Source organism: Peromyscus maniculatus, chromosome 2 (assembly GCF_049852395.1).
Source record: "Peromyscus maniculatus bairdii isolate BWxNUB_F1_BW_parent chromosome 2, HU_Pman_BW_mat_3.1, whole genome shotgun sequence".
Classification (NCBI taxonomy): Eukaryota; Metazoa; Chordata; class Mammalia; order Rodentia; family Cricetidae; genus Peromyscus; species Peromyscus maniculatus.
The window spans coordinates 155,251,569-155,535,785 of record NC_134853.1 but is presented as its reverse complement, the minus strand read 5'-3'; the positions used below and the strand labels follow the sequence as shown (position 1 = coordinate 155,535,785).

Genomic DNA, 284,217 nt, shown 5'->3' with positions numbered 1-284,217 from the left:
ACAGCTCAACAGGGACTAAGGAGGGATGGTGCCCCCTGCAGGCTCCAGGAGAATGTGGCCACTCACGGCCTTGAAAAGTAACAAGGAGGGTGGTGATCAAGACCATGAGGACACCACCCCGTGCCTTATCAGTCAGGGTAGACTGAGTCACAGGCACTAAAGAACAGAGCCTCCTTGGCTTAGCCATGGCGATTTCCTCATCACACCTGCAAAGCTCATCTGGGTCCTAGCGACACATGAAGACACACGCAGTGAGCCGGGTCCCCAGAATGCTGGGGCTCTGCCTGGGACCCTCGAGGACATCTCAGCTGCATCAGCAGAGCGGGAGCACGCTGGAGAGTTTGCATTGAGGACACAGGGACAATCCGGGATACGCAAGCCTGCTACACCTCCAGACACACGGGGCAGGCCAGGGCATCTGGAAATCCGCAGCCCACATTTGACAACACTGCACACCGCCCCCGCCCCCCCCCCCCCATCTATCTTGTGGCTAAGAGTCGAGGCCTTGGATTCTGGACTCGAGTTGATCTAAGTTGCAATTCCAGCTCCACAGCCACACACATGATGGCCTCCATAGGCAGTGAGCTCCCCATCACAGGAAGCATGCAAGCAGAAGCTAGATGGCCACATTGGGTACCATTATCACATAGCCTGTGATGTTCCTGGGAAGACTTACTCTCCTTTTTACAGGGTCTCATGTATTCCAGGTTGGCCTCAAACCCTGTAGCCAAGGATAGCCTTTGAGCCTCTGGTCCCTCCTGCCTCCACCTACCGAGTGCTGAGATAAGAGGTGTGCCCACCCCACCATGCCCGGTTTACACGGTGCTGGGGGTGAAACCTAAAGCTCTGTGCACACGAGGCACACTCTGCCAACAGAAATACATCTCCTGCCCCAACTCTAGCTTCTCTGAAAAACTTTTTATGGCAGTAAGACTTACAAACGTATAGAATTCCATGTCCCACTATCAAGTATATGTTGGCCAATGTATACTTGTAACAATGTACACTCTTGTAACTGACACACTAGCTCGGATGGCCAATGTTTGCATTACCTTAGGAAACTGCCCCGTCCCTGTGCCCTAACTGCTACACCTCAGACACACAGGACAGGGACATTCAAGGACATCCAAGTTGAAAGAAATGCCTACTCCCCTGCCACACACCTGCCCCTAGAAGACTCCACAAGGATGGAATTCCAAAGGTGCTGAACAAAAATTGGGCTCCTCAGCTAACTCCAAGTCACTTCTGACTCCCCAGTAGCTGGCTCCGTTTTCAGTACAGAAAAGGGCAGAGGACTTTAAAGAGACACTTACTCACTGTCAGGGGTAACTCTGCACTTGAGCCAACCTGACAGTCAGTGTCTCTCCTGTGGGTATGTACCCTTCGAACCTCCCTCCTTACAGTAGACCAGATGTGAATTCCAGGCTTGGCCCTGGGGAGGAGAGGGGAGACTTTCTGATCACCATCCCAGAGCACCCTAGAAGGTAGTCCTGGGTGGGACTCTGCCTTGTCATGGCAACACGTGGTCCTTGGTGGATCTCCATGCTGCCTGGTAAGCTCCTGTGTCCCGAATACCTGTTAAGTGCCAGGCCACCACTCCTGGGCTCTCAGTATGCGTGTTAGCATATCTCTGTCTCCTGCTTCCCCCACCGAGAACACTAAGGCTCAGGAAGGCGGACCTGAACTCAAGGTCACAGGGAGAATGGAGGAGAGGCAAATTTAGGACCCTGGTTCTCTGCCATCTCCTCAGGTGCCTTACACACAGGTGAACTTGGGACCCTGAAGGGGAGCTTTGCTCCTCCTACCCTGGCCCCACCACCACCCCAGTTTTGAGTGTTGAGTTCTTTGACATACACACAAACACACACACACACACACACACACACACACACACACAGCCATTGCTCTTTCCTGGAGCCTGTCCCCCCCCCCCTGCACCAGCCAGGCTCCAGGCTATGACAGCCCTTCCCAGGAGCAGCCGGGGCTCCTTTGCATACTACGGCTCATTTGCATACTACTTAGGAAAAGTCTTCACTTTCCCCACCTGCAGCACACTCTGGGCTGATTACTTCTCCCCACATCGGAGAGTTAATTACTCTCCTGCGTCGACCGGGTGTTTATTTGCAATCAGCAGAGGGCTGGGGAGAGGGGGAGGACACCGGCAGAAGCGACTTGTCATTAGCCCAAATTTCAGCGCACCAGTGAGAGTGAGTCTGTGCATGGTAAGGACTGTGTCAAAACCCAGCCTTGGCCCAGCATGCCTAGTCACCCTGGGCACGTCCCCAGCTCTGGGGAAAGGAGCTGGTTGATTAGCCCTGAGGTCAGGGGGACTGTTGAACAAAGACCCACAGGGAGCCTCTGGCAGGACAGACAAGCTCTGAGCAGCCCAATTACACAGTGGCCGAGGTGCGGGGACACCTCCCAGCTGGCTCCCCCAGCTGCCCGGCTTTTCGCTAAGCCTTCTCTCCTAATCCTCCTGATCTCTTTACAACTCACCTGCCTGGAGCCCAGCTGGGCGACTTCTAGCTGGGATTTCTCCAAAAGACTCCCCTGGCCTTTCCTGGATTTGGACGGCTGCCTTTCCACCATCTAGGGTGCCCCTCCGCCGGGTCAAGGATGGGGTTGAGGGTTTTAATCTTATCAAAACAACAACAAAAACAACAAATGTCTTTTTTCATTGTTTGTTTGGGTTTTGTGGGTTTTTTCTTCTTTTTTCCTTTTTTTCTTTTCTTTTGTCTTTTTCTTTTTCTTTTTTTCTGTTTTCTTATCTTTTTCTTTCTTTCTTTCTTTCTTTTTTTATTTATTTATTTATTTTTTTTTTGAGACAGGGTCTCTCTACATAGCCCTGGCTGTCCTGGAACTCACCAAGTAAACTTGACTGGCCTTGAACTCACAGAGGTCCACCTGCGTCTGCTCTCTAAATGCTGGGATTACAGGCATGCAACACCATGCCTAGCTTTCCATTTTCTTTCCCAGACTTTCCAGCAGTCCACTATGGAAGTGGCCCTGAGTGGCAGGTAAGGACAGGGGAAGGAAAGGCTCCGGGGTGCCACCAAGTAACATAGGCTCTGGAGGAGTGGAAGGCTCAGTGCTCACCAGCTGAGGTCCATTACTCCCTCGATTTTATGGGTAAGGTCCCTGGTAGAACCGAAGTGACGACGCTGATCCTGGACCTCAGATCCGCTGCCTTCCACACCGCCTGTTCAGAGAGATGCAAGAGTGTGCAGGGACGACCTCAATAGCCCCTGCCAGCCCCTCCCAGTTCCAACCTTCATAACTCCCTTCCATCGGGTGCTGAAGGCAGGACAGGAAGGGGAGGACCCAAAGGAGCAAGGCAGAGAGGCTGAGATACTGTTCATCAAAAGGGTGAGGACGGGAGTGTGGGGAAAGGGGAGGGGTCGCCACCAAGGTGCAGGGCTTGGGGGCATAGATGGTGCAGAGACAGTGAATGGAGGGGCTGCTGAGTGTGAATCTGCCCCTGGCTGGTGGAGAGAGCACAAGAGAGCCTTCAAGGCAACAGTTCACAGGGCAGGGTGAGAACTTATTTATAAGGTCCCTCATCACAGCACCACCGGTCCTCGGTCCTCGTTCCAAGCCACTCACTGACAGAACAGGGGAGCAGGCATGGTGGGTGAGTGTGATGGATGCCGGGCAGCTGTAGACAGAACTGACATTCATGGCCACTCAAATGTCACCAGAAGCCAGGAGGTACAATGAGGCAGAGGGTGGACTCTGTACCTGAGGTTGGAACAGTGGTGATAGAAAGTGGGCTAGGCTCTTGTGGCCTGAAAGGGGTTCCAGGACATTTGTGGGTACCGTGGAAATGTTCCAAGTCTGACCAGGTGGCAATGGACATAGAGGTATCTAATATCCAGAAAGCAAACATTGGCTATCATGATTCTCACTCTATACAAATTATACTTTATACCTATTATTATTATTATTATTATTATTATTATTATTATTATTTTGACCCAGGACCTCAGTATATAGCCCAGTTAGGCCTCCCAGGTGTTGAGATTGCAGGTCTATCTATACCACCATGCCTGTTCAATGTTTCTAAATGAAAAATAAAAAAAGAAATAAAATAGAATTATATATATATGTGTGTGTATATATACATATATACATATATATATATATATATATATATATATATATATATATATATTTAACTACACTTTGCCTACCTACTATGATTCAAAGAAAGAGTTAGAAGTGGTGATTTGAAATAAAGTAGGGGTGTTGTGTTGCCTTCTGAGATGAGCAGGGTAGGGAGACTTTCCGTCCTCAGATCTACCTCAGCTCCTCACACTGTGACTCCTGTCTTCAAAGATCCAATTCCTTTTGGGGGAGGGAGTGTTGGCTAACATTAGTCAACTGCTCAACTGAATGGAAAATCTGTCCTAACATCAAAGCCCACAGGGACAGCAGAGGACCCTAGCAGAATGCTAATGTGTCCTCCAATGTGGCACTTTCTTTGCATGTTTCCGCCAGTAGCATTTTTTTTTTCAGTGCCAGGGATTAGAACTGGGGCCTTATACAGGCTCAGCAAGTGCTATCCCCGTGAGCCACACCCCTGCCACCAACAGAAACACTGACACAAAACAGGGCTCACCTAACAGAACTCCATAAGAAAAAATGTGAATAATTGAAAGGATATTTTTTTTCTGGGTCTGGTGGTGCAGGCCTGTAATCCCAGCTACCTGGGAAAGCTGAGACAGGAAGATTGTGAGTTCAAGGCCAGCCTGGGCTGCAGAATAACAAGCTGGACCTGGGCAATTTAGAAAGACACTCTGTCTCAAAACAAAATGCAGGGCTGGAGAGGTGGCTCAGAGGTTAAGAGCACTGACAGCTCTTCCAAAGGTCCTGAATTCAATTCCCAGCAACCACATGGTGGCTCTCAACCATCTGTAATGAGATCTGGTGCCCTCTTCTGGCCTGCAGTCATACATGCTGTATACATAATAAATAAATAAATCTTAAAAAAAATAAAAATAAAAATAAAATAAATGCAAAGGGAGGCTAGGGATGTAGCTCAGTGATCAAGAGTGTGCCTAGTGTGCATGAGGTTCTGGTTCAATGGTTCAATCCCCAGTAGTGGAAACACACACACACACACACACACACACACACATACACACACACACACACACACTTTGTTGTTGTTACTCCTTAGGTCCCTGACTCCACTATGCATCTGAAACATGGTCCATGACTTCATGAGTGCTGCTGCAAGAGCTTCTCATGTCTCAGTCTACTGCCTCCCCTCCAGAAGTCCAAGCTCTGTAGACAGGGGAGAATGTGCCCACCCCCAATGTATGGGCCTGAAGATGTTCCCGGTGCAATATTTCTGGGGTTGTTGCTGACCCATTTGGTGTGTGTGTGCGTGCGTGCGTGCGTGCATGCGTGCGTGCACAGGCATGTGGAGGCCAGAGGATAATCTGAGAACCTCAGGTGTTATTCTTTGGGCTCTGTCCCCCTTGGTGGTCTTTGTTTTAGACAGTCTCTTGCTGGCCTGAAATTCACTGATTAGGCTTGGCTGACAGGTCATTGAGTCAGGGACCCACCTGTCCTCACCTCCCTAGCACTGGGATTATAAACACATGCCACCACAAACCAGCAATTTTGTGTGAGTTCTAGGGATTGAACTCAGGTCCTCATGCTCCCAAGGCAAGCACTCACCCACTGAGCCAGCTCCCCAGCTCTGACCTGCTTACTTCCCAGGCTAATGCTATGTGTGTGAATGTGAATGCGTGGGCTTCTTGCAGGGGTGTGCACATAGACTGATGAGTAAAACCATCCAGCATGTGGGAATAAGGCAGGCAGATAACCATGTCCTTTCAAAGCCAAGTTTGAGCTGTGTCTAAGGAGTGCCAAGGGTCACCTGCCACTTTGTGGGAATGTCACGTTGCATAATGCACTGTTTGCTCTATAAAGACAGCTGTGAACAGGGAGAAAATTAATAAGTCAAGATTATTTTAGCCCCATAGAGATGTAAATGATGGTTTTCCTTAGACTTCATTGTCCCATAGAACTGTCATTTTTTTTAAAAAATTTGCATTACACTTAGTTATTTATTTTGTGCTTGCATGCAGAGTCCATGTGGAGGTCAAAGGGCAACTTTCTAAAGTGAGTTCTCACCCTCCACCCTGTGACTCCCAGGAATTGAACTCCAATCATCAGGCTTGATTTCAAAAGAACGGTAATCAGTTTTGTATCTAACACAACCATCTCATGAATTTTCCAGAACTCTTGTTATTTTGACGGAATTCCTCCCTTCTCTTTTCTCTGTAGATACAAACATGGATTTTGGATGCTGGTCTCATCATTCCTAGGCCACAAAAGCTGACATGTTCCAAGAATCTTCTATTACGTTGACTTGCTTCTTTATGTGTTCATGTGCATGAGTGTTTGCATATCGCACACACATGTGGAGGTCAGACAGTGCGGGTCACCAACCTTGATGACAAGTGCCTTTACCTGCTGCGACAGCTCTCTGGCCCTTGTTTTTGTTGTTGCTTTATAGGGGGCCTCATGTAGCCCAGGCTAGCTTCAAACTCACAATACAACCAAGGTGGCCTTGAGTTCCTTATCTTTCCTGTTTCTGCCTCTCCAGTGCTGGTATTACAGGCATGCGCCACTATACTTGAAGTAATGGTCTATGAAACAGACATACAAACAAAAAACCTGCAAATATGTGTGCAAATATTGCATATAGAAGTATGTCTTTAAAAAAAAAAACATTGCTGGGATGAAACTTGGGACCTTATGCATATTAGGCAAATCTCCAAGCTGAACCACACACCAGCCTTGTGGCTCTGTTGTTTTTTTAAGTATTAATTTAAAAGGGCTTGAGTATAGCTCAGTTGGTAGAGTACTTGCCTAGTATTCATGAAGCCCTGGGTTCGATGCTCAGCTCTGAATAAACCAAACATAACGGGGGGCACACTTGTAATCCCACAGTGGTGGGACATACCTTTAATCTTAGCACTCGGGAGGTAGGAGAGAGAGAGAGAGAGAGAGAGAGAGAGAGAGAGAGAGAGAGAGAGAGAGAGAGAGAGAGAGATTGAGAGAGATTGAGAGAGACTGAGAGAGGAGAGATATGGCAGCTTCCTGAAGACTGGCTGCTAGGAAGTGGAGAGCTTCGAAATGGATTGCTCCACGCCTTCTACCTCCCTGTGGCTAGTGCTCTCTGTTCCTTCTTTGAATTTTACAAGCACTTGGCCATGAACTCTGTGTCTTCCCTAATCATGAAAAAGGCCCCCAAGTTACGGATTCAAAGACAGATTCCTTCTGCCCTGATATTCTTTGCTTCTCTGGCTCCCAACGCCCCGCTCTGCTCCCCTCACAACTGGGACTGGGATAGGACATCCCGTGTCCCAATCTTGCTGAGGTCTGCTTAAAGTTTCTGTGCCTGGTGTCTGGCCCTGGGGAAGTTCAGGGGGCAGATTCCAGGAAAGGGAAGTGGGAAAGGATGTGAAACTTGGCAGAGCCCTGGTGACACCCCTTTGCTCATGGGTGTCCCACCATCCGCAAAGAGCCAGAGCATCCAGTTTGAGCTGACCACGGAGGCAGGTGAGGCCAAGCTGGAGGGGGAGGGGGCTGGGCAAACAAGGTAGCTGGACCGGTCTGGACAACCGAGGTGGGGGGAGAATATTCCTGCTAGCTAGTTCTATGCAAGGATGGATGGGGTGGGGGATATTGATTTAGGACCCAGAGCAGATGGGCAGAGGGACCCTATCCTCTGGCCAAAGCTTGGGGGAGGGTGAGAGAACCCAGACTCATGTTTCTAACAGAGTTAATGGATCCTGTCTCTCTCCCACCAAAAAACACAGAAAGCTGGGAGGCGGGTGGGGGAGCCAGAGCCCAGCAGCTGGAGCAGCAGGGGAGTTTGCAGGGACAAACCCTCATATGGATGTAGAAAGGGGGCCAAGGCTGTCGGGGAGCAGGCAGATGTCTGTGAAAGCCTGTGAGCATGCATAGCTTGCCATCTGGGCAGGAGATTGTAATTAAAACAGTGCTGACGCTTGGTAAATATTTGTTCAATGAGATCCATCATCCGTGGGAGTATGTGAGCCTGTGTGTCCAGAGAGTGGGGAGGGCTATGTGGGTATCAGATCTTGTGCTGAGCAGGTGCGAGGGGAAAGGTGTGAGGTTTGGAGCTGGGGCTAGGGATAGGACCAGGGTCAAGGTCAGGATCAGGATCAAGACCAGGGTTAAGACCAGGGTTGGGGCCAGGGCCAGGGTCAGGGTCAGGATCCTAGCTAGAGCTAGGAGATAGGATTAAGGTTACAGTTAAAGTCAAGGTCAGAATTAAGGCTAGAGCTAGCACCTATAGGTTTGGATTAGGATTAGGGTAGGGGCTGGGTGCTAGGCTTAAGGTCAGAGCTAAGGTCAAGGTCATTGTTAGGGCTAGGGGCTAGGGTCAAGGTCATTGTTAGGGCTAGGATTAGGGACCTATGATTCATCATAAGTGCTGAGGCTATATGTATATCTCATAGGTGGACACCAAGGCCCGAGATAGGGTCACCAGAACCTTGCATGTGGGATTCATTGTGTGACAGATATGTGATTCTGGGTGTTCAGCCTGCCCAGGGTTCCTGTGTGTCTCTACAGGGACATCATGGAGGCCTCTCGGGGATGGCTGGTGGCCTGCATGCTGGCCATGACCCTGGTAGCCACACTGACTGAGGATGTCTGCCGAGCACCCAATGGGAAGGATGGAGTTGCAGGGAATCCCGGCCGCCCAGGGAGGCCAGGTCTCAAAGGAGAGAGAGGGGAACCAGGTGAGTGAGCATTCTCTCCAGGGGCCCTGGTCCTGCCATCCTCAAAGCAGTGGCTTGGGATGGCCCTGAGAAGCAATGGTGCCTCTGAGCCTAGGAAGCCAATGCAATGTGCAGCTCACCCTGGAACCTGAGAGCCTAGCCTTCTCTGGGACCTTGCCCCCGGCCTCAGGCTTCTCTGGAACCCTTTCCAGCTCTTCCATCCCCCTCCCCCTTCCTCCTCTGCAGAATAGGCTGCATGGAGAGAGCCCTGCCTAGCATGTAAGAGAGACCACCCCATCCCACCCCAAAAAACAAGCTAGGCAGTTATAGTCCACTCTGTCCTGTCAGAACACATCACCCTGAGGGGGATGGGAAGGGAGGAGGTGATGATCAGAACCCAGAACAGGAAGGAAAGCCCCCAGTCATCCTCAGTCTCCAGCAGGCCAAAAGGACCCTCACTAACACTGACACAATTTGCACACACACACACACACACACACACACACACACACACACACACACACACACACACACACCGTCCCCCATTAAGGTCCCAAAACTGAGAAAGGAGTTGGTGATCTGGAGGCACGTGAGGTGACAGCCAGAGTGCCCCACATTTCCTAGAATTCAGGGTCTGTCACATGACTGACTGCCTTTGCTTCACTCCATTTTGTGGATGAAGCAGAGGCCCAGGGAGGCTGGCATGCTTACCCAGCGCCACTCAGCCAGTCAGCCCAGTCAGACTCAGTCTCTTTAAAGCAAAGGCTTTTTCTGTGAGGCCTGGCAGGCTCTAGACCCCATAACCCACGATGCCCCTCATCCATCAATCTGCTCTTTCCACCAGGAGCTGCTGGCATCCGGACTGGAATCCGAGGCCCTAAAGGGGATCCGGGGGAATCTGGGCCCCCTGGCAAACCTGGCAATATGGGGTCCCCGGGGCCCAATGGGCCCCTGGGGAGCAGCGGCCCCCCAGGACCAAAGGGTATCAAAGGCAATCCAGGCAATATCAGGGACCAGCCCCGGCCAGCTTTCTCAGCCATTCGGCAGAACCCACCGCCGACAGCTGGCAATGTGGTTATCTTCGACAAGGTCATCACCAACGAGGAGGGCCCATACCAGAACAACACGGGCCGCTTCATCTGTGCGGTGCCCAGTTACTATTACTTCACCTTCCAAGTGATCTCCAAGTGGGACATCTGTCTGTCTATCAAGTCCTCCTCCTCCCGGGGCCAGCCCAGGAGTTCCCTGGGTTTCTGTGATGCCAACAGCAAGGGGCTCTTCCAGGTGGTATCAGGGGGCACTGTGCTCCAGCTGCAACGAGGGGACCAAGTATGGATCGAGAAGGACCCTGCAAAGGGTCGCATTTACCAAGGCCCTGAAGTCGACAGCATCTTCAGCGGATTTCTCATTTTCCCCTCTACCTGAGCTGGGGAGCCACCCCACGCTCTGCCATCTCCACTCCCTGTGGTGGGGCCCTGCCCTGCCCCCCTTCTCTCTGCCAAGTGAAGGAGCCAGATAGAGCTGGGGCTTTAGCAGCCCGGGGCGGGGGTGGGAGGGGGCGGGAGGGGGGGCGGGAGAGGGAGGGGCTGGCTTGGAGGGCCCTGAGGACTGGCGCCTCTCTGCACACAGCCCAGGGGTTTCTTCAAGCACTTTCTGGAATAAATGACCCCATCTGTGCCTGTGGCTGGAGGTGTGGTGGTGGTTGTTCTGGGCACTGGGCAGGAAGGAGGCCTAAAACTGGCCATCGCTGAGGGCTTGAGAGGTGGCAGTGTTAGCATTGTATACAAATGCTGGCAGGGGACGGGGAGGGGGCGGGGGGGGGTACGGGGGGGGCGTCGAGGGGACATCAGCCTGGCTCCAATCTAAATGTCATCCCCTGCAAGCTGCCAGGTCACGTGGAGTGGCCTCAGTCTCCAAATCTGCTAAGTGGAGCTAGTAATGGGCGCTCCATTGGGGGAGGGGCTGCTGCGGGCCAGTGTGTGAACACTGAGGACAGGGCCTGTCGCTCTTCTGTTTTGTTCAGTCTTGCTAACCAAGCTCCTGGGTGAGGAGTCTTACCGCATCTCCAAGATGGCAGTGTGAGGCTAGAGCAGGGGTCATCAAGGCCCAGGTCATCCCCTCCGGGGAGGAGCTGGGGTTAAAATCAGGCTGGCTGACCAACACCTCCCCAGTCTTCCCAGCTATACTGGACAAATCACACTGGTGCTTCTGCAGCCTAGCCCAGAGAGGGCAAGCGAATGGCTCACAGACACCCAGCAGTCTTTCCCGGAGTTAGTTTTCCTGAGTGGTTTCCAGGCAGACTTGGAGACAGGGTCGCAGTCAGCTGACTGCTTGGCAGGCTGTGGGGGGTGGGGGGGAGGGGAATGAGGATCCTGGATGCTCAGGGGTGTTCCCACAGTCATACAGTCTCATACACAATCACACAGGGAGGCTTACACACACAGTTTCACAGCGATCACACATACACGCTCTCCTGCTTACACATGCACTACCCTCGAGACTCACAATGTCCCACGTTCCTGGGCTGAGATTTCACCCACTCCTCACCAAAACATGAACTCAGGGACTTCCTCCTCGAACACTATGTACACCCTTAGTTACTAGTTACTTCTCTAAGCACAAACGCAGGCACGCACACACGCACATGCACAGCTGCACACTTGTGATGAATGTGCATGTCCCCACATGCACCGGAACAAGAAAGCTTGTGTTTTCTACCATGCTTACCCGCCCCCCACCTGCTCACACTTCAGAGTCAGGGACGATCCCTCTGGTTCACCGGCTGGTGTGCCTGGTCTCAGAGTTGTCTCTGATGCAGCCTGCATCTCCCTTTCCACATGCATAACCGTGGCCTGTCCCTGCAGCCAAGAGCCTCTGAGGTTGGGAAGAAGTGGGACACTCCAGGGAGATTGGGCCTCCTCAGCTCCAGGCCACATGACCCTCAGAGCTCCTTGGATTTTTCTCTGTCCACTCTGCCCCCAGCTCTCCCTGAACCCTGAACGTACGCCTCCACAGACTGGGAAAGACATTGACTTTGGGGACCCCGTGTGCTGTCCATAGCCACAGAGTGCAAAACATTGTGGCTCCGTGAAAGGAGGCATGCCTCGAGCCTCCCTGCTGGAAGATGGATCTACACCTAAGCCAGGCTGTCTAGCCCCAAAGTGGAGGGCTCCCATCACTTTGTGGGGTACTGAGAGGAGGGGGATGTCTGAACCAGAGGTGGAAAGTGTTGAACCCCTTCTGAACCCACGTTCGTTCCAGCCAGCCGCACCCCTTCACCTGCAAATCTCAGTTCCTCTGAGCCTGGAAGCTGAGCCAGGCAGAGAAGTGGGCGGGGTAGAGAGGACTGAGCACAGACCGAGACTGCCACCTGCTGGACGAGTTAGGCATGGCACAGAGGTGACCAGGACGCAAGCAGATTCCACCAGTACCACCCCACAATGCAGAGGCCATTCCGCCTGCTTCCCCAAGCCCTGGGATACCAGTGCATTCTCACGCTGGCCTCATGGCGTGTCCTGGGCTGTAAGTGGAGGGAGTATCAGGATGATTGGGAGAACAAAACCTTGAGAGCTCCTTAGTTAGGCAGCCTGAACTGCTAGCATGGCCTAGGGTGTAGCAGAAGCATGGTACAGAATCCTCCCCATGCCTTACACAGGACCCCACCCAAGTCCAGGTAATAAGAAGGTCAAGGCTGGGCTGCTCTGCTTCCCCAAACTTCCTTTCATCCTAAAAAAATCCCACTTGAGGAAAGAGACGGGGAGATGCCTGGCTTGACCACCACAAGTCCTAGGATCAGAGACAAGGTGGGGCCAGGATGATGGGGTGGGGAAGCCCATCCAGGCGGTGGGGGCCCAGAAAAGAAAGAGGTAGTGCCAATCATGTCCTGGCACCCCACGCCCAGTGGGGCAATGGGTCTGCAGAGCTGCGGTTGTGTCTACTGGTTAGGGAGTCACCAGGAAGAAAAAGCCGAGGCTCTGGCTCTCTAGCCAGACCAGCTGATGCATGGAGGCAAAGCAAGCTCGCCCTGGCATCCTTCCCTGAGCCTGACAATGCAAGGGGCCTGTGGATGTTTCTAGAATAAGCCCACCACTTGACAGCTGCATGTGAGGCTTGGTTCTGGGGAGCTGATGAACACAGGGGTCACCCTGACCACCATTCAGTGTGAGACTTAGAGCAAGCCTCAGTCTCCTCTTCTGGAAGAGGGACTGTGACTTCCCCTCAGGGAGATGGAAGGACATTGAGCCTCAGGCATGGTGAACGCCATAGTGGGGCTACAAATTAGATGGCCACCCTGGCCCTGGAAAGAGTTGTGCCTTGGGCTCAGGTCTATGCACATAGATGTGCAACACACACATACACACACACACACACACACACACACACACACACACACACACACACACACACCCTGATGTTCCCAGGATGAAGGGACAGCAGACACTTCCTCATTTCACCACACATGACCTAAGGCCAGGGAAGGAAGCGGGATAGAGATGTCATTGTGGTCAGCCTGGCTCAGAACCAAAAAGAAAGTGTCAAGTCAGGAAAAATTGCTGGAAAGAGGATGTGAGATTAGGGTGATGTGGGGGAGGGGCACCAGAGCCTGTTCTGGGCAGTTCTTCTCTGTCCATTCTGACACAGTGTCCTCCTGTCGGGGAGAACAGGACATCTCTGATTAGACCTGAAGTCCCCTACACCCTCAGGTGAGGCTGGGACCCTGCCCCGGTGGGAGTGGACAGTTTCCCCCTGGGTCCTTTCCTGAACCATAGGAAGCCTGGGCCTGGGCTTTAGAAGAGACCCGACTACCCATCCGTCCATCATCCATCCAACCATCATCTGTGGATGGATGTGGGCTCCCCAGGGTGAAGGGCTATGGGAGGGGGCAGGGCAGTGTGGGGAAGAAGTGGGGGGTCTCAGTACCAGCTCCCCCTCTCTCCCCACAGCCCCTCCTCAGGATGGAGGTAGGGCCCAGCTGCCAGCCCCAACGCGGACTCTACCTGCTGCTGCTTCTGCTGGCTCTGCCCCTCAGGAGCCAGGCCAGCACCAGCTGCTACGGGATCCCAGGGATGCCAGGCCTGCCGGGGGCCCCTGGGAAGGATGGGCATGATGGAATCCCAGGGCCCAAGGGTGAGCCAGGTGAGTGTGCAGGCCTCTCTTCCGGCAGGCCTACTTCCTTAGAGTCCCAGGCTTCAGCCTCCAGCTGACTCTGGTGACATTGTTGCTTGTTGCCCTCATCCTGCAGAAGGGAGTTAAAGAGAGCCCCTGTCCCTGCAGGTAGGTAAACAGGCTTCTAACTATGCAGGTGGACACTTAGGGAAGGTGGTCCACCCTGGCTGCTTCAGGTGCACTGACTGTAGGGTCAAAGCCACACCCACCAGCTCCCTCCACGCCAGCTTGCACGAGTGTCTTAACTGCTCCGTGCCTCAGTTTCCACATTTGTGAAACAGGGGCTGGGGTCTTTGCTTCTCAGGGTGTCTCAGCTTTGAATGAATTTGCATTTGTGGCAAAATGAAGCGCCTGGCAGGTTTGATGGTCTCTGTCGATCAAGATGCAAGGGGCAGGTGGTCAGGACTTCACCCAGAATGTTCTGGTGGGTGTCCTGGTGTGAGGGGAGGGCCAGGGAAAGGAGTGGGCAGCTAGGGTTAGGTAGGAGTGGAGGGCAGGTGTGGTGACCCCTTCCCCAAGTGAGCATGCTTCTCTGGGACATCGGTGGTACGTGGGCATGAGGAAGGCTGGGTGGGACTGAACAGAATTCATGAGGACAGAGGAATGTGGCCGGGCAGGGGGTTAATGGAAAGTGTCTTTAAGAATGTCCATACTGCCCTCTTCCCTCTAAGCCACAGAATGGAATCTTGCCACTCTGGAAGGAATTACTCACTACAGGGGAGCCAGTGAAGCCCCCCAGGGCTGCACTTCAGGGAACCCTGTACATAGGCTGGTCAAGGACAGACCCCCTAGGCACCAGGCTCAGCTCTGGTGTTCTCTGAGCACTCCTCAAGTTCACCTCCCAGAGCAGATAACCATCTCAGTCATACTTTACAAATGGGGAAACTGAGGCCCAAATCCTTTAGAGCCATGATTTGCTTCTACTTTGCAAATGTTAAAACTGGGGTCCAGAGAGATCAAGCAACTGGCTTAGGGTCATATAAGAGACTCTTGTTCCCCTGTCCTTCGCTACCACTTGGGCTCTCTCCTGCTTCTCCCCCACAGATCCGGAAAGTGAGACAGGGATGGACCAAGTGTGGGACTAAAGCAGAGACACCCCCCCCCATACACACCCTGCCCCTTCCCCCTGGCCAGAGCCACCTGGGAATTCCAGGTCACTGCTAGACCGACTTGGAGTCCCCCTTCCAGTCCCCTACCCTATCACTTCCTTCCTGTCTGCTGTCTCTCCAGGAATCCCAGCCATCCCTGGGACACGAGGACCCAAGGGTCAGAAGGGCGAGCCTGGCATGCCTGGCCATCGTGGAAAAAATGGCCCCATGGGGACCTTCGGGCTTCCAGGGGATCCAGGCCCCAGGGGACCTCCCGGGGAGCCAGGTGAGGAGGGCCGATACAAACAGAAACACCAGTCAGTGTTCACAGTCACCCGGCAGACCGCCCAGTACCCAGCGGCCAATGGCCTGGTCAAGTTCAACTCTGTGGTCACCAACCCCCAGGGGGACTATGACACCAGCACGGGCAAGTTCACCTGCAAAGTGCCCGGCCTGTACTACTTCGTCCACCACACATCACAGACGGCCAACCTGTGCGTGCAGCTGCTCCACAACGGTGTCAAGGTGACCAGCTTCTGCGACCACATGTCCAATAACAAGCAGGTCAGCTCAGGAGGAGTTCTCCTGCGGCTGCAGAGGGCCGATGAGGTGTGGCTGGCCGTCAACGACTACAACGGCATGGTGGGCACCGAGGGCTCAGACAGCGTCTTCTCAGGCTTCCTGCTGTTTCCTGACTAGAGCGGCAGGCTGGCTCCCGCCCCCATCCCCCCACCCCGCTCGCTCCCTCTGCTTCCCCCATCTTCATTCAGACCCTTCTACACCGCTGACCTCCTCCTTCAGGAAGTCCGCCTGACTCCTGATGCATCCATCAGCCGGCTGACTCCTCTGAGCTTCTCCAGGAACCACCTACTGGTACCATTCCTGTGGCAGTTTACCAATACCTTGAGACTGTTTGTTTTTCAGATGGGGAGATACATAAATAAATAGATCACTAAATATGCATGACCCAGATTTCTTGCTGGAAGGCTTTGAACTTGGCTCGTAGAGTTTTGCATCTGTGAGTTCGTGCTAAGGGAAGGGATGATTTGGGGTGAATTAATGAATGCTGAAATGGGCAAGTTAATGAATAAAAACAGAACAAATGAATGAGCCAATATAAATCCACAGTAGCTAGCATGTAAGTCCTTCTTATGAATCCAGGTGCTTAATATTCACTTTCATGTTCTGAGACAAACATGGGTACATGGATAATAGAGAGACACACACCCCTGATGGCTGACACACAGATTCTAGGAATCCCAGTCTAAAAAGTAGCTGCCCTTAAGCTGCCAAGTTTGGGCTATGAAATTCCTGATGGCAGGGACTGGCCACTGCAATCTTCAGAGGACCAGGGAGGTCCATGGGGGTACCTGAGTTCAGAAAAATGTAAAGTCCAGTTGTCAGGCTAGAGGAAAAGGCTCAGTGGTCAACAGCACTTGCTCTTCGTGCAGAGGAACAGAGTTTGGTTCCCAACATTTCCATCAGGCAGTTCATGATTGCCTGGAACTTCAGGGGACAAGATGTCCTCTTCTGGACCCACAGACACCTGTACTCATAATGTACGTACCCCTCCCCCAAACGCACACACTTAAAAATGAAGCTAAAAATAAAAAATGACAGAGTGCAACTGTCTGGGGCAGAGAGGTATGAGGGAGGTACCCTGGCCCCAGCCTCGGAGAACCAGCTCCAACCCGCTGATATTTCAGCCTGTTACATGTGGCTCATGAGGATGTTGCTTAGCCTACATCCTTGGCACCAATAATAAACAAACAAATAAATAAACAACCCTCAGCTCAGGTGAATGAGTGTTCTGAGCCTAGTTTGGCCCTTTCATTCTCTAAGGGGTGATGATCACACATTCATGCTTCACCGTGGCTGTCCCTTCATTCTATAGAAACTATCCACACACCTTTGGGCAATGTCCTACAATCAAGATCACCTCCTCCATGAAGCCTGCCCTGACTCCCCCCAACACCTTTCATAGACTTGTGGACCCCAAGCTTAGGATTCTTTAGAGCCCAGTTTCCCAAGTCCGGTTGTCTATAAAATCAACCTAAAGACATTTTAAACAGAACTAGAGTTTTGTTGCGTGGCAGCAGTGGGTGGGCTGCCGGTGAATCTGGTCACTTACCTCCTCATGGTCCGGTGTTCCCCACAGGACGATGTGGGAACCCTGTGATTCCTGCCTGGCATGCAGTAGAGGCTCATGAAATGGGTAAGATGGCACAGAGGGAAATAAAGATGCATTCATACGTGCACGCAAGGAAACACACACACACACACACACACACACACACACACACACACACACACACACACACACACACAGCAGAAGGCCAGGGCTAGGAACCCCACTGGCTCACTGCATCTGGGCACTCAGCAGGGCCAGGCTGGGTCACTGGCCACAGCATCCCCAGCTGTCCCTCCATCAACCACTTAGCAGTTCACCCAGCGATGCCCCATGAGATAAATCTTTCTTCTCATTTTTCCTTTGGTTAAAAAAAAATCAATGTGGCGCTTATGTCAATCACATGCCTGTACCTGGGAAACGAGGTTTCACACACACACACACACACACACACACACATTCCTCCATAATTGTTTCCTTGTCCTTGCTACAACATGATGAGCAGACCTTAGAGTGTGCTCGCCTACTGGCCATGTGTGTACTGAGAGCTGGGACAAGGCACGAAGCAGAAAGAGACCCTGTTGCAAGGGACTTCTTTGGGCAGCTGGGGTTTCTATCGCTTTTCTCCACATTTAGTTATCACCGTTCTGTCAGGAAGTGAAGGAAGAGATACCACTTCTCATTTAGGGACCAAGGCTCAGGAGCTCCTCAGCTCCCAATCCCCAGGGATAGACCCTGCCAGGGACGCAGGCTCAGGTTTAGACCCCGCCCGATCCAAGCTTGGCTGCTCTTCATACAGATAATACTGTGCCTGAGGCCACTTTGGCCCTGGACTTTGAAGGTTTCTTCTCTGTCTCACCAACAGCCCCGGGATACAGGCTCCCCCATCTCTGATGCAGACCTGAAGGAACCCCAGTCAGTAATGTGCTCAAACCCACATGACTGGAGAGGTAGCATTCACACTTGAGATGACCAATCCCCCACTGCACCTGCTTCCTGCTCTTCACCCTGCTGCTTCTCCAGGTTCAAATCCAGGCTGAACTTCTACTGGTGCTTACTCAGGAATCAGGAACCCATCCTAGACGGCCATGAGACCCTCAGGAGGACCCGAGGCTGAGTGTCGTGATGCACACCTGTAATCCCAGTACTCAGGAGGCAGAGGCAGAAGAACTTTGAGTCTGAGGCTAACCTAGGCTACATAGTGAGATTCTCTGAGAACTGGATGAATAAGAAAGAGGGTCCCCGAACACGTAGCCCTCAGCTCTCTCTTCTCTTGTGAACCTGGCTGAGCCTAGAGATCTGGTGTCGTCATATTTACCTCCTCTTTTCCTCTGTTCCTGTAGTTAATGCCTTGTCTCCATCCATAGGTAATGGCATGAGCCAAAGACTGATCCCTCTCCAAGTTTCCAATGGAGTTCAGTGCCCGCACCCCCTAGGTAACTACCCTGGAGTGATATGATACCTGGCCATAGATACAACCACAGTAGCATAGTTAGACCCTGGCCCCAGAGCCCTCTGGCTTCAGGCCCTGCCCTGGGGTATGGGTTCTTAGATTCCCTGATTTTCTGTGACATTTGCCACAGAAACACTCAGTGTCCAGCCCCAGCCTCCCCTAAAGGGACTCACAGTACCTGGCAAAAAAAAAAAAAAGCCTGTTGACTCATGCCTCAGTTTCCCTGCAAAGAGGGACAGGGTGGACACAGTGGCCTCCAAGCCCCTCTGCAGTTCTCACTTGCTGTTATCCCTAGGCAACAGTCCCCTGCCTGTGGCTATCATTGTCAAGGGCTCCGAGCCCTGTTGGGAGCGGAAGGAGGGGAATGAATAAGTAATGAATGCATTTAAAATTCATTATTGGATTATTTTCTGGAGACAGAGAGGAGAGCAGAGGTGGAGAGAGGGAGGCAGAGGAAGAGATAAGGCCAGAAAGGGGAAGCCTAGGACATGAAGTGACATTCACAATTCACAGTTGAGTTTGCTCTGTCTCCTCACCAATCCCGCCTCTATCCTCCTGGAGGCCTGGGAGAGCCAGAGTGTACATAGCCATGGCTGCATCATTTAGTGGGGAAAACTGGGGGTCCCCTGGGTTTTGCTGTATTGAGGGCATTTTGCTGGCAAGTGGCAGAACTGTGGTAGGAATCCGGGTCTCCGGCTGTGAAGCCAGAGCACAAGCCTTAAATGGGCCTCTCTGCATCCATGGAGGAACCCTAGTCCCTGTGGAAATTATCATGTGCTCACAAAGCCCTGACAGGCAAGCAGCCAGCTGGGGACAATCCCCAAGGACAGGTTATTCCCCCTGACCTTACCCACCCGGGTGCTGAGTCGACGAAACCATGCTGGCCACAGCCATCATTTACAGTAATTCCCTCTCCAGGGGCAGAAATGGGACCTGAAACTGCCTGAGGGCAGCAGGATGGGGGAACAGAAGGATGAGAGAGGGGGTCAGTGTGCTGGGCCTTGGGAGAGGACAACAAGGGAGGGCCCTTCCTGCCTCTAGGGACCCATACTTCCGCTTTCTGTGGACAGGAGCAGGCTCTGGGCTCTGAGAATGCACTGCTGTGCTGCCTGGCCTGGAGTCACAGGACATCGGGACTCTGTATTCAGGTGAGCACTCCAGGGTGGGGCGGGGGGAGATGGATTAACTCACCAACACAGCCCTTGCTTCCAGCTATGAACGTCAGAATTATTAATTGGGCTGAATTCTCAGAGCCCAAACCCAGATCCACAGCACAGAATCTCTGGGGTGAACTAGGGGTGGAGGTATCTGTGGATACCCCAGCACAGGGAATGGGTAGGCAGCCTGTAACCGGAGCATCTAGGATCCTGGTCTCAGGAACCATGGAGACTTAGAGCAAATACGACTTCTGTCTCTTGCATGCTGGTCACTTGCAGTCAGTCTCACAACCTCTCTGGTCCCAAAAACCCCTTCTGGGGAGAACAGGGCCTTTTGTGGGTGCAGTAAGCAGAGACCAAGCTTGATTCTGTCAGTGAGGCAGAGGCAGAGGCAGGATAAGAACCCAGGCCTCTTCTGTCCACTATCACATGTCCTCAGCCCCTGGAGTTGGAGGTCATTGTTGGTTAGTTCTGAGGGACAAAATCGTATCTGCAAAGGACACATGCTGCCCGAGGGACCCTAATCTTCCCCATGCCATTTCATTGAATACCATTGACAGCCCTGGAAACCAGAAATGAACCGCATCAAAGAGACCAGAGAAGTTAAACACTTGTCTGAGGTCACACAGCCAGGGAGCGGCAGATGGGAGTTCAAAGCTAAGTTGGCCTGGCTCCATGCTAGAGTAGAAAAAGATGAGGGCTGTGATGATGCAGAAGAGGCGGGTGGTCCAACCAAAAGGATTTGAAGGCCTCCCCAAGTCTGAGACTTGAGACTCCCAATACAGACTAGAGTTCAGCATTGTCCCCATCTCATAGAACAGTAAACTGAGTCCAGAGAGAAGTCTTGTCATAGCCCTGGCCCTGAACAGCTCTCTGGGTGATACTGGGAGGTATTTTCAAATGGTTGAGCCTCTGTTTCCTCATCTGTGAGATGGGCAGTCATCACAACCCATCTCTCAGATGCTGTGAGGATCCAGGAGCGGGAGCCACAGATCCTGGGAGAACTCAGGGTTTCTTGTTCTCACCAGGGCTCCACAGCTACATGAGAGAAAGGCAGGGCACCCTTTGTCCTGTGCACTGGGGGTAGCCTGGGAGGGCTTCTTGGAGGAAAAGCCTTGACCAAAGGCTTGCAGAGTGGCTACACTGACCTGCTCAAAACAGTCCACAGCTTTCTTCTCAGTTCTCAGGGATGAGAAAGGGGCCACACAGCTCTCTGTCCCCCAGGAAACTATGTGCTGAGCCTTTGTGGTCTATCTCTGTCCTACTTCAGACCACAGCATCTTTCCTCCTGCAACATTCTTTTTTTAATACTTATTTTATTACTAATAAAATTTTAAAAAATTAGATTTATGCCATGCAGTGGTGGCACGTGCCTTTAATCCCAGCACTTGGGAGGCAGAAGCAGGTGGATTTCTGAGTTTGAGGTACAGCCAAGGCTATACAGAGAAACCTTGTCTCAAAAAAAATTAATTAAATAAATAATAATAAATTATATTTATTTCTTTTATTTTTCTGGCATGTATGTATGTCTACCACATGCATGCCTGGTGCCTGCAGAGGTCTAGAAGAGGGAATCAGATTCCCTGGAGCTCTAGTTGTAGATAGTTGTGAACTCACCATGGGTGCTGGGAATCGAACCCCGGTCTTTTGTAAGAACAAGTGTTCTTACCCACTGAGCCATCTCTCCAGCCCCATGTTTTTATCAGTTTTAATTATGTGTAAGTGTGTGTCTGTATGTGGATGTGTGCACATGAGTCTAAGGAGCCAGAGGTGTTGGATTCCCTGGAGCTGCAGTTACAGACATTGGCAAGCTGCCTCATGTGGGTGCTGAGAACCGAACTTAGGTCCTCTGGAAGAACAGCAAGTGTTTTCAACCTCAGAGACACATTTCTGCAACATACTTGCCCCAGCGCTTTCTGAGCCTTCAGATCTCAGACAAAACATTACTTGTCTCCTGTGGAGAAGACAGTCCTGCTGAGATTAGCCCCCTCCAAGCCCCACCCATCCTCCTCCCTCAGGCACCATTGCCCATCTTCCAGAGCAGCCATCAGTCTGTGTCCATCTCAGTCTACCTATGTACTTTTTGACTGCTGCCACTTAGTAACAAAAGACTCTGGGGGTCGAGACCATGTCTGCCCTGTTGTCACTGTACCCTCAGGGTCTAGTGTGTGAAAGGCAATCTGTAAACATATGGGTGCATGCATGTACACATACATGAATACATGGGTGCATGGATGCATGGGTAAGTGCATGGGTGGATGATGCAATGAATAGATGGATGATTGGACAGATGGACGGACGGACGAACAGGCAGATGGATGGATGAAGAGATGATGGATGGATAGGTGGATAGATGGTTATTTGGAATGATGGATGGATAGAGAGATGGGGAGATGGATGAATGGGTAGATGCATAAATGAAGGGATGGATTACAGAATGATGGAAGCTACCATGGTCATAACTTTCCACATGTTCTCACCCTGTAGGAGTCCTCAGAGGTTGAGCTGATGGAGACGTGGTGGGACAAGGTCTCAACGCTACTGTTATTGCTGCTCCTGGGCTCGCTCCATGTCTCCTGGGCCCAAAGCAGCTGCACAGGGCCCCCGGCCATCCCTGGCATCCCCGGCATCCCTGGGGTTCCTGGCTCTGATGGCCAACCTGGCACTCCTGGGATAAAAGGGGACAAAGGTACCGCACACTTGGGGAACACACTAATGTTGCTGGTCATGGCCCCATCTTCTACCTCCTGAGTCACAGCCTTAGAGATTGCAGGAGAATTTGAGACTCCAGCATCCTTCCAGGAAGGGCTTCTGTTTGCCCTTTTGCAAACAGGGGAACTGTGTGGGAAGGCTGCTGAGGCAGTAGTGGGGTAGAGATAAAACAATGGATCCTCCGCCATGCTAGGACAGCACTCACCCTGACCTCCAGGGTAACCAGCTGCCCTCATCTGTAAGTCAGGGCAGACATGGGCTTGAGAGGCTCCTTGCTATGAAACTCCCTCTGTAAACAGAGTTTCATTTAATCCATGAGCTATGAGCCACCCTCTGTGGCAGCCCTCTTCTCTCAGAAGCCCACTACATCCTCACGGTTCCTCAAAATACAACCATCCCTACTTCACAGATGAGGAAGCCGAGCCTCAGAGACTGTGTCTCATTGTGTCTGGGTGACACAATTCGGAAGGGCAGGCATTACATGGGACACATCTGTGTCTCTAGAGCGTACGCTCTCGGCACTGGGCTCTGATTTTCTACTGGAATATTCCTTCTGTCTTATGGTGGTGGGGACCATGGCTGCTTACAGTGATGACGTGAGAGAAATTCTACCATCCATAACTAGGTGTAGCCAGAGGTGGGCTGTGATCGATTAAGGATGTCTGCCATGGACTAGGAAAGAGAAAGGATAACATGTGTGCTGTGAATCCATTGTCCCTGCTTCAGGCTTAAGCTTGACAAAGGTGTGTGAGCTGAGAACAGAAACAGGGCTCACATCTTCTCCATGGGGGTGCCACTCACTCGACCCCTGGGCATCAGTTCCCCACGATTCTCAAACCCAACACAGAGTTAAAGACCTGGAGTAGGGGGAGATTAGGAGGCTCTCTCTTTCACCCCCCACTATTTTATAGTCAGCAAGTCGAACCCAGAGAGGTGCAATGAACACAGCTCTTCCTTTTATCACAGTGACCTCTAGTTCCCTCTTTCTCTTGATTCTGTTTCTCCAGGGCTTCCTGGACTGGCTGGAGACCATGGTGAGTTTGGAGAGAAAGGGGACCCAGGGATCCCTGGGATTCCAGGCAAAGTTGGTCCCAAGGGTCCTGTTGGCCCTAGAGGTGCTCCAGGGCCCCCTGGAGCCCCTGGTCCCAAAGGTGACTCAGGAGACTACAAGGCTACACAGAAAGTAGCCTTCTCCGCTCTGAGGACCATCAACACCCCCCTGCGACGGGACCAGACCATCCGCTTTGAGAAGATGATCACCAATGTCAATGAGAACTATGAGCCACGCAGTGGCAGGTTTACCTGCAGAGTGCCTGGCCTCTACTATTTCACCTACCACGCCAGTTCCCGAGGGAGCCTGTGCGTGAACATCGTGCGTGGCCGGGATCGGGATCACATGCAGAAGGTACTCACCTTCTGCGACTATGCCCAGAACACCTTCCAGGTCACCACGGGCGGTGTAGTCTTGAAGCTGGAGCAAGGCGAGATTGTTAACCTGCAGGCCACAGACAAGAACTCCCTGCTGGGTGTCGAGGGAGCCAACAGCATCTTCACCGGCTTTCTGCTCTTCCCTGATGTGGATGCATGATCACAGGGTCAAGCCATACCTATTCATGACCATCTCCTGCCTCCCTACCAGCAATTCTCCTTGTACCCCTGACATCATCCCTGGCCTGCTCCAAGCCCAGGCCAGAGCCCTGTAGATGTTACAGAATAAATAAACCTTCAAGGCCAAAGGACAGTGGTCGAGTTTGAATCTTAGTCCCTGGCCCTGGCTCACAGGAGGGCTGAGAAGTGCTAGTCAAAGAATAAACAAATGAACTTTCACAGGCTCGGGAGGTAGCTCGGTCAGTAAGGCATTTACATCGCAAGCATGAGGACCTGAGTTCAATCCCGAGCACTCACACAAAAATGCTGAGTATGGCAGCATGCCCTTGTATTCCCAGCACACTGGGAAAGCAGAGACAGGGGGATGGATCTCTGGGGCTCGCGGGCTGGTCACTCTAGGAAAGGGGTGAGCTCCAGTTTCAGTGAGAGATCCTGTCTCAAAGGACGTTCCTGAGAAATGACACACATGCACATGTGCACGCGCGCGTGCACACACACACACACACACACACACACACACACACACACACACACACACACGTGCTCACACATTTCCAAGAGTCCCCAGTTAACCAGAGACGACTGGAAGGCTCCGTCTTGTGGTTCTCTCCGAGCCAGCACACGGTAGGAGGCAGCACCAGCACTTCTGAGTTCTGCCCTTTTCTTCACTCTCCTTGGTCCTCACACTCCCCCTAGGGGACAGGATACCTCAGACCTCATTACAGAGGTGGGAAATGGGCCAGGAGATGGAGTGATTGTGGTCCCACGGTATAGCAGGGCTCCAAGTGGCTGTGCCTGGGACTTCTAAGCCAACGTGTCCCCGGCACCCCCTAATGGTCTTTGTACTGCCGTCTCACATTCTGCCACTTGGAGGTCAAGGGATCCCCACCCCACCCCACCCTCTGCCTTGCATGCTCCCTCTTAGTGTCTCCCCAGCCTAGCGCATGCTCACACATTTATTAAAACAAATGTCAAAACCTTCAGTAGCTCTCCAATGCCTGCTGGAAGGAGCCCCAGCCTGGGAGCCTGGGCATCTTGCAGCTAGCTTGTATCTTCCCTCTGAAGCACTCCTCCAGCGGTGGTTCCTCCTCCTAGAAGCCCTCCACTCTGGTCATCTAGCCACCCTGTAGACCTGTTAAGTTACCCAGACTGGCCTTGAACTCTGTCATCCAGGCAATCCTCCTGTTTCATCCTCCCCAGTAGCTGGGAGTCCAGGCCGGGCCCCTGAGCCCATCTGAGATAGGGCGGGGTAAATCAGGATGATCTCATCACCGCTCTAGGCTCTTCAGCTCATGCAGCCCGCACAGTGGGTGACCCCATCCTGACTGGGAACCGTGAGACAGAGCAGTTGAGCGACCTGCCTGGTGTCACATACCTAGTGAGAGAAGCAGGCTCAAAGCCATGTCATTCCATGCTGCTTCCCTGCAGCAGGCAGGGCCCACCGTGGGTAGCTGTGTTGGGCAGTGAAGGGTGCTGGCTGGCTTTGGAGTCAGACACAGACACAAGTTCAGGTCTTGTCTGGGCTTTGTAGCAACTGTGACTGAAAACAAGTGACGGCCCTCGGGTGTCCTGTTTCGACTCCTTATAAACAAACAACGGAGTAACAATGTCCTTGACTCTTCTGTTGAATTAATTTCCTAGATACAATCTCTCTTGTCAGGATGGAGACTGCCCGGGCTTTTAAAAAAGAGTTTTCTTTTATTCTTAATTATATGTATGTGTATACACATGTGTGTCCAAATGTGCATAGACTTGCAGGTGTCTATAGAGGCCAGGGACGTCGGATCCCTATAGAGCCTGAGGAGGAAGAAGTAAAGCTCCTGAGAAATGAGCCTGCCAATCAGCAAGCAGGGCTGGGGCTGGGACCCTAAGAAAAGCGAGGATACCTTAAACCCCTCCCACTTTGGGGACAGGATTGGTGGGTGGGGCTAGCAGGAGGGTCTTAACAGGTAAGCCTCTGGCTGGGCTCTTACTCTTGTGGTCTCGATCCCTCAGGCATTGGGGGATCAGGCATGTAGCTGCCATGTACCTATGTCAGTCAGCTCAGCCCTGACCTCATGAGGGGCTGAGAAGGGAGGAATGGGAAGGGCTGGAATAGCCCCGGCTTTGGGGGGGGCGGGTATGGCCTGATTACAGGTCTAAAGGGTGGCTGGAGTTAGAGGTGCTCATGAGCCATCTGCTTCGGGGGCTGGCAATGGAGCTGAGGTCCATAGCAAGAGTAGTGCCAGCCCTCAACCCAGCAGTTCTCAACCTGTGGGTCATGGCCCCTTTGGGGCTCAAACGACCCTTTCACAGGGGTCGCCTAAGACCACCGAAAAACACAGAGATTTTACATTAGGATTCATAACAGTAGCAAAATTACAGCTATGAAGTAGCAATGAAAATAATTTTATGGTAGGGTATCACCACAAATGTGTTAAAGGGGCGCAGCATTAGGAAGGTGAGAACCACTGTCTTAATGGCTAAGCCATTTCTTCAGCCCTAAGGCTTTATTTTTACTTTTTTTTTTAAAGATTAAAAAATAGATTATTTTATCTCACATATATAAATGTTTTGCCTGAATGTATGTATGTGTGCCATGTGTGTACCTGGTGCCCACTGAAGTCAGAAGATGTCAGATCTGACTTGGACTCAAGATGGTTGTGAGCCACTGTGTGGGTGCTGGGAACTGAAATTGGGTCCTCTGGAAGAGCAGCCAGTGCTCTTAGCTGCTGAACCATCTCTCCAGCCCAAGACTTACTTAATTTTTAGAACGCTTTGTCTATGTAGGTGAGTGTGTCCATATGAGTTCAGGTGCCCGTGGAGTCCAGAAGAGGTTGTCAGACCCCCGGATTTACAGGTAGTTGTGCGTCACTGGCTTAGGTGCTGAGGACCAAATTTGGGTCATTTCCAAGAGCAATATGTGCTTTTAACTGCTGAGTCATCTTCCCAGCTGCTTCCTTTGTATTTTTTGAGACAGGATCTCACCCTACATCCCAGGCCAGCCTCACACTCACACACTCACTGCTCAGTCTCACTAGTACCCAGATTGAAGGTGTATACCACCACACCGGGCTGCTTCCAGGCTTTGGAATGTTTCTGCAGAGAGCCCCTGGCTTCAAGGCTGGACATCCAGGCCAGTTTTAATCTTGCGGCCACCAGGGGGAAGTAGACACCAGGAGAAGGATGGCATGCCCAGGACTGATGCCAGGTGGCACCTGGCAGCTCCCCTCCCTCCCTTCTCGTCCCAGTCTCAGGGTGGGCCGTGATCTTCTAGGATGGGGATGCCAGTCAGCTTTGAAGATCCATGTCCCCTAAGTTAGGGTACCCAAATGTGGCCCGGGTCAGCCTCATCTTCACAGAGGCTGTCTTAGGAACCTAGAATCTCTGCCCCCACCTTGTGCCAACTGAAGCAGAAACTCTAAGGAGAGACTACAACCTGCTTTCACAGGCTGCCCATGGGTGGGTGGGGTCAGGAGGCTGAGAAACGCCACTGTAGAAACCAATGGCAGAACCGAGTGGCAGAGCATACAGCCAGCATGGCAAGGGCTGCGTTCCTTCCCCGGCGTACACTAACAACAAAGAAGTCCTGGAGAGACAGTACTCCAGACAAAAGGGATGCCTAACTTATTTTTTTTTCTGTAAAGAAACAAACAGGAGGGCTGGGACAGATGATAGACCGTTTGTCAAGTGCACATAAAACCCTGGATTTGATCCCCAGCACAGCATGCAACCGTCAGCATTGTCGACACAACCTAGAGTCACAGAGTCTCAGTAAGGGATTGTCTGCATTGGGTTGACCTAAGAGCATATCTGTGGGGTGATTATCTCATATGGGAAGACCAGCCTGGTGTGGGCAGCATCATTCCCTAGGCAGGCATTCCTGAAATGCTGAAGAGTGGAAAAATCAGCCGAGCACAAGAAAGTGAGCAAGTGAGAGCATGCATTTATTCATTCTCTCTCTGTTCTTGACTTTGGATGTGGCTAACCACTTCAGGTACCTGTCTGTCTCTGTGACATTTTTGCTATGGTGGGCTGTAATCTGGAAGTGTGAGCTGAAATAAACTCTTTCTCCTCTAAATTGCTTTTTGTCAATGGGGTTTTTTGTCTGTTTTTGTTGTTTACTTTATTATCTTGTGTGGGGGTGTTTTGCCTGTGTGTATATCTCCGCACCACATGCATGTTGTGGCACCAGAGGACAAAAGAGTGTGTTGTAGTCTCTGGAATAGGAATTATGGATGGTTGTGAACCACCAAGTGAGAGCTGGGAACCAAACCCTGGTGTTTTTCAAGAACAAATGCTCTTAGCCGCTGAGCCATCTCTCTGACCCCGTGTGGAGGTGTTTATCAGAGCAGCAGAAACGCAACTAAAACACCATGTCAACCCAACATGGGGGCACATACGGGGGCGCATGCCTGGGCTTCCAGTGCTTGGGAGGAGGAAGTAAGAGGGTCAGGCATTCTAAACCGTCGTCAGTCTACACAGCAAGTTCGAGGCCAGCCCGGGATGTGTGAACCCTGTCTCAGAACAAAGGAAAAGGAAAAACCAATAAACACTTTGTTTTGGGCGCCACAGACTGTTGCGAGCACTCAACCTTGTTTTTGTAGGACGGAACTGCGCCTACATAATATACAGTCACCCTCTGGACCCACCAGTTCTGCATTCATGATTCATCCAAGGGGAGGTGGAAAATGCACGGGAAAAGTCGCATCTGGTCTGAACATGTGGAAACACCATCGTCGCTCACCGAACAGCCCAGCATAGCCGCTTTCACTGTGTTTACATTGTGTTTGGTCTGACAAGTCTAGAGATGAGCTACACACACAGAAGACTCGTACAGCTCCTATGTAGACACGGTGCCTTTCTCTGTGATATTCACTTGAGCATCTGTGGATTTTGAGGTCCCTGAGAGAGTTCTGGAACCCATCTCTGGAAGACTAAGAGATGACTATATATACACAAATGATGCTCAAGTTCAGATATGTTTGTATGTGTATATGTGTATGACTTACATGATTGTGTGTGTCCATGTCTGCATGTGTGTATGAGTGCTTGCACATGTGTGTGCAGGTCTGTATATGTGTGTATAGAGGTCAGAGGCTAATGTTCAGTCACCCTTCCTCGGTCACTTCTCCACCTTATATATTAAAACAGGGTCTCATTGAACCAGGAGCTTGCCAATTTGGCTAGTTTAGCTTGCCAGCTTTTCTACAGAGATCATTTGTCTCTGCCTCTGGAATGCTGAGATTATAGATGGGCCATTTTTTAATTTAATGTAATTTAACTTTTTAAGGCAGATCTCACTGGCTGACCTGTAATCTGCTCTGTAGACCAGGCTTAAAGAGACTTAAAGAGGTCTGCCTGCCTCTGCCTCCCAAGTGCTCAGATTAAGGGTGTGCACCACCATGCCCAGCCCCAGATAAACCACTTACACGGGTGCTGGAGATTTGAACCCAGGTCCTCCTACTTGCACAAGCACCTTACCCACTGAGCTACCTCGCCATGTTTTTTAAAACTCAGAGTGCTGAGGTTCCAGGCATGTTTCACCCTGCCCAGCTTCCAAAACATCTTTATGAAATTGGAGTTTTACACAGTTTTCCTTTTGGTGTGTTTCTACAACACATAAAATTGTGAAGAACATTCTCAGGAGTCAGACCATGGTGGGGTTTGGTACCATGTAGAGCTCACTGCCCTGCTGTGGACACAGGAGTGGCTCCAAGCTTGGAGGGGAGGCTGAGGACTTCAAGCCCAAGACAGCCTGACTCCAAAGCAAAGGACACAGGACAGGGCTCTGGTGGGAACGTATTTGAGTCCTGACGCTGGACGCAGTGGCCTCTCCTCTTCCTCTGCATGTTCTCACTGTTCTGGTCCCCTGTGACAACCCAGTACCAGGTGCCCTGCCCACTTCCCACCCAGCACACACCCTCCTTTCCCAGAAAGCTGCAAGCTGAGTTTATTTTTGCACATAGCCAGAAGGCATCCTCATCGCCGACCCTGTTGGCCAGATGCAGGAGAAAGGGAGGTGTTTGTTCAAGAAACCCAGCAAGGCCCACCCAGGGAGGGACACCCACAGCGAGGGGTCCCGGCAGAGCGGGAAACCCTCCAAAAGAGAAGCCAAAATCCTCCTGTTCTAGGCTGGCTTTGCACCTGACTTAACTGTGTGACCTCAGACAAGTTGCTAACCCTCTCTGAACCTCAGCCTGCACTATAGAAGGGGTTTGAAGGAGATCAACTGTTGTAGGCTTGCACGGGGAACTTATTGTAGAAACAGGCTCTAAGACTAACTGGCAGTCAGCTGAGTAGAAGCTGAGGGGTCCAGGCTCTCTGGTGGTACCCACGTGGAAAAGGCACAGAGTTTTCCCTCCTTTATGAAGAATATTCCCCTGTACAGATATCAGTGGAGACTCTGGGAGCAACAGAGTAAGCCAGAAGCCAAGCTTTCACAGTCCAGAGAGCTGGAGAGGGCCATGTTCATCAAGTGAATGAATGAAAGTGTGGATGTATTACTTACCTAACTTACTGATTCATTTTGCTTACCTCATCAGGTATAGGGCCTAGAGCCAAATACTGTCATCCCCCTGTGTGCCCACGCATCTCCGTGTCCTCCTCATAACCACTAGGCCTGTGAGGGGTATGTCTATACTGAATGACACAGGCTTCTTTGCCTTTTATTACCCGCTAAGCAAGATAACATAACTATTTGCATAGATTTCCATTGCATTAACTACTAGAAGTCATCTTGAGGTGACTTCGCCAAGGAAGAGGCCACAAAGTCAATGAATAACACGTTTTAAAAAGTATACAGAGGTAAGCCAGGCATGGTGGTCCATACCTTTCATCCCAGCACTCAGGAGACAGAGGCAGGCAGACCTCTGAGTTCAAGGCCAGCTCTGGTCTACAGAGAGATTTCTAGGACACAGCCTGTGCTACACAGAGAAAACCACCACCAACAAAAGTATACAGAAAGACTCCAAAGATGGTTCAACCAGGATGAGGGCTTGCCGCATAAATATGAGGACCTGAGTTCAGTCCCCCAGCACCTACATAAAAAGCACTGGGCTAGAGAGCTGGCTCAGCAGAAAGGTTTTTAAGAGCCAGAGGCCAGGAAAGACCAGAGCAAAACAGTGTCTTCTGAACATGACAGGACCTGTGCTCTAGCGAACACAATAGCTGTGGTTGATGGCACAGGATCAAGCCAGCATTCCAGCATGGACAGGGTGGGGTTCATGAGCCCCTCCGACGGAGGAGCTGGGCACAGTTAATGGCTTCTGGGGCAGAGTCAGTTTTCCTTAAGAGTGTGGCTCCTGGTAGGTCAACCATGCTCCAGCAGATTGCCCTATATACAGAAGTACATGGAGGGTGCACACTGGAGTCAGTGGGTTGTTAAATTAAAATGAAAATTAAAAAGGACATGGAGTTGGGGGTGGGTAGGGAAGTGAGACTGAGTCTGGGAGAAGTTGGGAGGAAGATTTGGGCTTGAATATTCTCAAAATACATTGTACGAAATTCTCAAGGGATTGTTAAAAATATGTATTTTTAAAACCTGGGTATAGCCCTCCATGCCTATAACCCCAAGGCTATGAGAAGGCAGTCCCAAGAGACCTGCTAGGACCTCCTTCCACCTGCTTTACTCTAGCTTCAGTGAGAGACCCCATCTCAAAAGAATAAGTCAGGGAGTTGGAGAACAAGACATCAGATGTCTTTCTGTGGCCTACACTATATTTTCCATACATGCATACACTACAAACACACATGCACTTATGCACATATACTCAAACACATTCAAGCTTGCACACACAATCACATACCTATGCACACTCCTGACATTCACTCTTGCACACTCATATTCATTCTCTCTCTCTCTCTCTCTCTCTCTCTCTCTCTCCCCCCCCCCTCTCTCTCTCTCACATACACACACACTAAATGTATTTTTTAAGTATTCAGGAGCTGGGGAGATGGCTCAGTCAGTAGGGTGTTTGCTGTATAAGCACGAGCGTCTAAATTTGATCCCAACACCAAAAAAGCTGGATGTAAAAGGTCTTGGAGGTGGGTAGGAACAGGAGGATCCCTGGGGCTTGTTGGCCAGCAAGTCTAGCCAATTGGTGAGCTCCAAGTTCAGTGAGAGACTGTCTAAACAACAAGGTGGTGTCAAGTGCTGAGATGGATTGGCAGATAAAGTCCTGGTTAGGTTTTTTGTCAACACAAGCTAGAGTCATCTGAGAAGTTGAGAAAATGCCCCCCTCAGATTGGCCTGTAGGCAACCCTGCGACACATTTTCTTGATTCATAGTTGATGGTGACATGGAAAGGTCCGGAACACTGGACAGTGCTCTTCCTGAGCAGGTGGTCCTAGGGTGTAGGAGAAAGCAGGAAGAGCAAGCCAGCAAGCAGCATCCTTCCACCGCTTCTGCTTCAGCTCCTCATTCCAGGTTCCTGCCCTGACTTCTCTCCAGGATGGACTACAACTGTAAGCTGAAATAAGCCCGCTCCCCTCCAAGCTGCTTTTGGTCCTGGGGTTTATCACAGCAATAGAAACCCAAGACAGGTGCTTGCTCGCAGCCAAGCCTGGTGACCTGTGGAAGGAGACAAGTGACTCCCTCAAGCTTTCCTCCATGGCGTGGGTGAGTACACACAACACACACACAAACACATAAATAAATTAAAAAAAAAAGGATAAAATTAGAAGTTGGGAGCAAAGGGGAAGAATGGTAGAAGATACCAGACGTCCACCTCTACCCGCCATGTTCACATGAACACACACGTACATGCACATGCCCACCCAAATGCAAATAATGTCACGCACAGACATACTCAGTATACAAAACGACAAGCCTCGTGCTAATATGGAGACATTTCCCAGCGAGAACTCTTAGCTTTTGGAATCTGAGGGCCCCAGCACTCCTCCTCTGTGAGCAAACAGAAAGGACATCAAAGTGATAGCCCAAGAAAAGAATGAAGAGTGAGTGTTTCCATGCCCTTGGGACATCACCATAAGGCTTGGCGCCCTGCGGGGAAACCAAGGCAGGTAAGGGTGGATTTAGCTGAGCCTGGTGAATGTGCTTGGTTCTCACCTCACATCCATGGACATCCTTTACCCACTCTGAAGCAAGAAAGACAAGGCTGCCCCCGCCAGGTCATGGAGACCTGGGGCCTGAGGATGCTGCTGAGTGGGAAGGGCTGTGAGGAACTCAGTGTGGGGCACTTCCCCCCCCCCAGCCCCCCTCACTCTCATGCTAACTCTGCCTCCTGCTCTTATTCCACTGCCCCAAGGATCCTTCTCACCTTCCAGACACTGCTCAAGCTGCTCGTGGCCTCTGAACAAGGGAAAATGAACCGGGTGGACGCTGTGAAGGCTTAGCAGCTCCCCATGTACTGTAAGCCATGCGGGGCGCACGCTGTGTGTCCCTCTCTGTTTCCCCAGGGACCTTTGTGACTCAACTCTCCATCACCATAGCAAAGTACCCGAGATTATTCACTCGTAAGAGGAGAACAGCCGCTCTGGCTCACAGACTGCTTGAGACGGTCTCAAGTAGCCTAGCCTGGCTTCAAACTTGCTGTCTATCCAAGGCTGGCCTTAGTTGTTCCTTTTGCTACCACCTCTCAAGTGCTGGGATTATAGGCGTGTTCCGCCACACCCCTGTTCTTCTGGGTCTCTGGCCTTGTGCATGTCAGGCAAGCACTATACTAACTGAATTTCATCCTTAGTCCCAATCTGTAATTGGGATTCCAGCATGGCAGCTCAGGCTGATAGCCCCAGCCTTGGGAAGTGGAGACAGAGGATCAGCTGTTAAGTAGAAAAGAGAGAACCAATTCTATGGCATACATGAACACACACACACAATAAATAGAAAGATATACATATATATGTGTATATATATAAAAAGAGAGAGAAAGATAGATGATAGATAGATAGATAGATAGATAGATAGATAGATAGATAGATAGATAGATAGATGATAGTTGAATTCATGTACACATACACAAAAGAGTTCAAGGTTCCACAAAAACCAATGACCTACAAGCCTCCCACAAGGCCATACTTCCTAAAGTCTTTTCCATCCTGGGCCTCGAGCCTGTAACACATGTGCCTTTGGGGCATGTTCAGGATCCAAGCTCCAGCAAGATCCAGCAAGTTCATTTTTGCTTTGGCACTTTGCAGTGATGTGACCTTGGGCAAGTCAACCACCTTCCTGCTGAGTTTCTGCTCCTTCAGGTGGAAGTTGAGCCAAGCAAATGAATATTGGCCTGAGCTGAACAAGCCAGCCCGTGTAGAGCATTTGCCTGGCACACAGTATGTGTGCAGTGAGGAGGAGCCATTATAAAAAGTCATACACCATGCTGCACACATAGTAGGTCTCAGTAAACGTCAGCATCCTTATCTGTGAAATGCGATCCTCAGTTCAGGTAAGCCACCAGAGGCAAGATGCCTTAGAATAAAGAAAAACCTTGGGTGGTCTCCCTTCTCCCTCCATCCTGTGTTCACCACCCTGGACACATGCCAGGCTCACAGTGGGGTGTAAGAGACATAAGGGCCATGCCACAGTGCCGCCTGTCTGAAGCTCCAGTTCCTGAGCTAGCAGCTCTCCAGGGCAGCGCAGCTCTCCAGGGCAGCGCAGCTCTCCAGGGCAGCTGTCCCTGCTCACAGGTATCCCCTGGAGAGACAGCCCGGCCCTCATTAACACAGTGTCTCCAGGCCTTGTTTGGAATATGTCAGCTAATGTGATTAAAGGCAGGACATAAATACCAGCCTCTCAGGGACCCAGTCCCAGCTGGTTTTCGGGGAAGGAGACCTGAAAAACACATCTTCATTCCTTCTGTGTCGTGGCCCAGTTCCCCTTCCCCCATGGCATGATTGGAGCAAGTCACCATGAAGGGTGGGGCTTGCCAGGAGTGTGTGTGTGTGTGTGTGTGTGTGTGTGTGTGTGTGTGTGTGTGTGTGTGTCAGGGGTGGATTTGGAGTTCTGTGTCAGGATAGAAAAGAGAGTAGAGATGCGTTTCTAGGGTGCCCCATATCTGATGGATAGCTGTGAGCCCTGAGGTCTCTTTCCTCCGGAGCCTCAGTTTCTTCATCTCTAAAATGGGAATGATGAAGTCTGTGTCCATATGCTATTAAAGAGATAAAAGAGAACCTATGAGATACCCAGTCAGGGCCTTGCACAAGAGTGTGTGCTTACAGCCTCCAGAAAGCCAGAGGAACACTGGAGCCTGGAGCCAAACACAGGCTATTCAGGTGTCCCATGATTGTCCCTTGAATGTCCCTTGCAGGCAAGGACAAGAAGACCCTCGCTGAAACTTTAAAACAGGTCACAGGGTGGGGGTGTGATATTGGACCACTCATCCCACAATCCTTGGCTTACTCACTGACCCCAGGTAAGTGACAACTTCCCTCCAGGATCAGTCTCCTCATCTGTGAAGTGGGGCTTTACCCCTGGACTGGCTGAGCTTTTCATCCCAGGGCCCCGTGATGGGATCTAAACAGCTACCAGGCGCTAAGGGTCCCCTCAGGGTCTTAGAGTGCTCGGACTTGGGGAGTTTCCTAGGCCAGACTCCTGGCCCTGTCATTAGCTGGGGATCTGAGGCATCTAGACCTCCACATCCCTACCAGGGGTGTTTCAGCTTGAATGTGAAATATCTCCCACAGATTCAAGTGTTTGGACACTCGGTCCCAAGCTGGCGAATGTAGATCACTATGAGTGGCCTTTAGTGGGCCTTGGAGGTTAAAGCCAGGTTCATCTGACCCTGTTTGCTGCCTCCTGCTACCACAGACCCTGCGGTTCCATTCCCCACCATGATAGGCTGTGACCCATGAGCATCAAGCCAAAATAAATCCATCCTGCCTAATCTGCTTTGGTCAGGTGTGTGGTCACAATGATATAAAGGTAATGGACGTGAGTGGCAGTGAGGTCTGGCTGTATCTGGCCCACTGAGGCAGTGTGGCAAGAAGAAGGGGCAGTCCTAGCCTGAGCACCCTCCATAGGGCTTTGGGAGTTATCATTCTCCCTTTGAGTCTCATTTTCCCAATCTGTAAGACAAGAAAGCTGGGCAGCTTGGCCTCTGGTCACCAGAGCTCTGGTTCACAGAAAAGATTGGGGCAAGGAAAAGTTTCATTGCCTGGAGTTAAGGCAGGGCAGAACTACCTGACAAAAGCCCTTCACTGTTGGAGGCCCAAGGAGACAGGAAGACCCCACACCACAGCCTAGGCCCAGTGAAGGGGACCTGCAGAGGCCCAGGGATGCTGTGAGGCCGGGGAGGCAGTCCGAGGTCCCTTTGCTCAGAGGAAGATTTCCCCATAAAGAAGGCAGCTAGCGTGGTCGCCTTCTCTCTGAACTCCATTCTAGATGCTTCCTGAATCTGGATGGAGCCCCACCAAGTAGCGAGGGATATTGTTGGGCCAGTTTCTCCGGGTTGGAACCAGAGTGAAGGAAGAGGGCTGCACAACTCACGCTCAGTGGAGCTGAGACAGTACTGAGCTGTTCTTTGGAAGCGCCTGATGAGAACCGGGCTGTGTGTTCACACTTTAGAAGGCCGTTGTTCCCAGCTGTCAGCAGCATCCTCTGTGACTCTCCAGCTGTTGTAGAATGGGAGGAAGGACATGCTGCCCCATCCAATCCAAAGCAGGGTGGTGCAGAAAACCCTGAAGGGTGCCTGGGACTCTGAAGACTTTAAAGGGCCGTTGGAAGGTTCCAGTGGTATCAGAGTCAGGCCCAGGACAAGTCCCTCACTGAGTACCTGCTGTGTTCCAGACTCTACGGTGAACCCACCCTGTGGGTGCATTATCATCCCATTTTAAGGGTAAGGAAACTGAGCCTCAGACAGGCAGAGTCACTGGTCCACCATCATTTAATAGCCGCCAAACCCAGGTCCTTAAGTCTGGGAGGCTCCCCCAGATACTCATCATGCCTTTGGGCTCCAGAGTGCACATGCAGCAGCCACATGGTCCTGTCTCACCCAGCTTCCTCCCAGAATCCCCTAAGGGGTTAGCGTCCCAGTGGCTCTGACACATCCCTCAGCCCCCATCCTCAGACCCACATTAAGAAGCCCAGCCCCACCCCTTGATCTGGGTGGCTGACTGACAGATTCTCTGCTCAGTGTTCTTGCTCCAGATAGTAAATTACTCATAAAATATTCGCTCTGTCCCCAGAGTGGCTGTCTCCTCCCTTTACCCGCAGCTCCCCCTGTACAGCCATGTTCAATGTTTCATCTTGGGGGATCTGGGCGCCCCACAAAAGAAGGCAGCAGTGGAGCCTGGATTTTCCAGGAGGGAAGAACTTGTCTGTACCTCCATTCAAGCAGACCCCAGATAGGGCCTGAACTGACTGCTCCCCCAAATCGTCGGACACAGGATATGGAGAGCTCCTCAAGATAAGGCCATGGGTGACCTGGAATAAGTTCCCATTGTCTAAGGGGGAGTGGTCTCTTCTCTCCTCCTCCCTCGACCCTCTCAGTTGCCATGGCAACCACGGTGGGGGGTGGGCAGCTGGACCGATTGCTCTCGGCCAGGCTACCCAGCATGCTCTGCTCTCACCCAGTTTTCTCCCTCACTGCCCTCAGGCGGGCAGGGGGTGGGGCTGGTCCTGCTCTTTCCAAGTCAGTCAACGGTTCATGTCCAGGGTCATCCCCTCCAATCCCCTGCCTTCGGGCAAGAGGTTTTCCTGCATACCTCCCAAGACGGGGGCTTTTATGAGTATGGTGGGGGCTTTTATGAGTATGGTTTGACAAGGAATGACTGAGGTTTTCCCTTGAGGCCTCCAGAGTTAATGAAGTCAGTTAAACCCTGGGATTAGAAGGTCGGGGTCATGGGTACAGCCTGTTTGCAGAGTAACACCCACCCCACCCCAGCTCCGCCAGCTGTTTCCAAAATGCCTGATGCTAGTTGTCTAGGAGACCGGTGAGAGTTGGGACAGGTCTTGGCAACCCATTCTGGTACCCATGATCTCTGCCCTTTCTTGTGCACACCCTGCAGCCTGAGAGTCCTGTCTCCTTCCTGTCCAGCCAAGGGCCTTTTCCTACAATAGTGGTGATGTGTGATGTGTGACCCAGGCATGGCTTTCACAAATATGGATTTAAAAAAAAAAAAAAAAAAGATGGGTCTCTGTGATGGCTCCACCAGGTGGCGGCAATTACTACCCAGGTTAGGATTTCCCCAAACTGATCCCCTCTCCACCTTTTCAATGTCTTTCTGCCCCAACCTATATAATGCCATTGCTGGAGAGGGTGTGATGACTCACTTGGGTAAGCCCCGGACTCTGGAAGCTGAGTCAGGTGGAGAGCCATGAGTTCCAGGCCAGCCTGGCTGGCCTACATGTTGGTGTTACTTTTCCCTTTTCTCTAGCCCAGGTCAGCCTAGAATGATTCTCCTGCCTTGGCCTCCAGAGTATGGGCGTAGGGGTGGCGGGGGTGGTATAGGAATGCGCGGCTATGTCCGGAGCTTCTCCTGCTGTTGTATTAATGTTTAGCGATGTGTCCTGCCCTCCCCTAATGCTTCACCTGAAGTTTCACTAGCAGACACCATAACTATCTTACGTCAACCGTGACTTGGAATATTAATATTAATGCTTGCCTTTGTCAAGAGCAAGATGCTGGGCTTGGGGTGTATTGGTCAGTAGCAAAGCATTTGCCTAGCATTCACAAAGGGGTTCTATCCCCAGTCCTGGGGAGAGAGAGAAAGAGAGAGGGAGAGAGAAGGAGAGAAAGGGAGAGAGAGAGAGAGAGAGAGAGAGAGAGAGAGAGAGAGAGAGAGAGAGAGAGAGAGAGAGAGTCTGATTTATCCCTGGCAGATAAGGACTATATCATATGGGACTTTATAAATAGCCAGAGTGACACAGGCTTAAAACATACTCTACGAACCAGACTTCCTGAGTTCAAACCCAGGTTTGATTGCTCACTAGCTGTGTGACCCTGGACAAGTTACTTACTCTCTCTGTGCCTGTTTCTTTATCTGCAAAATGGAGATAGAAACCTCTCCTTCGGAGGGTTGTTCTGAGGACTTAACGCGTGGATGAGCACGAAGCGCTCAGAACAGCGCCTGGCACGTCACATTAAGCTCTTTAAAAATGTCGCTTATCAATATTTAAAGATGGTGCATGAGAGCAAAGTTCCAAAAATAATTTGTATTCTCCGCTTCGCAGACATCTCTTTCCCCACAAAGTCTTTTATCTGGTGCTTCTAATCTGGTGCTTTGTCGCAGGGCCGCGCTGCCAGACGCCCAGAATCTGCCCAGATGTCTCCTCCAGCTCCCTCCTCCACGCATTCCAGCCTGTGTCCTCAGGCTTCACCCTCTCCGGGTCTGTGACTGTCCCCTGGGCTCCACATGCGTTTCTCAGCCTGGTCTCACACCTGGATGCCTGTGACTACCCTAGCCACTTGTCCAGCTGCCCTCACATCCAATCATTTCACAACAGTCACAAGTGAAATTCCTAAAATGAAACAAACATTCCCTTGCTCAAATGTCCTCCGTGGCTCCCCAGCACCCCAGGATAAAGTCTAAGCTCTTTAGAGTGGTCCCTCCCCTCAGTTTCCTCCCCACTCAAAAAAAAAAAAAAAAAAAAAAACAAAAAAAAACCAGTGCCCTCCTCTTTGCTCCTGTTCAGCTTCTCTCTCTCTCTCTCTCTCTCTCTCTCTCTCTCTCTCTCTCTCTCTCTCTCTCTCTCTCAGACAGGGCTTCTCTGTAACAGCTCTGGCTGTCCTGGATCTCGCTCTGTAGACCAGGCTGGCCTCGAACTCACAGAGATCGGCCTGCCTCTGTCCAGTTTCTTCCTTGTAGGTCCGCCATTGTCTCTGGTACTCAGGGGTTCAGTAGCTAGGCCAGGGGCTGCTTCCTCTGCCGGCCACTGTCCCTGACCCTGCCTGCTTAGCCCCTGCCCTTCCAGACCACAGGCAGAGCTTCTTTGACAGCTTTGAGGCCCCCCCCCACATGCCAGCAGGAGCCTGTCCTGGCACAGCTGTGCCCCCAGAGATGTTCAGCTCACAGCAATCCACACAGGGCCTCTGGGCGGTGTAGGAAGGGGCTGTGCACTCTGCTCTGTCTGGCCTGGGATACCTTCCCTTCTTCATGTCTGGGATCTCCCACTCACCCTTCTAGGACGGGCTCAAATGTCACCTCCTCCAGGAACCTGAAATGAAAACACCTGTCCCATTTCATCCATGTGTGGACTAGGTCATCCTGTCCCCGAGGAGGAGAAGGCAGTGGTTGTGAGCCTGGTACCCACATCCCCGTACAGCATCCCCGGTGTCTCAGCAATGGCACACACCCAGAACAGAAGAATGGTGTCCAGTGAAGCAGCGGATGATTGTGACCGCCACCCAGGGGGCATTTAGTCCTCTCTACTGACATGTCGTCATTGTCGCTGGACGTGCTTCTAAAATCTCAAGACAGTGACAAGAACCCCCCTAGGGGAATTTAGCCCCGTGGTCCTGAGGGCCATTGGAAGGAGGCAGAAAATGTGCTTGGTGAGCAATAGCCTGTCTCCGGTGCAGAGGCCCCAGGGCCCAGCTCAGTCTTGTCTCTGCTTCCCCAGCACCCAGCACAGCCTAGGCACTCCGGTGTGCATAACTGCATGGGTGAGGTCCCCCTCCCTTCCTCGGGTAACATTCTCACCTCTACCACCCAGCTCCAGGCCCCTGGCCCCATGGCCGGACTTCAGCTGATGCAAACCTTCCTTCTCCTCCTGTTTGCAGAGTACCCCCCCACCCCGACCTTGCCCCAGGAATGAAACCACATTTCCAAGATCACAATGTGCTCCAGTGGGTTGTGGGGTCCCCAAGAGAGAGTCCAGGGGACCCACTTGCTGTGTGACAGTCTAGCTTGTGGTGCCCTGTGGGCCTCTGGCTTTCAGTGAACCGAGGATCCAAGGACCCCAAGGAACCAAGGTCCCTCTGTTCTGCTGCTAGATTGTCCAGGGTCAGCATGACAGCATGCTCCACTGACATATGGGGATCCTGGGACTTCCCACTTCCCTCCCCCAGCTTGGGTGCTCTGATGTGCTGGGTGTCCCACACACTAGGGTACCCCTGACACCAGCTGTGACCTCTGCGCCCCCAGAGGCCGGCCAAACAAACGGCCTTTATGGTCTGGGCGCTGGCGGCCCAAGGAAACCACACAAAGGGTGGGAAGAAAGGCCGCCAATCCTCTTAGGGCCGAGCGCCTTTCCCACTGAGGCCCATCTGCTCCTGGGAGCCGGCAGAGCGCGCCTCCTAAAGCAAGCAAAAGCTTTCCAGCAATGAAAGCCTGGCCCTGACTGCCCAGATCCCCATGGCAAACACTGGCCTGGCCCAGGGCCTGGGAGGGGGCAGGGCTGATCTCCAGGAGACTGCGGTTAAAAGTGCCGCCCAGGGAGAGGGACCCAGGGCTAATCCCCTCCTGCCCCAAGCCTCTCCTTCCCATACCCCTGCAAGCACTGGGGAGGGGAGAGGGGATCAAAGGTCCCCCTCTCCTTGTGCCAGGCACTCTATGGGAGCCCTTTAGACACACACCCCCTCTTCCTTGTACCACTCTGTTTTACAAATGGGCTCAGCAAGGCTGAGTCACTTGCCGGAGGTCACCCAGCTGCTTGCCACCTGGCAGAGCCGGGATCTCCAGTCGGGGCTGAACCTAAATTCCGTCATCTGGGGAGCTGTGGTTTGCTGAGCTTCTCCAGGCAGAGGTTCTGGAACCATCTCTGTTTCCTGCCACTGACTGGCCTTTTGATAGGGAAACTGATTGATGCCAGCCGGCAGAAGACAACGTGTCCCCATGTCATGGGACAGAGAAAGCCTTGGCTCTCATGCTGCCCTGAATTCTGGCCTCTGCTCCATAACTCGGTTTGCAACTTGTCTGCGTGTCCTCAGATGGGACTCGTCACCTGAATGAACTCCTTTTCTGCCTCTGTGGAGCGGGCATTGAAGGAGCAAGGTTCTGAGGTTTAAGGAGATGGTTTATAATAGACGTTTGCTGCAGTCTGGCTGTGCAGAGAACACCCAGTAGTGACAGATTATTAGTCTGAAACATGCCAGAGCAATATGGACCCGGAATAGAGAAAGCTGGGAACAGCACCTTCTGCCTGTGTGGCCCCCAAATGCCCATCTTTTCCATGCTGAGATTTTCCTGGTGATTTGAAGAAGTGGGGGGGGGAGCCTGGGGGGGCAGAAGTGGCAACATCTGGGGCCCTGGACTGAATCTCTTCTTAGAAGGAGACTGAGATACAATAGTTCCCCCATACCAATGGGAAGCCAAGAGCCAAAATCCTCGGGGTCCAGGACATCAGAGCCCCAAAGCTGATTCCTACCTGTGTGTACACACATGTACGTGGACATGTTCACACCTATGCACAAGCACACATCCATGTATGCACATGTGCACATGTACACAGGCATACTCATACATATACACACATGAGCATGTCCTCATGAACACCCAATATACACATACACACAGAGCCCCAAACTCTGACTATTTACAGATTCCAAGCCTGGGGTGAAGAATGGGACTACCACTCACTAAAGGTGACCCAGCTCCGGAACGTGACCTCCACCCCACATCACAGGCTCTTGTCCCTACTAGCCTCTCTTCAGGCCCTTCCCGTCCAGGCGCCACACTGGGAACCAGGATAGAGCAAGGTGGTATTGTTAGGTGGTATTGTTAGGTTCCCATGGAAGTTGATTGACAGCTGTGGTACCCCCACACTCCACTCTGTACCTGCTCTGCCCAGACTACGGACATACATCTAGGATTCTGTGTCTCTTCTACTTCCCTCTCTCCCCACTCCTTCCTTCCTTGCTGTTTTTTTTAAATTGTTTATTTTTAATTATGTATAGTGTGTGTGTGTGTGTGTGTGTGTGTGTGTGTGTGTGTGTGTGTGTGTGTGAACATGAATGCAGTGCCCCTGGAGGCCAGAAGAGGGTGCAGGATCCCCTAGAGCCAGAGTTACAGGATGTTGTAAGCTGCCAGACCAGGGTACCTGGAACCAGACTCAGGTCCTCTGCCAGAGCGGTACATGTTCTTGACTGCTGAGCTACCTCTCCAGTCTTCATTCCTGTTTTCTCGTCCTCCACATCCCTGTGTCTGTCCCTCATTCCCTGTGTCTATCCCTCACTCCCCGCCTCTCCTCTCCCTGTTCTCTCCTCCTCCAACTCTAACCACCATATGTTTTCTGCAGGGAAGTTTGTTGGTGGCTGAGCTTGTCTCTGTCCCATCCACACATCAAGGCTGCTGGCCGCTTCCCCACAGACCCTGGATCTGTCCTGGAGCACAGGATACAGTTCAGGCACCTGTCACAGACCCCAGACAACACCCTCCTCCTTCCAGAGCCCCTCCTCTATGCATGGCACTCAAGCGTTTGACCCCCACAACTGTTTGATCCTTAGAACTGGCCCTGGGGGAATTCACAAGTTTGGGTAAGAATCTGGCCACCTTGGGCAGTAGGCTTCCTCCAGACTGTGGTCCCCAGCTTCCTGCCCAGAGCTTTCAGCTGTCTCCTCCAAGGACAGAGTGAACCTGCAAACCCCCATGTTCATTGAAACCGGGGTGTCACAGACCACATCATGCCAAGTAACTTTGGCCTTGGGGGTCTCAGGAATAAGTGAACTCTGGAAAGAGGCAATTTGGGCTGAATGTCTGTCACACCTCTAGTGGAGGGGCATGAGGCTGTCACCTTTCCTGGTCTCGTGCTTCCTCGTGGGCCAACTTGTCCCAGGAATTTAAGGAGGGGAAGTTTCCAGACCTGGGGGCTGAAATGACATCTCTCTGAATTCAGAGACCATCTGACCGACAGAGAGCAGAGCATCCCCTTTGCACAGGCTTCCCTTCTGAGAAACCGAGGATTGCAGCGGGGAGGCACCTGCCGAGGGCCCAGCCTGAAGCAGCAGCAGCGGGCAGACTTTCAGCAGGTCCCTGGGTGCAGGCATCAAAGCAAGAACCCGCGGAGAGAGATCAAAGGCGGCTTCTCTCCTGGGGTGGGGGGGAAGGGCCTCCATAAAACCCAGCCAGGGTGGGGAGACCCACTGGGGATCTGAGATGCACACATGGAAGAGAATTCCCAGACTCAGACAAGCTGTACTGAGTGTCCGGAGAGCCCACCTAGGGGCTGAGGACATCAGACAGGCTGCTACCAGAGAACTCCAGCCTCTGGGGAAGACCAAAGACCAAGGAGTGCTAAGTCCAGTTACCGTTTATGGAGCGCCTACTGTGTCTCGTGCCCTTAGCATTGCCGCATCGCTTGAGGAGTCTGTCCTTACTTTCCAGAGAGGAAACTGACCGGCAGAGGAGTGATGGGTGATGAAACCAGGTCTGGGGTCCCCACACTCCCAAGCTTGTCATCACAGGCTCCACTGCCCCTGCAGGAGAGGGAGCGGTATAGCCTGTGTGTCTGGGGTTGGAGGAGCAATCTGTCAAAAGCAGATGTAGGCTGACAGGATGGCTGCGTTTGCCTCAGAGCCCAACAATTTGAGTTCCAGTCCCAGGATCTCCACGTGGAAGGAGAGAACCAACACTCAAAAGTTGTGTTCTGAGCTCTCTGCACATGCTTGCATGCTCTTGTGCATGCGCAAGCTCACACACATAAATAAATGTAATTTTAAAATGTTTTCAAGAGCAGGATGTGTAGGAAGTGGCCTGGAGGAGCCTAGGGTCCTCACTGGACTGATGTGTTGGGACCAATTTTTTGGAGAACGTCAGGCTGAGGGGGGCTCAGGCATTGCCCACTGACTCAGCCAAATACTTGGTGAGTGTCCATGTACTGAAGACTACCCCAGATCTTCTGGGACACGGTGCTTGGTGATCGAAATAGACAGTACCTGCCTCTTGGGGTCTGGCTCTTGGGAGAAGGATGGAGGGTAAGTACACAGATAAATAAGATCGTTTTTCATGTGCAGTGAGGGAGAGCTCAGAGCAAGGTACCACAGCTCCAGTGGCTCAAAGCAGCAGCCACGGTTGTCTTGCTTCTCGGCGCTAGAGGTCCGGGCTGATGGTGGCTAGGGCGGGCTTCCTCTGTGGGTCTAGGCAGTGTCTTTCCTGGCCCCCACCACCCTCTGCTGACCCCTACTGCTCCCAGGCTTGCTATAACACAACTCTTCTCCTGCCTCTCTACCTATACATAGCCCCGTCTCTGCGTCCCTCCCTTTTCTTAGATTGACTTGTCCCATTTTGCAGAAGAGAAAAACTAGGATTCAGAGAGGGCAAACAGCCCAGCCAAGATCACACAGCCAGGGGAGGGAGAGCCAGCGCAGGAAGCCACATCTGACTAAGTCTTCATTGTGTGGGGCCTGGGGTCTGTGCTTTGCTGCTCCCAGGCAAGAGAGGCCTCAGCTCAGTGAGAGTCAGCTGTTAAGGATAGTTCTCCCAACATCTTTTGGGTTCCTGGCCTCACTCACTACAGGAAGGAGCGGCTTCCACAGCTCTTCCTATGACTCTGTCTAATAAACTCCTATTCATCCTTCAAGGCCCAGCAGTTCATTCTTGCCTGCTGTAGAGAATCACTTGAGAGTTTGTAGTACCCTCCTTTGGCCCCCCATAGCTGTCCCTGTCATACTTTGTCTCTGGTGGGGGGCTTAGCGCTCTGCATACATTATCATGCATTAGCTCTGTCCACAGCTCCCAAGCTCCTTAGCAGCAGGCATCATGCCTCATTCAGTCACTCAACAAACACTCCTGAGAGCTCACCTACTAAGCCTGGGCTCTGTGCTGAGGGAGGAACAGGTTTTCCCCTCCTCCAACTTCTCATCTTGACTAAAGGGCCTCACCAGGAAAGACAGCTGAAACCATGTACGACATGATACTGGGGGGGGGGGTACAGAATGTCAGAGCAAAGGTGAAGCCACTGTGGTCACTGGAGAGAGGGGCCCGTGGCTGGGCTTCCAGGCAGTGGGTGCAAAGGCCTGGAGGTACGTGGCTTCCGTAAAAGTAGGAGGATCACCGGAAGCCTGGATCATAGCGAGTAGGCAGAGCCTGCAGGCAAGGGTTCTGGCTGAGGAACTTGGATTCCCTGCAAGCTTGAGAGGCCACTCAGGCATAGGAGGCAGGAGTGTGGTGGGAATTAGGATGGTTCGAAGGTGGAAAGATATGGTCCAGCCCACAGGAGGGCCCAGGCAACAGGTACAGTAGTAGCATGGCCCAAGGAAATCAGGGTGTGGTGGGGGCCGAGGGCTGGTTGTAAGAGGCAAGATCAGGAGGGACCAGTCCATGGGGATGCAGGGCTTCTATTCTGTGCAAGCTGATGGGATATCACCAAGGGAGAGGACAGGGGCCCCCATGTCCAGGGGTCAGAGGAAGGCAGTGGTCTTAGATTGGACATTTGAAGGAGTCCAAACTCCAGAGGGAAATGGCATCAATCTGCTTCCACACTATCCTGCCCCTGTCCCTTGCAGCCACTTCGATGTCCCCAGCCACTCTGTGTAAGTCCCTGGCAGTCCTGAAGCAGCCAGGCTTCAGCTGCCCTCTTTGTACCTACTCTGTAGCCACTGTGTGGGACACCTCCATCCTCTGATCTCTTTTTCTGGGTAACTCCTTGTGCCACCCAGCACCTCCTCCAGGAAGCCTTCCCCATGTCCCCCAGCTGGGACAGTATCACCTTAGAGACCCCACAGCTCTTCCTGTGGCTGCCACCAAGTGGCACTCTGAAATGGCATCCATGGAGATCAGCATCCTGGGCTCAAACCTTCCCTTCCCCACCCACACGCACACCCTTGTCATTTCCCAGCTGTGTGATCCCGAGAGAGTTATGCAGCCTCTGTGTTCCTCTGTTTCTCATCCTTAGCACAGGGTGACAATATCTTTTAAGTCTTGGTATTTGTCCTGAGACCTGAGTGAGGTCTCCTCAGATGCAGGACCTGGCACTTATCACTTGTCAGTGTCCATATCAGCTGTCCCGGCTGGTCTTATGTCAGCTTGACACAGCTGGAGTCATGTGAAAGGAGGGAACCTCAACTGAGAAAATGTCCCCATCAAATCAGGCTGTAGGACATTTCCTTAATTAGTGACTGATGTGGGAGGGCCCAGCCTATGGTGGGCGGTAACATCTCGGGCTGATGGTCCTGGATTCTATAAGAAAGCAGGCTGAGCAAGCCATGGGAGTAAGCCAGTGAGCAGCACCCCTCCGTGGCTTCTGCATCAGCTCCTGCCTCCAGGTTCCTGCCCTGCTTGATTTCCTGTCTTGACTTCCTTCAATGAGGGACTCAGATGTGGAAGTGTAAGCCGAATAAACCCTGTCTTCTCCAACCTGCTTTCGGTCATGGTGTTCCATTGCAGCAATGAAAACCCTGACTTGAACACAGATCTCGGCTTCTCTCTCCCAGCAGTCTTGCGGGTCCCTCCATATCTGAGGCTGGCAACTAAGAAAGAGCTGACTTGGGACTGGCTGGCATGGGAATAGACAGGGCAGAGGCACAAAGGCAGAGACATGGCTTATGTGCGACCCAAACCAGTCCCCAGAGGCCCAAGAGAGTAGCACAGGTGTCCCGCATGGCCAGGGAAGGTTGATGAAAGGACCACTGTGGGATCTACTGGTCCAGCACTGCCCCTTCCTGGCCAGAAGTCAGAGATTCAAACACAGGGAGAAGTCTTTGGTCCCTTCCACACTGAAGTCCCCCCTCCCCGGCACACACACCTCCTCAAACTGTCTACACAGCCTGGGCACCTAAGACCTCCATGTCCCTAGGTCCGCTCTGGCTAGGCTCTTGCCGGTTTCCACCACGGCAGCTGCAACTTAGAACAAGTTCTGGCCTCACAGCTGGGAGGAGTCAGACACTCCCTTGGTAATAGCACCTGCTGGCCACCAGGCACTGCCCCCAGGCCACCCCCTCCACTCCTAGAGGTCCTTCCCTGGAGTCCTGACAGCTTGCCTTCCTGGATTCACGGTGTTATGCTCTCTCCTGATAGCACTTCCCTTCTTGGCCCAAGTCTTTTCTGAGCATGGCCTCTGGGGAGTCCACAGATCTTCAAACCCAGAGTTGCCAACAGAATCTGTCACCCCTCCCACAGCGGCTTCTCCAGTAGCCCAGCTTGGGCGCCTAGCCAGCCTGATGGCTTCCGGTACTCACTTCTGCCCTCTGCAGGCAAAGTCTGACCACCCTCCTGCAGCCCTGGCTTCCCTTCCAATCCCCAAAGCATTTAGAAAATCTATTCCCACCGGCCTCCACCTCTCATCTGCAGGGGAATGCCTCCAACCCACCCTCCTCAGAGGGCTAGGGGGACTCTGAGACCTTCCTGGGGGAGTTTGCAAAAGCCGAATGTTATCATAATAACTAGCTAAACGTAAGAGCTATCAAAAACGAAGCTTGCCCGGGCAGTGTTTCCGTCTTAGGAAACTGAATTTGTTTTCATAAAAAGTTAACAATTATTTTAACATGTAATAGAGTTATTCTTTTGAGATGAATAAATATGTTTACACCTTTAAAAAAATTTTTTGAGACAAGGGCTTTTACAGCCCAGGCTGGCCTTGAACTCCTGATCTTCCTACCTCCACTTCTCTAGTGCTGCATTAGAGTTGTTCACCACCACACCTGGTTTATAAGGCACTGAGGTGGGTTCCAGGGCTCTGTGTGTGCCAGGCAAGCACTCTACAAAGTCACATCCTGGCCTGTGTTTGCTCATTATTGCTAATTCATGCAAGTAACACATTAACGAGGTGTAACAATAATCAGTACAAATGAGAGTTCTTTGGCATTATCCTCAAAGTGCCGTGAAGTCTAGAGCAGCTGGCACAGGGTCGGCTGAGTCTTGAAGGCCCTGGGTCCTGCCCCAGCACCTCTAAGATACGACAGCAACTTGAAAATGTAAAGGTTCTGATATCTAAATATGTGAGGGCAACTGTTCTATAATTGTGGAGGTGACGTTGTTTGTGGAAACCAATAAATGAGTGATGACTCCCACATGGCTAAACTCACCCTCTTCAGCTCTCTGCCCATAGTGGCCTCTGCCCCCAACACCCTTTCTCTTCATCACCACCACCACCACCACCACCACCACCATCATATATGTATGACTGTATATGATATGAGGTGAAGGAGATGAACACTTGTCAAGTCTTGTGTGTGGAGGTCAGAGGACAACTTTTAGGATTCCATTCATTTTTTTCTACTGTAGGACCTGGGGATCAAACTCAGGTCCTCAGGCCTTTCCAGCAAGTACCTTTACCCATAGAACCAACTTGATGACCCCCTCCTTGTGTGTGTGTGTGTGTGTGTGTGTGTGTGTGTGTGTGTGTGTGTGTGCTAGGGATGGAATCCAGGGCCTTTTGTGTGTTAGGCATTTTGTGAGAAAAGGTCCTTGGAAGTCTCTCAAGTTTTTGAGTACACATGCTGCTGCTCACCAAGACACTTGAAAGATGGCTAGCACTGTAAACTGTTTTTCTCTCCCCCACCACAATGAAAGAAAACAATTTTCTAACTTGCAGTGATCTAGATGCCGACATTCAAAGTGACGGCACCTCGCAGAACAGCGCTGTTAAAATTATAGAAACCAGGGTGGGACGAGTGTGCCACGTCTGCCTTACAGCATTTCACAAAGCTGTTCCTGCGGGCTGAGGCTGGGGTTGGGGCTCCGCAGCAGAGCACTGGAGAGGCCCTGAGGTTCGATCCTCAGTGCTGGAAAAAAGTTCTTTAAAAAAAAATGAAATTGAGGGGTACTGGTGCACACCTGCAATCCCAGCACTTGGGAGGTGGAGGCAGGAGGATCAGAAGTTCGAGGCCGTCCCTAGCTACATACAAAACTTTAGGCCAGTCTTAGCTGTATAAATTCCTACCTAAACAAACAAACAACAAGAACAACAAAAACCAAAAACAAAACAGAAAAAGGAGCCAGCGAGACAGCTCAGGGGTTAGAGGTGCTTGCGGCTGGCCCTGATGACCTGAGTTCAGTTCCCAGGACTCACACATGGTAGAGGGAAAAACCAGCTCCTGCAGGCTATTCTCTCATCTCAACGTGTGCAAAGTGGCATCCTCCGCTCCCTCCGTGTGAAAGCACACACATACAAATAAATAGCTACTAAAAAGAAAGAAAAGAGAAAAAGGAGGAAAAATACCCTTCTAGGAAAACGAACACAAGCTTGCGCTTAACAGTGTTCTCCTGGCACAAAAGGTTTTCAACACTTCTTGGCTTCTGGGCAGTTTGCACACCACCCCCAGTTCCAGACCACACACCAAGAGTGCAGAGACACACCCATCACCAGCGCACACAGTTTATTACCTAACCTAGCTGCTGGCGCCTCTGTCACGTGGTCCAGCACACCCTGTCACCCTCCACATCTACTCCTGTGACTGACAGACCTTGCTGGGGCCCCAGAGGAAGAATGGACACGCTTTTCCTTATTTCTTGTTCTCTGCCCAGATCTGCGGGCTAACACTGCCAAGGTCCATGAGCTAACACTGCTGACTCCATGTAGAACCTGATCTAGGACACAGGAAGGCTGAGATCAGTGACAGGAAACCTTAGGTCAGAGAAAGGCCTAGTGAGACACCTAAGTCTTTCCTCTTAGAGGGCAGGGTTCCCAGTAATCCCAGCATCGGTAGGTGCCCTGTTCTCTCCACACTAATTACAGGCTCCAGAGGTCTTAACAAAAGCCTGGGGTAGGGTGGTGTTTGCCTGGTATGCACAAGGCCCTGGGTTCAATCACCAGCACCACAAAAGAGAATCTAAACCAGGTGTGGTGGTGCACGCTTGACCTGCATTTGGAAGGCAGAGGCAGGAGGATCACTGCGAGTTTGAAGCCAGCCTGGTTTTCTCCACAGAAAATACAATTTGGGGGAGGTGGGGCTCAAGGGCCTGATGTAGTGGCTCCGGCCCACAACCTCTGCCCTAGGAAGACTAAGGCAGGAGGATTGCCATGAGTCTGAGGCTACCTTGGGCTACAGAGTTAGACTGCCTCAAAATAATCCCAAGAGACTGGGAATATAGCCCAGTGGCAGAGCGTTTACCTAACGTGCGTGAAGCCCAGTTGAAACAAGCAAAGCCCCTAAAATGTGGGGGTATGAGACGCACAGGACCCACACCTGGCAACTGTGAGCTATTCCTCGTCGTCACTATTTAACAAGGCCGTATCATCTCTAGATTTGTGCCTATGTGAGTGACACAGACTGTCTTCAAGCATAGCGTCATCTGCCTTCACGGCTGCTGGGTCTGCATACTGCTTACAGAGACAGTTAAAATCAAGAGTCTCCGACGGCAGCGAGGTGTGGCAGCACACATGCTTATGATCCCAGCACTAGCGAGTCTGAGGCAGGAGCGTGGCCGTGAGTTGAAGGCCAGTTTGGACTACACCGAGAGTCCCCGTCACCCCTGAAGTAACAAGAAGCCAACCGAACAAAAAGACACTCTTGGTAGGGCCGGTAGAACACCTGGAACAGGGGACGACGCTCCCCCGGGATAGTGACTCATCACACGCAGGCCCAGCTCCTTCGCTCACTGTATCAAACACACAGCTCATTTCCGAATGGAAATATCGATTTAAGAATTTTATGGGCGATTTGTGGCCACATCCTCAGCAGAGCAAGTGTTTCCACGTTGAATTTAATTAAAAACTAAGAATTGCGATGATTTGAGAAAGGTGGCCTAGTTCTATGTCACTGTCAACAGAGCAGAAATTATCAAAAAAAAAAATCTTACCTTTTCACAACGCAGTTCTAATTGTGCTGAAATGAAGGCAGATTTTTTAATTGATGGATCAAATATAATTTACGAGGGATTTGCGGAGGCATAGCAGCCCCAGCACCACACAGAAAATTATTACTTGTGCTATGTTTTTATTTTGTTACTCATTCAAACACTATTAACCCTTCAAGGGACTCCACATACATATGCGATAATAAGTATATTCAGCCAACTTTGATACTTTACAGACTTTCAGCTTATAAAGACCGTAGCTCAATGCATATTTTATATTTCATTGTAATAAAGGCATGTTTGCTGTATTTCATTTGTTTATTAGTTTGAGTTATAGGGTGTGTGTGTGTGTGTGTGTGTGTGTGTGTGTGTGTGTGTGTGTTCCTCTGTCAAACTCCATTCAATTGCCTGTGATAGGGTCTCTCACCAAACCAGAAGCTTGACATCTGGCTAGGCTGGCTAGAACCACTGAGTTCTCTGTATTGGCCTTTCTGCCTCAAAGTACAATGGTTGCAGATTCATGTAACCATGTCCCAGCTTTTTGTCTTGTGGTTGTCGTTTTTTTTTTTTAGACAGGGTTTCTCTGTGTAGCTCTGTCCGTCCTGGATCTTGCTCTGTAGCCCAGGCTGGCCTTGAACTCAGAGATCTGCCTGCCTCTGCCTCCTGAGTGCTGGGATTGCAGGCGTGTGCCACTGCACCTGGCCCATGTCCCAGCTTTTTATGTGGATGCTGGGAGTCTGCAGCTGGGTCTTCGGTTTGCAGAACAAGCACTCTCACCACAGAGCACTTCCCTAGTGGCCTCCAACCTTCTGAGGCAGGGTCTCATGTAGTCCATGCTGGCCTCAACTTTATGTAGCTAAAGATAACCTTAAACTCCTGATCCTCCTGCCTCTGCCTCCCATGTGTCAACCTTATAGGCCTTTAACACCATGCCCAGCTTAGTTTTAGCTTTTAACTACTCAGATATGGGTCATAGGGACTCCATTCAAATCTTGCCCTGGCTGTCAAAATCCTCAAGTGGGTTTGGCCAAGGAACTACCCAAGACTACACAGGATCCAAGTGTCCAGCCCTTTACCCAGTGAACATTTAATGAACAACTATTAGCTGCTAGATGTGGAAATTAGACCAGGATGTTTAAATTAAAGCCTCCACCACTGGGATAAACTAGCCCATACTCCAGCCCAGGCAGTCTACATTTGGCCATTGGACCCTTGTAGTGGTAACATGGTGCTGATTGGACTCTTCCCAGATCTCATCTAAATGGATCAGGCCTTAGGTCTAGGGCCACCACATCTTTGCTGAGCTATGTCAGGCAAGTATTTATGAAATGGGGGAGATAATATATATCTGAGCTGGGTGGTGGTGGCATATGCCTTTAATTCCAGCACTTGGGAGACAGAAGCAAGCAGATCTCCGAGTCCAAAGCCAGCCTGGTCTACAGAATGAATTCCAGGACAGCTGAGGCTACACAGAGAAACCTTGTCTCAAACAAGTTACATCTGACTATTCTTGCCATCCTAGCATTGAGGAAGCAGAGGCAGGAGGATCCAGAATTCAGGGTCATCCTCTGCTACACAGAAAGTCAGGACAGTCTGGGATACATGAGACCCTGTCCCAAAGCAAATAAAAACAAACCCTACCCTGCATGGCTATGTGGTGAGAACACAGTGACGGAGCCCAGGTTTAAATCTCCTTTACTGTGTGATACATTTTCCCTGAAACCCAGTAGCTTAAATGATGAACACTGGCTTCTGTAGGTCAGGAACTCAGCGTTGACTCTGGATCTCTCCCAGGTTAGGTCAGAATGTCAGTAAGGGTGGAAGCCATCGGAAAGATTGAGGGCACTAGAGGATCCACAGCCCAGGTGGCCCACTCATTTGGCTGCCGGCCAGAAGCCTTTGTCCATAGGGGTCCTGAGACATGGCAGAGCCTCTCCTAAAGACAGGAGGAGGTCAAACCCTTCTGACAGCTCGCAGCCGCGGGGTGTCTCTCCCACTCTGTGCCACCGATTAGAAGCAGGTCCTTGACTCCAGACTGCCTGCGTGGACGTCTCTGCCTCTTGAAGGGAGGAGGACCTAAGGAGCCATACGGCAACACGACTGCAGTCTGAGGGCAGGATGAGGTTAGCATTTGGCCAAGAGCCCGGCCACAAACAACACAGTTATTTCCCATGATCTTACATATTGCTTTGAAATATTTTTAAAATTTTCCCAGTCAGCATAATAGTGCACGCCTTTAATCCCAGCACTTAGGAGGCAAAGGCAGGTGAATCTCTGTGTGTTCAAGGCCAGCCTGGTCTATCTAGTGAGTTCCAGGACAGCCAAAGCTATATATACCCTGTCTCAAAAAAAAAAAATTAAATAAATAAATAAATGAAATTCAATCTTGCTATATTTAATGTTTGTAAGAATCCTTGGTGGGGCTGGCGAGATGGCTCAGCAGTTAAAACCACTTGCTGATCTAGCAAAGGACCCTGGTTTGGTTCCTAGCACCCACATTGGATGGCTCACAATCTCTTGTAACTCCAGTTCTATGGGAGCCAATGCTTTCTTCTGGCTTCGGAGGGCACTGCAAACATGTAGTACACATACAGACAAGCAGGTGCGCGCTGATCCGGATGGGGTCTGTCCTAAATGGAGGAGTCTCTGCCTCTCCGTTTTACAGAGAGCGGCTGAGGCTCGGAGGGAAGCGCCTTGGCCAGAGTCACACAGGCAGTGGGTGGCAGAGCTGGGGTGGGAACCCAGCCCGTTATTAGCTTGGAAGGATGGCAGGAAGCCCAATGCTTCCGCTACAGCTTCCACTGGGAAATTCACAGGCTGTTCGAAAGTGTCTGTGGGGCTCCAGGAGCTGTGGAAATCAGCAACCTCCAGGCCAAGGCCTCTGCAGGAGCGGAGGGTGGAACAGAGTACCAGGGATCAGAGAGGTTCATGAGGATAGGGGGACAGAATGTCCGGGGCCTGGGAGGTGCTGGAGAGTAGGGGGACAAGGTGTGGCCCCTAGGCCCCTGGAAGGGAAGCCATCATTCAGGTGTGAAGGGTTGGAGTGAGAGGATGGGGAAGTGGTGGCCCGAGGACAAGAACACAGGTCACCACAGCAGGGGTTTCCCAAAGTGGGGGGAGGGGTGTCAAGCTGCAAGATTTGGGAATTGCAGATCAGGCTAGGAAAGGCCCCTAGAGACAGTTCCCCCTACTGAATGAGGCCTGCCCTGGGAGTTACCTCCCCTCCACCACTGCCAAAGCAGTGTGTGTCACGGGGCGCGCTCTGTTCCTCTCTGAGTCTCCATGTCCATAGCTAGAATTTGGACAACCAGATCCACAGAAACCCACGTCCTGTCCAAGAACACCTGTGGGGACACCAGGAATACTCTCTCTCTCTAGCTAGAGAGTTATAGGTGTCTGGAAATGCACTGCCCGGTCTTGTAGCCACCGGCCACGCGTGGCTACTAACCTTGGCATGTAAATTAATTAAAGCAGAATAGCATTTCAATTCAATGACATGAGTCGTGTTTCAAGCTCTCAAGGGCCACAGATTTGGAGGTGATCCTCCAGAGCTGTGCAGTCCATCCTTCCATCAGTCTAGAAAGTTCTGCAGGCAGCCTGGTCTAGCAAGACTCTGCCCAGCAGAGCCATAGGCAGCAGGGCCGGGGCATAGCTCAGAGCACTTGCCTAGCATGCTGGAGGCCCTGCTTTCCATCCCAGCATCAACAAGAGAGAGAGAGAGAGAGAGAGAGAGAGAGAGAGAGAGAGAGAGAGAGAGAGAGAGAGAAGAACTTGGGCATTTCGTGCATGCCTGTAATTCCCCCAGCACTTCAGAGGTGGAGGCAGAAGGATCGGGGGGGGGGGGGGGGCCGCGGCCTCAAAATTAGCCTAGGCTTGCACCAGGCAGTGGTGGCCCCCGCCTTTAATCCCAGCACTTGGGAGGGAGAGGCAGGCGGATCTTTGTGAGTTCGAGGTCAGTCTGATCTACAAAGCAAGATTCCTCGGACAGCCCGGTCTACACAGAGAAACACTGTCTCAACCCCTCCCCCTCCAAAAACAAAAGATTAGCCTAGGCTGTGTAAGATCCCACCTCAAAACAATAAAAATAGAAAAGAAATTAAATGTAAGACAAATCACAAGGGGAATTAATTTTTTTTTTCAAATAGCACCATTGGGGAAAGTAAGAAACCGGTGAAAATAATTTCGATCATACATTTTATTTAACCCACTATATCATAATATTATCGCAACATTTTGCCAAGAGGTTTTAGAAAACAAAGGCCTGTGAGATGCTCAGTGGGTAAAGGGGCCCAACACTGCGTCGACAACCGGTTCGATCTCTGGGCCCCACGCGGTGGAAGCAAACAGTCAACTCTCACAGGATATCCTCTGGCCTCTGTGTGTGCGTCAGGGCCCAGGCATCTCCCCCTTTCGAAGTATAAATTAAAAAAACCTCACTGGCTATTTTGCAGTCTCTTTTTCTTCCTAAATCTTTGAAATCCAGTGTGCACTTGGTATTCCAGACACATCTCCACTCAGCCCGGCACGTGGCCTGTGTTCAATAGCCGCGTCCCACCAATGGCCGCCATACTGGACAGACTGCAGAAGTGGGTGTGGACTCCTTTGTCTGCTGCTGGGGCCGGTTAGAAATCAACCTCTAAACGTTCAGGTCTTTATCTGTAAAATGGCTCTGATGTTCTATATGTGAGATCATTCAACCTTTAATACTGTTATGTTCTGTGTGTGATGTCATTTTATCAGTATTATATCATCACGGTGACTGCACACCTGGGTGATTCCTAGGAAAATGAGTGAAGACGATGAGCCCCAAAGCCTGCAGCACCATGCATAGCATGAGCAACATGGATAAATGTTATTTTGATTTTTATTTTTTAATCTTAATTGATTTTGAGACAGGGTCTTCTCACTGTGTAGCCTTAGCTGACTTGTAACTTACAAAGATCTACCTACTCTACCTTCCGAGTTCTGGAAAAGGAATGCAGCCCACAAATGTTACCTTTTTAAAAAATATTGTGTGTGTGTGTGTGTGTGTGTGTGTGTGTGTGTGTGTGTGTGTGTGTAGGTGCACCACGGTGCATGTGTGAGCTGTCTTTCCTTCGTCCACGTGGGTCCCAGGGATCCCACTCGGGTTGTCAGTCTCGAAAGCAATCACCTTTATCTGTTGAGCCATCTTCCTGGCCCAAATATCAGGGCCTTTCTTGTGACGTGTTTACAGCCGGGATCAACTTAGAGGAGGATGCACGAGAGGCCTCCCTTCTGTCCCAGGCTATCGTTCACATATGCCGAGCGCTCAGGGCAGCCCCTCCCTCCCGAGTGCTGAAGGTAAGTACTGTGCATTAGTCCTTGTGGACACAGTGTCCAGCCAGGCCTCTTCTTTCATGGCTTCTGCACCTGTGCATTCAACAAACATTGGATCAAAAACATTTGAAAAACAAATCACATTTGTAGCAAAGAGACAGACTTTCTTCTTGCTATTATACCCGAAGCGGGGAGCACAGCAGTTATTTACATCACATTTACATTGTTCTGGGTGTAGGTAACCTAGAGACGACTTAATGTATACAGGAGGAAGTATTCTGCGTGGGTTACAGCCAAATACTATGGCACTTTCGATAAGGGACTGGGGTACCTGCAGGCCCTGGTATCCCTAGGGGTCCTGGACCCTCTCCTCCCTCAGAGTCAAGGATGATATGCTTTGTTTTATTTTCTTCATAGTGCTGAGAATCAAACCCAGGGTCACTAACCCGCTAGGAAAGTGCTCCGCCTCTCAGCTATTCTCTTAGCCTCTAAAACGCACTCACTTGGACATTATGTATTATTTATCCTAATACTTTATTATAAGTATCATAAGTTATTATGATACTGCATGAATTGTTGTTGCAGGCACTCCTCAGGAGCACTGTAGAAGGACCACCATCATTGGCACGATGGAACAGGATCCCAGGCATTGCACAAACCACGTCTCCCTTTTGTTTTGTTGCATTTATTTTATTTGTGTGTGTCTGTGAGCATATGTGCATGCACGTTTATGTGCCATAGCACACATGGGCACACATGTGTGGTGGGGGAAGCGAGAGGAAAACTTAGAGGAGTCAGTTGTCTCCTTCTGCCATGTGGGTCTCAGGATCAAACTCAGGTTATCAGACTGGATAGCAAGCACCTTTGCCGACAGAGCTGTTACTCATCCTGATGCTCACATTGACGCCATGGCAGAGGAGACCAAGGCTTGACCTCACCCAGGGCCACGGAACCAGCAAGTGGCAGAGAGGGGATGTGAATCCAGTTCCACCTGGATAAGAAGCTGGCTCTGCCCCTAATGGCTGGGTTCCCTTCAAAGAAACTGTTCTCAGCTCCCCTCAACTAGGGCAGCCTGCTCCAGACTCCCTCCAGGCTGGACCTTGTTCTGTTGGGGCCCCCCACATGCCTCGCTGTGCTTTAGAATCAATGAAGGAACTAATGCTAGCTGTGGCCTTGGTGGGCATTTGCTGGACAGGCCTTGGTGGCAGCTAAAACAAACTGCATTCAGAAACCTCGGCCACAGTTTCATTAGCATCAATCCCCACAATCCAACGCAGACCCAGCTTCCCAGCTTTGTGATATTATGGAAGTGAAGGGGAACTGTCCTAGGCACGGAGACTGGCTCTGTTTTCCTTCATTGTCTCCTCATGCCATCTCTGCAGCTTTGATCCTTCCTAACTGATCATGGGAAGGATATAGGATTGGAATTCCAGAACAGAAGAGGAACCTGCTACATATGCCTCCCTGGGCCTGCGGTCCCCAGGGACTGCCTGGGCCTCTCTAGACAGTAGAAAAGGACTGCCCTGCTCTGACCAGGGATCTGTGGATTCTAAATGTTCAAATGTGTGATAAAAACATGCCATTTGCATTTAAAAATTAATCTTAGTGGGAAATAATAGGCTATTAGTTAATAGTTAGAGTCGACAAGCTGGCTGCTCTCCAATTCCATCTCGGAGAGTCATGGTGCGAAGCTCTGCCCAGCTTTCTAGCCAGTCTTAGGAGAATACAACGGCCTCCTTGTCTCCTTGGGCTGCTCTTGGTCTCCTTGTACCCAACTCCTCCTTGAAGTCTAGGCCACCTGCCAGTCCCCCTCCAGGAGCTGGAAAACTTCATATCACTGTGTCCTCCTACCTTGCTGTGTGACTTTGAAGGAATCCCTTTTCTTCTCTGAGCCTGTTATTCATAAAATGATGGAGGGAGGATGCCAGGCCCTTTTGAATATAAGCCTGCTGAGCTTCTGTCCTCATCTGACCAGACACTGGCGTGAAAGGTATTCTGTGGTACAGTTGGCCTTAGCACCTTGAAGGTCACTTCCTGGGAGCAGAAGTACAGCCATGAAGTCTGAGATGTTTGGGCCACTTCCCCCCAAAGCTCCTTCTCCCTTATTTCAGATACTCCGCTGGATGCCAGCCACCCCCACCTATGGCTGCAGAGATAAGGACTGAGTTCCAGTCCAGCCCCCCAGCCCTATGTACCATGCCCACAAGATCCAAGCACATGCAAAGAAGGACAGCTCAGCCTGCTCTGGGTTGGTACTCTGGTTCCCCAACCCAAGTATCTTCCAAGGGGAACTGAAAGAGGCAGGTGGGTGAGGTGGGAGCTTGGGACACACCAGTGAGAGAAAAGCACACAAGCCTCAGAAAGGGATGGGGGAGGACTGGGGGGGATGATGGGTAACTTTCTTAGGATGCTCATCATGGCACCTGGCAGCCACAGTAGTCACCACATCTGAGTGCTTTCGGAGGCCTCAGAGTCTGAGGAGTGTACAGAGCTGCAGAGGTCTGTTCTGTATCTCTTAACTTGAAAGCTGGTTGTGCCCTTTTAAAAACTCTCAAATCAATTTCAACCCAAGATTTATCTAAACTCGTATGTCACTACCTGAAAGCCAACCTGCTTGACATTATCCTCTGTCCTCTGTGCTATCCAACCATCTGCCCATGTACTCTTATATACATCCATATATCCATCCATCTACCCATCCATCCATCAGTCTACCCATCTATTCATCTACCTACCTATCCATCCATTCACCCATTTGACCATCCAACATTTGCTTACCTATGCATCTGTTCATCCATCCATCCATCCATTCATCCATATATCTATCTATCCATCCATCAGCTATCCACACACCTGTCCATCCATCCATCCATCCATCCATCCATCCATCCATCCATCCGTCCATCCATCCGTCTGTCCATCTATCCATTTACCAAGCCATTCAGCCAGCCATACATACATACCCATCCTTCTATATACTCACTCATCTATCCATCACCCATTTATTCAATCAGCAGTCCATCAACCTACCCACTCACCTATCTATTAACAATCCACTCATCCACCCATCTACCTACCCACCTGTCCATCCATCCATCCAATTATCCTGTTGTCAAGTACTTCTAGAATACCTCTTTGAGACTGATGCAGTTTAAAGTGAACCAGCTGTAATCTTTACTCTTCCTGATTCACTCTTGCTGGGAGCTTTCCTCACTATACCTGATCCCATTACTTCTCATACACCCGGGTCCTTAAAAAAATGAGCCCTGCATCATACCTTTGGCATGTTTCTTTAACCCCAGCACCGAGCCTACATGTACTATTAGGACTGTGCCTAGATGGGGCAGCTGTCCTGGGCATCCCTGCCTCCCATAGCCAGCTTGCTGATCCCATTGCACCTCCGCTGCCAGGCACCCATCCAAATAGCTCCTGCAAACTCCTGAAGAGAGGTAGATTAGAAAATGGGCAGCCAGGTGAACAGCCAGTCATATAACCCCGTACTACTGCAGGGCGCCAAGATCAAAGCAATCTGTATCAGGCTCGACAAGCAACTGTGTCAACCTTTCACCTGGGCATGGCACTCTGCCGTTTACAGAGGCGTCACCATCTCTAGCTCCTTTCATCTTCCAACAGGGCCCCCTGCTACAAGGAAACCAAGGCTCAGGAAAGTTCCATGCCATAAAAGCTGTGTAGAAGGCAAAGAACTAAGCTGGGATTTGAACTCAGATCTGGTTTCAACCTCATTGTGGCCACAAGCTTCAGAAAGCCTTAACCCAGGGAAGGGGAATCCTGGCACTCAGTTGAGATTTCCTGAGTCTTTTGAATGACTTTAGCCAAATCACTTCCTCTCTGGGCCTTAGTTTCCTCTGCAGTCAAGTGGGGAGGCCTTGCTGGCTCACATAATGGTTGTCAGAATCAAAGATGATAATGATAAGAGCACGGCTGCCAGCCAGGCCCCACCCACCCCAGCCCCCACCCACCTCAGGCCCCACCCACCCCATGCTTTGACCCTTTGCTCCAGATGGACAGCCCAGGCCTTCCCAATTCTAGGGAAGAAGTGAATCATTGTCTCTGGTGGCTCAGAGACACTTCAAAGTGTCTTACCACCTGCTTCTGGTGCCAAGCTGGTTCTTCTTGTCAGTGGGAGAGGTGTCAATCAGCAACTCAATACCCAAATGCCGGGATTATGGACATATGCCACCACACCCAGTTTGTACTCTTTATTATTATTGTTGTTCTTGTTATTCCTTTTTGAGATACTATGTAGCCCAGGATGGCTTGGAACTGCCAATCTCCTTGAGCATTACTAACTTAGGATTACAAGCCTGTGCTATCACACTCAACTTCATTCGGTCCTCTTAATGAATCTGTAAGGTTTGGACCCATTTTGTAGATAAACCAAGAGCCAGGCATATGGCGCATGCCTATAATCCCAACATTCAGGAGGCTGAGGCCAGAGGATCATGAGTCACATAACGAGACTGTCTCACAAAGAGACACAAACAACAAATAAAATAACAAAGAAACTGAGGTAAGGTCCCACATGGCCTCCATGGCCTCAACATATCATTTGCTAAGTTCAAAGCCCCCCTCCTTCTGTGTTGTGAGACAGGTGGGGGGGCAGTGAAGGAAATCAAGGCATGTGCTGTCAGCACGCTGGTGAGGGTGTCTGTGGCGGGACTCAGGGAGTAAGCATCATGTGACAGGACTTTGAGGATGGCCTGGAGAATGTGGCAGAGTGCAGCTGAAGGTGATAAGAACTGGGGCACGAGGAGGAGAAGAATACCATAGAAACCAGGGTAGAGAGGACGTTGGAGAATGGAGTGGTCCAGTCTCTGAGGAGCCTTGAATGTCAGGATAAGGGGGGTTGTATTTACTGCAAGAGGCAAATGAGGACCCATGGGAGCCTACCGCAGGAAGGAGGATTGATCAGATATGTAGATCTTGGTGGAAATCCATTAGATTAGATGAGACTCCAGTACCTCCTGCCTGTTACATGTCTGTCCAGACCAGGCTCCTGGAGAGTGCACTAATGCTAGAGGCCACCAGGTGGCACTAGAGGGATCAGCTGCCCAGAATCTCAGCCCAGCCCAGTCACCTCTACCTCCCAGTGACAAAGACTCAGGGCTGGCTTCAGACTCAAAGTGGCTTTCAGTGGAATCCCCCCCCCCCCCCCCCCCCCCCGGTTGCTCTGTTCACTTTTACTCTGCTCTCAGAGGATCATCCACAGCAGGGCTTTGTTCTCCGTCGCCTTCAGGAGAAGCAAGGAGTCATCAAGAGTAGCTGATGTTTCCCACCCTCTGGTCCCTGGGGTACCATATCTCCCTTAGTCATGATCTAACAACACATACTCCCCATGCTAGGAGGAGAAAGTTAGGGCTCAGCACTGTGCATACAGCAAGGCTGTAGTTATACCTCAAACGTGTGCCTAGAAGAAAAAAAAATGCTGAGAAAGAAAATGAAACCAATCACAAAGCATGAGCCGTGGCTCTCAGGTTGGAGGGTGGGGGCACTGGGTGAATCTTGTTTATTTATTTTATTTCCTCTGAAGTGTTCATTGTCATTTTTATTCTTTACAACGAGAACATGTCGTGATATTATCAGAAGGTAGAAAAAAAAAAACAACTTTTTCTCAAAGGAGGGAGGGAGGGCAGCCAGGCATGTGGGCACATGTCAGTAATACCAGCCTTTGAGAGACAAAAGAATCATAAATTTGAGGTCAGCCTGGTCTATCTAACGAGTTCCAGGCCAGCCGTGGCTACATTAGGGAGACCTTGTCTCAGACAAAAATAAAGAGGGGCTGGGTCAGATCCTAGCTGTCAAGATGATCTTTACCAGTCCCTCCTCTGGGAAGCCCCTCCCCCCTTTCTTCAGGGAGAGGCCGCGAATCTGTCCTCTGCCCTGGGAGAGTTTGGACGAATCTCACTTTTCACCCTGCAGGATAGTTAATGCTGTCAGTGTCTACATTTATTTGAGACAGGATTTAATGTAGCATAGGCTAGCCTCACACTGTGTAGCTGAGGATGCTTTTGGCTTTCTGGTCCTTCTGCCTGAGTGCTGGGATTGCAGGTGTGCACTACCATGTCTAGTTTATGAAACTGTGGGAATGGAACCCAGGACTTGTGTGTACTAGGCAAGCACTCTACCAACGGAGTCACATCCCAGCTCCCATGTCTACATTTATGCCCCTTGTCACAGGGGGATCTTCAGCATCCAGCATGGGGCAGACAGAAACCGAAGAGTGCTAAAAGTGAAGTGCCAGATTCCTCACTTTTGTAACCCCAGTACTCAGGAAGCTGAGGCAGGAGGGCTGCCACAACTCAAGGCCAGAGTAGGTTACATCAAAATAGAGGACGGTAAGGAAAGAAAATACGAAATGGCTCATTAATTACACGTTGACATGGTAATATTTTTGACTCGTTGATTTAAATAATTGAAGTTAGCTTCGCCTGCTTGCCTTTATTTTTCTTAGAGGTGGTGGTGTTAGAACCAGGGCTGGGACTGGAGAGATGGCTCAGCGGTTAAGAGCACTGGCTGCCCTTCCAGAGGCTCCAGGTTCAATTCCAGCACACACATGGCAGCTCACAACTGTCTGGAACTCCAGTTCCAGGGAATCTGACACCCTCACACAGACATACGTGCAGGCAAAACACCAATGCACATAAATAAATTTAAATTAAAAAAATCAACTCCTTATTTTAAAAAGAAGAAGAACTCAGGGCCTCATACATGCTAAGCACACAAAGCATACAAAGTTACATGTGTCCCAGTTCTCCATTTGATTTTTCTTTTCTTTTTTTTTAGGGGAAGAAGGGGTTGAAACAAGGTTTCTCTGTGTAACCCAGGCTGTCCTGGAACTTACTCTGTAGACCAGGTTGGCCTCAAACTCACAGAGATCTGCCTGCCTCTTCCTTCCTAGTGCTGGGACTAAACGGTTGGGCCACCACTGCCCAGCTCCATTTAATTTCTTAATGTGGCTACTAGAAATTTAAAGTTACCTATGGGCTGGGAAAGACCTTGTCTGAGGTCACACAGCAAACAGGTGTCAGGACGGAACTGGAGCTGCCTGCTCAGATCCCCCAGTTCGGCTGTGGGTTGGAGGTGTGTTCTGATCTACACATGGCCAAGGGCCCCCACCAGTCTGGTAACTGGGCAAGTAGGGAAGTGGAGGGCAGCTAGGAGACACCCAGCAGGTCCCTCCCCACATTTGCTTGGCCTGGCTCTCAGCTGTCATATTCTCTCCTCAGACAGGCTTCCATGACACCCCCCACCCCCCCACCCGGGCCAGTCAGTGATCTGTCACCCTGCTTTATTGTCTTCCTGGCTCGGATCACTGTCCATTATTTTGTCCCTATCTGGGACTCCCTGCAGGGTCTTGTCTAACAGGTCCTCAGTTGCATTCCTGCCTCCCGCCCCTCCCCCGTGCCTGGCATGTAGGCAATGCCCAACTCACGTTTGTCAATCAAATGAGATAGAAAGTGACACAGACAAGTGAGGTCATCAAAATCTCTCTCCCGCTGCAGCAGCACACAGTGAAGCGGGCTAAGAGTACTTGGGCAAGTACCGTTCCCTCTCTGGATCCCAGTTTCCCCTTCTGAAAGCTGGTGCTGGGGGCGGGAGGCTCGGCTGGTTGAATTATCGTGAGCCGAGTTGATGGGTGTGAACACTGCTTTGTAAACTGTTAAAGCGTGATTGCAAATGCGAGGAACTACTGTCATTAGACAAATGAAGCTTCCAGCCGGCTCTTCCTTTGCAGGGAAGGGACCCAGGTCTGGATCCAGAGCTCTCCAGCCTCTGCACCTGGAGAGGGGCAGCTCCCCAGCACCCCTCACGGGGAGCACCCAATCTGCTGGGGTCAGGGAGGCGATATGCAAATTGAAGACAGCCAAACTATCCTGAGGCCCCAGCAAGAGAACCACTGATCATCTTTCAGGAAACATTCTAAGCAAATGGGTGTCAGTCGAGGAGAGGTCAAAATTAGTAGAGGCTCTTAGTAGGGGGTTGACGAGGTGGAACCCTGGTCATGGGGTAGAGAAAGCTGGGCAGAGTTTGACTGGGACAAGGCAGGCTGAAGGCAGTTGCCAAGCAGAGAGGAGGGCCTTGGCTGGATGACAAAACTCAGCCATTCTATAGGATCCCAAATGCAGGGTTAAAAAAAAAAAAAGTGTAGGGAGAACCGATGGGAAAGATGAGGGGTTTTATTGTTATTGTGATTTTTGTGTTAAACCAGGTAAAGGTCCAGATTGCTACCTATTAACGATAAGGCTTTCAGTGGCCTTGGGAAGTTGGTTAATATTGACCTTCTGTGGACCTGCGGGAGGCCCAGGAGATGTCAGACAGACAGAGCTTGAATCCTAGCTCCAATGTGCTAGATGACCTTGAGCAGATGACTTACCTGGTCCTCTGGTCTCATCACCTGAGATGATGAACCCTGCTACCAGGGCTGAGACAATGGAGAAGACAAAATTATGTTCCCATAAACAGCCCTGAGCCTCATCCCTGCTACCAGAGTCCTCAAAGAAAGCGAGTGTCTGGTATGTGTGGTTTGAATCAAAGAAGGACGCAAGTGCCAGGGGTGGGTTGATGAGGGCAAGGGCCCCAGGAGATAGAAAGCCAGGAGAGTCGAATCCACCCAGCATGTAATAGACGCCATGCAGTTATTTGTGGAGATGGGGAGGGGCTGCCTGGGATGGAGAAGAATAGGTTCAGAGTCCACCAAGCTCTAAGTCCCTTGGAACGTCTGACAAGCAGAAACAGAGAAATAAAAGCCAGGGTCACCCAATTCATCTCTACCCTAGACGGAAGTCTGCAGGCAGCACGGGATGGAGGGTGTTAGCAGAGGTGAGTGTCTTCCCCATTCTCCTCTACCCTCCCTGGCTCACTTCTCTCGGCTTCCCTTGCAGCCTTCAAGGCTCACCTCTTTCTGGTGGCCTCCCAGGTTGACGTTCACTTCCAATGGACTCTCAGAGCTTCCAAAGGTGAACCACGTCTCCAAACCTCCTTGGGGTCTCAGGACTGTCTGTCTGCCTAATGGGCCTTGAATGGAAGACATCTCTGGGACATTTTGCTAGTTTGTGGGACAAAGAGACTGAAGGGGGTCGGTACTGGATTTTAACAGCCTGCCCCTCTAGGAGACTCTTCCACCCAATGCAAAGAGCATGGCCAGTGCTGTTGGCTAAGCGTGTTTTCAGGAGCGCGGATCCCAAAGGCCAGGGGCCCTGCCTGGGTGGTTCCCTCAGGGTCCCTACAGTCCGCCCACCACCGGCCTCAGCAAGCCCGCTAATGATGACGGTGATGAAGGCTGTCAGAGCAGGCTGGGCCCGCAGAAATGGAACAAGGGGTTGTGTCCTCCCTGAAGGAACAGTTATGCACAAAACCGAGCAGCCCAGACAGGTCCATTCCACCGAGGGGTGGAGTGAGGGCTGTCTCTAGGAACCCCCCGGGCCTCCTCCACACCCCTGCGCGCAAACAGCACCGGGAACCAGATCAACAGAGGAGAAATACAATGTGCGGCTGGAAAGGTCCGCGGGGAGGGGCCGGTGGGCTCGCGCAAGACAACAAGGCAAGGAGGGAAGGCCTGGGGTCTGCCTGCCAGGGCCCGCCACCCCTGCCAGAGAGAACCCCGGGCCCGCGGGCGAGCGCCAAGGCCCACTCTCCCAGGCGGAGGCCCCAGCCCAGCCCCAGAGCCTGGGAAAGCCGCCTGTTTTGTTCCCAGCTCCCCCCCTCCTCTTTTTCCCCCCTCATTCATTGCAGTTCAGTCTCTTTCGAAGCCGCAGGGACGCGGGTGGCAGGGCTCAGGCTAGGGGGTGGCACTCCCGGCCCTGACAGGTAGGGCCAGTCCCCCGGCTTTGGGCAGCCCCTTCCTCGCTCCCAGCCCCCCCGCCCCGGGTCCCCTCTCTCTGCTCCTGTCAGCCGCGCCAGACGATCTCGGCTTTGCAGCATTCAATAAAAATTGAGAAACATTTGGGCTGAAATCGCTGCTTTATCTGGAGGAGCCACAGCGCCGGGAGAGACCACTGCTGCGCGGGGGGGAATCCGGGGTCCCGGACGCCCTGGTGCGTGGGGTCACAGTGTCCCAGCGCGGATGCTGCTCCCTCCGAAGGGATATGAAAGACTAAGAGAGCCGTGCTCGGGCGTGGTGCAGCCCGTGGGCACGTGGGGTACAGGCGCAGGGTTGGCAGTCCAACCCCGGCTCCCCCCGCGCCCGCGGCTCAGGTGGGCCGTGCCCAGCGCTGGCGGAGCCCGGGTCCCCGTTCTGCCCGGGCTGGATGGCTCATTCTGCTGGCTGCGCGGCGGCGGCGGCTCGTGTGTGTGTGCGCCGCGCCCCGCCGCTACCCGCCGGCCCCCCGAGCCCGGGGCGCGCGCTCCAGCCCCGGGGTCCCCGCGGCGCCGCGGCCCGAGGCTCCCGGCAGCGCAGCAATGGCCGTGCGCAGGCTGGGGGCTGCGCTGCTGCTGCTGCCGCTGCTAGCCGCCGTGGAAGGTGAGCGGGGATGGGGGCGGGGAGCGGCCGCCTCGGCCCCGGGTCGCCCCCTCACTCGGCCCCGCGGTCGCAAAGTTTGCCCGGGGGCCGGTGCCGGGCGCAGGTGGCCGCGGGGAGGTGTGGCCGGCGGCCACCGCTGGGGAGGACGCGGGGCCCCGCGGGCGCCCGGGCGAGCGGCGGGCGCTGATTGACTGTGCCAGGAGGAGGCGAAGGGACCATCTTGCCGAGGCTTTGTAGCCAGCCCGGCGAGCGCCGCCCAGGGCCGGGGGCTCTGCCCACTGCGCGCCCGCCACCCGGGTCCCCGCATCCCCGCATCCCCGCAGAGCCCGGCGCTGGCCCAGCCTGGCTCGGCACCCGGCTCAGGGGCGCGGGCCCGGCGCGCAGTGGGCGCTGCAAAGTTTGGCAGGGAGCGTTCTGAGGGAGGCACAGTGGCCGCGCCAAGGATTGGGGATCCCGGGCCGCGCCCCCTTGGATGCAGCCTGGGCGACCCGAAGAGCAGGAGGACCCGCAGAGTGGAGCGAAGCGCTCGTGTCCCCCACCCCCTCGTCCGTGCCCGCCCGGTCGCCCGCGGCGTACAATGGGGTCCCCTCCCCAGCAGGACTGAGCGGGGGATGGGGCGATGGGCATCTCTCTTGCGCGCGGGGTCCTCCGGGTACCTCCGCGGGCCACCGCCCCGAGGGCGACAGAGCTCTGCGTGGAGTCTGGAGCCCCGAGAACTCTCCAGCTGCCGTCAGATCCCGGACCAGATGCTTTGCCATGTGTTGTTGGCCTTGGCCTGGGTCTCCGGGCCTCTCCCCGAGGCCTCGCGCTGTGGTACCACCCGACCCCCCGGGGGCGGGAGTGGCTGCCAGGTGGTCGCAGCTCGCTGGCTCTGGAGGGAAAGTTGTTAGCGGGGGTCTGGGTGTGTCCGCTAGGAATGGCTGGGCTGGTAGGACCAGGCGTGAATCCTAATAATGGTTCTCACGTGTACTGCGCTTTACAGTTTGCCAACCGCTTCACAGTTTATGAAGTACTTTGCTCTCAGTGGTTTACAGCGTGCTGCACGGTTGACAAGGTACTTGAAGCCTTCTTTGCAAAGTGCTTGCCGGCCGACAATCGTGTTGAATCCTCCAAGAGAAGTCTTCCGGGAAGCCAGATGGGTCGAAATTTTTTTTACTGGTTTTTAACAAATAGGGAAACCGCGGGTTCAGAAAAATCTTGTCTCACCCATAGCCATTGGGTGTTAAAAATAGGCCCCGAGTCTGAGGTCTTTGAAACAATTGGCTGTGTTTTCTTGTCCCTAAAGAGGGTGACCCCTTCTAGGAGTGTGCCACCGGGGGCTTGAGGGGTGAGTGTCTTATTCTTGGGCCACTTTGGGGTGAAGTGTGAAGAAGCCTTGAGGGGTCCAGGCACAGCTACTACAGGCATGGTGGGGGACCCCGTGCTAGAACTTAGTTTCTCAGTAATGAGCATTTTAGTGACCGCAGTGCGGGAGGGGGTGGGGGGAAAAGAGGGGGTCCTTGGATGGCAGCCATCGTGTTTGGCACCAAGGCAGCCGTCCTCCGGCTCCTGCAGGATTTGGCGGCTGCTTGCGGTTTCCCAGAGTGGGGTGGCCAGGGCACTGAGGGTGCCACGGGCCCAGGGCGTGGAGGGCAGCCCTGGAGCCCGGCTGCTGGCGGGGAGCTCCCTGGGATTTGGTTGGTGTACCACTTATTACACTGGCTTTGGGGAAATGACTCATGTGCTGGCCCGCTATACGTTGGGATGTTTACAGTATTATGGGGAGCTTGGCATAAATATTGCTATTTAGGTTGCAGTCAGTGGGGCTGGAGGGGAGGAAAATTGGCCTCTCTTGCGTGTTTGAGAAGGCCTGGGTGTGTTTTTAATTACCGTGGGGTAGATGGAAGGGCCACGTCTGTCCAGCCCTGGCAAGTGGGTGGTTAGAATCTGGGGGGCCGTGGCCTGACTGGGCCCTGCCTGATCCTGGACACAGGGCTGGTTGGCAGCTGATGTCACAAGATGGGACCGCTGCCCGTTTGGGGGCAGGAGTGGGAGGAATTTAATCCATCATGATCAGCTCATATTGGACTGAGAAATGGTGTGAGGTGGGCTGCAGGGGTCTGTTTCTAATTCACTCGGGACCCTGGACCAGCTCTCTTCTCTGTAGGGGCCTCAGTTTCCCTAGGTAGGGCCTCTGGCTATTCTCAAGGGATTCCATTATGTATACTCACCATCCCATAATCCTTTCTCGGAGCATCCTTCTTCTCTTCATCTGTCACTTAAGGGTGATCACAGTGGCTGTCTCACCTGTGTGATTACAAGGATCACACTGGGTAGTGGATGGGGAAATAATCCGACTGCAGGAATTGGGAAGGTGGGCTGAGAGGTGCCGCACATCCAGGGAACACTTGGGTTCTCCCGGATACAACCCCAATCTGTGGGGGCCAGAGGGACAGCTCTTGTCTCTGGCATCCAGAGCCATGAGGCTACTACCACTGCCTGCCTTCCTTTCTCTTCTGGCTGCTCTGTCTCCCAGCCCACCACAGGGCTGGCCTGAGCATTACAGCCTAAGAATTCCCAGCTCCAGCCTGTGGAATGCACGAGAGGAGAGAGGGTGCTCAAGGGGAGACGGGGTGCACGTGCATGTGTGCACGCACGTGTGTGTGCTGGGGAGTGGTCCCCTGGCAAGAATGGTGAGCATAGTGTCTCGCCCAAACCACAAGATCCCTCCAGGAAAAGCAAAGTGTTGAACATCTGGAGCTGGGGCTTCAAGCCCCAGGACACATCTCACAGAGGACGGTGGCCGACTCACTACTGGATGGGAGTGTAAAGGTTGGGGTCTCCCCCTCACAGCCCTTCGTTTGCTCTCCAAATATTTATGGTGCTTCCTTTTTGGCTAGGTGGTGCGGGACCCTGGGGCGGGCAGGGAGTCAGGGGACAGGCTGACAGAGAAAATAGTTGGCAGGAGCGAATGTGTGAAGTGTGTCCCCGAGCACTGCCAGGAGGAAGTTGAGGGCCACCTGGGGGTGCAGTTTGGGCTGGAAAAGGGTTATTTCCTTTTTGATGGCTCGATGCTGTGTTTCATTTTCACAGTGAACTTTCTTAGCCACCTGGCGTTTCTACAGATTGATCCCTTCGGAGTTGAGGCAGTTGACTTTGGGACTATGAGGGCGAGGGAAATGTTGCCTGGCAAGCCAACAGCATATGGAAAGGCCCGGGGGGCCAGATGATCTGGCATTTCCTTGGGTGTGACCTAGGGCAGTGTGCCTCGAGGGCACCCTTGTGAGGTGACGGGAGAAGGGAGGGCAGACAGGTGCAGATCGGCAGGGATGGACGACTTAGGAGTATGAAGTTGATGCCGAGGGAAGCGGGGAGCCACTGAAGGTTCTTGAGCTGTTTATTAGGGGACCTGGCCAGATTTGTGTTTGGGAAGATGGATAACTTCAGTCATTGGGGATGTTGAGAATAATCCAGATGTGGTCCTGCAGAGTCACAGTAAGGCCAGTGCTCTGGACTATGAGTTCCCTAAAGGCAAGGACCCCCTGGACCTTTTGTATGTCCATAGTTATGGTACATAGAACTGTTCAAATGCCACTTTCTGGGAGGTCCTCTCTGACAGTATCACCTAAAACGGATGCCAGTTTTGCTACTTTGTATCCTACCCACTTGTTTTGGCTTCCTTGTTTCATGTGGCCTGGCCCTCTGGACCATGAACCCCAGGAGGAAGCGATTCAAGCTGCCCTGTTGGCTGCGGCATCCCAATGTGCAGAGCTGCTTGCTCTGATACCGGGGCACTCAGTGACAAGTGTGCCGTCAGCTAAGGTGCGTCCAGTGGATAGTGTTGAGTGAATGAACTCCGGATGAGCGTCAGAGAAGGAAAGGGCAGGGGATCCAAGGAAACCTTCCTGGAGAGGGAGGGTCTGGGGATAGTCCAAACAGGAAGTGTTTGAGGGTGAGGGACAGACAGTTCAGCCAAAGGGCCACACGGACCCCTTCTGATGAGGGCTGGGAGCCCAGCTCTGTCTTCTGGGGCTTCATATGCCTGGAGCCCTGGTGAATGTGGAGTAAATTTGCAGTTGTTTTCTATGTATGTTTGTTTTTTGTGTCTTGAGGAGTTAGCTTTTGTGTATATCTTCGTCAGTGAAAGCAGGGTTTCACTTTAAAACCCAGCACTGGAAAACTCTAATCAGATGGACCTGTTCTGTCATACACCCACTCATCCATCCATCCTCCACCCATCCACCCCTCCATGCATCCATCCATCCATCTCTCCTCCATCCATAAATACACCTATCTATCTATCCCCCATCCATCTAACCTCCTTCTACCCACCCGTCAGTCTGTTCATCCATCCATCTATCCATCCATCATTCATTCATTCATTCATCTGCCTATCCATCATTCATTCATTCATTCATCTGTCTATCCATCTTCAGGGGCAGGCTGTGGATAGGAAACAGAGTCTGGCTGTGGTAGAGAACAGAGCCTGCTGACTTCGTAGATGGTGTGGATGAAGACACTACCTTCTGGAGCAATGGATCTGGGTTCAGATATGAACATTGCATGCTGTGGTTTGGGACAAGGTGCTCACACTCTCTGGACTTCGTCTCCTATGGTTCCCTTGCCAGACATTCAGCATAGAGATGTGCTGGTTTGGGTCCAGGGCTCCTTTCCTTGCTGTATCTGTGGGTGTAGCCCCTGTTGACTGGGCTCGGATGTGCCTGCCTACATGGCAGGCCTCTGTTCTGACTCCATCTCACAGGTGCCTTGCTCCCCTAGCCCTGGGACAGTGCTCTACATGTGCATAGAGTCAGACACCCCATCGAGGACCCTGCGGGGAAGCCCTCTGGGTCTTACACTACCCACTACTCTGCACTCTGGTCACTCTGAGATGGTCATAGAACCCAGGTTGGGGAGGCATCTCAGCTGTCAGAGGATTCTCACGTCTGGAGTCCTGTTCGTCCATCAGTGCATCCTTCTGTCCTGCTGTAGCTCCACTGCCTCCTGCAGGTTGTCTTTGCTATCTGCCTCTGACCCCTTCGTTGATCCTGGTAGGGATGCATTCTCTGGGCACTCATGCCGGCCTCGAACTGGCTCTGCAGCCATCAGAGACCTTGGACTCCTGATCCTCCTGCCTCTGTCTCCCAGTTGCTGGGATTACAGTTGTGCGTCACTACTCCTGGTTTATGGAGTGCTGGGGATTGCATCCGGGGCCTCTTGCATGCTAGGCAGGTATGCTCACTGTGAACTGAGACACATCCTCAGTCCCCTTTAAGGCATCTTTAAGGACCCTCAGCCCAGGCTCTCATCCTGTCAACCCTGCCTGCCTGTGTTCACCTGTGAGCTGTGGCCAGCCAAGATCCTTGTACATAGACAGGGTGGGTGGAAGGTGGAGCTGGCTGGTGACAGAGGCTTGGGCCTGGCAGGAGTGGCCTGGGCTCCTGTTGAGGTCGAAGCATGTAGATCAGGTTGGAGTTCCTGGCAGAGGCAGGCCAGATCTGTGTGCTGGCCTCAGCTGGGGGTGGGTGGGTGGGTGGGGAGCGAGGCGGGGGAGTCTCCATTTTAAACATCTGTCTGGTCTTTCTGTCAGCGAGTAACACTTGTCCCCAGTGTTCTGAGATACAACCCAGGACTTCGGAGAGAGAAGTTCTGCCAGGCAGAATCTGGGGAAGGCCAGGTTGAAATGATGTCCAGCAGAGCCTGTGCCCACCTCCCGGCACCTCCTGGTGGCTGCTGACTAGAAGGAGGCCCGGAGGAGAGTGGGAGGGAGGAATGTTTGTACAGCTCCAAGGGGTGGGGTGGCCGTTGGTGCAGCACCTGGAAGCTTCCTGATTGGCATCAGTGAAGCAGGGCTGATAAGGCCTTGAAAGCGTTTTAGGGCCTTTTAAAGCAGCTGCCTTCCGGAAGGTGGGGGAGGGTAACTCCTGTGTCACCTGGGGCTTGCTGAGGCCACTGAAGCCTGGGCCTCGTTAGGTGAGCATCCCAGGGCCACCTGCCCTCCCCTTTCACCCACCCCTGTACGCCCTGGGAGTGAGTACACCTTCTGACGAGGCTAACCTTTCCAACTCCGTGGCCTTAAGCCAGCGTTACAGTCAGAGCCTCAGTTTCTTCGTTTGTAAGCGGCAGACTGGGCCTCGCTGGAGGGAGGCACTGTGAGGATGAAGTGCGAGCCAGTATACAAGTCTGTACCAGCAAGGTAACCTGATCCTCAGCCATGCCCAGCTTTATTTGGTGGCATAATTGAGATGTGAACACTCTCTCCCCTGTCCCCAAGACCTTTGGTGAAGCCCTGGGTCCCTTCCCTCCTGTCCTGTAAGCAGTGCATGTATGTTCATGCATACACGCGCTCGTGCGCACGCGCATACACACACACACACACACACACACACACACACACACACACACACACATACACACACGACCATATGTGGAGTCACACCATCCTGTCCTGTGTGTCCTTAAGCCTGTTGCTTACCCTCTCTGAGTTTTAGTCCCATGCTCTGTCCTAGGGGAATAATGTTCCCAGCCCTTGAGGTGGCTGCGGGAACCGATCCCTTCCCTAGAGGAAGGTGAGCTAAGTGATTCTCAAGTGTGATGAGTGTGAATAAACATTAGAAAAGCTGCAGTCGCTGGATCCTAGTCAGAAACTGGGCTCAGGAGCGGGGAAGGCGGGGGTTTCACCAGATCCTTCGTCCCCACCTCTCCCTGGCCCTGCCCTCACCTGCAGGGGAGCAGCGAAGACCCAGAAGGCCTGTGTGTTCTACAGCCGGGCTTTAACTGACCCTGGCTGGAGACTAAGAGGCCCCTCAGCCTGTCTTTGAGGGTTTCCCTCAAAGGCCTTGCCCTAGTTTAACACCACCCCCATTTCCTCAAAGGCCTTGACCCAGTTAACACCCCCAGAACCACCCCCACCCCCCCAGGTGCTCCATGGTCACACTCCACTTTTGGCCCAGGGCCTGCCTGGTTCCCACTTCCTGCCAGGAAGGTGACGACGGCTGTGAGTCTCTGCAGACGCTGCCGAGCCTGTCTGTGTGTCCCACAGGTCTGTGGTGGCCATGTGGTCACATCCATTTGTACAGATGAAGGAAAGGAAACCCAGATCCTGACTGTCCGGGGTACACCCAGGGGATGGCAAGGTCGGGATTCAAGCTGGGTCCGGGTGGCACTGGGCAGCGGGTGTGTGTGGGTGTGTGTGGGTGTGTGTGGGTGTGTGTGGGGGGTGTTCTCTCCAGCTGCCTCAGCAACTGGGCTTCATGCTCAGAGGTAGCTTGGCTCTGGCAAGGGTCTCCGAGGCAGCTGTCCAGCCTCTGACTCCATCAGCATCCTGAGATAATGCAGGCGGGAGTGTTCTGGAACTCACAAACCTGCCATAAAAACGCAATCTCTGTCACAGTGGTCAGAATAATGTTGTTGTAAGTTAGACAAATCGGGTGTTAACGCTGTGTATAGTGGGGGCCGGGGGGGGGGGTGGAGCGGGGACACGCCTCCACAGAGGGCGGGCACTGTGGAGCTATCATTGGAAGGCTGCTGATAGGACGGGAGGGTCGTGAGCCCTGTGAGTGCTGTGGCCGTTCAGATGGGGAAACTGAGGCCTGAGAGAAAAATGTGACCTGTCCAGAGTCTGTGGCTTGCTGTAACTGAGGGCTCTCCACGGAGCCCAGAAGTCACCATCTCCACTGAGTGCTTAGCCAACATAAAGAAGGATAGCCGTATAGAAAAATTCGAGATTCTGGCTTCTCTGAAAGTCAGTCTAGCGTCCCAGGCCCACAGCGCCACATGGCCATGGTCAGCTGGAGCGGGATCGCAGCAGCTACCTCCTCATATTCCCCGAGTACTGGGTGGCTCGCCGTCACCTTGCAGCACGTATTGCTGTTGCCCTCCAGGCCCTGCAGGCTCAAGTGGGACCCTTGAGTCTGACCCAGACTCTGTGGGACCCTTGAGACAATTGCTCAAGGGTCTCCTGGGCCTTGGCCACCTCTTCTATGACGTGGGCCAGGCTCCTTCAGCTCTTAGGTTCAGGACTAGGTGCTGGACCCCAGTCAGGGGAGAACGCTTCAGAAAGTACATCTGTGGTCTGCTGCTGGGTAATAAGTAGCCCCCTAGTCCTAGCTCAGAGAGGGGTGATTTAGGGCTTTTGCGACAGTGGGTTGATGTCTTTGGGAGGTATTTGTTCTGTTCCACAGTGTCAGCCAGGGTCCTTGTGGGTCCAGGGGGCTCGGGCAGTGCGATTGGAAGTGCCCGAATGGCCCTGGGGACAGCGGCAGGGCTGGACCCCCTGGCTTCTCAGTGCTTTTCACCCGTCATTGGTCTACACTAAGCACCCCAGGAGGCAAAGCAGGACACCACCAGACTTTTCCTTTCTTTTTCTGCTGTGCTGAGGGTGTGCCAAGGCTTTGTGCATGTTAGGCCAGTGCATTACTACTGAGCTACATACCCAGCCCTTGGAAGACTTGTTTTAGTAAGAACATAATACATAAATAAAATTATGTATATATGTTAATTATCGTGTGTGTAGTGTATGGGTGTAAGCATGGACATGTATGTGTCATGGCATGCTTGTGGAGGTCAGAGGAGTGGGTTCTCACTTTTCCACCAAAGTCCCAGGGAGCCAATCAGGTCATCAGGCTTGTGTGGGGAAATGCTACCCAGTGAGTCATCTCACCAGCTTGGATTTTCTGAGACCAGGTCTCACTCTGTAGCCCAGGCTATCTCCTGGCAATCCTCCTGCCTCAGCCTCGCAGGTGCTGAGATTACAAGCATTCCCAGCTTCTGTGTAAGGCTTCTTGCACAGTAGGAGCTGGTGCCACAAAATGTCACCCTCTGGCATCTTATCAGTTTGCACCAGCCCCAAAGCCAGCTCGGGGTCATCCCAGGCTCCTTCATTAGGGTTCTCAGGAAGGGAGGAAACCCATGGTCTCGTTTTCCATTCAGGCCTTAAAGAGAGGCCCTTTTCTTGCCAGAGATTTGGCACACTGTGCTGGAGTGACCGCCTCCTCCTCACCAAAGCACACCTTGGAGGAGCTACTCAAAGTTCTGGACTCCCTCCCATCTTATGCTGTCACTAGTACACCTCTCTACATGCTCCGGGCTAACCTGTGCTCCAGATTTTGATCTAGGCTGCCACGGGCACACAGTAGCCTTACGTTCATTGGGGCAAGGACGTATAGACCACCACCTTTTAGACAGTTTATTTCACGCAGCTTATAGCCCAGGGATGGGGGCAGCGGGCAGCTAGGTGGCCCCTTCCTTCTTGCCTTCTGCTCCCTCCACTCCACCCCAGCAATTTTCTCTCTGTATCTTTCAGGTGTGATCTGTCCTGAGCAAGCAGAGGCTCTTGTTACCTAGGGACCTGTGCCCAAGTTAGTTCCTGACAGGTGTAAAATCAGGGAACCTCCAAATTAGTGAGGGTAGCCAGGGGCAAGCTTATTCAAGACCTTGTGTGAGGTTCCAGGCCTTGGGCTGGTGACATGGGATTTGTTAGATAAGGTCCGGGGATGACTGGCTTCCCCCCCTTGGGCCTCAGTTTCCCTAGGAGTCATAATTTCAGCCACCTGTGATATATGTGTCAAGAAGTGACTGTGTTCTTCATTCAACTATAAAAGAATCTGAAGGTGTGACTGTGGCTGTCATTCTTGATGTGGTCAGGGGCCATCACATGTGCAGGGAGGTAAGGGAAGGCCAGGAAAGGTTCAGCTGTGATGCCGCCATTGCTGTGAAGTCTGCTTTTGGAGCACAAGAAGATGTGTACTTGTGATGATGTGGGTGGGTACAGATACCTCTCTGGCATCACCTGCAGAGACCCAGTGGAGGATGGGCCCAGGCAATGCGTTCGTGGGATTTTATGTGGGAAACCAGCAGTTCTCAATCTTCCTAATGCTGCGACCCTTTAATACAGTTCTTCATGTGGTGGTGACCCCCAGCCATAAAATTATTTTTATTGCTACTTTGTAACTGTAATTTTGCCACTGTTATAAATCATAATGTAAATATCTGATATGCAGAATATCCGATATGTGACCCCTGTGAAATGATCGTTTGACTCCCAAAGCGGTCAAGACCCACAGGTTGAGAACCACTGTGTTCAACTTTTGACAGGCAAGAAATATGGCTCCTATCTGTTGCCTAAATGGAAGACCAAGTTCAAAGTCAGACAGATAATAAATCATAGAGAACACCAGTCCTTTCTAAAGGTACCCCCCCAGCTGCCCCCTCTTTTTTTTTTCTGCAGGAGGTGGGGCTCAATCTTAAAAAAGCTTATGGTCTACCAAGTTTGTGTGTTTATGGGGAAGCTGTCATACTTGACCATGCTTGCCGGCTGGATTTTACTCACAGGCCAAGAGTATACAGCTCCAGCAGGGCTTCTGATGCCTCTGTGCCTGAATCTGGGGTCTTCATGCTTACACAGTCAGCACTGTCCTGACTGAGCACCTGGAGGAGGTGACTCTTCAGAGGGTCCCAAAGCAAAGGCAGGTGAAGTGTGAGGCAGGTGATGGAGCCGATGCGTGCTAAGATCCGGTAGAAGGCCCATGAATGCCCTGTGTAGCCGGACTGCGGGAAGGAGTCCTGTGTGTGCCCGAGAGCAGAAGCTGCCAAGCACAGGGGCGGGGTGCAAGCTGCCTGGCCCCAGCAGGGAGAGCGTGAGGTCAACATTCCCATTATGGCGACGACATATGTCCACAGCACCAACTTGTCACTTGGCCCGGGTCCATGGGAAGCCGGAAGGACAAAAAGCATCTGAGCTGTGTAAGTGGGGAGAAAGAGGCTTAGAGCACAGTGGGACTCGACCCTCCTGAATGGGCCTTCTCCGCCTCTCCCCGGAGGCAGGGCCTGGGAACAGCTCGGCCAGAGCCCAAGGGGCCCTTTTGGAACCCACAGAAAGCTAGGGCCCAGGGAGTCTGCTCAAGTCAGGGCCCCGGTTGTGACATCTTCTTGCTTGTGCCCATCAGCATCAGCTGTCAGTACTCACAGCCTCAGATGGCAGCTCCTGTGGTTCCAGGAAAGCAGTGGGAAGGACTTCTGAGCAGCTGAGGCACTTGGGACCCCCTCGGACTAGTCCCTTCTGGAGCCAGAGGGATGATGAGGCAAGACCCCTGGCTGGGAGCTAGGAGGTTCAGGCAAGGGCCTGCTCTTTGAGGGAAGGGCAGAGCGGAATTCCTGACCTGGATTCTCTACTTGTCAACTCTGTCACTTGAGGTGAACCAGCCTGGAACTACCCAAAGGCGACTCTGAGTTTCTGATCCTCCTGCCTCCACTCCCCAGGTGCTGGGATTATTGGTCTGCACCACCACACTTAGTTTGTGCAGTATTGGATACCAAACCCAAGACTTCATGCATGTTCGGCACACGCTCTACCCACTGAGCTACACCCCCAGCTGTTGTTTCAGCCTCCTGAGCCTTAGCTGTTCACCAATAACTGAGTGTAAGGCCCTCTGCGCCTGGTGCTAACGGGGGAATAGAAGAGAGAAAAGTCTCCGTTTTACCACGCCTTGCCTTGCCTCAGTTTCTCTGCTCGGTTGTGAACAATAGGAGTAATAAGAGCAGTGACTTGGGTGTCCTGAGGGCACAGGTGCCAAAGAGCAGTTACCCGGGTTGCTGTCGTGACATCCTGTAGACTGAAAAGTGAATTTGGGCACAATGGCTCTCACACGTGTAAACCCAGCGCTCGGGAGTCTGGGCAGGAGGATTGCTGTATGTATGAGACCAGTCTAGACTATAGAATCAAAAAAAAAAAAAAAAAGAGGGTCGGTAAGATGTCTGAGCTGGTAAAAATCCCTGCTGCCAAACCTGACCATCTGCGTTTGGTCCCTGGCACCCACATGGTGGGAGGAGAGAACCAACTCTCACAAATTGCCCTGTGACTTCCACTTACAAGCATGTGCACACACATAAGTATGCACACACTTATGTGAAATAAATGTAATAATAAAAAATACTTTAAAAAAATAAGGCTTGGAAAAGGCAGGTAATTACTCATGGACTTTGGCCAGGGATGGTGGAGCTGGACCCAAACTCACTGGCTGCAAGTTAGGTGGAAGGACTGATATCTTCATTTTGAAATATTTCAAAATAATTTTTATTCTTATTTTATGTGCATTGGTGTTTTTGCCTGCATGTATGTCCATGTGAGGGTGTCAAATCACTTAGAGCTGGATTACAGATAATTGTGAGCTGCCATGGGGGTGCTGGGAATTGAACCTGGGTCCTCTGGAAGAGCAGCCAGTGCTCTTAACCTTTGAACCATCTTTCCAGTCCTGTTTTTTAAATATTTCAAACATAAACATCCATACAGCTGTGACTCTCATCAACTATCTGGAGGACCTTTGTGTCACATTCTTTCTTTATATAGAGGTGTGTGTGTGCGCGCGCGCGTGTGTGTGTGTGTGTGTGTGTGTTTTCTAAACTGTTTAGACATTAATTGCAGACATAGGCAAGGAAATAAGCTTTCTGAGGAGTTGATGGATGGGTATGTGTTTAAGGTCCGGAGGTTTTTTTTTTTTAAATAATTTATTTTTATGTGCATTGGTGTTTTGCCTGCATGTGTGTCTGTGAGAGGGTGTTAGACCCTGGAGTTCCAGACAGTTGTGAGCTGCCATGTGGGTGCTGAGGATTGAACCCGGGTCTTCTGGAAGAGCAGTCAGTGCTCTTAATCGCTGAGCCATCTCTCCAACTCTAAGTCTAGAGTTTTAACCACTGATCTGGTGCACAGAGGGCCTGGAGTCTCAGCAGGGAAAGCAGAGCCAGCCTCCCTGCTGCTCTCTGGGTGGGTGTGCCTCCAGTTGCTTAGTTCCAGCTATTGAGGGGCTGCTAGCAGATTTACCATTGCCAGAGAAGAAAGGCACAGAACCTGGGGAACTTGCAGCAGAAGGTGACATGGGAATCACAGCTGAGGCTGCTCGGCCCAGAGATTTCTAAGGGCTGATTTTCTTTCTGATGGAGCTGTGTTGTAGCCAGCAGAGCACAAGCTGGTAGTGAGTGGAATCCAGGAGGTATTCCTTTTCTCTCTAGGAAATACAGAGGACCTACAGAGTCTGGTGGATGTGAAAAAGGAGACTGGCCCTGGCCAACAGCTAGTTAGTAGGGTGGTGTGGGGGCCTGTGCTTTTGAATTCTCTCTCTCTCTCTCTCTCTCTCTCTCTCTCTCTCTCTCTCTCTCTCTCTCTGTGTGTGTGTGTGTGTGTGTGTGTGTTCTGGGGTAAAACCTAGGGCCTTGTACAAATGCTGTACCACGGAGTTACTCTTATCAGTCCGTTCCACCCATTTTTCTTGCCCCCATTAAACGTGTGGAGCCTACAGTGTTGTTTCCTATTGCACCCCCCCCCCCAGTCCTCCTTCATCTGCTTGCTCTGGCATCTTCCTGCCACTTACTGAGGTCAGGCTTGTGTATCTCCTCCTGTCTGAAGCCCCGATAGCCCTCTGTCTGGGTGGTCTTTGTGTCCTTGGCAGTACCTTGCGTGTAGCTCTATTATATTTCCCAGATTATGTCAGGTGTACAATGGGTCAGCGTGTCCACTTCCTCCCAGCCATAGTGGGGGATCCTCAGATGGACTGGTTGAATGGTGTATAGGGCGATAGTGGGATGAGCAGCTGAGCAGTTGACAGCTGGTTGATGGTTGGATAGATGAGTGACTAGACGGACAGAAGATGAGTGCATGAGCAGTTACATGGATTAGATGGTTGGGCAAATGATGGACAAGTTTAATGATTAGATGAATTGGAAGATGGGTAGACTGGTGGATGGGTAGGTGAGTGGGTGGATGCATAGAATGGGTCAGTGGTTGGATGGATGGCTAAGTGGATGGATGAACAGATGGACAGGCAGATTGGTGGATGAGAGAATGAGTAGATGGATAAATGGATAGATGGGTGTGATGGATAGATGGATAGATGGGTGGGTGAATGAATGGGGTGGATGGGTAGATAGAATTGATGATAGATGAATGGATAAGTGTGGTTGGCTGGCTGAGTGAGTAGATAGATTGGATGGATGAATGGGTAGGTGGGTGGATGAATGGATGGATGGATAGACAGATGGGATGTATGTATGTATAGATATATGGGATATGTGTATGCATGTATATGTGTATGTATGTATGTATAGATAGGATATATATATATATATATATATATATATATATATATATATGGATGGGTAGATAGATGGAATTGATGATGGATGAATGAATAGGTATTTGATGGGTGGCTGGCTGCTTGACTGGGTAGAGGGATGTGGTATGTGTGTGTATGTATGTATGTATGTAGTATGTATGGGCAAAGTCAAGTATGGGCATATTTTGGTTAGGTAGGTGGGTAAATGAACAGAAGAATATACAAGAACCTGGGTGCCCTGCTCCCCTGAAATTCCCTTTGGTATCTGTACTATCATATTTCCTTATTCTCCTATTTCTGGCTCTGGATCATGCTGGCAAACAGCAGACACCCCAGGTTTAGAAAAATCCTCTGAGCCATCGACTGTGGGTTTGCCAAAGTTTCTACACTGTAGAGTTCCGGAGAAGTTGCCCCCAAGTGAATGTCTGTGGAGTAAATCCTATTTTCCCGCCGACTTGGCTCATGCTTTTAGAGATGTCTTCCTGCTGTCAGGGGCTGGTGCTTAGAGCTGGTGACAGGTGGGGGAAGAGCTGGGACTCCCCTGGGCATCAGCCGCCCCATGCTTCCACTTACTCCGTCCTATGCTCAGACTGATGCTGGCTCCAATTTGGGAGCTCACAGCCAGGGAGAGGTGCCGCAGCTGGGGACAGATTGAGCATCTGGTCTCAGCCGCCTCTGCTGCTGGCGGGGCTCTGTGCCGCTGGGCGCAGTTAGTGCCTTCAGCCTCCTGCAGACTGTCTCTGTCCATCTGTCCATGCACCCTTCTTTCCCTTAATCCTTTTCTCCCCTTCATCCATCAGTTCATTCATCTGTCTTTCCATTCATCAACTTGCTGTTGACGGTCTCTGAGATGCCAGGGGACCTTGTGAGAAATTAAACAGACTGACGTTGGATATCAGAGCAACATCCCAACAGAGATGGGCAAAGCCTTCTTCCTCTTCCATCCCCCTCCATCACTTCTCTTCTCTCTCCTCCTCTCTTTTTCTTCTTCCTTCACTAATACCATCAGAGCAGCTCCCACAGATGAGCGGGCACCATCCTAAGTGACCCTGATAATAGTCAGTAACTCATATGGCAGATTAAAACAGATGTAAGTTCAGAAGTGTCCAGGGACCCAAGGTCACTGTTTTAAACAGCTCAAGCCTCTCTAATGTGAAAAACCTGAAACCCAAAAAGATCCAAAACTTTTATTTTTTTCCACCAACATGAGGCCACAAGTAGGAAATTCCACACCTGACCCCATGTGACATGTCATAGTCAAAATGCAGGCACATTGGGGCTGGGGATGGCTCAGTGGGTACATCCTTGAGGCCTGAGGACCCGAGTTCAGACACCCAGAATCCATGTAACTGGCTGAATGTGGAGACTCACCTATAGTCCCGGAGCTTGGGAGCTGGAGGCAGGATCGCAAGAGCAAGCTGGCTAGTGACCCTCGTTGAATCGGTGACCCTGAGTTCGAGTGAGAGGCCCTTCCTCTGTATTAAAGAAGAGAGTAAAAGGAGATGCCTGGCATCAACCTCTGGCCCACAAGCACACATGCATGCATGTGACTACACATACGTGTATACTCACACAAACACATCGAAAAAGAAATGCCCACACATTAAAAAATACCGCATAAAATGACCTTCTGGCTGATTCTGGGGTTTGTTGTTGTTACTGTTTGATGATCTTTGGGATTTTATTTTTTATTTTGTCTTCTTTTTGCTATTTTGTGTGGTGTTTTGTGTATAGGCGCACATGCTCACTACCTTATTTTTTGAAATAGAGTCTCTGGCTGAACCTGGTCGCTTGGCTAGACTGGTTGGCTGGTGCACCCTGAGATTCTCCTGTTTCCACATCCAGTGCTGGGGTTACAGGCATGCACTGCCAACACCTGTGGGTTTTCTGTGGGTACTGGGGATCTGAGCTCAGGTTTTCATGCTCGCACAGCCTGCACTTTACCCACTGAGCCATGCTGATTGATTGATTGATTGATTGATTGATTGATTGATTTGAGACAGATTTTCATCTTGTGCAGGCTAGTCTCAAATTTTCTGTGTAGCTGAGGTTGGTCTTGATCGTCCTGCTCCACCACCCGTGTGTGGGGATTACAGAGTTGTGGGAGCGCACCCAGCATGGGGCTGTGGATAGAAGGTGTGCATGAAATATGTCGTCATCTTTGTCTCTAGACTTGAGGCCTACCCCTAAGATATGGTATTATACTGGGCAGTGGTGGTGCACACCTTTAATCTCGGCACTTGGGAGGCAGACATAGGTGGATCTCTGTGAGTTCAAGGCCAGGCTGGTCTATAGAGCGAGAGTTTCAGGACAGCCAGGACTGTTACAGAGAGAAACCCTGTCTCAAAACCAACAACAACAAAAGATACCTTATTATGTGTATGTAAATATCCTAAACAAACAAACAAACAAGAAACCAAAAATCCCACACATGTGTTCGGCATGGAGTGTGCTGTCTTCCAGCCTGTGCTGTGGGAGCAAATGCATTCAAGTGGAAAGAACGGCATTCTTCGTGGAGGGACGGCCTAAACAAAGGCCCAGGAGCTGGAAGGAGGCTGCTTTGTGGATGTCACTGGAGATGGAAGTGTGTGAAATGGAAGACGGGAGGTGAGCCTGGCAGAGGTGTGAGCAAGGAAAGTGGCCTTGAGTGACAAGCTGTGGCTGCTCTTAGGAGCCGGAGAAGGCTGACAAAAGACATCCGAAGCAGGGAGCAGGGGATGGGGCTCCGTGGTGGAGTGTGCTTGCCTGGTGAGGGCAAGGCCCTTGGGTTCCGTCCCCAGCACTGCCAAAAAGGAAAAAAAAATCCAAAGCAGGGAGCTGCTCAGGAAAACGGCGGGCGCAGCCCCCATTGAAGAAGCCCCTGTGTGCAGGCTGCATGTGCCTGCCAGCCACTGTGTCCATGCGGGAGAGGTGGGGCTGGGGCAGAACAGGAGGGACCATGGCCTGCCTCCCCGTCTCATCCGCCTCCCCTGCCTCTCCATCTCATCCGCCTCCCCTGCCCAGCCCTCCAGCTCCTCACACCACACTCCCTCCTTCCTGCCAGCCAGGGAACTGTCCCGGCTGGGCACCTCATTTAGCCCAGGTCTTCCACAGAGCCAGAACAACCTGAGGTTCACCCCAGAATTCAGAGTGTCCAAAGGTAGGGAAACTGAAGCCCAGACTGCTGTCTGCCTGAGGTCAGGTAGAGCCTGTGGCCAGCCGGATCCGCAGCCTTAAGGACCCTTTGGGGTGACAATGTCTTGAAATTGATGGCTCCCCTTTTCTCCTGGTAGGATCTTGGATGGATTTTTTTTTTTTAGCACTTGGCTCTAGCCCTTTTGAGTGTTAGGTGGGATGGAAGGGGAAAGGGGGGGATTTTAAAAGCTCTTAGCTTCTCTGAACCTTGATTCAGCTTGCTGTGAAATGGGTACAATAATTACAACCAAGGTAACACTTGATTTACTCCTTCCTGTCTGGATATAAGCTTCAGGCAGGAGATAGAGCTTGGTTGGTAGAGTGCTTGCCTAGCATGCACCAAAGCCCTGGGCTCCATTCCAGCCTAACAAACTCAGTGGGTGCACATCTGTAATCCCAGAGCTCTGAAAGTGGAGGCAGGAGGACCAGAAGTTTACCGTCATCTTTAGTTATATGGCAAGTTTGAGAATAGTCTGGGATACATGAGTCACTGCTTCAAATACACACACACACACACACACACACACACACACACACACACACACACCACATAACACACCACACAACACATGCTTCCCAAAGGTAGGAAATGTCATGTCTTGCTTGCAAGTCCTAGTACTTTCCTGGGACATAGCAGTTGTTCATTCAGCATCTACTGAGGGCGTAGGGACTGTCTGTCATGTGTCAACTCCCTGCCTCCTATCCCTGCACCAAGGCTTCACATGCAGAATCTTGCTTCATCTTCTAGTCCAGTGGTTCTCAACTTTCCTAATGCTGTGACCCTTTAATACAGTTCCTCAAGTTGTGGTGACCCCCAACCATAAAATTATTTTCATTGTTACTTCATAACTATCGTTTTGCTACTGTCGTGAACTATAATGTAAATATCTGATATGTAGATGGCCTCAGGCGACCCCCGGGAAAGGGGTTGTGACCTGCAGGTTGAGAAATCACTGTTCTAGTCACATTGCAGATGAGGAAACAGCCGTCCGTGGCTCAGCTGCCTGAAATTCACTCCTGGTCCCAGCACCTGGACAGGGGAACCCGTGTGATTGGACAGGTTGCTAAAGACCTGGGTGGATGCCTCGGCATCCTTGGGGTCTGCTGGCACAAACTGGCTGCAACAGAGGGGGTCCCAGCCCTTGCCTCGTTAGCCCCATCGCCATCCCTGAGCATCAGCTTTCCCATCTGGAAAACTTCAGGCAGGAATTGGTTTGTTGGGGTTCAGCTATGTGGAGTCTCATCCTAAGGGACCTGCTCATGACTGTAGGGCCAGCTGTCCTCACTGATCAGGACCCACCCATCCCCAAGGGACAGATGTCCCAATTTCTCCCCCTGCTGTGGTCTCCCTCCTGCTTTCCCAAGAGGCTTTAAGCTGGCCCCTTGAAGGTTTCACCTGGATGATGGTATCTGGAGGCCCTGGGGAAGACCCATCATCCTCTTGGTTCCTCTACAGTGCGTGGCCGTCCCAAGGTGCGAGGCTCCAGCTGCACGCGGCAGACCGATCTGCTCTTCTGTCTGTTACGCACGCGGAGAAACAAACACAGCTGTGTTTATTCCAGAAATTACACATCGTGATAATGTGCTCATGCGGGGCAATGCCTCCCGGTCAGATCACAGCGGGGAGTTGCACCAAGGTGCCTGGAATTCTGGGCCCCTTTAAATTCTCTGTGACTACTAGATGGTTGGGTAGACCCTGGCCTGCAGGATAGCCCTCAGCCATAGGGCATGCACAGACAAGCTCAAGTTTTGAGGGTTGTGGGAATTGTCACCTGGTGGGGGTGGAGGAGAAGGGGAGGGGGAAGAGGAGATGACCTCTGGCCTTAAAATTTCCAAATTGGAAGTGTTAAGCCTGAAGCCCAAGGCACAGCCACACAGAGTCTCATGGGCCTGTTAGTGGACTGCGGTTCAGGATTGGACTCTGAGTCCAGTCATACTGTTTTTTTCGAACATTCCGTGGCTCCCTATTACTTTGGAGATGGAGCCACTACCCTTCCCAGAGGCTGCCTATATTCTGGTTGCTGCTCACATAGCAGTTGTAGCCTACTCTGGCCTTTGGATCCCCTACATCCTCTAGGTTTACCCACCACAGGACCTTTGCACTGGCTGATTGATCCTTGGAGCTGGACTACTGTTCCCCTTGTTGCCTGTATGATGCTACCCATGTTCCACTGTTTCCTGGGGGAAGTCTCCCTCTCCCAGAAAGTTCCATAAGCAGCATTTGTCAAAACCCCAAGTTAATTAGTGTCTTTGATCAGTGTTTTCTCCTTCCTACCATACTGCAAAAGCAGGGGTGATTGCACCGCCTCCTGCCAGCTCCCCCAGGCCTACCTTGGGCCTGGCCCGTAGTAAGTGTTCATTTAATATGTGTCGGTTGGAAGAATGAATGAGTGAACGCAGTTCTCCACTCCGTGAAAGGGGGATACGCTTCTGTTTGTTCTTCAGGGTGACAGTTGGCAGAGTGCTGTGACATCCGTCATCTCCCTTTAATTGAACAGACTGGTATTGAAGTCTGCAGGGGCTTGGCACGGGGCCAGACCCCAGGGTGGGGGTGTGGGAGCTGAGGTGGAGCAAGCGTCAAGGGCTGCGACTGTGTACAGCCCCTGGGAGGAGGGCCCACGGGGGCAGCTCCTCTCCCATGCAGACAGAAGAGGCCCCTGGTGCCGAGAGAGGGGAAGTGATGTGGAGGGTGCATGTGAACTCAGACCTGGTGGATGTGCGGCAGGGGCCTTCCCCTACTCCGGCGGAACACTCTGATGGGTAGTGCCGGGCCTCACTGGCCTCTTCACAGTTCTGGACGAGCTGTGGGGGGTAGCGGGACTACTCCATGGAGCTTTACTTTCCCAGGGCCAGGCCGATGACAAGTAATACCGTGACAGGGTGAAAATGTAGGCAGAGAACTAGGGGGTGGGAGATGGGAGGTCTGCTGGGGGGAGAGGTATTTCTGGGCTAAGCAGAACCTATAGGAGAAAAGGAAGGAGAGGAAAGGAGTCTTACGGATGCCGGGAAGGTGTGCCCGGTAGAGGGGCAGCCTGGGCAAAGGCCCTGCGGCAGGAGTCTGCAGGGAGGCCTGCGCAGCCCGAGACAGAGAGGAAGGCTGGAGGCAGGTGACTGAGCGGTGGGGTTGAGCTGGACTGGTTTCTTCTGCGAGTGAGGTGGTAGCCATGCTGGGGGGCTTTGAGGAGGCACCTGGATCTAGCCTGTGCTCATAAAGTCATGGTGAGGGGAGGGGAACGGAGCGGGGTGATGGAGGAGCCGCCATAGCAGGGCTGGAAGGAACCTGACAAGGCTGGCCCTCTTCACCAGTTGGGGGAGGGAGGGAGGGGTTCTTCCTCTGTGTTCTCTTCACCCTGGCCCAGCTGGGGCAGCCCGTCTGGTAATGGAGGCAAACTTGACATTTTGTTTCTGACATAAATTCGTCATTTACTGACAGACCCCATCCATGGCAAGGAGCTTGTGACTTCAGTACCTGCGGGGCGGCCATCCAGAGGGTGCCTAGGGCAGAGGGTGGGAGGAACCTGGGCCCTGGCCCTGTCAGAACTCCTGGGGACTTTACGCAAGCTTTTCCCGCCTGGAAATGGGCTGTATTGGGGGAGTCACTCGACCTGGGCCTGTCCTAAGTGACCGGACCTGACAAGTGGCTTTCACTCTTAGAATCCTTTTTTTTTTTTTTTTTTTTTTAATCTCCAAAATGCAGTATAGTGAATGCTCAAGGAACCAAAAGTGACCATTGTGTAGAGAAAGAGCCCCCCAGCAGCCGCAGGAAGGCCTTCAGTGGTCTGGCCCTATCTCTGTCTAGTCTACATTGTGAGGAGTTTGCCTTGGCCCCAGCGATCACTGGTCTGCCCTCCAGGGATCTCAGAACCCGGCCTCTGCAGCGCCACCCCAGGAGACTGCGAGCTCCAGCAGAAGGGTCCCACCACCTCTCTGGCCTCCAGGGCTGATGCCTCCCCTCTGCTCAGCCCACTGCTTCCAAGGGTTGTTAGATGAACCTTGGAAAGAGCTTGGAGGGTGGGGCCTGGCGGAGTCTGGCTCCCTTCTGCCCACATGTGTGGGCCAGTTGCCTCCCGAGGGCGGGGGTGGATGTAAAGAGCGGTGGGGGGCCTGGGAAAGGTGAGGGGGCTGCGGAGGGTGTGGTAGGGGACTGGAGGGTTTAGGAGGGTGTGGGGGGCCAGAGGGCAGCTGTAACAGTGCTCTCTAATTTTTGAGAGAACCTTTCCCCCATCTTCATATAATTAAGAGTATTTTTAAAATGCCTTGTTGAAATAAAAATAGTCCATTTCCATATGACCTCATTTTATTCCACGCCCCACAGTGAGCACGCACACATGCACACATAACACAGTTGGGCTTTAGACAGTATTTGTTTATGTTTGTATTTGTGTGTGTGTGTGTGTGTGTTATGGGGGGAGGGGAGTGTTTGTGTTCCATAGCATGTGTGTGTGTGGAAGTCAGAGGACAAATGTGTGGGAGTCAGGTCTCTTTTTCCACTGGGAGGCTTGGGGATCAAACTCAGGACATCAGGTTTGGCAGCAAGCCTCTTTTCCAATGAAGCCATCTCACCAGCCCTTTTTCTTTTTCTTTTTCTTTTTCTTTTTCTTTCTTTTTTTTTTTTTTTTGACATTTGTTTATTATGTTTGGGTTTTAGAACTGACTTTTGTGCCTCCCATTTGAAGGTTCTTATTTTGCCCAGCTGGTAAATATTGAGGGGACCCTCTTTAGTTTCTGATTTGCAGCCAGAGGCATGTTCCTTGTGACCCCCTGCTGGTGGCAAGACCGTGGTGTGTGTGGTTTATCATGGTGGCTGACGCATTCACATCTTTAGCTCTGCCTTTTGAATGCAGACCCAGCCATGAGGCCCGTCACTCAAACATGGAGACCAGGGCTACAGATAGTGTAAGGACTTGCCCCGGCTTCCACCCTAGGACCGTCCAGACCGTACATTTCTCCTCACCTGCCTGCATGCTTAGCTCCTTTGTCTCCTTTCAGATGGTGGGGAGAACAAGGTCATAGAGGGCAGGGTGGCGCAGTGAGATGACCAAAGCAAGATGCCGTGTTACCATGGGGTTAGAAGCCGGACTTAGCGGGGCGGCGCCCGCTGGGCTGACATGCCCGTTGCTGCTTCATCCGCATTAGCTAGAGTCTCTACCTTTGGGGCAAGAAGGTTCCTAGCTCTGGCTAAGAGCCAGGAAGGATGCTGTAATCACAGTACTTGGGAAGCTGAAGCAGGAGGATGCAGAGTTTGAGGCCAGTCTGGAGTGTATAGCGAGACCTTGAGGGGGGTGGGGTGGGGTGGTATTAATATCTCAGAGAGGTTCAGTACTTGCCCAAGGCCACACAACCTGAAAGGGTCGTAACTGGGCATACCCCACAGACTTCTGGTCTCAAGCCCACGCTCTAAACCAGTGCACAGACTGGTGAGGACTGGCGGGCCAGAGCCAGGAGCCAACACAGAATATCCGAAGCACAGCGGCAGCTCTCCCCCATACACATGTGGAGCCCCCCATGGTCGGGCCAGCCAAGGCCCTCACAGGCCTCTCTAGGGAGCTGGAGAACATCCCTACTATCATCACCTTGGCTGCCTGGGAGCAGGATATATTCTCTCTCTAGCACAGAACAGACTCAGAGATGTGTCTACAGCAGGAGATGAGGTTGTCCTGTTGGAGCTTCATGGCTTCTTTGGGCCATTTTCTTGGGAAAATGCTGAAATTGTGAATTATCTCCCAGAAAGTTGTAGGCATGAGTTTACACACACACACATATGCACGCACGCACGCACGCACGCGCACACACACACACGCACGCACGCACGCACGCACGCACGCACACATACACACACTTTTAGATATCATTTCAGGATTCTTCCCAGTTGTTTGTGTTTTAAATTTTGCATTACATTTTATGATTTATCTCATGTGTGTATGTGTGTGCTCACCCATGTGTGTCATGGTGCATGTGTGGAAGTCAGAAAAACAACTTGAAGGAGTCAGTTCTCTCCTCTCACCGCATGGGTCCTGTGGATGAAACTCATGCAGCGGACTTGATGGCGGGTGCCGATAGACACTGAGCCGCCTTGCTGGCCCTACTTGTGTGTTTGTGTCCAAGTCTCACTGTAGAGCCCTCGCTGGCCTCAGTCTCAGTAGACTAGGCTGCCCTCCAATAGCTCACAGGGATCCCCCTGCATCTGCCTCCTGAGTGCTGGATCGCAGGCATGTGCCACTGTGCCTGGCTGTACTTTTGATAAAATGAGAGCGCGAGCTCTCTCTCTCTCTCTCTCTCTCTCTCTCTCTCTCTCTCTCTCTCTCTCTCTCTCTCTCTCTCTCTCTCTCTCTCTCTCTGTTTTTGTTTTGTTTTGACCATCCTGAAACTTACTCTATAGACCAGACTGGTCTCGAACTCACAGAGATCCGCCTGCCTCTGCCTCCTGAGTGCTGGGATTGAAGGTGTGCGCCAACACCGCCAGGCGAGATCTCAGATTTGAGATCCTCCTGCCTCACACTCCCAAGTGTTGAATTACAGGCCTGTGCCATCATACCCAGCAAGGCCTCAAAAAGCTCAAATCTGCTATGTGTGACTCCATGCAGTTGATACTGTGGCCAGCATGGTCGACTGAACCCGAGGGTGGGGGTGCTTTCCAGTTATTTCCTTCTAACATTTTTGCAAGGTAGGGAGACTGAGGCTCTGAGAGAGTGTCCCTCACTAAGGGAACGCAGGAAGGTTTGGACTGGCCCTGCCGGGCCTTGGAAGCCATGGCCACACCTCACTGCAGCTGTCTCCCTGTGGTCAGACCAGAGCTCTGTGGGAGTTCACGGGTAATTTCTGCCTTAGGAGGATCTGCAGGCGGAGAAACCTGCTTCCTCGGGCCTGGAAGCCCCCTGGAGACTGGACAGGGTACCGCTGGTCACCTTTTCCACAGCGTCCTCTGAATCCCTCCTGCTCCGTGTGATAGAAAAACCTGTCATTGGCCCTCTGTTGACTGAGCAGTCTGGGGCAAAGGGGGTCTCGTGGAGTGGTTAAACGTGAAGCCATTAGCAGTTCAAATCCTGAGTTCAAATCCTGCCTCAGTCCCTTCCATGCTGTGTGATCGATCTCCTGAGGGCTGCTTTGCCTTTCTGAGCCTTACTTTCTCATCAGTAAAATGAGATGCCATCTAACACAGAGACACGAAGCCTGGCGCAGAGGAAACCTCTGCTAGGGTGGTGGTAGGTGTGGTGGAGAATGCCTGCCTTGTGGGCACGTGACCCAAGGGCCCCGCCATCCAAGACATAGATAATGATACGTGACCAAGCAGGCTGTGGGGAAAAGACCACTGTGCTTGGCTGGTGTAGGAGTAGGGTGCAGAGCCACCCCCAGTGGTAAAAAGTCTATGCCCTCTGACCTTTCCAGTGCTTCTGGTGGCTAGACAGGGCTCGCAGTCACCTTCACAGCAAAGTAGGGTTGCTGGACGGTCTTCTTCCAACCCAGGGACAGCACTGGCCGCCATGTTGGTCCCATGTGATTCCCTGGAGGGTGGGAAGGTGTCTAGGGAGCCAGTCTGGTTCCCATGGGCCTCAGGAGGAGGTCTTGTGGCGGGCTACAGGACACTGGGAAGGGTCAGCCCAGATAAAGAGCTGCCTGCCCTCCCTGAGCGGGGGGCGGGACTTACTCCGAGGGAAGCCTTTCTTCCCTGGAATAATAGGGCTTCTAACCACAGGCCCAGGGCCCAGCCTGTCCCTCCCCAGTGGCCCCTCAGAGCCAGGGAGGAGGAGTGGTTTCGGGAACAACTCAGCAATAAGTCACCTTGGCAATGGCCTCTGGGTAGATCCTGGGGCGGAAACACAACCAAGAACTTGGGACTCCCTCTGAGGCCACTAGGAATTAGTGAGAACAACCCTACCTCAGTTTCCTATTCTGTCAGCCTGGAGTTCCAGAGATACCCCTGTGGGCTAGAGCTGGCTGTGCCTGGGCTCCCCCGCTGGCCATACCCCACCCCTTCATTTGTCCCTACAGTGGCCACCTGCCCTCAGGCCTCGCCCTTCCTCTCCCTGACCTTATTGGCGACAGCAGGACCAAGAGGTCAGCCCTCTTTATGACTCTGTTCTTTGTTGTCTAAAAACCAAGGTCAGGGGTGGGTGGGGGACCCAGCTGCTTAAGGGTCTGGCCTCTGGTGAAATAATTTCCATTCTGGTCATTCTCACCCACAAACTAATCTTCACACGTCTGTGTCACAATGCCCCCCCCCCCCCAGTTCTTTATTCAGGCTCTAGCTGCTGTCCTCCCAATTCTGTGTGGTGAACTCCTACTCATCCTTCAAGGCCCAATACAGCATCCACTCCTTAGCATGCCTGACCTGTACCTGCCCCTGGCCTCCAACCTACTTGGAACAGTGAGGGTGGCTGATTTCTGCTACATCGGTCTCCTGCCTCTCACCTCCATCCTGGTTCCTTAGTGCACAGCACAGGGCTGTTCCCAGCAGGTTCTTAGCCCATGTTTTATGAATGAGGGAATACACTGTCTGCCCCTAAAAATAACTTCTCCTAGAGGCTTTTACAACTCAGCGTGACACCCCCACCAGCCCATGGAGGTGGGAGGAAGTGATCAAAATACTCAGGCTGTTCCCATGCTTCGTAGACCCTGCCAAGCCGGATGAAGCCACTCTTAGGGTGACAGGACCCGGAATCTCCACTTCGGGTCGGGAGGTTGGGGGCTGTGTCCCCACTTTGGGGACAGCTTGTACAGAGCTCTGGTGACTGTATGCTCCCGGGAGCATTTCCTTTCCTCCTCTGTGCTGTGCACGTGTGTCTGTGTGTGGGTGTGAACATGTGTGGGTACAAATATGCGCGGATAAGCGTCGGTGTGGGCTCCACATATCTAGTCTTCCCTGTCACTCACCACCTTAGGTTAGACAGGGTCTCTCACTGAACTTAAGGCTCACCAGTTGCTCCAGTGGTTGACCAGCAAGCCCAGGTATCATTCTCATTGTAGTCTTGCCTCCCCAGTGCTGGGATTTTGCAGATGCCCCGTCCTACCTCGTTTCCCTGCAAACTCAGGTTCTCGGGCTTGTGAGGCAAACACTTTCATAGCCAAGCCATTCCCAAGCCACTCCTCTGCCCTTTCCCACAAGGCCTCTGCCTCTGTCCATCTCCAGAACCCTAAAAGCTCCTGGTCCCCAAGCCCTCAAGTGCTGTCTCCGTGATGATGATGATGATGATGATGATGGTGATGGGGTGGCAGCTCCAAGCTTATTCAGGTACAGGGAGCAGCTTGGCCCCTGCTGGTCTCATGTAGACCCTGATCACCTTGTGTCCTCACAGTGCAGGTGAGGATGCTGAGGCTGCAGAAGCAAAGTGGCTTCTCAGTGGTCATCCCTGCTGGGCAGAGCCAGGGAGGGCTTCCATCTCCAAGAGAGTCCCTTGTGCCTCCTTGTTCTATGACCACACTGGCCAGTCCATCCATCCATCCATATACCCATCCATCCATCCATCCATCCATCCATCCATCCATCCATCCATCCATCCATCCATCCATATACCCATCCATTCATCCATATACCCATCCATCCATCCATCCATCCATCCATCCATCCATCCATCCATCCATCCGTCCATATACCCATCCATCCATCCATCCATCCATCCATCCATCCATCCATCCATCCATCCATCCATCCATCCATATATCCATCCATCCATCCATCCATCCATCCATCCATCCATCCATCCATCCATCCAGTGATCATTTGAACACATATGTGCTGTCACTTGTTGTAGTTACTTATTTATCCCTTATTAAGTTACTTATTAATCCCAAAGAGTTGCTTGCTGAAGACCTACTATGTGTCAGGCCTTTGCTGCAGAGGCTTTGGGAGGTAAGACTTGCTGCAAGCTTTGAAGTTGGCATGGGGACATAGGAGAGGCATTCACTGGGGCAGGGTGCCTCCTCCTCCTCCTTGTCCTTTGAAGGTTAGACCTGTCTGTGGACCTGAGTCCTCTATTCTGAAAGGTTGGGGTAGCAGTGAGCCAGCATGCTCTTGTGGCTCTATTGGCACTGTGGGCCACACTTGGGTCCCACTAATTTCTGGAGGGGAACACACACACACACACACACACACACACACACACACACACACACACACACACGCATGTATGTGTGTATAAAGACAGAGTCTCATGTAGTTCAGGCTGGTATCAACCTACATATGTAACCAAGTATGATCTTGAACTAATAATTCTTCTGCCTCTTCCACTGGAGTCTGGGATTGCTGGATTACAGGCATGGCCCACCACATCCGGTTTATGCTGTACTTAGGGTAGAACTCAGGGCCTCCTGCACACCAGGCACTCTACCAACTGAGCTGCACGGCCATACTTGTGACCTTTGCTCCTTCTCCTTGAGTACTTCCTCCACGCTGTCACTGTCTCTTGTACGTTTCTGAACCAGACACCACTGACCAGACTCTGTGAGGCTGCAGCATGTTCAGCCCTGTGAAAAGCCTGGTCTCCTGGTACCCACACAGGCATCCGGGTATCCACACTGGTGTCTCCCAGAGCAAAGCATCACAGTTAGGGCAGTGGGAGAGCCATAAGGAGCGCGCCCCTCCTCCAGTCCAGCACGGACTGCCCTGACTCCCCAGCCTGACGCTGCAGAAAGAGTGTGGGCCGCAGAGGGGCTGCCCAGAATTTGTGGTTTCGAACTCAGAGGAGAATTCCCTCATCGGCTCAGGGTAGGATGACTTACTTGTTGAGAGAGATTTTTTACAAAATAAATCCTCAGAGAAGCCAGGCTCTGAGGCGGGAGGCCTGGCAAAGGATTATTTAAATAAACCCTGTTTTTGAAGCTTCGGAGGCCCAGATGATTTGTCTGAGCCTTTGGTTACTTTCTTGTACTTGGTTTATGGCCCCTAGTGACCCTGAGACAGTTTTCCATGGAACCAGGGCAGTAGACCCTCTCCCCAGGTAAGAGGCCTGGTCTTTGGAGTCTCTATCATTCTTTCTTTGGGTGTGTGTGGCGGGGGAGGGGGTGGGTGTCGTCTCTCTCTCTCACTTTAAGCAAAATTACTATTAACAGCATAGTTCTGTCTTTGTGAGGATGTGCTTGCTGCCCATTGCCTGTTAAGGACCCCAGGCTCTGGCTCTTGGAATGTCCATGCATCCCATGATGTGTCCCCATATTTCTTCAGAAGGCAGGTTTGTGGCCCTGGGATTCCATACAGTCCTCTTAGGCTGGGACAGCACCAGAATGGCTAAGAGTTTTCTGGGACTCTCTGGTCCTTATAGCAAACTTCACATGAGAATGAGTCTCGTGTAGCTATGTAGCTAAGGATGACTTTGACCCTCCCCATTCTCCTGCCTCTACCTCCCAAGTGTTGGGGTTACAGGCATGCACCACTGTATCCATTTTATGAGGTGTTGGGGATCAAACCCAGGGCCTTGAGCATGCTTCCAACTGAGCCACATCACACCACTCTGCACATTTCTGTGTCCCCTGGGGGTGCCATGCCCAAGTGAGAACCACTAGTGACTGCAGCCTCAAGCCTGGGTCCCCCGACATCCTTGTCTGCATGAGCTTGAACTCCGCTCCCTGCCTCTGTCTCTGCCTAGGCTCCCTGTGTCTCTCTGCTTTTGCTGCCTTTTCCCATAACCCCACGGCCCAGCGCTGTTGTGACAGCGTCAGATCACGAGGAGGGTAGCCTCAGCCTGTGTCCTCAGCTTTCCCTCTCATTTTCTCATTAGTGTGTGGGGAGCAGAGCAGGGCCTTTCCCCAGGATAAGGGAATCTGGCGCTCCTGTGGGGCCCAGGGGGCAATGTCAGGGAGTGTGGCTGCCCCTAGGTGGCAGAGCCTCTTCTGGTGGGGGTGGGGCTGAGGCCTGGCTCCTGTGCCCTGCTCTCTGTTGGTAACACTTTGTCTCCCCTGTGGTGGTAGAAGGCAGATCCCATCCCTAAAGACAATCCCTCCCCTTTCTCCCAAACCAGCAGCAGCTAGACCAACAAATATGGTTGCTTGGGCAGACCCTGCAGGAGGCTGACAGTGGGCAATGGGGTCACCTGGCCCTGGAGACACCTGTCCTTGGATCCTGTCTGAGTGCTTTGCTCTGGGATGTGTCTGCATACCCTGACATCCCCCATTTTATTATCCTGCTAAATAAATGTTTGAAGACACTTCCCCAGAGCTGGGATAGCCTGGCTGCCCTTCCCCCACCCCCACCCCCGCCTCCGCCCCCTAGTCTCCCTCTTATCTAAATCCTGAGCCTCCTGTCTCCCCTCTGGAGATAAGCGTCCCTCCACGATGTCTGTACATGTTCTGGGCACACAGTAGGCACTTAGCCGCTAGTCTGGGCTGGAGGCTAAGGCCATCTGCCTGTCCTGGTGGCATGTTTGGAATGCACAAGAAGCTGGGAAGTCAGGGTACTGCCCCGCCCCACCTGCTCCCCCCCCCCAGGAGCCCACCCCATCAGCCTTGCCTCGAGGGTAGTCACCTGCCTGAGCACACCTAGCTCTTGGGGCCTCTGATTTCCTGTTTCAGAGTGAGGAAACGGGACCCAGTGTGGTTCAGGGGAAGCCCTGACTCGGCATGGCCCATGCACACGTCAGCACTGCGCCCACAGACGGGAAAACTGAGGCTCATTGAGAAGACTGCACCCGACGTGAGTGGGTAGACGGGATCCTGGCCAGGCCAGAACCCCATCTTTGGTTTAGCCGTCGGAGCTGGAGGCTGTGCTGGCCCCAGAAAGCATTGAGAGTGGCGAGGCACTGGCTGAAGAAGGAGGAGGCCCAGGAGAGGCAGGCTGGAGACAGACAGTCCGTTCTGCGTTCAGGGTGGGCCTTGTGCCAGAGCAGAAGGAGGCAGGAATGTAGGGGGAGCAAGGGGAGAGGGGCTGTGCCTGTGTCCCGCCCAGATTAGGAGAGCCAGCGTGGGATTGTCTGGTCGGGGCACTTCTGCTGCTGCGCTTGTGGGCGGAGAGGTCCAAGTGCTGGGTTTCCCCAGCATCCCTTTGCAGCAGTTATTGGTGACATTAGTGACAAGCGTTAGTGACGTTCCTGCAGTCCGTTCCAGGCCAGCCTCTGTGGAGAACTGATCTGCTGAGCCTGGGCCCAGGGATGCCCTGCGCTGACCTCCAACACCAGCGACCAGCTCGCCTTACCCCTAAGTGAGCCCAGGCAGAGGCACTCCATCTCCCTGAGCCTCAGTTTCCTTTTTTGTAAGGCAGAGGGGCATACCCCTGCTCTCACAGAACAACCTGGGAGTCTTGAGGCAGTGACAGTCCCAAAGCTCCCAAGTTTGCTGTCTGGCACCCAGGAGGCCTCTGTCACCCCTGATGACCCCTGGGGCTATGTCCAGGCTGGCCCAGGACCTGGAGAATCAGGTGGAGCTACACCACCCAGCCTCCTTTTTAACTTTTACTTTGACTCGAGGCCTCACCAAGTTGCCCAGGCTGGTCTTGAACTCAGGATCCTCCAGCCTCAGCCTGCAAAGTGGCTGGTATTAACAGCAGTGGTTCTCAGCCTTCCTAATGCTGCAGCCCTTATTACGGTTCCTCATGTTGTGGCGACCCCCAACCATAAAATCATTTTCCTTGTTATTTCATAACTGTAATTTTGCTACTGTTAGGAATCATAATGTAAGTATCTGTGCTTTCCGATGGTCTTAGGGCGACCCCTTGAAAGGGGTTGCGACCCACTGGTTGAGAACCATCGCATTGCAGGTCTCAGTATGACTTCCACTCTCCTATTGGTGGCCCGTGTGGGGAAGGACTCTAATCGCAGCAAGGTCAGCGGCATTCCGATCAAACTCTAGACATAACTGCACCTGCTCTGGGCCCATGTGATCACACACACACACACACACACACACACACACACCTCCCACACCTCCCACCCCACCCCTGCAGAGCATGGAGGCAGGTCAGAGGGTCCTGACAGATCTGGGACAGCTGCACCGTGGATGGTGACTTTAGGAGGGGGACAGAGAAGACTCCCCTGGAAGAGGTGGCCCAGGGCAGGATGCTGAAGGATGGCCCGAGCTGGATTGGCTCACAGGGTGGGGATGGCATGCACTGAGGTTGAGAGACAGCTCTGATGGAGGCCCGGCCAGAGAGCACGCTTCTGGTGGTTGAAAGCATAGAGGAAAGTCTGAGATAGAGGCCTAGGGGAAGGGGTGTGGTGAAGCCCTGGGTGGCTTTGCTTGGGATCATCCCGAAGCCAGCTTGGCTTTTTGTAGGGGAGAAGGGAGGCCGTGGGTCAGCCTTTTGCAATGCAAAGCCAAATGTCCTGGGGCGACCACCCACTGTGTCCCGTGCCTCCCAGGCCATTGGGAAGCCCTTCCAAGTCCAGACCTCCTGCAAGGGAAGTGGGTCAGAACAGCGCCTAGAGTTTTCCCTCCAGAGAAAGGAGGAGCCAGGACATTGACCAGCTCTCAGGCCACTTCCGCTCATCCACACTTCCCATTAGGAATTCTGATTGCTGCAGCCTTAGTCGCGGGGGTGAGCCCCTCCTCCTGCCCAGCCCTGCTTTGCTCCCTTATAGAAGGAAGTTGGGACACACCCTGCCTTGCTTCCCCACCCAAGGGTGCTCTGAATACATTAAGGGGTGCAGGGAACAATTTCCAGATCCAGAAAGTCCCCTTCAAGCCTCTTATTTCACATAAGACCCAGAGAGGGGGATTGGCTGGCCCAAGGTCACACAGCAAGTGGGAAGCAGGGTTAAGATTGAAACTTAGGGTTTCAGCATGGCTGCTTGGTACCAGAGACAGGCTCTTTGTTGTTCCTCCCCATCACCTCCAAGCTGGGGCCTGAGCTTGGCTAGTTCTTGTCTGCCAGTCCTGGTCAGTAACCATGACGTGTGGACCAAGTGCAGGTCTAGGCCAGGTTGACTGCATTCATAAGGGCTGCAGTGCTCATTCTGGTCCCTGAGCCAAAACTGTATGCTAAATACCCCGCCTGGATTACATCACTTAATCCTTGACGTTGTTCCAGGTAGGGAAGTGGCTTGCAAGAATAGACGGGGCAAGGTCTGGCGACCAGGTCACGTCAGCCACTCTGTGTCAATTCACAGGGCAGATCCAGAATTTGTGACCCTCCAAAGCCCGGCCACTAGTGTCTTACGCAACGGGGGGGGGGGGGGGGGCGGGGGGGGGCGGGGGGGGGGAGGATGGAAGGTCCCAAGTGACTCACCCACCCAGGGAAGCCGAGAAAACACTGTGGTGTGGCATGCGGTTGTGAGCCGGCATTGCCAGACCCCCAAGTCATCTGGGTCTCTGTCAGCAGGGGCAGCCAGTAGAAAAACAGGCAAGCACCCTCAGCCCCCTGCGGGACCTCATGAGTGACATGTCTCCTCACCTGGAAGGGACTTGTTTACTTACTCTGGTGGGTGGCATGAGTTTGGGAACCTGTCATGCCAGGTTGTGCCAAGAGGCCGAGCCAGTCTGCTAAGGAAGAGGACAATGGTTGGGCGGTCCCCTTGCTGTCCCTGAGGAGCTGTGCACATTCGGCCAGGTTGCTTCACCTCTCTGTACCAAGTCTGTGAAACACCACATGCCCCAGAGATCAGTGTCATGGGTGGGGACCAGAATAACTCTGAAGTTCCCCATTCGAATCCTGCCTTGCCACGGATTATTTATTCTCCTGTTTCACTGAAAACTGGAGCAAGTGATTTTACCTGTTTCAGCAGGTTACAAAAGTGTCCCCACACAGCTTTCAGTGCCGAGAACAGATCAGAAACTCTGTCCTTACTACCTTTTGTCTTCCCACCAACATTCTTCCCTTTTCTCTTCCGCTTCCGGGAAGCCAGGATTCACGGGGGCGTTCTCCTTCCCTTACCCGGAAGGACCACTGCATGCTCTTCCTGGTGGGTGAATATGAGTTGTTAAGTCCCCTTCATTTATCTCTGGAGTAACCAACAGTGCCAGCGGTAAACAGAGTCTCTCTTCTCCCTTTGTGCTTTGCTGACTACGGGCCCCGAAAAATGGGGAGCTGAGGACAAAGACTGTGGTGTGGATTTCTTCTAGAATATTCTGTCCCAACTGAGGAGCCCAAGGCAGGGCACACCAAGAGTAGTGAGCAAAAAAACAAAGTAAATTGAGGGACTCAGAATTGAGGGACCCCCTGTCAATTCAGGGGCCCCTGAGTGGTCTGGTGTCTCAGATTCCACATGCCATCAGTCCCCACAAAGTTGTCTGTCCTGGTGCCTCAGTGAAGGAAAGAGGAGGGAGTCAGTGTCAGGCCAGAATGGGGAGAGGACTCGCCTTCCCTTTCCATCCACAGGGGTCTCCCCAGGCACTGCGAAGTTGAACTGGGCCTTGGGTCTGAGATCTGTGCTGGAGACTGGGGCCAGAGGCCCGTCGTTGGGATCACACTGGGCGCATTTGATTCAGAGGGACTTTACTATAAGGCTTTATTTATAACATCAGCAACCGTTGTTTACTGAGTGTGATGTGCCCAGCACTGCACTCAGCCCTCGGCTACTACTCTAACCTTGAGCCACCCCCACAGCCTCTTAGGCCACAGAGCAGGCCATGATGAGCTCCAAGTCACAAGGCTCGTGAGCATGAGTGAAATTTAAGGTTCAGAATCCACACTCCTAGACTCTACCTGGTGGCGTTCTTGTGTGAGCAGGCAGGAGGAAGGTTCATACAGAGGCCAAACTGGAAAATCCAGGCCAAGCTGGGCTGTAAGTGAGGAGGAGGAAGATGAGGGTGAGGAGGAGGGGAAGGCCAGGGTACTACTGGCTTGCTCTCTCCTCCCCTGGAGTCCCGGGTCAAGGAGCCAGACTTCAGACGTGCTGTGTTCATGTTTACCAGGGTGTCGGGGCGTGCAGGGAGGGCCAAGGAGAACAGGGAAGTGACATTGAATAAAGCTGAGTCACTGGTGAGAAAGTCCCCATCCCCGTCCCCCACACCTGCCGATTACTCACACTCACTCATGGAGAAAGTCTGTTTCCTGCCAACGCGTCTCCAACACCTCTCTGACAGCCCCTAATCTCCTTTTCACTGGAGAAAGCCAGTCTCCAGCTCAGACCTGCTGCAGACTCCGCTGGGGAGCCCGGACGCCAGGGTATCTTCTTAGCGGGTTGTGCGCAGTTCAGTGGATGCATTTTTATGTAGCAAACACACACACACACACCCCACATAGATACACATATACATACGCCATACACACACACACACACACACACACACACACACACACACACACACACACACACACACACGGCACTTTCATTTCATCCTTCCTATAGCCTTGGCTGTCAGATGAGTAAGCCGAGGCACAGAGAAACAAAGTAAATCCCCTGAGGTTGTGTGGTGTCAGAGCAGGGATCATAAACCATCGCCAGAATCCAAACTCCCTCTGGTTAGAAGGATTAGTGCGTTCTTGTTACGGTCCTAACCTGATTTTTCCTTTACTAATGAATTTATTTCAGTAAAAATAGGTGAGTCAGTTTGAAGGGAAAGCCTTGTTCATGTGGTGACACAGATATGGCCAGAAGCCTAATGGCAACCACTGAAGTTAGAAGAACGCTAGCCAGCCAAGCCGCTCATTGGCTGAAAAGGGCATTTGGAGCCCAGAGAGGGAAAGGGACAAGACAAAGTTTGCACAGCACTGTGAATGGCCAGGGCAGCTAGGAGCGGCCTTCCCCTACCGCCCACACTGTCTGCTTCCTGCGCTGTGAGCTGAGGCAGCTGGTAGGAGTGTGGAGTGTGCTCACCTGTCCAGGAGTGTCCTGGTAACAGGATCCTTCTCCCAGCTGCTCCTGGCATGGCAGAGATAGACAGGCCCAACCAGTGGTCATCACTGCTGAGTCTCACCTTCTCTCCCAAGGCCCTACATGTTGGGAGCAGGAGCTCTGGCTCGAGTCAGCTCCTCACACCCACCACCACGCGGCTACAGAGCTCCTGTAGCTCCAGCCTTGGGAAATGTGGGCTTACCCAGACTCAGACCCAGGTTCTGGTCCCCATCAACCCTCTTCAGGATGACTGGCCCTCAGAGCTCAGCTGTTCGTATGTTCCCTGGGCCTAGAAGGATGATGGAGGCCAAGGGAGCCTGCCTCACAGGCAGGTCATGTCTTTGCTTGGCTTCCTCTCCAAGTCACCTTGCCACAGGGACCATTTCTGTGTCATGGAAGCTGCCAGCTTGCCTTTCTGAACCTCGGAGGTCCCAGGAGGTCATTTACAAGGCTCAGCGGCAGAAATAGTGAGACCTGGCTTCTTGCAAAATGAGCCCTGGTCAGGAACTCCATCCAGAGGACAGTGAGCATGGACTGTCCCCTGGCTGCTTGCAGGCCCCATGTGTCCCATCCTGGGTTTTCTCATCTGTCAAATGATGCCTACCATGAGGCTATACACGATGAGTGTCCTTAGAAATGTCCCCTGCAGTCTGCACGTTGGGTGCCATGGCCCTTGGCCCTGTGGACACAGAAAAAGAAGCAAACAGCCTCATTACCACAGTGTGGCTGGGATATGAGAGGAAGTGAAAGCACCGTGCAGCCAGCCCCCAGAAGGCCTGACCCCAGTGGCATCCCTACCCTTACCTTGCTCCCTACTGAGCAATGAACTGCTAATCTCTGACCATCCCCCTCTAATGGGCGGGGTATCTCAGTGATGGAAGTGAATACTGCAGTCAGAGCTCTGCAGCCTGAGATTGCTGCTGGCTGTGTGACCCTGGCCAAGTGGCTTTACCTCTCTGAACTCAGACCCCTTGTCCGTACAATGAGGCTACCTTCCCAGGTGGCTGTGCGGATACTTCAGGTTGGTGTATACACACAGCATCGTGGTGGGCACTTGACAGTGGTCATATGGCCACTACACACCTGCTCTCTGCTGGGCTCCGCTGGCCCATCCGATTGGCTTTGGCAAGTAAATCACCCTCAGGCCCTGCACCCGGCCTGGGTGGTCAGGGAGGGCTTCCCGGAGTAGTGCAAAAAGGGAGTTGAGTGCCTTCCAGACTCAGGCCTGGCCTCAGGAGGAGGCTGGAAGTCCTGAGATTGGGGGTGTCTCCACCCCCAGGCTTCACTGGGGACTGCTTTGCGTGGGGCAGAGGCAGAAGATGAGCTGCTGAGTAGACGCCCCCCTGGGGACAGTTTGTCGGGGAGCTTGACAAGGTTAAGCGTCTTCCGGGAACATCCCGCACTTCCCCTCCATAGCCTGGTGCGGATCTATCATCCCGTATTTATCTAAACCCTTGCCGGACCCATTTGTATCCTACGCCTCTCCAGCCCCAATGTAACGAGCTCCAGATGTGAGGATGGGGCCCATCCCCAAGTCTTCCCCTCAGACCCGAGGGCGTGGGATGGGGAGATGAGGAAAGACTTTTAGCTTGCTCTCCACCCTGTTCCCTGACCCAGGCCCCAGGTGCTTGAGTTTGAGCTGATGTTGGGCCCTGAGGTTGGCTTCGGGTACCATGACATTGGACCTCTTGTGCCATTCCCAGGGAAAGGCTGCAGCCTGGAGTCTCTCACAGCCCACTGAGATACCAGCTGCGCCCCCATGCCAAACAGAGTTAGGCCTCGCGGGAGCTCCGGAAACCGTTTTGTCATGTGGCTCCCTGTTGGTTCTCTTCTCTTAGTCTTTAGCATCTTGGGCCATGTTCTTGCTGCTATTCTAGAAATAACTCACTTTTCTATTTGTTAGAGTGAAAGAGTCAATGTGTTAAGAAGAAAAGGCCACATGCTGTAAATAAAGCCCTGATGTCTCTTGACACAAACAGAAGGTAACTGTGACTATAAATACCGCAACGGCCGCAAAGCAGTGCCCTGTGTCTGGTTCAGCAAAGCAGTATCCTGCGTCTGGTCCAGCAGTAGTCACAGCTACTGCCGGGCTCTGTGCAAATGAGAGCCTGGGAGGCTGGAAGGGGACCCCAGAGGAAGGCAGCCACTGGGAGCTGAGGCCTGAACTCATGGGAACCTGGTGCAGACTATGGAGCCTGAACCTTAGAAGGCATTGCCTTCTCTGTCCAGGCGGCTCCCAGAGTCCCATGTGCTGTAGGCATGCTCTGGGCATCCTGAACAGCCCAGGGCCTACAAACAGTAGTATCTGCAGAGTAGGGGAGCCCCAAAGTCAGTTCTAATAAGACCCTGTGTCTGCTGCCCAGCCTTTGCGCTCCGTCTGTTTAAGACTAGTGAGCACCAAGAAATTTATTAGCATTTCAGCAGCCGGATGGATGCATCTGTTTGAGAATTTGGGAGACTCGGGAGAGCTGGAAAGATGAGTGCAGTGCTGGGTACCATACATGCCTGAGACTATCCTAAGAGAAAACTCAGGTCCTGAGCCGAGAAAGGACTAGCCTGAGGTGCTAGGCTAGGTGATAGGCCACCGTGTGGATCTGAGTGCCCCATGCTCACTTTTAACCATTGGTGTGTGTGTGTGTGTGTGTGTGTGTGTGTGTGTGTGTGTGTGTGTGTGTGTGTGCGCGCGCGCGCATGCGTGGGGAGGCCAGAGGAGAGACTAAGGCATTCTTTCTCAGTGCCATCCACCTTGTTCTTTTGAGACAGGCTCTCCTACTGGCCTGGAGCTCACCAACCAGGCTAGGCTGGCTGGCGAGTGAGCCCCAAGAGTCCGCCTGTCTTCACCTCCCCAGTGTTGGGACTTCAAGCCTGGGCTACTCTGTCTGGATTTTTTAACATGGGGTTCTAAGGGTTGAACTCAGTTCTTTGTGTTTTCAAGGCAAGTACTTTACCGACTAAGCTGTCTCCCCGGTTCTACCTCTACCAATTTTAACAACAACCAGGAAATAGTTTTGATTGCATTTGTGGATTTACTGTGTAGATGGGTAGGGTATGCACATGCTACAACATGCATAAGGCCGGGAGAACTTTCGGGAGTCAGTTCTCTCCATCTGCCGTGTAGGTCCCAGGGATTGAACTCAGGTCGTCATCGTGGGCAGCAAGCTCCTTTACTTGCTGGGCCATCTCCCTGGCTCGTGGAAACGGTTGTAGACAGGAGAGGGAAGAGCCCAAATTAGTCGGGTCAGAAGCCGTCTTCAGTCAAGCTGTGGCCAGGAAGGAGAAGCCATGGCCTCGGAAAGACCTGTTCACCTTGCTGCTTTGTCTGTCTCGCCTCAGGATGGGCTTTGTTGGTGTTAGAGGCCAGACACAGGGCACTGGGGTCCTCTCACCAAGCCTTCCTCCAAGAGGAGGGTTTCTTGGAGAAGGCACTTCCCAGGGGCAGCTGGAGACCTTGGATTGAACCCTTGCTCTGTCCTGACTCTGTGACTCGATTTCCACATCTGTAATGTGACATGAGGGTCTTCCTCTCTAAAAGCATGCTTACATTAAATATGTTGACTAAATAAGTAATCTCATAGACCCTGGCACATGCCCTGTTTGTTCACTGGGATTTCTAATGTGAGGCTTAGGGACAAAGGGGGAAGAAAACAGGTGTTTGGTCTTCAGCAGTGGCCAAATGCTGTGCCCACAGCTTGTATGGCTCCTCTCAGGAAGTCCTTGGAGTCTAGAAGATGAGGTCTTTGTCTGAGAGCTTGGTGACTGTCTAGGGCCACACCCTGGAAGGGTGCAGCCACATCTTCTTCACCCAGCATGTTGGGATTCAGGACAGGGGCTCATGCCAAATGGGATGGCTGGACTACACAGCCCAGGGAGGCTGGGATGGGGGCGGTGGGGCCAGAGGGGCTGCAGCCAGCTCAGGAATTCTGGGGGAAGAGGTTTGCACTCTCTCCCACGGGCCCTGGGGAGCCACTGGCAGGCCACAGTCAGGGAGTGACATGATAAAAGGGGTGTTCAGGACGGTCTGTGCGGCTGCGGTTTCAGAATGAATGGGCGTTGGGAAGGCCCACAGGGGAGGCAGGAAGCCCAGCTGGGCAGCTGTCCTGGGATGAAGGATTCCCGAGAGAGAGGCACAGGGTCCCCTGCTAGGCTGACCTGGGACCCTGGTCAAGCCCAGCTAGGTGAGGGCTCAGGGCCGAGATGCTCACTGGGCCCACATGCTGGTTTCCCCCTCTGCCAGTACAAGCGCTGCTGTCTTGGATGTAAGGGGCATTCCTGGCTGAGCTGAGCAGGCCTGTCTGCCTGCAGATTTATGAGGTGTGGGGGACGTGACCAGGGAAGGATGGGGCCTTGGCGGGTAAGATGGGCCCTTCTGGGAAAGGGGAGAGCTGAGGACATTCTCCAGTCCACAGCATGAATATGCTGACCCTGATTCTACTCTGCACAACCCAGTCACAGTTCCTGAGAGCCAGGCCCAACACAGGTAGCACCTGTGGCCTCAGTTTCTCCTCATAGATGCTCTAAGAGATGAGTAGACCAGGATCACATAGAAGAACTACAGACAGGAGGCTGTAGAATGTTCCAGAATCTTGTGTGTCTGCTGGGTTGGCAGAGGTGTATGACTTGAAGCAAGTTACAAACAGTTTGAACTTCAGTAGGAATGTGATTCCATTTGTGACTTTCAAAGGAATAAATGCCCATTTATGCCTCTAAAAATACATTTAATGTGTAGTAAAATGTCTAAATGATCGCTAATTGCGCCCACCTCCAGAGAGAAGGCTTTGACGTTTTACTGTAGACCCTTCTATATTGTCTCAATATCGCATAATAAGCATATTTTGTTTTCACTTAGGAATTTCTTTTTTAAAACTCAGAGTGATGGCAGAGGTGATGTTGGGGGAGGGGCTTCTCCTCGTCAGTGGGTTGGGGGGGGGCTGGCTTAAGAGACCTGAGAGCACTCAGTGCTCTCTTGAGACGGTCTGGAGTTCTTGGGGGTCCCTCTCAGGGCCCACCCAGATGAGCTCCCAGAATGCTGCAGGAACAGGTTGAGCCCATGTGGCTGGGAAGTCAGGAAAGGTCTCCCCAAGACGGCAGCCATCAAAAGGTGGTAAGATTTGGCCGGATGAGCAGGGACATTTCAGAAGGGAGACCAAGAGCAGACCTGGGGCCTTTGATACTCTGTGGGGGACTCAGGACAGCTTCTGTCATTTGTCTGAGCTTTGGTGTCCTCACCGTGTGTCATCCATGCAGTGGGTATTGTAATGTCAGACATCAGATGGCACTTGGACAGACACAGCTAGTTTACACAGTGGGTCACACAGTGCTGGAGATGGAGGCCAGGTCCTCAAGCGTGCTAGGCAAGTGCCCCACCACTAAGCTGTACCCCACCCCAAAGTTGTGGGGGGGGGGGTGTGCGCGCTAGGATATAGTCTATTCCTGAGAGTTTGGAAACACCCTGCCTGAGTTCCGAGACCCTGTCCTTGGCAAGCCTTTGAGCAGGAAGGCCATAGCAGCTCAGCAGGGCACCAGGCCAGCCTTGGATCCAGGTCCACCCTGTGTGAGTGCTGTGCCCACACTGGCCGTCATTCTCATAGCACTTGCCTCCCAGTTGAACTTTAGAACACCTGTCAAGTGGGATGATGCCTCATAGCATCCCGAGCTCTGGCTCTGAAGCTAGTGCAGGATTTGGGCTGCTGGTTAGGGCCTGAGAAATACTGACTCAAGTCCCAGCAGCATTGAATCCTTAGTCCTGTGGAGTCTGATGGGGCACAACCATAGTGTGGGTCTGGCTGCAGATTGAGCTCTAGGCACCATAATTCACAGTTTGCAAAGCATGTCCCTCATTGTCCCATGCTTTTCTTATAACTGTCCTACAACAGAGACACTTGCTCATCAGACCTTCACTGAGTGGTTGTCATTGCGCCGAGCAGAGCAGGGTAGATGCTAAGGGCGATTAGCATCATGGTCCTTCCTGGCATTGGCCAAGTGGTCTCTCTGAGCCTCAATTCCTCCCCCTGGGACATGGGGATGGGAGACAAGCTGGGACCACTTCTGAGCTTACATTATTCTTTTATAATGAAGCCAGCTAGTTAGTCAAACCATCTTCTAGAATACAACCTGGTAACCATGGAGGAAGCCAGCTGATATGGGTTGGTAATGGATGGATGGATCCATAGATGAATGAATGGATGGATAATGGATAGGTGAATAAGTGAATGGATTAGTGGATAGGTAGATGATAGGTGGATGGGTCAGTGGATGGATGAATGGTGAGTATATGGACAAATAAATGAGTAGATAAGTGATGACAGGTAGATGGATGAGTAGATGAATGAGTGGATGGATGGATGGGTGGGTGGGTGGGTGGATGGAAGGAAGGAAGGAAGGATGGATGGATGGATAGGTGGATGAGTGGATGGGTGGGTGGATAGGTGGATGGGTGGGTGGATAAGTTAGCTAACCAAAGAACACATCAGAAAATGACTGGATGGAATCACGGACACTTGTGTGTCCATGCATCATTGCACTTGCTATTTCTTATTGGACATTTATGTTCATGCTATGTCTTGGCTGGCCTTCTGGCCTGCCACAAAGCTTTCTGGAAAGCTCTAGACTTGGATACCAGGGCTAATGACCATGGACTTGGAGCAAACCTTTGGCTTCACACAGCCACAGTTCCTTCATCTAAAAAATGGTGATGCTGAGGCATGTGTGATCCTTCTTTGTGTCTCTCATTGTGATACAGTGTGCTCTTTACTGTACTTAACAGTGACCTGTCTGTTGTAGGCCCTTCTTGCTCTTCCAATTCATCCACATTGCTGGAGGGCCTGATGTCATCTCCCTTAGCATCTACCCTGCTCTGCTTGGCGCAATGACAACCACTCAGTGAAGGTCTGACAAGCAAGTGTCTCTGTTGTAGGACAGTTATAAGAAAAGCATGGGACAATGAGGGGACATGCTTTGCAAACTGAATTATGGTGCCTAGAGCTCGACCTGCAGCCAGACCCACACTGTGGCTCTGCCCCAACAGACTCCCTACGACTAAGGTTCAATGCTGCTTCCATTCCCATCCCAGCCGGTGGGAATGACAGCCCAGCTCACCCATCTACAGCTGAGAAGACTCATCTGACCACATTGCCAGCTCACCATTGACCCTGCGCTCCCAACTCCCACCGTTTGGTGGGATCGGGGCACTAGGAATGAGTTATGCCCTGGCGTATGGCGTGAGGTAGGAACACAGAGGGAGCCCAGTTGCCTTGGCTAGGCCACCAGGTAGACTATGGACTTGGGCTGTGGTCAGGTTCAGGCATGGTAGTGAAGACTGGCACATGAGGGACAGGGGGTAAGGAAGACTCCTGGCTGCCCACACAAGTGATTCTTGTCCACCTGGGCTCCTCATCCCCAGAGTTGACCATGCCACTGGGGAGCATCACCTTGCGTTCCTTGAGCCCAAACTCCTCAAAATCTGCCTCCTGTCATCCTAACTATAGGGGGCAGGACACTTGCCACATAGAGTTCATATGGCTGGGAAAAATGGACCCGGATGTTGGGTCAGCTGATTATACCCAAAGCTTCTGAAAGTCGCTCCCCACCACCCTGCTCACACTAACCCACTTTCTTATTCCTGCCTCTGACAGCTCCCCATATGCCAGGAAAGTGGTGTTGGGGTGGTCAGAATGACAGCCTTGGGAAGGTGGCTTTATCTCTTGTCTGGCCTTTTAATCTCAGTCTCTTCACAGCCTGCGTGACTGGGGAGAGGGGAGGTCTCATTTGTCCAGATTGGGAAACTAAAGCTCAAAGAGATGAATGCACCCCACAAGAGCCACACAGCTCGAAACCTGGGGTAGCTTCTGCCCCTAGAGTCAATGGTGTGGTTGAGGCAGGTCCGCTGGCTCGTCCAGACCAGCTGTAGCATCACCAGGAGGCTTGTTGAAAATACAGAACCTAGCTACTGGTTGCCAGTTGGGTCCCATGATTCTAATGACTTTGGTCTCGTGGGGACCTGGGGATGCCAGGACCAGTGCTGTTGAAAGTGTCCTTAGATATGGGGAGCCACAGCTGGCCTTGACCCATCGCCCAGTGGTGTTACAGTTGGGACAAATGGAGAAAGCAAAACTGGGTAGTTGTGTGTGGGTTCTGGAGACCCAGCTCAGGTCCCCATGCCTTCACAGTCAGGACTTTACTGACTGGGCTAACCCCCAGTTCACGATTGCATGGTTTTATTATTATCATGAGAATACATCATCATGGGAGCTCAGGACAGGAAAGACCCCAGAGAAGTGAGTATAGGAACTGGACTTCGGCTTATACAACCTGGGCCAGTATGCGGTCTCTGAGCCTCCATTTTCTCATCTACGAAATGGGGAGAAGCCCTTCACCCTGACGTGAGGATTGAGTAAGGCGCCTCCTGGCTCCCGCAGCCAACCCACTTTCTCTTTCCCTGGCAACCGAGCTCTTGACTTTGGATGCCTGCATCTGCCAGCATACAGTGTGCATTATTTCCCAGACCAGCTTCGACCCTCACAAATGGGTAAACTGAGGCTGGAGGCAGCAGCAGAGCTTGGCGCTGGCTCTGGTTCCCCAGCACTGGGAGGGGAGCCCGAATGTGTGCCGCACGCCTCCCTTCCTGCCAGCGCCACTCAGTATGAGGGGCAGCAAGTCACCATCTGTGTTTTCCAATAAAAGAAAATGAAAATTGAAGCACATTAAAAATAGCTCAATTGGGATTCCGCGCGAGTGCTGAGGCCTGCTGTGGCAGAGACATCCAGCCTGCCTCCTCCTCCCCGAGCCTGGCACCAGTGCTGCCGGGAGTCATCTGAGGCCGTCTCCCAGGAGTGTGTGGGAAGGGCTAGGTTGCAGGCGGTGGCCCCGAGGGCACCAGCCAAGGACCGCTTGGGACCCTAACCCCAGCTTCTCTGCTCTTGGCTGGTGGAGTGCCCAGTCCTTGAGGCCCCACTGAGAAAGGAGAGAGTGGACTCAGAGCCATGGCTCAGGGCAGTCCCTGGACAACAGGTCCCCAGGTATGCCCGGAGCCTCAGTCTCTGGAGGAGGTCACGAGGTTTCCCAAGGCAAACCCTGGCTGGGATGTCCGGCTCATCACGTCCTGGTCATTGGAAACGAAGGAGGCCAGGCATCTTTCTGGGCCTGTGGGACCTCTTCCTGGCTTAGGGACCAGAGAAGCTCGTCCCCTCTTGTGACCCCAGTATTCTAGCTCACCGTGACATTGGGGCATCTCTGTGGGACTGAGAGAGGACAAGGGGAGACCCAGCAAGCATTTCTATCCATGACCTGAACACCTTGTGAGGGTGACTCTGAATCACAGCGGAATCATGGAAGCACCATGCGCTGACCACACAGCTGCTGTGTGGAGGAAGGGGCAGCATCCAGGAGAGCTCCCCCATGACCCCTGGAATGCCATCCCTTTTCTCTTTTGGAGGGGAAGGAGTTCTGAGAATCTCATGTGTCCCAGGCTGGCCTCAGGTCCACTATGTAGCCTAGAATGACCTTGAATATCAGATCCTTCTGCTTCCTCCCCCTGAGAGCTAGGATTAAGGGTATGCACTCCTGTGCCTGTTTTATGCAGTGCTGGGGATCGAACCCAGGGCTTTGAGAGTGATAGACAAGCACTCCTACCAGCCGACCTGCATCCCCGTCTCCCAAAGTGTCACTTTTCCTTGTGGACCAGCTCTCTGCGGCACTTTGCTCCTTGCCCAGTTGCTGTATAAATTTGTGAGGCCTATTAGAGGGCACAGCTCCTACCTCAAGACTCCGAGTGCTGGGTAGGAAGTGGCCCTAGAGCCACCCAGCAGCCCACAATGGCCAGAAGCCAAGAGCCTGGGAATGAGCACAGCCCTGAGAAGCTCTCTGAACCTTGATTTCCTCATCTGTAGAATGGGCTGTTAATAGTTCTTGCCTCTAAGACCTCTATTGCAGGGACCTGGTATGCGGCTGACATTGGGTCCATGGCAGAAGAGCCTCCTGCCATGATATCCCACCATCCAGAGCAGTGACTGTGGCCCAGGACCCACATCCAGCCTGCCACCAGCTCAGGCCTGCCACTGGATACCATGTGTGCCTGGGACAGAGTTAGAAATGGTATAGAGAGGAAGTGGCCAGAGGCACCCCAGGTCCACCACCGCCTTGCTTGTTTTCATCCACGGAGAGTGGGGTGTGAGCTCTCAGCGCTAACTGGTCTATCATGAATGGTACATTCATTCTGTCATCATTGTAACAAATCGCCATAGATTCAGTTTAATGGCTCCCGGCAGCACAAAATTAATATCGCATAGCTCAAGAGGTCAGGGACATAGGATTCCCCGAAGTGGGTGTTGGGGGCCACATCCCTTCTAAAGCCGCAGGGAATATCTGCTTGTGCCTCTAGAGACTGTAGCACTCTTGGACTGTGCTTCCCATCTATTGTAGCAGCCCCTACCCCCACCCGCCCTCCTCACCTCTGCTCTCCAGCTGGCCCTCCTGCCCCCTCCACGAGGACTCCCATGATAACACCTGGCCCACTTGGGTATTCAGGGCAGTCTTCCTGTCTCAAGATCCTTAATTCCTGCGAAGTCCTCTTTTGCCATTTAAGGTAATGTTCACACTCCAAGGATTAGGATGTGGGTGTCGTTATCCTTTGTCCCAGTCGAGAAAGCTCTTTGACCTCTGCCTTGGCCAGACAGGATGGTCATGTCTGCAGTGGCAACAGTACCTAATTTTCTTGATTGAGCGGCTGCTTTGTGCCAAGTCAGGTAGAGATTTGAATCATCCCAATGCTTGCCAGTATTTGCCACCCTGTGCTCAGGCAGCAAGTGCTTTACAGACTGACCCGTGTCCCCAACCCTCTTCTGAGGCTTTTGTCAGTAGCTAAGTCACACTCCCTACCCTTCCAAGTCCCTCAGGAGGCACTAGCATGTTGAATCCCAAACTGCCCCCACGGTCACCATCACTTTCCTTAGCTTGGGCCTCTCTCTGATCTATCCTGCTCTCTTCAAGCTACTCAGGGTCCTCATCTCCATCTTTATCACCCTGACTTTCTGCCTCACCATCTGCCACCTCGTTGTGAGGACTCACCTTCCTCCATCCGGGTTCACATTGGGCGCTCCCTGCACGGTACCTTAACAGTCCCTTAGCCCTCAGCCTGCTGTGACCCATTCACTTCTGTACGCCTGAAAAGGCATCTCTGTCACCCTGTGGAAGTCCTGCAGACCTGGCTGAGTTCTAGGACAGAAGCAGCAGGAAGAGAGGCCCAGAACTTAGAGGGAAAAAAGCCTTTAGAGGTATGGAGATGAGACTTCCAGCCTCCCTCACCAGCCCCGGGGAGATTCCTTAGGAACTTCCCAATCTGGATCCTCCATCAGGGTCTTCCCGCCTCCCTGGAGAGCTGAGCAAAGCCAGCGGGAGATGGGACAGATAATTGCAACTTTAAATAAGGCCAAGTTAACGCTCCCTGCCAGGCCTGGCCCAGGGGACTCTGAGCTGTGGAAGGAGGTAGCAAGAAGGACGCCCCGGGTGATGCCCAGAATCCCAGCACACTCCAGCTCCCTGGAGAACCCGTCATCATCCCTGTCTGGGCCTCAGTTACCACATTCTTCTGATGGGGATCTGTGAAAAGTAGCCTCCGTGGTATCTAGCAGATACTCAGAGGGGCACCAGGGGGGTACTCCATGGCCTGAAGCTCACAGGCAGTAGCCTGGCCCCACTGCCCACCCCAGGAGTCTCCCTCATTACTGTCCTCAGCTCTGTGGGCCTCCAGGAGGCAGGGTGATGGACACTGTAGGGTAGCCACAGTGCAGGCTTTAGGTTGAGAATTTCTCACCAGTCCCCCTGAGTGGGTATTCACTACCCCATTTTCCAGATAAGCCTGTGTGGGAAGGGGAGGGGTCAGGCTCCCCCATCAGCCTGAGGGGACCACCCACCATATACCTTAGCCGAGCAAGAGAAGCGCCTGTCTTAGTGGGATGGATGCCCGCATAGGAGGTCCCTGAGTTTCTAGGTCCAGTTTCTCCATCAGAGCAGAAATTCCCAGTGCCAGTGGGTGTGACACCCTCCCAACCCCCCAGTGCCAGATGCCTGCTGCCACCACTACAGAATTCCTAGTGAGGAGACGCTTCGTTGTAAGCCTGAGAGATGAGGGCAGAGGGCCAGACCTGTCCCATTCAACAGCTGAGCCCGTGGTCACTTGCTCATCATCTGATAGGGCTCTCCTCATGGCTGGGAGAGACTCGTCTCCTGGTCACATGCATGAACCTGGGCCCACTCCAAATGTGGATCCAGGAAGTGACTTCAGATGTTGGAGGGAGAGCCAGTACCCGGAGGAGGGGTGTCTAGTTCAGTGAGGGAAGGCTTCCCGAGGAAGACGTAATAGGCTGAGTCTTCAAGGCTGATTCAGAATTTTCCCGGGGAAAGTGGTGGACATGCTGGGCAGGGTAAGCAGCATGGGCAGGCACAAGGAGGCCAGAAGGGGACCTGCTATGTAGAAGAAACTTGAGACCTCTTACGTGGCTTTCCTGCAATAACCCCAGCTTTCTAGGCAAGGTAGTGGCGGGAATAACTGAGCAGAAGAGTCGTGTGTTGGAGGGGGGCACCCTGGGGATTGGGCCAGAGTGCCATTAGGAGAGGCATAAATGTCACACTGGTCTTGGTTGCCTGGTAAGGAAACATGTTTTCCTACTATCAGCAGCTTTCAGTTTCCCGGTGCGGGGTGCAGCTTTGAAGAGCATCTCGAAATTTTCAGCCTCCCCCAGGGACCCCCCCTCTACCTTCATGCAAATGCATCTCCAGCGCAGTCAGGACATTTCCTTTGTCAAACTTCACCAGAAGCCAGGAAAGCTCTCCACAGTGGCAGGGTCATGGCCTCTCATGCACCTCTCTGACAGTTCCACAGAGGCCACAAAAGCATCCACAGATACGGTGGACAGATGAGGTAGCCTTATCCCCCCTTCCTCCCTCTGCCTGGCAGCAGCCTCCTGCCTCTGGATCAGACCATGCCTGCTTCCCACGCTCTGTGCTGCCGTGCCCAGGCCTGGAACCCACCCTTCCAGTCCCTACCATCTGCTCTAACCATCCCCTGAGACTGTCACAGAAAAGGCTCCTTGGAACCCTGAGAGGAGGTCTGATCACATAATCCAGAAACTAAAGTCAATCTCCCTTACCAACTAGGGGGATCTCAGTCTACTAAGTGAGCCCCAGTTTGCTTATCTGTAAAACAGGGACCATGACATAGGCTTTGAGGGGTTTGAAGAGGCTTAGATGAATTCTGCATGTTGCCCACAGATAGTAGGTGCTCAGTAAACACTAGCCATGGTGATGGAGATGCTGGGACTAGGGTGGTCTCTTCCCCCCAGCTGGCTCGGGAGACCCCTCCTCCCATGTCTTGTCACTCGAAGCCCTCTTCATTTCAAGCCCAGAGTCTTCCCAAGCCCTCTCTGCCATCATTGGCCCTTTGTGGCCAGCCATGTCACCACCACCACCTTGTTCTAGAAGCTCGTGGGCCTGAGTCTGTGCCTGGCATTTCCCCTCTGACCGGTATCACTGCTACGTTGGTGGGAAATGAACAGTAACTGGTGATGGAGACTCAGAGGCTCCTTGTGATGAGACATAACTGAGCAGGTCTCCTGAGAAACTAGCATGCAGGGCATCCTGCAGAGCTGGTGGGCCTCACCACCTGACATGCTGGAGCAGTTGGCAAGAGAGCAGGTGTCAGGGGTGAAGGTCACATGAGTAGAAATGATCCCTTGGAGGTATCTTATCAATGCACCCATGCTTTGGATGGGCCTGGGGTCCTCCCTGCAGCAGGGAGCCATGACGGGGGGGGGGGGGGGGGAGGGAGGGAGCTTCCGTGAGGTGCAGTAGGCCCCAGGCATGTCCTGTTCTTACATGAACCAGGCTGTCTGGAGGCAGATAGAAGCCAGACCCAAAGGCAGCAGGGCAGAACCGAAGGGCAGTCCGAGCAAGGGGCAGAGGCTAAGGATGGGCCGTGGAGCGTGGAGGGTCCTTAAGAAATTGAGGATGAGAACCATAAGGAGTTTAGAGAGTGCCCCAGATCAGGTGGTGTTTGAAGGATGGTGCCTATTTTTGTTGTTGTTATTATTGTTATCCTCCAGTACTTAATACTAGCTTGGCACACAGTAGGCTTTTGACAAATGCAGGCTGGCTGGATGGAAGGAGTGGAAGGTAAATGTGTGTGGGTGTGTAAATGAGTGATGAGAATGGAAGAATGGAGGGATGAATGGGGAGAGAAAGAGGAGGAGGAGAAGAGATGGATGCAGAGGGATACACTAAGTGAGAGGCCGAATGTGTGGGTAGGTGAGTAAATGGAGTGAGCGGGTGGGCGGGTGAACGTCAAGACAGCAGAATGTGTTCATAAAGGGTTACCTGGCCTGGGCGGTTCAGTGGATGCGTATGAGAATGGGTGGGTGCTCTGCTGGGTAAGTGAATGGGTGGGTGGACAGGCATGTAAATGGATGCGTGTGCCGGTGGTGGGTGGAAGTTAGGGGACTTTCTCGGTGACTGCAAGGATCAGATGATTGGAAAGACAGATGGATATGTGTGTGGGGGTCACTGGTGAATGAATGATCGAAACTAAATCCCGACGTGGCTAAATGCCCGACACGTTGCCCAGAAGCAGAGGGGTGCTCCCGGTTCTGAGGTTTGAGTTAATTGCCCTTCACTGGGGGAAACCAGGGCCAATTAGGCAAATAGACCCAGCTCCAGCAGGCCCTACAGCAGGCTTGCTAATTGACTTCAACCTCACAGGCCTGGCGTGGACTTCACAGTGGCCTGTGTCATATTGATTTGTAATTTACACTCCGCTCACATCCAGAGGATTTGAGGCGACTTACACGATTAAGCCTGCATGCAGCAGGACAGTTAGATATTAAGTGAGACAGCCACGAGGCCGCAGAGCATGGAGGAGAAAGAGTTACTGGTATGCCTCGGGGGCTCTGTGGCTTTCTAGCTGTGTGGTATTAGGTGGGTTTCATAACCTCTCTGAAGCTGTCTTGTAGGAAGGAAGGAGTGGGAAAATACAGTGATGGGGAATGGATGCCCACTTGGATACTACTACAGGAGCGGGTGGGCGGGTGAATGGGTGGTAGATTATTGGGTGAACAGAATGATAGACAGATGGGTGTTGGTGGGTGGATAGGCAAGTGGGGACAACACTAATTCCACCTCATAGGACATTTTGAGCATGTGTGACAGTTCGGTGCAGTGGTGGGCATGAAGTAAGGGCTCTGAAGTACGCAGTCAACTTCCTGTATCTAACAGCTCCACATCTGTGCATGCAGCCAACTGTGCATCAGAAACATTCTAAAGCAACTTTGTGTCTGGTGGCTAGGGACGCGGCTCAGTTGGGAGAGTGCTTGCTTAGCGGGCACAAAGCCCTTCCTGCCTGTCATTCCCAGCACTGCAGGAAGTGGAGTGTGGTGGTGCACGCCTCTGATCCCAGCATTTGAGAGGTAGAGGCAGGAGGATCAGGCGTTTGGGGTCATCCTCAGCTGTAGGGTTAGAGGCCAGACTGGGCTGCTGTTAAAAAAAAAAAAATGAGGCCTGCTGTTAAAAAAAAAAAATCACTTCTGAACTAATCACATACAGACTGTTTTCTTTGCTCTGGCTCCCCAACAATGAGGTATGACGGTTTCAACAGCCTTCACATTGTCTTCCATATTGTAAATGTAGAGACGACCTCAGGTTCCTGGGAGGGGCCGGTGGGTTCTGTGCAGCCGCTTTGCTTTTGGATAGAAGGGGCTCTGGCACCTGAGATGTGGGTGCCTGTGGGATTCCTGGAACCCAGCCCCTCCGCTGTACAGTGTTTCAGCTGTCTTTATAACCTGTGAGTGTGTCTGCTGGAAGAAGACACTAGGCAGCCAGGGGGGTAGTGTGACCCGGGACGAACCACTGCTGCCTGGGAGGCCCGGATGATGGAGTAGAGACAAGGCAGGTAGCACAGTGAGGCCGGGTGACTGTAACATCACCAGCCTCAGCCCTGCCTGCCAGGGGCTTGCAGTCCATTTTAGAGGCTAGTGAGAAAAAAAGCTGTCTCAGGGCTGGGTGACACCCCCGTGATCAGGGGAGCTCATCAGTGGTGCCATCTCAGAGGAGGTGGCATTTGAAATGGATAGAAAAGCATAAGTTTAAGTGCTCTGTACAGGCCAGGAGGGCTAGGATCGTCTCAGGGGAAACTACGGGGTCTTCAAGACCCACTGCAAGTAGAAGCTGTCTCCAGGGTGAGGGGTGGAGGGGAGGTGAAAATCATTTTACTTTTTGTTTGTGTTGTCTTTTGGATTTGTTTTTTGAGACAGGGTCTCACTATGGAGCTCTGGGTGGCCTAGAACTCTATGTAGACCAGGCTGGCCTTAAACTCATAGAAATCTGCCTGCCTCTGCCTCCTGAGTGTTAAGTGTGTGTGTGTGTGTGTGTGTGTGTGTGTGTGTGTGTGTGTGTGTGTGTGAGAGAGAGAGAGGGGGGGGCATCTTGCAGGAGTTGGTTCTCTACCCCCATCGTGTGAGGTTCTGGGGACCAAAATCAGGTGGTCAGGCTTGGTGGCAAGCACCTTTACCTGCTGAGCCATTTTGCTGGCCCAACAAAATATTTTAATATTTAGTAACTATCTCATGTAAATGGCCGAGGCCTGGAGTTACCAAGTAACTCTCCATCTAAGCTTTGATCTTGAAATGGCCATGAAGACTAACAGTTCTCCCTCAAGGAGTCAGTCACCTTAGGATCTCCAGATGGAGCAGTAACGGACTCAGTAGGTGCACACAGTAGGTGCACAGTAATGCCCCCTGCTGAGATGTCATAATCTAGATGTGTGAATTCATTTAAGGCAAAGTGTTGGGAAAGCTCCAAAGCCATAGGCTGGGATTTAGTTTCTGACTTGCTGTGTGATCCTGGACAAGTCACCTGCCATCTCAGAGTTTAAGTTTCCTCTATGAAACCAGGCTAGTAAAGTCGTCCCTGGGGCTGTTGTGGGAACGAAAGGAACTCTTAATATGTCCAGGCCATCGGTCCCTGCCTCCCTTCCTTCCCTTCCTCAGCAAGCCCTGGTATTCATTTACCGCCCACCCCGCCCCCAGCAACCCCGTCCCAGACCCCCATCCATCATCCTGTCCTTGGCGGAGGTTAAGTGGGTCCCTAAGCAGCGAATCCAAACTCCCCCAAAGCTTGGGCTGCACAATGCGGCCCGCTGTTAGTGAGTAGCCTGGCTGGCCCGCCGGATTGGGTTTCAGCCGGGGCAGCCGGCGCTGGCGGATGCCCAGGCCAGCGGCAGGCAGGCTGGGGACATGGTGCAGGAGCTGGCGTCACGGGGACTCCTCCACCCGGGCCTGAGAAAACACAAGCATGCTCCAGGCAGGCAAGGGCCAGGAGCAGCGTGACAGGGAAGAGTGCAGAGTGCTACATAAGGATTTTACATTAGCGGGGTCCCCTTTCCGTGAGCCCTAGGGCCAAGCCGGCAAAGCCGGGAAAACAGCGCGATGCCTGCTGGCAGGTTTCACACTAGGAAATCAGAACCTTCCAGGAGCTGGCTCAGGGTTTCTCCAGCATCGTCCCCCAACTGGCCTTACCCTTGGCCAACAGCACATTCACTCTCAACACAGAGGAGAGGTCTCTGGAAGGCTGGGCAGGCTGATCTGTGTTCAGATCCCAGCTTCGCCTCTTTCTGGCCAGGTGACAGTAGACCGGCCCCTGGAACTCTCTGGATTCAGTCTTCTTATTTCCATCATGGGAGATGACAGTGCCAGCTTCCGGAGTGTGTGAGAGCCTGGCACTGAGGGTTCTGGTGGAGGGAATAATTCCCTGTCCTATTTGTGAAGCTATGTGGCCTGGTGGCTTCTGGGATTGGACCCCAAAAGGCCAAATTTTGTCTTGACTCTTGTCAGCCTTGTAGGATTCCTTGGTCTCTCTGTGCCTCAGTTTCCTCAGAAGTTTGCTCTGGGATAACAGTGAGAGGATACTAATGAAGGAACTGCTAGAGGTGGCCTCCTCAGGCATTAGCTAGCCACCTTTTAGCGCTCATGAAGCCAGAAGGTCCTGTTTGAAGATAACCCAGCTCTATATCAAGTTCACAGCCAGGCTGGGACCTATAACATGATCCTGTCTCAAAAAGAAGGTCTGAAAACAAACAGACTTTGCACCCAGCATACCCTCAGTTCCTCAAAGCCAGGAGGGATGTAGAGCAAGGTTTTCTTCTGCCCCATTTTATAGATGAGAAAAATCAAGGCTCAGAGAAGAGACCAGCCCATGAGTGGTTCTTGGCATCCTCTCGGAATTCTTCATTTGGGCCATGGAAAGAGTATTCTGGCTCCCAGCTACTGATGCTTATGCCCGGCTCCTGACTAGGCTGTGCAATGCCATCCAGGCCTAGATTCAAGTCACCTCAGCCACACCAGTGCAGGCAGGTACATCAGGAGCTGTAGGCAGGGCACAGGGCAGTACATGTCACATGGGGACCCTGGCAGGCTGGCTGGCTGACTACCTGGGCTGTGGGGAGCTGGAGCAAAGGCCCTTGGGTACAGCTACCAGGTGACCTCTCATCTTCATCCTCAAGCCCCTCCTGACTCAGACTTCCTTTCCTATACCAGGGTTGGTCTATTAATGGTTCTCAGGACAGGCCATATGACTACCCTCTCCAGGCATCCTCCATGGCTCCCTGGTGCCTATGGATAAGATCCCAAGTCCTCAGGCCTGCATCCAAGGCCCTTTACATTCCAGCTTCTTCATACATGGCTCCCCCTGCAGCGATGTGTAGCCCTGAGCCTACTGCAAGCGGGGCGTCTGTTTTACCGGTATCCAGAATGGCCCAGGGCTGTCCCACCTGTGATTCCGTTGTGCTGAGCCCTCTCCGCCCAGCCCAGTTGCTTCTTCCTCTGAGATGTCTTTCCTGATTCCGTATCCAGAGCTGATTTTCTCACGTGTGACCCAGTTTTCCAGCCTGGACCAACCCGCTGCTTCTCTCTGCCGTGAGTTCATCCTTCGGGCACGAGTCTGGGTGCTCTTTGAGGCCGGGACCCGTGGGTCGGTCTCTGCATCGAAGACCTTGGCACAGGCTGAAGGAATCAATGTTCACTGAATGACTGTGACTCTGCTCCTACCCCAGCCAGAGGGGGAGCAGCCAAGGACAGCTGCCAGGAAGAAGGAGAAGGAGCCAAGCTAACAGAGCAGGAAGGGCCACGCATTCCAGGGAGAACATTCTGGAAAAGTCAAGTCATCAAGTCTCAGAGAAGTGTAGTGTCTTCTGCAGGCAGGGTAGCTGGACCCTTGAGAGTGGAAAAGATGGCCTGTGGGATAGCTAGCTAACCTGAATGGCAGGAGCATGGGGTGTGTTTATTGCCAGGCGAGTGTCTGTGGGACACCGTGGGGAGTTAGGGTTGGTGACAGGATGTGGGCTTTAGTTTGGTCATCTAGCTGCCCTGTACAGATTCAGTGTATCCAAAAGTGCCAGGCTCTCAATGCTGGGACTATAGTGAAGAGGCAGACATTGCCCACACTCAAAATGAGGGCTCCAAGAGGGCTGAGGATGGGGCTTAGCTGGGAGAGTGCTTGCCTAGCATCCACCAAGTCCTGTTTCAATCCTTAGCACCACATAAACCTAGGTATGACGGCCCTTGTCTGCAGTCCCAGCACTTGGGAGGTAGAGACAGAAGGGTCAGAGCATAGGGCTACATAGTGAGTTTAAACAATGAGGACTTCAGGAGACATCACATCACTAAAGTTAACAATGGTCCATTTTACAGATGTGAAAAAGGAGGTCCAGAGAGGAGAGACCACTTCCTTGCAGTCACACTAGAAAGTGCTGGAGCCAAGGATCTATCTGGGCCATCTGGGCCTCCTCCCCCATTCTGCCCACTGAGATGGAGAGAATGTACAACACACACACACACACACACACACACACACACACACACACACACACACACACCCCACCCATGCATTAGTGATTTTTTCTTGTTCTGTGTTGTCTCATTTTTGTGGCTACAGCCCTGGCATCTTAGAAATAACACAGATGTGGAGATGAACAGAAGTGTACCCACACATCCTAGTGTGCTTATTTTCTCATCTCTGACACATCAGCTTCCACAGCTGTAAAAGTAGGGTCCCAGGGCATGGACCCTGTAAGCTGTCAGGAGGCTGAAATGGCACTAAAAGACTTGGGCCAACCTTTAATATACCGTCAGTGCCTAGAAACGCTCCCTCCTCATGTCCTTGGGACTTACACACGTCAGTGCCGATGAACAGTGTATGTGGCCCTAGAGAACTCCAGCCCGACCTGGACTTGGGCAGAGCTGGCGAGGTGGGTTGGGGAGCGGGGGGCATACATCTACCCCAGCCTGTGAGCAGGGGCCCCGTGCAGCCACCTCCCGTCGGCCCGATGCTAACGACTTCAGTGTGTCTCCCCTTTTAGCTCAAATATTTCTGAAATGCATACTGCTCATTCACACGTAGCCGGAGGGGCCGGCGGGCCTCCCCAGCCTGTGCAATCAGGGCCTCCTGATTGCTTTCTTCTGTGCAGTCTCCAGGAAGCAGAGGGGGTGCGGTGCAGCAGGGCCAGGGCCAGAGCCACTCCCGTGGCCCAAACTTTGTTTTCTCCAGAGGGAAACCACACTCTGGTTCCAGTTTTTGCCCAATGGCTGAGAATTCGTGTGGCCTGACTTTCCTCAGCACTCCACTGGGGTCTTGGTTGGTGTCCTTTTTGTTTTTAATGGCTCTTCACTCCGTCAAGGCCTGGTAACTGGTTTTCCTGGTTACCAGGAGATGTGGGGGCAGATGCACAGCTGTGTCAAATGGGAGCTGAGCAGGTGACACCAGCGAGGCTGCTGAGGATGTTGGCTGCTGGGCATGGTCCAGTACAGGGGCTTGGCAAGCCGCTGCCCTTTAGCAAGCCGCCGCTGCTCCAACGCAGGCCCAGCCCCCAGAGAGCCTCTCCCACCAGGGTCACCCAGCTGGCTCCACCTCCACCACCTCCCATGAGCCAAGTTCCTCCTCCCCTCCTTGCCTCTGCCTCTGGTGTCCCTCCACCTGGTCCACTGTCACAGTTAGTTTTTGTCAACTTGACATGAACCTAGTCATACTTGGGAAGAGAGAATCTTAGTTGAGGAATGCCTCCATCAGATTGGACGGTAGTCATGTCTATGGGGGCATTTTCTTGATTGCTGATTGATGTGGGAGGGCCCAGCCTACTGTGACAGTGCCGTCCCCGGGCTATATGAGAAAGGTAGCTAGCCAAGCCAGTAAGTAGCATTTCTCCATGTTCATACTTAGTTCCTGTCTCTAGGTTCCTGCCTTGAGTTCTTACTTGGCTTCTCTTGGTGATGGACTGTAACCTGTAAGCCAAATGAAACCTTTCTTCCAGTAGTGTAGGTGGAGTTTTCATCATGGTTCCGCAAATCACCACACAGAGTCTTTTTTGGGGGGAGGGGGTTGTTTGTTTGAGACAGGGTTTCTCTGTGTAGTTTTGGTGCCTGTCCTGGATTTTGCTCTGTAGACTAGGCTGGCCTCAAACTCACAGAGATCTGCCTGGTTCTGCCTCCTGAGTGCTGGGATCAAAGGTGTGCACCAACACCACTTATTATTAATTATAAATGCTTAGCTGATAGCTCAGGCTTGTTACTAACTAGCTCTTACATCTTAAATTAACCCATATTTCTTATCTGTGCTCTACCACATGGCAGTACCTTTTTCAGCATGGCATGTTCATCACCTGCTTAGTCTGCTGCTGGCTGGCGACTCTGCTCCCCCCTTTGTGCCCGCAAATCCCGCCTAACCTCTACTTGCCTAGCTATTGACCAGTCAGCTCTTTTATTAAACCAATCAGAAGGCGCCTTGGCAAAGACCCATCTTCACAGTGTACAAAAAGATTGGTTTTGGACATTGTTTTATCACAGCAACAGAAAGCAAACTGAAACACCATCCCAGCCCACCCAGAATTGGCTGGCTCCCTCATCACTGGCTCTCAAGCCTCCATCACACTGCTCTTCCTCCAGAAAGCCATCCCCACAACCTGGCATCCTCCCCCCCATCCTCCCAAACCTACCTCACACATTCTGAGCTATGGTCCTTGTCACGTCCACATGGTGATTAATTATCTGTACCCAGTGACAGCAGTTTCCCTGTATGAGGGATTGCCATCATCACCGAGCACACGAGGGTGAGGTAGACCGATGGAACCCAGTGGTCCCCAGAGTATGCCTAGTGAGGTTGTGTTAGGTGACCCATAGACGGACGTTGGCAATTGTAGTTCTCATATTTAGTTTCCTTCTTCTAACGCCAGTGATACTGATTTTCCATTTATAATAATGAGGTATTTTTTTCCTCTTTAAAATGCACTTAAGAAAAAAAATCAATTGGAAAGAAAAAAGTAAATGAATCATAGCAATCCGCGCTCGGGTTGGAGGTGGGAAGGCCAACGTCCTGTCTACGGGACAGGTTCCAACTTGCACGGCTGATGGTGTGGACTCCAGCAGGTGGGATGAGGGGATGTCGCACATGCCGAGCCCATCCTGGGTCCTGGGAACGTGGCTCCCACCCTTTGGGGATGTCCAGGCTGATAAGAGGGGTGGTAAACAAGGGAGGGAAGGACTCCTGTGCATCCTGGGTCCTCTCAACACCCTGAGCTGCAGAGCTGTGGGGTGAGTGGGCTCACTAGGGCTTTGCTGGGAGGTGACCCGACTCGGCTGTCACTGGGGCAGGTGAAGGCCACATAGAGAGGAGAGACTCAGAAGGAGCCGTGCACGTGAGGAGCTGTGTAAGAGTGTGCCACATAGCCTGTGCTCCTCCAGTGCGGCTCATCCGTGGGGTAGATGGGCCACCTGCAAGTCCCTAAGTCTTTGCTCGCCTCGGTTTTCCTAGTTCTGAAATGGTAACGTATCGTGTACCTCTTGGCATTGTGCAGATATGAGTGAGCTTTTGGCTATTTTGTTTTCAATGTTTTTTTTTTTTTTTCCCCATTGCATTTATTTGTCTTGTATGTGAGAGGGTGTGTGCCATCACCCACATGTGGAAGTCAGGGGACAGCTTTTGGGAACTGGTTATCTTCTTCTACTATGTGGGTCCCCGGGATTAAATTCAAGGTTTTACGCTTGGTAGCAAGTACCCTAACCACTGAGCAATCTCCCATGCCTGTTGTTTTGAAAGAAACTGCGTCTCCAGTAGCTCAGGCTAGCCTGGAACTCATTATGTAGGTGAGGATGACCTTGAACTCCTGATTTTCTGCCCAAATGCTGGGATTAAGGTATGTTCATGACCCTGCCTGGCTTCTGGGTCTTAATGGGGTCTTAGTGAACTTCAGCTTGCTCTCCCTTTGCAAGTTTTGGGATTAGAGAGCTGTCTGGGGTACTGTGAGAGGAAGTGCTGGGGAAAGAATTTAGGGTTGTTTTCCTGAGCCCACCCAGTTGCCTGAGGCAAGAACTATGATTTCCAGATTTCCAGGGTATGGAACCTGACTTCTCTGACAGATTTGAGGAGAACAAAGGAAGCTGGGATGCCCCAGGGAAGCAGCCTCAGATGGAGCAGGAAGGGCTCCTTAGAGGTTGTGGCCGTCCACTGAGGTCTGATGCTTGTGAGATGTTGGCAAGCCTTGGCGTCTCTGTGAGGAGGAAAGCTAGGCAGATGCTCTGGAGGCCTCTGGAACCCCCTGTGTTTTATCTAAGAGGCCAGCTCAGGAGTAGGGAGTGTGCATGGCACTACATGGGCCTGGGAGCCCCATGCTACACCCAAGGCAACAGTCAGCGCTTAGTCCTTGAGGGCCTATGGTGTATGGGCCCTGGCTGACAGGTCCCCCCACCCACCCCGTACTTACCCCCTGTCCATACCCAGAAGGAATTCAGGTGAGGAAAACAGAGCTTTGAAAGACTCAAGTTTAATAGGGTTTGGTTCCACATGCTGATAATCCCAGCTTTTCCAGAACCCAAGGCAGGAGGATTTCAAGTTCAAGGCCAGCCTGGGAAACTATCGCAAAACCTTTTAAAATACAAAAATGGCTGGGAATATAGCTTAGTGGTAGAATGCTTGCCTAGTATGTGCAAAGCCCTGGGTTTGGAGAGAGAGGATTCGGGAGGGAGGGAGGGAAGGAGGGAGGGAGGGAGGGAGGGAGGGAGGGAGGGAGAGAGAGAGAGAGAGAGACAGAGAGACAGACAGAGAGACAGAGAGACAGAGAGAGAAACAAAATGTCAAGGCTAGTCAGCACAGGAGGAAACCTGTGTGAAAACTGAGGTCTCAGCCAAGCATGGTGTTATATACCTGTTACTAGTACTCCATAGTCAGAGGCAAGAGGATTGCTACAAATTCTAGGCCAGCCTGGATGATATAGTGAGTTCGCTTTCTTTCTTTCTTTCTTTCTTTCTTTCTTTCTTTCTTTCTTTCTTTCTTTCTTTCTTTCTTTCTTTCTTTCTTTCTTTCTTTCTTTCCTTCCTTCCTTCCTCCCTCCCTCCCTCCCTCCCTCCCTCCCTCCCTCCCTCCCTTCTTTCTTTCTTTCTTTCTTTCTTTCTTTCTTTCTTTCTTTCTCTTTCTCTCTTTCTTCCCTCCCTCCCTCTCTCCCTCCCTCCCTTCCTCTCTCTCTCTTTGATATTACATTAAAATTTTTTATGTAGTGTGCATGTGATTTACATGCACACATACACACGTGCCATGGTACATAGGTGAGAGGCAGAGGACAACTTGTGGGAGTCAGTTTTCTCTTTCTATCGTGTGGGTCCTGGGGCTCCAACTCAGATCATCAGGCTTGGTGGCAAGTACTTTTCCCAACAGAGTCTTCTTGCTGGTCCTGTACTGAGTTCTAATTTAGCCAGGGTGAGTTCCTGTCACACAAAAAAACTAAACAAGAAGTCAAGGTCTTTGCACAGGCAGAGGGTAGAAGGGAGTGTTAGAATTAAAAGGCCAAGGTGGGTTTCAGGGAGAATAGCCCTGTGCCCCCTCTAGCCAAAGCCCAAGGGGTCACAGTTTCCAGGAAGCTGGTTCAAGGCAAAGCCAGGTGAGGGAAGAGCAGGGTCAGGGCTCCGCTTGTGTCCTGCCTGCACCTTCCACTCCCGTTTGGTTCTTTCCTGGAAAGCGGCCGCCCTCTTGTTTATTCTTCTAGCAGTTTCCCACCCCACTTGGCCAGTGGGATGGGAGGAGGACAGTGTCCAGGGCTTCTGGGGAGCCACATTTAAGCCCTGACTTTTACAGTGTGCCTTGTGGAGTGTCATTCGTACCCCCCTGGGTCCGAGTTTCCATCGTCACTTCCAGGCCCTCCTCCTCTAAGTCGTAGAATCTTCTAGTACTTTTTCCTTGGGGGTCAGGCCAGGAATCTAGCCAAGGGGTGGGGCCACCTGCTTGGCGGGCTGGCCTCCCATCCGACCCCACTCTGTCCCAGGAGAGGCTCCCCTCTCCCTGCCCCCAGCAGCTGCTTACAGGGCCCAGGCTGAGAGCCCAGCTTGGCGCGTCTCTGGCTGAGTCCGATGAGAGAAAACAGGTTAAAAGTTCAGCCCTTGTTCTCTCCAGGAAGAAGAATCTGTAGCATTCGAGTGTGAAAAGGAACCTTCTTTCAGCTCCAGAGCTACACAATGGAACTTCCCCCCAATTTGCCATCAAAAGGATGCCCTTGGCACTGGCTCCCACTGTCCCTGGCACCCTCCCCCCCCCCCACGGCCCCCTCTCAAGCGCAAGAGGACACAGTGACCACAAACTCGAGCCCCAGGCGGTCATGAGGCTCTTCTGCCTCTCTTGTCAGCTCAGAGGTCTGGCTGGGGTCACCCCCGCCCAGACACTCCTCCCTTTTCCCACCCTCTATCGCCACCGCCCTGCCATAGTTCACACCCTCATGGCTTCCCATTTGGACCTTCTCTGCAGCCTGGACACTCCTGGCCCTGGTGCATCTAGCACAGACCAAATGACTAGTTGTATCAAGTGCCTGGAAATGTAGATGGTAGGAGGCAAGACACCTGTGTGCCCCAGTCCTTCGCCAGCTCTTGAACCGTCTCCCACTGCTCCAGATGCCCTCTTCCCAAAGTGAGGCTACTAGGCAAGACCAGGCAAGCACCTCAAATGGTCTGTTTTTCATTTCCTGGAACTCTATGGGGGAAGTGATTAGTGGCCACAGAGTGTAGAGATTGATTATTGATGCCTGCAGGGGATACAGAGATGGGCATGTAATGGTGGTACTGAATAATGATGCCTGAACTGGGCCCAACATTGGAGTAGGGTAGTATGTCTCCTATCGTAGGTGGTGTGGAGCTGTGAGCGTCTCTCTATCTCTCTGCCAATTCCCTCATAGTCATTTATATTCATACTCATCTCCATCTCCAGTCTGCTCCATAGTAGGGTGTGTTCTTTTTTTTTTTTTTTTTTTTTTTTTTTTTTTTTTTTTTTTGGTTTTTCGAGACAGGGTTTCTCTGTGTAGCTTTGCGATGGGTGTGTTCTTTTTTAAAAATAAATATTTATTATGAGTATGTGTATATATATGCACATGCATGATGGGGCTAATCCATGACCCTAGGGGCATGTTAGAGGGCAATTCTGTGGCATTGGCTCTCTGCTTCCACCGTTTTGGGGTCCTAGAGATTGAACTCCCTTCATTTAACAAGCGCCTTTACCTGTGGAACCAGCCATCTCACTGGCCTCCTGCAGCTGAGTCGTCGTTTTCTCTCTTGCAGTACCCAGGCCAGTGCCTGGTGTGTAACGGACGTTGAGATGTGTTTGTTGAATGAATGCTTGAAAGCATCTGTGTAAATCCGTTCAAGATGTGACAGTTCAGTTCAGTTTCGACAGCCCTTGGTAGGAAAGGACTAGAAGGGAAGGATACTGACTCTGATCTGCAAGGGCCCGTGGATCTCCTTCACTTTAAGCTGTGTGGCTTTTCCCCCATCAGCTCCTGGTTCTGACACTGGTTTGAGTCTCCGGGACCCCATAGAGCAAGTGGCAAGCACGCACGCTCTGAAGTCTGTTCTTAACTCCCCTCTTCAGGGCTCCATCCTGGGGTGGAGTTGGCTGGACACGGGAGGAGGGACTCCAGGATGAGACATGGTGTAAGGGATGACGGCTGGAGAAGAGGGAGGGTACCTGTCCTGAGGCCAGTAAGGCAAATGCTGGGTCCCCAGAGGTTGAAGAGGGGCCTCCTCCAAGGCTGTCATTCCAGTGTCTGGGAATTTGATACAGACTGAAAAGCGAATAGATACTTGAATTTTGATGTAAAATTTTGAGGAATTGGTGGTGGATCCTCTGAAACACCTAAGACTAATCCTAGATTAAGATCCTCCACCAGCCCATGTGGTGGTGGCTCATGCTTTTCATCCCAGCACTTGGGTAGTAGAGGCAGGTGATCTCTTGAGTCCGAGGCCAGCCTGGTCTACAGAGCGAGTTCCAGGACAGCTGGGGCTACACAGAGAAACTCTAAGTAGAAAAAACAAACAACACTCCCCCTGAAAAAGACCCTCCACCAGGAAAGGAGGGGCAAGATAGTGAGATGTGGTTAGCTGGGGGATAGGGATGACCACAGAGAGAGGGGTGTAATGGAAAAATGGACTCCAACAGTCGGCTAGGCTTTTGAGTAAGGGGGAATGTGAAGCTCGAGGCTGGATCTATAGGACAGGTGGTCTGGAGGACTGGAGGATGTGCTGTAAGGAAGAACCTGGAGGGGTGGGATCCCAGGGTCAGCAGAGTAACTGCCAGCACTGGGAAGTGGGGCGGGCGGTGACTCTTTGCTCTTCCCACAGAAACACTGATGGATTCTACCACGGCGACGGCTGAGCTGGGCTGGATGGTGCATCCCCCATCAGGGGTGAGTTCTGGTCCCTCAAACCCTGCTTGGCTGGCTCCCAGCATGCCTCAGAGTCTACTGATGCCTCACACATCCCCTCACATCCCAGCCCCTTTCCTCTCTTAAGGGCCGAGCCTCTCACATCTCACCCTCCCCATCCCACCCACCCTTGATTGAGTACCCGTTCCCATGACAACATGTGGACACTTTGGCCTTTATCCCATAGAATTCCCCAGGGGAGGCTGAGACGTAGGTACTCACACGGTGCCCATTTCAGGAGAGGGAAGTATATGGTTCTGTTCTGGGCCAGAGACCACACCAGGGACCTTTTACATGCCGTCTCCAATACAGAAACTCTGAGATATAGCCACCTGCCGGGGCCTGACAGCTTCTAATGAAGGGGTTCAGGGTTGTTTGATTGTGGTTCAGTTTTTGGTGCTTGGGGATCAGACCTAGGACCTCATACAAATATTCTACCACTGAGCTGTACCCCATCTGGGGCTCAGGTTTGTATCAGGGACCAACTCCTCACCACCCCAACTCTGAATCTCCATAGTACAAGGATCCCCTGAGTGCACATCCCTGGCTTCTTTTATGTTTGTTTTGAGAAAGGGTCTCATGTGTCGCAGGCTAGCTGCAAACTAGCTGTGTAACTAAGGATAACATCGACCTTCTGCTCTTTCTGCCGCTACTTCCTGGATGTTGTGATTACAGGTGTGCACCACCAGAATCGGTTCCGTTCAGTGCTAGGGATGGAACCCAGGGTGGTGTGCATGCTAGGCAAGCACTCTAGCAGCTGAGCTACATACGTCCCCAGCCCTTCCCTGAGTTCTTATCGCATCCCCTGGATAGGGTCTGAGCCCGTGTCTGCCCCCAGTATCCTGAGAGAAAGACAAGGATGGGCCTTCCTGTCTCTCCCTAGCATTGTCCCAGTTCCACCTGTCAGCTGGGACCGTGGGTAGCCTCTTTGCGTTTCTGACTCTGGTTTCTTTACCTGTGAAACAGTGGTCTTCTCCGAAGGTTTCCCTCAGAGTATGACACAGAGGTTATCATGGGCTGGCCCCCAATAGAGAGCAGCTATAATCATCATCATCATCATCATCACCACCACCACCACCACCACCACCACCACCGTCAGTTTTAGCATTCATTCTCCCGGGGCCTCTGGGGAGGCCCTGGACTCTACAGCCCATCCCCCCTTCCCACTCCAGTCTTCCAAGGGGACTCAGCTGCAGCCCTAGGGATCCATACCCACCCCCTTCAGGCCTCGCTCTCAATAGGCAGGGCCCCAGGGTCAGGCTTCTTTCTGTGGCTCTTTCTTGTCACCAATTTTCCATCTGCGAAAACTGCTGGGCCCACGGCCCCACCCTGCCAGTAATGAGGCCAGGCTGGGCTGCAGGGCCCCCGGACGCAATTATTTGGGGTGTTTGGGCTGCAGGGCCTCCGCATGTTAATTAGAGAGAGGGGAGAAAGGCAGAGCGTTCTAATTAAGTGCTCTAATTAAGTTCTGAGGAAGAGCAGCGGTTGTAACAAGGGGCTGACTTTGTCACATGGTGCCACCAAAAGGAAAAAAAAAAATTAAATGTGATGTAGGGAGCTTCAGAGTCGCCATTGAGGTAGAGGCTGGGCCAGCGCGCTCTGGCTCTGGCTTTCCAATGGACATGCACCTTTCACAGCATGTAGCTCCCTCCAAGTCCTACACAGCATGGTCCTGAAAGAACAGTGGCTGACATCTCCATGATCACCCGCCATCCCCATGGTCCCATTTAGCAAATGGGGAAATCAAGGCCCAGGGAGTGGAGAGGAATTGCCCAAGATCATGCAGCATGTTAACCGTGCTTATTCTGAGGCAATATGGATAAGCCTGGGGACGGGACCAAGACTCTGTGACTTGAGTCAAGTGGCCTCACCTGTTTGGTCTCATCTCCCTCTTCTGTGAAATGGAGCTCACATGCCATATGTGAGAATCACGACAAAGCATGAGACACTGTGAAGGCATTAGCCTCAGGCCTGATGTGGGTGGGGGGACCAGCCCCACCCCGGGGGTTGGGAAGCACAGCAGAAGAGAAGGAACCTGCCCTCAGTCAGCATTCCAATCCACTGGGGAGACCAGAACCAGGAGGCTAAGTGTTCCTTGTCCCCAGGGAGAGTCAGTGAATGCAAACCCAGGAAGCTGAGGACAGGTGCTGTGACAGGCCTGGATGTTTGAGAGCCGGGAATATACAGTGGCAGAGTGTTTGTGGAGCATGCGCAAGGCCCGCGTTCTGTCCTCAGCACCACAGGGGAAGCAAATTAACAAAGGGCACTGGAGAGAGGCACAGCATTGGACAGAGGCCCAGCCATGGAGATGATCTCAGCCTGCGTCTGCAGAAGTGACTGGGTCTCACCCTCTTTCTATCTGCTCATAGGCAAGCCAGCCCCACAGCATGGAGACTTAGAGGGTCTTTTTGGTTAACGATAGCTCAGGAAGGGACTCAGGGAGGTGTCTGAGCACCTTCTCTTGACAGCGGGGGCCGTTAGCTACTTCCAGGTACCAGGAGGCATCCGTTCCCAGAGGAGATCTCAGCCAGCACAAGCCCCCAAGGGAAGCTGCTGTCCTGGGGAAGGACCCTGGCTTTCCTGTCACCCTGACCAGTAGGTGTATGGGCCATCTTCCTCCATCAGATTGGGAGTCTCCAGAGGGCAAAGACAGCATCTTCCTCACTGACAGGGAGCTCTGGAGGGGGCAGAGGCTCTGTCTCCTCCACAAAACAAGTAGTAGTTGTGTGTGCCCCGCCCCCTGTTCCCCCAGTGCCTCTCACCCCCCCCACCCCCCACCCCCATCCCTGGTGCATGAAGTTGCCTCCTTGTATCAGAAAGATTTCCTTCCTCACAGACCCCTTCCAGGTCCCTGCCAGCTGGGCCCTCCTGAGCCCGAGGTTTCTGGTCCTTTGTCAGATTAGTGAACTCCGGACAGAGCCACATATCCCATGAGAACTAGGGGATAAACACCAAGGGGAGGGTATGCACCTCTAACCATCAGATTGCCGTGGCACTCATAGACTAGGGAATTCTTTAAGGTCGAGGCTGTGACTCCTCCATCAGATGGAAATGTCTCTCCATGATCAGACTGGAGAGTTTTCCCCAAAACAGAATCCATATTCCCCCCCCCCCCCCCCCCGCCCTTCAGATGGTGTTTTTGCTGTGGCTGAGCGCCGCTTTCCCCGTCTGACTGGTGTTTCACCCGCAGTGGGAAGAGGTGAGCGGCTACGATGAGAACATGAACACTATCCGCACATACCAGGTGTGCAATGTCTTTGAGTCAAGCCAGAACAACTGGCTGCGGACCAAATTCATCCGGCGCCGTGGCGCCCACCGCATCCACGTGGAGATGAAGTTCTCAGTGCGTGACTGCAGCAGCATTCCCAGCGTGCCCGGCTCCTGCAAGGAGACCTTCAACCTCTACTACTATGAGGCTGACTTTGACTTAGCCACCAAGACCTTCCCTAACTGGATGGAGAATCCATGGATGAAGGTAGACACCATTGCGGCCGATGAAAGCTTCTCCCAGGTGGACCTGGGTGGCCGCGTCATGAAAATCAACACTGAGGTGCGAAGCTTTGGTCCCGTGTCCCGCAACGGCTTCTACCTGGCCTTCCAGGACTACGGTGGCTGTATGTCCCTCATTGCTGTGCGTGTATTCTACCGGAAGTGCCCCAGAGTCATCCAGAATGGTGCCATCTTCCAGGAGACGTTATCGGGGGCTGAGAGCACTTCACTGGTGGCTGCTCGGGGCAGCTGCATCCCCAATGCTGAAGAAGTGGATGTGCCCATCAAACTTTACTGCAATGGGGACGGCGAATGGCTGGTGCCCATCGGTCGCTGCATGTGCAAGGCAGGCTTCGAAGCTGTGGAGAATGGCACTGTCTGCAGAGGTAAGGGGCAGTGGGGCAGGGCCCTGCAGAGGTACGGTGATCGACTTGGCTGTGGCTGGCAAGGGTGGAGGTCTGGGGTAACACCAAGGCTTTCCGTGGCTGGCTTTCCAAGCTCCCTTAGCTAGCAATTTCTGGACAATGCTTTGTGTTCATAGAACAGGTATACATACACAGATTCCCTGAGGAGTAAGAGGATGCAGGGACCTTGTTTTAATTATGGTGTGATTACTCAGGATGGTAAATGGTGCTTTTTCCTTGTTCACTTGTGGAAGTGATGGGTTTTATGTTTAAGAAAAGGAGTATGTCCTGATGAATGACTGTTTGATGTTAGCGTCCACTGAACTTGTTCTGGGTCTGTATAGGCCAGACAAGACAGTAATGCTTATTTCTCCTCCATGCTACATGGCCACGATGGGTCAGTTTGACATGCCTTCCCCTGGGAGCTGAGTGATGGAGAAGCTACTGTTTAGAGCATTGTCATCACCATAACGGATGGAAGGGGAGAGTGTGGTGGGCCGCAGACAGGTCGAGATGCAGCTACCTGGAACAACCCACACCTTACAGCTCTGCTCTAAGGCCAGAGTACGTCCATGGTCACTTGCAGTTCAGAGATGGGGACAAGCACTGGCCAACCAGGCCTCACTGTGAACTATTTTTGCCGCGTGTCAAACATGTCTAGGACACAACTCACATGAAATAGTCGAGGGAAAGTACTGTTTTCCGAGAAGGAAACTGAGGCTCAGGAAGGTCACACATTATCAGGAGATGAGAATCTCACTCAGGGAATATGGCTCCAAAGCCCATCCTTGAAACTACTGGGAGTGGCTATTTCATCTAGAGAAGCTTGGCCATGAACAGCAGTACGGACGATGCTTACGTAGGACAAAGAATCATGAAGGTGATTTGGAAACATAAGAAGGTTGCGGGAGGTACCAAAGGTTGGCAAGAAAGCTGCAAAGGCAGTTAAAACCTGCTTCCAGTTGTAGCCCTGCCCCTTATCAGCCCTATGGCCTTGGCCAAGTGCAAAGACATCTTTCATAGGGTGGTGTGGAGAGTCAAGAACTTAAGACATATGAAATGCTTATCATTGATTCTGACATGGGTGGTCCACTAAATGTGATGGTGTGTGCAAAGCTGGCTGAGCTGTGCTCAGTGGTTGCTATACAGGGGACTGGAGCCTACTGTGTCATTTCCTTTTGTATTTCCCCCTGGAATATGAGGTTGGGTTGGGGTGCTGGGATGTCCCAAATGCCAGGCTGAGAGTATAGACTGTGTAAAGCTAGAGAATGTTTTCCTGGGAATGGAAGTAGGAGCCTCTGATGAAATCCACCCTTTCTAAGCATCTTCTCCAGCCTCTTGACATCAGCAGGCAGTCGTCCCCCCCTCCTTATTTTTTTGTTTTTGTTTTGAGACAGGGTTTCTCTGTGTAGCCCTAACTATCCTGGAACTCACTCTGTAAACCAGGCTGGCCTTGAACTCACAAAGATCCACCGGCCTCTGCCTCCCGAGTGCTGGGATTAAAGGCATGCGCCACCATGCCTATCTAGGTCGTGTTCTCTTGCTCCTGAAGGGGTGGGTAGGATGGAAGCAAGGTTTCCTAGGGAAGCAGCCACAGCAGTCTCAGAGATGGCTGCTGTGTGTGCTGGGGTGTCACAGTGCTAGGGGACAAAGACTGTACCTGATGTGTGCTTTCCCAAGACAGTGATGAGAGATATAAAGACAGATCAAAGGAAGGGGTCAAGGCTACCTGGAAACTTCCTCTTCCCAGGAAAAGAAATGGGGAAGTTGGGGGGAAGGACCAGTTTTTCGTGGAAGGCATCATATTCTGTTGCAGCTGTTTTTCATTATGTGTATGTGTGTTTTGCCTGCACGTCTTTCTGTGTGCTGCATGTGTGCCTGGTGTCCACAGAAGCCACCAGGGGGCATCAGATCCTCTAGAATTAGAGTTAGAGTTGCAAACAGCCATGTGGGTGCTGGGAACTGAAACCAGGTCCTCTCCAAGAGCGGCCAGTGCTCTTTACCACGGAGTCATCTCTCCAGCCCCCTGTTGTATTATTTTTTATTTTATTTGTATTTGTTTATTTTTAAGGTACTAAAGTTGAGCCAGGGCCTCAGGTATGCTAGGCAAGCCCTCTGCCTCGGAGCTATATCCTGAGCCCACAGGTCCGGTTTCACATCCTTGGAAAGAATGCAACCTTGGAAGATGTCGGCCGAGATGGGGGGAGGGATGCATAATCTGCAGAACAAAGACCAACTGCTCACGATGGTTGTTTATTCGTTCATCAAACTCTCCCAGAGCCTGTGTTGTATCAGACCTTGAGCTGAGCCTCAGGTGATAGATACAAGGGGGATGCAGCTTCAGCCCCACCCTCTGGGGCTCACAATTCTCGGAGGGAACAGATCTGTTACGAACAAAGGCTGGAGACAGAAGTCCGGCACTTGGTTTCATTGGAACAGCTTATTCTGCTGCACAGCTGGGTTCAGGAGGGTACCGGCAATGGCAGGAGGTGTCTCAGAGGCAGTGACATCTGAGAGAGAGATGTGTTGGTTAGGGGACCCAGAACTTCCGAAGGGTGGATCTGCATGGATAAAGGCCTAAGAACATAAATCAAATGGTCCTGTCGCAGGACTGGCTGATCTAGCCAGGACTGAAGGGTCCAGGGGGCATATGGGAGGAACTGTCATCTGAGGATGTGCAGCCAAGGAAATATCTTCATTTGTCTATTGCCGCTGAGCAGAATCTCCCAGCACTTAGCAGGTTTCAGCCAGTGGTGATCACTAAGTAGTTTCTGAGGGACAGAAGTGGTCCAGGTGTGGCCTCTGGCTGCCGCCATCTAGGGCTTCAGTGTCATCCTGAAGTACCCAGGGAGGGGTCTTCTTCCTTGATCCTTCCTGGGGTTGTCACTTAGCCTATCACATGCATACCTAGAGAGAGGACCCAAGACAAAGCTAGTATTGTGTGTGTGTGTGTGTGTGTGTGTGTGTGTGTGTGTGTGTGTGTGTGTGTGTGTGTATGTGTGTGTACACCGATTCACATGTATATACATGAGTGCCTAGAGGACAACTTCATGTATTATCCTCAGAAACACCCACTTCCTTTAAGACAGGGTCTCTCACTGGCCTGGAGCTGGCAAATTAGGTTAAACTGTTGAGTCAGTGAGTGCCAGGGATTCTCCTGTCTCTCCCTTCCTGCACTGGGATTACAAGTTTGCACCACCAAGCCCAGAATTTTTACACAGGTTCTGGGAATTGAACTCTGATCTTCATGGTTGCAGGGCAAACACTTGACCAACTGAGCCATGTTCCCGCCCCCAAGGTCAGCATCTCTATGACTCAGTCTTAGACGTACCATCCCATCATCTCTGCCATATTCATTCAAATCGTGAGTCTCTGAAATCAGCCTATAGTCCAGAGGAAACCCAGAAACCCAGGATTTGAAGGCCTGGAATGGGCTCATATTAGAGCACATGGCCACCTAGGCATGGTGGCCCATGACTTTAATCCCAGCACTCAGGAGGCAGAGGTAGGCTGTGAGTTCATGGCCAGCTTAATCTACATAGTAATGTCTAGGACAGCCATGGCTATTTAGAGAGGCCTTATCTCAAAACAAAATAAAACAAAAAATAGAGCATGTGGCCAAAGGCAGGTTCCTGGGATCAAGGTCAAAGTCATAGCTTTCCTTTCAAGCGGTGGAAGTGCAGATGAGGGCATGTCCAACCCAGCCCCAGCCTTCTACTGGGAACCAACAGGACACCCAGGACCCAGTCCTGGCCTAGCACAGCCTAGGGGCCAACCGGGATATGGCTATCAATCACAGGCGCCTAACTGCTGTGTAGCCTGGGAAAGGCACCCAACTGCGGCGGCCCAGTAGGATGCCCACTGTAAGTCACAGTGGAGTGATGGGCCAGTGTTCCCTCATTCTTTACTTTAAGGGTTGTTGGCTTTTTTCTTGTGGACCAGACCCCGCTGGCAAGTTGTTGAGAACACAGGTGTCTAGACATGGCTCCAGTCTCTCCCCAGGCCTGGTCACGTGGCTCTGAGGCGAGCAGCCTTGATGATGCTGTCCTAAGACTATTACCTCAGACAACTAGGGAGCTAGCACAGCTTGACCAGAGCATACTGGGGCTGCTGAAGGCTGAGGAGATGAGCACAAACCTAGCCCTACCTCCACCCCAAGAGCTCCAACCTAAGGATGGGAGAAGATCAGAGAGCTCAGAAAAGATCTTCCAATCAGCCGAACACGATCTGATGGGGGGGAAACTCTCCCTTTTTTTCTTAATATGGATTTGAAGGGATAAGGCTGGATGCTGTCCCTGGCAGGTAAGCAATAGGTGGGTTCTCATGAGGTGTGGCCGCTGCCCCAATGTGTAGATGGTACCCAATAAAGGGAATCTAACACTCTATGTAGTAAGTGACTTGTAAAACTAAGGGATAAATGGGTTCTCTGATCCACTTTCTCTGGAGCCTCTTGTATGCAGAGCATAGTGGGGAAGCCAGCTATTCTACCATCAGGAATTGAGTGCTCTCAGTATACCATAGAGCCAGCCCTCCAGCAAACAGGGGCGGCTTGAGTGCCTCCTGTGGGTCATGTGCAGAAGTGAGCCACCAGATCTCAACAGTGTTTAGACCCCTGCCACATCTTTCCAGGTCTTAGTCTGCATAGGCAGATGGAAGAAGAGCCAAGGGAGAGGTTAATGAATAAACTAGTCACGGTCTGGAATGAGGGCAGAGGAGATCCCAGATGACGGCAGAGATCCACGAAGTCCCTGCCTCCCAGAAGGAAGGCTTCTTGGAAAAGATGTCATTTGAGCGGCCGGGGGTCTTCCCAAGAGGACCCAGGAAGACCATCCCAAATTGAGGATACCAGAGAAACCCCACTGGCAGTGACTGGGGGCTGGGGATGAGGCTCAGTTGGTAGGGTACTTAGTGTACACCAAGTCCTGGCTTGGGTTCCCAGCACTGATCATGAGGGACACACCTGGGATTCCAACACTGATCATGGGGGGCACACCTGGGATTCCAGCACAGATCATGGGGGGCACACTTCGGATTCCAGCACTGATTATGGGGGAGGGAGTGCACATATCAGATTCCAGCACTCAGGAGGAGGAGGCAGGTGGATCTCTGTGTTTGAGGCCAGCCTGGTCTACAGAGTGAGTTTCACAGAGGAGCAGCATGCAGAGTGTAGTCCTGCCTGATGACCTCTACCCAGGAGGGTACCTTGAGCCCCCAAGAGGAAGGCGTCCTTTCTGCCCCAGGATCTCAGAGGACTTTCAGGAGGGAGTGCTGTTGGCATTGGCTTGAGGCAGTAGTGAGTGGCTGAGAGGCGAGAGTGGAGGTGACTGTGTGAATAAAGCCCCCAAAATGTGGTACTACAGGGTGATAGATTGCTCTGCCAGATGGGCTAGGGGCCAAAGCATGGTTTAATTCTCTTAATGCTACTGCAGGCTGGCGGGCTGGTGTGGCCAGCCTTGGTGGCACACTATTGCCATCTACAAAGTTAAACTGTGCAATTAAGTTAATTTAAAAAGACCCTCAAAAGATTGTGTGATGGCTTAAGCAAGTTTATTATTTTGTGTTCAGCCACATTGACAGCTATCCTGGGGCACATGTGGTCTGTGGGCCTCAGGTTAGACACACCTCAGATGTTGTCTCTTCCTGATTTGTTGAGTGCTAGATGTGGGCTCCCTGCTACATACATCTATCAGGTGGGGACCCCTTCACAAAAGCCCTTAATCCCCTGCCCTGGGATCCCACCCTGGGGGTCCCTAGCAGATCTGCTGAGGCTGCAGGTGTTTTCTGTGGTTCCCACCCAAAGCTGTGGGCCCATCTCTTTGATTACAAAGTGCCCTCGTCTCTGGATTGCCTTGTCTCCCTGCTTCCCATTGCCTCCCCTTCCCCACCTCAGCCCCTTTCCCGGTTGGATTTCTAGCCTCGCTGCCCTTTGGGAGCCTTGTGCTCCTCTCTTCCATCGACAGTAGATCTCTGGCAGACCCTGTGGTGAACAGGGTGGCTGGCAGCCTGTGAGGATGCTGATTGGCTGGCTCCAGCCAGGACTCCTGATGAGTAGTGAGGCTTTGCCCATGGCCTCCCTGACTCACACCCTGCCCAGCCCTGCTCCTTCCAGACCCTATCCTCTCCTGGACCTAGGTGACCTTGGGCAAGCCCCTGATCTGTTTTCTCTCCTGCAAAGCCGGCTCACAGAAGGGCTTCTGTGGTGCAGAGCCAGTACTCAGCAGTTTGAGGATCTGTATAACTAGGGACTTTTTTATAAACATTGTCTTGGGCGTGTGTTGATAGTTTTTCCTGATGAGTTTTTGATTTTGAGGAAACATTAACTTTCTGCTTTATCACAGAAGCCCTTGAGGTTATTTGTAGGATCTTAGAAATTACTGATAAACAAAGAGGAGAAAATTAAATTTTCCCATGATCTATCACTAGGGAGGGCCCTTGCTAACAGACTGGAGGAGAGCCTTCCAGACATACGGACAGGTATGTACACATTGTAAATATACATAGCCCAGGCTAACCTCAAACTCACAATCATCCTACTTCAGCCTCTAGGGTGTTAATATTACAGGTATATGCCACCAAACTTATATCATTCATATTTAATTTAATTATCTAGTTGTTTGGTTTTGAGACAAAGTCTCAGGTTGGCCTCAAATTTGTTGGGTAGTTAGTTGAGGGTGACCTTGAACCCCTGATCCTCTTGTTTCCATCTCCAGAATGCTGGGATTACAGGCTTTTGCCACCACACCTAGCCCTCACGGATCTTTTTAAAGAGAAAAGAACTCCTTCTCAAACTAATCAGAGTGTTCCACAGTGGCGAGAGTAGAACCCAGGGCCCTCAGCCTCTAAGATCGCTCTACCACTGGCCACACCCCAGCCCATGGGTTTGTTGACGTCACATTCCTGTCCCTCTCCAGACACATTACATGCAGGTGGCGTTCTGAGGTACCAATGAGCAGTTACAAGTGTACTAACACCCCATAAGGAACCTGTGGGGGGCTGGCTGCATGCATACCTTGGACTTGAGCTGGGTGAACTTTCCCAAGCTCTGTTGCCTGGATTTGTTTAGGAGCTGTGACCGGCATGGACCTAGAAAGTCCCTGGGCATGGATTCTTCTTAGAGCTTTGGGTACTCACTGCAGGTGACCTGATGAGCGCTTGGCCCTGGCCCCTCCTGGCATTGCTGCTCTGCCTGCCTGTGGGCATGCTCACCAGCAGGGCTGTTAGGATGGGGCTTTGTTTTCTGTTTTACTCCCAGAATCCACTGCTTCTCTGCAAAGGGAGGGAAGAGGTGGAGTGAGGAGCAGGGTTCCTCTCTGGGCCCTTGGGATGGTTTCCTTCCAAATCTGCTCTCAACCCCGGCCCTTCCCTTAGAGACTGACCAGTGCCCCAAATGTGTCTGGAGAGAGTCTGGAGGTGGGGCCTGGTCAGTCTAGGGGTGCGTAGGAGGGAGGCAGTAGCCCCAAGCACTAGTTGGCTGGGGAAATGGGGTGGGGTTGGAATGCTAGTGGGAGAGGAGACACCCTGCTGGGGGAAGGAGGGTAGGGTCATGGGTGACCCCTGTAGACCTCCAGGCTCAGCACAAACCAGGACCACACAGCCCAGCCTTTAGGGAGTGGGGAGGGCCTGGACAGATGAGCTGAGGTAGGGATCCTGGCCAGGGCTTGAAAGCTGTTCAGGCCCTCACTCTTAGAGACTGCACAAGTTCCTCCACTTCCCTTTCCGGTCCACCCTCCAGTCCACCAGTTCATCCACCATCCTACACTTCCTGAACGCCAGCTTCTTTTTGTATGGTGTGTGTGTGTGTGTGTGTGTGTGTGTGTGTGTGTGTGTGTGTGCGCGCACATGCGTGTGTCCCCATGTCCGTGTCTGTCCTGGTACTCACGCACACTTGTGCAGACGCAGAGACCAGAGATCAATGATGTCCTCACCTGTTCTCAACCTTAGTTTCTGAGCCAGTGTCTCTCCATGACCGGCTAGACTGTCTGGACAGCAAGCCCCAAGGATCTTCATGTCTTCGCCTCCCCAGCACTGAGAGTATGGGCACTTGCCACCACCTTGCCTGGCTTTTTACCTGAGTGCTGGGTGTCCTGACTTAGGTCCTCATGCTTGGGCCGTGTCCCTAGCCCCCACCCCCGACTCCCCTTTTATAACTGAGATCTATGCCATCTCCCTGGCTGTGGACCCTCCACCCTTAATAACCTATAGAGAGAGCCAGCAGGGTATGAAGGGAAAGATCTCAGCTTCCTAACCGGGGAAATAGAGGTGTTAAACCTGCCCCACCCCCCTTACCCAGGAGTCCCTGGTCTGGGGGATGGGAAGGGTTGGAAAAGTGAGTGATGAGGGTTGGGACTAAAGAGCTCTGGATTAGGATGTGGGACTTGTGAAGAGGAGGAGCAGCCAGAAGCCCCACCCCCACCCCGGTGGAGGAGGCAATGTGGGCCCTGCAGGACCCTTGCTTTCTATCCAGAGAGTGGTGGGTGGAATTCGTCCCAGGGGTGGGGGGGAAGCACTCCAGGTGGCCAAGAGACCCCAGAGAAGGTGCCCCCCCCTCCATTAGCCTATAGTCAGAGAAGCTACTTACGCCTTCATCCAGCAGTACCCACACTTGCCCAGTGTCTCTCCTGTCCGGACTCCTTCCTAAACTTCCCATCGGATTCGGAAGCAGAGACAAGGCCACCATGGGACCCCATGTAGGCGACAGTCTCAGAGCTATGATCTCATGACCTCCCACGTCTCATTTCTTCCGCACCAGTGGTGTCTCTCACGGATCACTCCCCCCACCCCCACCTCCCTGTGGGTTGCATCCATTTTAAAGAAGAAAGAATCCGAGGTTCAGAGAAGTTTTTGCAGCTGTCCAAGATGACATTGCTATGAGGGATTTTCCTTGGCTCAGGTTAGCCGTCCCTAGAGCCATGTTCTGTCATCCTTTCGACCTTGTGCCGGCTGCCCCTGACCCAGACAGTACCGGGGTGACAGGTTTGGGCCAGGCTGCCTCCACCACACTCCAACAGGCTCATAAACTGCTGGAGACATTCCCTTCCCTCCGGCCCACTGCCTTTTCATCTGGCCGGGCCCGGGATCTGGCGAGAGAGGCCCCGTTTATTGAGGAAGTTTATGCATTTAACAGTTTAAGCCTTCCTAAGCCTGTGGTACAACAGGATTTGGGAGCCGTTAACAATGCTGTGTGGTTAAGAGATTTTCATTGCTCTGCAGCAGCTGGCTCCGGGCCCACTGGCCTGCGCTGGCCTCTGCCCCACCCTGTTGGGGTGTCCCTTCCCTGGGGCCTTTGTCTTTAAGTCCTAGCCCTACTGTTTCCCCCCATCCTCCCACCCCATGCCTCCAGGTATGAACTTTAAACCTCATAGAAGGAACTGATGCCCAAAGAGGGAACAGGAGTTGCCCAAGGATACACATCCCATAAGAGACTTGAACTGGACTGACAAGAAGGGTCAGTGGTAAAGGTGCTGAGAACCTGAGTTTGATCCCCGGACCCACATGACGAAAAGAGAGAACAGACCCCCACAAGTTGTCCTCCGACCTCCACACATGTGTGTCAATGGCCTGTGAACCGGAGTGCATACCTACATACAATAAGTTATTAAGTAAATAAATAAATAAATGTAATTTTTAAAAAGAGAGACCTGAACTAAGGTTTGTAGGAGTCCCTCAAATCCACCTGGGAATGAGGGACTGTATACAATACTGTTAATTCCTTGTTTAGCGGATTCACAAAAGTGCCCAGATACCAACTTGATCTGTTCAAGGCTTGCACACGGAAGTGTGGCTCACCGAGCTCACTCACTGCCTCCCAGGTACAGAGCCTGCTGCGTCCCTGGTAATAACCCCTGGCTGTGCTCGCCCTGCCCAATGGTGGCTCTCCACCATGGTCACACGTTCCCCATGTGTGCAGTGTTTATTTACTGACACCCGCCTGGCTGCAGCAGAGCCCGGGGGCTCTCTGAGTCATCGAGTCTTACCCTGTGAGATACTTTGATCTTAATGATGCCCACGTGGTTGCCTTTGCCATTTTAGAGACAGGAAAACCAAAGCCAAATTGCTGGACACTTTGTGAGGTCAGAGCTGGGACTCAAGCGCAGCAGGCAGCCTCCCTGGCCCGGGTGTCCCGAGCATTCTGTCATCTCTCTAGGGTCCAGCATGGAGTGCCCCACTCCACTGTGCTCCCTCTCATGGTGGGTGGGGGCGGGGGGGGATCCCAGGGGGGATCCCAGAGTTCCCCAAGGGCCTAAAAAAGCTTTGGACTCTGGCTGGGTGGGAAGAGGGCTGTCCCCAGCTGGGTGGGGCTTCTCATGCCCAGAGTCCATATGGCTATGTAGAGGTCTGAGGGTAACATTAGCAGTCTATAGATAATCCCCCAGACAAATGAACTGGCCTGTGGCTGGGGGGTCCCCTTGAAGGGTGGGCTGGCCTGGAGACATCTAGCCTTTAGCAGTCCTGGGCCATGCTGCTCAACCAAGCCCCCTTTCATTATGGCTGTTGGGGTGTGTGTGTGTGTGTGTGTGTGTGTGTGTGTGTGTGTGTGTGTGTAAATTCTCTGGCCACAGAAGCATGTCTGTCCATCCCACCCACAGGCCGAGGAGAGTTGCCCCCATTTCACTCACATCTAACATCACATGAGCACTCCAGTCTCTTGGTCTTTTGTCCCGCTGTCCTGGACGGGGGTGGGGGGTGGGGTGGGGACTGGGGACCAGGGACCGGGGTACCGGGGGACTGAGGCAGGTATTCTGCTCACTAGCTGTGTATCTGGTAAGCACTGAGGCCCAAGGAAATACACTGCTTGAGAAGGCAGGCACAGTGAAGCAGGCCTGTGACTCCAGCACTTGGAAGGCTGAGGCAGGATTGTAAATTCTAACCCATCTTGGATTACACAGCCAGACTGTGGGGCCCAGACCCAAGTCTGTGTCTCTCATGGACTCTACCGGTGAGTTGCATATTGAAGGCCCTGGAGGAAGTCAACACTTATCGGTCTGGTGTTTACTGTGTATCCAGCCCTCGGCCTCTTCTCCCTGGGGCCCAACATCCCGTTCTGTCTAGCTCCTTGTCTTTCATAAGGTTCAGCCTGTCCTCCCACCCCACCTGCCCCCACCTCACCCCCCAACCCATCCACTTCAGCCAGAGGGTTCCCCAGAACACCGTCTGCTCAGAGTTCCCGAGGCTCCTCATCTAGAAAGGAGGCCAGGCCAGTGTCCTAAAGAGGACAACTTTTGGGACTCAGTTCTTTTTCTACCACATGGGTCCCAGGGTTCAAACAGTCTGTCAGACTTAGCAGCAAGTGGCTTTACCTCTGAGTCATGTCACTTGATTTTTTGAGACAGAGTCTCTCACCGAACCCAGAGCTCACCCATTTGGCTAGACTGGCTGGTCAGCTGGTCCCAGGGACTCACCCATCTCTGCCCCCCAGCACTGGATTGGATATGTGCACCGCCCTCTGCTTTTCCTTTGTTTCCACACAGGTGGAAGATCCAAACTCAGCTCTTCAAAGCAAGCACTTTGCTGGCAGCCCTTGTGTGTTTGCTAGAATGTTCCTGTCTTCCCCAGGGGAGTATAGCTTCTACCTGGGTTGACACTCTGGCCCCCTCAGGGTCCATGGTGGTACCTGCCTCATAGGTGTGTGATAAGTACGTGGCAGAGTCCCACTGTCCCATCTCAGACGTCTCACTACCGTGATGGAGAGGCTGACTGGGGTCCCTGTCACTGTCTGTGGTTGGGCAGATGCTCATAGGTGGGGCTTGTATTTGGATTTCCCTGAGAGCTCAGAGGTGGGGGCTCCTTCTTGTCCTTCATGCTGACAAAGGTGACTTTGGTCCCAGTCCCCTGCTCTGTTCTCGCTGGGCAGTGGTCACACACTTCCCTGCATGGTCCTGGCCCAGAACCTGCTGAAGGGCCCAGGTGCCTGAGCAATGGCTGTATGTCCTGGGTCTGTGCACACACAGAACTGGAGACGAGGAGAGATCCCTGCTTCACCACTTACCAGCCCTGGAACTCAGTCAGGCAGCTCCTTTTCCTGAGCCTCAGTTTCCCTATTATAGAGCAGAAGCAGTAACTCCAGCTTCCCAAGGTTTGAGGGAGGTGCAAAGTGTTCAGGGAGCGAGGAGCATGGTGTGTGTGTGTGTGTGTGTGTGTGTGTGTGTGTATCTGTGTGTGTGCCTGTGTGTGTATGTGTATTTCTGTGTCTGTCTGTTTATCTGTATGTGTGTGCCTGTATATATGTGTCTGTCTGTCTGTCTATCTGTGTGTGCCTGTGTGTATATGTATGTGTTTGTGTGTGTCTGTCTGTCTATGTGCCTATGTGTGTATGTCTGTCTATCTGTGTGTGTGTCTGTGTCTGTGTGTGCGTCTGTGTGCACCATGGCTAGCTGTACAAGCCTGCTGACCTAAGTTACTACCCGGAACCCATACAAAACGCTGCATGCAGCAGAGCGTAACCTTCAGCATGCCGCTGAGCAGTAAGAGAGACCCTGCCCCAACAAGGAGGAAAGGGAGAACCAACCGACCACTGAAAATTGTCCTCCGACTTCCACACACGTACTCTGGCACATACATGCCCCCTGCCCCCACCCCCACCCCCACCCCCACCTCATAAATAGTAATTTTAAGAAGTGTTTGGTGAGCTCAAAAGACGGGAGAAGGATGGTGGTCTTACTCCAGGAGGGCTGTGCAGGTGGACCCTGGTCAAGTTGCTGGAGAGCAGGGTCGTGTGCACGTATCAGGGAGACACATGGTGATGGTGGCCCTGCAGTTGCAGGCAAGCCTGGTATGTAGCAGGTACCAAATGTGTACCTGTGGCATGGCCTTGTGTTCTCTTGTCAGGATGCTCTTAGTGGGTGCCCCAAGAGCAGCTCAGAGTCAGGGCACCTAGGTGCAAATTTGGGTCCTATCCCTCCTCATCTGGGACCCTGGCAAAGCATTTTTCCCCCAGCTTATCCCTGGAACTCAGTGTCTCTACCCATAAAATGACTCTTAAATACAAATAGTCCCTGATTCTGCCTGGTCCCGGCCCCCACAGTCCTCAAGAGACCACCAGGAAAGCCATGAACATCTGAGGACCAAGGTTCCACCTCACCCTCCACACTCAGATACCTGGCTATCAGGCAGTGGGAAGATCTGGCAAGGCGGGCAAACCCTGGAGCTAACATTTGCCATCCTCACAGGCAAAGGCAGGAGGATGGCGAGTTAAAGGGAGCCTGCCTACACTGTGAGGTGACATCTTCATAACTTACACACTTCAGTCCTTACCACCCTCTTCTGCAAATGAGGAGATAGGTTCAGAGAAAGCAAAGGACTTGCTCCAGACTCCACATCTAGCAGAGGGGCTGTTACTTAAACTCTGGGTGTTAGATGGAAACATGGGGTGGGACCTGGGTGGGGCCTAGGGACTGTGCAGAGCTTTTTTGGTCCCTGTAACCCCAGCAGATTCTGGTCCCAGGGCCTGCTGTCAGCTTTTGAAAAGATTCTACCCTGCAGGTTTGCAAACCTCAGCTGGTACGCATCAGAGTCGTGCCCGACTCCTCGGGGGAAAACCAGACTCCTGATCTTTCTAAAACCAGCCCTGTGTGATGGGCAAACTCTAAAGACCTAGGACTGCTCGCTGGCATTTTTGTACTGCCTGGGCAGGCGGGAGAGCTCTGGGAACCCCTGAAGCCCCACAGCCGTCTCCCTGGCAACCCCAGCCTTTAGCCGCCCTCCCCCACATGCTGCTGTCAAAAGTGTCTGTCTAGGGGAGTTCCCCAGAGACCCAGGTCAGCACAGAGGAGCCCCTTATGCATACGTATGTGCCGGGCCTGCTGGGACCATGTTTGTGTACCCATATGTACACGTGGTCCACCCCCCCAGCACCTGCAAATACAGAGCACCCCTGGATCCATGAGTGTGCCTGTACATCTCATACATAGGCTGCACACATGCCCTTGCCTGTGTGGGTGACTCTGGAGCTCACTGTGAGCTATGGCAACCCTTGCCTATCTGTGTGCAGGAAGGAGCACGCTCAGGATTGCTGGATTAGCCATCATGTGCATGGGTTGGAACATGTGTTCTGTACCCCATAGCCAAGTGTGTCCATCCTTGATGGAGAGCCGCTAGTGCCTTGTGTGTGTGCTGCTGCTGTGTACACACACACAGGCACTGGGAGGCGTGTGTCTACACAGATGCACGCACACCCTCCCACAGATCTTTACTTATCCCTAGGCCTGTGTATATATCATATCAAGTCAGACATACTATACGTGCCCTTGAAAATGAGTATTTGTGAGTACGTGTGCGCATACTGAATGGGGTGTATGGGTGCATGCACGTATGTGTAAGAGAGACACTTTCAGGGGCCAGGATGTCAGGGCCATCGATTTTCTGTCTCTTAGAAATTCCCTTTGAGTTCTGCCTCTTGTCTCTTTCATGAGCCAGAGTCAGTGCAGCCAATGTTCTTAAAGCAAACAAGGGCTGCTTTGCAGTGAGGCTGGTCCCAGGCTGCCCACAGGCCCTGTTTCTTCTCTCTCTTTCTCTCTCTCTCTCTCTCTCTCTCTCTCTCTCTCTCTCTCTCTCTCTCTCTCTCTCTCTCTCTTTCCCCCCCCCCCGTGTGTGTGTGTGTGTGTGTGTGTGTGTGTGTGTGTGTGTGTGTATGTACACATAGGACCTGCTTATGTACAGGAGAGCACACAGGCTCCAGTACACACTCAAACCTTTTCTAGTATGTATTCCTGTCCATTTCCTTATACTTAACTGATCCTCCGGATCCCTATGAGCCAAAAACGCAGAGGATGGCATTGCCGGCTCTACTCGGTCTGGGGATGGTTCACCTTGGTTGAATGAATCCTTTTGCTTTCTGTAGAGAGAGGCTAGCCTCTGCTCTCTACAGGCATAGGAATGTTGCAAAGGGTAGGGATGGATGAATTGCCCCTCTGAGGGCCCTCTCTGCCCCACGCCATCAGCCAGTAGCAGCTGGTAGTATCCTATTCCACCAGAGGAAACTGAGGCCCTGGGAGACCTGCCGCATCTTCCAGGGAGTCAGTGGTAAGCCAGGATCCAGTGTGGCTGACTCGTGAGTTTCTCTAAATCCACATTCCAAAATTGTCCCCTACAGCAGGCCCTGAATGCCACTCAGACCCCACCCTGGTGACCAAGCCCGAGACCCAAGCAAGTCATGAGAGGTGCTGGAGAAGCAGGTCCCAGCGCGTTCCTTCTCCTTTCCCTTCCAGATGGGCAGCCCCTCTCGGGGTCCCCTCCGCCCCCGCGGGCTGCCGTCTTTGTGGCCCGGGAAGAATGCCTCTCTTTATATCCGGACGCCCCTTCCCTTTGATTCTCCTCTCCGTAGCGTTTCTGCTGACCTCTGCGTGTTGCGAATCCAATTAGAGGCGCGGAAGGCGAGAGTGACAGCCGCGCAGAATCCCGCCTCGGCCCCTGCGAGCACGCTCGGCCGAGCTGCGGGCGGCTGGGGCCTGCTTGTCATGCTGCGCCCAGCGCGGGGCTTTGTGGGGATTAGCTGCCGGGGGTGGGGCGCTCCGCAGATGAGACCAGAAGTGACGCTGGTGAATGTCACGTCCCGATGGAAAATGGGGAGGGGGGCCCTGCGGGGGCTGGGGAGAGGCAGCTGAGTCCATCTTGGGGAAGGGGAAGGAAGGAGTTGGAGACAGGCTAGCTTTGGAGGGGAATGAGCCACCCCCACCTATAGGGGGCACTTCGGGAAGCCTGCTGAAGTTAGGGTTATTTGCTTCCCGATTTGAAGCTTGGGTAGTGGAGCTGGTGAGCATGCTCAGGGTTTGCTCACTGTGTGGCCTCGAACCAGCATTCCTGCTCAAGAGGGTTTGGGAGCGTTGATTGGATATGTCTTGAATTTTCATTTGCAAAGCACTTGACATATGTCGGGGAAGAGCATAATGGGAGGGGTTGCCACTGATAGACTTCTTGACGCTTCTGCTTCCACCAGCTCCACCACGGTGCAGCCCGCAGCCCAAATCAAAGTTCAGGCCCTTCCCCAGCTACCAGGGTAGAAAGTTGCCTTCTCCCAGGCCCATGGCTGAGAAAACAGAGGCTTCCAGATGAGAAAGATCTGCCTCAAGGACATGAGGGCAGCTCTTGGCAGAGCTGACCTTTCTCATCCCCTCTCCATAGTCCCTACCCCTGTACCCCTAGAGTCAGCCCCAGTCCTGATGGATGTGCATGGATGTGATCCTCAAGGCGAGCGACACCAGAGAGCATTTGGCCAGATGCTCAGCCCAAAGCCCAGCAAACACCCTACAGTGTGCCAGGCCCTGTACTGATCCACCTTGGCCTCTACCTCCAGAGGCTCATGGTGGGAGACAAGGAGACCCCAGTGAAGGAAGGGAGCGTGAAGACAAAGGGGACCTATAGGAGTGTCTCGGAGGTAGAGATGGAACCACATCCAACATGGACAGCCCACAGGTCTTCTTGGAGGGAAGGGCGTCTGAGCTGAGACCTAGTTGGTGGACAAGCAGAAATAGCCTGGGTATTCAAGGCTTGGGAGACAGGGCAGGTGGGGCATCTATGGGTGGGTTCATGCCCCACTATGTTCATTCCACAGCTGCCAAGCCTGGGCAGGGCTCACCCAGCCTGTCGCCCCAGCAGGCGGCACAGCTGTGGCCACCCACAGGGCCTGGCTGAGTTGGCAGCCTTTGAACATTCAGGGTCTTCCTAGAGGAGTCAGAGTCACCAAGGGGTGGGACAGTGGGTAGGAAGCCAGTGTGGTTGGAGAAACGGCCCTGTTCTAGCATGCTGCCTGGTCTTCAGCAAGCCCGGGGTGTTGGGATTACACCCCATCTTACAGGTGAGCAAACACTAGGGCCAGATCCTGGAGCATGGCTCTTGATAGAACCACACTGTGCTCAGGACAGGACCTTCCCGTGGGCTGGGTCTGCTGGAGATTGCTACTGCAGACCTACAAATGGGAGGTATTCTGTGGGTAGAGAATGGACAGATGGGTGGGTGAGTGGATGGAATCCACCCATTTCCCCCTTTCCCCACCTCAAACTGTTTGCACCATTCCCATCCTGTGAGCACAAGATATATTCAATATAAGTCAAACCTGCAGCTCAGCTCTTAGGGCTATGGACAGGCAGAGTATGTGGCCTTGAGAGAGAAGGGACACTTTACCCTGGTGCCCACACCTGCCTGGGCCCGAGCACACTCCACTCATATTCTGGAAACACTCACAGAACCCAGCCCCACGTATTCACCCTTGGCCTCATTCCCAGCTGGCTCCTAAGACTGGCTTCTCCTCCTGTCCCCTCCAGCTCTCCGTCTTTCCATATACCTCACCCCACCATGGAGAGCATGAAGGATCTGTCCAGGCCAGGCTTCTCAAAGGCTTCCCAGTCCTCTACAGGGAGCCTTTATGTACACACCCTGTCCACTCTTTCTGAACTTCGCTCTCCCTCCGTCCTCTCATGCCTCCCCCCACCCCCATCTATTTTCCCTTCTTCTCTTTTGGGGGTCTCCCCTAAAGGGCTCCTGGACTGCCTCCCTCTCTCTGCCTCCCCAACATGCTGTCTCTCCTTCATCTACATTCCTCTTCCCGTCTTTACAGCCCCTTCTCCATCTTCCCTGAGACTCAGAGGAGCTGCTTGCCTACTTGGGCAGGGCAGGACCACAGGAGAACTGTGGCTGCAGCATAAAACATCCATCCTCTGGAGCCAAGCTGTGTTCAGGAAGCAACCCAAGCTTCCCTTGAAGAGGGACATGGTGCCCACAGTCTCCTTATCTTCAGATCCGATCCTCGGGACAGCTGGCCAGGCCTGTGCTCTCCTTGCTGCCTGTGTGCTATTGCGTGTTTGCTCAAAGTCCCATGTCCCCTCTGTGCCCTGACCAGGGGCCTCCCGCTCTGTCCCTGCTATCTCATCTGCCGTGGTAGGAGGTTGAGCGGAGGGTCCAGTGTGAGGCCCATGGGAGCCGGAGCAGGCCAGGCACCGAAGTCCCTCAGGACGTGTGCAGTGTTGAGCAGAGGCTCTGAAGAGAAAGGAGGAAGGTGCCATGGCCTCCACTCTCACAGCTGCATGCGGAGATGAAGAGGGGGGGGGTCCAGCCACCCCACCCAGGATCATGCCGGGGAAGCCCTGCTCCCAGCCCTGGGGTTCCCAAGGTCAAAGGGGCAGACCAAGAAGCCACGAGCCGGACAAATGGGACTCACCCTTTGAGGAGATCTTGCTTTGGACTCCCCTCAATTCCCTGGTTTCCTGTACAGCAGGAGAGTGCACACCCTCGGAGGTGAGGGTGGGTGACGATGGAAGGGACCGCCAAGTCGACATGTTTTAGGGCAGGCTTTGGACTCTCCCTGAAGTCCCAGGCTGGGGAGATGGCTCAGTTAGTAACATGCTTGCCAGACAAGCATCATGTCCTAGTTTCATTTTCTGTTGCCATGGTAAAACACTCTCGCAAAAGTAACTTGGGCTCAAAGGGGTACAGTTTAGCTTGTAATTCAAGGTTATGGCCCATTATAACAGGGAAGTTAAGGCAGTCTGTCCCGTCCACAGTCTAGCAGAGAGCGGCTGAATGCACGCATGCCTGTGCTCACTTGCTCGCTCGCTCGCTCGCTCTGCTTCGCCACTCTTTACCGTCCAGGCCCCCAGGCCCCGGAAATGGTGGTGTCCACGTGATTCTTCCCCCTCAATTAATATAATAAAGGTAATCATCTACCAACGTGCACACAGGCCACCTGATCTAGACAGCCCCTACCTGAGAGTCTCTTTCCAGTTGATTCTAGGAAGTGTCAAGTTGACAACTGAACCGTCACTGCATGTGGGGCCAGGCGGTGGTGTGGTGGCGCACGCCTTTAATCCCAGCACTCCAGAGGCAAAGACAAATGTTCTTTGTGAGTTTGAGCCAAGCCTGGTCTACAGAGTTAGTTTCAGGACAGCTAGGACTACACAGAGAAACCCTGTCTTGAAAAACCAAAACAAAATAAAAAAGCTGCATGTGGTACATGTCTGTAATCTCAGTGCTGGAGGGACAGAGACAGGAAGATCCCTGAGGTCCACCTGGCCGGCGAACTCCGTGAGAAACCACATCTCAAAAAATAAAATGGATAGTGACAGAGGACGACAACCCTCTCCCCCCCCCACACACACACCAGATTCATTAATTCAGGTCTCTAGAACAGGCAGCTTGTCCTGAGCACTGTTTTCCTAGGCAAGTGATTGACACAACCATGGCAATTGACTGTTACAGGAGGGATAATAGGAAGTCCTTGTGCTTTATAAGAAAGTCTCTGGATGGGCAGTGGTGGCACGCACTTTTAATCCCAACACTCAGGAGGCAGAGGCAGGTGGATCTCTGTGAGTTCCAGACCAGCCTGGTCTACTGTTACACAGAGAACACTGTCTCAAAAAGATCAGACAGACAGACAGAAAGTCTTGGGCTAGTTTTCTGTTAGTGACCTTGCAGGGCTCAGAGTCACATCTTCTCTCAGGGCCGGTCAGGCCACTGCAACCCCAGTCCTTTGTTCTGTAACTAAGTTCCAATGTTTTGATTCCACTTTTACAAGTTTCCTACCTTTTGCTGAGTATGAGGGAAGGGTCCACTCCCCGATGCCCTGCAAGCCTGCTAATATCTAAATAGCTTTCTAAGGGAGACCAAAGGGGCTCTCAAGGCCTACCCTCCTCACAGATGCTGGAGGTGATGGGGTCACGTGGTCATGGAGACAATGGGTGATATAGATGAGACCTGGTCTAACTCGGAGTCTGCCCCTCTTCTCTCTGCTCTCTCAGAGCAAGAGTCGTGTGTGTGTGTGTGTGTGTGTGTGTGTGTGTGTGTGTGTGTGTGTGTGTAAGGGCCCACTCTCCTTTGGAACCCACATTGGCTGCCTGGCATCTCAGCCCCACACTGGCCACGTGAGGTCTGGCCTGTTGATTCTGAACAACGCCTGGCGCTCAGGCACCTGTCCCCATTTGTGACAGCCTCGTCTCTCCCTGAATAGATGAACCGAGGACCTCAGATCCTGAGTGGGTGTGGGGTGCAGTATCTCCCAGCCTTCCACAGCACTCCTCAAGGTGGGTCTTCCTGCCCTTCCCTCCTCTGAAGCAGACTAGGGCTTCCCCTCCCACTACCCAAGAGGCTGGCCCCAGATGCTCACCCTCTGCCCCTCCCTCCACCTCTCTCGACCACCCAGACCAGCCAGCTGGAGGGGGACAGACACTGGGAGCAGCCTCTTTCTCCTACGCACCTCAGACCCGGAGGTCGTGGAGCTAGGAGCGTGTTGAAGGGATGCTGAGATTCTGTCTGGTAGGAGCTGGTGAGCGAGAACCAGACAGGTGCATGAGTCTGTGTGTGCGCTCACACTCACGCACCTGTGGGGAGAGAGGCTCACTAGCATGTGCATGCCGGCTGTGGGGGCTGCAGATGCTTCTGAGGCCAAGCCTGGTGTGAGAAGACAGAGAAGACAAAAGAAGGAGCGGCTGCCTGGGGTGGGAAGCCAGCCCATTTGTATGCATGGGGAGCAAGAGCCGGCTGGGCAGGGCTGCTCTTAAGAGAAGCCTGCTTCCACAGGAATTGCCTGCCAAGCTCCCCCAAACACAGAGCAGTCCTTTCCTACCTCCCTGTGTGAGGGAGGAAACTGAGGCTGGGGAACCCAGCTGGCCTACTGCACCAGAGTTCTCCCCATCAACTGAATGCCTCCAGAGACTCCAGACAGGTAGCGTTGAATAAAAGAATTGTGGTCAATGGCCATGGATGCAGAGTGGACACCATAGGATCAGTCGGACCCTCATATAACCTATGAATGATGTGCGGTTTTGATCACCCTCCTTTCATGGGTGGACAAGCAGAAGCACGGAGAGAGGAAGTCACCGGCTGAAGATTGCACAGTCAATAAGCTGCTGCAAAGCCGGGATTTGAACCCAAGCCAGCAGTGTTTGCTCACATTTTTTGCTGTCAGGAGGTACAAACAGGATGCTTTGCAGTGATAGGAAGAGCAATAGTGATGCCAGGCTAATGTTGACAGGGTGAGTTCTACCTACCAGCGTCTACATTTGCTGAACCTCTCAGCCATGGGTACTGCCGCAGCTGTGTCCCAGCACACCCAGGAGGAGCACTAACCGCAATTACATCACAAGCGCTCCACTGTGCTAACTGTACGAGTGGGTGTGTAAGGGAGTGAGTGAGGCCGAGCTGGATCCTTGGCATGGTCCCTCGGTGCATATTCTGCGTCACCCCCCACCCCCCACCCCCAGCAGGCAGGTGTTGGCCGAGCCCTCCACGGGGCCAGGCCCCACAGGGACAAAGCCGAGGGCGCCCAGATCCAGTGCTGGCTGAAGCTGCTCACAGGCTGGAAATCTCTTTTGTCAAAGCCCGCGCTGCCTCCAACCTCCTTTAATTAAAGACAATTACTGCTTTCAGCCCCTCTGCACAGCTCAGCTCCCCTGTTTGCAAACACGCAGCTGCGGGGGCCTTTGTGGGCCCCCCTCACCACCCCCAGCCCGGCTTCCCCAGAGACACACAGGGGTGCCTTTATTGCCGTGGTGTTGCTCAGAGGGGCCTCTGAGAAGGCAGGGGTGGGAATGCTTTCCTCTGCTGGGGAAGGGGTGTGGGACGGTGGCCCCGCTCGTCTCGCTCGTCTCGTCGGAGAGCAGCCTGCAATGCCAGGTCCAGCCAGGGTACCTTCAAGGGACATCACCTTCCTGTCTCTGCACCCTGCTTGCTGCCGTTGGGACCGCCCCTGTGTCCTCTCCTAGGACCCCGTGCCCTAGAGGGGCAGTGAGAAACATGAGTGCCCTGAATACCGCTTCAGGAAGGGATGAGATGGAAGACATGGATTTTTTTCTTTTCTTTTGAGACAGGGTCTCATTGTAGCTCAGGCTGGCCTCAGTTGGAGACAGGGTTCTGTGTATTCCAGGCTGGCCTCAAATTCAATGACCATAAACCTCTAATTCTCCTGCTTCTGCATCCCGAAGGCTGGTTCTAGGCATGAACCCGCCCCTCCCTGGTTTTATGTGATGCTTGGGATTGAACCCAGAGCCTCCTACATGCTGGGCAAGCGCTATAGCAACTGAGCCACACCCAGCCCCTCCTTCTATGAGGGGGCGGGGGCGGGGGCGGGGGGAGAAGGAAGCATAGGCATTAAATTAGTAATTCCCCAGGGACGGACATCAGAGTCTTGCCTCTGCAGCTCCAAAGGCAGGCTGCCGCTGGGCTAGCGTCCTACCCTGCGCTGCTGTGGGACCTAGTGATCCCCAGAGCTGGAGACGCTGAGGCTAGTGTTCAAACGGCCTCACACGAGCTTCTGGGAGATGTGGGAAGCTTAGAGCTTAGAACCCAGGCCTGGGATCCGTCTGCCTTTCGTCAGCTTTGGGTCCGTTTCCTGCAGCCTGGCCTGTTTTCCGTGGTGCCTCTGCAGGGCCTTTCACGTCCCCTGGCAACCCCCCAGCACCACTTCCTGTGACCCCCTGACCCCAGCCTGGTCCACCTCACTCCATCTCCCAGAATGAGTTGCAGAAGCTTCCATGACTGCATGCGGGACTTGAGGATGGACCCTCGGCAGTTTCCGGACACCAGCTGGCCTGGAGTGTTGTCAGCTCTGAGAGAGACAATTATGAGGGGCTTAAGCTGAGGTGCAGGGTGTCTGAGATCAGAGCAGCCCCTCCGAAGATGGTTTTTCCCCCCAAGAGCTGGGTCTCCAGGCCACCATAGTCTTCGTTTGCTCTTGTTAGAATATGCTGTGTTAATTTACGTAACATAGTGTACTATATGCATTTGTTCCTTTATTATGTACCGGGCAGAGGGTTCAATCATCTCTCTGCAAAGTATGTATAGTTATTCCCATTTTACAAATGAGGAAACTGACATAGATCTGTCCCACCCGACACAGAGAAGCAAGATTTGAACTCAGGTCCCCCTGATTCCAAGCATCTACTTCTTGTCCTAGAAGTGGCCCCTTCCTGATCTTAGAGCAGGTCAGGCACTATGCTGTACACAGTGCTCAGTTTTGTCGGTAGCCAGAGGGGACCCAGCGTGTGCTGTGAGATGAGATGAGAGTGAGACCCTTCCCCTTCCAGAGCACTTGTGTTAAGATCCATCCTGCCCCAGTGTGAGTCCAGGACAGGCGAGCTGACTTGAATTGGTTCTGGAAGTAGTATGTGTGTTCACAAAGGAAACAAACCTAGGCTGGGCTTTGAGGACTGTTGCTGGAGGGCTTCTCTCCAGGTTCCCCAAGCCCCGCAGTCCCACAATCCACATATAAAATAATCACTCAGACGCTTATATCACTTATAAACTGTATGGCCGTGGCAGGCTTCTTGCTAACTGTTCTTTTATCTTAAATTAACTCATTTTTATAAATCTATACCTTGCCACGTGGCTGGTGGCTTACCAGAGTCTTTACATGCTGCATGTCCTGGTGGTGGCTGCAGTGTCCCTCCTCAGCCTTCCGCTTCCCAGAATTCTCCTCTCTCCTTGTCCCACCTACTTCCTGCCTGGCAACCTACTTCCTGCCTGGTCACTGGCCATCAGTGTTTTATTTATATATATATATATATATATATATATATATATATATATATATATATAGCAATATCCACAGCAGAGGACCAAATAGGAGTCTTCTAGGTGAAGATAAGCCAGAGGGCTTTCCAGGGAAATAATTCAGTGTAAACATGGTGTGCATGTGAGGCAGGCAGCCTGTCGGGCCATTGGCCTAGATGTTTTAATACCTTTCCTGGGGTTGGGGGCTAAGATTGGACCAGGCAATTCTTATGCTGGGGACCAGGACACTGACCTAGGAAGACCTGGGAGATGGGAATATGAACCCATGGCAGCCACTATGATCCTGTGTCAGGAAAGGGCATCAGTGGATACAGGAGGAGTGCCAGGCCTGTCCCCTGAGCCTGTCTTCAGTTCCTTAAGCATCCTGGGAGGTGAGGGATGAACTGACTGCTGGGTCACTGGCTTGGTCCCTCCTGCTGCCTCCAAGCTCCAGCCCCCCCCCCCCCCATTACTCTCACCTCAGAGTCCCGCCTGTACTAGCTCAGTGTGTGCTCAAGGCTAGTCCCTTCCCTCTGGGCCTCACTTCCCCAAGTCCAAGAAGGAGCATAGCCCCAGGTCACTCAGGGCCCCCTGTGCAGCATCCCTGAGAAATGTCTGGGGACTATCCCAATAGCAGGGACAAGGCAGGATGCAGGGTCTTGTGTGTCAAGGGCCAGCCACACTTGATGACACAAGGCTGTCAACACAGGTCGTTCATCTTCCAGCTTCGGCCTCCCCACCAGACCCTGACGCAGGCTCCTTATTTCTGGCCAGTTACTCATCCCCTGCGATGTCACTTGATCCATTGTCCCCACCAGGTGGAGAGATGACAGCTCCCAGGGCAGCCTTTCAGACATCCAGACACACCCAGGAAGGTACACATTGGGACAGGAGGCCCTGTGGCTCCCCAGTCCCACCTGGCCCCATGACAGCTTCCAAGTGGCCTCTTGTTAAAACCCCTTCTTCTCTGTCCTTGGAGTGGGGTGACAAGGGCCTATACCATGGTCAGAACAGTCAGGTCTTGGCTTAACCACCCACTTACTATGCATCATGGCATGCATCCTTTGCCCTCTCCGAGCCTCCATTTCCTCACTTATAAAATGATGGGGTTGGATAAATTAATGTTTCTTAGTTCCAAGTGTGAATGAACATTTACAGAGGACTTTTCCAGCCTATGCCTCAGGCCCCAAGTTCAGCTCCAATGTATGTGACCCCAACACTGGATCCTGAGTTTCCGTGTACCTCTTCTTGGTCCTCCTTTGATGCTTTGCCCTTAACGTCCACAGGGCAAGTCACTGTCCGCCCTGAAGCCCCACTGCACTCAGGATATCTGGGTGTACCGTGGAAGCTGGCTTTCCTGCTCACTTGCGTTCAGCACACTGCCCCCAAGCATATCTATCCTTTGTGGGTGGTGAGATAAAGAGCCCTGCCTCATTGTGCAACCCGGGGTACATGGGCACCCCTCTTGGACCCTCCGGATGTTTGGAAAGATAAGCCTCATCTACCCCGGTGTATGGGAGGAGCAGGGCATCCAGGGGACTTGGATCCCATTTGTCAGCTTCTGTCACTCCACAGGTCTTGCCTGGCCCAGCAAATGGCCTTCTTACTTATAAGGATGGTGAGGCCGACCCTGCCTGGGGTTCAGAAGCACTAGGTGGCACATGGGCCTCCTGTGGATTTTCCACTAGGCTTCCACTGGTGCCTGTGAAGTCATAGGGCACACTTGGACAAATGAACAAAGGAGGGGTGACGTCACAGGCCCTGGGAGTCACAAGGCAGGTGGCACTCAGGTGTCAGAGCCGTGCAGCCAAGTCAGAGGGACTTGGGATTAAGGGAAGTTGGGAGCCATGGACAGTGGGAGGCTCACCCACCATAATGAGAGACCAGCCCTGAGAACAGAGATGTGGCATTAAGGCCAGAGGGCCACCCACGTAGAGCCAGCCCCTGGTCCCCATGTCTTTATTGTAAGCGGTATGTGAGAACGGTCGTGAGGATTCAAAGGACTCAGCAAGCCTGCCTAGTGTCACTTTACCTAATGGATAAATAGACGCGGGTAAATGTCTAAATAGGTTAAAAATTGGTAATAGACGGCTCTGCCCGTGTCCTCCCCAGGCATGGCAGGTGTCCCACAGGTGTAGAGTGACCATATGGATAACATGATGGGTGGGGGAGGGAAGGAGCAAGGGAGGGAGGGAGGGAGGGAGGGAGGGAGGGATAGAAGGGGGAATGAATGGCTAAAGGCCACATTCCCTAGGCACAGATCTCTCTCTCTCCTCTCTCTCTCTCTCTCTCTCTCTCTCTCTCTCTCTCTCTCTCTCTCTCTCGTGTGTGTGTGTGTGTGTGTGTGTGTGTGTGTGTGTGCCCAGCTTCCCCCTGATACCCAGAACCCCTGCCACTGATGATTTGTAATGCAGTAATTGGATATTTTATTACATACTTATGTTACAGTTCAATATTCATTATACTTTGTTTGCTTGTTTGTTGAGACAAGGTCTCACTATGTATCCCTTGGTTGTCCTAGAACTCACTATATACCCAGGCATGATCTTAACTTCTGATCCCTCTGTTTCCACCAGTTACTGCTAGGCTTACATATGTGTGGCACTGCCCCCATTTTTATGGGGTGCTGGAGACTGGACCTCAAGCATGCTCAGGAAGAATTCTACCAATCAAGCTGCAACTCAAGCCTTCCATTATACTTCAGTGTGTGGAAGTGCGCAAACATGTGGAGGCCAGAGATCAACATCAGGTGCCTTCCTCCATCACTCTACCTTATTTCCCGAGACAGGACCTCGCACTGAACCAGAGCTCACTGGTTTGACTATAGCTACTCCTAGGGATCCTCCAGTCTCGACTTTCCCAACTGAGATTACAGATGCACTGCCATGCCTGGAGATATGTAAGTGTATGTGTGTGTGTGTGTATCCATTTATTTATTTCATGCACATGAGTGTTTTGCCTGTGTGTATGTATGTGCACCACATGTGTGTCTAGTGCCCGTGGAGATCAGAAGAGGGCACTGAATCTCCTGGAACTGGAGTTATTGGAGGGGTGTGAGCCACCACTTGGACGCTGGGAATTGAGCCCTGGTCCTCTGCAAAAACAATGAGCACTTTTAACTGCAGAGCCGTCTCTCCAGACCTTATGTTCAGATTTTCATATGGGTGCTGGGGACCCAAACTTGTGGTTGAGTGGCAGGCACCTTATAAACTGAGTCATCTCCCTAGCCTAGCCCCCCCCCCCATATACTTTTTGTTTTGTTTTGTTTTGTTTTTTGAGACAGGGTTTCTCTATGTAGTTTTGGTGCCTGTCCTGGATCTCACTCTGTAGACCAGGCTGGTCTCCAACTCATAGAGATCCATCTGGCTCTGCCTCCCAAGTGCTGGGATTAAAGATGTGAATCACCATCACCTGGCCAATATACTTCTTTTATTTATTTTTATTTTTACATTTTTGTTTTTTCCAAGACAAGGTTTCTCTGTGTAGCCCTGGCTGAACTGGAACTCATTGTGTAGACTAGGCTGGCCTTAAACTCAGAGATCTGCCTGCCTCTGCCTCTCCAGTGCTGGGATTAAAGGCGTGTGGTGCCACCACCACCACCTGGTGTATTTATTTTTTAAACTTATGCATATGTGAGTATGTCTGTGTGTCTGTGTATGGATATGTTTACATAAATGCAGGTCCCCAAAGCCAGGGGAGTCGGATCTCCCTGGGGCTGGCGTTACAGTTGTAAACTGCCTGCTGTTGGTGCTGGGAATTGAACTTGCATCCTTTGGAAGAGCAGTATATGCTCTTGACCACAGCTCTCCAGCCCCCGTGACCCTTCTTTGCAGTCCAGTCCCAACCTAGTTCTGCTCTGTTTGCAGACATGACCGCACCCACCCTCCTGTCTGATCCTTATAAACCTTAGCACGGGCTCTGCTTCTGTTTCCCAGCTGAGGGAACTTAGGCTGGGGGAGGTTCCGGGACTTCTCAGAGATCACACAGCTCCTAACTGGTGGAACTGGAACTCAAGCTCAGGATTTGTCTTCATGGGCTCTGCCTGCTGGGACGGGGTGTTTGGGGCCATTTGAAGGTAGATGTAGGGTGAGGGAGGCACCAGGGGTTGGGGGGAGAAGAATGAAGGGTGAGAACCCTGGAGATGAGAATACGAGCGAGCGGGAATAGAGTTCCTGTCCCAAGTGGCCGTCGGGCTCCTGGGGAAGCGTTGTCTCCACAGGGTGTGAGTAGAGGCAGAAGATTGGAAACAAACGGGGTTGGGGTGCAGCTGGGAGGTAGGATGGTGATGAGTATCATGGAACCCTGGATGGGAAAGGTACACCCACAGCTTCCCATTAGTTTCTAGACTGTACGTCCCCCCACCACCACGGGGCCACCATCCTGGGTGGCTCCTTTATGAGCCTCAGGCGTCTCTGCTGCCAGTGGAGGCTTCAGGGAGCAAGGCCAGATCTTTCTCACCTAAAGGCCTTTGCCCGGGACCCAGCAGGACTTTTTTCCCAGTTAGTGTGGGCAGGAGCCTGGTGTATGTGTCGGTTCAGCTTCACGAGGGTATGAAAGCAACGCGTGTTCACTGGGAACCATGGTTCAGGTCTAAATCTGGATCTTCTCTGGCCTGGTGGTATGCAGTGTGGTACCAAGCCAGTGGTGACAATTCCACGGCAGCCCCTGGACCAAGAGGGTCCTCAGCAGCACGGTGTGTGGCTGAGCCAGCGTGCTCGGTTGGTTAGATCCTGTTTCCCACATTCGACTTCTGGTGTTCCCAACTTACAAAGGGCCATTACCCCCTTGCAAACAGAGGGGCATGTCTATTCTCTGCCATCCCCTGGTCTGGACCTTGATACCCCAAGCCCACTCCCTGGGTCTGTACTTCAGAAGTCAGATGCCCCCGCCCATTTCATTGTGTATACAGTCAGCGCTGCATACATGTCCTCCACGTCTGTGGGCTCAGCTAGCTATAGATGGAACACATTTGAAGGAATAGCTATTTCACCCAGCACACTCACTCTGCCAGGTACTGTGAACCATCAAGAGGGTTCAAGGACACAGGAAGACGTGCAAGTTCTGTGACAACACCACCCTTTACATAGGGGACTGGGGTATCTGGTTCGTGGAGCCCTAAGGGGGTCCTGGAACCACATCATACAGATCCTCAAGGACAGCTGTGTTGTTCACCGAGGTCCTGACAAATGTCACCTCAGCCCATCCCAATGAGGAGAGTGACCCTGGTGTCTGTGGTTCAGATTGACAGGAGTGGCAGCGGGTAGGCTGGCAGCTGCTAATGCCTGAGGTGCCATGGAAGCCGGAGGGAAACGTGGTCCAGTGTTCCTATGCAGGGTATGCTGGGAAGTGGGGTGAACGGAGAGACCTGACCAGTTCCAACCACCACCCGCCTGCAGTGCATCCTGGTAGCCTCCTCGTGCCCACCCCAGATATGAGAGCACTGAGGTTCAGAGAGGTAGATGTATGTACTCAAAGTCACACAGCTAAGATGCCCAATACAGCTCTGGTACAGCCCCCTTCAGAGTGGCTCAGGGGAGGCAGGTGGGAGGGCTGAGGTAGGGCCCAGAGGTGCTGGGAGGAAACAGGGACTCCAAGCCCAGCGCTGGGTATGTGCCAGGCCATCAAGGCCACTGGCAGCTGACATTGAACAGGCACAGGCCAGCCTGGGATGTTTCGCTCCACAGACACACATGGGTCATCTGGGACACGTCTGTTGTGCCTTTATGAGTGTTTTTTCAAACATCAGGCTTGGCTCTGGAGCCGTCACTATGGAGACCGCTCTGGGTGGCTGAAGCCGCTGCCCTCTGTGGCTACACATGAAGGCTGCCAGGTGTGTAGGGTACCCCAGAGGCACTCTTGGACGACGAAAGGCTAAACCCGGTCCCACGAAGAGTGGAAAGGTCGGTTCATGCCATGGCTGTGGAGCTCTGTGGGCAAGGGCCTACTGTGGCCCCCTGTGTACCTCTCTGGGGTCAAAGTGCCTTTCACTGCCTACCACCCTCAGAGCCAAGAGAGACTAAAGTGGAGTTTGAGCCCCGACTCCTGGCTTCAAACACCCTAAAACCTCACACCGAAACCCTCCTCTATAAACAGGGAGACTGAGGTCCAGAGAACAGAAGTGATTTTTTTCCGAGGTTGCGGTCACAAGCGAGACCTCACTGTGCCCTCTGGGACTGACTCAGAGTCTTGGCCCATTCTAGGTCTTCACATGGCTCTCCCAAGTGTGGCTGACTGCTGGGCCCCAGCGGGGCGCACAGCACATGCATGCGGGGAGGCAGTCTCCAGGGAGGCTGGCCTGAGCCCTCCTTGGCTCCGGGCCTCCTCCATGCTCAAGTTCAGCCCACGCCTTGGGGGCTGTTCAAAGATTCTGAAGGCAGTTGGGCATTTTGGAAGCAGTTTCTCAGTCGTGGAAGCCATGCGTAGCTCCAAAGACTGTCTAAGATTCCAGAATCCGTTCTGCTTTGCCGGGCTGTTTTTCAGGGTTTCCAGAGAAACCGTGAAGGAAGTAGGGCCAGGATCTATGAGGTACTGCGGGTGGACGGATGGCAATGTGAGCGTCCAGCTTTCTCTCCGGGGTCCCAGTCTGGGAAACAGCATCTGCCACTCTGAGGAGCAGAAGGCGTGTGGGTGTCGGCAGCAGGGAAGGGGATTGAGAATCCAGATCTACCCCTCACATGCTGTGAGGCCTGAGGATACTTACTTAACCTCTCTGGGCCATCCGTAAAAAATGGGAATTGTTCACCTGTCCTGCGGGCTCCACTGTCTCTCTCCCATCTCATCTCTGACATCTGATGGGTTAGGGAGAGACCCCCCAACCCAGGGCTGGTAAACTCTTTCCCTTCCTAGTCTGCCCTGAGGCTCTCATGGGCCCTTGCTTCCTCCAGGCCTTCGCTCGTACTGTTCCCTCCACCTGGAGTGCTGTTCCATCCCTCCCTCTCCCGGCCCCAACGGCATCCCTGTTGCTGATTCTCCAGCTCTGTCACTCCTGGAGGAGAACTCTTTGTTTTGAGACTGGGTCTCACAGTGTAGCCCCACCTAAGCAGGAACTCACTCTGTAGACCAGGATGGCCTCGAACTCACAGATTGGCCTGCCTCTGCCTCCCGAGTGCTGGGATTAAAGGGTGTGCCACCACACCTGGCCGCTAGGCTAAAACTGTTCTCAGGCAGCTCAAGGTGGCAATTTCACTAAGGCCCCAACTCCAGAGTCAGACCCCGGGCATGCAAAACCTGTGACGGGCACCGAGGCCTCCAAGTTCCCCTCCCATGGTAGGAACGCTGAATCTCATTCTAGGTCTTCCTCCTAGGTGTCCAAGCTCTAAGGAAGGAGGCCAGCGTCACTCTGGGGCTAGGAGCCACGCCCAAGTCCCCAATCCACGGTGCTGACTGGCCTCCCAGGAGCCCGGGACCATGCTGCAGGCCTCTGAGACTCCCCGACCCATTTGTAGGGTTGTCAGCAGAAGGCTGCCTCCCAGCTGGGGATCCACAGCAGCCCACAGGCCAAGGCGCCGAATCCACCCCACTGTCCTGGCAGATAGGAAGATCGATACCCCAGTGGACCGGAAACCTTGCTGCACACCACAGCGGTCCCAGTGGGGAGAAGAATAAATAGAAGCAGGCCTGCTCCCTCCACGGGGTCAGGCCAGGCCAGGCCAGTGTGGTGCTGATGTCACCACCTGTGGCACCCCACCGTGTTTACCCTTGAGCTGTTCTGATTGTTTTTTAACACCTGGCACCCATGGAAGCAGGTGCTGATATCTCCCCCATTTTTGCAGCTGAAAAGTGGCCCAGAGAAGTTAAGTGACTAAGGTCACACAGGAAGTATCTCAGGCAGAATCAGAACTCAGACCCACCAGTGTCACAGCCCATGCCAGTTGCTAGATGATAATTCTGCTCTCCTGGTTGTAGAGCCACTGAGGCCTTGTTCTGTCAGGAACTCCGTCCTGCTCAGACTCTGTCCTGGGGGCCTTCTCAAAGAGTGAGGAGATCGAGGGCTTTGGCCTTTGGTCTACCTGGGGTTGTCAGGGACTGGGGTGGCCCTGGGCGAGAGCTCCCTGAGGTGGTAGGAAAGACACCAGCCAGCCGGCTCTTAGCAAACAGCAATACAGGCACGGAAGAGCCGGGCACGCCTTTAATCCCAGCACTCGGGAGGCAGAGCCAGGTGGATCTCTGTGAGTTCGAGGCCAGCCTGGTCTACAGAGCGAGGTCCAGGACCGGCACCAAAGCTACACAGAGAAACCCTGTCTCGAAAAACAAAAACAAAACAAAATACAGGCATGAAAGAAGAGCACTACCTTCTCCTGGTGTGGCCTGCACCCTTGTTTGCAGTGGGGTCTCACCCATAGGACTAAGGCCAGCCTGACATTCTGCCAGCTTTGTACCCAGCAGGTGGGACAGGAAGCTGGAGACCCAAGTGTCCTGGGTCCAGCTAGGAGTCAGGCAGTTGCTTGGTAACTTATGCCAGCTTCTCCCCAGAGAGGAACTCTGGTAAGGTACCTGTGTGTGGGTTGGGGACTTAACCCTCCAATGGGGGGATACTCTGAGCTGTATGGCCTTGAATGAGGCATTTAACCTCTCTAGGCCTCAGTCCATCAACTACTTCACTTCAGCTAGCCCTTTCACCCTCCCCTGGATCCTGTGGTCTGTCTTCATTAAGGGCTCTCAGGGAAGCCTGACCCATCCCTCCTTAAAATTCAGAACATCTGGCAGGTCCACAGACTCACACCTGTAACCTCTTTCCTCATGCCTCCAGCTCCTGTCCTCAGGCTAATTATTTCCTCCACAGTATCTCATGCAAGTCACTATCACTGCAGCGCACTATCCGCCCTGCCCTGGACCCGCCACCCTGCCCTGGACCCGGCCTTGTCAGCTTCAGGATTGGAGCTCAGCCTCCTCAGTCGCTTCTGCCTTCCTCATCAACGCAGCACATCTTCCCAGTAGCAGAGCTCAGACTCCAGCTCACCTGCAGGGAAGGTCTTTACCATCGTCCTTGGCTTTTTTCAGCCTTTCCCTTCTGTACAGGTTCAGCCCGGACATGCCTGTCCTCGGGCCTGCACCCAAGCAGCTTCCATGGCTGGAAGTCCTCTCTCCACCTTACCTTCTTGATCTTCAGCCCTTCCCAGATCTCAGGGCTGACATGCCCCCTGTAGGGACCCTTGGCTCTGCCTCCCCCACCCCCACCCCCGATGCTCAACCTGTCACGCTGATCATCCTCACCGGCTGACCTGGCTCCCTTACCACTAGACACGGTTCCATGCCCACCCTCAAATGGTGGCTTCTGCCGGTTGGTGACACTGTCATGGTGGATCCTCACTTCCCAGTCCTCTGGTAGTTGTGGTCCGTTTCTGGTCCCAGATCCCCAGAACCATGCTGTGAGGCGTCAGGCAGTGCCTTCTCCTCCTGTGCCTCAGAGGACAGTGTCATCTGCAATAGAGGACAGATGCTGCCAGCTTGTGCCTCTTCCTGCTTGTCTTGTGGAGACTTTTCATTCTGACTCAAAATTCTAGCTTCAGACCTGGTGTGGTGGCACACACCCACTATCCCAGCACTTGGGAGGCAGAGGCACAGTTCAAGGTTGGCTTAGTTTATATAATGAGTTCCATGCCAGCCAGAGCTACCAAGTGAAACACAGAGAGAGGCAGTGGGGAGGAGGACGAGATGGATGGAATGAATGAACGAACGAACGAATGAATGAATGAATGAATGAATGAACAGACGAACACACACAGGCGCCAGCCACTGCCTCTCCCAGCTATCTTCTGTTCTACCATTGTTCCTAGCCTCTGGTGACCTGCCAGTCCCTCTCAGCCCTGTACTTCCTGTGCGAACTGAGGCCTCCTTTATGTGATCAGAGATTCAGGTTAAAGGTCAGGGCTGGAGGCTGCGCTGGTCCCCCACCATCCTCCAGTCACCAGACCCACCATCTGCACGACCCCAGTAGCACCATTAAGTTACCATGAGTCAAACTGAGTCATAAATAAGTAAAAGGGTGAGGGTCTCGGGGGGTTCACCCCAGCTGGCTGGCCTATCTCTGGCCAGATCTGGGGTCTTGGCTGCCCCTGGACAGACTCAGCCTGACAGATCTTGACATGTCATCCCAGTCCCCAGAGAGTGCTGGGGAGATCAGGGAGATCATCAGGCCTCCCTGGCCCCCATTAGTGTCAGTAATTGCCAATCAATTTCCTGGGAGCCTGGTGAGGAAGAAGCCCCAGGAGTCTCCCGCAGGGAAGCCACAACTAATGGCTTTTATTTGGATTGCTGCAAATTGATTGGATAGTGTGTGTGTGTGTGTGTGTGTGTGTGTGTGTGTGTGTAAGATGGGGCATTGGTTTGACTCCCTGGCCTATAAACACCCCCCAGGGCCAGTTAGACCAAAAGATGAGTGATGGGGGAGATTGAACTCTCCCAAGATCTGAGACCAAGGTTGGCCTTCCAGTTCTACTCATAAAACCTCCATGCCACACACATGCCTGTAGCCCCGTCTCCCTGGGAGTAACTCTGCCCAGGTCTTCCCAAAGGGCACCAGTGGAAATTTCCTGAAGACCCCAATGGAATCTGTATCAACATCTCTAGGAAGAGGTGACTATGACGATATACAGCTCTCATCCAGTACTAGGAAGGCTGAGACAGGAGAATTGCTGTAAGTCCCAGGTCAGCCTGGGCTACAGAGTGAGGCCTCACCTCAAAAAAACATGGGGATGCAGCTCAATTGGTAGAGGGCTTGCTTCGATAACCCAGAGCCACATAAAACTAGGCGTGGTGGTGCGTGCCAGTGATCCCAGCACTCCAGAGGTGGAGCAGAAAGATCAGAAATTCAGGATCATTCTCAGCTGCAGAGTGAGTCCAAGGCCATCCTGAGCTACACATGAGACCCAGGAGGGAGGGAGGGAGGGAGGGAGGAAGGAAGGAAGGAGGGCTGGTCCCAGAAAGATAGGAAAAGAGGGCAGGCCAGAGAGGTGGTGAAGCTAGGTCACAGTCATACAGCCATTAAGTGGCACCTGGAAATCAGAACCCAGATTTTTTTTTCCAATGTGCCACACATGAAGGCAGATGTTACATACCTAAAAGCCAGTGAGCTGCAAGGGGAAGAAATGTCTAGAAATGGAACAGTGAGGCGGGGCATGGCCTCCTATAGAGGCCAGTCTTAAGAATCACAAAACCCAAATGTCTGGAGAGATGGCTCAGTGGTTAAGAGCACACTGGCTGCCCTTCTAGAGGTCCTGAGGTCAATTCCCAGTACCTTTTCTGGTGTGCAGTTTACACATGCAGACAAAATACCCATGTACATAAAATAAACAAATAAAAAAAACTCACAAAACCCAAGTACACTCAGCTCCCCCTGTCTCTCCTGCATTCTGGAACTTTCTTCCGATTGCCAGGTTGCTACTCTGTCTGGCCATGCTGGGTGGAGACTGTGGCCCCTGGACTGAGCAGCAAAGGCCATGAGTCCACTCCCTGTCTTGACACTGGGGCTGACTGATCTTAGCTCTTCATATTCTGTGCTGATCATATCCAGGGTCTTTCCTGCCCTGTCCATTGGTTTATGAGACATTCTGAAGCCAACGCTAGCTTTTGCTTGACAGATGTCATCCTAGTGCCAACAGGATCATGTATGACTTAGTACATGAGCTCCAGAGGTGGCACTTGAGGACAGGACAGCGGATAAAGTCCTTGAATGATGCTGGGAGGAGAGATGGTTGTTGCTAGGTACCAGCTGTGTGCCAGTTACAAGACTACAGTAAATGTGAACAAGTTATATCCTTGTGTGATAAGCAGTCACTCAGGGTTAAAAATAGAATAAACTTCCTTTCTCTCTCTCTCTCTCTCTCTCTCTCTCTCTCTCTCTCTCTCTCTCTCTCTCTCTCTTTCTCTATCTCTTTCCCTCCCTCCCTCCCTCCCTCTCCACCCCCCCCCGGTGTGTGTATGTCTGAGTACTTATGTGGGTACACATCTGTATACACATAGGGATGGGGGTTAGAGGTTTTCATTGTGTATCTTCCTTAATCGATCTTCATCTTTTTAAAAAATTTATATACACTGGTATTTTGCCTGCGTGTATGTCTGAATGAGGGTGTCAGGTCCCCTAGAACTGAAGTTATAGACAGTTATGAGCTGCCATGTGGGTGCTGGGAATTGAACTCAAGACCTCTGGAAGAGCAGTCAGTGCTCTTAACCACTGAGCCATCTCTCCAGCCCTCAATCTTCATCTTTCTGGGATGAGATCTTCCATTGAACCTTGCCATTTCAACTAGGCTGGCTGGCCAGCAAGGCCCAGGAATGTCCCCGTGTCCTCCAAGGTGCTGGGATTACAGACACAAGCCACCACACCTGGATTTCCATGTGCGCGCTGGGGATCTGAACTCAGGTGCTCATGCTTACATGGTGCACCCTGTGCTGTCTGAGCCATCTCGACCAAGAACGTCCACAGCAGAATGATGCAGCATAAAAAACAAAGGGCTGGAAAGCCAGGCACCACGGCTCTCACCTATAATCCCAGAACTCCAAAGACCAGCCTCAGCTACACGGCAATTTAGGAGAGCCTGGGCTACATGAGAAGGAAGGAAGGGAAGGAGGGAGGGAGAGAGGGAGGGAGGAAGGAAGGGAGGAAAGGAAGTTTATTCTATTTTTAACCCCGAGTGACTGCTTATCACACAAGGATATAACTTGTTCTGATTTACTGTAGTCCTGTAACTGGCACACAGCTGGTACCTAGCAACAACCATCTCTCCTCCCAGCATCATTCAAGGACTTTATCCGCTGTCCTGTCCTCAAGTGCCACCTCTGGAGCTCATGTGCTTCAGAATGTAGAGGGATGAGAGGACCTGCCGAGGAAGGGAAGTGGACGTGCCGACTGTCATCTCTGTTTCACTAAGGTGGAAACAGCTTAGCCGAGATCTCAGAGCCCCTCAGTGGCAGACGTGTGCCTGAGCCCATGTCTTTCTGACTTCTAAAGGTCTACTCCCCTGGGAATGTGCACATCTTGACTTGGTCTGATGGGTCACTGAGCTGGAGGTGGGTGTCACCATCCTAGAGCAGACCAAAATGATGACAAAGGTATGTTGGCAGTGGAGACCAGTCCTGGGACAGGGCACAGTGGCCTTCAGACCAGAGCCAGGACAGGCTCCCAGAATGCCTGCCACACACCACGTGGCCTACTGTCCAACTGATTCCAGCACCCACAGAAGCCTCTATCCCTTGCTTCCCAGTCCCTACCCACTGGCAGAAACTAGAGGAAGGAGCTGGACCCAGAGGCATGCAATTAGGATTCCTGCTTGGAACCGGCCACCTCTGCCTGCCAGGCAGTGGTTGATCAGGGCTTGTGAGAGCCTGTGATAGTCTTTGTATCCAAGCACCAACTGAGTTGCCCTTGATGACTGGGGGAAATTAGGCAAGCCCAAGTCTTAGCTTTTTTGCATCCCAAACACAGCAGGGTCCACTCGCACCCCAGAGAAGACACTGCATCTTACCAGAAAGGGCCCTCTCCTAAATTGCTCCTTCCTCCATGAGCTTCCTGCAGGTAGCAGAGTGCACACAGGGAGCCTGACTGGCCTCGTTCCCCTAACCTTCCCTTCCCTTCTCTTCCCAGTTCAGTCTGCTTGATCCTCTTCCCGGAAGCCCTCTCTGGGCTTGCATTCTGTGAACTTGCCTGCCTCGAACTCAGCTTCACACATCTCATCGTCCGTAAAGGTGTTGGGGGCAGCCTTTAAGGAAGGGCGGTGGTCATAGCGTGCATGAGAGTCTCTTTTGAACTGCTACCTGAGGGCCAGGATGCTCATGCCCTTAGGAACTGTCACTGCTTCCTCCAACCATCTTTCTCAGGCAGTGGAACTCGAGGTACTGGAATCAATGTGTGGCGTCATTCTGTGGGCAACGTTAGAGCCAGAGCTTCCTCTCATGGCAGATTTTCTCGTCTGAGATTTCCTCCTCCCTGTGCTGTTCATCTACCCTGTGTACAGAAAAGTGCCTCACACAGACAGGTGCTCCATGGGTGAGGGTAACAGGGGAGTGAGGGGTAAGAGTTTGGGACATGGATGGATGGATGGATGGATGGATGGATGGATGGATGGATGATGGATGGATGGATGACGGATGGATGGATGACTGGATAGATGGACCACTAGAAGGATGGATGGATGGATGGATGGATGGATGGATGGATGGATGGATGACTGAATAAATAGATGGACCACTAGAAGGACAGAAGGATGGATGGATGGCTGGATGGATGTCGGTGATGGATGGATGGATGGATGGATGGATGGATGGATGGAGGTCGATGATGGATGGATGGATGGATGGATGGATGGATGGATGGATGGATGGATGGATGGATGGATGTCGATGAGTTGGAAAGGGAGTGGCCACCTGGTGGAGATAGAGGACGTGGTAGATGGGTCCATAGGTTCACCAGTACATGGATAAGGATACAGGAAAGCTGGTTGATGATGACTAGGTAGGTGAGTGGATGGATGGGTCAGCCAAGGCATAGAGAAGAACCCAGGAGGAAGAGATGGTGGGGGTGGGGAGTTCTGGTAAAGGATCCAGTGGTGGTAAGGAGGTAAGCTCTAGGGCAGGGACAGGTTGGTGAGTGAGTGGGAAGGTGTCTAACTGGGTGCTTGCTCTGAAAGAAATATGGAGGGTCGACCAATAGGCAAGAGGGTATACTTCAGACTGGATGAAGTGTGGTGGAGCACCCCTTTAATCTCAGCTCCTGGGAGTCCGAGGCAGGAGGAACTCTGTGAGTTCAAGGCCGGTCTGGTCTACATAGTGAGTTCCAGGATAGCCAGGGCTATATAGTGAGACCCCATCATTCATTCATTCATTTTTGAGACAGGGACACATGTAGTCCTGGCTGTCCTGGAACTCACTGTGTAGACCAGGCTAGTCTCAAACTCACAGAGATCCACCTGCCTCTGCCTCCTACGTGCTGGGATTAAAGGCATGTGACATCACACCTGGCTTGATACCCCATCTTAAACAAACAAACACCTGGGTGAACTAACTTAACTAGCAAGTGGAGATTGTACATACTCGAGTGTGCATACAGGAAGGACAGAAGCTCACCAGGACCGTTCATGTGGTCACAGTCATGACTTACATGAGATTCTCTTGTGAATTGCTGCCATAGGCCAGGATGCTTGTGCCCTTAGGAACTGCCTCTGCTTTCTCCAATCATACAGTATGTTTGAATAGAGAGGCGGGTGGATAGGTATAGGGACAGACGGAAGGGTGGATGATGATGGATCAATTGATAGATGAATAGACTTAAGATTGGATAAGCTGATGGATAGGTTAGTTGCATACAAAAAGGTGTGAGTCTGTGTGTGCCTGTGTCTGTGTGTGTGCATATGAGAGCTATAATATATCAATGGAGGGATGAGCCAATGGATGGACCAATGGATGTTGGACAGACTGATGGAAGGATAAAGGAAGGCGGAAGGAGTGGGAGGAATGAGTAGGGAGAGGGAAGGCAGGCAGGCAGGCAGGTAGGCTGGTCTCTATCAGACCCACGTCATGGTGGGAGTCAGGGCAGGGGATGCTCCTGTGCATTGAGCATCTTGTGAGCAGATTTGCTCAGAGCTCCCAGACCTTCTGCACATTGGGTCCCTTGCCCAACTCCTCCTTCCTGAGTCCAGGGTCTCTCTGGCGATTGTTATGCTTAGAACTGGTGTTAGGAGGGAGACAAAGGAGCAGCAGACACAGGGCCAGCAGGAAGGAGGGAGGCCAGCAGGCCGGGCAGCCACTGGGCAGCCGCTCTTCTTGCTCAGCTCCCAATGAGCGCGGAACAGGCCGTGCATATTTCTCCTTTGAACAGGGAGCTGACATTAATGAACAGCTAATTAACATCTTGGAGTGTGATGGTTCCTGTGTCAGTGTCCCTAATTAGTCTCGAGTTAATCTGCTTTAATTAACTGTCCCTGTCGTGGTTTTAATTTAATTTTCAGCTTCAGCCTGGGATGGCAGCCCTGTGTGCATTCTGTCCCAGGGCTCTCGTGGCCAGGGCAGGGTGGCTGGCCACAGCCAGCTTCTCAGGGCCATTATCAGATGGCTTAAAGTGGGTAGGGATGGAGACCTAGAGTCTGGCTTCTCCCCAGCCCTGGGAGGTGACAGCTTGGTGATAAGGTTTTTCTTTTCCCTCTCTAGGAAGTATTCTCAGGTGGCCAAAAGCTCCCAGAACATTCTTAAATAGGGAGCACTGTCTGTAGCTGTCTTAGTTTTAGGCAGGCACCATAAGCCTATCATGTTTTCTAGACATGGACTCTGGTTGAGGAAGATTCAGTCTAGTTCTCAGACTCCAGCTGTGTGACCTTAAGGAAAAAAACTTGACCTCTCTGAGATCTGTAAAATGGAGCTGATAATCTAAGTATCACCATCTTGCTCCCTCCAAAGATGTGATTTTACAGGGATGGTCTGCACACAGCCAGCTCCCCTCAGGGTCACCCAGAACAGACAGAAATTGGGTCTCAAGACGAGCGGGCTGGGAAGGGATCCGTCTCAAGCATGAGAGGGTCTGGGAGCAGACAGATCCAGTCATATTTCCATCTTCCCCCAGGCCCCTCAGTGTCCGCAGGCCTGCACTTTGTCCCCACCCAAAGGTAGAACAGATGTGTAGACGCCTCAGAAAGCCCCATGCCTGGAACAGGAGAACGAAGTGGGGACGGATGCCTGTCCACTGGGGACAGTTGAGGCCTCTCTCTTTCTCACAAGGAGGTTGTGTCTGCCCTGGGTACAAGAGCCCTTGAGGCAGGAAAACAGTAGATCAGGCTGCTGGTCTGGTGGGAAGTAGCGAAATGAGGATCCTGTGAGAGGAAGCTGGGGGGGCGGCATAGGAGAGCTCTGGGGCCTCACCAGGATCCCCCTTCCCCCAGAGCAGCTGAGAACTGAGGCAGGAAGCAGTGAAGGAAGAAAACCCGCCCCCCCTCAACGCTCCCCCCCCCCCAGGTCTGTGTGTTAGCCAGCATGTGGAGCTAGCTATCACTCTGAGGGCACTAGGGAGCCACAGCGGGACTTTGAACAGGAGGTGACATGATCAAGTGATGGGCAGGAGGTGACATGGTCAAGTGATGGGCAGGAGGTGAGTGAACAGGAGGAAGAAAGCAGGGAGGCCCGTGATGAGGATGCTGTGGTCAAGTCTTGTCAGATTGAGAAAAGCTTCCAGAGAGAGCCGGCCAGTGTACATGGACTGCAGACTCTGAGGAGGATGGGGTGCATGCCTCTCTCCCCTCAGGACCTCGGGCTTTGGGCGTGTTTGGAGTTTGTGGCACCCCTCCCACTTTCTCACACTGAGGTCTGCAGACCCTGCCTGGGAAGGGGGTGTCAGGTATATTCCCGGGGGGTTCAGGAAACCTAGGAGAATTTGATTTCTGTGTTTAGATGTTGAGGCTGATACAATTCACCTTGGAGAGCTCTGAAGCAGCCCACTTTCCCAGGGACCGTGCGGAGGGGAAGCACCCTCCCCGCCAGGCACCTTCTCAGGCCACAGCCGGAGGCCTCTCAGTCCGGGCAGAACACCCTCTGTACGGAGCCAGGCCTTGTCAAGCTTTGGAAAGGGCCACCTTGGACGTTGTCACCAGGACACTGAGTCCTGCTCCCTCAGCACAGCCCAGGTCCGAACCCCACCCTGTTGGGGATTGAAGCAAATTCTTTCTGATGGCCCCCTCAACCCCTCCCCCTGACTTTGACCTCCAGTTGACCTCTGCCTCCAGTCCACCTGAGCCAAACCAGTTTTTCCTGAATTCTCAGTCAGTGAGTGTTCAATTCAGGGGCTCACTGGAGCAGAGTCCTGGGAAGGAGGGACCCTCCTCACCTTTGCCTCCTTCCTGCCCCTTCCTTCCTAGCATGTTGCTCATCCACTTCAGACAGGCCACCTGGTGGACACAGCTCTCTGTCCTGGAAGCCCAGGGCTCGTCTGGTTTTGAAGTTTGTGGCGCCCCCTCCCACTTCCTCCCACTTGCCTGTTTCTGTGGCAGGGCCAGGAATTGCCTTGATTTCTATGTCCAGGCGTCCAACTCCAGGAGCGCAAACCCTGCCCTCCTCACTGGAGTTCTTAGCCAGGGCCATGGACTAGTGACTAACCAGCTTGTGACTCTGGGCTTCATCTAAATTTCCCCCCTCACTTCTGCATCTCTTAAAAAAATTTTTATTGTTGTTTAGAGACAGGGTCTCCTGTTGCCCAGGTTGGCCCTGGACTCAATATTTAGCTGAGGATAACCTTGAACTCCTGAATCTCCTACCTCTGCTTCTCAAGTCAAGCATACCCAGCTGTGGTGCATCTCTTGAAGTTTCAGTTTTATACCTGGGCACCAGACTCCTGAGCATCCGTTAAGCCTGCCCTCCAATTCCCCTCACCCCTGCCTCCCCACCCCCCACCCCTGCCCCATGAGCCCGCCCCTCTGAACCTGCTCTGACGAACATTCACCAACCCCATCACGGCAGGAAGAGGCCAGAGGGCTCTGGCTGGGGAAGCCAGCCGGGACCTTTCTGAAGGAATCTTGGACCCAGTGGGACCTCCCAGCAGCCAGGGATTGGCAGCCCAGGCCCTCAGCCACACGACAGTACGGTTGTCTGCTGTTCCAGCCACACAGTAGAATGTTAAGATCTCAGGCAGGCAGGAGTGTTAGCATGTTACAGGCCCAGAAAGGTTGTAATCATGGGATTGTGACTCAACAGCCGTGTAATCACAGAAGCTTCTGGAAGAGTTGAGAATGTTGCAAGTGCAAAAAGGTCATAATCATAGAATTAGAGAATTCTACAACTGCAGATTATTAAAATTGTAGCTTATAAGCAGGAATTTGAGAATGTTACAATCACAGAACTGTGAGGGGTTGTGCAGAATGGGCACGCGGGACATCCTCTGCAGACTTAGCGGCAGGAATCACAGGATGCTAGCATTTCAGAATGTCAGAATCCAGAGCTAAAGAGCATTTCTTTGTGTGCGTGTGGTTGCCTGTGTGTGTGCTCGCCTGTGCAAGTGGGTGCACGTGGAAGCCAGAAGAAGTCGGGCGCTGTCCTCATTTGCTCTCTGTCTTATGTTTTACATGGGGTCTCATTGTGTTAGGATGCAGGGGCACGCCTGTTTGCACACGTGTCGCATCCCAGTGCCTTGCTGTTTCCGTTAGGCTGGCCAGCCAGGGAGCCCCTAGTGTCTGTCTGTCTGCCTGTCTGTCTGTCTGTCTGTCTAGGCACAGTTCTGGGGTAACAGTGGGATTATAATGCCACCACACCTTAGCTTTTTTTTTTTTAAATACACAGTCTAAACTCTCAGCTTCTTTCTGTTTTTCCTTCCATTCTCTCTTTTCTCTTTCTCCTTTCTGTGGTTTTCTCTTTCTCCCGTGTTGCTGGGGATCTAGCCAGGGCCTTGTACATGCTAGACACATACCTGGCCATCCAGGCTGCAGAATGGAGACTACTTCATTCTATGTTACAGGGTCCCATCAAGAATTAGTGATCAGGGTCTGGGAATGCAACCTACTATGCACCAAGTCCTGGATTCCGTTCCCAATACCACAGAAACCAACTGTGGTAGTATATTCTTGTAACCCACTCTGGGGGTGGACGCAGGAGGATCAGGAGTGCATGGTCATCCTTGGCTACATAGTGAGTTCAAGGCCAGCCTGGGCTATGTGAGACCCTGTCTCTCCTACACACACACACACACACACACACACACACACACACACACACACACACACACGCAATGTCTTGTGTCAGATGCTGTGCAGAGCTGGTAATGTGGCCTAGTCTAGTCCTTCTGGCAGGGCCAGCTGAGAGGCAGGACCAGGCCCTAGAGTCTTGGCAGGGAATGTGGGCGCTGTTGCCTGGGCCTGTACCTGGCCCCTTTGTGCCCCTCACACACCCCGGGGGAGAGGCCCAGCAGGTCAGCAGACTGTTTTTGTAAAGTATGCCCGAGGGGCCTGCCGGGTCCAGGGGTGCTGGCATTGACTTCCAGCATGGGCAGGAGCCTGCAGCCTGGTCCCACCCAGATTCCTCGCCAGGGTGTGTGGGGGCCTCTCTGGGGGACCCTGAGTGCATGACATCTCCCCAAGGCGTGTGTTGTCTCTGCCCGCATCCTCCCGTCTGCTGCACACACGGCCATGTTGACTTTCATTCAGTGTGTTTCCCACCGTTCATTCATGGACTTGGCCGTTTGTCATTTCCGTTTATCTTTGCAGGGTCAGATTGTGTCCTGGGTACTGGACACGAGAGAAGATAAAGTCCTTCCCTAAAGAAACAGAAGCATGAAAATACTATGAAAGTGCTGTGAGGTCAGAGGGCATCCTGGAAGCCTCCCTGGAGGAAGGGCAGCAAAAGTGATAAGATCATTTCGGGCCAAGGAAGCAGCAGGGACAGAGATTCATAGATAGCCATGTGGGGACGTGTTCAGTTGTCATCAGGAATTGCTCCTTGGTCAGCAGTAGCACAGTAGGAAGGGCTGAGATGCTGAGAGAGGATGCAGCTAGGCTGTAGGGCTGGGATTGTGAGCTCCCAAAGGCTATGACCTCAGCTGGCAGAGAGAGTGTTGCTTACAGTTTTTTTTCCCTTCCTTTAAGAATGAGCAATTCCTCAGGCCATGTGGACCAGCCCTGGGGCAGGCGTGCTCTGGAAACAGTAAGGGTGGCAGATGAGAGCTGGCCATGGGACTTCTGTCCACAAGTCTGGCAGCAGACACCCAGTACTGGGAGGGAAGGACAGGGCACTCTCAGGTCCTAAATGAGACCACAAAGGGGCCACAGGATGCCCTTGGTTCTGAGCTGTCTCTGCAAAGGTCTGCTGAGCCCAGAAGGCCACACGTGCAGGAAAGGGGCCAGGAGGCCTTTGCCAGAGGAGTTGGGCAAATGGCATTCCCTGTTTGCAATGTGGCACTAATAACAGGACCTTCCCGGCCAGGCCACCGCAAGGAGACAGATGCCCAGGACCTAGAGTCCACAAAGGAACATTCCTCCAGGAGCTGGGGAGATTGCTCATCTGGAAAAGTGTTTGCCTGAGTTCCATCCCTAAAACCCATATTTAAAAAAAGAAGGCGGAAACAAAAAAAGCCAGGGATGATGACACACGTGTACCTGTAATCCCAGCTCTGGGGTGTGTGTGTGTGTGTGTGTGTGTGTGTGTGTGTGTGTGTGTAGACAAGCGGATCGCCCAACCCAACTTGGCGATTTCCATGCCAGTCAGAGACTGGTCAAGAACCAAACAAACCTGTGGATTGTACCTGAAGAACACCACCAAAGATTGTCCTCTGCATACACACACACACACACACACACACACACACACACACACACACACACACACACACACACCAGCATCTTGCTAGCAGGAAAACAGGCCCTGGGGGCTCCAGCCCACCCTTCAGAGGTAGTCCCCACAATTGTCTGCTTACCCAGAGGCAAAAATACTCAAGGAAGGAAGACAGGTCGGGCTCAGTGTTGGCTGTGAAGGACGAAGCCAAGCCTGCGAATCTGACCTGGATGCCAGGGCAGGTGAGGTGGTAGCCCCAAGACTCCCCCAGGCCCCACAGACAAGCCCTTCACTCTGTTGAAGGCTTGTGGCACCCTTGAAGGTGTGGGGCAGTGGCAGGGCGGGTGAGGCTGGGCATCGGGTGAAGCCATCCTCTTAAGTGCCACACAGAGTGGCAGGGACATACTTGAGCACTAGATCCAAACACAGAATTGGCACAGGAAGTTTCTGCGCCCTGTTACCTCACCAACCCCACCCCATCCCCTAGAGGGGCCAGCATGTGGAATAAAAGCTCAGCAGTGGGCATGACCTACTCAGGTGTGCTACAGACATGAGTGGGCATCCTAGGCCCCGCGTGGGAATCATCTAAACTCAGCACTCCATTCACAGAAGGCCACTATTATTCCTGTTTCATAGATGAAGAGACTGAGTCCTAGGAGCCTGAGTGGCTTCCCTAATGTCAGTCAGATCCAGGTAGCAGGCCAGGGCTTACAAGTCCAGAGCCTAGCCGGGTGTGGTGGCCCACACCTTCAGTCCTAGCACTTGGGAGGCAGAGGCAGGTGGATCTCTGTGAGTTTGAGACCAACCTGGTCTACAGAGTGAGTTCCAGGACAGCCAGGGATATAGAGAGAGCCCTGTCTCAAAGAAAAAAAAATCCAGAGAGCCTCTATACAGCACCATGCTGTGTTCACAGAGACAGCATGAATCAAGGCTTTAGATGCATATAAGACAGTGTCCACAGAGTGTGAAATCTGGGCCCCACAGTGATTCTTGTCTGGTGCCGGCCAGATTCCAGGAAGATCTGTAAGGCTACTCTCCTCCAAGGCTCAGGGTAAGCTCTGTTAGGCCCATATAGAAACCCAGGACTGACCACGATGGCTTCCAGAGGGGGCCTAGCCATCCCTCTAGCCAGAGGTAGCCCAGATTCCATTAACCTGATTCTCTGCCCCACATAAGCCTGCAGAGGGAGCCCCAGGAGGGAGGGGTGCTGGGGAGGAAAGAATTTGGCTTCCCCAGGCCCCAAAAGAACAGCCAACAATGCTCGTTTTCTCTCCCGTGGTCCAGGAGGGCCTGCAAGGCCCCCAGGCCCTTTGAGTAGGGAGTAAGGAGAGAGACAGGAATCTGGGCTGGGGTGCTGCAATGGGAGCGGGTGCATGCCACCAGAACACTAAGCCCTGGCTTCCCTGGCCCACCTAGCCACTGTGTAGACCTGGGTAAGACCTCCTTGATAGTATGGGCAGCCAGTGCCACCTCTGTTGCTAGGCAGATTACCCAGCACAGGGTCCAGTACCAGAAACTGTTGCTGCTACAGTAATTTAATCTTTAAAACTATTTATTTTGGGGAGGGAGAGTACGTGAGTACACCATGGCAGAGTTGGTTCTCTCCTTCCATTATTTGGGTCCCTGGAATCAAATGCAGGTTGTCAGGTTTAGTGCCACTCTCCCTTACCTGCTGAGCGGTCTCACTGGCCCCACCACGGCTGTAATTTAAAAATCTTGACTGCAGATGGCCTTACTCAGCCTGAGAGGCCTCTCCCTGTCCATTGTCCAGCTGGCGGCTCTTGGCGCTTTGGCAGGGCATGCAGCTCTCTTATAGAGGGGTTAAAGGTACTTTCTCAGAATCACAGAGCTCCCAACTTTTGGTCTGGGATTCGACCCCAGTGATTGTCACACAGTAGGCTGTCCCGGGCAGGCCACTCCTCTTCAGTCCGGCTGGTCTTTGTTCCCCTGACAGGAGTCAGAACAGTGTCTCTTCTTCCAGGAATCCCCCTTGACTGCACTAGACCTCATTAAGCATACCTCTGCTCCCACACAACCTCTAGCCTCCATCGGAGGATTGGGCGAATGCTATCCCAATGTCTGAGCCTCTGAGGCCCAGCCATGCTCTCTGTGTGGGAAAGGGCGACAATGAAGGCTTTGTAAACGACTGTCTCTGAGCTCACGGAGAGGCGTGCACGTAGACTCAGTCATGCATGTGCATTATGCAGATATGGCCTCCAGAGTGGGGGAGAACCTTCTAGAATGGGAGGGATGGAGCTGGTGTGGACAACCCATCTCCCCACCCCCACACAAACATATAAAATTACTAGAATCGATATTGACATGTGCTTGACAGCCCTGGGTCTCTTTCATGTTTTTCTATTCAGGGAATATTTCTATAGTAAATGGAATAAAATTGGGTCATAAAATGGAAGATAGAAGGAGAAAGATTGAAATTTGAAGACATCAAGATCACTTCCCAGTAGATAAGGTTATCACATAACTTTTTACTTAGGTGAGACAAATGGATGTACCAAGAATGTTGGGGTGGGGCTGGGGGTGGGTTCAGAGGTGAAGCCCATACTCAGGCTCTGGTTCCCCCTCCCAGCACCAGAAAAATAAATAAAAATATGTGTGTGTGGACTAATATGTTCAACTTCTCAACTAGCAAAGTGAATGAAAGGCATAAATTTTTTTCAGTTAAACAAAATGCAAAAAAGGAGAAAAGTTTTAAATGAATAATAAATAAAATGCACAATATAAGCATATGTAAGTCAAGTCAAGTGTATGTCACAACAAATAGAGAAACCGAATTGTGAAAAGCAGAGGTTTGGAGAGCTGGGATGTGGCCCAGTTGATGAGCATTCGTGGAGCCCTCATTTTGATCCCCACCATCACACCATGTAAACTAAGCATGTAAGCGCACATCTGTATTCTCAGCCCCGGGGAGGTGACGGCAGGAGGATCAGGAGTTCAAAGTCATCCTTGGCTGCATCCCGAGTCCAAGACCGAGGCTACATGAGACCCTGTCTCAAAGCCAGAGAGCTGGAGAGGTGGCTGAGTGGCTAATAGTGTTTGGTTTGCTGTGCAAACATGAGACCCAGAGTTCAAATCCACAGCGCTGTGTAAAAAGCCAGGCGTGACTGTGCAAGCCTGTTACCTGGTCTTCTGTGCACACGGATAGGCAGACCTGGGGGTTCAGTGGCCAGCCAACCTGGCTGAAACAGCGGGTTTAGTGAGAGACTGTGTCTCAGGGAAATAGATGGAGAGTGATCGAGGAAAACGCCAATGTCCTCCTCTGGCCTCTTATGAGATATACACGGATGTGCACGCGCGCACACACACACAAACACACACATTCTGGGCTGAGCATGTGCAAAGCCTTGGATTCGGCTTTGTAAACATGAGTTCCTGGTTTAGATGAAGGAAAGTCATCAGTTGCATCTGCTCATCAAAGGCAAGCCATGAGATAATAATAAGCAAAGGGCAGAAGTAAAGGACAGAAAACAGACATCCACAGATTTCCCTGGAACAAACCTGGGAGCAAGATGACTACAGGGGGTGGGGCTAAGAGGGGAGCATTGTTGGGGACAAAGAAGTTCGTTTACTTAATGCCAGGCATTAGACATTAAGTAGTCATGACTTGCAAAACACAGTCTCCAAACATGTTAAAAAAACAAAAAACAAAAAAACCCCAACAAACTGATATTCTTGCAGGAAGAAATTGTCAAGCCAAATCCACATTTTTAGTAGGTTATCTATCTTTACATAGACTTCTCAGAAACTAAGTAGACGCCAATTACTAAACTCCAGTGACCCATCTCATAAGAGCCCTATTCCCAACAAATAGAAAAAAGCACGCTTTTTCCCTCGGATATGCCAGAAAAGCTCATAGAGGCGAATAAATCTTCCCCCAGATGTAGCCGTGTACGGGACAGAGGGACAAGCATGTGGAAACAGCTGCTGTTAGCTCCCCCAGAGACAGCCAGGTGGGGGGCGGCCAGGTGTTGAGCTAACTAAACGCTTCCTGGCCCACGACTGTGGACAGTTAATATGCTGTCTGATTCTCACTTTCCTTATGTGAAAAACGTTGACTTGGGATCAGTGAACCACAAAGGCCAGCAGAGTTGACATTCCTGCCTCCAGGGTTTCCTCCACACTCTCTTGCCATTACTCAACCACTGTCGTATAAAAAGCGGCTTAGACGGCACCAAACCAAGTGCTGTATTCTGATAAAACTTTATTTTCAAAAAACAGACACGGGGTTAGGGAGACGGCAGAGTGCTTTCGGTACAAGCATGAGGGCCTGAGTTTGGCTCCCATCCCCCGTGGCAGCATGTGCCTATAATTCCAGCACTGGGGGTGGGGGCGGGGGGTGGGGAAGTAGGGAGGTGGGGGGGTGGGGGGGTGGGGGGGTGGGGGGTGGAATAGAGATAGGTAGATCCTAGCACGTACCGGCCAGCCAGTCTACTTCAAACAGTGACCTCCAAGTTTAGTAAGAGATCCAGCCTCAAAAAATAAGGACTGGGGGAGGGAGGTCCAGTAGTTAAGCACTTGCCATGAAAACGTGAGGACCAGAGTTCAGTCCCCAGAACCCACATAAAAGCTGGACAGGCATGGCAACCGCCTGTAATCCCAGCACTCAGGAGGCAGATGGGACCCTAGGACTAGCTAACTAGACTAGCTGGAATTGGCAAGCCCTGGGTTCAATAAATAACGTGGGCAGCTGTCAAGAAAGGTGTCCCGCTTTGGGCCTCCACAGGTGTTCACACACCACACACACACCTAACTAAGTAAGGTAGAAACCAATAAAGTCACTTGGGGCTGGAGAGAGATGGCTTAGCATTTAAGAGCACTGGCTGCTCTTTCAGAAGACCTGGGATCAGTTCCCAGCACCCACGAGGTCACTCACGTCTGTAACTCCAGTTCTAGGAGGACCTGATGCCCTCTGATGGTGTCCATGAGTACTGCACGGTTCCCATACATGCAGGCAAAACCCTCATACACTTAAAAAAAAATACCTGATGTTGATCTCTGGTCTCTACACACATGTGTTACATGTGCGCGCGCGCTTGCGTACACACACACACATACACACACACACACACACACACACACACACACACACACACACACACACACCAAAGATAAGGGCCAAACCTGGCCAGCTGGTCATAGTTTTCCAGCCTCAAGGAAGGTGGTTCCTATTGCTCCTCACTTGGATGGTGCTGATGCAAAGAATAATAGCCGTGAGTCACACAGGAGAGGCTTGATAACCAGCACCTGTTTGTTCTGTTCAGCCCATTCTTATTATGTAGCCAAGACTGGCCTTGAACTCCTGCTCCCTCCGCTTCCACTTCCTACATGCTGGGATTACAGGCGTGTACCACCATGCCAGGCTAGAAAGCACCTGTTCGGATAGTGAGCATATTCAGAAGATGAGTACATGCAGGCAAGGACACGCGCGCGCACACACACACACACACACACACACACACACACACGCGCGCGCGCACGTGTGTGTGTGTGTGTGTGTGTGTGTGTGTGTGTGTGTGTGTGTGTGTTTGGATACTTAAGACTGAGATAAACATGTGAACACAGTTAGTGCACACACAGGAAACATGCATGTGAACAGGCATGCTTTCACACATGCAGGCAAATCGGCCAGGACAGAATGGTAAGAACATGGACCTGCTGCACACAGTGACAGCCTAGCACTTGCAAGATGGAGGCAGGAGAATTGCCAGTTTATGGCCAGTGTGGGCTGCTTAGCAAAACCCTTTGAAACTAACAGACAGGTCTTTAATCCCAGCACTGGGGAGGCAGAGGCAGGTTCCTATGAGTTCAAGGCCAGCCTGGTCTATGGAGTGAGTTCCAGGACAGCCCAGGCTACATAGGGAGCCCCGTCTCAAAAAAAAGAAACAACCCTCTTCTTCCCCTCCCCCAAATATTGTAAAAGTACATAGTTGGTGTCTTTTAAAGGCTGCAAGGACATTGTAATGCGGTTCTCAGTTCCCTGCTCGGCGCACGGCAAGGCTCAGAAAAGCAGGTTCCGGAACATGGTATGAGGGATACCAGTACAGTATTTGCCCATGCATCCATGGTTTTGTGAGCTCGTTTCCAAAGCCAGGCTAATGAGGAATTCGTCTTCATTGCTAACAGGTGCTTATGACAAGGCTGATGAGGACGCAGCTCGACTTCCTCATGAGCCGACGGGCAAATGAGGAGAGGAACAGTTTTAATCCCCGTCACGTCTCCTGGGCTGGAGGACATGTGCTGAGTTGGAATTTTTTAACTTCCTCTCTCTCTCTCTCTCTCTCTCTCTCTCTCTCTCTCTCTCTCTCTCTCTCTCTCCTCTCTCTTTCCTCCCCCCCCCTCTTTTGACACTTCCATTCCAGAAACATCTGTGAGATAAAACAGAGCAGGTCTTATGAATTCAGCTCAGACTCGTCCCTAGCTCCCACCCCAAGTGAGGGAGACATGTATCACCCGCCCAGGGCCCAGTGGTCCCGCAGAGTGGCCTCTCCAGCAGGGCCCTGGCCTTTCCCAAAGTCACTGCTTTTGATGTCTTATCGGCTGCACTCTGCAGAGTGTGTGTGTGTGTGTGTGTGTGTGTGTGTGTGTGTGTGTGTGTGTCCGTCCATCCATGGGCTGCATGCCGGGAGCTCAGCCTGGGCACCAGGTGGGGGTCAGCCACTTGTTCCCAGGGCTCACAGAATCCGATGCAGCACCAGGCCCTGGGAGTAGAAAGAAAGTAGGGAGTTGGGGCCCCCCTTGCTTCTCCCCGCTTCCCCGTCGTTTGGGTATGGTCGTGTTACGATTGGTTATCACAATGGTCTATAAATCTGTGGTGCTTTGGGTATTCCGGTCCTGAGGGAGTATGGAGAGACTTCTGCTGGGTCAGGGACAGAGCAAGTTGGGGCTCATGGGCCTTGACCTTTTGGGACCTTTAAGTGTCTTTTAGCTTCAGATCTCACCCAAAGGCTGGAACCTTCAGTTCCCTCTCTCCCTCCCTCCCTCTCCCCCCCATCCTTCCTTCTCTTCTTGTATGTCACCTTTTCTGTGTGTTTCAAGGATCTCAGAGATGCCATGCCCTTGGCCTTTGTGTCGTGCACCAGGCGAGGGAGGGGTGTGAGCAAACTTCTTGCCCATTTCTTCTGTCTGCCCAGGAGCCACTGGGTACTGCATTGGGCACTCCTTGTGCTGGGCACAGGGAGACTGAGGAGGCAAGGCTGAGTCCTGCTTTAAGGGCTAGCAGTCCCCGTAGGAAGAAGCCCAGGACACTGGTAAGAAAGGAAGGCAGGAGCCGGTGGTGGTGGTGGTGGTGGTGATGGCGCATGCCTTTAATCCCAGCATTTGAGAGGCAGAGGTAGTCTACAGAGTGAGTTCCAGGACGGCCAGAGTTACACAGAGAAACCCTATCTCAAAACAATTTAAAAAAAAGCGGGGAGCCAGAATATTCATGTCCCTAGATGCAGACAAGTCCTGTGACGTGGGGGAGGAGAAAGCCTGTGACTCAGATGGTTGGAGGGAGACCAGGAGAGACATTGCAGACATGGGAGTGGGGTGGAGACAGAAACTGGGACCTAGGGCGGGTTTGCACATGTGAGGCAAAGGACCCAGGATGCAGGATCAGCAAAGTTCGAATCATCCCAACGATGTCCCAGCCAAAGGGTCCTAAAGTAAAGGTCCGTGGGTCCCTGTACTCCAGTCCCAGCCAAGCTCTGTGGAGAAAGCCACTAAGCCTAAAGATGAGAAGCAGTTTCTTCAGTGTCTCAGGGACCTGGCTCCCACATAGCTGCCTGAGGTCACCTCCCACTGCACACGTCACCTGCTTCCTTTTGGGGGGTGGACAAAGGGTGATGTAACACTTACAGCTCGGTGGGATCTCTAGATTGGGAGTGTAGTAGGGGAAGGAAGTATTTCTCTGGTCCTGAAAAGTCGAAGCCCATTTTCCGGGTAAGGACACTAGTCACGGGGAGACAGTAACACCAGTGAAAGTGTACATTAAGATGAAGTCAAACCAGTCTTGGTAGTACACACCTGAAATCCTAGTCCCAGAGATGGAGGCAGGAGGATCAAGAGTTCAAGGTCACCCTTGGCCACTTAGTGAGTTCAAGACCATTATGGGCTGCTTCAAAAACACAAATAAACAAAAAGATTAAGTCAGACATGGATGGAAGCGATGGACGCCAGATCCTGCCTGGCCATTTTCACATTCCCAGTTTCCCTGTCTTCCCCGTGACAGTGCCAACCTGGTCCTTCATGACTCTTCCCATCAGTTCCTCAGTTCAGCCTTCCTTTCTTTTTTCCCAGAATCCTTAGCAACACAGGCTGCCCCCACCCCCACTCCAAGAGCTCACAAGGAATTGGATCCTGTTTACCCAGCTGGTGCAAGCTAGGCTGGGGTCATGGGCAAGTCCCTGGAGGACTGTCATCCACTTGGCAGTTGGTACCCCACTGCTCGGGTCTATAACCCCTTGTGTCCCTTTCCAGCTACCGCCTTTCTGAGGGGCTGCACAAGCTAGGGCTTGGTTTCCCAAGAAAGGGAGCGAAGTTGGGTTACGTCGTCCTTGTTTGTCTCTGTTCTTTCTTCTTTCCTGAAAGAGGAGGTGGCTGGGAAAACGTGGAGCCCAGGCCCGACAGCTGGCCAGTAAAGGCCAGGGAGGCAGAGCAGGGGACCCTGAATCTGATCCCAGCCCCAAGTGACCCTAGGAAGTGACACACCCTCTCCGAGTACCAGTGTGCCAGTCTGTCAGTCGAGGACAATGGCTGCCCCATCTCACCAGAGTCCCGGTGAAGTCCAAGAGCCAATGTAAAATGTTTGTGGATCCAGAGTGCAGTGCGGTTGGTGTTGGTATCCCTGGCCAGGAGTCCAGACTCAAGGGACAGTGTCGTCTATCATGTCTGGTTCCAGGCAGGAAGCTGCATTACTCTGGGAGCATGTCTACCCTTCAGTTTGACTCTGCTGCCCTGTGCTGAAATAAGCCCAGTTCTCACTCTAGAGTCACGTGATAACTACAGACGATCATTCTCAACAGACATTTATCGAGCACCTGCTGTGTACCAAGCGCCAAGCGGGTGTGTGGCTTCTGTCCCAAGAGGAAATACGTACCCAAGAGGGTGTGGCTCTCAAGGTCCCACGGTGTTGGCTGTCATTGAGTTTAAATTGCTCACATGGAGATGTAGGGGATGGGAGGAGCTAAAGAGTAAAAGGGGGGGCCTGGAAGTGTGGCTCAGTTGGTAGAGCACCTGCCTGGCATGCACAAAGCCTTGGATTTCATTCTCAACACCACATAAACTGGATGGACATGGTGATAGAATTACCTTCCACTAGGCAGGAGGATTGGAAAGAAATTCAGGCTCACTCTCAGCTGCATAGCAAATTTTAGGCTAGCATTCTCTAGAGAGAGAGGGGGGGGGAGGGAGGGAGGGAGGGAGGAAGGGAGGGAGGAAGGGAGAGAGAGGGGAGAGACTCAGAAGAAAAATCCAAGCATTGCTTGTTTAAACTCACTGTTACATTCAATTGTACATTGTATCCATTGTACCCTCCATAGTTCACAGAGGAGCAGAGGACTTCCCCAGGATGTAAGAAATGAGGTGTACCCATTGTCACCCCTCTCTTGTGCTCAGGGCAGACACCACAAATAGATTAATTCTCTTCCAGCCACTCCAGATGCTATTTCAGGATCCTTGCTAATGTGCTTTAGGCAGCCATCACTTGGCTGATCAGCGTTGGGAGGCAAGATGAAACTGGGCAGAGCGCTCTAAGGTGTGACCAGATGGTCAAGGCTGGGACCCAGAGCAAGGTGTTCTCTTCCACTCTGCCTTCCACATACTCTCTTAGTAAAGCTCACCACATGCCCAGCTTTGCATGAAACTCAAAGGCAAAGAAAGCCTGGTTACACTCAGCAAGAGGCTGAGTCAGGGGTTGGGGAGAGGGTCCGGTAATTATGGTGTGGAAGCATCCTGGGTCTTCGGGGACAAGGTGGGGACACAGTGTGTAGCTTAGTTACTCTTCTGTTGCTGTGATAAAATGCCAAGAAAGCTATTTAAGGGGTGAGGGGCTTGCTTTGGCTTACAGTTCTGGAGGTGTAGAACCCACAGAGGCTAGCAAGGCATGGAGGCCAGCAAGGCGTGGAGGCAGGACCCAGGGCCAGCCCATCACACACGTCAGCAGTTGGAAACCAGAGAGAGAGAGCGAGCAGGAAGTGGTGGGGCCAAGCTCTAACACCTCAAGGCCCACCCCCATTTCACGACCTCCTCAAACAGTGCCACCAGCTGGGGACAGTGTTCAGATACAAGACCCGATGGGGGACATTTCACATTTAGAACGTCACAGTGTGGGTAAGGAAGGCTTCTCCAAGGAGGGGGTGTGGCAAATGGCAGTTCATGGGGTCCAGTGCAGGGTTTTCATTTACATAGGCTTCTTGGAGCTGAATATTTAAACTGTGAGATCGAGTGACGATGTTATAGATGAGGCCACCAGCCCTGGTGAAAGGGCTTTGAAGTGCTGAGAAGGGCAAAGATGAGACTTGGGAGATCTGGTGTGTAGGATGGAGATCACTAACCTGTACCCGGGTTAGGCTGAACCCAGCTCTACCTTATAATTCTGTTGAAATCACTAGTGATGCCTTGCGCTCCCTTAGCATACTGCCAATTACTTATCCTAGGTCTTGCCACACAGACTAGAAGCCCTGGTGGGACAAGGCAGGGTCCCGTTTGTTACTAGCTGGGACTTAAACCTAACCCTGGCACAGTGCCTGGCTGGCTTATAAAGGTGAATCTTGATTGATGGGCTGATGGTTGGATGAGAGAATGATAAGATGGATGAATGGATGAGATGATGGACAGATGGCTAGGTGGGATGGACGACTGGAAAGATAGATGAAGGATGGAATGGAATAGGATGGGTAGATGAGAGATGGATGGATGAAAAGGTAGATGGTTGGATGGATGGACAGACGGAAAAATGGATGGATGGATGGATGGATGGATGGATGGATGGATGGATGGAGAGAAGTGCATTGTTCTGTAATGATGGGGGGCAGAGGGTGCTGGGCTGCCTCCCTCATCTCAGGTGATTGATGTCCTATCTAAGTGGTTACCATATCATTCTTTGCAGGTTTCTTAGGACACATGCTTTGCTGTCCATTCCTGTCCTGCCACACACAATGGCCTTGCTCTTCCACTGACTTAAAGCAGAACCACCTGATCCACTGTTTAAGTCTGTGCAGAGCAGGAGGAACCTGGGATCAAAGGAGGGCCTGGTACCAAAGAGACCAGGCCCTCAGCACCAGAGGTGGGGACCTGCCCACTTCTGCCGTCAACCCCTGCCTGTCCTCCGATAGCCACTTCCTGCTCTGAGTCTCACTGTCCTCACCAGCACAGAGGAACGATGGTAGCCTGACTCTTGAGGGTAGAAGCAGGGAAGCAGATTGCTCTGGAAAGACCCAGGCTGAGGGCAGGGCAGGGACAGCCATGGGAGCTATGCTCCTGCCTCATCTGTCACAGTAAGGGAATGTCCACTGCTGGGTGAACTCTAGAAATGGAGAGCCAGTGTCTCTCGGGGGATCTTATTGGAATGCAGAGGACCCTTCCTGGCATGGGCTGAGTTTGGAAGGAGTGAGCCAGGAGGATCAGGGCCAGATCTGAGGCTTCCAGGAAGGGTGTTTGGGGCACCATGCCGCCAGGGGACTAAGATGCTGTGTTCCCCTCCAAGAAAGCAGGAGGACCCTAAAAATGGAACGAGAAGCTGCCAAAAGCTGCTTTCTTCTCTTTCGACTTATTGCCAAGGAGCAGCATGGTCACAGGCTCTGCAAGGCTCTGCTGGCCCCCTGGGCACTTGTCCCAGAAGCCTAATTACCCACTCGCACTGGGCTGCCAGCTCACAGATTGAGGGCCATGGAGAGCTGCATGTAAAACAGGCAGGCATGGAGGAATGCCTTCAATCCTCCAGGGGAGGATGCCATAACACCCCACCTCTTAGTCCTCCCATTGAACTTGCTCAGAGTCCTGATTAAGCCTGACCTCTTCCTGCACCTCATCCTCATGGCCCTGTCCTATCCATGGCAGAGTTGGCCATGGCCACAGTGAAGCCTCCTCAGTGGCCTCCCTCTTCACCGTAATCTATTCCTCACTGAATAGATGGAGCGACCCATTCCAACCACAGGCCACTTTTAAAACCAGCTAGAACCCTTGGTGGTGTCCCATTGTAGGGAAAGCCCAGCCTGGTCTCTCCCCCCCAACCCCCGTAGTGGGGCTATGAACCCCACTGCTCTGCCTCCTTCCTCCTGCTCTGACCCCATCCACCAGGCCTGCTCTCCCCCATAACCCTCCCTGTCCGCCCAGCCTACTCCCCTCAGCCCGCTCCCCAGTCACCCAGACTTGCCCCTCCTCCAACACCCTCTCCTGAGAGGGACCTTGGCAAGCTCTCTTCCCTCCATATGCGTCCCTTCCCGCACTGGGAGGAGCAGCTCAGGTGTCCCCTCGGGGAAGCCCCCAGCCCCTGCCCCAGCTAAAGTCCTCCCCTCCCCCGCACCCTGTAACAACTTCTCTATGTTTTATGTGTGTGCACGCGTGCATACAGAGATCAGAAGGCAAGTGACTGGAGTCAGCCCTCTCCACACACCATGTGGGTTCCAGGAATTGAACTCCAGGCGTGAGGCTTGGTGGCAGACGCCTTTACCTGCTGACCTATTGAGCTGCCCACCGGTGGTGTGTTGATACTGTTTTTTTTTTTTTTCTCATTATTCTTTACCTAATTCTAAGCCCCCATGTGTTTGATGCGTTACTGTGTGAATGGCTGGTGTAGTGGAGATTGGACCTCGAGCCTTCGACATGCTAAGTAACTGCTCCACCACGGAGCTACACCTGGTGGGTCATCTTCTCTTCTTTTCAAAGGTTTTTATTCTATGTGTTTAAGTGTTTGCTTGTATGTATATCTGTGTACCGCTTTTGTGCCAAGTGCCCAAGGCCAGAAGAGGGTATCAGATCCCATGGAGCTGGAGTTACAGATGGTTGGCGGGCTCCATATTGGTGCTGAGAACTGATCCTGGGTTCTCTGCATGAAGAGCAAGTGTTCTTAACCACTGAGCCATCTCTCCAGCCACCTCCTTGTCTGTCTGTCCATCTTTCTTTTGTTTGTTCATTCGTTCTTTCTTTCCTTCTGCCCTTCTTCCTGTTCTCCTCATTTGTGTGTTGTTTTTCCCCCGAGGCACGTTATTATGTGGACTCGGTATGTAACCAAGGATGACCTCAATCTCCTGGTCTCCCATCTCCACCTCCTGAGTGCTAGGATTACAGGTGTGTGTGTGTGCCACCAAACTCAGTTTATAACGTCCTGGAGTTTGAATTCAGGGCTTCCTGTGTGAACACTAGGCTAGCTGAGCCACATCCCAGACACTCAGTTTTACTCACTCTGTAGCCCAGGCTAGCCTTGAACTTGTAGTTTTACTGCCTCGGCCTCCTGAGTGGCTGGGCTTACAGGCGTATGCCATCAGCCCCAGCTATGGGTGTCGTTTCTGCTGAATGAATGAGTCATTTAAGGAGAAGCAGATGGTGTGAATGACCATTGACTGAGTCCCTGCCGGCCCATGGCACTGTCCACTTGCAATCTCGTTTTATTCTCTCGATGCAAAGCTCTCCTAGGGAGTGTCCCCAGTTCACATCTGAGAAAACTGGGGCTCCAGGCATTCAAGCAACTCCCCCAGAGCCATTCAGAGTCAAAAGGCTGAGATCCCGGTCTGTGACCCCTGTAACACCCTGCTCTGGGGCCTGTGTTTTTAAAGCAGGTATCAACACCCTTGTTTCAGGACCAGAGGATGCTCTGAAGGCCTTGGCCAGTAAAAGCCGAGGCTGACCTTTGACCCCATGGTGCTGCTTCTTTTGCAGGGTGTATTGGGGTCCACTAGGTGCTCACAGGGCAGCAGGAAGGTATGTAGTGTGACAGCGAGATCCAGGGCAGGGAACACTCCCAAGGGAGAGGACGTCACAGGAAGAATAAGTAGCATATGAAGCCAAACATGGTGGCTCATGCTTGTCATCCCAGCACATTGCAAGTTCAAGGCCAGCCCAATCTACCATCCCCAAAACAATAACAAAAATAACAGCTGTCACCTGGCACCATTTCCTGAACCCTCAGCAGCGTTCCGATGTCTCCTGGGTAGTAACCATATTCTCCACAACCTCAGGAAAGAGAGTATTGTGTCCAGTTTCCAGGTGGTAAAACTGAGGCCCAGGGAGGAGTGGTTAGGAATGGGGTGAGGCTTGAGGAAGCACAGCCAGCCAGGAGGCCTGGCTCCAGTGTGTGCACCGATAACCACTGCACCAAACTGCCGCTCTGTGGAGACAGAGGCAAGCACAGTCTCAGGAAGGGTTTCCAACCCAGGGTGAGGTAACCATAGCCAGCTATATCAGGTCCTAACCGATCCAAGCCCTCCGGAGTCCTTAGTCAGGTGTAGAGGGTCCTGTCCCCTCTGCTCTGTGCCCGCTGAAATCTTCTGTTAGCTCAGTTTCCCACCCTGAGCACAGGCCCTTGAGTCAGGTGGTGGCTGCAAGTCCCTAGCCCTTCCCGTGGCCGCCATCATGTGTTCCTGACTACTCAGATGCTTGGCAACCCAGTGTCATCTGCTATAGATAGAACCCAGCTTCATCGGGGCACTGTAATGATGGAGGGTGACAGCTGAGCATGGCCCAACCCAGATGCGTCCCTATTTCTTAGGTGACAAGCTAGCAGTGAGTGAGAGGGAGCATGTGACATCTGCTTCCTTTTAAACCCCCACTCCGAGGACTGGGAGAGAGCTTAGCTAGTGAAGTACTTTCTGTACAAGCTTGAGGACCTGGGTTCAAGCCTCGGCGCCCACACGGAGAGTCTGGAACATGGCCTGGGAGATGGCTCGGCTGGGAAAGGCACTTGCTACTCAGCCTGACTACCTGAGTTCTATATCCAGGACCTACTTGGTGGAAGGAGAGAACCAACTCCTCCAAGTTCTCCTCTGCCATCCGCGCATGTGCCACAGTGTGTACACATACACCCGTGTGCACGCGCACACACACACACACACACACACACACACACACACACACACACACACAGATACTTTATAAGTTAATTTAAAGAGCTAGTTGTGGTGGCATGCATTTGGATCTCAGCCCTGGAGAGGCAGGGTTAGGAGGATCCCTGGGCCTTGTTGGCTAGACAAACTAGTCTAATTGGCAAGCCCCAGGCATCTGAAAGACCCTGTATCAAAAAACCAGGTGGATTTTATCAAAAAACCTAAGGAATTGTCCTCTGACCCCCATGTGAATGCACACCTATACATGTGCTCCCCCCACATATACATCCAACCACACAAACACCTAGGCACATGCACACATACATGTGCACCCACGCAAACACAGATATAATCAAATAAAAATAAACTCCTGCTCTGCTACCCTGGGCAGGTGACATCCCTCTCTGCACCTGGGTTCCCTGTCGACTGAGACTATTACAGTATCCTTTGAGATCCTGTGAGCTCATCCACATAAGGGTACTTAAGACATGGCCTGGCCCGAAGGGAGCGCCAAGCATAAGCTGTTATTTATCAGATTACAAATGCTGAAATACTAGTTCTGACCTCGTGCAGCCATAAAGAAACTCTCCCAAGCAGTGTCTCCACGAGGTCAGTGAGTGCAAGGTAGGACGGACGTTGTGATCTGGAGCCCTCACTTGGTGACGAGTGGGTTCTCTCTGTGGGCTGCCGTTCACCAGAAGTTGTTTCCTTGCTACTCATTCTCAGTTTTCTTAAGGATTAGAGCCCTTCTCTGTGGGTGCTGAGCTAAGTGCTTGTCAAGTTTATGAGCTTTCAAAGCCACTTTTAGGAACAATCGGCACCCGTTTTTATAAGGGCTGAGATAAGAGGAGGGTTTATGAGATTAGAAAGTTGTCATCGGCTTTAACACTGGTTTCTCCCAGTTTCTTCCACTCTTACCAAACCATGGCACAGGCAGGGAACAGCAGCCCCAGGCCCCATAAACACAGTCTTCAAATAAAGGAGACATTTAGGGGCTGCTCAGCGGAGGCTCTGTTGAGTGGCAATCGCTCCAAAACACCACGACTGGGCAGTGTTATGGTAAAGTCTCCCGGCTGCTGGCCCAAGATCGATTGCACCAAAAAGCCCTGCTGCTGACTGGCTTATAATTTCCAACTTTTGACCTTTCAAAACCGAGAAGGCGTTGGCTTTCCGTGCCCATATGAGTGTTTGCAAGCAACGTGGGTATGTGCGTGCATGTGTGTGTGTGTGTGTGTGTGTGTGTGTGTGTGTGTGTATTCATGTGCTCCTGTATGTGAAAGTCAGAGGGCAACCTCTGGTGCCGTTCCTCAGGAGCTGTCCAGCTCGGATTTTTGAGTCAAGGTCGCTCACTGGCCTAGAACTTGACAAATAGGCTCTTCTGACTGACTAGCGGGCTCCCAGGGATCCTCCTGTCTCCACCTCCCCCACACTAGGAACACAGGTGCATACCGCTATGCCTAGCTTTTTATGTGGATTCTGGGAATTGGGTCTTCATACTTACCTGTCAATTATTTTACCAAATGAGTTATCTCCCCAGCCCTCCCTAGTATCCGCTTTATACATACATAATCTGTCTGTGTGTGGATATATGCACAAGAGTGCAATTCAACTGGAGTCCAGAAGAGGGTGTCAGATTCACTGGAGCTGTAGTTACAGGTGCTCAATGTGCTTGTGAGCAGTCCAAAGTAAGTGCTCAGAACTGAACTTAGGCCGTCTGCAGGAGTAGTATGTGTTCTTAACCACTGAGCCACCTCTCCAGCCCCAGAAGCAGCCTTTTAAGCCATTTGTCCTGGGGAGTGTTTGGGGTCAGTTGAACCTGAAGGAGCCTGTGCAAAGGCACTACCGGGTCCCCCTTCTGCCTTTCCAGTCAAAACTGGAATGGCCTCTTGCACCCAGTAGACTCCAGGCTCTGGGCTGGAGGAAGTCTCATGGTATCACCTGTTTGCCTTGTTCTATTGGCCCTGGGTCTCTCCAACCCAGACTTAGGGTTCTGGCTACAGGGAAGGAACTGGAGTTCTCCAGCTGTGCTGTCTCCCAGGTCTACACCTTGGCTGGGCTGTTCCTTCTGCCCAGCATGCACACACACACACACACACACACACACACACACACACACACACACACACACACACACCTTTCATTCTTTTGTCTTGCTCTATCTCTCAAGCCTGTTCAAGTGCCAGCCCCTCCTGGTAACAGCACCATGTGGGGCCATCCCCCTGGGGACTGGAGAGAGGGCTCAGTGGTGAAGAGCACTTGCTGCTCTTGCAGAGGACCCAGGTTTGGATCCCAGCACACACACGGTGGCTCATAACTGCCTATAACTCCAGTTCTAGAGATCGGGTGCCCTCTTCTGACCTCCGTGTGCACCTGTATACATGTAGTACACATACATATATTCAGGGCTATGCACATAAACCTTTAAAAATATTTTTAGCTCTGGGTTCCTGGAGCAATGCCTCTTGCCCTCAGCTTAGAACCCAAAGGCTCCCAGGCCCCGGGGAAGAGGCCATTGATTTAGTTAAAACTTTCCTGTGTTCAGTCTCAGATGGAAGTCTCTTCCCTCCCTGTTCTCACACTGGGACAGTCACCTGTCCCTGGACTACCATGACTGTCTCCTGTCCTGGTGAGAGTGCTAGGAAGCTTTAGGACCTGCCCATGAGAGCTCCTAACCCGTCATGGGTTCCCTCAGCTCCATTACAAGACGAAACCTTACAGATGACTTTTTCAGATAGGAAACTAGGGACCTAAGAAGAAGCTGGGTAAGGGAGTGGCCTGAGGTTAGTGAGCCAGAATCCAGAGCTGGATGGTGGCCCTCCACAGTGATATGTGGCCCCTCCACATGGGCCTGCCATATAGATGGTGGTGCTTGGCGGGCTTTTCTTGGGTTGTTTTTGCTTGTTTGTTTATTATTGAGACTGGACCTCATATATCCTAGGATGGCCTCGAACACACTATAGAGCTAAGGACAACCTTGAACTCCTGATCCTTCTGCCACCCCAAGTGCTGGGATTATAGTTGTGTACCACCAATGCTGGGGGTCAAATCCAAGGCTTGTGTGTGCCAGGCAAGCACCCTCACAGCTCAGCCCCAGACCATTGGTCAGTTTTAATTAATTAAGAAGTAGACTGGTTACAGCAGAAGGTGGGCTCTAGATGTGGGGGAAAGAACCCTGGGGAAATACAGGGGAGACTGGGAGAGGCTGGAGTGAGGACTAGCCACCCAAGCAGGAAGGCTGCTGGGAAGTGAGCTGTAAACACCAGGTCCAGGACCCCTGCAGAGGATCATCCCTGCCTTCGCAATGCCAGAAAGCTGGAACTCCAGACTCCATCTCTGGAACACAAAGCCCTTTGTGACAGTGATCACCTCCTTTTGCCTGAGTCACATCCCATTCTTGACCTCTCTGCCCTGCCTTTACCACTCAGGCCTTCACGTACATTGTTCTCTCTCACACAGGGTCCTTCATCTCTTCTGGCCTTGGCCAATGCCTCTTCATTTTAGGTCATGTCCAAATGACCCTGCCTCTGGAGAACCTTCTATGATAGCCCTGCTTGTCTGCTCACTGTCCCCTGCCAGACAATAAGCCTCAAGGCTAGGTCTGTGACTGGTTCCTTCCACAGAGGTGGACAGAGGACAGCTACAAAGTGGTCACTGGTAAAAGGTCGTTCTGACAGTGGACCCAAGTCTCTGCTGGCATGGAGGCCAGAGCCCAGTGATATTAGAAGAATAACTCCTTTTCCCAGAGGCTGAGATAAGACAGTGCTGTAGGCAGGAGGGCCTGCAGGACTGTATAGGATGTCTAGCTGATGCTGCCGACAAGGTCAAACCCGGGGTATTATCCCAAGTACCCCCAACACTACCTAGAGATGGCTATGGACAGAGAACAAACCTGATGTGTCCTGTCCACTGTCACTCAGCGGACTTCCTTACTGGGAGCTCCAAGAGAGCCTGTCTTGCAGCAGAAGGATGCTGGGCTGGCATTCCCTTCTGCTCTTAAAGCCTCTGACCACATTGTGTTTTCAGCAGCTTTTGGCTTGTGGTCAACTCAGACCCCCAAATCTTTTCCCCGGGATGGCTGCCAAGCCACATCATGTACATTTGATTTATGGCTTAGGTTCGCCGAGGCTACTCGTGCTCCCCAGAAGCCAACAGGAGTAGGATGATGGTTTCTGTACCCCTAGGAGGGAGTCCATGTGAACGTGAGTCAGTTCCCTTCTCTCTGTGTATTTCCTAATCCTTGCTCCCTGAGGTGCTCAATGCTGAGTCCTTTCCAGTAAGGTTTTTATTAGCATTCAAGTCACAGGCACCCAGGATCCAAGCAGACAAACCTCACAGGAAGTGGTGGTTCTGGAAACCACCCGGGGGAGACAGAGAGAAACAGACAGGTGTAGAAGACTGAAGCCACTGTGTGTGGCATTTACGTGCCCCATGGATGGGATTGAGTGACAGCCTATTTCTCATCTGTAGAATGACTTGTAGAGTGACAAGTTCAAGTGTCACAGCATCAATGGAACGAAAGTCTCTGGTAGGAAGTCACTTCTAGGACATCGTTATTTTTTCTGTCTGGGGCCATAGGCTAAGAACAGATAGACACTCAGCACCCAGTACCCTCCGGCTTACATCCCTGACTCAGATAAATACCCACAACACCAAGGTTGGTCACATCTCTTTCCCCCATGTTGTCATTTATTTATTTTTGAGACAGTGACTCTGTATAGCCTAGACTGGCCTTGAACTAGTGATCTTTCTGCCTCTGTCTCCCAAATGCTGGGATGCTGGGATTACAGATGTACGCCACTACACCTCGCTTTAGTATTAACTTTTACTTACTTATTTTAATCAGCGTTTCACATAGCCTAGGCTACATAGCCAAAAATGGCCTTAAACCAATCCTTCTTCCTCCACCTCTGAAGTTCTGGGGTTACAGGCAGGTACCCATTGCTCCCAATTTGTGCCATGCTGGGGTATTGAACTAAGGGCTTTGTGCATGCAGGGCAAGTACCCTACCAACTGAGCCACATCTCCAGCTTTTATTTATTGTTCTTGTCTTTTTCTTTTGGGTGCCAGGGGTGGAGCAGAAGGCCTCATGCATGCTAGGCAAGCACTCTGTCACTAAACGCCCCCAGCCCAAGGTGTTGTTGCCTTTTAACTGTCCTGGTCCCTCCAGTGCTCACTCTGGTATCCCCTCCCAGCCCTCAAGTCTCTGCATCGCCCATCACATCGGGGCACATTGTTCCCATGGTCCCTTGCCTCTTCCCTCTGTCTCACTCCCTAGACTCTCCCTTCCGTGAGGGCAGCAGGGTCCGCAGCTCCTCACTGCAGCTCTGGCACCTACCCAGGCTACACAGCACACAGACCACTTAGGACTTTTGGAACATTCTAATGGAGTTATAGCAGTGAAGCGTGCACAGAGATGCAGAAAGAGAATTGTTCGTTCTCTGTCATGAACAAGGTGCTGTTCCCTTGCTGGGCCTCGGTTTCCCTCACTGTCAAATGAGACTAAGGAGAGAAAACGTTTTCTTGAGGTCTGTTTGACTCTGAATGATGACTTGGGAAAGGGACAAGGGACAGAACACCGCATGACAGGCTGAAGAAGCCACCTGCCAGGAATCTGTCAATGTCGCCACTGGCCTGGAAAAAAAATAAAACAAAATAACCACGGCACACAGGCCAGGGCCTGTGTGCCGACACTCCCATCCCAGCCCAGTGACAGGGCCTGAAAGGTGTGTAGCAGCTGCCTCCCCGGGTGTCCCAGGGTTTGTTGCCTTAACCCAGCTCACCAAGCAGGTAAAAAATTCCAGACATGTTCTCTGCTGACAGCTAATTGTGTCCTTTATTAATGAGCCTGGTTTTCTTGGGCAGGGGTAGGAGGGAGGTTAGCCCCGGCCCAGGGCTCCCTCAGGTGGGGCCAGGACCAGATTTCTGGATCCAATAGCAGAGAGACCACTGCAGGAGGTGACCCAGAGAGAGCCCTCCAGCTGGAGAGGGGAGGGAGCCTCCTTAGGACCCCCCAACCACAGCAGGGGTGACAGAGCCAATGGAGTGATGTAGGGACTTTGGAATCTGGTGACCCAGGGTCTGGATCTCAGTGTGGCCACTGAGGTGCGGTGAGCCACGCAGAAGACATTGACAGCTTGCCCAGTCTGACACCAGGCCTGGGACACCGGGCCCCATCTCCATGACCTATTCCACCACATGTCAGTGTAGCAGCCAGATGTGCCTGGGGGCTTGGGGCTGGCCCTGCCAGATGTGTCAAGCTTTCTGGATGCATCTGGCTTCCCCTTGGGCACATGATGATTATTATTTAACACTAACATTCCAGCAGCCGGTGAGTTCCAGCACTGGGCGGCACCAGTCTGGAGAGGCTTGTCACACAGAGTCTCTGGCTGGGGGGTGAGGGGACACCCAATTCTTCCTTTCCTCGGAAGGATGTAGGTAGTGTGTGGCATTAACTCAATGATAGGAGAAGAAGGGCTTGAAGCAGGCAGGCAGATCAGCATGTGCAAAGGCCCTGAGGCTGGAGGAATGCTGTGGGAAGTGAGTCCATTGAGGAAGAGGGGACCTTCTGGGTTATTGATTTTTTTTTTTTAAATACTCCAAGTGAGGTGGGAGTTTGGGAGGTTCTTGAACAGAGCCTCCTGAACTGTTTCCTGTTCTTTGGGCTCTTTATCCCCTCCACAGCAGGCACCCCACCTCCCCGCAGCCTCACCCATACCCCACATAGCCCCACCCCTACTCCCATCTATAGTCCTGCACCTACCCCTACCCACAACCTCATACCCACCCCCACCTACAACCTCACCCTTACCCCCACCCATAGCCCCACCCCTACTCCCACCTACAGCCCCACGCCTTCCCCCTACCCACCCCCACCCCTACCACAGCATGGAGAGCTGCCAGCAGCTCCTAAAAGCAAAGTAGGAAGAGGACAAGGACAAAAGCCAGAAGCGTTGTCCGGAGGCTGCCGGCATGGTCCTGTGCCTCCTCTGTCTCTCTTTTTCTTCACAGTAACTTACTATGTGGTCTTAGGTAGCTTCCTAGCCCTGTCTGTGTGGTAGAGCCTATAGTCATTAAACAAGGTAGGTACTTAGACAGCAGATCCTAAAAGCTCTGTGAATTTGATTTCCCTAGACCCCCTCCTGCCTCTCCAGCATCACCTACCTCCCAAGGGCCTTGAACTTCATGCTTCAGCAACCCTGCACTATTCCGAGTTCCCGGCACGCACCACGCCGTTTCCCACCTGCATGCCTCTGCACTGCTGAGCCCTCAGCCTGCAAAGCCCTCTCCCACCAGCAGCTTCCATGTAAGCAGACCTCTAGCTTGAAGGACACCTCTTCCGGGGCATCCACTTCCCTGATGCTCCTGGGCACTTTCCCACACCACCGGCCCATGATGGAAGGAAGTGGATGCAGGGTTAGAGCTGCCTTCCAGTCCAGCTGCGGCACAAACTAGCCAGATGTCCAGCCTCTGCTTCCTCATCTGTGGACATCTCTCTCACTCTGAGGGCCAAGGTGGAGATGTAGTGGCATCCTAAGCCCTGCCCTGAGCCACCCCCACCCGGGAGCTGCTAGGACCCAGATCAGTCTCATTACAGAAGAAAGGCACAGAATGGCGATCCTGATGGCTAGTATAGTCCCAGATCCCTGGCACAGCTCCAGCTCTGCCCCCTCCCAGAGCCCTGCCGCCCAGGGGCTGGGAGTGTTGTCCAGCCCTCCTGTCCACGCCTCCCTCCTCCATGAGGGCCTGGTCAGCCTCTGCTCCAGAGCCTGCAGCAACCACAACCACACAGCCCTTAGAAATGTCCTTAATTGCTTCAGTGCAGGGAGTCACCCTGCAGGCAGATAATTAAAAAGTTCAGAGCTTGATTAATTGAGAGGAAATTGGAGGAATGGGGCTGCCTGCTGGGTGGGTAGGAGCTCTGGCCTCTTGGTGGGGAGCTGGGATACCTTGAAGGGAGGCAGGCTGTCAGGGACTGGGGGGGCCTGACACAGCGTCCAGGGAACTGGAGAGACTGAGCTGACAAAGGTCGCCAGTCACCTTTGCATGCTCTGGGACTCCATGTCTAGCTTTCTCAAACTGTGAACTCTGTCCCTGCATGCCACCACAGAAGACCAGGGAAGAGCACTACAGGTGACATGAGTCATCAGACTTGGGGCCAGTCACTTAGGGAGCCGTCACAGAGTTCTGATTCTGTGCCGGATGGCTCAAGGGCTTCCCTCAGGAGGCTGGGCAGGGCAAGAAGGTGGGATTCTCAGTGAGCCATTGGCCACGGGTATGGGAGGGGATTTGGGGGAATCCAGAGTAGATCAAAGATTAAAGACCCTAGTCCACAAGTAAGCTAGCTAGCCTTAAGCATAAGCTCTACTTTCCAGGGCTATACTCACCTCTCGGGCCCTTGGCTACATGTGATGTTTCACAGGACACTGCCTTTCCTCAGTACCTCACTTCTAAAATGGGGACACTGATAGCCAGGCCTGGTGGTCTAGACCTGTAATCCCAGTTACTTAGGAGGTTGTGGCAGAAAGATTATAAATTCTCTGGCTATAGAGTGAGTCTTAAAAGAAAAAAAGAAAAATAAGACCAGGGATGTAGATCAGTGGTAGAGTGCTTGTTTGCCTAATGTGTGCAGGCCTCTGGGCTTAAACCCCAGTTTTGCAAAAGAATAAAGTGGGGATGTCACCCCCTTGTGTACAGGACAGTGATGAGCCAAGTGTGGCTGGAGAAGTTCCTGCCCAGCTCCCAGGTATAGCTGGGCCCACAAGGATGTCACGGCAACTGTCTCTCCACCTGCCGAGAGCTTCAGTGTGGCTTCACAATAGTGTTGGAGGACCCGATTGGGCATCCTGCCTGATGTGGCCCAGGAGACTGACTGCTAGTTAATCTGGGTGGTAAAAGCAGGAAACAGTAGAATACAAAAGACCCGATGCCCAAGGCTGGCTGGAGCCCTTATGCTCAGCTCAGCCACGGGGACTCCGCCAGCCCCTCCCTGACACAGGCACGGCACCAGACCCTGGCAGCGTGGGGATCGGCTTTCTCACAGCACAGAAGGAAAGGACAGAGCTTGTGTTGTCTGCAGCCAGAGTTAACGGCCAGAGGGCCAGAGGGGTGTGCTTGCCAGGCACACCACTAAAGAAGTGGCCTGGCTCCTGAAGATCATCCGCCACCGGACTCTGTTCTCAGAACTCTTACCTAGGCACATTCCTTTCCTCACCTGGAACCCGGAACTTCCCAAGACAGTCAGGGGAGCCGCTGCTTTGCAGACCCCAGAATCTACCCCCGTTTTCTTCTGCTGAGTCAGGTAGAGAAGCTGGCTGAAGGAAGGCGTGGAGCACCCCAGTCTGGTGTCCGAGTCTGGCCCTTTTGTCTCAGTGTTGGAGTTGAGGTAGATGTCTGTAGCCCAGTCTGAACGTCTAAGTCAGGGGCTGTGTCTGCTGCTCTGTCTCCATGCCTGGCATAGGAGGCAATGAATGGCCAGCCAGTGTGTGCAAATGGGTGGTCATCGACCCCGAATCTGATGCCACAACCAGAAACACTGTTTTAAGAAACTTTTCTCGGCACAAAATTATTTAGAGCACTGTGTTGAATGCCCTTCAGGTGATGTGTGTAAGGTGTGTGTGAACATGAATGAATTCATGTTCAGACTTGGGTCTCAAGAGCTCATTGCGTTTATGCAAATATTCTACAGCCTGCCATCTGAAACACTTCTGAGCCTAACTATTTCCAGCAAGGGTGGTTCTACCTCAGTGACGGAAGCAAGCGCTGTTTTGTGCTTAGCACGGGGCCAGCACCATTTCAAGGCCTGTACTACTAACTCATTTAATTTTTAAAAAATATTTATTATGCATACAGTGTTCTGCCTGCATCCCTGCAGGCTGGAAGAGGGCACCAGATTTCATTAAAGATGGTTGTGAGCCATCATGTGGTTGCTGGGAATTGAACTCAGGACCTCTGGAAGAACAGCCAGTGTTCTTAACCTCTGAGCCACCTCTCCAGCCCTGACTCATTTAATTTTACCAACACATTCAAGTACCATATTATCATTATCCTCACTGCACTCTTGTGAAACTAAGGCTCAAAGAGGTCAGGTCCTTTGCCTGAGGTCACACAGTTAATGAGGGGTAGGACCAGACCAGCATCAACTCGGCAGTCCATGCCCAGATTCCGACTCATCAGAGCTCTGCTCAGGGAGGGGAGTGACAGGTAGGATGTGGGGGGAGGGGAGACCTTTTACAGTATCACCCAGAGCCTTCTGTCCAGAGTACTCCCAGAATGAAAAAACTCTAAGCACCCCCCCCACACACACAACCCACCAGCACATCAGGCCTGACTAAGCAGTTGACTCCAAATGGCATCAGTCATCTTTGGGACTAAACCAGCATCCCCCTGAAGAAGGGGACAGAGTGGTAGGCCAGCTACCAAGGATCACTTGGTGCCAATTAGCAGACCCACCATGCCAGGCCCAGATGGAGCCCTGCCTTGATCGGCTTGGGCCTTACTTGGTCAATTATCACCTATCCCTGGAGCCCAGGGGGCAGGCAGGGAGAAAATCTGTTTCCTTGCAATCCCCTTCCCGTCTCCGGCTGGCTGCCATCCGCTCGCCTGGCTAAGCACTCTGGGCATCTGCAGAAGGCAGGAGCAGACTGCCTAGACTGATGTCCTGGGCTGGAGGGCAAAGCTCTGCGTCTGTCCTGCTGGGTGGCTGTCCTCAGTAAGATGGTCTCCAACCCTGGCACTCGACACTTGACCTTGTGATCGTTTCCCTAACCGGTGGTATTTTGAGTAACATGGATTCAGAATTACTCAAACTAGAGTTCTAACCCCAGCCCTGCCGTTTTCTGATCTTCTAGCTGTGTGACCTTAAGGTGGCCAGCCACCGCTTTGAACCTCGGTTTCCTTTTCTTTTTTAAGTGTGTGTGTGTGTGTGTGTGTGTGTGTGTGTGTGTGTGTGTGTTGCTGTGTTGCTGTGTTGCTGCCAGGGCACACATGTGGGGAGGTCAGAGAACAACCTGCTAGGATTAGTTCTATTTTTCTCATGTGGGTCCCAGGAATCAAACTCGGGTTGCCCCCTTGGTGGCTCACCCACAGAGCTATCTCGCCGGCCCCCAGTTTCCTTTTCTCTAAACTCCAAGTGGTGACCTTACCACCACTGGTATACGATGCCATGACTCACGTGAGGGAATTCGGGCCACGCAGGGCTGAGCACTGGCTTGGCCCCTAGAAGGCTCTGGACAGTGGCACTTCTGCTCTTAGAGCTTGCTGGAGGCTTCGAGTCCCCAGAGTCACAAAGAACAGGGCCCCGAGTTCAGGGACTTTTCGTATCTCATCCCATCTGACATCTGGGAGCTGCTCATCCTCCTATGGGATCCACGGGCACACCTGCTGTGCGTGAGATGCTGCTCAGCCCTACCCCATCTGCCACTCACCAGCCAGAAGACCATGGCACCTCATCCAGTGGGACTGGCCCAGGGAGATTATAAGAGACAGCCGTGCGCTTCTTAATAGCGCAGTGGCCCTGGTCTCAGGCCAGTCACCTGGAGTTGGCTCTCGTGGAAGCACACACAGTACAGGAACACAAATGTGAGTCCGGCTGCTCACTTGCTAACCAGCTGGTTGGTTTAGCAACCATCACTGGGGGCAGAACAGGTCTGTGCTGGCTGCTAGGCAGAGATGGGGGAAGGAGATACAGAGAGATGCCCTGAGGAGAAAGGAGCAGGCTCTTCAGGCAGGCTACCAGAGTACCTGTGATGGGATGAGAAGTGGCCTGCAGAGCTAAAATGTCTGATGGGGTCAGGGGTGGAGATGCGGATCGGTTGGTAGCGTGTTTGCCTGGGCACTAAGCCCCAGGTTTGATCCCTAGCACCGAATAAGTCAGGTGTGGTGCCACCTGCCTATAATCCTGTCACTCAGGGGGTGGGTACAGGATTAAGAAGTTCAAGGTCATCTCCAGCTACACAGTGAGTTCAAAGTCTAGACTACAGGAAAAACAAAAACAAATGTCTAGGGGGACTGTGAGCTCTCCTGGCTGGCTTCAGACTTGGGAATTTGGGGACTCAGGCCTTTGAATTTAAGAACCAGTCACTGTAGCAGACAGGCCCAGAAAACAGAAAGAGAAGTGGCAAGCTTGAGTCCGTCTGCACACCGAAGTGGTCTGATGGGTCATGAAGATGCCGATGGTCCGATATCCCATCCCCACCCACCCCCATCCCCATCCCCGCTTCTCTGTCCCGGTGAGGATGCATTTATGCATTTCTCCATTCAACCAACCACTCCCCCTGGGGTCCCACTGGGGCTGGGAGCTTTTGTAGCATCTCCAGCATGGGCCAGGGGTGACACACATGTGGACCTGCAAGCCCCCGGGCTGCTTGCTGAGGCTGGCACAAACTGAAGGTCACTAAAGGGAAAGAGAGCCCAAGGCAGAGGCCAGCGCAGCTTTGGCAGTTTAACAGTAGTCTAGCTGGCCCTTCTAAGGCGGTGGGTAACCTTTGGGTAAATTAGACCCGGCACCAGGCAGAGGGTACAGCCTGGCAGAGGCCTAGAAGTGAAACCCGCTTGTGGAGCCACGGGCCTGGAGCCCTGTGGAGGCTGGGGTGGTAGGAAGTAGCCAGGAGACACGTGGAGCTGACTCCTTGGGCCTCATCTATTCTGAGTTAAACAGCATTTAGCAGCTGAGCTGCTGTCCAGCATTGACTGGAGGTCTGGCAGGGACAAAGGTTGGACAGGGAGGCCCCTGGGTAGTGGGCACTAGGCACTGTTCAGGTTCAGATGCTTGTTCTGCACTCAGGCCTCGTCTTCCTGAACCCCTGCATGTGGAAACCAAGGGTTAGGGATTGGGAGCCAGCCCAGACCTCTCTTGGGGATCAGGGAAGAAGTGGGACTATGAGTCTCAAGAGCCTTGTCTGTCTACTTCTCTCTTGGCCTCAGTTTCCCCAAATGCCAACAGAAGCCTCGAGCTACTATTCTTCCCACTGTTCTGTTCATCCATCTCGGCGACAGGCGAGACCTCCCGGGTAAACAGCCCAGCCAGGCACATGGATTCATAAGAAAGCCATGAAGGCAGGCACTCAGGGAGACTTCATGGAGTAGGTACCGTGGGCTCAGTGACCAAGGGAGGGCAGTCCAGGTGGCAAGAGCACCACATGTGAGGGAGTGTGAAGGGACACAGGGTGGGCATCCAGGCAGGAGAGATGGGCAGAAGACAGCATGCAGATAGCATGAAGTCTATGGACCCTGAAGGTCTTGGCTTCCTGAGGTGGTACTTGAGACAGCATCTGCACAGGGACGCATTCAGCACATGCCTCAGAGTTCACCTGCTCAGAGGGGCCCATCCAGGGGTTTTAGTGCACTCACGAGGCCATGCAAACGCCGCCACATCAATTTCAGGATATTCTCATCGCCCCCAAAGTAAGTCTGTTACCCATTAGCGGTTATTTCCCACTCTCCCCTATCCCCTGCCCTTGGCAGCCACACATCGACTTCCTGTCTCTTCAGATGCGGCTCTCCTGCGCCTATGTCCTATAAATGGAATCGTACTTTTGTGACTGGCTTCTTTGAGAGAGCACAATGTTTTCAAGGTTCCCCGGTGGGAGCCCGTACCCAGGCTTCGTTCCTTTTTGCAGCCAAATAATATTCCATTGTCTGCCGCTGCTTCTCTTTTGGTCACATGGAACAACTTGTATTTGAGAGAGCTGGCTGAGGAGGTTGGGCAGGAGGAGGCCAGATGGTCCTGCGAGGCCAAGGAGTGGGTGGGAAGAACTTTCTTGATGCCTGCAGGGGCGGGAGCCGGCCAAGAAGAGGCAGGCGTGGGACCCTGCTGCGGAGGGAAGACCTGGTAATTGAGTGGCTGTAGGGGGTGGGAGGGGAGGGGGTGCGGCCAGGGAAGGGGGTGCTTCTGGTCACGGGGTGGAGAGTGAAGCGACCTCCCAGGCTGAAGAGGAGCAGGCTTTGAGGAAGGTTCTGGGACTGAGAGTGGTTGGTGGGGAGGTGACTGGGGAACCGGCTAGGGTCAGGCTGGCCTGGGACACGGCAGCCCAGCACAGCAGCTGGGAAGGTGGTCCAGATGGAAGGGCTGGCATGGCACAGAGGGGAGAGAGCAGCCACCTGCCAAGCAGCCGGGAACTGGCCAGCAGATGGAGCAGGCACCGAGCGCCGTACACGCTCCGATGAAAGCCGGGAGGAGTCCAAGCTTGGGGTCAAATCCTCTGGTGTCTTTAGGATAGTTCTAGACCCTCCCACAAGCCCCGTGCTCCCCTGTGCAGAGAAGGACACAAACCCTGAGAGGCTAGCCCTGGGCTGGTGCCAGTCTGTAGCTGGTATGGCTGCACACCCCAGGATCCTTGGGCCATGCCGAGATGGTAGCCCACTATTTTGGTCCACAGCAGCGAGGACTGGTGAATTCGAGAAGGTGTTAGTCCACAAAGCCAGAGCTGCAGGGGTGCCCAGACGGTGCCCAGAGTAGCAATTGTTGATCTACCCACTCTCCACCAACACGTGGGGACTGTGGATAAAAAAGGAAGTCACTCTGGACTCTTAAGGTGGGGAGGGAACAGAGGAGGCCTCTGCCAAAGCCCCATCCTGGGACAGTGCCTTCCCGTCTCATGCTTCAGTTGCCCTGCCTGGATGCGAGAGGGGCAGGGTGACTGTCAGCTCGGCCTCAGTAAGCTTCCCGGGATGGGAATGGCCAGATTCTTAGGACAGAGCTAACTCTCCAGGGGACTCGGAACTGCTGCTGTATGCAGGTTGGTACCGTGGGACCCTCCTTGGTGCTGTCACTTAAACCTGGCTGTTTGTGATGAGGTCCTGTCTAAGCGCTTGTGTCCCCACAGAGCCAGGGTGGCCACCGATGCAAACCTCTATCCTAGAAGCAGGCAGGAGAGGCGGGCCAGAGAGGGGCTGTGTCCCAGTGTCTGTAGGCGTTATGCTGAGCTTGGTACTGAGCACAACCCCTTCCCCGCCCTGTACCAGGTGCTCTGTCCCTGTGCCTTCATAGGCACATGGTGTGGCAGGAAATCTTTTCACCAGTAAGGATACTTCAACTCAAAGAGGTCAATTCACTCATCCAAGGCCACTCAGCAGCTTGATTTTGAACGAGGTCATTGTGTCTATGCCAAGATTGCTCCCGCCCCTTTGTACAGAAGTGAACCAGCAGAGTGTTCTCCAAGGCGCTGAGTGCTGTTGCCCTGTTTCGTGAACACACCTGAGCTGGTTCGGTCACTGGTCATGCTGCACACCCAGGTGGATATGGGATTCGCCAGGCAGCCTGCTTCCTAAACCGTGTTCACTGCCATCCCAACTTCTTAGTCTCTAAAGTTCTCTTTCCACTGAAGCAGGCAGCATTTATACAGCACTTACTGAATACCCACTCATAGGCTAGGCAGAGGTCAAGCAACGGTCATTAAGGTGTGGCTTCTGGGGCAGCTGAGAAGATGGCCAGGAAACCCTGTACATGGGTCATCATGGCAGGAGGGTAAAGCCTTGGAATTCAGGTTTTGTTTCAAGCCCCAGGAAAGGCGGGATCTCTGACCTGGAGGCTCAGCTGGCGGCAGATGAATCGCTAAGACTTAGGACTTGAAAAGTACAACACCCAGGGCTAGAAAGACGAAGTAGGACAATTTATGTTAGCTGTCTCTATACAAGAAATGGATGTTCAGAGAGGTGCAGTCACTTGCTAAAAAGTCACACAGCACCCAGGCATGGAATAGATGTCTTCCAGATGAGGATCCCTGGCCTGTAGGTGAACTAGCAGCATTTCATCCCAGGGAGTTTTTCCTCTGAAGTTCTTTCTCATTCACCCCCTCACTTAGAGACTGAGAGAGACAGAGCCCAGCCAGCAACCTTTGGATTCCCTTCCCAGGACAGCAGGAACGGGTGGGTGGATTTGAACCCACTCTCACTCCTGTGGCTGCCAGCACTGGAACCTAACCCATGCATGCCCTGGCTGCAAGGCAGCTTGCTCCCAAAGAGCAGGAGACTGACTACACCACTTCGGCGTGAGTGTGGACACTGCCCCCTCAGGCTGAACCCGGTACCGCAAACCCCTTTTATTTCAACACGTTGGCCAAACTCTACATAATGCCTAGCCTGGCATGGGCTTGTATCGGGCATCCTAGGTGCATGTGCATCATAGAGGGGTTAAACCTCTCACCTAAAGCAACACAAGGGACTCAGACTCAGGTCTCTGTGACTCCAACAGTATCTCAGCATGTACCAAATCACATACAATGCTGACTGACTGCCCAGGACTCCGTCCGTCCATAACAAAATCATGTCTATGATCTAGAGCCCTATTACCTAGTTACAGGATAGTTAGCAGCTAGCCAGGTTAAGAATGTAGACTCTGCCAAGCCCCTCCAGGCTGAGGCACCGGTGGGCCAGGACAGTGAGGGGAGATTGCTGAGGGTGCTGAATCCACAGACAACTTCAGAGACAACAGGTTCCCTCTGGAAACCCTGGGCCAGAGCCAGACCGACAAGCTGGACCTGAGACCCCGGAACTTCAGGAGCCGCGTCCCCAGGATCACGGCACGGGTCCCTCCTCATGCCGCATGCTCTGTTCATCTCCCCTGGCCTCTTTGGTGACCCTCCCTGTGTTCTCTCCCAGGTTGTCCATCAGGAACCTTCAAGGCCAACCAGGGGGATGAGGCCTGTACCCACTGTCCCATCAACAGCCGGACCACCTCCGAGGGCGCCACCAACTGTGTATGCCGCAACGGTTACTACAGGGCTGACCTGGACCCCTTAGACATGCCTTGTACAAGTACGTTCTCTCCCACCCCACCCCCTCCCCAGTCCACTCACAGGAAGGCTCAGCGCAGCAGCCGAGTGCCTGGCGAAGGGAACGGAAAGCCGGTCCTGGGTTGGCACTACACGTTGGCATCTGGCCTCCACCCCCTTCCCCTCAGTCACGTGGAGGATAAAGCCAAGGTCTTGACTCACAGGAGGCTAGGAGGAGGCTTGGCAGAAGAGTAGGCTGACTCCTGCGACAGAGGCTGCAGCTGCAGCCTGAACCTCAGGTCAAAGGTCAAAGTTGTTCTGTCCCCTGCATCAGCCAGGGGTGACAGTCACAGAGCTGACCCCAGTGGCTTAGACCGCACAGACCTATTCTGTCATGTGAAAGGGACTCCAGGGGCTCAGAAAGGTGAACTCAGGATGGCCTCTGGGGCATCTGGCTTTTCCCCCTAAGGTCATTTCTAGCATGGCTGCTGAAGCTCCAGGAGTCACACACACACACACACACACACACACACACACACACACACACACACACACACACGCACGTGTGCACACACATGTGCATGTGTGTGCAGCAGCAAAAAGAAGAAAGAGACTTGACTTTGCCGTCTATCTCCGTCTTAAGACACAGCTCTAGGGAGATTGGAGTGATGGCTCAGTGGGTAAGGGCACTTGCTCTGCAAGCATGAAGACCTGGGTTCAAATCCCTTGCACCCATGTAAAAGGCAGGCACTCGGGGTGGAGAATGGCTGATCCCAGGATCTAGCTGGCCAGGCAGCCTAGTGGAATAGTGAGCTTCCAGTTCAGTGGGAGACCCTGCCTCAAAACAAGGTTGAGAATGACAGAGGAAGATATTTAATGCTCTTGCTCCAACCTCCACATGGGCACACACGTCCATGTACTCATGTGCATGCAACACATATACAGTCACATGCACACACACATACACATACTTACATGTCTGCACACATACACTCACATGCATGCACACATCCACACACATAAGATACACTGCTCAACAACTTCTGCCCTTGGTCAGTGGCCGGTATGCAGTCACAAAGGCTGGGAAGTGTAATCTTTCAGATACACAAATTACCACCCTCAGTAAACAGTTATAAAGGGAAAGCCAGCAAGAGGGCCCCGTGAGTGGAGGGGCTTGCCCCGAAAGCGTGATGACCTGATTCAATCAGCAGAACTCACATAGAGATGGAAGGGTAGAAGCAGCTCCACAAAGTCGTCCTCTGACCTCTACTCACTGAAGCACATATGCAACACACAGGAAGGAAGAGAGGATGGGAGGGAGAGAAGGTGATAGCCTGTTTGATCATCCCAAACAAGAAAACACTGTCTCCAGGATCAAATACTGAAGAGGCTGGAGCCTGGAGGAAAGCAGATGCTGATTCTCAGCAGGATAACATATTCTAGAAGCCTCTTTGGGCCAATGGAAAGACTTGGAGGAAGCCTTTTAGGGGGCGAGGGCTGGGGGAGGCAGTGGGCATGGATGGAGACAGTACCCACCGCCTCCACTGACCCGCCTGTCCCCTCCGTAGCCATCCCCTCGGCGCCCCAGGCTGTGATCTCTAGCGTCAACGAGACGTCCCTCATGCTGGAGTGGACCCCACCCCGAGACTCGGGGGGCCGTGAGGATCTTGTCTACAACATCATCTGCAAGAGCTGTGGCTCCGGCCGGGGCGCCTGCACCCGCTGTGGGGACAACGTACAGTACGCGCCCCGCCAGCTGGGCCTGACCGAGCCACGCATCTACATCAGTGACCTGCTGGCACACACGCAGTACACCTTCGAGATCCAGGCTGTAAATGGCGTCACCGACCAGAGCCCCTTCTCACCCCAGTTCGCCTCTGTGAACATCACCACCAACCAAGCAGGTGAGCCCCGTGGGTACAGGGGGAAGGGACTGTCACCCTGTGCTATGCAGTACCCTGCTGGTCTTAAGGTGATAACTGAGGCAGTTTCTCTTCAGAGACTATTCATGCACTAAGATGGTGGTGTCCATCCATCATCCTAGTACTAAGAAGACTCAAGAAGGAGGATTGTGAATTTGAGGCTAGCCTGTGCTACATAGCAAGATCCTGTCTCCAGAAATCAACAGCTAGGCTGGGGGTGTAGCTCAGTGGTAGATCACTTGCCTAGTATGTGCAGGACATAGATTTGCTTCTTGACACTTAAAAAAAAAAAGTTTTGCCTGTGCTTCAACACTCTCAAGGGGACAAAGTGACCCTCTGCATTGGGGTGTATAATAACGGCTGCCTTTTGTGGTGCATGTGTTACAAGAAGACCTGGCATGTGGTGGATTAAGAGATGCAAGAATGTTTCCCTCTTGAAGGAGAGTTGAGTGATGCAGACCGTGGGCGTCCGATCCCCGGGACTCTCGAGGATCTGAATGTCTCCCCGCTCGGCCCAAGCTGAGTCAGGAAAGAGAGAGGAGCCCCAGAGCATGGAGATGCTTGATCCAGATAGCTGAGAGTGGCTGGGCCTGGTTGGGTGGCCTCATGTGTTTACTGAAAGTGAGATGTCATCTCTGCGGCCTCTGAGGGACTTCCAGCAGGTTCCATTGGTGTTTCCTAAGGCACACCTAGCCCCCTCTAGCCTAACCCCAGGACAGGTTTGCTCCTAGAAGTGTCTCTCCCGGAATTCCTCTCTGACAATAGTCTTTGTGGCTCTATGAATCTCTTCCATGGTCCACCTTGCTTCCCTTCAGGTGAAAAGGTACCAAGCAACACAGTCCTAGCAACAGCCCCTGATCCCCCTTCAGCCGCCCCCCCCAACTAACAAGTCTAAGCTCCATGGAACAACCAAGGTGATTATGGCACCATGGAGTAAGCAGTGTGTGTCCCTGGTGTATTCACTCAGCAACTTTTGCTGAATAATGAATTCTTCCCCACAGAGCTACAAGCTACAGGGGAGAAGGAAGCCACTCTTCAGCTTACCTTTCATGGGAAATTACAGGGATCCTGGAATCAGAGGTTCAGGGCAGGCCAGGAAGGCTTCCTGGAGGAGGTAGGTTGTTGCAACTGTAGTTTGCAGAATTAAGGGAATCCAGGACAGAGATGAAGGGGACCTCAAGGAAGAAAGGGGACCCACTGCATCCCTAGGCACCCTGATGACAGTCGGAGAGGTCAGGTCTCAAGCCAGGAGGAATGACTGAGACTAAGGGACTTCAGTGCTAGAGTATGACTGTGGGTCTGATGTTCTGTGTCTGAACATGTGGCCCTGCCATTCCATGTGTTTTGATAACTATGTTTTAAAGATATACGCCTGGGGTCTGTAACTTATTTGCGTGAGCTGTTGTGAGCATGTGTATGTCCAGCCCTGGGGAATGGAGAAGACCTATATTTGACTATAAATGTGGCTCTACTGTCTGTTTTTGTGTCTGAGAAGGAATATAGCTTCTCATGGGACTGTGAGATGTAACTGGCTGAAAGTGTGAGGGGGGGTGTATTAGTCAGCTACTGAGATGGTAATGCTAAGTAACAAATGTACCCCCAAATCCAGTTGTTTAGAACAGTGAACTGCTATAAGAACATAGAGCTACCCTTAGATTGGGGTCCAGAGGGGCAAGACACCTTACAGAACCTCAGAAGATACCCAACAGCCCATGGGGCCCAATGGTGAGTCTCTTCATCTTGAGAAAACTCAGCTGGAGCCCTGGCAACAGCAATGGGAAGGAGCCATGCTTCTCCACTGGGAGAAGGCAGAAAGGAAATTTCTAGAGTTCTTCCGGGGCTCTGGGGGCCTCCCCAGCACCTACTGGGTGCCCAGGGTAAGGGGAGAGCTGTTGCTAAGAGCCTCGGTGCTTAGCTGCAAAGGGTGGGGCCTGGGCTGCTGAGAAGGGTCTCTCCTGTCTAAAACTGGACATGCTCAGAGAAGGGGGTGCAGGGGAGGCGTTTCTGGAAGGAGGGGCTGGGGGAGCCCTCAGGATTGAAAAACAGAAGGAGGGGCTGGGGGAATGACTCAGTAGGTAAATCACTAACTGTAGGCACAAGGACCTGAGTCCAGTCTCCAGAACTGACATAAACACTAAGTGCAGTGGTTCAAGCTTCTAATCCCAGTGCTAGGGAGGCAGAGACAGGAGGATCCCCGGAGTCCACTGGACAGCAAGTCTAGACCAGTGAGAGACCTGTCTCGGGCGGACAGTACCTGACGAACGACCCAAGGTTAACTTCTGGCCTCCACACATGCACTCACATGAAGGCACACATACACAGGAGGACCTGGTTTTCCATCCTGGCTTTGGCATTTGTTTGCGTATGTCCTTAGTGTAATGGTCAGCTATCACTGCAGTGACGCCGTGTAACAAAACCACCTCAGGGCTCAGTAGACAAGAGTAGCATTTGTGTTCTCTCTCACTTGGGACCCTGTGGGTCGCTGGCTCCCCTTGTGGGGCCTACTGGGCTAAGCAGGCATCTATGGTGTAGGCTTTCTCTCCAGGCTCTTCTGTGACTCAGCACCCTCCTCAGGCTCATTTCTCTCCAGGTGAAGGGTGGGCGTGTGGCAGGAGCCACACGGCATTCCTCAGCAGTCACAGCAAGTCCACGGCCAAGGCCAGCACCAAGGGGGTGGGAGGTGTGTTTGCCTTCAGAGAGTGGGCCCTGCTGTTGCTGGGCAAAAACCAGAGACTCAGCCTTCTGTTGCACCCATGAAGTCACTTCCTCACTTGGGTCTCGGTTTCCCCAAATAAACTGTGCACTGGCAGGACCAGACAGGAGATTTTCGGAACACAGGTTCCTGGTCTGCATCCAGGCCTCCTGAGGAAGAGCCTGGGAGTGGCATCTGCTGTTTACTGAGGGACTCAACTCTGAGAAACTTGAGTCCAGCGGAGCCCGAGTCCCTTTGCACCCTGGGCCTTACTCCCTTTCCCACTTTTCTCCATTCCAAGTGCTCTGAAAAGCCCCTCATCTCACAGCCCAGTCAGGAGCTGGGCAGCCACATACAGCCCTCCCTCACACGTTACCAGTGAGTAGGCTAAGTGTGTGTGTGTGGGGGGGGGGGTCGGCGGCAAACACAAGAGCGGTCCCACCACTAAGCGGCTCAGCTCTTGATTTGAGCCTGGGACCTCTGGGACCCCTGGCACCCTTGGCCTCTGAGTCCAGCCCAGAGCAAACGGTTCTGCCTGTAAGGATGTCCACCGTAGGTACAGGGTAGAACGTAGATACATAGCCTGTATCACAGCGGCCTGGGATGAGACCCAGGAACGCCCACCAGTGCAGACTACTGCTTTCCCAGGGGAGAGGCTTCCTGCAGGAAGCATTTGAGCTGGGCTAGGAAGACTGGAGGGGTGGGATGGGCAGAGAGCAGTGTCTCTAGGGAGAAAAGTGCAGGAGGTCGTGGACAGAGGGTTCCCCTGTTCCTCCTAAACACGAGGTCCTCCTGCCGCAGGGCCTTTGCACTTGTGGCTTCTTCCTGCCTTCAGACCTGAGCTCAACTCTCTGATGGTCTTGACTCAGACACCTCTTCCCAGCCCAGTGCCAGGGCTTCGCATTCCTGCAGCTAAAATTGAGTTTTATGTCTCTGATCACTATGCGTCTGTCTGTCTGTCTGCATCACCATTACCGCCCACGTGCAGTGGTCTGCTTTTCCTCACAGAGGCTGTCCCAGCACCCAGAAGGGGACAACCCACAGGGAGCAGTCCAGAAACATTCAGATGGTTCAGCGAAGCATGCAAGGGGGAGGGATGGGGTGTGTGTGCAAGGGGGAGGGATGGGGTGTGTGTGCAAGGGGGAGGGATGGGGGTGTGTGTGCAAGGGGGAGGGATGGGGTGTGTGTGCAAGGGGGAGGGATGGGGGGGTGTGCAAGGGGGAAGGATGGGGGTGTTGTGCAAGGGGGAGGGATGGGGTGTGTGTGCAAGGGGGAGGGATGGGGTGTGTGTGCAAGGGGGAGGGATGGGGGTGTGTGTGCAAGGGGGAGGGATGGGTGTGTGTGCAAGGGGGAGGGATGGGGGTGTGTGTGCAAGGGGGAGGGATGGGGGTGTGTGTGCAAGGGGGAGGGATGGGGTGTGTGTGCAAGGGGATGGGATAAGGGGTGTGTGTGTGTGCAAGGGGATGGGATGGTGTGTGTGTGTGTGTGTGTGTGTGTGTGTGTGTGTGTGTGTGTGTGTGTGTATGCAAGAGGATGGGATTGGGGGGGGGGTGTGCAGGGGATAGGGGGTTGGCAACGCTGGAGACTGCAGAGAAACAAGGCAGGGACCAATGCATCAGGTGGTGGGGTTTGGACAGACCCTAAAATTCAATTTATAAATACCTAGTTCACTGCCTTAAAAGGAAAAAGCCTTTCATTTGGGCAAGCACTGGGCTGCACTCACTGTCCCCTGGCACCCACCTTCTGACTTCATAAAGCCGTCACGCTCCTCCGCCCACTCTCTGCCTCTGTGGAGTGCCTTCTGCCCAGTCACGAGTGGCACTCGGGGACTGAGGAGAGAGGCTGGCTGGGTTTCCAGGGCTTGCACCAGAAGAAATGCCAAGCCGTATGCCCATCTAGGAATGAAAGACCCCAGGACTGGGCCCAGCCGTCAGAGCCCTTGGCCTCTGCCACATGGCCATCCTGCCCTTTCACACAAGAACACACACGAGCAGAGAAACCAGAGGACAAGGCAGGCAGCTTCTTGAAGAGGTGGCATTTATGTGGGCATTCAAATGACGAGTTGTCCCCAGCCAATAGCTTTGGCCTAGCCAGTAAGTTCACATGTGCTCACTCTTCCCCATGGGCTTCCTTCCTAATGGGGCTAAGGTGGGGAGTTCAGCCACTGTCCCCAGTGCCACCCAGGATGCATGACATCGGCAGGTACTCAAAACCCAGAGGTCCCTTGCATCAGCATGATGCCCAGTGAACTTGTTTAGCACATGCGGATGCTCGGCGGGCCCTCATCCTTGAGTCTCACAGAGTCACAAGGCCCTTTGGTACTTTGATAGGAGCTGTTCACTGAGTTAAGAATTTGCCCACAGCCGTCATGGCAGGAGGCAGCGGGATCATCAGGGCCAGGGCTGGCAGGGCACCTGCAGATATGAGGCAGGTGACTCCCTTGGCTGTCCCTCCTGTGTCCAGGGAGGTGACTGCAGCTTTCACGGTCACAAGTGCTGGACAACAGACTGATCCATTGGAGGCGTGCCCTGTCCTCCCAGCCTAGCTGGTCACGTGGGAGAAAGGAGAGCAACTTGTGTTTTCTGAGCTGAGGTCCCATCTGTAAGGAAGACCTCACTTCTCTGGCCTTAGTTCCCTTGCCTGCGAAATGGGCTTTTGCCGCGGCAAATAGAGGGATAAGCAATAGTGTGGCACCATGCCAGATCACCCAGGCTTAGCAAGTGCCAGGTGCACACAGTAGGACCTCACAGTTTTGAGGCTATGCAGATCTCTGTAGCTAAGCAGGGACATGCGATTTGCTGCTGGGGCTGTGGGGTCTGAGTTTTTATCTTTATTTTTGCACCTCATAAATGCCAGGTTTGCACTCTGCCACCAAGCTATATACCTTTTCCCTTTTTATTTTGAAGTGGGGTCTCACTAAATTGCCCAGGCTGGACTTCAACTCACTCTGTACCCCCAGGTAGACCTTGAATTTGAGATCCCCCTGCCTCAGCTTCCTGAGTAGTTAGGGTTCTAGCCCCTGGAGCACCAGGCCTGGCTTCCAGCCTTTGTCTATTGAAACAGTGTTCTGGTTATTTCAGGCATGGCCCAGTTTCCTTCAGCTGTGAGCCACCCTGAGCCACTGAGGCCCCTTCAAGTCCTTGCCTAGAACCTATGATAGCTCTCAGTCACCCACAGGATGCCTAGTTTTTCAGCCTCACACATTTTGGGGCATCCCACTGGGAAAGCACCACTCTTTAAGTTGGGTCTCAATGTGGGTAATACAGGAAAATCTCCCATCTTAAGGGCCTTCTTTTTTTTTTTTTGAATATTTTTTTAAACTTTATTTTATGTGCATTCGTGTGAGGGTGTCAGATCCCCTGGAACTGGAATTACACAGATAGTTGTGAGCTGCCATGTGGGTGCTGGGAATTGAACCCGGGTCCTCTGGAAGAGCAGCCAGTACTCTTAACCGCTGGGCCATCTCTCCAGCCCCCTTAAGGCCCTTCTTGACACATGAGGGACCGTATTCCCCAGGATAGAGGTGTAGACATCTTTTGGGGTCATGGGCCTGCTCATCACAGTAGGTCACCAGGGTCATGTTGAAATACCCCACATCACAGGGGCAGGGTCATATTGAAATACCCCACATCACAGGGGCCCCAGCTCATCTCATGCACATCTTTTGCTGTACAAAGGGAAACTGAGGCCCAGAGAGATTCCTAAGTGGCTTCTCAGGATCCCACGGGGGTCCTTAGCATAGCAGGTCCCCGGCACCCTGCCCAGGTCTGTGTCCATGATACCATGCCACGTGGCTCCCTCGACGAAAGACTTTGAACTCTCAAAGCCCCTTCTCATCCCCGAATTCCTCTGATCCTCATGCCCTGCTGGGTCTGGGCACACAATGCCTTCTGCTCTGGAACTGATATGAACTTGTCTTCACCCTCTTCTCTCCCTGGGAGGCTGAGAGGATCAGAGAGCTCGAGGCAGGGGCCTGGGGGAAGAGGAGAGAGAGGGCGAGGGAGACCGCATCCTGTGCTCTGATCCTTCGGAGCTGGGAAAGCGTCGCTGACTGAAGGTGCCATTGAAGATGGGTTCACTGCATAATCCAGGAGGGACGTAGGGCAGGCCGGACGGCAAAGCTGGTGAGGGAAGGGAAGCCACATGCAGCGAGTCTGCCAGCCTCTGGGCAGCCCATGGCAGCCTTGGTCCTGATGGAGGCGTGCTTGTGCTTGCTGTCCATCTGCTCCAGGGCTCCCTGTCTGGCAGTGAGGGCCGTTGGTCAGTCCTGCAGTGGCTCCAGCTGCTGCGCGTTGCTAAGCCCCTAGCACAGTGTTTCTCAACCTGTGGGTCGCGGCCCCATTGTGGTTGCCTAGGACCAAAGATAGATATTTACAATATGATTCATAACAGGAGCAAAATTACAGTTATGAAGTAGCAATGAAATGATTTTAGGGCCGCGGGGGTCACCACAACATGAACTGTGTTAAAAGGGTCACAGAATTAGGAAGGCTGAGAACCCCTGCTCTAGCCGATTGTCTTGGGTACAGACCCCTGACAGACACAGGGAACCGAGACAGCAGCCAGGTAGATGCACACAGGGGGCCTTTGAAGTCATGTTTGCCTGTATCCCGTTGGCCAAAGGACGTCACCCAGCCAGTCCCAGAACCAGCGAGAGGAAACCTGAAAAGTGACAGACAGAGGGTAGAGTCATGAGTGATACAACCAGTCCGCGTGGTGGCTCGGACAGGGTGGAGGTGTCCTTTCTCTGATTTGTAAAGAATACTGGAAAATAGGAAATATGGAGTCATCAGAGGCCCAGACTCCTCAACACATCTTCTTATCCTCATGGGCCAAACTAGCTGCAGTCTCTCCCGACATCACATTCATGTCCCAGACACTAAGAAAATGTGAATTAGAAGGAGACTCCTTTCTTTGTGAAGTGACCTCCTTCAGGCTTTATATAATAGTTCAGCTTATATCTACTGGCAAGCACACATGGTCATTCAGGCTAGTAGGGAGGTTGAGGAAATGTAGTCTTTTAATTGGGCACAGTGTACTTAGCTAAGAACTCGAATTTTGTTCATGTCAGAAAGTATGAGTGAGTATTGGGAAGGCAGCAGGAAGTGCTAAGGGAAAGGAGCCTGGGTGGAGGGGGGGATGATTTGCCTGAAGCCAGCCTTCCCTCCCTCCCTCTCCCCTCCCTCCCTCCCCCCCTCTCTCCCTCCCTCCCTCCTCCCCTCCCTCCCTCACTCCTACTAATAAGTATTGTCGAAACACCCACTCGGAGCCACACGCTGTCTCAGGTAAAGGATTGAAAGTGTCTCAGACGGAGAAGAAAGACAGGCATGGTGTCTCTGAACAGGTGACATCTGAGTGGAGACCTGACTGGAGAGGAGGGCCACTGACCTCTGGAAGGCGGAAGGGAAGAGGTTTCCAGGCAGAAAAGCAGGAGCCAAGACCCAGCTGAGAAGGACCTCAGTGTATTTGGGAACTTTAAGGGACAGAGTGGGTGGTGCTGGGAAAGAGAAGATGGGGGGGGGTGCCAGACAAGGCCTCCGTGGCAGGTGGGATAGCTGTGTGGCCATCCATGGGAGCAAGGGCAGTAGATGGTTCTGGGGTGGAGCCTTGGACCGCCCGTGTGTGGCTGCCGCTCCCCTGGTGCCTTAGCTCACCGGTTCTTCTCACCTGGTCATGAATTCCTTCACCCTCAGCACTTTGAGATACTGAGTCACAGGAAGTGAGGGGTGGTGTGACCACCTAGCCCCGGCCAGTCAGCGTTCCTGCCTCCTTCTGTGACTTACGCTGGCATCTAGGACTAAAAGCTGGCCCCCCATTTCGTCTGTGGGGACCACCTTGTAGTAAATATCTCCTCATCCACCCTCAGAAATCCCTCATCAGCTCCATCATGCCTCAGGGAAGAAACATAACTCACAGAGAGGATTCAGCTGGCCTAAGCCCCTGTCAGGGATGGCTTTCCCCACTCTCCGCAGGTCCTGCTAGAGGCCAGCAGCCCCCTGGCCACCTGCTGCAGGGGAGCAGGCTGGACGGCCCCCCCCACCCCCTCAAACCACAGGCCTCTTCTGTGTTCTGCCCCCTGGGGCTCCATCTCCTGGCAAGGGTCACAGGGCACCGCTGACCCCAGAGCCTGTTGGCGTGCCCGGCTGATAATTGAAAATACCAGAATTCCCTGATGTCCAACTTCCAGGGTAACCTGACCCAGGGTGGGCGCGGCAGCGGGAGGGGCCCGGACAGCTTCCAGCCTGTCCTTTTCTCACTGCTAATCCCTGGATTCCGAGAGAGGGGCCAGCCCCCCGGCCTGCCTTGATCATCTTCCGGGCAGATGCCGCCTCCTCACCATGCCTGGGTCATGCGGCTTAGGGGCTCAGAGCCCAGAATCTGCCTGAAACCCAAGCCTGCCGCGGCCCAGACCCCTCAAGCCCGTGGGACCCACCGTGCCTGGAGGGGGGCAGATTGGCTGTGAGACGACAGCCTGGAACACAGGGTGTCCTCACAAGCCCCTTGTAGGCTTCCCTGGTCTGCCTGTGATGCTCAGACAACTGTGGTGTATCCATACTGTGGATACATACTATCCTGGCTTTATTTCTCTTGGTGTAACAAATGACCAAGACAAAAGGCAACTTAGGGGCCCTCAAAAAGGGTTGCTGCAGGGAGAAGTTGGTTGGCCCCGAGTCTGCCTGGGGTTGGATCTGGCCTCCATTGCGTGCATAGCCTTGGACAGGTTTCTTCATCCCTCCTGACTTCATTTCCTAATCTGATGAGTGGTTATAATAATGTCCAACTCAGAGATGGCCTGTGTGTTAACTGAGTTAGCCGATGAAAAGTGACCTTGTGGGGGTCAGTAACCAGGGCCTCCTCTGGGTAGGCATCATAGGTTCCCAGGGTCCTCAAGAAAGTGAGCTGAGTGGGTAAAGAGCAGGCAGTCACCTACTCCAATCCTTCTGTCATACCCCAGGACTTTCAGGACAAGGACAGACTCCAAAGGCTAGGCCCACTTGCCTCAGCAGCATGGTCCCACCCCCCTCAAGAGGCCACTCAGTGGCTCAGAGCTAAGGGGACTGTGGTGGAGAGCCCTGAGGCGTGCAGGGTCAACATCTGGGGGTGGGTAAGCAATGCGAGGTCTGTCCAGGTCTCCCCGTTAGACTGGCACCAGCTGAAAACAGGCAAGCACACAGGACACATTCTGCGACTTTGCCTGGCAGTTAGGAGTGGACTTGGAGATTCCAGAAGAGCAGGGGGGGGGGGGGCTCCCTGGCTCCAGTCTGGGTTCTCTGGTTCCTCTTTATAAAGCCTAGTGTGGTGCTGACCTAGGGGGTGGGGGGCAGGGGCACTCACTGGGTGGAAAGAAGCACCTTTCTCCCATGAGTCTGTGTGGCTCTGATTGGCAGGTGGAGGGGCTTCACTCTGGAGGGATCCTAGCGCTGGCAGAAGTATTTCCTCTCCACCTGCCCAGCCTTCACACACACACACACACACACACCTCCCATACTTCCAGCGACCCTGCTGCAGAAAACAAGGGTGTGGAAGCTGAGGCTCCCAGAGGTGAAAGACCCTGCCCAGGCCGCAGGTCAGCGGGTGGTGGGGGGAGCAGAACAGGAGTCTCATACTCCAGACTCAGCCACACTGGCCTCTAGGCCAAGGGCTTTGGGGGAACAGGTGGAGTGTTGGAGCTTCCGGACCACGAATCCAACAGAGTACAGAGGCTAGTCTGGCCCAGAGAGGTTGACAGTTCACCTAAGGCCACACAGCCAGTTCATAGAGGACACGGGACAGTCTGGGGGAGATGAGGCAGAATGGAAGTAGCCAAGTCAGTTCCAATGTCAGAGGCCCCTGAGCTCCCAAAGGACTAAGCCAAGCTGGTGCCCAGTTCAGCCAAAGCCCTGGGAAGCAAGGTGGGAACTGGGAGAAGAAGGGTTGGCATCAGCGTCCGGGTATCTCTTTTTTGTCTAGGATGGGAAATCTGCCCATCACAGACCTGTTCAGGAGCCCGGAAAGAGGCTAGCAGGCGCTTCCTCCATCCTGTGAGTCCTCAGGCCCCATGGGACCACGAACCCTAGGTCCAGGGGCGTACTTTGGAACCCAGGCTTGGATGGGCCCCCTCTAGGAAGAACAGGGCTCTGGAGACTTCCCACCCTGGTCCCTGCCGCTGTGTACCACCTTCCACAGGGCCACTGGGACACACCGCAGGTTTTCCCGGGCGGAAGAGGCCGAAACCATACTAGAGTGTTAAGGACGAAAGGATCAGAGAATATGGCAATGGCAGGCTTGGCGCCTGAGGCTCTTGAGGCCTCAGTTTCCACGCATACTAAAGGAAGAAACGGGACTACATCATTTGTGAGGGTCCTTCCGGCAGTGAGCACAGGCCACTTTACATCCCATCTTAACCCCTTGCTGAGAACACAGGTCGCTGCTGGGCCGGGGCTGGTAGATGGACTGTTTGATGGACGTGGTTGAGGTGATACACGTTGAACCAGTCCTGTGGCACACACCTGACTGGTTCAACGTGTACGGCACAGTGGCGGTTAGTGTGTTTACTGTACCTCATCTAGTCCCAGGACACTATCACCGGCCCTGAGAGAAACCCCAGCCTCCACCGCGGTCCAGCACTCCCTATTGGTCCCTGACCCCCACCACCCTGCTTTCTGCTCCGGTTCTCATGGGTCTCATGGTTCCCTATCTACCCAGGCCCTGCTCAGGTGAGTGAGTGTAGCCGGAAGGTTTCTCCTAAATATGTAATAGCCACAGCTGCCTCGCCAGGGGCGGTGCTCCGGGGGCATGGCTCCCACAGCCGCCCACGGCAGATAGGCTGCGTCTCCTCGTGCCTGCTTTGACCCCTGACCTCTGGCCTCTCTTACAGTGACCCCTGACCCCTGACCTGTGGCCTCTATTACAGTGACCCCTGACCTCTGGCCTCTCTTACAGCACCATCGACTGTGTCCATAATGCATCAGGTGAGCCGCACTGTGGACAGCATCACCCTGTCGTGGTCCCAGCCAGACCAGCCCAACGGTGTGATCCTGGACTATGAACTGCAGTATTATGAGAAGGTAACCGTGTCCTGTCCCCCCGCCCCTGGCCCCAACTCCCCAAGAGTCCCTCTCCCGGTCTCAGCCTGGTGTCCACTCTCCCGCCAGCCGCAGGGTCGGGCTGCCTGGCGCTCCATTGGCTCTACCGTCCCTACTGTGAGGTCGTGGGCAGGTGCCTTGAGCTCTGTGAGTCTCGCTGCTCTGGTCCAGGGGGCCAGCTAGCTGTCTGAGTGACATGCCACACTCAGTCCTGTTGCCTTCGAGACCTCTTCGGACTTGACCTCCAGAGGCCTGAGGTGGTGATGAACTATTTAAAAACAAAAAGCTTAGTTTTCCTAAAAGTGCCTGTGTGGGGTGTACCCACAGAGACCACAGGGCCTCTGGGAAAGATGGGCTTCTATTCAGACTAAGGTGTGGGTGACTAATAGGAAGTCCACCGTTGAGGGTGAGCCCACAGTGAGCCGACGATAGACAAGAGGGTTCTTCCTAAAGGCCGAGAGAAGAAAGCTGCGCTTCCTTTGAGCCACTCTGAGTCTGCTGTGGCCTGTCTCCACCTAGACACCTTGGACTGGATGGGGGGATTTCTCCCTGACCTGTTAGAACAGCTCCCACTCCTGATTCAGGGCCCTGTGGCTGGAAGCCACGCATGTGAGACTACTCATCCAGAACCCATTTGAATCCTCAGGCAGCGGTCCTTTCCCTCTGGACCTCCATTTCCACATGGGTGGATTGGAGAGGAGTCTGCCACTCCTTGGGGACCCTGAGGAGAAAGAGAGGAGGCAGGAACCAACACCAGGCACATCCCTGGCCTCCCTGCTCTGCCTCCTACAGGGTGGGCTAGTACTTCAGGGCAGTACCACCCGGGACCAGAGAACATGAGGTCCACACAGTCCAGGTCTGAAAGAATGGATGTAACAGTTGGCCTCCCACACGGATAAACACCAGAGGCCCTGTAACCTGCTCCTTTGACTGGTAACCCCTCTTCCTTGTACCCAGAGAGACCACAAGGGCTCTGGGGAAAGGAGACATAGGGTTTCTGTTTAGACTAAGGTGTCACTGACTGATGGCAAGTCCTTCATTGGGGGTGAGCCCACAGCGATCAGGAGATGGGTGGGGAGTCGTGCCGCTAAGGCTTCGAGAAGAAGCTGGAGACAGTGGCAGCTAGGCCTGCTGGAGCCCCACTTTCTGAGGTCCCCCACCCAGCCCTAGCACTCCGTCAGCTGAGACCTGCCTGTCACACACTAACGCAGCCTCTCGTTTAAGTGCTTCCAATCCCTGCCTTCTTTGCATGTCCTGGGGTCCAGCTTTTGACTTCTGCATCAATCTTCTCTCCCTGGTCTCTCATATCTGCCTGTCAACATCTTTGGGGGGTACCACCAAAACACTGCCATCGCTGCCATCAGCAGGCATCTTCCCACAGACTCGGCCTCTTCTCTGGGAAGCCCGAGTGCTGGCAGCGGGGGCCCGGTCTCCCTAGGGTGTGAATGATGAATGGGAGCATTGTGTGGATGAAGCAGAGAGTGAGGGATGGAGCTTGTGAATGAAACAAGAACCAGTCACTTCCTGCTCCCCACCACCCTAGCCAGCCCCAGTTCATCCTCCGGTGTCTCAGCACAAACGTCTTTGGCCTTCTCCAGGAAGCCTTCCCATGCTGCCAAGCCCAGGGCCAATGTTCCACCTTCTCTTCAGCCCCTACTGACAGCACTGAGCTGCCCTGTGAACTCATCCAGGGCGAGACTTTAGCTCTGCTGTGTCCCAGTGACGGGTACACAGTAGGCGCTCCATAGGTGCTCGTTGGATGTGTCGGGGAAGGGGCCACTGAGGGGCCTGAGTGTCTCTACTGAGAAAAGCAGCCCTGCCTCTCACTGGGTCCTGAAGGACTTGGAAGAGGCTGCCAGCCTGCGAGCTTATTCAGGAAGCCTAGCCTTGCAAGGGCCAGAGTCTCTGCTCCCTCCAGCAGGGCAGCTTAGCAATTGAAAAAAAAAATTAAGGAAAGAAAAAGTGAGAAAAAAAAAACTAATTAAGAAACTTTGTGATTAAATGAAACTGAAAGTGTTTTTCCCCAAAGATTAGAGCGGAAATGAGGAATCCCTGTGCAGTCCTGATGGCGACCCATTTCCTACTGCAACGGGCAAGCCTGGGAGCCTGGCAGAGACGTGGGCTGGGTGCCACCGCTCTGCTTTCTCGGGGGCTAGGTGGCTCCACAGCAGCCGAGTGGCCACTGTTCACTTCTCATAGTCCTCTCTGTGTGCAGAGCACACCATGCCGTCACCACAGTCATCCTCAGGCACTGAGGAGAAACTGAGGCACCGAGGCACACTGACCTGTCAGCGCCCCATACTGAGTGGCAGAGTAAGGACCTGGCCTCCATCTCTCTTTCTCAGTTCTCCCTGGTGCGCCTGCCTCCCAGCTCTCTCCCAAGGTCACTTCTGAGATGACTTCTAACATATAGATAGGACCGGGTCCCGTTCTGTTAGCCCCTCTGCTCAGAGCCTGGGATGTACGTGCCGTCAGAGGACGGACATTTGACTTCACCAGCTGACTCCGGCTGCAGAGGACTCCGCCATCTGGGAAGAACAAAGGCTGGGACACTGATAGTCACGTGGGGTATTTGCTGCGGAAGGGCCAGCGAAGGTCTCGGGGTGGGAGGTACCTAAGAGAGGTCCACAGCCGTGGCGTGGGTGAGGGGAGGCCTGCATCCCGGACATTTGAGCTGAGGTTTGAAAGCTGAGAGAAGTTCACAGAGGGATGTGTGATGAAGGCAGTTATTCAGGCAGCAGGCGCAGCAGGCTCAAAGGCCCTGGGGCAGAGCTGAGCAGCTGCATCAGGGGAACAGAGAAAAGATCTCAAATCTCAACAAGAACAACACTGCAAGAGAGAGGGCACACCACAGGGGGGCATTTGGAAAGGGAGGCTGGCTGGGGTGTGCCCTGCCTTCCAGGCCTGATGGGTCTGGATTTGATTTAGAGTGTGATAGAAGGTTCTGGAATGCTGGGATCTGACTCCAGTTGCATTAAAGATCTATCCATCCACTGTGTGGAAAATAGAATAGGCTGGGGGAGGGGGGGACCCAGAGATGCTTGGGACACCAAGTGAGAAACAGTGGCTGCTTGAGTTGGGAGAAGATTGGTAGCAGAGTTGGTGAGAGGTGGCAGGTTGAGACATTTGGATGCCCAGGACCCCAGGGACATGACAGGATAGCTCTGGGGTTGGTGCTGGTTCCAGGGGCAGGAGATTTGCAGGTATAGGCATGGCACTTACCAAGGAGGCTTAGGATGCCCTAATGGGCCAAGGGTCAGTGGACGCTGAGGGTGCAGCCTGGGATCATTCAGGCCCCAAGAAGAGGGAGGAGTAGTTCACAGTGGTGCCAGGGAAGCAAGATCAACTTCTTCCCTGATGTCTGGCCTTCTAGCATCCCCTGGGAAGGGCAGCCAGGTTGCAATGGTGAGATGTATACATGGCAAGCCGTGGCTGGCTCTTACCTAGCATCTAGGATCTGCCCTGTGCCCACAATTTATTCCTCTCTGGAATGTTCCAGAACTTTCTAGTATGAACGCCGGGCCTCCCCCACTAGAGGGCCACTTCCACCTTCCCCAGTCCTCTCTTTTGTCTCCAGGAAGGCCCTCTAGGAGCAAGAGTGGATCTCTGTGGTTTGTCCTTTCCCCAGATCTACTGGGACCTGCTGCTGTCCCTGTGCCTGGACTGACAGCATTGCCCGAGGCTGCAGGGCAAATGGGCAGCAGGCCGGCCATTTCCATCCATCCAGCGTCCCTGGGGAGGTGGCCTCCTTTAGCAGTTCCCCAGAGCCCATGGGTTCGTGTTCTCCACAGCTGGAAGCAGAGTCACTGGGCGATGCAGGGGCCCTGACAGCTATGTCAATGACAATTCCAGAGAAATGTCCTGTCAGTAGCTAAGAAAGGCGAGAGTTCCAGACAGGGAACAAGGACGGGGGTGGGGTGAACTGTGGAGGTCCAGCTGTGTTTGGTGAAACTGGAACAGGATCTGTCCAGAGGAATCACCTCGGCCTTCCTTTCCCTATTTTGAGACCAACGGTGTGGACTGCTCTCTAACAGTGTTGATGACAATGACCGTGAGAGCTGGCATTTATGGAGTTACTGTGCAGAGTACCCGCATCTGTATACTAAAAGCTCTAGCCATATTCTCCGGGACCTCCACAGTCACGTGGCGGTAACCCACTGCTGTTACCTTCCTTTGAGATGAGAAGGCCAAGGCTGCAGGGGATGAGAAGGTCAAGGCTGCAAACCAGCTATGGTGGTGCATGCCTGGAATCCCAACACTCTGGAGGTAGAGGCAGGGGGCTCAGGAGTTCAAGATCACATTCTCTGTTACATAGTGAGGCCAGCGAGTCTGGCTCAACAAAATGAAAAGGAGGGAGAGATAGAAAGAGCGAGGGAGGGAGGAGGCAAGCAGCCAAGCAGGCTGGCTGGGGCCTGGTTCTGTCTAGTGGCCCTGGTAGACTTCCCTGCATTTCTCCCATCACCTGGTGATACCCAGCCAGTGGTACTCCAGAGACAAGGCTGGATCGATACAGTCTGTCTGGCAGCTCCATGAACCATGTGCTGCCTGATCAAATTCTAGAGGTTTGGCATTTATTGCTCCATTTTCTGGATTGGCACACCAAGCCCCAGGGAAGCGAATGCTCCATCCTGAGTACACAATACAACTAAGTGAAAGAGAAACTTGGTATTTAAAATAGCATCTGGTCCCATCTTCATCCTGTGCCTGACTTTAGGAAAGCAATCTGCTTGGATTGATTCCTCACTCTCCCGGGGTACCTGTGACACCAGGATTACCTCTCTTGTCCTCACATCATCAGGAATTCAAAACCTAAAGTGGCACCCACCCAGAATGTGGACTCCAACCTTTGTGCTGGAGCAGAAATCATGTTGCGCAGCGGCACCTACTGGTCAGTCTTGGAATTGCGTTGTATGTGGGCCACGCATGTCCATAAGGAGCATTTAGAGATAAATTGTGTGGCCCTTGCCCTGGGGAAACCCACATCCTCAGAGAAGATAGGCACGTGCATTAGAACGATAGAAGAGGTTTTGCACCCACTACCCCTGGCTGAGACATCCAAAAGGTCCCCATGAGAGTTAGCATTTGTGCTGAGCCCTGAATAATGAGCAGGGAGCTGCTGGATGGAGGAGGACAGAACACTTGAGGCCAGGGAACCTGGCCAAGAGCCTAGTGTCCAAGGAAGTAGGGGATCACCTGATACAACCCAGTCAGAGGTGTGTGTCTTGGTGGCAGAACACTCCCCTAAGGCTCTGGGCCCCATGCACAGAAATAAATAAAATATGGGGCCCAAGATTAAATTTTAATGTATGCACCAGATAGAGCATAGAATATAGTTAGTTGTGTTATAAAGTTGGGCCTGGAGAGACTGTTCATTTGGTGAAATGCTTGTCAATCCCCAGCACCCATGTTAAAGAAAGAGAGAGAGAGAGAGAGAGAGAGAGAGAGAGAGAGAGAGAGAGAACAAAAAATGGGCACAGCAGAGCACACATCTAATTCAGGCACTAGGGTGGTGGAGACAGGTGGATCCCTGGGACTTGCTGGCCAGCCAGCCTAGCCTAATTTGTCAGGCCAGCGAGAGACCCAGTCTCAAAAATCATGATGGTTAACAACTGAAAAAAGACACTCTTGTTGACCTCTAACCTCCATATTCAAGAGCTTTGCATACGTACAGATACTTTTTTTTTTTCGAAACAGGGTTTCTCTGTGTAGTTTTGGTACCTGTCCTTGATCTCGCTTTGTAGACCAGGCTGGCTTGAACTCACAGAGATCTGCCTGCCTCTGCCTCCTGAGTGCTGGGATTAAAGGCATGTGCCACTACTGCCTGGCTCAAATACAAATTTTTAAATATATAATATACATTATATTAATATCATACATATTAATAAATTAATATTAAAATATTCTTTATCAATTGGGGCTGAGGCTGCAGCTCAGTGTGTAAAGAGCTTGCCTACTATGCCCAAGCCCCAGGGTTCCACCCCCAACACCACATAAACTGGACACAGTAGTACATGTCTATAATCTCAGAATTTAGGAGGTGGAGGCAGGAGGATTATCTGTTCAGGGTCATCCTTGGCTACATAGCAAGTTCCAGGCTATCCTGGGCTACATGAAACTCTATCTTCAAAACAAAGTAAAATAGAAGTTATTTGTTCATCTAAGCAACCTGTTTGTATGTGCCAGTAAGTAGTTGGGGTGGCTGGGGAACAGTGGGCACATATTGGGAGAGACTGGGAGATGTGGGTCATGTGGACCTGTGATCCTGGGTGGAGTTAATGTCCACGATGCTAAACAAATCCCACTCTTGATGCAGGAGAATAAAATGCAGCTCTGCTGACAGTGCAGAGGATGAGGTAGAAATCCCCTCCCTCTGGTGAGCCAGCGGATGTTCTGGGGCTCCAAGACAGGAGGCACACAGCTGGGGGGGCCCAGGAGGCTCCCTGAAAGAGAGCACAGGTGTTGGGGCCCAGGAAAAGCAGCTTCCTGCCAGGCCTCCCAAGAACCATGCCTGGCTCCCTGGCATGGGACACAGCAGGAAACACTCCCAGGCCTGTCCCCTCTGGCCTCGTATCCCAGGCTCTTCTCTACCCCTTGCACCTGCTGCTCTTACCGCCAGAAGACCCTTCTTTGCCTGTGTGGCTCCTGTGTATTCTTGAAGGTCGGTCCAGAGCCCTCCATTCTCCGGGGAGCTTTCTCTGACCTCACTGTGGACCCCCACTGAGGCCAGGTCTCTCCTCTCAGCCTTCTCTACTTCCCTTGCACTGTGGGAACTTCATAGCCAGCAATTTTCCCTCTTAGGCAGCTCTTATGATCCCAGCAGCAGAGCAGTGTCTGAATCCGGGAAGCAGGTTCACTTCAGTGCTGGGGATGACGTTGTTCTCTCACTGTCTCAGGATGCACTTGGGACTCTGTGCACCTGACACACATACATGATCAACATGTGTGACTGGGTGTCTTTGTGTTGGAAAAGGACCCAGAGCTGTCCATCAGCTTCCCCTCCTTTGAGAGGTTGAACCCCCATGCAGCTGTTCTGGTTGGAGCTCTGAGGCTGGGGCTTACACCTCAGTCTCCTGTGGGACCCTAGTGCTCAGCCAAGGCCCAGTATGAGGAAGATGCTCAGGGAAGGTTTGCCGAGTAGCTGCCAGATGTGTGAGCATGCACCACTTGAGTCTAGGCCCTGTCCCATCTGTAGTCCCACTGCTCAGCTGGGTCTTTGTCCTGTTCTCCTCAGGTTGCCTGGGGCAACACCCAGAAAGTCAGAATGGTGATCTGCATCTCTCAAAGATGGAAACATTATGTCCCATATACCCAAAGTCCTGGGCACTAGAAGTGGCTCCATGTGGAGCCCAGTTTTGAGCCTCTAAACAGTATGTGTGAACTTGAATGTCACTGTCCTTCTCCAAGCCTTGGTTCTCACCTCCCCCTAGGGTGCTGAGACCAAGCAAGTGATCTGAAAAACTCATCAAGGCAGAGGATGGAGGTGTAGGGGGTGTGGCTCAGCTGCCACAGTGCCTTCCTAAAATGCAAAGAGCCCACATAAAACTGGGCATGATGGTGCACACCCATAAACCCAACGCTTGGGAGGTCGAAGTAGGAAGATCAAAGTCAGTCATCCTCTACTACATAGCAAGTTCAAAGCTAGCTTGGCTACATGAGACCCTGTCTCAAAACAAACAAACAAAGGCCCATGGCAGAGCCAGGTCTAGAAATGATGAAATGGGTCTCCATACTGCAGTTTTCAAGAACTTCATCCTTAAAATGTGTGCACAGTGGCCACTCCACATGCGTGTATTTGTCAGCTCTTGCTGAGATAATGCTGTAAAACAAGCAATCCCACAAACATCATGGCATACAACAAGAGGTAGCTACTTGCTCATAGATTTGAGTCCGTGAGTTAAATGGCCGTATTTCAGCTAAGAGTTGGGTCACAGTCTCCACACATTTTTTTTGTTCAGGAACCAGCTGCAATTCCCTAGTTCTGGAACCTGGTTCAAGCCCCTCTCCTGGCAGATGGTGAAAGCATAGAAGCCTAGCCAGATCATCGGGCACCATGTGGAGTCTGCACCATGCCCATTCCCGTGCCTACTAGAGTATTCCAGTGGCCAAAGCAGGCCACCTATCCAGATCTAAGACAGAAGGATGCTATGCCTGCTTCCGTGGGAAGCCCTCTTGAGTCACTCGGCACAGGCATGATTGGGTAACCTGGCCCTGGAAAGGGCCTGCCCAAGGAGCAGCAGCAGGTGGCAGGCTCCTGCTCTCTGTAACCGTCTTCTCTGTTCCCCAGCAGGAGCTCAGTGAGTACAACGCCACAGCCGTAAAAAGCCCCACCAACACGGTCACCGTGCAGGGCCTCAAAGCCGGCGCGATCTATGTCTTCCAGGTGCGGGCACGCACCGTTGCGGGCTATGGGCGCTACAGTGGCAAGATGTACTTCCAAACCATGACAGAAGGTAAGTGGGGAGCGCCAAGTACCGGCCCCACCAACCAGTGAGCAAGTGCCCGAATGTGGGGTCCTATTCCTAGGAAGCCTGTGCTGACCAGAAAGCAGGTCACCTCCCTTCCTCCCAGATGTGAACCTCTGTGCATGATACACACTACACAGCTAGCCCTAGAGCCTCTGGTTCTGTGGCCCACAAATTACCTGCTTCTCTATTACCATCGTATCAGTGAGACGGCTTCCTCTTCTGGGACACTTAGGAGGTCAGACATAACTTGCACATCCATGCTAATCGAATCCTTTTCTTTCCCTGCTCTGGACTTTTATCTATAAAACAAAAAAAGCATTGTGTTTAATTGAGATGGTAAATATTGTAACCATTTACAAGTCCAGCAGGTTGCAATGAGACTGAGAATTCTGAAACCCGATCTAAACTCAGCAGAAAGAAGTGCTGGGATAAATTAGTAATGTCTGCCCTGGACAAAGGAATGGGCCTATGTGCTATGTTTGTTTTCCAATACTGGATTATATGGTTTCTGAGTACCATTTCTGCTTTAATAATCTTGAGGAACAGTAGATCATAAAGAGGTGTGACTTCTGAAGCAAGACAGATGGCAGTCCACTTCTGGCTTGGCCCTGACTGTGTCACTGCAAACATGTCACCTAACCTCTCTGGCCCTGTCTTTTTGTCCATGAAAGAGATGATGATTATGTTACCATCATCACCAAAAACATCAAACGTATATGAGTCTTAGGGACCTAGCTCAGAATTGGTTTGAGGACACATATATTTAGAATAGTGTCCTTTCCATGGGCCCGTCACCAACCAACCAAGTTCTGGGACACTTTCTTATGGTTAGACTTCAGGGTCGCTTCTTTGCCTCTGGCCATGGAGTGTGGATATTGGCTCTCATCTGGCTGAACCATCCAGAGGCTCTTGGATGACCATAAATTCCTGTCCCACTATAGAAGGCTTCCCTGTATGTTCACCTGGCTTCCAACACTTGCCTCCTCTGCCCTCTGCCCTCCCATGTGCCCCTCATGTCAGATGAGCTCACTGGCCAGGGACTGGGCACCATCCCAAGTCCTCTTTATTAACTCAACAGTTCTGTACCAGGGCCCCGCTGTATGCCAGGCCATGTGCAGGCACTAAGAACCCAAAATGACCTCACCCCCTTGACCTTGACAAGCTCCTCTTCTTAATAACATGGACGGGGTGCTGGGGCAGCTGGCACCGGCCCAGCTGATGCCAAGTGCATCTGTGCGCTGTCATTCACATCCCGGCCTCGGGGCAGGCAGATGAGCTGGCATGCTGGCTTTGACCTCTTCTTTCCTGGATAGCCTCAGGCCCACTCTGACCTCCACAAGCTTGGTTTCCTCAAGCATGAGAGGCCACTGTAGAGAGCGTTTCACAGGGCTGCTGTGGAAGTCTCTGATTGACACTGCAAATGGTAACAATGGGAGTCCAAGCTGGCTGAGTGTTCACTGTGAGCCAAGAATTGTCAGAGATGTACCCACCATCCTATGGGATGAGAACTGTCAGTCTCCCCATCTTGGAGGTATTACTCCGTTGACAGACTGTTTGCCCAGCGTGGTCAGGCTTCCTGTCCAGGGAGCCGGGCCTCAGCCGTTCTTGCTTATTACCACCTCAGCATGGGAATGCGGGGGTCCCTGTGCCCACTTTATAGATGAAGAAGTGAGGATTGAAACTGGTCAGAGGCCTTTGCCTTCTCATGTCTAAGCATGAGGCAGTTGCTGGATTAGAAGCAAGAGGGGATGGTAGGGGTCACCTCTGAGACCATCATGCTGGAGGACAGAGGCAGGGTCAGGTCTCCACACCAGGCTGATAACCACCGCACTGTCTCTCCAGCCGAGTACCAGACCAGCATCAAGGAGAAGCTGCCTCTCATCGTCGGCTCCTCCGCGGCTGGCTTAGTCTTCCTCATCGCCGTGGTCGTCATTGCCATCGTATGTAACAGGTGGGTGGCGGCTTCTGGGCCTGGTCGTCCTCCATAGTTGGGAGCTTCTGGTGGCAGGGAGGGGTTCCAGGAGGCCAGGATACCTTAGGTGACCATCGGCCACCCACACAGTAGAATCAGGTGCTGTCCAAACAAGTGCGTGGACAGGGTTGCACACTGAGTCACGTCAGCAGTGAGGACCGTTCCAGAACAGTGGGCAAGATGATGGCGTGATGCTGGGAGCTGTGGGGATGAGGAAGAGAGATACTGTTCATTTCCCCAGGCAGAGGCTGAAGTGCTGGAAATGTAGGAGGAGCTTAGCCAGGAGGGGCTGGGCAGGGGTGGAGGTGGCAAGGTAGAGACAGGAGGATTGAGTCAATCCTTGAGGGCTGCAAAGAGATCCCCCTCCCCCCACTCCCTAACCGAGGACCAGAGCAAGCTCAGACAGACAGACAGAGAGGACCAGAGCAAGCTCAGACAAACAGACAGACAGACAGACAGACAGAGCTCTTGAGGTTAGTGGAATCGGAAGTCACAACTAGAACCTTCCCTTAAAGGGACTTGGCTGCAGAGAGGACAGGAGACAGAGCGAGCCTGGGTGTGAGGAGGGAGAATGGGAAGGACAAGGAGGACCAGGGCAAGGGTGGACAAAGGACAGGCCTAGACACCACCACCTCCAGAGGGGAGTGGCCTGAAGGGCTTGCCCACCCTCTCTCCCTATCACCTACTGTGGCTCCCACCTCCCCGGGTGCCTCCAGGTGGCTCCAGCCCTTTGCTCTTGTTCCAGAAGACGGGGGTTTGAGCGCGCCGACTCCGAGTACACCGACAAGCTGCAGCACTACACCAGTGGCCACAGTACGTACCCACCCTGGGGCCCTCCTCTGCCATCTCCACGCAGCCCTCCAGCTGCTGCTCCTCTTCCTCCCCCTCCTTCAAGATTCATTTGTGTTTAAGCATGTATGTGTGCACAGGAGTATATGTGACTATGAGTGTATGAGTCATGGAGGGTTGGGGTGTGTGGGGGATGTACACCTACCTATGCCCGCACAGAGAACGTCACATCCCTTAGAACTGGAGTGACAGGTGCTTGTGGGACGCCTGGCTTGTTACATGGGTGCTGGGATCCGAACTCTGGTCTTCATGATGTGCAGCAAGTGCCCTTATCCCCTGAGTCATCTCCCCTGCCCCTCTCTAAAGCCGCGTTGGCCCTGGATGTGCCAGGCTGCCTCTCACTTTGTGGCTTTTGCCCTGCTGTTCCATGTGCGCTTCCTGTGATGACCCCATCATGCATCAGCACCATCCCTCCCTGACTCCACCCATCCCAGTCTTAACCCTCGTCTGAGCCAGTGCAGCCCGTCTTACCAGGGACATCGTCCTAGCTCTTGCCTGGTCTCCCTGCAGATATGGCAGGTCTTCTCCAGATCTGGACTTGTCTCCCTGCCACTAACGGGACACCCAGCACACAGTGGGTACCACACACACGAGTGAGCTATGTAAGGAGATGGACACAGAGTGGGGGGCAGGGGTGTTGTGGGTTTACGTGGGGGTTTAAGTGAGGGCCTTATCAAGAGTGTTTCATTTGAACAAAGACGCAAAGGCACTCAGAGAGTGGGCTGCTCAGATAACTCCAAGGAAGAGCACAGCAGGCCAGGGGAATAGTTAGGGAGAGCCCTGGAGGCCAGGGGAATAACCAGTGCAAAGGTTTGTAGGTGGAGCAGGCATGGCTAGGGTGGAGTCAGGGTGGGAATGGGAGGTGGGTGTGATTGTCAGCCATGTGGAACTTTGGCTTCTCCTCTAAGTGAAGTGGGGAGCCCCAGCAAGTTCTGAGCTGAGGACTGACTTTCTGTTACAGTCCCAGCAAAGGCTTCTCTGGATATTGTGTGGAGAACCGAGAGAAAACACTGAAGCTGGGAAGCCAGGGAGGTGGCTCTTGAGCCATGCAAGCCAGACACCGTGGCGGCTATACCAGGGGGCAGGGGCATTGGTAGGAAGTGGTTGGATTCAGCCTCTGTGTGTGTGTGTGTGTGTGTGTGTGTGTGTGTGTGTGTGTGTGTGTGTGTGTGTGTGTGTGTAATGTCTGGGTCTCATATGGCCAAGGCTCTTCTTGAACTCACCATGTAGCCAAAGATGATTTTGAATTTATAATCCTCCTGCCTCCACCTCCCAAGTGCTGGGTCTACAGGCATGTACTTCCACACCCAGTTTCCATAGTGCTAGGGTTAGAACCCAGAACTCTGTGCATGCTAGGAAGTATTCTACCCACGGAGCCACATCCTCAGCCCTCAGCCCTGTACTGCTGGCCTGGGGGGGGGGGGGCAAGAGAGAGCAGAGCCTTGGAATGCAGATCAGCTCAAAACGTTTGAAGAGAAAGTTCCTGGGCTTAGAAATCACTCTGGACACAAATATAAAAATAAGCTGTTAACATTTCCATTAAGATCTTCAAGTGATGCTGGATGGTGATAGTGCACGCCTTTTATCCCAGCACTCGGGAGGCAGAGCCAGGCGGATCTCTGTGAGTTCGAGGCCAGCCTGGTCTACAGAGGGAGATCCAGGACAGGCACCAAAACTACACAGAGAAACCCTGTCTCAGGAGAAAAAAAAAAGATCTTCAAGTGACTACTGAACGGGGCGATGGGAAAGGCCATCGTCAGCATCACAGGAGAAGGGTCACTGAGAAGTGGCAGACACATTCCACTGGTGTGTTAGGAAGAAGTCACGACTGCAGCTCTCCCTCCAGCCGCCATCATGGGAGCAGATGGAGACACATTTTGTGCACTTGAGTGTTAAGTGTTGTTGGGGCTGGAGAGATGGCACAGAAGATGTGAGCGCTGGCTGCTCGTTTGGAGCAGGTTTAAGTCCTGGCACCTCCATGGCAGCTCACAACCATCGGCGACTTCAGTCCCGGGGGATCCAGCAGCCCTTCGCTGGCCTCCTTGGGCACCGGGCGTGTAAAATGGTACATAAGCATGACAAGTGGGCAAAACATTTAAAAAAAAAAAAGATAGGAAGAATTGTTTCCACAGATCGGGGTGTAAAGTGTTTGCCTCTCAAGCATGAGGAGCTGAGTTCAAGCCCCAGCACCCATGTGAAAACTGTGGAATTTCTCTTTGCTGTGCCTGGGCTGGGGAGGTGAGTGCACAAGATCTTTAGGACTTCCTGGCCAGACAGCGTAGCCTGCTTAGCAAGCCCCAAGTCAGTGAAAAAACAAGGTGTATGAAGTTGACCTCTGGCCTCTACATGCATGCACAGGTGCCTGTACACACATACGTGTAACATGCACCCACACATACAACAACAAAGACAGAAACCTGCTTTCATGGTCAATGCATGGGTACCATTTAATCTCTCTAACAGTCCCCCTATGAGTTTAGATCCCAGCACCCAGACTTCACAGAAGCTCTGGGAAGGACCTGAGTCCCACCACCTCCTCGTGTGATGTCCATCCCACCAAGGCAGAGCAAGGCCAGGTCCCCTCCTCTACCACCCAGAGCCATTTGGGAGCATGGTAATTTGAAGCCTGAGCCAATAACAAGAAAATGGATACACACACACACACACACACACACACACACACACACACACACACACACACACGAGAGAGAGAGAGGGAGAGAGAGAGTCCTGGAACTCACTCTGTAGACCAGGCTGGCCTCAAAATCACAGAGATCCACCTGGCTCTGCCTCCCAAGTGCTGGGAATAAAGGCGTGCGCCACCACCGCCCGGCTTGAGATTTATTTTATTTTTATTTATTTATTTATTTATTTATTTATTTATTTATTTATTTATTTATTTATTTATTTATTTATTTATTTTGTTTTTCAAGACAGGGTTTCTCTGTGTAGCTTTGCGCCTTTCCTGGAACTCACTTGGTAGCCCAGGCTGGCCTCGAACTCACAGAGATCCACCTGGCTCTGCCTCCCAAGTGCTGGGAATAAAGGCGTGCACCGCCGCCACCACCCGGCTTGAGATTTATTTTTAAAATAGACCCCAGGATTTATTCAGAGATCAATATCCTCTAATACTGAGCTTTTGTTCCCTGCCCTGAACTCTCAGAGCTATGCAGGATATGTCCCGGATCCCATGTCCACCCCCATAGCCTTACACAGCCAAGATGAAGGAGAGTGTGTGTGGCTGGCTCAGAGTTACCAACACAGACTCCTATTTCCCAGCCATATGCACGTTCTGAATGGGGACCAAGTTCTAGGGTGTCTGGATGTGGAGCCAGAGGGGCTGACCTTATTTCTCATCCCTGCTCTGCCACTGGCCAGCTGGTTGAGCTGGAGAAAAACACTGAACCTCTCTAAGCCTTGACATCCTCACATAGACCATAGAAAGAGTGACGGTGGATCCTTTGGATGAATCGGTGGATCTTAGCATGATAATAGTGTCGTTATAATAGTAACACTTAATAAAAGCCAAGTCTACTTTACATGAGACAACCATTATTTGTTGCTATATGTCTGTGAGATGCTAAGTCCTTTAGAAAATTCCTCCAGGGTTGTGGAAATGATACTCGTAGTGAAGCATGAGACCCTGATTTGATCCCCAGAACCTGTGGAGGAAATAAAAAAAAGTCAAGCATGTGGTACCCGATTGTAATTCCAGCACTGGGAGGGAAGAGGGGCCAGGTGGATCTCTGGGGCTCGCTGACCAGCCAGCCTTGCCTTACCTGCCATTCCAGGCCAGGGAGGAACTCTGTCCCAAAAAAATCCAAGATGGGTGGCTCCTGAGAAATGACTGTCTTCTGGTGTCTGCACACACTTACACATGCACCTATCCCCATGCACCTGTGCGCGCACAGACACACACACACACACACACACACACACACACACACACACACACACACACACACGAGTCTCTCATTTAATCCTCATAGTCCCCTAGTGAGGGACATTGTTTATTATGCTAATTTTGTGGCGAGCAGGATGACAGGTTGAGTGACGGGGCCCACACAGCTGGTTGAACCTGGATTCAAACACATGCAGTAGTTCACTTGTGAGCATGAGTAGCCACAGGGATGGAATTTGAACCCAGGCCTCTCTGCATGCCTGGTTCTCTTCCTGTCTCCTGAGAAGGCCATCTAGATTCAAGATGGCGGTCTGTGGCACTCACAGCCATTAGCTTTGCAGACAACAGCCCAGTATTGCTGCTGACTCTGTGGACATCTTCACCCAGGCTCAGGCCGGCATTTGCTCCTGGGGGCTATTCTGTGAGGTGTCCTTTCTGGCCATGAAGTTGTTGGCCATCTGCTGTGCCTGGAAAACTGGCAGCTGGGTGGACAGCAGAGAGAACTGCGAGCTGCCTGGGTCAGACCCCGCTGCTTGTCCGTCAGCTGTGCCTGTGTCTCCTTGAACGGGTCGTTTTTACCTTCCTGTACCAGTCTTCCAGCCAGGGGGAGTAACTGAGTCAGACCAGATGATGTTGCGATTTTTGTGTTTTGTTTGTTTTGTTTTTCAAGATAGGGTCCTGGAACTCACTCTGTAGACCAGGCTGGCCTCGAACTCACAGAGATCCGCCTGCCTCTGCCTCCTGAGTGCTGGGATTCAGGGTGTGCACTACCACTCCCCGGCTGAAGTTGTCGTTTTTTGTAGGTCAGACACAATCAGATCTTAGCAACGTCATAAGGTTCAGCCTGAGAGCATTTTACCTGGAAGGATCATTAGAAGGGGTGACTGGGTTTAAAACTACCAGCTTTATAGAACAGATTTGTACCCAGTAAATCTACGTTGAATGTGTATGCAGCAAGTGTCTATGAGGTATCTGCTGTATACCACCTTCACACTCATGGTCGGGCACTAGAGCAAGGGCTTCTAACTTGGGATTAGACCGTGGGAGCTCACCATGGCCCGTGAAGTCCAGTATTGCATGTGGAATACGGGAATGTACACACCCGTGGGAATCCTTCTCCAAGGGGTGGAACTGTGGCTTTCATTAAATTCTCAAAGGTACTTGTGGCCCCAAATGAGAAGAAGATTCATAAGTGAATTACTGTGATTTTTGCAATAAGCATTCCTTGAGTATTGTTGTATACCAGTCTGGAACAAGATAGAATTGCCTCTGCTTTCCTGTGGGAGAATGTAAAACACCCCAGGCACCATAGAGTTCTGGAAAGGGGACCCAGGGAGCTGTGGGCATGGTGTTTGGAGACTGTAGACCAGGATAGAAAAGTCACAGACACTGGGGTCATAGACTGACAGTGGAGACAGGGCCGTGGTCCTAAGAACGGCCACAGACTCTTCTGGAGAAGTCCAGTCAGGCTTCTTTTGTTTGTTTGTTTGTTTGTTCGTTCATTTTGTTTTTCAAGACAAGGTTTCTCTGTGTAGCTTTGGAGCCTGTCCTGGAACTCACTCTGTAGACCAGGATGGCCTCAAACTCACAGAGATCCGCCTGGCTCTGCCTCCCGAGTGCTGGAATTAAAGGCGTGCGCCACCACTGCCCGGCAGGAAAGGACTCTTACTAACTAGTGTTAGCAATCTGTTGTTTGCTGCTGTCACAAAACACCCGAGGCAGCATCATGTGTCAAGAAAGGAGGTTAATCAAACTCTCAATCAGCTGTTCTGCTGAAGGCCCTGTAGTAGAGGATTTCATGGCGGGAGTGTGTGTGACAGGGAGAGGCCGCATAGAAAGACAGGTAGGAGGACTGGGTTTGTTCTTTAATCTCTCTGAAGAACTAACTGGTCTCCACAAACCTCCATCCATTCCTCCCCAGGGTTGTGTTCCAATGCTTTGCCTCTTAAAGGGCCCACTACCTCCACACATTGTGCTGAGAACTAAGTCTCATGCATGAGCCTGCTAGGGAACAGACCTCATCCAAACTAGAGCAGCTAGTGGATCAAACAGAGCAGAGGGCTGGGTGGGGCCAGTCATGAGTGGCTTGCAGTACCAGGCAGAGGTGCCTGCCTCTGTCCCCGAGTCATCCTGACATGCTTCCCGGCTGGGGATGGCCTCTGGCTGCTGCCCATAGAGATGCCGACTTTTGTTGAGTCTCCTGGAGTGACTTCATTCCTGCCCTCCCTCACCCAGATAGCCTGTCAGAAAGGATCTCCCCGAGTTGTGCTGAAACTCAAGAAGCTGAAAGCCAGGCACCATGACCCATGGTGTTGAGTCTGAGCAAAAAAGGGCTTCTCCTGGCTCTGAGGAGCGTGACTTGGAAGGAAGAAAATGTGGCTCATACTCCAGGTTAGGGAAGCCCGTGCCAGGGCCAGCAGGAATGAGAGTTGTGACTAAGAACTATCCCTGAGGCTGGAGCAGCAGCTCAGCAGTTAAGAGCACTGGCTGTTCTTGCAGAGGACTCAGGTTCTGCAATACCCACAATAGCAGCTCAAACTCTAACTGTGGTTCCAGGGATCCAATGCCCTCTTCTGGCTTCCATTGGTACTGCATACATGTGGTGCACAAACTTACACACAGGCAAAAAAAACAACCATACCCATAAAATAATGTTTTTAGAAAAACAGCCATTCTTGAGGTCTGGGGATCTCTATCTCTGTCATAGAGCATTTGCTTAGCATGCACAAGGCCCTGGGTTCAATCCCTGGTCCCATAAATATAAGAATCAGGCTTGGGACTGGAGAGATGGCTCAGCAGTTAAGAGCACTTGCTGCTCCTCCAGACATCCAGGAGTTTAGTTCCCAGAATCCACATCAGGTGGCTCACAACTGTCTGTAACTTCAGTTCCAGGCAATCTGTTACCTCTGGCATCCTCAGGCACCTGCACTTATGTGCACATACCAAATTCGAATACATCACCTACACATAACTAAAAATAATAAGTATCTTTTTAAAAAAGAGGAAGAAAAAGTACCATAACACCTGTGCTCAAATCTGAACGACCTTGGGGCTCCAAGATATGTGGCCTTGGCCTGAGTGACTGGCTTCACAGAGCTACAGTTCTGTCTCACAGCTCCTGGGAGGACGAGGGAGAGATAAGAAAATACATGGCAAAGAGTCTGGCCCAGTGTCAGGCTCAGATAAAGGCTCAGCAAGTGACAGCTGCTGTTACTATAATTCATCTTTGTCGCCTGGATCCTCAGCTCCCCAGACTTGGAGCATCTATTGTGTGCAGATCTGAAACATGCCAGGGGGAGAAGCACTGAGATGTGAGCCCGTGCCCAGCTCTCCTCCCAGGCACTCGGTCTTGGCTGGTGTTTCTTATTGTCTTTGTGAAATCTTGGGCTCCCATACAACTCTATTGAAAGTTTTGTATCATATGGCCAGGAGAACTCTGTGTGTGTGTGTGTGTGTGTGTGTGTGTGTGTGTGTGTGTGTGTGTGTGTGTGTGTGTTGGGATATGTGCACACGAGTGCAGGTGCCTGTGGAGGCCAGAAGAGGGCACCAGATTCCCTGGAGCTGGAGTTATGGGTGGTTATGAGCTACCCAACCTGGGTGCTAGAAACCAAACTCAGAGTCCCTGCAAGAGCAGTGTGCACTCTTCACTGCTAAGCCATCTCTCCAGCCTTATAAGGTTTTAAAAAGAAAAAAAAACTGTGTGTGTGCGTAATGTGCATGTATGTGCATGTGTATGTGTGTAAATGCAGGCACGCACATGCCACAGTGTGTGTGTAAAGGATGGAGGATAACCTTAGATGTTGGGCTTCGTTTCTACTTTGAAACAGTCTCTTGTTTCTTGGCTGCATGACCCATGCTAGCTGGCCCACTAGCTTCCCAGGGCGCTCCCTGTCTGTCTCCTCCTGCTGTCTCCTTATAGGAGCGCCGGGATTATAGACACTGCTGGATCCAGCCCTTGTGCAGGTTCTGGGGATAAAATTCAGGTCTTCACACTCACAAGGCAAGTGCTTGTACCCACGGACCCATCTCTCCATCCCCATTTATAACATTCTGCAGCAACAGAAAAATCTAGACATCTATACTCAGGGATACTTTTTTTTTATCATATTTATTACCGCAGTTTTGGACTTTGTACATTTCTTTTTAAAAATAACATGGCCCAGTTCTGTCCTCTAGTTTTTATTTGTTATTATTGTGTGTATATGGATGACTATGTTTAAGCATTGATGTACACCTACACACATGTGGAGGTCAAAGGGCAAGTTTTGGGAGTCGGCTCTATCCTTCCACCTCACCGAGGCAGGACCTCTCATACTGCTTCCGCCATGCTGCGTGCTCCAAGCTAGCTGACCCACAAACTTCCAGGTTCTTCCCTGTCTCCTATCTCTCTGTGGGAGTGCTGGGATTAGAGATGTATACCACCACATCTGGCTTTTTATTTTTATTTTCTTAGCATGGTTTCCAGAAGTCAAACTCTGGTTGTCATGCTCATGCAGCAAGCTCCTTCACCCACTGAGTCAACTTGCCAACTCATGAATTACTATTTTGATTTTTAAAAAAAGCTAGTCATAATAAGTACATTTTATTCCTGGGGGTCTTTGGCCCTCTCAAAACCTATCCAGGGGCTGCCAAAAGGCTTATAGACTCAGATTTATAACCCCTGACTGAAAGGGCCAGCTTAGTGTGCACGCGCACGCGCACACACACACACACACACACACACACATACACACACACACACACACACACACACACACACACACACACCAACACAGTCACAAACATAGATAATGTATTAGAGCTAGGGTTGGCCATATGCTGAGCTGTTTAGTTTTTGTGGGTCTCTTCTAGTGCTCCACCCTGCATCCCTGGTATAAAATCAATAAGCATGGCCGTGTTCTAATAAAACTTTATTTGTCATATAAGCAGAAGGGCCTGTACTGCAGGCTCTGACTCCCAGGTTCATGGGATGTCGGAAGTAGAAGCAGAAAACAGTCAAATGGTTCTGGGGCCACACAGCTGAGCTGGGTTGGTGACCTATGAGGACCCAGGGACTCCAGCTTCTGAGTCCTAGAATGGCTGCCTCCAGTAACAGCTTTCAACACAGAGAAGAATGAGAGTTGGGAGCTGGGGAGCTGGGAGGAAGGCCTGGATGTTGGAATACCAAGTCGGAAGGGGAAGACAGACTGATCGCCTTTCCTTCCATCACAGTGGTTCACTGACTCATCGTGGGTCAGAAGGGGACTTTAATGTCCAGATACCTTCTTCTCTTTCTGAATCCATACATAAACACTGACAGCAGGTCAGGAATGAAATGAGTGTGTCCTGGGTTTGACTTCAGGCTGGTCACCAAGGAATCTAGGGATCCAGAAAGGTTTGAGGCTTAGCTAGTGAGGATGCAAGAGTATAGGATGCTCAAGAGAGGATGCAAAAGTATAGGATACTCAAGATGTGGTTAGTGAGGCTCATGGACCTGGCTCTGTGTGTGTGTGTGTGTCTGTGCGTGCACGTGGCTGTTCATGTACATGTACATATGCATGCTTGTGAGTGCTGAGGTGTCACGTTTCCGTCCTTTATTTTGGGGGACAGGGTCTCACTGAGCCTGAAGCTCACCAATCCGACTAAGCTAGCGGCCATTGAGCTTCAGGGATCCACCCACCTCCATCCACTTCCCCCAAACCCCAGTGCTGGAATTACATGATCATACTACTACCCGGGCTTTAACATGGGTACCAGAGATTTGAACTCAGGTCCTTGTGCTTGAGTGGCAGGCTCATCACTGACTGAAGCATCTTCCAAGTCCTCTTTTTGTTTATGACTTCCTGTTTCTTGTCCTTGTACCTGGATTCTGTATCACAGGGCAGCAAACCTATCTAGCCTTTTAGTCTATGCCCTTGCCAAAACCAGACATCACTAGTCAATCACAGCAGTCTTTTAGCTGCTCCAAAAAGCTAGGAGTGATCTGTGATCTTGGAACAAGACTAGAACCTATTTGTCACTTTTCTGATCTCTGTTCCCCCTACCTTTCTACTTGCTGCCCATCAACTCAGTGAGATCTAGAAGTCAATGACCAGAAAGGAGTTTCCCAGTTCCTATGGGGACCATATAGGAGCATCCTTCCCCTGGGGGGGGGGGGGGCTGCCTGCCTTTTTTCCATTTGTGTGCCTCTTTAGCCTATCCTTGTAACCAGGCTGGTCTTGTCCCCCAGTGACCCCAGGCATGAAGATCTATATTGACCCTTTCACCTATGAAGACCCTAATGAGGCAGTCCGGGAGTTTGCCAAGGAAATTGACATCTCCTGTGTCAAGATTGAGCAGGTGATCGGAGCAGGTAGGTGGCAAATGCCTCAGGGTACCATGGCCATGGGTGGGCGACCATAGTGTGACCCTGGAGTTGATGATAAGTTGAAGATCAAGGGACACAAAGAACCCTTCTAAAGATCCAGAATTCCCAAGTAAAAAGGATCCTCAGAGGTCATCCTTAAAACCATCACATGCACAGAGGGGAAACTGAGGCTGGCATGAGGCACAGCAAGTTGGAGATTGAACTGGATCTGGAGCCTAGCTCTGTCCTTTCCATCATCCACCACAGTCTTGTCCCCATCTCCCCAAATCTCCCCATGTCCTCGTCCCCAAGACACCCCAAAGCAGCCATGAAGAACCCACTTTCCCAAAGATGGCTGGGCCTTCGCTAGGCCCCACATTCACAATGGGATCCTGTGTTGATAGAATGAGATCATAAAACACCCACAATGGGAGTGACAGGCGACAGGGAGGTGACACTTCTCACCTGACATGTGACACTATGCCTGTCTCAATGTGTCTGTCCCAGGGGAGTTTGGTGAGGTATGCAGTGGCCATTTGAAGCTGCCAGGCAAGAGAGAGATCTTTGTAGCCATCAAGACCCTCAAGTCGGGCTACACGGAGAAGCAGCGCCGGGACTTCCTGAGTGAGGCATCCATCATGGGCCAGTTCGACCACCCCAATGTCATCCACCTGGAAGGGGTTGTCACCAAGAGCACACCTGTCATGATCATCACTGAGTTCATGGAGAATGGTTCCCTGGACTCCTTCCTCCGGGTAGGGAGAGCCCCAGGGGGTGTGAACAGGGTAGGAAAAGGGCTGCTGGGCATAACTTCATTGGATCTTAAGAAAACTCTTGATCACGAATGGCTTACTGGCCACCACCACTTCCATTGCGTTACCCTGACAGGCATTGCTAATCAATCCCAGAGCTCCCTCCCACTCCACTCAGGAGCAATCTCAGAGTCATTCTCAATGTGGTTCCCTGGGAAGCCCAGGCATTCCCTCAGGGTTGTACAACCTGAGGTACCTGCCCTTTCATGCTCAAGAGGCATTCTTATTACACAGCAGAATAGAGTTCAGAGATAAGAAGCATTTGCCTAGGGTCAGAGGGCCAAAGGGAGAGCCCAGACCACAGCCAGGGGTGTTGACACCCCATCCAGGGTGTTCACCAGACTTCGTAGCTCTCCAGAGTTGCACAAGATAAGGGAGAAAAATCAAAAGTATAAGGCCAAGAGATGAATCCCCTCAGGACAGCACAGTGAGACATCAAGACAAGAGCGCTGGCCTGGGGGTCAGGAGCGTGCTGTTGGGCCAGCTGTCATTCAGCAAATGCTTATGAAGTTGGTCCCAGTGCCTTCCATGTACCTTTCTGTTTTAAGTCAGAGCAGTCCTAAGGGACATATGTTTGAGCTGTTTAACAGGTGAGCAGTTAGGCTCAGAGAGAGTGGGTCATATGTCCAAGCTTGCACTGAGGAAGACAAGAGTCAGGGTCAGTCTATGTACGCTTACTCCAAGGCTGGTATTCTCTCCTAGACCACTCTGGGGTTCCTGAGGGTCTGGGTCCTTCCCACAGTGTGTGCAGAGGTGACAGACACCTGCCATTGTGAGACGTTCCAGAGCTCTGACACTCGCTCTTGCACTGACTCTATTTTCCACCCTTCCCAAAGCAAAATGATGGGCAGTTCACAGTCATCCAGTTGGTGGGCATGCTGCGGGGCATTGCAGCCGGCATGAAGTACCTGGCAGACATGAACTACGTGCACCGTGACCTCGCTGCACGCAACATCCTCGTCAACAGCAACCTGGTTTGCAAGGTGTCTGACTTCGGGCTCTCACGCTTCCTGGAGGATGACACCTCTGACCCCACCTACACCAGCGCTCTGGTAAGGGGACAGCAAGGGTCCCTAGGCATAGCCATCTCTGCAAGCTCTGTGTATCCACTCACCTGCCCAGCTCGGGCCTTCACTGGGCCCTGGAGACAGGAAGGGACCCACAGAAAGCCTCCTGGGTTCTTGGATCGCCTGGGCTGCTGAGGCAGGGAGACGAGATGATGAGCACAAGGGAGGGAAGGGCTGGGAGCCTTGGAAGGCAAGAGAGACGTGAGCGCACTGTGGAATCTTGGGAGCCAGAAACTCCCTGAGCACCAGGGAAAGGCTTTTTGGAGACTCAAGAATGAAAAGGTGGAATCCAGATGGCAGTGTGGGGAAAGGCACTGCCAGCAGAGGGAACAGCATATGCAAATGTCCTGTGGTTGAAGCAGCTGAGGAGTTTGGAAACCAATGAGGTTCTTCCTGGGATCTGACAGAGCACAGTGTGGGGAGTATGGAGAGGAGAAGTCAGACAGGCCACTCTCCCACCCACCAAACTCATTTCTTCTCTCCGCTCCCCAGGGTGGGAAGATTCCCATCCGCTGGACAGCACCGGAAGCCATCCAGTACCGGAAATTCACCTCAGCCAGTGACGTGTGGAGCTATGGCATTGTCATGTGGGAGGTGATGTCCTACGGGGAACGGCCCTACTGGGACATGACCAACCAGGATGTGAGTCTCCAGGATGTGGGCAGGACCTATTGGCCTGGCGGGTTGAGGAGGGCAAGACCAGGGACTCCTGGCCTTGTGCTGAATTCCCTGAGGTTGAAGGCCTGGCTGCCAGGCTGATGAACCTTACTCTTGAAGAGGGGGACTAGAGAGCTCACCTGCCCATCCCCACCGCGTGCCAAAGCATCATGGTGCATGTATGAAAGCCAGAGGACAACCGGTGGGAAGCAGTTCTCTGCTTCCACCAGGCAGGTTCTAGGTCTTTGCTAGCAAGTGCCTTTCCCTGCTGAGCTCTCTCATTGGCCCCAAGATGATTTTCCAGAGAGCCAGCTGCAAGCATCAGGGTTCGGCTGTGGTCAGATGCTGAAGTGCAGAGCACAGGTGTCTAGCCCTGTAGGTGTGGAGGTCAGGGCAGTCAGGACAAGGTGAGCCAGGAAGTCATCACAGCGCCAGTAGCACTCGGACAGTGGGGACATGCAGTGGGAAGATGTGAGACATGCAGAGGTGCAGGGGTGAGGCTGAGAGGCGGGGCGGGGAGCCTGGACTGGGAACTTGGTCAGAAAGCTTGAGCAGGCTTTGTGTGGGTCAGCTTCCTGTCGTTGTCACAAGATGCCTGAAATGGTGAGCCTAACAGGAAGAAAGGTTTGTGTGAGCGCACACAGTTCCGGTCTGTGTCTGGCTGGCCTGTTTCTCTGAGGACAGTACATGATGATGAGGTTGTGAGGGAAGCTACTCTTTTTAGAGCAGCCAGGAAGCAAGGAGAATGGAGCAGAAGGACTGGCATCCCAGCTTCCCCTCCCAGGGCATGCCTCCAGCAATCTACCTTCCTCCCACTAGGCCCCACCCCCTAAAAGATCTACCTCTCTCAAACAGTGCTCCAGGCTGAGAACTAAGCCTTCCTTCAGCACAATGGTCTTTGAGTGACATTTGAGAACCACACTGTAGCGGGCTTCAGGGGAGAAGTTTGAAGTCACCCCAGGGATTTTCAGTCACACAAATACACTGGAGAGGGTCAAGTTCCAGAAGATGAATCTTACCATGGTGGCAGAGTGGACTAAAGCCATGTTTGGCCTCCTATTTCTGACGGAGGAGGGGATTGGCTCTAAGATCACCAGCCAGCTCAGGGTCTAGATCTCTACCCAGATCTCTGTGAGCACTCAGATTGAGAATATGGCTACCCTAGAGTCAAACATCTGAGAGCCAGCAGGGGGCTCACGGATGATGAGAACAAAGAGCTGAGACAGCCCAGCACAGGATCGGTCTTGGAGACAAGCTACCTGAGGTTACTGGGTATCCAAGGTTGGCACAGAGAGAGGCATAGGAGACAGACCTGCCGAGGGTGGTGGGACCCAAGGCAGCCACAGGAGGTAGAGGAGCCTCCATGGGTCAAGCCTGCAATGCTCCAGGGATGAATGTTCCTGGCAGGGGGCTGAAGTCCTCACCCCAACCACCCCGGCCCACTCTGCCTCTGTGATCCCCCAGGTCATCAACGCCATTGAACAGGACTACCGGCTACCTCCGCCCATGGACTGCCCGAGCGCCCTGCACCAGCTCATGCTGGACTGCTGGCAGAAGGACCGCAACCATCGGCCCAAGTTCGGCCAGATTGTCAACACGCTGGACAAGATGATCCGAAACCCCAACAGCCTCAAAGCCATGGCGCCCCTATCCTCTGGGTACGGCCACCCTGGCCCTACCCCTGTCTCAAAGCCCTTGCTCCTGGGTGTGATTCACTTTAGCCCCCACCCATCTCCTCTGGGTACTGTCCAGGCCCCACCCAGTGCCAGTCTGGGGTGGTGGAGGAAGACCCTTGTAAAGCATGGTTAAAGAGGCCAGCGTTTAGGAAGCCTTCCTACAGTCTAGAGTCACAGTGGTGACTGGCTGTGCTCGGCACGGATTCTGCCCACTGTTCCTCCTTCCTCTCCTCATACCCGAGCTGGGCCTCTTGGCGTCCATTGTGCCCTCATTGGCACTTGTATGAATGCACACACAAGCCGGGCAGTGGTGGCGCACGCCTTTAATCCCAGCACTTGGGAGGCAGAGCCAGACGGATCTCTGTGAGTTCCAGGCCAGCCTGGTCTACAGAGTGAGATCCAGGACAGGCACCAAAACTACACAGAGAAACCCTGTATCAAAAAAACAAAAACAAATGCGCACACACACACACATACACACACACACACACCACTTGCACAAAATCCTGCATACACAGGCACCAAAACTACACAGAGAAACCCTGTATCAAAAAAAACAAAAACAAATGCACACACACACACACACACACACACACACACACACACACACACACACCACTTGCACAAAATCCTGCATACACAGAGCTAGGCACAAGCATTCATGGTCTCTCTCTCTCCTTTCGGGGCCTTCCTTTCTGAGGTCCCAGGGCATGCTCCATTAGATTTGCCTCATTATTGCTTTCCAGAGGTGCTTATTACAGGTCGTGCAGCTGCTGACCCTGCTCGCTCTTACTCTGTGAAACCCAAGGACAGCTGTCACACAGGTCACATGGCTTTCACAGGCCACGTAGCTGCTGGCCCCGCTCTCAGGGACCCTCAGTCCTACAGGGTTTAGGGGGAGAGTGTGCAACCATACCTGGAGATCCTTGAGTCAAAGTCCTTCTGTGGCCATGAGGTCTTTGTGCTAGCCTGTACCTGTTACACCTCACCTTGACCCTGGACCAGCGATTCTCCACTCTAGAGCAGTGGTGCTCAACCTTCCTGATGCTGCAGCCCTTTAGTCGAGTTCCTTGTGTTGGGAACCCCCCCCCAAACAAATTATTTCATTGCTTCTTCATAACTGTAATTTTGCTACTTTTATAAATCATAATGTAAATATCTGTGTTTTCCGGTGGTCTTAGGTGACCCCTGTGAAAGGGTCATTTGACCCCAAGGGGGTCATGACCTACAGGTTGAGAACTGCTGCTCTAGATGAAGCCACTGAGCCCTTCCCCTCATGAGATCTGTGCACACCGTGCCTGTCCCCATTAGCTCTGAGCCTTGTCTGCATGTGGGTCTGATAGTGCAGTCTGTATGCCGGAAGCATATTACCAGGGTCAGAGAAAGATGAAGGCCCCAGGGGAGGAAGCAGGGACTAGCTGACACCATTGTCCAGCCACAGTCCCTCCTATAACTGGGGTTCCCAGAGCCTCCCCCAGCTTTCCCAGTTCCCCAGGCACTCATAGATACTCACTTGTACAAGTTCTAACGCAGGCCCACGTTCACGCATAAACGCCTACACACTCACCTGTGCTCACACAGGGATAACCCCACAGGTACCACACGCATTCCCATCTGCCATCTGGCTATCGGCGTGTGCCATGACCATCCCTGTCCCCTGCCCTTCCCCCAGCATCAACCTGCCACTGCTGGACCGCACGATCCCCGACTACACCAGCTTTAACACGGTGGATGAGTGGCTGGAAGCCATCAAGATGGGCCAGTACAAGGAGAGCTTTGCCAGCGCCGGCTTCACCTCCTTCGACGTTGTATCTCAGATGATGATGGAGTGAGTACCTAGGGGCCTCCACCCAGCCCTGTTGACACCTGCTCCCCACCCACCCTACCAGCCGAATGGGGAACATGGGAGTGTGAGTGACCCCGCAGGGATGGCAGGGACTAAGGGGTAATACACGTCCAGATCTGGAGCTGGGTCTGCCTGGTGCCTCTTGGCTCTCTGGCTGGGCAAATCCCAGAAGATCTGGGAAGATTTTTTTAAATCTGCAAACCAGGGTTTAGTGAAGAAGAATCAAGGAAATGGGTACACAGCCAATACAAGCCCAGCCCTGCTTCCTGACGGCAGAAGGCAGAAGGGCCCCATAGCCTCCCCTCAGTCCAGCTTTGACACCCTTTGCCCATCCCCACATCCTTCCCCTATCCCTCGGCATTAAGGAGGGGGGAAGTTAATGCAGCTGCTCCACCACCCCCCCTCAACACATACATTTTCCTAACTGTGTCCGTCTCTCTCAAAGGGACATTCTCCGGGTTGGGGTCACCCTAGCTGGCCACCAGAAAAAAATCCTGAACAGTATCCAGGTGATGCGGGCCCAGATGAACCAGATTCAGTCTGTGGAGGTTTGACGTTCGCCTGCCTCGGCTCGCCTCTTCCTCCACGCCGCCTCCTCAGCCCCGTCCGTCGGTCCCTCTGCTGCCCTGTCCACTGCAGGGCCAGCCACCTGCCCGGAGGCCACAAGGCAACAGGAAGAACCAAGTAGCAGCACTCTAGCCAACGAGACGACACCAAGAACCCATGCAAGTCAAAGGAATGAAAAGGGAATGGGGGGAACACGCACCTAGATCTGGGAGGGGGCGGGACAGGCAAGGACCATTTGTTCAAAGAGGATTCTCATAAGGAGAGCAGTGATGGTTCTTAGGGGAGAAAAGAACAGGGCTTGGGAGATCCACGTGATATATCCCATTGGAAGCCAGAGGCCTTTTCTCTCCAACTGCTTCTGGGAAGGTTGAGCTGGCCAGAGCCAAGAAACATTTCCAGGAAAATTAATATGAAGGGAAGAGATGGGCCACCCTCCTCGCCTGGCCTTAGCTGTTTCTTGGAGCATCACTAACGGCCCAGCCCTAGGCACGACGGGCAGAGAGAACAGGCAGCTGCCCCAGATAGGGGAAGTCCATTCCAGCTGCCACCAGCAGACAGGAGAACAGTTCTGTCTTGGGAGACCATTTCAAAAACTCTGAGAGACTTTCTGCTAACGGTTCAGGAGGCAGAAGAGGAGATCCTGGCCTCCCAGGGCACACTGAACAGGCCAGATCTTCCTGAGGCCAGCCACCCAGATCTGCGGCCGCAGGAGGCCCTGCCCTTCCCCGGGTGCCAGCTCCCCGCTCAGCCTCACCCTGAGGACGATGCTGCGGGTGACCTGTCATCAGCTACGACTGCCACTGAGAAGCATTGATCTTGGATCTGGGTTTGTTTACAGCGATTTGTGGACTGGGGGTATTTTGATCGGGGTGGCTTTGGTCTGGGGAGGGTTTGTTTGTTGGGTTTTTTTAAATGACAATGAAGAGACACTTTGACATTTCCTACCTTTTGAGGACTTGATCCTTCTCCAGGAAGAAGGTGCTTTCTGCTTACTGACTTAGGCAATACACCAAGGGCGAGATTTTATATGCACATTTCTGGATTTTTATATGCTTTTCATTGACACCCCTCCCTCCTCCCAACTGCTGCCAGGCCTCACCAAAGCCAACTGTCACAGGGCCATGCGGGCCATTCAGAGACCTCAGTGAGACTGGGGGAGTGGAAAGAGTTTCACCAAGCATCCCACCTTGGAAAGCAGGCTGGGGCGGATGAGGACTCCGAGGCCCCAAGTCCTCCCTGCCTCCCTGCACACTCTCAAGCTCTCTGCCCTGTTCTATCTGGTACTTTGCAGGCACAGAGGCCCCTTCAGGTTCCTGGGTGCTCTCCGATGGCCAAAACCCAATTTCACCTCTGGGAGCCTGGACCAGGCGACCCGGGACATCAGGACCCTGATCATTCACTGTGACACCCCAGCCCTCCAAGGGTACCCCCCGGAGACCATGTGACTCTCTCTCCCACTCCTTCTTTCCGAGGCCTTTGCCCAGGTCTGAAGGTCTTGGCCAGAGGAACATCATCAGCCAAGGGGTCTGGCCACAGAGTCTCCTGTGAGCAAATGCAGGAACCTGAGCAGAACAATCGGTTAGTGAATTGAATGGAAATAAATGCTTTAGTTATAAAATGACCCCTGTACTCTGTAAGTTCCAAGAAAAGACCCTGGCACTTTTGGGACCTGCCAAATGACTTTTAATGCTCTTGCAAGGGGCTCTTCCCATTCCCCCATGCTACCCACCCCCATTCCAAGATCCAAAAGGCCCAGGCTGAGGAAACTCATAGAGGGAAGGGGAAATGTAGCCTTCCTAGCCCAGGGTAATCAGAAGCACAGGCAGGCAATGGATTGGCTCAGCTTTGTGTGTACAATGCCTGGCACAGTGAGCCACACAGCAGATGCGTAAGAAGCAAGGGTGCACACAAGACTCTCAGTATAACCCTGCCAGAGGACAGGGACTATGGGTATTGGGTGAGCTGTGGTCCAGTGGTTGTGATATGGGGCCTGTGGACCCCGACTCAGCCACAGATGTAATCCCTTCACCCACACAGTGCTGCTTCCTGTGCTAAGGGCTCGGACTTACTGTGTGTGTGTGTGTGTGTGTGTGTGTGTGTGTGTGTGTGTGTGTGTGTGTGTGTGTCTGCATGTTCAGTAGGAAGAGGCAGGAAGTATGTGTGCTGCAGATAAGTCTGTCAAAGGGGGGAGGTAGCCTAGGGACACCTCATCTCAGGACCTTTCCCTTTGTCTGATGAGCATCTTTGAGGAACCTGTCCAGTGGGGAAGACTGCGGCCACAGGCCACCAACAAAAGGCCCCGCAGTCAGCAAGGCCATCATAACCCAGCCTGTCATCTGTCATTCACCTGTTCTTAGAGCAGAGGGAGGGAAGGGATTAGAGAGAAGACTTGTCCCTGGGGTGGGGACAGTGGGGCTGGCCACAGGGGAAGTATTGGCAAGTTTCCCACAAAGCGGCCAACGGTGGCCCATTGGCCATCCCTTTATGCCCCAAAGACGCCCAGCTCGGATGGCAGCTGTCCCAGCACACAAGGTCACCTTCTGGTGGGAGCTGCCCTGATGCTCTGTAGATTAACTGTCCCCCCAGCCCACCTCCCACTGCTCCAGGGCCCCACGAGGCCTGGCAGTCAGTGTTTCCGTCAGATGGCTTCCTGTCTTGAGCCAGTAGGCTGGTGTCTTCTAGCCAGCTCGCCTGCTCACCCACCCTCTAGCGCCCGGCGTGTTCACGGAGAGGCCTGGGACTCCACATACCTGCTTTCAGAATTTACCGGTGCTGTCCAGTCCCTCCGTCTCCTCTCCAGGGTGTCAGACGGACATCACTGTGGCTGTCCTGGGTATAGGCACTGTCCCCTGCTCAATCATGGGGCAGTGTCCTCCCCCACATCTCGATGACTGCTCATCAGGGAGTGGTAGGCCCTGCTGCCAAGCGCCTGCCACTAAGGCTGCCCGCTCACATGGGCACACAGCTTGGAGCTATCTGCTGCCTAGCTACTAATCCCTTCCTGGCTCTGCCTCCCCAAGCACCAGCTCCCACCTGCCCGGCATCAGGAGCCGCTTCCGGCTGCTCAGTGCAGGCTTGTTCCTTGAGGGAAGAAAGCTGTCTTGTGAACCTAAGCCAGGGCACCGTGGAAATGGGGCCAGCTGCTCCGGGAGAGTAGGGCTGGCAGAGCCACACTAAGTAAGAGGGAGCTGTGCCGCCCACCCCAGGAGCTCCCCGATAGGCAGTTAGTGGTATCAACAGGCCTGTTCCTGAGATGATATTGAAGGTGTCCTGCTGGCAGGTTGGTAGAGTGCTTGCCCGGAATGCACAAAGCCCCAGGTCCCATCCCCAGCACTACATAAACCAGATATGGGAACATAGGACGTAAACTCAGTACTCAGGAGGTCGAGGCAGGAGGATCCGAAGTTCAATGTCATCCTGAGCTACTCAGTGAGTTCAAAGCCAGCCTGGGACACATGAAATCCTGTCTCTGGGAGGGAAAAAAGTTACCTGGGAAATCATGGGCAAGACAGATCAATAGTAACTACAGTAGCAGAGGACACTTAGGCAATCTACTTAGCAGCTGGGCCTCATGCCCACCCTTTCTAGTATCCAGAGCACCACCCACTCTGAGAGTTCTATGCTGCCCCCTTGTGGGCATTCACTAACCTTGCACCCCTCACAGAGCAGAAAGCTGGAAGTTCCCACCTCGCAGAAGCTCAGGAAGGACTCCCACCCCAGATCACACTACCCACCCCAGATCACACTACCCACCCCAGTGCCACTCCTGGTTCTCCAGAACCCTGTCATTTTCCCGGGGATGGTTCCCAAAGGAAGACCTTAGCCAGGGAGTGGTGCAAACGCAAAGGACAGGATGTCACCCACCCGTCACTAACTAGGGCCGGGGGATCCCAGAGGACGCATTCCTTGCTGAGCCACAGCGTCCCATCTATAAAACAAGAGCATCAGGCTGGGTGAGCCAGGCCTGGAAAACCGTTTGTACACCTCAGTCCTGCAGAGAGGACCTAAGAGAGACATGGAGGTTCAGAGCCACAGCTCCCAAAAGGGGCAGAGCAGAGCCACAAGCCACAAGCATCCACTCCAGTGCCCACCAGAGCATGGTCACTTGGGTGCAGGAGGCAAAGGGATCCGACTTTGGCTTATAAGGGAAGAGAAAGCTAGATTAGATGGGCTATCAGGGTGGGCTTCCAGGGGAGGCGGTCTTGAAAATGACAGGCAGAGAGGAAGGTCACGCCAAGATGTAGCAACTTCAACAGTTCAGCGCAAAGACATCTTGAGGTGTTGGGAGGCCTGGGTTAGTGTGAAGGGAGTCCAAGACACATAGGGCATGGTGTTACGGTCCAGCCTTAGAGAGAACAACAGGGCAAGCACTGGATTCTAGAAGAGTCAGTTCAGCCATCAAACCACAAGAGGACTTCCCAGCCACCCCTGCCATGGAAGAAAGAGTCCCCAGAACAGTCCTTGTGACTGTAAGGGAGTCCAGACCCTCTTTACTCTCCACCGCCGACACAGACAAACCAGACTCGCTTCAGCTGCTCAGGACAGTGGGGGTGGAGTTTTTTATTCTCTGATTCATCTTTTTTCTTTTTTCTTTTTTCTTTTTTTGGAAAGAGTCTCATATAGCTCAGGCTGACCTCAAACTCACTGTGCAGTCAGGGATGACCATTCTTAAACTTCTGATCCTCCTGCCTCCACCTCCCAAGGGCTGGGATTTCAGGTGTGCGGCACCCTGCCTGGTTTTTGCAGTGCTGGGGATGGAAGCTGGGTCTTGGTGCTTGTGAAGCAAGTGCTCTACCCACTGGGCTACACGCTCAGTCCATCTGCTTCTGATTGTAGCTGTGTATGTCCACACATGGGCATACTCCACCAGCCAGCCCTGACTCAGATTCCCAGCCAGTGACTGCTACCACAAAACAAGCTGGAGAATGATCTTGGCTCCAGTGAGTTTTTCCTGCCGGGAAACCAGTGTTGGAGTGTTGGGCAGAGGAACAGACTTTGGCCAAAGTGGGTTCAGGGTGTGTCCTCCCCCACCCACCTCCCCCTCAAGCTAGTCTCAGGAGGTTGAAACCTCAAGGACTAATAGCTGAACACATTACCCTATGCCAAGTGCCAAAATATTACTGCCCCCTCTTTGCTAGTAAGGAATGTGACTCTCAGAGGGGACTCCCTGGGGACCCCAGCCAGGCCTTTCACCCACAGCTCCTGCCCACTGGCTAGTTTTGTAAATCCTTATATCACCCACAGATCAGCACCTCCCCCACTCCCGAGTGTTGAACTTGAGGATTCCAGGGCTCCCCCAGGCCCCCTGAGTCAGAATTCCCCATCTGAAGAGTGGGAGATTCCTCCCTACCCCTGAGCTCTTCCCCACCCCCCACCCCTATAACAAACTACGCCAAGTGTACAGAGCAGAGCTTAGGGCGAAGCTTCACATCAGATAAGGTGCCCAAGCCCAGACACAAACTAAGTCGCTGGCAGGGGCGGAGGTAAGCCGGACCCTCAGGAATGTGCTCAGACTGGGCTAGGGTTTCAGAAAAATTAAAGAGACCCCCACAGCCTCAGAGTCCAGTCGAGTCAAGTTCACAGCAGGATGACCCCCTCAGGAAAGCTGATCCGGGGAAGAAGCGGGAACCTAATACTTCAGAGGGGCCCCTGTATCCCAGCCAGGACCACCCTGTGGAGACCCAACACCCCAGCGCCACAGTGCAGCCTGCCCTCTTCATACCTGGCCTGGTGGGCCAGACTAAGGCTGGGCAGGGCTTCTAGGTAAATCTGACCTTCAAATCCCCTGAGCCCCCCATCCCTGCCACCCAGACAGAGATGAAGCAGGAGAGCAAAAGGCACCTGGGGCCTAGCACCCCCTGCTGGAGAAAAGGGCTGTGGCATTGGTAGGAAGGAGAGCAAGGAGGAAGGGCCGGAAAACATCTCATAGCCCAGGGCCGCATACACTCTGGGCTCTGCTGAGCCAAGAATTCTAGCATTCCAAGGGCTAAAAGAGCCTAAGATTCTATGATCCGCCAAACTCAGTCTCCTAAGATGCCAGTGGAAGAGACCTATGTTCGTGAGACACCATCACTAGGTGGTGACTCTGTGCTAATTCTTGACATCTTGAGCCCCATGGTTCCCTGCTCCCCAAACCCAGGGACCCCAGAAGGAAAAAAAAAAAGCACAAAGAGATAGGAGAGGAGAGGAAGAGAGAGAAGAGAGGGAAACAGAGAAACACAGACACTGGGAACAGCCTCATCCTGGAATCTGGCTAGAGATGGGCGGATACAGAACCTCCCTTGGAGTGTGGGGCAGCGTCATCTCTAGGGAGACTCAGAATGGCCCTCACCAGGCCTGATTGGAAAAGAGAGCCCAGCTGTTTCAGCTGCCTCTTCAAAACCCTCACGCAGGCTGCAGTACCCACTTGCTGGAGGACTCTGACTGACCAGTGTGGGGCTCTGCTTAGAGTCAGTTGGGGTGAGATCTCCCTGTACCAGAGAGGAAGCAGGAAGCTGGAGAGGCACCAGACTGCATTTCCTGTGCCGGTCTCCATACAGACTTCCTGCTGGGTTCCTTCTCTAGGACACTTGCAGTTTTCATGGCTGCCGGCACCTGCTCCCTCCAAGGAGCCCTCTCATCCCTTCCAGTCCTAGCCACTGCCTGCCAGAATAAGACCAGCCACAAGGAGGGCTGTGAATGGCCCAGAGCTCTGAGATCGTCTGTCTGTCCTCCTCTCTAAGGACAGGGACTATGATGCCTCAGCAACCGATCCCAGGTGGACCTGGCCGGGACCCTCACTCTCAAGCAGTCTCTTTGGACTCCAGGGAAGAGCGATGACCGCTTGGTTTTAATCACAGCTGCTATTTCTCCGGTGCCAACAATGCACCGGGGCTCCGTGCATCACTTCTAGACACAGCCCCGCAACTCCACGAGACAGGTGCAATAATGACAGCCACACCACGGGCTGGGAAGCTCAGAAAGGCACCATGCTGGCACCCCAGGTCACACAGCCAGCACGTGGGCTTGGATCCCAGTACCACTCACTTTTCTCACTACGCTCTGCTACCACTGGTCCTCACTCAGCCCTCACCACGGTCAGCTCCTTTGTCTAGAAGATCCCAGGTCTCCAGGGGGCCATTGCTGTCTTTGCATGAACCCCCCACCCCCACCCCACCCCAGCTGCTATCAGAGCCAGAGAGGTGGATGCCTAGACCCTCTCCAAGAGTCCCACACCTCCACCAGCCTCAGCTGGACAGGCCACAGCTCTCAATCAGGGACTGGGGTATCTGGCAGATTTCACAGGACTGCCCTTTCCTCTGGTCAGTGTCGGGGGTCAAAAAGGGGTGTGGCTGGGGATCCTTTAGACCCCACTCCTGTGACCAAGAAAAATCTCACCAGCTGCATCCAATGGCAACCTTGACCCTGTTACTCCGATGTCTTTGTAGGAGTATTTTTAGCCGAACCTTTTTCTTTTCCAAAATAAATGTGAATTGTAAAAATAAATTCTTGGACTCATTTTATTTTATTTCCTCTAAAGTTTCCCAGGAAACCAAATGAGCATTCACAGAAGCCCCGAGTGGGAGTCCGAAGTATGATTAGGAGTTTGTCAGGGCTATGAATGGAGTCCTAGGTTGGGGCTGGGGTGAGAATTTGGCTTGGGCTAAGGCAGGGTGTTAAATTGAAGCAGTAGCTTCTACCAACATTCATTCAAGCTGCAAAGCTTGAACACTACTGCCAGAGAGTCCAGTTATGAACACAAACTCCACCACCTGTGGACCCTGTGTCTTTGGAGAGAGGGCATAAGCAGCTAAGCTTGTGTGTCCGGTGTCATCACTGTGACCTAACACCGGCGTATGGGGACACCTCTGAGGAAGACGGAGCTATTTTAGCTCACAGCTTTGGAGGGTTCAGTTTATGGTCACTTGTCTCCATTTGCTTGGGCAGAGCATGTCTGGGAAGTTTTCTAGCCTCATAACAGACAAAAGAGAAAGCAACCACAGGAGGGGTCTATACAGCCCCCAAGGACACACCTCCCAGTGACTACTTCCGCCAATGGACCCCACCACCTCAGATAATCATGTTTTATTACATTTACTTATTTATGTTGGAAATCAGAGGACAGCTTGCAGGAGTCAGTTCTCTCCTTCCATTAAATGGATCCCAGGAATTGAACTCAGATCATCAGGCTTGGTGGCGAGTGCCTTTACCCCCAGAGATGGCTCCCTGCCCTTCTATTTACATGCTAAATCCATCAATGGATTAAATCATTCATTGGTCAGAGCCCTGTGAGCTGTCCTATCTGGAAACATCTTTGAACACACTATCAGCTACTAGGCATCCTCAATGCAGTCGAGCTAAGGGTAGAGATTAGCCACCTGGGCCTCATTGCCAAGTCTGTAAAATGGGCTGGTAACGTCTAACTCGTAGAGTATGGGTGGTGATAAGAAGTGAGCATGATGAGGGCTATAACGGCAGGGCCGGATCTGTGGCATGCAACTTCTGTGCTCACAGCACAGCTCAGGCTGGCATTCAGCCAGTGTCTGTCATGGAGATGCCAGTGTCCTAACACATCTGGCAGATTCGAGGCTGAGATGGTCAGGATACTGCAAAGCCTTGAATACACCAAAGTCGCAGTGTTGAATCTCTCTCTTCCCACGTGCTCTCATGGGTGCCTTCCCACTCTGCAGGGAGCATCCCGAGACCCGCCCTGCACAACTGGCCAGCCCTTGGCTCCTGTTCTGGGGACTGGAGGTAGGGCTGGGATGCTGCGCTGCCTAGATCTATGTCAACTTGGCACAAGCTAAGCTGTCAGAGAGGAGGAAGCATCAAATGAGAAGCTGCTTCCATAAGACCAGGCTGTAGGCAAACCTGTAGGGCATTTTCTTAATTAGTGATTGATGGGGGGGGGGGGGCTGCCCATTGTGGGTGGTGCCACCCCTGGGCTGATGGTCCTGGGTTCTATAAGAAAGCAGGCTGAGCAAGCCAGAGGGAGCAAGCCAGTAAACAGAATTCCTCCATGGCCTCTGCATCACCTCCTGCCTTCAGGTTCCTGCCCCAGCTTCCTTCAATGATGGACTATGATGTGTGAGTATAAACCAAATTAACCCTTTTCTCCACAACTTGCTTTGGTCATGGTGTTTCATCACATCAGTCATAACCCTAACTAAGACAAGTTGGTACCAGGATTGTGGGGTATTGCTATGACGGACCCAACCATGTTGTTTGGGGGAGGATTGTATAAGGACTTTGGAACGTTGGCCTAGAAAAGCCACTGAGCATTGAGAGCCCAGTGAGCTGTTCTGCAGGAGCGTGGAAAATAAGAATGTTGAGAGCAGTGCAGATAATGGAGCTGGCTTGTGAAGTTCCAGAGGGAAGCAAAGATCTACTGGGCCATTTGGGTGAAGAATCCACGGTGTGTGGTCAGCTGGGGCTGAAGAGTCAGCTGTGATTAAGAGGCCAGCATCACTGAGGTGATGTCTTCTGGGAAACGTTTCTTCAGGGTCAGCACACAGAAGTGCAGTGTGTTCCAGGAGGGGCCAAGGTTGTGTAACTCCTGTTGGGGTTGGAGGGAGGAAAGAGGAGGGAGATATGATATAATTGTAATCTAAAAAATGCAAGTAATGGGTTTTGTTAATTAAAATTAAATCGCCCTTTCCAAATTAAAAAAAAAAAAAGAATACTATTTTAAAAAGTACTTAAAGCTGAGTGGTGTTGGCACGCCTTTAATACCAACACTTGGGAGGCAGAGGCAGACACATCTCTATGAGTTTAAGGCCAGCCTGGTCTACAAAGTGAGTTCCAGGACAGCCAGGGCTACACAGAGAATCCCTGTCTCAGAAAACAAAAACAAACAAACAAAAAACACTTAAAAATTGAGAGGCTTTAAGGTAAGGATGCATAAATAATCAAGGGGAGGGATGGAAATGTAGACATCTCTCAAAAGACAGAAAAACAATGGCGTGGTAGAAACATCCATCTAAACGGAAGGATTAAAGCTAGATCTTTACCTCACACCTGCCTAAAAGTTAGTTCTGGTTTATTAAATCACAAACATGAACACGTGAAGCTTCCTGAGTTCCAGAAGATTACTTTCAGGGTCTCTGTGCTTTGAGGAAGCTATATTTACACCTGTCTGACCACTGATTCATTACAGTTAATACATAAGCTCCAGGCAGGCTCTTGGAGGACTTGAGAATGCAGGGACTGGGTTTTCACTTGTCAACGGGGCCCTCCCCCGACCGTGCCTCCGAATGTCAGTGGGGGGTGTCAGCCAGGGTCCTCCAGAGAGACAGAACTGGCAGAATGTACATTAAGAGATTTATTCAGCTGGGCAGAGGTGGCGCACGCCTTTAATCCCAGCACTCAGGAGGCAGAGCCAGGTGGATCTCTGTGAGTTCGAGGCCAGCCTGGTCTACAGAGCAAGATCCAGGACAGGCACCAAAACTACACAGAGAAACCTTGTCTCTGTGGAGAGGAGGGGGAGATTTATTCTATTTCAGGGAACTGATTTATCATTTCCCCAGCAAATCCCTAATTGGTAGGACAGAGCCGCAGGCAGGAAGTCCCAGAGGGTATGGGTGCCACTGACCATGGTGAGGCTTCTCCCTCTGTAAGCCCCAACTTCATTTTCCTCTTAAGGCCCTTCACTAGCTAAATGAGGCCTACCCAGACTACAGAAACCACGACCTTTAATTTAACTCAATGGATGAAGCTGTTAATCACATCTACAAAACACTCAGATTAATGTGGGGTAGCTGGGAACAAGAGCCTACCAAGTAAATACAGGAAATGAACCATCCAAGAGGGAAAAGACAGAGCAGGGAAATGGGTCAGTACTACTACAGCTCTGGAGAGAAAGATGGAGGCTGGGAGGTGAGAAGCAGTGGGATCGAGTGAGCAGTCAAGCCGTTATGATTTGCTGGCGGATTGAATGTGGAAGTGAGAGACAGTGCTGAGGAATCTCTGAGGGTTCAAGCTAATCACCGCACTTCGAAAACTGCGGAAGTCGGCTGGGCTGGGGGCGGGGATTAGAGAAGCCTAGCCACTTAGGTGGCAAGTGGGCAGCCAGATGTAGGAGCCTGGAGTTAGGGAAACAATTAGAGGGTAGCAATATCAGTGTGGAGGGTGGAGGCTGGGCCAGGTGAGTCTGGGAAAGCCTGGGAAACCAGAACAATGGGCCTGGGTCCATGGTGATACTGGACTGAGTGAGGAGTAGGGTGCTTGGTGAATGAATGCAGTGAATGTGAAACTCGTGGTTTTGTGAGAAGAGATCAGAATGAGGGTCTGTGGTAGTTTGACTGTAATTGGCCCCCATAAGCTCATAGGGGGTGGCACTGTTAGGAGGTGTGGCCTTGTTGGAGAAAGAGTGTCTCTGTAGGGGCGGGCTGTGAGGGTCCCTATGCTCAGGATACCGCCCAGTGAGCCTGATGATTTCCTGTTGCCTCTGAGTCAAGATGGAGGACTCAGCTCCAGCACCACACCTGCCGGCACGCCTATGCTCCCCATCATGGTGATACTGGACTGAGCCACTGAATTGTAAGCAAGCCACCCCAAATGTTTTCTTTCTAAGAGCTGCCATGGTCGTGGTGTCTCTTCACAGCAACAGAAACCCGAACTGAGACAGGGTCTTACAGGTTAACCAAGTCTATTCATTACTTCTCTGTGGCTGTGAGAAAATACCGTGACCAAAGGCATCTTAAGGAAGGAAGGGCTGGTGTAGGCTTGTGGTTCCAGCGGGGGAGTCCATAATGGTGGAGAAGGGAAAGCAGGAAGCCGAGAGATCATATCTTCAATTACAGCAGGAGACAGAGAGTGAAAACTGATGTGGAGGTCAGACTATAGACTCTTTTTTTTTTTTAAGATTTATTTATTATGTATACAGTGTTCTGCCTGCATGTATGCCTGTAGGCCAGAAGAGGGCACCAGATCTCATTACAGGTGGTTGCTGGGAATTGAACTCAGGACCTCTGGAAGAACAGCCAGTGCTCTTAACCACTGGGCCATCTCTCCAACCGGGACTATAGACTCTTAAGCCTGCCCCCAGTGACACACTTCCTCCAGCAAGCCTCTACCTCCTAAAAGTTCCACAACTTCTCAGACGGCGCCGCCGCCACCACCAACAACCAGGGACCAAGTGTTCAAATATGTGAGCCTGTGAGGGACATTTCTCATTCAAACCACCACATCGAGGGACACAAGAAGTCAAGACACTGGGATCTCAAAATGAAAATAACTGAGAGCTTGGCCTTCTCAAAAAGGCCAAACGATGACCAAGAGAGGCGAGATGGTGGATGACAAGAGACGTCTTTTATTGTTGACGATTTTTTTTATTTGTTGACTAACGTATTTATTAATGGAGGGGCCATTCAACACAGCATGCATGAAGGGGTCAGAGACAGAACAGTCATTTCTGTCATATGGATTCTGTGGGTCAAGCTCAGCTCCTCAGGCTTGACTGCAGGGGCCTTTATCTGCTGCCCCATCTCACCAGTCCATCTGTGTGTGTGTTCGAGACAGGCAAGGTCTCGTGTGTTCCAGGCTGACTGAAAACTTGGAATAAAGCTGAGGATGACATTGAACTTCTAAAGATTTATTTACATTTGGTTCCCAGCACCCATGTGGTCTCTCACAACCGTCTGTAACTAGTTCCAGAGGATCCGTTGCCACCTTCTGGCCTCCTTGGGCACCAGAAATGCACATGGTGCATGCACATGCAGACATGCAGGGAAAGCATGAAGGAAAATAAAAATGTCAGGCACACTAAAGTAAGCCAAGGAGTGAAATAATACTAATAATGATAAGGAATGAAATAATAAGAGAAGAGAAACGACAGGCCCCGAGGAGATGGCTGGCTGGGGAAAGTGCTTTTTGTGCGAGCGTGAGGACCCGTGTTCTCCACCCAACACCATGGAGAAGCAGCTGCAGAAGGGATGCCAATCATGGCGTTAGGGAGGCAGAGGCACGAGGAGCCTGGGACTTGCTGGCCAGCCAACCTAGCTGGTCAGTGAGCTTCCGGTTCAGTGAGAGACTGTCTCAACTGTAAGGCAAAGGGTGACAGATGAGGACAACTGATGTGGTGATATGTTGTGTACCCTAAATGTGGTGATATATTGTGTACCCTAATAAACTTATCTGGGGATCAGAAGACAGAGTCGGCCACTAGATTAGACATAGAGGCCAGAGAGTGGTGGCACACACCCTTAATCCTATCACTTGGGAGTTCAAGGCCACACTGGAAGCAGAATCAGGCAGTGGTGGCACACGCCTTTAATCCCAGCACTTGAGATCTCATGTCTTCGCTTGGGAAGCACACACGCCTTTAATCTCAGGAAGTGACATGGCTGGGTGAAAAAAAAAAAAAAAAACGGTATATAAGGCGTGAGGAGACAGGAACTAAGCAGCAGTTCAACTGAGACCCTCAAGAGTGAGGACTCAAGGCTTTCAGTATGAGGATTCATGGAAACAGGATCGGCTGAGGAGTTGGCGAGGTTAAGTTGGCTGTGGCTGTTCTGCTTCTCTGATCTTTCAGCTTTCACCCCAGTATCTGGCTCCAGGTTTTGTTTTGTTTTTTTTATTAAGAACTTTCAAGATTCGTGTTACAAACTGCTATCGCCCTTTGGCCTTCATATTCTCTCTCTCTCTCTCTCTCTCTCTCTCTCTCTCTCTCTCTCTCTCTCTCTCTCACACACACACACACACACACACACACACACACACACACCTCTTTAGCTTAAGGCCATCTGAAGTCCTTTCCATGTAATGATACACACTAGTTTTAGAATGTGTATATTGAGATGGGAGACATTATTTAGATGAACTTTTTTCTTTCTTTTTCTTTTCTTTTTTTTCTCCTTTTCATTTTTTTTGAGGCAGGATTTCTCTGTGTAGCCCTGGTCAACATTTTTAAAGCATTGCTCTGCAAAAGGATCCTAAGAGGACAGAATGATGAGCTACATACCAGAAGATGCTTGTAAACCATGTAACCAACACATGACTAGCAATCCTTCTAGAGCAAAGACAAAAAGATGGATGTACTATGTGTGTGGGGGGGCACATAAAAAATTTCAACATCATTAGCTTTTAGGAAATTGTAAATTAAAACCACAGTAACATCTATTAAAATGATTAAAATAAGCTGGGCATGGTATCGCAAGCCTGGAATCCCAGCAATTGAGAGCTTATCCGAGGGACCACAAGTTTGAGGCCAGCCTGGACCACGATGAGACCTTGTCAAATGCTGGCCAGGATGGTGGGGGACTCCCATCTCACTAGGTAGAGGGCCGACCAGCAGCGCGGCAGCTACTTCAAAAACTCAGCAGAGACTTCCCTTGGCCCCCAATCCTTTGCGCTCCTGGGGCACTTATCCCAGAGAAATAAGAGCAAGTTCACACAAATGTGGGTAAACACATGCTCATAGCAGCTTTATTCATAGGAATACAAAACAACCCAGACATCCTTCAAGAAGTGAGTGGTTAGACAAATAGCATCCCATTCGTCCATGGAGTCACTACTCTGCAACCAGAAGGAACGAACTGGAAAACCATGCTAAATGCTGGGGGAGGATCCCCAAAGATTACCAACTTCCAAACTCCATTTAATACCTGAAGTTCCTTTTTTAAAGAATTTATTTTATTTGGGGTGTTCACTGTTAATCCCAGCACTAGGAAGACAGAGGCAGGCAGACCTCAGAATTTGAGGCCATCCTGGTCTACAAAGCGAGTTCTAGGACAGCCAGGGCTGCACAAGAATTATATGTGTGCACGTGTGTGCGTGTGGCATGTGCCCACAGAAGCCAAAAGATCGCATCAATCAAACCCCCTGAAACTGGAGTTATATAGACAGTTGTGAGTTGCTCAAGGAGGGTGCAGGGAACCAAACTCCAGTTCTCTGCATGAGCAGCAAGTGCCTTCAAGTGCTGAGCCATCTCTTCAGACCCTCCCTTTTTTAAATATTTTGTTTATTTAATGTGCTTGTACACACATGTGTATGCTCGTGTGTCCACACACAGGTGTCATGGTACACAGGTGAAGGCCAGATAACAACTCAGGGTAGCTGCTTCACTTCTGGGCATCAAACTCAAGTTGTCGGGCTTAGCAGCAAACACCTCTGCAGGAAGAACCATCTTGCCGGCCCCCTAATATGTGAATTCCAGAAATGGAGAGCAGACTGTGGTTGCTAGGGCTTAAGGACAGGGTAAGGCTGGGGGAGCAGGTGAAGGTGGCTAGGAATGTTGTATTGTTACAGCGCAGGGCTGTTGTGCTGGGGAAAAAGCTTTGGATCTTGGCTGCAGTAGATCAATGCCTTACAACATTCTGCAAGATGTCCCTGGGAGAAGAAACTGGATAAAGGCTACATTAGTTATTTCTGACGCTTGTGTGGGGATTTATAATTATCTCAGAATTAAAAGTTAAAGCTTTTAAAAGACACATAGGAGCTGAACATATTGCTTACTGGGAGAGCATCTGCTTGCTAGCACACATGAGGCCCTGGGTTCAATCTCCAGTACGTGTGTGTGTGTGTGTGTGTGTGTGTGTGTGTGTGTGTGTGTGTGTGATAAAAAAAAAATGCAACCCCTAACTTTGCACTGGATTTAACAGGCATAAATCTCATGAAAATGTTAAAACCCGCCAGGTGCGGTGGGGCACACCTTTAATCCCAGCTCTTGGGACAAAGAGGCAGGCAGACCTCTGTGAGTTTGAGGCCAGTCTGGTCTACAAAGTTAGTTCCAAGACAGCCAGGGCTGTTCACAGAGAAACCCTGTCTAAAAAAAAAAAAAAAAATTAAAACTCTGTTCTTCAAGACACCATTAAGAAAAGGGGCACATGACTGTGATCTCAGCAACTCGGGAGGCCAAGGCAGGAAGATTTCAAATTCAAATTCAAAGGGAGTCTGCCCAACGTAGTGAGACCCTGTCTTTAAAATTTTAATACCTGGGGTGAGAGCTGCAGAAATGGCTCAGATGTTAAGGGCACCTGGTTCAATTCCCAGCACCCACATGGCAGCTCACAACTGTCTTTAACTCCAGTTCCAGGGGATCTGGTACCTTCTTCACACAGACATGTATGCAAGCAAAACACTAATGCATGTAAAATAAGAATAAGTCAATCATTTTTTAAAAAGGAGTTCACACTGCTGTTGCAGAGGACCTGAATTCAGTTCTCAGCACCCACACCCACAAGTTCACAGCAGCCTGCCCATGACACCTTCTTCTGGTCTCCCAGGGACTCTACGTTCATGAGGACATAACCCAAACTACCATATACACATGTGAACATTGTTTTTGAAACTTACAAAGAACAGGGGTTGGGAGTGTAGCCCAGACAGAACAGTTTGCCTGGCATGCACAGAACCCTGAGGGTTTGTACCCAGCACTTCATAAACAGGTGTGATGGCGCATGTCTATAATCTTAGCACTCAGAAGGTGGAAGCAGGAGAATCACAAGTTCAAGGTCACCCTGGACTACATACTGAGTTCCAAGGCAGCCTTGACTACAGGAGATTGTGTCTCAAAATACACATATAAATACTGACTTATATAAAAAAGGAAAATGAAAAATCAATCCAGAGTGGGGAGAACTGTATCTAGAGAGATAGTGTGTGTATATATAGATAGCTATCTTATATACATATATATCTTTTACAATTCAATAAATAGAATTTAGTTAAAACCACAGTGAGATATGCCGCCTTCAGAACTACCAGCGTGGCTAAAATTAAAAGGCTGACAGAGCCAAGTGTTGCCACATACGTGGGCAACAGAACCACCACACACTTCCTCGTGGGGATGGAACGTGGTACAAGGCTTTCGGAAAAGTGCCTGGCATCTGGAAACTTACCCAGGGCAATGAAAGCCCTGCACAGAGGAGAACTTGCACAAACATCTTTTCCTAACAGCCTCCATCTGGAAACAACCCAGTGCCCATCAGCGGACACAAGGATAAATAAAGCGGCACAGCCATACCGTGGAATAAAAAGCAATGAACTATGGATGCACGTAAAGACTTGGACCTCAAAAACAGCACACGGTACCTGAGGAGATGCACACACAACCTCCACGGTGTGAACCCATTCACACCAAACTCAAGAGCAGGCCCAGCTAATCCTAAATAACAGGAGGCCCATCCCTGGTTGCCTGGGGCTAGGGGAGGGGGAGGGGGAGGGGACTGACTGCAGAGCAATAGTAGGGGGGTAGTTTGGGGGTGATGGAAATCTCATGGATCTTGACTATGGTGATGGGTATAAATATTTCTCTAAATTGACCAAACTCAGGCTGGGAATGTAGCTCAGTCGGTAGAGCACTTATCTAGCTTGTGATGCCCTGGGTTCTATCCGCAGCCCCACTAAATAAATATATAAACAAACTGTACCTAATGGTGCCTTTAATGTTAGGCAAATTGTAACTCAATTACAAACAAAACAACTGTTGTCCTTTTAAACAGCGTCTCATGTGGCCCAGGCTGGCCTGGACCTCCTGACTCTCCTACCTCCACCTCCCCAACAGTGGAGGTACAGGGATGTACCACCACCACACCGTGTTCATGCAGCCTTGCACTAGCTCTCTACCTTCTGAGCTACACTCCCAGCCCAGTAAGAGTGCTTTCGAAAAGACAACACCGATCATATTTTGTATTTGTTTCAACAGACACAAAAAAAGTTTCAGTATTTCATTGTTTTTGAAACAGGGTCTCCTGCATTCCAAGCTGGCCTCAAACTCCTGATTCTCCCAAGGACTAGCCTGTATATCACCGTGGCGGGGCAATGCCTAAGTGTTCAAATGCTTACTGTAAAGTCCTGTATAACTTTTCCTCCCAGATGAGTAAGGGCAGTTTGAAACCGGCAGCTATCCAAGAAAGACCCCACTTTGCCAACTATTGTGTTCTCTGGCAGGCCTCCCTGCCAACCTCGGGTGGGAAGCTGGAGGAAGGGCAAGGCTGGAGCTGGATAGACATCATGCAGAGGAGAGCTGCAGGCCGGTAAGGACAGACTGAAGACATGAAGAGGGTTGCATGCCTGGGCAGTGCAAAGTCATGGGTGGGCATGTGCGTGGGGGGCTCACGCGCGGGCGGGGGGGAGGGCGGGAGGGAATACCCAGCTTACTGGGAGCCGAACACCGGCCTGCGCTGCAAGCGTAGCACACCGTAAGTGTTGAGTCCCGGCACGTCGAAGCCTGGCGCCAGCCCGTGGCGATCCAACGGGTAGAAACGCACCAGCTGCCCGTGCTGCGCCTCCAGAGACAGCCAGGCATCTGCGAGCGGCAGCGTGCATGGGAACTCGCGCGCCACGTGCAGCTGGAAGACGCGGCCGCGCACGTGGCGCAGGGCGAGCGATCGGAAGGCAGCAGGCACGAGCGCTTCCACGCGCGGCCCAAACTGGCGCAAGCGCAGCTCGCCCCGCGGCCCCGCGGCCCGCACCTCGTAGAAGGTGCGATTGGCGAAGGTGAAGAAGCCAGAGAACGGGCGCGCGCGGGGCGGGGGCGCGGGGGCGCGATTAGCATCGCGCAACGCGCGCTCCAGAGCAGGCAGCAGCATGTCCAGGGCGTCGGCTACCAGGTCCTGCGTGGGTGGGCGCGGCCCAGCCAGCAACAGCACAAACCCTAAGCGCAGCGGTGGCACGAGTGCCAGGCTGGCGGCGTAGCCATCCAGGTCGCCGTCCTTGCGCGCCACTCGGTATCCGCGCCGCTCGTGGAACTCCCAAGGTGTGCCCGTTTCGCGAGCGAAGTAGCCGTGGGCACAGGCGCGCAGCGGTGACAGCAGTGTGGCCAGGCTGTCGGGCCGCAGCAGCCGTCGGGGCCCTGCACCCAGTAGCGCGGCCGCCAGCCTGGCCAGGTCTGCAGCCGTCGAGTACATCTGGCCCGATGGCCGGTACCAGCCCAGATCATAGAGTGGCGCGGACCGGCCGCTGCCATAGAAGCCGGCAGCCAGGCGAGAGCGCACAGCTCCGGTCAGTGCAAAGCCAGTGTCGCTCATCCCCAGCGGCTCCAGAACCTGCTCAGTTACCCAGCGTTCGTAGTCGCCCTGTGCCGTGTGCGCAGCCAGCACATGGGCCAGGAGCGAGAAGGCCAGTGTGCTGTAGTGGCATCTGGAGGGGGAGAAGGGGGCATCGGGATGGTGTCCTGGATGTGATCGCCAGGACAGTGTGGTGGCACCAGGAGGGAAAGAAAACTACAGTCCACTATTTGGAGAAGCAGAGGGAATCTGGCCCAGGGTGGCAGAGGAGCACCAGCCGCCTCTGTCTGATGTGTGTTGTCTGTCCCCCAACTCCCTCCGCCCCACCCCACCCCTGCCTCGCCAAACTCTCAAGGCTACACTTCTAGTTCAGTGGTCAGCCCTTTATCTGCACACCATTATCCATCGTGGTGAAATCTTCACTGTGTGTCCCTCATCAGTGCACACTGTAGGAAGGGGCCTTGGTCAGGTGTTGGCTGGTATACCCAGCACTTAGCAGGTTCTCGTTAGAGTGGTTGTCTTGATTGCTTTTTGTGTCTTGTTTGTTTGTTTGTTTTAGACAACCACATTGTGTAGCCCAAGCTGGCCTCCATTTCTCTATCGTCCTGCCTCAGCCTCCTGAGTGTTGGGATTACAGATGTGCACAACCATGCCATCCCCAGAGCAGACGCTTAATAAACAGTACAGTTGATAAGGGACCAGGAGACTGGAGCAGACCTGGGTTCTGAGCCTAGATATTCCACGCTTTGCTGTGCCTGCCCCTTCTGGCCTCAGTCTTTCTGGCTGTAGAATGGACTCTATTCAGTGATTCCCAGAACCCTGCTGACACTGACCATCTGGGGGAAGCACTTCCTCAAGTGTGGCTAGACTTCAGGGCACACTCCTCACCTGGTTCCTGGGTCAGCCACCAGGACATCATCCCTGAGCAGGCTCAGAGCCTCCTGGGTGCTGCCTCTCCACAACAGCGAAGTGCCCCGCAGCCTTCGGGGAAGTCCTAGGGAAGAGCAGTGGTCAGACCCGCAGGAGCTGTGCTTTGCCGGGGACGTCCCTTCCCTAGACCGCCACCAAATCACCTTTCCTCACATCTTCCCCGCCCCCTGCCGGCCATGATTTCCCCTTCCTGGAAGCAAACTCTTTCTTCTCTACTCGCTAGGATTGCAGGCAGGTGCCACGGAGACCAGTCCTTCCAAAGGCATTTAATATATCCTGAAATATTTCATATTTAGGCTGGCAAGATGGCAGCCTTTATCCGGTAAAGGTGCCTGCTTTTTATGCTTATTTCTGTAGCAGCATACAATAGATGTACTTTTCTCCTACTTATTTTGTATCAGTAAACAAGGAACCTCATTTAGAGCAGTAGTTCTCAACCTCTGGGTCGAAACCATCAGAAAACATATTTCCGATGGCCTTAGGAACTGAGACACCACTCAGTAGCAGAATTACAGTCATGAAGTAGCAACGAAAATAATTTTATGGTTGGGGGTCACCACAACATGAGGAGCTGTGTTAAAGGGTCGCAGCATTAGGAGGGTTGAGAACCACTGGCTTAGAGCTGTATGGTATTTCATTGCATAGCCTTTCCCCTAGTGATGAACATGTAGGTTATTTCTTCTTGTTTTGGTGTTTTGAGAGGGTCTCATAAGAGCCCAGGCTAGCTTTGAACTCACTATGTAGCCCGATGTGACCTTGAACTCCTGATCCTCCTGCTTCCATCTTGGAAGTGCTGGGCTACAGGTATGTACCCCCACACCAGCTCCTCTTGTTACTATAAACACTATATGGTGAAAAACTGTGAACACACTCTATGCTACCCAGAGTGACCACATCTGCAGTAGAATTTTCTAGGAGTGAAATTTCTCAAAGGGAATATATACTTTTTTTTTTCTTTGTTGCTGGGGCTCAGCCCAGAGCTTTTCACACGCCAAGTGCACACTGTACTGCTGACTTCTAGCCTAGGTGTGGTGGCAGCATTCAGGAGTGGGAGGCAGGAGGATCACTAGTTCAAGGTCGTCTTCAGCTACATGTAGTGTGAGGAAAGCCTGGATTATTTGAGACCCTATCTCAAAAAGACAAGAAAACGATTGCAGTAAATATTTGATTTTCCTTCGTACAGGTTTTATCCATTTGTTTGTTTATTGGGGGGGGTGTCTTAGGGGTTCTCTTGCTACGATGAAACACCATAACCAAATCAACTTGGGGAGGAAAAGGTTTATTTGGCTTATACATCACAATTCATCGAGGGAAGCTGAGGCAGGAACTCAAACAGGGCAGGAACCTGGAGGCAGGAGCTGATGCAGAGGCCATGGAGCGGTGCTGCTTACTGGCTTGCTCAGCCTGCTTTCTTATAGAACCCAGGACAAGTAGCCCAGGTGCTGTGGGATGGTCTGTATGTCAAATGCTCTGATTGGTCAATAAATAAAACACTGATTGGCCAGTGGCCAGGCAGGAAGTATAGGAGGGACTAACAGGATAAAGGAGGGAACAGGAAGACAGAGAGAGACACTGCCAGCTGCCGCTATGACAAGAAGCATGTGAAGATGCCAGTAAGCCACGAGCCATGTGGCAAGGTATAGATTTATGGTAATGGATTAATTTAAGATATAAGAACAGTTAGCAAGAAGCCTGCCACGGCCATACATTGCTTATATTGTAATAATAATTATTGTAATAATAATTGTTATAATAATAATAAATAAATTATTGTAATAATAATAAATAATAATAATAATAAATATTGTAATAATATTGCTTATATTGTAAGCAATATAAGTCTCTGTGTTTACTTGGTCAGGTCTGAGCGGCTGTGGGACTGGCGGGTAATAGAGATTTGTCCTGACTGTGGGCAAGGCAGGAAAACTCTAGCTACACCCAGGGGTGGTGCTACTCACAATGGACTAGGCCCTCCCATATCAGTCACTAATTGAGAAAATGCCCTACAGGCTTGTCTACCACCAGATCTTATGGAGGCATTTTCTTAACTGAGGTTCTCTTCTCTCAGATGACTTTAGCTTATGTCAAGTTGGCATAAAACTAGCCAGGACAGAGGTGTTAAATTTAAATCAATTTAAATTCCCTCCACTGGAGTAGATGAGGACATTGTCTCCATAGTTCCCCCCCCCCCCAAATCAGGGCACCCACTGTTTGGTCTTTGCCAATCTGACAGGAACAGTGTGTCTCAATGTAGTTTTCATGTGCATGTGTGTTTTGATGAACAAGGGTTGGCATCTTTCAATATTCACAGAGCCTTCTCTGTGCTGTGCCATGTCAGGTCATTCCCTGTCCTTCACCTGTGTCCGCTGTGGGCTGTGGCTTTCCACATGTTCTTTATATGTGTGTTCAGGGAGTCTGGGTCTTCACTGTAGAGCTCCCTACCGGTCTTACTTGTTGCCTTGCCCTTGGCATGATACACAGATCCTGACTCCGTTTCTCTGCCTGATCTGTATTCCCAGGTTCCGGCCAGGCACGGAGCATGGCTGGTACAGTGCTTACTTAGCATGTGTGAAGCCCTGTGTTCCCCCCAACAACGTACAGATGGATGTAGTGGCACATGCCTGTAATCTTAGCACTCGGGAGGTAAAGGAAGAAAGACTAAAAAGTTCAGGGTCCTCCTGAGCGACACAGTGAGTTTGGAGCCAGCCTGGGCTACAAGAGACCCTGTCTCAAATAAAATGAGTCCCAGTGCTGGAGGGCTGGCAGCCAAAGCTGCTCTTCCCAAAGACTCAAGTTCGGTTCTCAGAACTCACCTGTGGCTCCAGCAGGGGCGGATCTGATGCACACCCCTGTGGACACCCGCACATCTACAGCATCTGTGGACACCCCCACACATGTGGCGTATACTCATGCACACACATACACACATTTTTAAAAGCACCCCAGGCTTCCCTCAGTTCTTTCCACCATGGCCACCACGGCCTGTGGGTTGGAAGTATGGCCATTCGGTAACCGAGCAGAGTCCTAATGGATGGGAATTTGTGTCCCATGCCTATTCCCAAGCCCTGATGCAGATTGGCTCAGCTGGGCAATTCCGAGGCTCACCTGACAGCTGACTGGCCATCCTCCGCAGAGTGACAGAAGAAGGCCTCGGGAGGGAGCCCATCTCTTCAAATTCCCCCATTGGGCCCTGTGGTTCGGGGTCTTGGGCCTTGCCCAGCGGGTTGTTGATGGAGAAGGTGCTGGCATAGCGCTCCAGAGGGTCGTCCAGGGAGGCCACGATGCCCTCCTCCCACAGGCGGTACAGCATAAGCACGGGAAAGAGCTTGGAGATGCTGGCAATCCTGGGGTGGGGGGTAGGAGAACAGAGGGCAACCTGTCAACCTCACGGCTCACTCCCCACCCTGTGCCCAGCCTCCAGCTCTTCATAGTCAAGAGTCCAGCCTAGTCTGCATCTCCAGCTGAATCCCCAGGCTCTGTAGAGAGCCGTGGATGTTTAGAATGTACCAGAAGCTGGGATAGGAGGAGCAGTTCTGCTCCTGCCCCATGCTCGGCCTTTTACCAAGCCCCTTTTGTACTGGGGCAGACCTGGATTTAGTGAGTCCTATCTCTCATTGACTGTGTGGCCTTGGGTAGGTTACTAGGCCTTCCTGAGAGTTTGGCTGTTGGTTTCATAGGGTATAATGCAGTAGGAGATACGTGAGCACATGCATACAGGTATACGTGTGAGTGTGTGTGTGCACACACGCGTGCACTCACAGAGCACTCAGCACGGCAGACAGGTGATGAATATGCAGTAAGCAAGACAAATAGAACCCTGAGCCGGGCAGCAGTGGCACATGCCTTTAATCCCAGCACTCGGGAGGCAGAGCCAGGTGGATCTCTGTGAGTTCGAGGCTAGCCTGGTCTACAGAGCGAGATCCAGTACAGGCACAAAAACTACACAGAGAAACCCTGTCTCGGAAAAATAAATAAATAAATAGAACTCTGGGTGTTGTGTCTAGCACCACAAAGGTGCAGCGTGAGGCTAAACTCCATCAGACCCTGAAGTCCCCACAGCATCCCCGGGATCCAATGTGTCCAGTGTCGCAGCTCTGAGGACTCTACAGACAGCACCTGAGATGAGAGGCTCTGGGAGTGCAGACAAGTGTCCCCAGCTGCTCCCAACTGGGCCATGGGGCTGGTTGTCACTCCTGGGTGGCACACTGAGAGGTGAGGAGATGGATCCTTTTCTCATTTGGCCTGTGGCCCCTGTGGTGTGACACTGGGCGTTCATACTTCCTGGTTCTCTCTGGACCTCTGTCTCCTACAGAGTTATCAGGACCGAGCCATAGGCCCTGGCAGCTGGGACCCCAGCCACGATCCTCTTGAATGTCCCTGCCTCCTGGAGGTCACCCCACTAACCGGTACATAGTATACTCATTAGGGGTTCCAGAATTTGGATCTGAGCCGTTCTTCTTTCCGAAGTTCCCAGTCCAGAGCACGGTGTCGTTGTGGATGACAAGAGCGGACATGGCAGCCAGGCCTGGGGCCAGCATTGCCTTGCGCAGAATTCCATCCACCTTGTGGAAAAAGAATAGGAGCTCAGAATGAGGCCCCTGCCTCAGCACACCCACCTGTCCCCACAGCTGTCTCCCCGCCCCACAGTATCCTAGGAGGCTCCAGACCTTGCGACCCCAGCACCACGCCCCTGTGAGGGCCTGATTCAGCAGCCTCTCCCACCTGTTTTAGATAGAGGTCCCCAAAGGACTGTTTGTTTAGCGTGTGTATGATGTGTGTGTGTGTGTGTGTGTGTGTGTGTGTGTGTGTGTGTGTGTGTGTTTCTGTTCACATGGGAGGGGTGCACACGTGTGCAAGTGATCTAGAAGCTGGAAACCGACATTGGGTGTCTAAATCACTCTTCATCTTTATATTTTGGACCAGGGTCTCTCACTTGAACTCAAACTCACCAGTTCGGCTAGTCCAGCTAGCCATCTTGGTCTAAGGGAATTTTCTCTCCACCCGAGCACTGGGATTACAAGCAGGCCACACGTACCCAGCATTTACACCTGTGCAGAGAATCTGAACTCCGGTCCTCACTTTTGCACAAACCACTGAGCCATCTCCCAAACCCCTCTACTTAATCAGCTACCAGACACCCTGCCCCTCGGCTTTACCTGCCCTGTGCATCTCCCTAAGTCGGTCTTTCGGGGCTCAGACTCACCGGTGTAGTCAAGGATTCCCTAGACATGCATACAAAGGGGGCACGCAGCCCATGGCTGATAACCGCAGTGCTCAGTGGGTCATTGAGTCCTGTGACCCTGGGTCGCACATTATTTTGGTAAATTGTCATGTGTTATTTGAGCTCACTGAGAAGCTGGTTGTGGAAGTGGGGTTATCTCCTCCACCATTTTGGACTCAAGCATGTTTGTCTCAAAGTGTCTCCCAAGACCCTTTGCCCGGGGATGGACTGCCTTCCCTTCTCCTCTAAGGGACTAAGAACAGCAACTCAGTCCAGGAATGGAAACAGTATGGCTTTGGCAACACTAGAAAAGATGTTGTCATTTATCTTAGGGTATAAAACTTCCGCGAACTTGCCACTCTTCTCCTTCTGCTGCTCCTCAGAGAGTGCACAGCTGCCCAGATGTTTTTGACCCTGACCCCCTTTGTCTCTCTTCTCCTAAGGTGAGTGGCCCACACCACATCTGACTAGCACCAAGGAGAGCCATCCTGAAGTGGTGCGAGTTGTGCCCTGGTGTGTGTGTGTGTGTGTGTGTGTGTGTGTGCTTGACCATATTACAGTGGCCTCTGTGACATGGACTCTGTCACTCTTTCCCGTTTCCTCTTTCCCCATTTCTCTGTGTGCCCTGTGCTCACTGCACTGCCCCTGGGTCTTTTCACATGTTGGCCCCACTGTTGGGCGTGCACGCCCACATCCTTCAAGATTCTATACATCATCGGGGATCCCCTGCCCACATCTCAGCCTGGACCATGCAGGGCCCTGCCAGCCCCCAAGACCTTACACCTCAGCCCCACAGTCCCCAAACCTTTCCTAATTGTGGTAGTTTGAATGTAACTGGCCCCCATAGGCTCATGGGGAGTGGCACTATTAAGAGGTGTGGCTTTGTTGCAATAGGTATGGCCTTGTTGGAGGAAGTGTGTCACCATGGGGGTGGGCTTTGAGGTCTCATGTGCTCAAGCCACACCCAGTGCCCCAGACCACTTCCTGTTGCCTGTGGGATCAAGATACAGCTCCTTCTCCATTCACCATGTCTGCCTGCATGCTGCCACATCCTGCCATGATGGTAATCGACTAAACCTCTAAAACCGTAAGCCGCCCAGTTGAATGTTCTCCTTTGGAAGAGTTACTGTGGTCATGGTGTCTCTTCACAGCAGTAGGAACCCTAACTGAGACACTAATCTTCAGTCTTCCCCGCCCCCACCTCCAAGACAAGATTTTTCTGTGTAGCCTTGGCTGTCCTGGAACTCCTTCCTCTACCTTCTGAGTGCTGGGACTAAAGGTGTGGGCCACCACCCCAGGCTCCTAATCTTCACTCTTGCCCCTGAATCAGAAATAGGCGTTATCTTAACTGCTTCCTTCACCTACAGACTAACTAGGAGTCCGTCCCTCCCCATCCCCTCTTAGAACTCACGATATAGCCCAGGCTAGCCTCAAACTTGTAATGATCCTCCTGCCTCTGCCTTCCAAACACTAACATTCTAGGCACAGAACAGGCACTCAAGAAATTCATGTTGAAAGCTGGGTGTAGTAGCTCACACCTTTAATCCAAGCACTTAGGAGGCAGAGACAGGTTGATACCTGTGAGTTCAAAGCCAGCTCGGTCCACAAAGCAAGTTCCAGGCTAGTCAGGGCTATTATGCAGTGAAAACATGTAGAAAACCAAACAAACAAAAAAGCATGTTGAGTGAATGAATAAGTGAAAGAATGAATGAATGAATGCCACAGCACAGAGGGAAATCCCTCCTCTGCCAAGCTTTACCACATTCCCAGCAACTTCCTGGGCTATCTGTCACTAACCTTCTCCAAGGCCTCCTTCAACACTGGGAGGGGGTGAACCAGAGGCACAAGTTCAGGGTGGCGGGGACACATCTTCACTGGGGCTGGGGTCACCGCTGGCTTCAAGGAACCTAGAGGGCGTGTCAGGAGGTGAGTACAGAAGACGTCAGGTCAAGGGCAAAGGGACATCGCAGAGGACAGGAAGGCTGCAGCAAAGGCCAGAGCTGTGCCTTGGAGGCCCTCCCACCAGCAGGAGGCTTCCCAGAAAATGTTCAGTCACGGGCCAGCCAAGGGACCAAGGGCCAAGGCATAGCATCACCTTTAGGATTGAGTCCCTTCAGGTCTCAGCTACTGGTCCCTACCCTCCCTTCCTCCTGACAGGCTCAACTTTGCCCATCCATCTATCCATCCATCCATCTGTCCGTCCATCTATCCATCCGTCCATCCATCTATACCTCAAGCTAGTTTTGAATGTTTGGGTGACTTGGACTTGAAACCCCACTGGGGCTTCATGCCTGAAGCAGCAGGGACAGCTTATTCTGTTCCCAGAACTGAATGCAGGCGTTGGTCATGGAGTGAGTCTCATCTGTCCTTGTCCAGGGAGTGGCCGTCATCACATGGACAAATCTGGGAAATTAGCCCTGAGAGCACAAGACCTGAGGGAGGCTCCGATCCCAAGTGACTTGCATTGAAGAGAGCAGGTTAGACCAGCAGCAGAACTGCCAGTCAGGCCCCAGAACGTGAGAAGTAATCAGCTGGTGAGTTTGGTGTGTTTGTTTATTCCCTTGCAGTGCTGAGGATAGACCCCAGGGCCTTGCACACTGTAGGCAAGTGTTCGGCAGACACTAAGCTACATGGCTGGGGTGGTTTATTCCTTACACAGATAAATAAGTAGATGGTGGGGGTTTGGCCATTGGAGTAAAGTCTTGGATAGAGCCTCTGTCAGCTTGGGACCTGGGTGGGTCTGGCAGCAGTAGCCAGACAGATGACACATCAAAATGTGTGATGACGTTAGCAAGTCTGGGTAGGGCCTGAATGTGCCCACATTTGGGTGGGACTTGGGGGTTGCCACAGCATGAGTGTGGAGGTCAGAGAACAAGTCTGTGGAGTCAGGTTCTCTCCTTCAGCCTTCACATGGGTTCTGGGGATTGAACTCAAGCCATCAGGCTTATTTGGCAAGCGCCTCTACCGGCTGAGCCATCTCTCCAGCCTCTGTTGAGCTTCTCAGGAACCCCGAGTTGACCCCCAGGCTGGATGACTTGTGAAACCCTGAACAGGATTCTCACTTTGTTTATAAGAGCTTGAGCAAGCCCAGGGAGCTCTTGTGACCCGGCCAGAGATGGACAGTGTGATGTGGAGTGAGGAGGTCTCTGCTCCTGAGTCGAAATCACAACTGTCCTCCTTCACCCTCGCGTCCTTGGCTGCTGCAGGCCCAGTGAGGACCCGTGCCCTCGGGGTGGGAGCCATGGCTTCTTCACTCACCGATCTGCAGCTTGGGGAGGTGGTACTGCCATAGGAAGCAGCCAGTCATGGCCACTGAGAACAGGAAGAGGAAGGCGCTGAGGGCCTGCAAAAAACATTTCTTTTTCCCTTTGAGGAGACGGGGCTGGTAGCAGGCCTGAAGAAGCAAAGATACAGGTCATGGACTCCAGGGTCAGCAGGAACAAGATGGTACCCTCATTGTAATGCTGTGAAGCCTCCTCAGGGTAAGTGCCTCCTCAGCTCTCCATGCCTGATCCGGCCAGATGCCCTCACCCCACCTCACTTCACCTCATATGTGCTTATCAAGATATCCTGAGTCCCAGTGAAATGCCACCTCCTCCAGGAAGTCTTCCCCAACTCTTCTTGCCTGTGTCCCTCCCAAGGCTACACCCATAAGGGAGAGCAAATCGAAGTTCCTTAGTGTAGAACAGTGCCATACCTCCCCACCCCTCCCACGGTCAGCTGGCCTCCCTGATGGGAGAGCCCTCCACACCAGGGGCACCTGTCCACTTTCTGGTCTGCAGCCTTTGGTGTGCTGGTTACTCAGTACATGCCGGGGGTGTGCACAGTGCAGACCTTGCCACACCCCACTTCCAGGGTACCGGCCTCTACCGCACCTCCAGGTTCCTGATCTTGAACCTAGGATAGAACACCCAGCAGGCATGCCTGAAGCCCCCAGCACGTGGGTACTGTTCAGTGTGGTGGATGGTTCTAGAAGACTATTCATAGCATCCTATCACCATGCCACTCTACCCAAAACAGGTAGAAAAGCCTCTATGATGAACAGAATGAAGCTAGGACACCCCTGCTCCTGTGTGGGACCCCACAAGCTCACTAGTTCACTGAACTACGCTTGGGTGGGACCATTTCTTTGGTCTGTCATTGGTGCTTTTTCTGGGGTGAAGAGATGTTTGTTTGAGTCTCCCCAGGAAATTATATAACAGTAGTCAATCCATTCTGCCCAGTTCTCAACCCTTGAATCTGACAAGGTGGCTTATATCTAACAGGGTCTCTTCCTTGTCTGTGTCCTAGCAAGACCTTTTTCCTGAGCGGCCACCAGGCACGAGGCACTGTGCCAGGTTCCTGGGGTGAGGCAGGGAGTCAGCTTCAGGGATCTCCACCCTCATGGAGCTGCTACCCATGTCGTGCCTGCTGCCTGGGATTCTTGTGGGTGCAGAGCATCTAGGACACTTAGCTTTCTGACTCGGTCATTCTCACACAGCGGTAACAGCCACCATATACACAAGCCGGTCCTGTCCTAGGAGTTTTATCGGCATCCCTGTAATTAACCCTTGTACCTCAACACAAGCGGTTACTGTTATTTTCCTGCCTCTCAGAAAATGCTTTGGAGTTAAAGCGTTTAACTCTGTTCTGCAGGTTAAAAGACAAGCCAAAATTTAGCCCTGCTGCCTCCGTCCATTGAGACCCTAGACAGCACTTGGGGGGCGGGCGGGGACGGGGGGGGGGCTCGCTCTTCAGTGTGAAGGAGAGGATGGAATTCTCTGTTGAATCTTTTTTCATTTGATTGTTTTTCAAGGTTTCTCTGTGTGATGCTGGCTGTCCTGAAACTTGCTCTGTAGACCAGGTTGGCCTCAAACTTAGATATACACCTGCCTGGAATTAAAGGTATGCATCACCACTGCCCCAGCCAAATCTTTGTTTTTATAGCTGGAAATCCCACTGGGCTTCAGAATTTTTTTTTTTTTACCTCTAGAACTTGAGGTCCATATAGAACCATTCTTTATTGAATCTCTCTCTCTCTCTCTCTCTCTCTCTCTCTCTCTCTCTCTCTCTCTCTCTCTCTTTCTCTCTCTCTGTGTGTGGGGGGGGCATGTGTATGCCGTGTACATGTAGAGGTCAGAAGCCAAAACCAGGTACCTTCTTTTATTGCTCTCCACCTTGTTTTTTGAGGCAGGGTCTCTCCCTGGGACATGAGGCCCAGTGACTAGGCAAGGCTAGCTGGCAAGAGAACTCCAAGATCTACCTGTGTGTGCCCCCTCAACACCAGGATTGAAGGTGCACACCACTGCACCCCGGCTTTTTTTACGTAGTACTGGGGGTTGAACTCGGGTCCTTGCTTGTACATCAAGCACTTTCCTGACTGAGTCATCTCGCTTTCTACTTACAAGTTTTCAAAGGCCTGAATCAACCCAGATGTCCTTCGACGATAAATGAGAAAACAAATTATGGTCCATGCATCCATGCAATGGAATGTTATATAGTCATGTAAAGAATAGAGGATTGATTTATACAGTAACGTCAATGAATCTCAAATGCATGGTGCTAAGTGAAACAGGACAGACTCCAAAGGGTGACAGACTGCAGCAACACTCCTATAACACCCCGGAAAGGGCAGCAAACAGAACCCGACTTCGGCTCTATTCATAGCATCCTACCACCATGCCGCTCTTCCAAAACAGGTAAAAAAGCCTCTATGATGAACAGAATGAAGCTAGGACACCCCTGCTCCTGTGTGGGACCCCACAAGCTCACCCTCCAGCTTTGGACAGACAACCTTGCCTCTCGGAGCCTGGCAACTGCCCCCCCCCCCCCCCGAGAGCTCAGATGATAGAAGCCCCCAGAAAGCTGCGCAGGAAGCCTGGACCAGTGAACGGTCTTGTAACAACAAGTGTTAGCACAGCAGCTATCATGATGATAGCTATCAATGATGATAGCTGCTGTGCCCGTTCCACAGAGAAACAGGCAAGGGCAGAGGCTCTGGTGCCGGGTGCAGGTGAACCAGCCAGGGTGGGAAGGAGGGTGGAGTCACGGAGCAGGTGGCTGGGGAGGAACCGGGATGCTGACAGAGATGATGTGTGATGTATGATTTCCGGTTTGAGCCTCACCCGAGTCTTCATCCTCCCCAAGGCATGGAAGATCCCAGCTCCTTGAGGATTCAGGCCGGCAGCCCAGGAGACCCTGTGGGCAGGTAAATGCAAAAAGAGGTGGGAGCGGTGGGGAGACAGGACCTGGAGAGATGGCTCAGGGGTTAAGATCACTGGCTATTACTCCAGAGGATCTGGGTTCAAATCCCTGCACCCAAACTCACAATTGTCTGTAACCCCAATTCCAGGGCATCTGACCCCCTCCATGGGTACCAGCTATACACATGATAAAAACACACATGTAGGCAAAACACTCATACACATAAAAAGGGGGGAGGTCCTGGGAGAAAGGGGGACAGAGAATAACTAGAAAAAGGAGTAAGATTTAAATGTTGGGGGAAGGGGGCCATTCCCAAGCTCAGAAGTCCCATCACAGCGCCCAGTTGTCCAGACCTGTCCTGGTTTTTGCACTGGAAGACCCAGATTCCCAGAACCCTCCTGTCTCAGACAAACCTAGACCGATGGGCACCATACCTACTCCCAATCTACCAACAGACCCAAGCATTTAATCCCAGGTCTCCTTCCCAGCCTGCCCCACAACGACCTGCCACAGACTCTCACATCTTACCCACTGCCAGAAGGATCCAATAGGCCCCACAATGCAGGCCTTTCACAGGGTTCCCCCTGTTCCAAGAGACAGGAGAGTCCTTCTGGGTTCTCAGCATGGGCTTTACCAAATGCCCAGAGGCGACAGATGTGGCCCTCAATTCCCCAGTGCTAATCCCC

At 52.5% G+C, this 284,217-nt stretch overlaps 5 protein-coding genes across 10 annotated transcripts; 4 read left to right on the top strand and 1 right to left on the bottom strand.

Moving 5' to 3' along the window:
- The first annotated feature begins 7,424 nt into the window (after positions 1 to 7,424).
- On the top strand, positions 7,425 to 10,451 carry C1qa (complement C1q A chain). Its single transcript, XM_006980846.4, has 3 exons — positions 7,425 to 7,578; positions 8,620 to 8,789; positions 9,613 to 10,451. The coding sequence occupies exons 2-3, from the start codon at positions 8,627 to 8,629 to the stop codon at positions 10,191 to 10,193; spliced, it is 744 nt and encodes a 247-aa protein (XP_006980908.2). The 5' UTR covers positions 7,425 to 7,578; positions 8,620 to 8,626; the 3' UTR covers positions 10,194 to 10,451.
- Positions 10,452 to 13,359: 2,908 nt separating this feature from the next.
- Positions 13,360 to 15,981, top strand: C1qc (complement C1q C chain). The gene is made up of 3 exons (XM_042272113.2): positions 13,360 to 13,471; positions 13,712 to 13,904; positions 15,165 to 15,981. Exons 2-3 carry the CDS (start codon positions 13,724 to 13,726, stop codon positions 15,719 to 15,721), a joined length of 738 nt encoding a protein of 245 aa, XP_042128047.2. The 5' UTR covers positions 13,360 to 13,471; positions 13,712 to 13,723; the 3' UTR covers positions 15,722 to 15,981.
- Positions 15,982 to 19,591: 3,610 nt separating this feature from the next.
- C1qb (complement C1q B chain) lies at positions 19,592 to 24,213 on the top strand. The gene is made up of 3 exons (XM_042272111.2): positions 19,592 to 19,751; positions 22,248 to 22,449; positions 23,480 to 24,213. The coding sequence occupies exons 2-3, from the start codon at positions 22,269 to 22,271 to the stop codon at positions 24,058 to 24,060; spliced, it is 762 nt and encodes a 253-aa protein (XP_042128045.2). The 5' UTR covers positions 19,592 to 19,751; positions 22,248 to 22,268; the 3' UTR covers positions 24,061 to 24,213.
- A 42,888-nt stretch (positions 24,214 to 67,101) lies between these two features.
- Ephb2 (EPH receptor B2) lies at positions 67,102 to 253,885 on the top strand. Of its 6 annotated transcripts, none has more exons than XM_076565441.1 (16): positions 67,102 to 67,404; positions 130,033 to 130,097; positions 133,306 to 133,990; positions 210,343 to 210,498; positions 212,024 to 212,359; positions 223,992 to 224,116; positions 232,419 to 232,584; positions 234,442 to 234,550; positions 235,317 to 235,384; positions 245,530 to 245,652; positions 246,154 to 246,401; positions 247,295 to 247,510; positions 248,018 to 248,167; positions 249,647 to 249,840; positions 251,531 to 251,686; positions 252,150 to 253,885. In XM_076565441.1, the coding sequence occupies exons 1-16, from the start codon at positions 67,344 to 67,346 to the stop codon at positions 252,256 to 252,258; spliced, it is 2,967 nt and encodes a 988-aa protein (XP_076421556.1). In that variant the 5' UTR covers positions 67,102 to 67,343; the 3' UTR covers positions 252,259 to 253,885. The 6 variants fall into 6 exon arrangements, with proteins under 6 accessions (XP_076421556.1, XP_076421557.1, XP_076421555.1 ...); XM_076565442.1 differs by having other exon boundaries at positions 67,103 to 67,404; positions 235,320 to 235,384; XM_076565440.1 differs by having other exon boundaries at positions 67,262 to 67,404; positions 232,422 to 232,584; positions 235,320 to 235,384.
- A 16,402-nt stretch (positions 253,886 to 270,287) lies between these two features.
- On the bottom strand, positions 270,288 to 283,522 carry Lactbl1 (lactamase beta like 1). Its single transcript, XM_076565438.1, has 7 exons — positions 283,453 to 283,522; positions 280,607 to 280,742; positions 279,146 to 279,255; positions 276,532 to 276,689; positions 275,233 to 275,471; positions 272,086 to 272,191; positions 270,288 to 271,330 (listed from the first exon to the last, which is right to left on the bottom strand). Exons 1-7 carry the CDS (start codon positions 283,462 to 283,464, stop codon positions 270,346 to 270,348), a joined length of 1,746 nt encoding a protein of 581 aa, XP_076421553.1. The 5' UTR covers positions 283,465 to 283,522; the 3' UTR covers positions 270,288 to 270,345.
- Between the last annotated feature and the right edge of the window lie 695 nt (positions 283,523 to 284,217).

Excerpts from the sequence above, each read along its gene's own strand:
- C1qa (XM_006980846.4), top strand. The coding sequence starts at position 8,627 with ATGGAGGCCTCTCGGGGATGGCTGGTGGCCTGCATGCTGGCCATGACC. Across the intron at positions 8,790-9,612 it reads AGGAGAGAGAGGGGAACCAG|GAGCTGCTGGCATCCGGACT; the intron begins GTGAGTGAGCAT and ends TCTTTCCACCAG.
- C1qc (XM_042272113.2), top strand. The coding sequence starts at position 13,724 with ATGGAGGTAGGGCCCAGCTGCCAGCCCCAACGCGGACTCTACCTGCTG. Across the intron at positions 13,905-15,164 it reads AGGGCCCAAGGGTGAGCCAG|GAATCCCAGCCATCCCTGGG; the intron begins GTGAGTGTGCAG and ends CTGTCTCTCCAG.
- C1qb (XM_042272111.2), top strand. The coding sequence starts at position 22,269 with ATGGAGACGTGGTGGGACAAGGTCTCAACGCTACTGTTATTGCTGCTC. Across the intron at positions 22,450-23,479 it reads TGGGATAAAAGGGGACAAAG|GGCTTCCTGGACTGGCTGGA; the intron begins GTACCGCACACT and ends CTGTTTCTCCAG.
- Ephb2 (XM_076565441.1), top strand. The coding sequence starts at position 67,344 with ATGGCCGTGCGCAGGCTGGGGGCTGCGCTGCTGCTGCTGCCGCTGCTA. Across the intron at positions 245,653-246,153 it reads TGAGCAGGTGATCGGAGCAG|GGGAGTTTGGTGAGGTATGC; the intron begins GTAGGTGGCAAA and ends TGTCTGTCCCAG. Across the intron at positions 248,168-249,646 it reads GGGACATGACCAACCAGGAT|GTCATCAACGCCATTGAACA; the intron begins GTGAGTCTCCAG and ends GTGATCCCCCAG.
- Lactbl1 (XM_076565438.1), bottom strand. Across the intron at positions 275,472-276,531 it reads AATGAGTATACTATGTACCG|GATTGCCAGCATCTCCAAGC; the intron begins GTTAGTGGGGTG and ends CCCCCACCCCAG. Across the intron at positions 272,192-275,232 it reads GATGGCCAGTCAGCTGTCAG|GACTTCCCCGAAGGCTGCGG; the intron begins GTGAGCCTCGGA and ends GCTCTTCCCTAG.